This window comes from Pleurodeles waltl, chromosome 4_2, assembly GCF_031143425.1.
Source record: "Pleurodeles waltl isolate 20211129_DDA chromosome 4_2, aPleWal1.hap1.20221129, whole genome shotgun sequence".
Lineage (NCBI taxonomy): Eukaryota > Metazoa > Chordata > Amphibia > Caudata > Salamandridae > Pleurodeles > Pleurodeles waltl.
In genome coordinates, this window is record NC_090443.1 from 428,671,070 (window position 1) to 428,959,427 (window position 288,358).

Sequence of the window (288,358 nt, forward strand, 5' to 3'; positions counted from 1 at the left end):
CTGACCGGTGTGTTGTCGTTCGGGTCCTGCATGGGGTAAGAGGGTATGGTTATTGTTTCTGTGTGTGCATTAGCTAGCGTTTTATAGGTGCCCTTGTCCCCCAGTGCTGGCATTCCCTTGGGGGAGGTGTTGTGAGGGTGTTTTGTGGGGGGGGGGGGGTGATGGGTATGTGCAGTGGTCATGCTTAGGTGATGGGTGTCCATAGTTTGGGGGTGGCATGCAGGGGTTGGTGTTGGGTGGGTTGTGCTGGGGAGACATTCTCAGGGAGGATGTGTGCTGGGGGGTTAGCATGCTGGGGGGGGGTGAAGTGGTTGGCCTTGTACTTACCAGAGTCCATTCCTCCGTGTACTCCAGCGAGGCCATCAGGATGCAGGATGTTGAGTACCTCTTGCTCCCATGTTGTGAATTCGGGTGGAGTGGGTGGGGCTGCGATGTTGTGTCGCGAGACCATCGAGCGCACCTTCCCCCGTAGGTCGTTCCATCGTTTGCAGATGTCCTCTCTATTTCTGGGATGCTGTCCCACCGCGTTGACCCTGTCCACGATCCGCTGCCAGAGCTCCGCCTTCCTTGCTATGGTGGTGTGCTGGACCTGTGAGCCGAAGAGCTGGGGTTCCACTCTTATGATCTCCTCCACCATGACTCGGAGTTCTTGGTCCGAAAAGCGTGGGTGCCTTTGTGGTGCCATGGTGTGGTGTGTATGAGGTGTGGGGTGGTGTATGTGATGATGTGTGTGTTGGTGTGTGGTGCTTTGTGCTTCTATGTGGTGTATGTGATGTTGCGGTGTGCCTCTGTGTGTCTGGCTATCTATTCTCTGATGTGTCTCTCTCTCTCTCTCTCTCCTTCGTCTCTGGTTTTTGTTGGTAGGGGTTTGTGGGTGATGTGGGTGTGTGTTTTATATGGTATTGGATGTGTGGGAGTGGTGTGTGTATGTGTTTCAGGTGTGTGCCTTTCAAATTGTCCAATGTGGTAGGGGTTTGTAAAGGTGTGTGTATTTTGACCGCGGCGGGGTCTACCGCCAATGGAATACCGCGGTTGAATGACCGCCGCGTCGATTTGCGGGTCATAATGGGATGGGCGTATTTCTGTTGGCGTGGCGGTGGAGGTTTGGTCTTCTCCAGTTTACCGCTGGCCGCTGATGTGGCGGACTGCAGTGGAGGGCCGATTTTCGGAGGTTTTGCAGTTGTGGGTCAGAATGTCCGTGGCGGCTGACCGCGGCCGCGGCGGTATTGTGGCGGCCTTCTGACCGGCGGTAAGCGGCTTTTACCGCCGAGGTCAGAATGACCCCCAAAGTCTTTAAGCATTGGATCAGCATAGTGCTATCCACACCGAGCTAGATAGTGACAAAGTATTTTGCCATTTGTACAGCAAAGTCTTTAAGCATGGATTTGACACAGTGCCAACCTTGCCGAGCTGTAAAATGACAAAAGCCATTTACCACTCCAGGCACAGTATTACAGCTTTGGACTGGTAAAGTACTGTCCAAGCCAACCTGGAATGAGCAAAAGCAACCCCTGACACATGTTTCGCTCTCATTAGAGCTCATCAGAGAGGTTTAGCTTTTTCCAGACACAAGGGAGCACCCAGTATAGGTATAAGTCAAAACAAATCCCTTTCAGGGTTAGAGTGATGCATAAATTATGCACACAAAAAAAGACAGAACTCTGGGTAGTTCCCAAGTTTAGGTGGAGAGCAACTCTAGTAAGGAGCAATACAAATATGTATATATATATATATTTATATATATATATACAGTATATTCAATGAAAAAAGCAAAGATTACAAGGACGTTATAGATAGGTTCTGAATTTACTCACACAAAACCAGAGACATTCAGCGGTTATAGTATTTCAAGTAACTATAGCTTGTGGCCTAAGGTAACTATAACTTGCGCCCTGCCATGCACAGTGTTTTCTTCATTAATTTGACTTCTAATGTTTCATTGATATTTTTGTTGACATTATCAAAGTTGTCATGAGTGCTATAATGTCTGGGGTAATTAGCAGTGCATGGTGAGGGTGCAAGTTATTGTTACCTTAGGCCACAAGTTATAGTTACTTGAAATAAGAATTAACTCTAACTATAACTGCTGAATTTCTATGGTTTTGTATGTTTAGAATGTGAGCTTAACTATAATGTCCCTGTAACCTTTGTTTTTAAGTGGATTTCTATAGTTTGTTTAATTCTATTTCCTAACTATAACTTGCCTTTAACCTTTGTTTTTTTCAATGAACTTCTATTTTTTTTTTTTAACATAAAGTAATTTTATTTTTAATTGCTGTACGTTAATCTAACCACCACCATGCACGGCCTTCGGCCAACCCCCTATAACCACCCACCCCTGCAGCACTCTTGGCATTTGGCCATGCATGGTGGGGGTGGACGCAGGGCCTGGTTTGCTACCATGCCTTGTAGCCAACCCCCTGTGACTACCCAACCCTGCTCCATGCACGGCCTTCAGCCATGTGAGGTGGTTTGACCACAGGGCCTGACCTATGGCCAGACCCTGCAGCTAACCTCCTATAACCACCCAACCCCATGTTGCACATGGTGCTTGGTTGTGCACGGTGGGGGTTGGCTTTCAGCAGCAGTTGACATGAAAGAACCCACTCATCACAGTCACTACATGAGATATTGCACTCAAAAAAAGCAAGGATGCAAACACCTCCATCAAGGTTTACAGATAGCTTTCGAAGTGAAAATGCAGAGAAAAAACACTTGCTTTGCCTTGACCACGCGCTAGAAATGTAGATGATTAGTACTTTACGGAAGTGGAGCTTCAACTTGAGCACCTGCTTTGTTTATATCTGTAAGTTTTCCCTGTTGACGTTTATTTCTGTTATAGAGCATCGTGCCAGGATGAATCCTGCCATGCCTGTTTATCCAAAAAGAGCCACTGTTTTGTGAAAACTGCCTACCCAACTGGAATACTTTCTACTGGCTAATTACCTCATTAGGTAAATGTATAGCGTATCCCCTACAGTACTGCTGCTTAAAGGACGCTGTAGTAATATTTCAAGTGACCTTGTGTGTCTGCAACTTTGCCAATGCTATTATTCCTTGAGCTCCTTCATCAGATACCTTTTCAAGTGGAACTGCAGACCTGCAGTTCCACACTGAAAAGATCTTTTATTTATTTGTTTTTCATCTCAGGGACTGTGGGGGGAACCTCAAGGTCCACACGGTCCCTGTCATCTCTGGTCTTCTGCAGGAGCCGGTATTGTTCCCTTATGCAGGGAGCTGCTTTAAATAGCAGCTCCCTTCGTGTGTGAGCAATGTTTTCATCTCTTTCTCTGTCGACATGACAGCGAGCAAGGAAGGAGATAAAAGTGGAGCTATGTTTGCTTTTGCTTTGCAAGCAAAAGCAAACAGCTACCTCCTGAGAGGAGCACCTCGGGAGGAAGCAGGCGCTGGCCCTGGGGAATGGCGGTCCCCAGGGCCATATATGGCTCCATGAGGGGTGCCATATTGCCCCCTCCATGTTTTTGCTTTGGCCCCAGGGACATATTTACACTTCTAGCAAAGTAATCTCTTACAAGAAATTATATATACATAGTTGCATTGAAGACTGACGAATCACAATTCATAAATATAACTTGTTGCTGATCACCTGTGAAAATTACAAGCCCTTCCGATGCCTTCTTTGTGTCTGTACCTATCCACTTTAGGGGAGCCTGAACCCACTAAAGCCACCAGTTTCACAATTAAATCCAAAAGACCCTCCCTATTAAACGTATATGTTGCCACGGGGAGGTGGTGTTCCCTGGGGCATGGGGGAACCGCATGGCCCGCTGCATTTTTTATAAACTTAGCCCCTGTGAAGTGGCAGTCCCCACGGCAGGGGGGAGTCCATAGGACCCCTACCCCCTATTATTTAAATATAATATTGCCCCGGGATGTGATGGCCCCCGGGGTTTGAGGGTGCCGTGTAGCCCCCCCCCCACATACCTACAAAACATAGACCCAGGGAGGTGTTGGTCCCCGAGGGCTCCAGAAAACCCTAGGAGGGCGGCCCCATGCATGCCCTCCTTTTTTTTCCCTCAAAATGCCCCCAGGTCCTGCCCACCAATAGGGCAACAAAACAGAGAAACATGGGAGACCCCATTTTTGAAAAAAACATGGCAAGATTCATGGATCCACCATGAATTTTGCCATGATTTAAAAGAAAGAAATACCCTAACCTCTGCACCAGGGCTAGGGGTTAGGGTAAACGTACCCTGCCCTCTTTTCTTTTTTTTATGTTTCTTTTTGAGACTCGGCTTCAGTTTTGCCAATAATTCTACTCCATTCTACGCTACACCAGTCCAGTCTAGGCCATCCCACTCTACTCTGCACAACTGCACTCTATGACACTCTGCAACACTTCACTGTATGCCACTGAACTCTATGCCAATACACTCTATGCCAATGCATTCTACTCAGTACCACTCCACTCTAGGCCTCTGCACACCATACCACTCTAATCTACTCTTCCACTGCATTCTACGCAACTTTACACCATTACTCTATGCCACTCTAATGTATGCCACTGCACTCTACCCAGCACCACTCTACTCTATGCTACTTCATTTCACTCTGCACCACTCGACTTTACGCCACTTCAATCTGCTCTGATACAATCTACTCAACACCACTGCACTCTATGCCACTTCAATCTACTCTGATACAATCTACTCAACACCACTGCACTCTATGCCACTTCAATCTACTCTGATACAATCTACTCTAAACCATTGCACTCTACATCACTGTACTCTACCATTTGATGGTTCGGGATTTAATGTAAATTACTCAGATGCTGGACTTTTCGAAGTTTAGACCATATCTCAGGCTACTGCTGCTGCTGATGTAAGTTACTTGTGTTCACTTTTACTTTATTATATCAAGATTCCCTGTTGTAAATCTTAATTGATTCTTTTACATGGGGAATTTGCATATTTGTTTTCTTTAGGACTTGTGTTCAAAAAACGTAGTAATCATAATTAATGATTTCAAAACTCTTCCACAATTCTTCAGTCTGATTTAACAATTGCATTGGTTATTCTTTAGAGTGTTTACAGTGCAGAAACATTGTTATTTTATTGCACAGAACTGTTAACGTGTCCCTCTATGTTAATTTTATACACATCAGGACTCGTTTTAGGCCGATGAATCTTTTGACCCAGTGGTGAGACACCGTAGACCAAGATAACTAATCAATATGTCGAGTAATATATCAATAAGGTCGCTGATATTTATCACCACAATACACTTTACTTTGGATAAAGACATTAATCAAATTGTCGACGCAACCATGACCTTTCAGCCATGAATAACGACACCTTGTGATAGCATTTTATGAGTTTTATTCCCTATTGATTACAATCTACTAGCAAAGTGTCAATCTCAAAACCAAGAAACATATAAGCATAGTCACAATATGATAACTGTAATAGGACTTCATGAATACAAAAATCACAAATAGGAGAGCATAACATAAAGTAAACATAGATCAGAACACATAGAATATCATGTAAGTCTTTGTTCAGCATGGCATAATGTCAGTCATGTTAGTTTGTGTCAGTCAGGGTGATTTACCTAACCTAGCCTCTAATTAGCATCAGCATGTTGGACTTCATGCAAAATAATTTAGAACACCAATTTGGAAAACATCTAAACTATGGTCTCTAATCAAAAAAATACAGCAGTTGGTACCTAGAAAGGAAAAGCAAAATAGACAAATTACAATAGCATTGTCATAATTACCCTCCAAGGATTTAGTCAGCACACAGGATCAGTCTTCGTCTTCAGGGCATCAGTCGTATCGCAATCAATCTAACTCAATCTAGTGGAGAGGGGACACTTCCCTCTTAAGGAGGAGAAGCATAAAGACAATAACGGGTGAGGATAATTTATTAAGTTTCAAAGTCACCAAACAGAGTGACAGAGTTTCTGGATAAAATCAATAGCATTCCCTACCTAATTCTCTCGACTCTTCCGTGTCATGAGTTTTATCCCTTTTTCGCAATACCTTCCCCCAAAATTCTATTGGATATTCGTTATACCCCACTATCTTTAACCTATCAAATTATACATTAGGTAATCCAAATTGTCATCCCACGATAATTTATAACACTTTGATTGGTCTTCGTAATTGACGTCTTCGTAGGTGGCACATCCGGGTGTCGTGTCATCATCTTGGCACGTTTCTCGGGTCATGAGCTTCTTTATCCATGGTCAAATGGCCTTGCGCATACCTTTGGTATATTTTTGTTTCAAATTCTGTATAAAACTTATACTAAGGCAGCTAGCATGCGGATGGGAACAGGATGAATTAGCAACATAAAACAAAGAAAAGGAACAAACGCTGGGTCATGGCCCTTTACGAGTCAGCACACTGAAAAACAGAAAATATGCTTTAATAGGAGAGCTACACAGCAAAAAATCTTCAACTCACGCTAACTTAAGGCTTATGGGTTTTAATACAAATGCAATATTCGTAAGCGTTAATATTTTCAATTAATCATAGTGCAAGCAATTATTTCTTATATTCGACATTAGTTTATGTGCACAATAGTAACTTCACACTTATAATCATATTGAGAATACACACTAAGCAACTAATACTTATGGTCGTTTTTCATATGCAACATTGTTAGGCATTTATATAAGCATTTCACATTTAATATATGTAATATTTAAGGTACGCTCTCTCAGAATCACTACTACTTTCATCTCCTATATAACCATGCCTAAGCTCTTCCCTCTTCTTCCACATCTAACTCACCCAAACGTCAGTTTACTACCATGATCTCCCAAGCAACCCTACTAAATTCTCCCTTATTTATCTCACTGTTAACTCATCCAAAACCCCTCCTGCTACTATGATCTCCCTAACCCTTTCCACAGACTCTTCCCTCTTTCAATACCCCCTTTACTCATCCCAAGCCTAAATCCTATTACCGTAAACACCCAATTAACACTTCTGGATTCTTCCCTCCTCCACCCCTCCAATGCCCCAGTCAGTCCAACTAACAAACTCACATATATCCGCAGCTCAAATTAGCTCATAATAATACTAAAACTGTACTCATATTTCCCTATACTAATCCACCACTAATTCCTTTTGGGTTCCAGAGTAGCATGCTACTCGCCGAAAAGCGCTTCGACGCCTCATCAGGGGTAGTAAGCGCTATATAAACACTATTACAATACAATACAATACTCTATGCCAATGCACTGTACGCCAGTGCAATCTTTGTCACTGCACTTTATGTTACTCTACTATGAAACACAGCACTCTCTGCCACTGAACTATATGACATTCTACTTTCTGTCACTGAACTCTACACCACTGCACTCTCCCACACTCCCTTCTATGCCAATAAACTCTACGCCACTCCACTGTACGACACTATATTCTACTCTCACCTCTTTATGCAACTTCACTCTATGCCACTCTACTATGCACCACTCTAAGTCACTGCACTCTATGCCACTCTACTCTGCACCACTGCACTTTATGCACTCTACTTTATGCCACTCTACTTTGCACTACCTCACACTACTCTACTGTATTCCATGCTACTGCACTCTATGCCACTCTGCCATTCTACTCTGCACTACTGCACTACTGCACTGTACAAAACAAAACTCTACTATGCACCACTCTAATCTATGCCACTACATTCTATGACACTGCATTGTATGCCACAGAATTCTATGCTGCTGCACTCTACACTACTATACTCTGCAGCACTCTATGCCAATTCATTCTACACCAGTCCACTGTACTCTACTCTGTGCCACTCTACGCCACTGCACTCTACTCTACTCTGCAGGACTATATGCTATTGCACTCTACACCACTACAATCTACGCCACCGCATTCTATTCTGCACCATTGTCCTCAAGGTCACTGCAGTCTATGCCACTCTACTATACAGAACTCTACACTACACCACTACGCCCATCTACACCACTGCACTCTACGCCACTGAAGTCTATGCCACTCCACTCTACTCTGCACTACTGCATTTAATGCCAATGCACTCTACGCCAATGCATTCTACGCCACTCAACTATGCATCACTTCACTCCACTGCACGCTATACCACTCCACTCTACACCACTGCACTCTATGCCACTGCACTCAAAGCCACTCTACTTTGCACCACTCTACGCTAGTCATTCTACTCTAAGCCACTCTCTTTACCACTCTATGCCATTGCACCATATACCACTTTTAAGGAAATACCTCCTTGGCATGGTTACCCCATGACTTTTTGCCTTATGCTGATGCCAAGTTATGATTGAAAGTGTGCTGGGACCCTGCTAACCAGGCCCCAGCACCAGTGTTCTTTCCCTAAACTGTACCTTTGTCTCCACAATTGGCACAGCCCAGGCACTCAGATAAGTTCCTTGTAAGTGGTACCCCTGGTACTAAGGGCCCTGATGCCAGGGAAGGTCTATAAGGGCTGCAGCATGTCTTATGCCACCCTGGGGACCCCTCACTCAGCACATGCACACTGCCTCACATCTTGTGTGTGCTGGTGGGGAGAAAAAGACTAAGTCGACATGGCACTCCCCTCAGAGTGCCATGCCAACCTCACACTGCCTGTGGCATAGGTAAGTCACCCCTCTAGCAGGCCTTACAGCCCTAAGGCAGGGTGCACTATACCACAGGTGAGGGCATAGCTGCATGAGCACTATGCCCCTACAGTGTCTAAGCAAAACCTTAGACATTGTAAGTGCAGGGTAGCCATAAGAGTATATGGTCTGGGAGTTTGTCAAACATGAACTCCACAGATCCATAATGGCTACATTGAAATTTGGGAAGTTTGGTATCAAACTTCTCAGCACAATAAATGCACACTGATGCCAGTGTGGAATTTATTGTACAATGCACCCAGAGGACATCTTAGAGACTCTGAATACCAATCCGACTTCTAGTGTTAGGCTGACCAGTTCCTGCAGCCTGCCACGACCAGACGAGTTGCTGGCCACATGGGGAGAGTGCCTTTGTCACTCTGTGGCCAGGAACAAAGCCTGTGCTGGGTGGAGGTGCTTCTCACCTCCCCCTGCAGGAACTGTAACACCTGGCGGTGAGCCTCAAAGGCTCACCCCTTTTGTTACAGCGCCACAGGGCATCCCAGCTAGTGAAGATGCCCGCCCCTCCGGCCACTGCCCCCACTTTTGGCGGCAAGGCTGGAGGAGATAATTAGAAAAACAAGGAGGAGTCACCCACCAGTCAGGACAACCCCTAAGGCGTCCTGAGCTGAGGTAACCCCTGCCTTTTGAAATCCTCCATCTTAAGTTTGGAGGATTCCCCCAATAGGATTAGGGATGTGCCCCCCCTCCCCTCAGGGAGGAGGCACAAATAGGGTGTAGCCACCCTCCACAACAGTAGCCATTGGCTACTGCCCCCCAGACCTAAACACACCCCTAAATATAGTATTTAGGGGCACCCAAGAACCCAAGAAATCAGATTCCTGCAACCTGAACTAAGAAGAAGGACTGCTGACCTGAAAACCCTGCAGAGACGACGTTAGTCGACAACTGCTTTGGCCCCAGCCCTACCGGCCTGTCTCCTGACTCGAAAACCTGCAACAGCGATGCATCCAACAGGGACCAGCGACCTCTGAAGCCTCAGAGGACTGCCCTGAACCTGAAGGACCAAGAAACTCCTGTGAGCAGCGGCTCTGCTCAACAAACAGCAACAATATTGCAACTTCTTGCAACTTTTAAAGGACTTCACTCTTCCCGCCGGAAGCATGAGACATCACCCTCAGCACCCGACGCTCCCGGCTCGAGATCCAGAGAACCAACACCACAGGGAGAACTCCCAGGCGACTGCGACCTCGTGTGTAGCCCGAGACGACCCCTCTGCACCCCCACAGCGAAGCATGCAGAGAGAATCCAGAGGCTCCCCCTGACCGCGACTGCCTGTAACAAGGGACCCAACGCCTGGACCAAGCACTGCACCTGCAGCCCCCAGGACCAGAAGGAACCGAACCTCAGTGCAGGAGTGACCACCAGGTGACCCTCTGCCTAGCCCAGTCGGTGGCTGGCCCGAGAAGCCAACCTGTGCCCTGCCTGCACCGACAGAGTGACCCCTGGGTCCCTCCATTAATTCCTATTCAAAACCCGACACCTGCTTTGCACACTGTACCCGCCCCTGTGCCGCTGAGGGTCCCCTGGTCTGCCCCCCGAGGACACGGGTACTTACCTGCTGGCAGACCGGAACCGGAGCACCCCTGTTCTCCATAGGCGCCTATGTGTTTTAGGCACCTCTTTGACCTCTGCACCTGACCAGCCCTGAGCTGCTGGTGTGGTAACTTTGGGGTTGCCTTGAACCCCCAGTGGTGGGCTGCCTATACCGAGGAACTGAGACTTGTAAGTGCCTTACTTATCTCACAATCTAACCAATACTTACCTCCCCCAGGAACTGTTGATTTTTGCACTGTCTATTTTTAAAATAGCTTATTGCCATTTTAACAAAAACTGAATATGTTATTGCTCTAATTCAAAGTTCCTAACTTACCTGTGTTGAGTACCTTGCATTTTATGTATTTACTTCAAATCTTGAACTTGTGGTTCTAAAAATAAATAAGAAAATATATTTTTCTATATAAAAACTATTGGCCTGGAGTTAAGTCTTTGAGTGTGTGTTCCTCATTTATTGCCTGGGTGTGTACAACAAATGCTTAACCCTACCCTCTGATAAGCCTACTGCTTGACCACACTACCACAAAATAGAGCATTAGAAGTATCTAATTTTGCCACTATCTTACCTCTAAGGGGAACCCTTGGATTCTGTGCACACTATCTCTTACTTTGAGATAGTATATACAGAGCCAACTTCCTACACCACTTTCCCTACTCTGCACTACTGCACTATATGCCACTGTACTCTACACCATTCTGTACCATTTCAATTTACGCATTGTACTTGACTATACAACACTCTATTCTATGCCACTGCGTTCTACAACACTGCTTGTTAAAATTTCTTGCTTTTCAGGACTTATGTTTTTTTTTCAGTTGTATTATATTATTTAAATTATTGTTATGTGCATGTTACTGGTACTTCACTCAAGCGCACTCGGGTGACTTGTGTGCTAAATGCTGCATTCGAATACAGCAGCTTGTAATCTCGTTATTTCCTTTTCAATATGGCCTTATGTTTAGTTTATGTTTAACTAACATTCATGAGTGCAAATCATGTGGCTGTGTCTTCGGTAAAGGCAGTTGATGCTTTCCCCTCTAAGACTACGGTCCCACGTTTTGTAGGCTCATTTCACCCTGTAAGAAAATAAAGCAGACTACAGACTACAGTGTTTCATCTGTGGATTTATTCTACTATAGTTAGTGGGAGAACACCTACTACATATTTGGCGACAAGCAAGAAAAAGTTTCTTTATGTTTCGAGCCTGCAACCACGCTTTGATTGATTCATCGCTACTGGGAAATATTGTTATTTACGTTTGGTTAATTACTGAAGTCAAGGAGATCTGTTTTGGCAGGTTGTTGTGCTGCTGCCTGCGTTTCAGCTGGAGGTCGAAGAGATCTGCTGTGGCTAATTGTGCGCTGTTACCGCCATTTGCGATTAAGCTTTGCTGATTGGTACGGAGTTACCGAGCCACTTCATGGTACTGTATTTCATTTTTGGCACATGCGCATGCTTTTAGATGCCACGCATGCACTGACTGTTCACCGCTTGGCATTGTGGGATTTATTCTTGTTTCCGGATTAAAATTTCAGGCGCCTTGTGTTCTTCTCCTGTATTATTCAGTGACAGGCACATCTGTTCAATTTTGGATTACCTGTTACTTCGTGTTTGAACATATTTTATAGATATCTACAGTGTCTCCGGTGACAGGCACCCCTTCCAGGACCTTTGATGTTGAGGTATTAAATTGTCATTGGAAGTGCAAATTGCTGCAAAATTGTATACTGCCGCATTATAATACTGTATTGTAGTTTATTGCATTTATTGTGTTGGTTCAACAGTACTTGATATAATTAGCACAGCGAATTGAAATTTTGCCAATATAACTCCTTTCTTGCCCCATCCAGGCAAGCCAGCAGTTAAATGGTGCATTTGGTTACGTTCTTTCAAGAAATATTTAATTGCTGTTGGTGCTGATGACTTTGAAGCTAAACACACAGCTGAATTTGATACAGTCATTTGGGACAAGAAGAGCAACAGGTATTTGATAATTTGCCCATCATTTCTCATTGTCCTGAAGCTGCTGGTGATTTGGATGAGTTTGCTGAAGCTACTGCATGTCTTGAAAAGACGTTTTCAGAGGAACCCAGTATTCTTTTAGAAACTTTCAACTTCTTTAAAAGAAAAAAGCTACAGATGAATCCATTGAAGAATGTATTTCTGCATTGAGATATTAAGCTTCAATATGTAATTTTGGTGCATCATTAGACATTTCCTTACATGACCAATTTGTTTACAGCTGCTATTCGAAAAAAAGTGCAGGAAAGGAGTTTAACCTGTATAGATCCAACTTTAAATGAAGTTCTAGATTTAGCAATACGTATAGAACGATCTGTTGTATCTACACATGCAATATCTCTGGATAGTTCCTCAATGTCTTCCATTGCTATTAATTCAGTTAAAAATACTGAACAGGTTGATTTAGTTTGGCTCAAGCAGAACAGTAATATTAGAAATTACGCTATGAAAAATAACTCTTTTTGTTACACGTATGGTTCAAAGTCACATTTAGGAAATTTTCAGCTTTGTCCAGCTATAGGTAAATGTTGCACAAAAAGAATAAAAATGGGACACTTCCATGGTATGTGTAGAATGAGCAAAGGGGTAGTGAAAGTTCATAGTGTTGAAGTGCCATTTGAAGACGTGGCTTGTGATTTGGCCAATTTAGTATTAACTTTAGAAATTAATGCTGAATGTGATTGCAAAATTAAAGATCCTCTATGTCATGTGAAGTTGGGTGATACTATTACTATTCAAATGATGTGTGATTCTGGAGCACCAATCACAATAATTTCTGATACCTTGTTTAATTGATATTGGAAAGATACAGTAATGTTGAAGGAATCTGATGTTCACCCTAATGCGTACGGTGACCAAGACATTGACATGGTTGGATATTTTGAACAATAAATTACATGTTTAGGGTGGCAAGCAACAACTAAAATGTATGTAACTGTTAAAGATCGTCATATCATTGGATGGAGAGATTTTGCAAAATTGGGCTTTTTTTAGTTCAGGAGCTGATTCGCCTGTCCGAGTGTCTGATGTTACTATTTCTTCAGTACAAACTGCAGGATTAGTTTCTCATGAAAGCATACTTAAAGCTTATCCTGATTTATTTAAAGATAACATTGGTTGCATCAAGAAATATATTCATTCCATTAAACTTAAAAGCAAAGCAATTCCTGTTGTGCATTAACTGCGACCAGTTCCACTAAGTATCAGAGCAGAATTGAAAGTATTATTAGAAAACATTTTGAAGGACGCAGTGATTAAAGAAGTTGGTCCATCAGAATGGGTGAGTCCCATTGTTATCGCCTATTAAAAGGACAATAGTATTAGGCTCTGTGCTGACCTTCACAGTCTCAACAAACATATTGTTATTGAATCTCACCCTTTACCTAAAATACATGAACTTTTAGAAAATGTTGGTACTGCTAAGCATTTTTCGTTGTTAGACCTCAAATCTGTTTACCATCAAATTCTACTTGATGGCATTTCACAGGATTCTACCACATATATCACCCCTTTTGGATCTTTTAAGTTTACTAGGTTACCGTTTATATTGGCTCCAGCAGCTAGAGTCTTTTAGAGGTTGATGGACACAGAGTTGGATGGCATTTTGGCAGTGCAGGCTTTTCAGGGTGATATTCCTGTGTTTGCAAATAATCTTTCCGAACATAACAGAATTGTAGCTCTAATGTTTGACAGCGTTAGGCAGTTTAGTATTACACTTCGCTCTGACACATGTAAATTTAATGTACAAAACTTTGATTACATGGGGCTTAGCATTAGTCCTGAAGGTATTTCTTCGAGATATTCTCTTATCAAAGCGATTCAAGATGCACAACCTCCCAGATATAAGGATACTCTTAGATCACTTTTAGGTCTAAGTGAATATTATTCCCAGTTTGTGAAATGTTATGCTTACATTGTACTGCCACTAAGAAATTTACTTAAAAAAGGGACGATGTACATTTGGACCAAAGAAGAGGATGAAGTGTTTGCAACGCTGAAGAACATGGTTGTATCTGCACCAGAGTAGCCACCTTTTGTTGCTGGTAAAAAATGTGTCATCACATCATGGGTGCGAGTCAGATAGGTTTAGAAGCGGTTCTGTCTCAGATTGAGCAAGGTAATGAGACCACTGTTGCCTTTGCTTCATGTTCCCTCGCTAATGCTGAATCGCATTACAGCACCAATTGAGCGTGAAGCCTTAGCATATTCATGGGCAGTAGAAAGATTTAATAACTTTAATTGAGGTGTTAGGTTTGATATGTTTACTGATCACAAACTATTACTTCATCTTTGGAATGGAAATGGTTCTGGAAGATCATCTTCTCGGTTAGTGAGGTTACTTTCAAAATTGCAGGAGTATGATTTTATTCTTAGGTATATTCCTGGTGTTAGGAATGTTTGTGCTGATAGTTTTTCCAGGTTGCCAGTTCCTTATGAAGCAGACATTGAAAGTTCAGATGAAGGTGATTGTGTTATTGCTCTAGTGGAGGACATTCTGGTTCATTATCATATAAGGATTGGATTACAGCTGCACAAGAAGACCAAACATTAGTAGAGATTAAAACATTCTTCGAAAACGGATGGCCAAAAGAAAGGAATGTTAATGCATGTTTGCATCCATATGTGCAAGTATCTGATGAATTAGCTCTTGTTGGTGGTGTATTGTTGCATGATGATCATTGCATTCCTCCAGTTTCGTCAGGAAACAAGCTCATCAAAGAGGCACGTAAGGGGCATTTAGGAGTTACCAGTACCTGCAAAACTCTCAAGCAATTTTATTGGTGACCCGGCTTGGAGTCTCACGTAGCTAAATTTGTTGATGAATGTACAACATGCTTGATTTCTGATAAACACTGGAAGCCTGTTAATACTCCACTTTACAATGTTCCATTACCACAGGAAGCTTGGCAGAAAGTAGCTTTAGATTTTGCTGGACCTTTTGAAACACTTCCAATATCACAAAGGTACATGATGGTTCTGGTTGGAGCACCTCCAGCCCAGCAGCAGGCCCCAGCCTGCTGGACGGATTACAAGGCTGTAGACCGCCAGGCTTTTTGTGTCAGTCACCCTGCCACAAAAACCCTGGTGGTAACACACCCGGCGACAGGAATCGTCATTCCTGTCACCAACACACATGTCCCCATACCTCCATGCACCCTCCCACCTGTCCTCCCCCTGCACCACATACATATACTCACTCCCCCCTGCACCGCATATCTACACTCACCCACTCTCCCCGTTCACTCACACAATCATGCACCCCCCTCCCCATCCCTTTACACAAACACATGCAGATGCACACATGCACCAACAAACACTCCCCCACCTCCCCATCCACAAAGACTCAGTCACCCCACCCCACCCCATCCATAATCGCTTACACACACACCCCCATCCACATTCATTCACACCCCCTCCGCATTCATGCACACCCCCACCACCTCCACGCACGCATACATTAACACACTCCCCCTCCGCATATGCACACTTGCACACATGCACCCCCACTCACTCGCAGACTTGCACACAGACACCCCCACTCACTCGCTCATAAACACGCAGTCATACACCCTCATTCGCACACATACATGCACACACCACACACATGCCCCCAACACTCCCCATCCCCCCTTTCGGATGATCACTTTATTTTATCCGGTAAGCTGGTCGTCCAGGAGGTGATGGGTCCTGGCGGTTTTGCACTGCTGTACCACCACGCCAAGAAGACTCCGCCAAGCCGTATTACGGCTTGTAATACAACGGGTGGAGTCTTGCTGGTGTGGCGGTGCTAACAATGCACCTGCCTCTTTGGAGTTCGCCCTCCGCCCATAAATGCGCAGAAGTCCTCCAACAACTCCTAATATGGCGGTCAGAAGGCCGCCAGCACTGCCAGTCTGTTGGCTGCAGCGGCTTCGGTGATCTTTCAAAAAGACCACCGAAGCTGTAATGAGGGCCTGAATCTGTTTTAAAATATTTAGCTAATATTTTCTCCATTGAAGGAGCTCCTAAGGGAATAGTTACTGACAATGGCACACATTTTGTATCACATAAAATGAATGAAATATGCTGAGAAACAACAGATGAAACATATTACAGAGGCATTATGGTAATGGCTTGGTGAAACACATGAACAGGTTTCTTAAAGAAGGAGTACAAACAGCCTTGGCAAGTGGTGTTGAAGTCAAACATTTTTTACAATACAAAATGTGGTCATATTTAATTACTCCCCAGAGTACCACAGGGGTGTGCTCATTTGTTCTTTTATGTCTAGACTGGATGAGAAAGTTCAACAGGAACAAGTTAGAAGATATTTCTGAACTTGAGGCTACAGTGCAAAGGAATAGATCTGATCACAGGAACTATTTAATAGGAAACTCAGAATTAAGGTGGATGACATCATGATTGGAGATGAAAATTCCTACCAGAGAAAAGAAAGGTGATTCTAAGTTCATGTCACCTGTACAAGTTGAGAAACTTTCAAAGAGTTCAGTGTTGTAGAAAAATAAAGGTTGGTGGAGTAAAAGAGAACTTATCAAAGTCACACGTGATCAAGCAAGTAAAATTTTAGTAGTCAGAGATGAAGATTCATTGTCAGGTTATGCGTTTATTGAGGATCAACAAACAGGCAGTGATAGCTACAATGATGATGCATGTATGTTTGATTTAGTAGAAGTTTCTGAAAACGAAGTGATGTCATCACTGTGTGCAAATGGTGATCAGGCACAACATCAAGCTCAAACTGTAAGAGTTTTGCCCACCTCTGTTGGTGAGAAGCGCAATATGGGTATGCCTATCAAGTTTAAGGATTAATATATTTCATAAGTTTGTTTTTTATTTATTTTTTTGTTTTGCACTGTTGTTTTAAAAAAGGGGGGAGGTGTTGTAGGGTGCTTTATTGTTATTTAAATGACTGTTATGTGCATATTACTGGTACTTTGCTTGAGCGCCCTCGGGTGACTTGTGTGCTCGAGGCTGCATTTGAATACAGCAGCTTGTTATCTTGTTGTTTCCTTTTGAATATGGTCTTGTGTTTAGTTTATATTTAAGTAACATTCATGAGTGCAATTCGTGTGGCTGTGTCTTCGGTTAAGGCAGTTGATACTTTCCTCTTGAAGACTAAGTTTGCACGGGTTGCGGGCTCATTTAACCCTGTATGAAAATAAAGCGGACTACCGACTTCAGCGTTTCATCTGTGGATTTATTCTACTATAATTAGTGGGAAAACACATACTACAGCCACTTACCTCTACGCACTGCACTTGACTACACAACACTTTATTCTATGCTACTGCATTGTACAACACTGCGTGTTAACATTTCTTGCTTTTCAGGACTTATTTGTTTTTCGGTTGCAATATTTTTTGCACAACACTACTCATAAAAACATATTTTTGCAAGCATCTTTTTACAGGGCTCGTGCAGACCCAGAAGTTCTCCCGTACCAACAGAAATAGGAACAACACTTTTATTGGTTGCACCACTTGGAACACTCCCTTTGGCAACAGGTAGTGGTCACCTCCCAAAGGCAATCAAATCAGACAGAAACACAAAACTCTACTTTCAAAGCTCTCTTTAGTTCTTGAGCCTGCAGCCGAAATATAGCATTGAGGGACTTCCACACAATAAATATGGGCTTTTTCAATTAGGTATCTGTAGACCAAGTAAACCAATACAAGCACATTTTGCACTTTGAATGTCATGTTCCTCACCAGCAACCATCCTGTGTGTGGTAGTAATCATGTAAAAGAGATGGGCATTGCTCCTTTCACAACAGCCTTATGTTGTACAGCAAACAAATTCACGCTCCATAATTAACCTGAGAAGTAAGGATGAGTGCCTCAACTGGTTTAAAGTCCAGACAATTGATTTTTTTATGGGAGATTAACACATTTCCCCAGAATATGGGACATCATAACCTGCCCACCAGGTTTTTTACAACTAAACTAGCGCCAGGTATAACAAACACAATCTTAGCCGAACCATGGATGGCCAGAATGCCTGGTTGCCTAGTTCAGTGACTGTCCCACTACACCAGCTGCAACCAATACAGCTTGGTGTTGCTAAAATGACAATGTTTGTAGCTTTTGAGGACAGGATTAAGGGAATATGCACTCTGCGGATCAAAATTTCAGCACGAGATCCCTACCTCCACCACGATCTCTAGTTGGCTAGAATAAGGATTGCCTCCAGTTCCTTCTAGTGAAGGTAGGAGGGACGGTAAACAACTTTGTTCAGCTTTGCTGAAGGCCATTGGGAGGTCAAGTTAAACAACCAACAACTGATATTCCTGCAGTGGATCTCTAATCAGCAGTACCCACTGCGTACAACGTTTTCTTTTTCATCGAAGGTGTAATCCAGGCCATTCTTAAGGAGGAGGGGTATTATAGGTTGACGGATGGGTAAAGCACAGTGTATATAGACTATTGTGCTGTAGACAAAATGGTAACTGTAATTGCATTTCTATTGTGCTTACTACCTGGTGAGGCGTTACAGCACACTGCCCCAGGCTTCACACTGCTCCAGAGCCCAAGATTAGTGATGAGTGCAGTGTTTGTAGTTGGCTATTGCATTTAACCTTCTGTTCTCAAACTACTCAATGCATTTACCCCAGTTTTCTTAAGGTGGATTCAATTAATTCAGGTTAGATTTTATCATTAGCCGGGGGCATATGAGTTCATGCAGATGGTTGTTGGGATCAGTAGAGGAGCGAGATGAGATTGCGTAGTGTTAGGTTGCATGGCCCGACTTTCAAAAAGAGAAAGGTTGTGATCTTTAAAATTAGGCCTGGGCATTTTTCAGTAAAACAAAAAAAAAAAAAAACAAGAAAGGATTGGTCAATTAAGACATACAACATTAATCATCTAATGTTGTGAGCAGGACATTCTTAAGGCAAACTGTGCTCTCTATTTCACTTTACAAAAGTGGCAAAGCAATAATTTCATTAGCGTAACCATAACTTGCTTCAGCCATGTTCTCTTGCTCAAGTTAATGATTTCCACGGCGGTGTCGGTCTCTGGAGCTGAGCTGGGCCAACCTCTAGATTCTCGAGGCGACAACAGTGAGAGTTCCCCGTCAGCTAAAACGTTCTCATGTTATTGTTACTAGGCTAAAGCCTATAGTCTTATCATTTTATCTCATCGTCTAAGTGTTTTTGTCTCACACCCAAAACTGTGTTTTGCTGTTGACTTTGGATGCAAAGGGTGGTCCTGCCAGTGCCACGCAGAGAGTGCCAGTGACCCATCGAGGGCACCAGAGTTACACGGGGGTTACCAGATAAACAGAAGATGGCGGTGTGGCACAGACGGCTCCAGTGTGATGAGCTCCTCCTGCGCTGTTGTGCCATAGATGGGGTGCAAGGGCGGAGGGGAGTGTACTGTAAAAGTTACAAAGAGATTTAAAGTGTGGTACGCCGCCCCCACACACTTTCCTCGGTGCTGTAGTTACACAGAAGGCGCCCGGGTGGTATACAAAGTGTCAGTGTTAAGGAAAAGGAGGCCACCACAGTGAGTATCCAAGAACTGGTCCTCCTCCTTCTCAGCTCCTCTCCCTGCTCCTGAGGAGGAGTTAGGCCTGTGGAGGGCTCCGCCCCTCGGCCCTGCGGAGGGATACGCCGCGCTCAGGCCGGTTCCCACACATTCCAGCAGTGAGTGGCCGGGACTCGTGCCAGCGGAAGAAGTGCGCGCGCGCCGAGCTGCCCCGGGCCGGGCAGAGCCTCAGAGAGTGCGGGGCAGTGGAGACCTATGGATGTGTGAGCGACTGGGACACCTGCACACCGCGACATGGGGCAGCGCCGGGCGGCCTGGAGCCTGCTGCTCTGCCTGCTGGTGGCGGACCTGGGGCACGGTAAGGGGGCGCAGAAAGTGCCTGGAGCCGGGGCGCGCGAGCTCCGATCCTTGGGGCAGGGACACAAAGGGGCGCGAGCGCCTGGGATCCGACAGGTCTCTGAACTTTAGTAATCGCCGAACTTTGGGGATCACAGAGAGAGATGATCGCGCTAGAGATGGGACGAGGGAGAACTTAACTTTAGGGATGGGGCAGAGCGAGCTCCCAGTCCCAGACAGAGTGAAAACTGGAGAAGGGACAGAGTAAGCGCTTGACTTTGTGGACAGGACAGAAGAGTTAGGGTCTCCGGGGATCGGAGAGAGCGAACTGTGTGGTTGGGACGGAGCGCTGGAGGTACATTGAACTGCCCCCACCGCCGCGGCTCATGGTTCAGAGGACATATCTGGCTGCTGTGATTTATTGCGAGTGTTATTGTTCACCGCGTCGCTTTCGTTGGCTCTATCCACCTCCTCCCTTTGCTCTTTCATACCCGTCCCTCCTGGTCTTACATGTTACCCTAGAATCATACCCTCTTAAGCACCCTGCCACCCTGTCCTTTATTTGCCCTGGGGTCCAGGGAGAGTGTGGCTCCTCCCAGAGCTCGATTGTTGGGAGTGTGTGCTAAAGTTTTTAGACGTCGCCTTGTGATTTGTGTCTGATCTCTCTAAAAGAACGTCCTTCGTTTAACACACGAGGTCCACCTTACGTTTCCACATTCGGCCTAAAGTGTCCTAAATCCAGTCACACTGATTGTGGGGAGCTACAGGGTTGGTAGGGGGTGGGGGTCATCTGACCCCGCGGGTGCAGAATGCCGGCCCCTCAGTTAAGGAAACTGCTGTATTGTTGGCAGAAGAAAAACTGGTCTCAATGCTCTCGTTTTTCTGCGAGGTCTCGTGTAAAGCCTGGCCTGGGAGCCCCCTTCCAGCCCCTGCACCCTCCCCCCGTGCGGCCCATCCCCCTCCCTGGGAACCTCTCCCTCCTTCCATCGGATTCCAGCACAAAGAGGGAGAGGGAGGGGCGGCCGCCCCTCTGGGATCCAGCGCATTCCTGCGTCCAGTTACACTTTTGGGGAAAAAATTGAACAACGTTTGTGGTTCTTAAAAGTGTCGAGTTTGTCGTGTCCCCTTTTTTTTTTGGGGGGGGGGTCTGCTCACAGTGGCTTTGAATTTGAGGGGCTGCCTCTTGCGCCGTTTTGCTCTAGGCGCTGAACAGTGAGGGCGGGGGGCACCGTCCCACAAAGGAGCTCGGCTGGACAGATGCCGGGGCACCAGCCTGCGTTTTTGTCACATTTCCCCCAAGGCTCAGCCTTTGTCTACCTTTTTGACTTTTTTTTTTTTCCTACAAACCATTGTTGGTCGCGTTTTTTTTTCTTGTGAACTTTGCTTTGCTTTGAAAGTACTGAGGCAGGATCGAGAAAAAACAACTGTTGCCTTTTCTGCCAAGGGGAAAAACTGGAATTGTCCCCACACCCACTTCAGAAGCTCTTCAGTCCCAAGAAGCTGTAACATCGCAACTGATAAACTTGAAGGGGCTTTATTTAATAACTTGAGCCCTGGCCCGTCCTCCCCGTGGGGGTGGGGGGAGTGGGTGTTAGATAGCGTCCACTCGGGTACAGCGCTATCTCGGGGAGCTTTCGGCATGGGGCAGAGTAGTTACAGATAGAGGCCTCCTGTGATTTGTGGAGCAGGTCTCTGGTTTACAGCTTGCTTTCAGCAATTTCTGTGTTTTTATCATAAACAACTCGATTCTTGTAACAATAGCTATGAAGTGTTCCTGTGTGTAATGTTTGTTTTTAAATCAAAATTGTGCTGTATTTAAGTGATAAGAAACGTGTTTGAAAGTGTTCTCTGCCAGCAGTATTTGCTCCCATGTTTATTGAGGAAATTCACGCGTTCAGATTGAACCGTAGAAGAGGAATTTTATGGATAGCTAATAAAATGACTACATCGTACAAAGGTTGCTCATGACTGGCGTTGCTGAGGTTGCTTAACTCAGCATGTGTTTAGGTGTGGAGCGCGATGTTCTGGTTAGATTTTTTTAGCGATGCTTATATTTGCATGACCGGTTGTAATGTATAATGCATACAGGCCCTGCGGTTTTCCTTTTTTTGCTAATGGATGTGAAAGTGTTGTATTATGCATGGTACAACATCCCTCCCACCCTGAGCATCTCTGCTGTGAAGTTCTTACCTGTCTGCAGCCTGGCCCATCATCCTGGAGTCGGCGGAAGTGGCTGACACAAGCCAGTTGTGGGAGTCCTGTTGCAGACTCCGTGAGCTACAAGTCTTTATCTTTGGTCTTTACCAGGCACTCAAACATAGATTTGACGAGTGGAAGCTAAAAATGCCTTCCGGGTAAGGGGGGTGTGTGTGTGTGTATATATATATATATATCTATATATACCTAGAGTTCCCATGAGTGACCATTCGGCAGTTTTTGAAACATTGACACTTTTCACGCTAAAAAGTGCTAAAAAAAACTTCCACAGTTAAAAAAAAGTGCAAAAAAAAAAAAGCTATTTCTGCAAGCGGGCGCTCTTGGCTTGAAAGGCAGTGTATTTACATTTCGTGGCATATTAGCGTAATTTCATGTAACAAGCATAATGTGTAGTTCCTGACATTCCACTGGCGTAATTTAAATTTCGCCGAGGCCTAATTATTGTGCATACAGAGAAAGCTGAAGACTAGTCAGTGGCAAATGTCGACTGTGGTGGCGTGAGGAATGCCGCACAGGCTCGATCCTGATCACTTCAGTTGTCTCTCATTGAGGGGACCCCCATGTTCTTCCCCTTTCCTGACATTTACCTCCATCTTGATACCATGATGCCCCCAGAATTCTGAAGTAGCCGTAAAGTGGCATGAAGTGCTCTGTAAAAAGGCTAATTAAATAAGGTGATGTGTTTTGCCTCTTAATTCATGCTAGAAGTCAGTTAACCTGAATAAAGTCATGGTCAGTTTTCATGTCAGTTCTTCATAATATGCATCCCTGGGACACACAGATTCTAGAGCTTGGCTCATTTTCACCTCATGCTGAGGCACTGGCAGTCCAGCAGTAAAATATTTCCATTCTTTGAGGTGCTACCTAAGTTATTGCATACTTTTTTTCTAGTTTTAGAAACTACCTTGCGAAACGTGTAGATGTTTTAATGCATCTTTGTGGGATTTCCAACACCACCTTTAGATGTGCATCAGAAAACCGGCACTTGCTCTAGATAGGCTTACAATTAGGCTATCAGGCACGTTAACATTAATTGCATGCTCTAGTCTCCCTCTCCCCGCCTCTCTATCTCACACATTCTATAGGGTCACTTTGTAGTTATGGGAATCCTAAACTTCAGTGCCAGAAGTGCCGGTATCAGTCTCTTGCCAGTTCAGTGCTCCGTCGAGTAAGGCGGCTCCTAGGATGTGTGCGCGAGTTGTGGCTCCTTCTGTTACCTGGTGTCGGTCCCCCAGACACAGCAAACGCCCCTCCCATCCATTTGGTTGCATTGCAAGTTTGCCTCGGTAAACGCTTTTCTAGCTCGTGGCTATGCCTGTACTCACAGCTTCCGTGTTTACCTCTCTCGTGCTGGCCTCAGCTTACTTGGGGCAGCCTCTCAGGGGCTTGGAAAGGACCTGCGGCTTCTCCTCTGGCTCGCGGGTGGGCACCCCGCGGCTGCCCTCACCAAAGAGTGCGTGCGTTGCTGCTGTTGGGCCGAGTCTACGCAGAACGTCCAGCGACCCAATCTCACTAGCTTGATACAAGTCCTAAAAGCGCCCAGAGACCCGCGTCAGGCTTTGACAGTTTCCGCCAACAGAGTAGACTTCTGGAAAGACCGATGGATTCCGCACAGGCTCTTGAGTGGAAGCCTGAAAGGATGTGCTAATGTGAACGTCACTGAAGGCGCCTTAGTAGCTGCCTCAATGTCGGAGGCTGGGCAGGTGGTGCGCTGCTTACCTAATGGGGACCACTGCACTCTTCTTTCCAGCGCTAACGCTTTGTGATGCGCGTCACTTCCAAGTTGAAAGCCCGAGTTTGCCTTACTGGGCTGATCTCCTAAATAGAGGGCTGACGCTTGCACAACAAAAGAGCCGTTTCGGGCGGGAGACTTCCCTTTAAAGGCGAAAATAGCTTAATTTTGGCTGTCTGCCGCCTGAAATTGTCTCTACTCAAATAGAAGGTAGTGGGGTAAATACATTATTTTAGTTCTCACCCCCCACCCCGCAAAGTTTCTCTTGCATAATGTGGCATGTATGCTGCTATCTACATTTTCTTTGTTCAAGCAGGCCTCTAATAGGTGTTGAGGGTCGGAGTGTTCGCCCCCAGCCTCCTCGGGACATATTGTGTCTACCCGGAAGGTCACACCAGCTCTGTCCATGGAAGTTTGGGATGCGCAACGTCTTCGCTACTGTATTTTTGGGGCACATGGTGTCCACATCGGGGGAAGTTTATATCTCCACTGTGGGGAGGGTGGTACGCTATAACTGTCCCTGGGAGGTTGGGGTGTGGCCTCTGCTCGCGGAGGGGCAAGCACCGGTCGCTGCTGCTGTGGGGGGCCGGCGCTGCGGCTCTGATGTGGGGCGACTGCATTGAAAGGACACTTGAATCCGACCTGCTGGTCACCGGAGACGTACACTGTCTGCCTGAAACACCCACTGCCCCTCCCCCAGCCAAGGCGCAAGCAAGGGCCGCACGGAAATGTTGTCCCGCCCCCCATTACTAGGTGGTGTCCTGTTTTAGGGAGACGCTCAATCCGGGGTCAGACTGACAGGGCACAAGGTAAACACCCCCTTGTGTCCAATCACCGGCAGCTCCCATACCCAGAACCACATGGGCCTCTGTGGGAAGGTGCTGCTGGGATGATTTTTACAGAAGAAAAGGCAGAGCCAGTATGTGCGAAAAATCTCCGGCATGACAAAGAATGAAATCCGTAGGAACTAAATGCTTAAGTAAAATTGTGTGTGAACTAGGCGGAGGGGACTTGAAGAAGGCAGTTACTTTAAAGTGGTCTGGGAACACGTGATAGCAGAACTGCACCTAAACCTCTTGCACACAGGTGAGTGTGAGGCACCTAAGCCGGTGCGGTGTAACACAAGCATCTGCGGACTTAAAACGGGAAGTACAATGGGGATATAGGGTGTTTGTGTGTGTGTCGGGGCTTCTTATGCTTCAGGGTTGGGTAGCAAAACACTTAACCTTTTCAGGATATTTATTGGACTTTTAATCTTGAACACTGTCCTTAAAAAAAATAAAAATCTATCAATGAAACTTCGCTTGTCAGCCAGCCGGTCTCTGTTTTTCATTCCATTACCTTGTTTTCAGCTCATACACTTTTATAGAACGAGGCCAATGTGTGAATTAGGCCCCCCCCCCTCCCCTCGGGATGGGTGAATGCGGGGGTGTACGGGGGGGCAGGGGATGCCCCATGAAATCCTAGATATTTCAATTGGACTGCATGAGGGCACGTCTGTGCAGGTTAGGTGGGGCCCTATTGGGGAATTGATGAGGCCCATTCCTACGGGAAGGGGGGCTTGTCAGGGTTGTATCCTGGCCCCCGCCCTGTTCTCGTTATTTATCAATGGCTGTGTGGGCTTGATTGCCAGAAGGACTCGCCCATGCTGCTGGCATCCAGATCCCTGCCTTATTGTTCGCAGACAACACTCTTGCTGTCAGAGACTGCCAGGTTGTTGTCAGTTTTGTTGGCGGCGATTCTCTGGAGACCAACGTGGTCTTAAGCTGAACCTTGAACCTTCCCAAAAACTTCGTAGGGGGTTTACCGCTACATGGAGTCCCGCTTCATTAAAGTGAGAGATTGACCACCTGCAATTCAGATATCCGACTCCAACTCGTGGGAGCAACAGATACAAAAGAGTGTTGCTTTATTAAAACAAAGGGCAGGGGCAATATTTGGATTTGCAAAACCTGCCAAGTCTTATCCTCTTAAACCTTCTCAAAATATACAAAGCACAGGATTTAACTGCAGTGCGGTATTGCCCACTCTGATTTGATTAACTGGGCTACAAAGGGAGCAAATTTGTGCCATCACTATTAATACTTACCCCCACAGCTGTCCCTTGGTACCAGTGCCCAGCGTGACCGTGGGTTAAGGCCTTTGGCCCTGGTGGCCAAATTTCGCCCATTGGCTTACTGGGTGCGCACCTGGAAGCGGGGCGGCCGAGGCCCTATAGGGAGGGTCTTGCTGATATCATTGGTAGGCCTGAAATCCTGCAGAAGATCTTCTTTTAAAGTATCGTTTTACTATGCAATGTTTCTAAATACTATTTGTCCGGATTTTGTGCAATCCCTTTACCTAAAACTTTGCCTTGGCATTTTCCCCCTGCATCATTCTCAAGTACTTGTTTGTGTATTCTCGGGAGCTCTGCAGTACGCACCTACTGCTTGTTCTTGTCATAATGAGACTGAGGAGCTTTTTTTTAATTATTATTATTATTTTTATTTATTTTTGCCCAGCATAGTCAGCAAGCCTCCCTAGATGGATTGTTCTGGCTTGTCATAAGCTGGGCCTTCTAGATCGGTCATCTGCATTGTGGGCTTTTCAAGAACCTGCAGTGTTGGCTTTCTTAGACAGGAGAATGCCCATTTGCTGCTTATGCTGTAGTGAAGTATCCCCAAAGCGCATGGTATAAACTGACACGCCTTTTAACGTAATATTTTTAAACTATATTGCTGTTGCACTTTTTTGTACGTTGCACATGCATCTGAACTTTAGTCTTCATATGCTGCTGTAATCCTATCTGTCCTATGTGATAACCCAGAATTATGCTGTTCTTTCGCTTTTGGCCCTACAATGTTTTAGCTTCCCATTGTATTTTTATTGTGCTTCATTCAGATGTATTACATGTGTTTTATTGAATTGATTTTATTATGCTCTGTGCACTTTAAGGGTTTGTAACAACTGCACACCGCTGCACAAACACACTTCTGGGGAGACTCACTCGAAAAAGAGATGGGTGGAAAATATTTAGGACATCACTTCTTAAGCATTTCAGGGTAGTTTTCCACTGCAGCATTTGTAGAACTTTTTTTTTTACCAATGTAGAAGGGAGAGCATCTCTGCAGCATAACAAAGCGGTCCCACCCTGACTTCGTGCACATGTCCTCTTGGTTTGTTCTTCCATGCTGGTGAGGTCATGAGTCTTCCATGCTTGTCAATGTTCAAATAGGTCTAGACTTAGTTAAACATTGCAGTTAAGGTTTTTTTACTTTTTTTTTTTTTTTTTTTAATGCAATCATACATGATGCCAAACATACTATTCTGGACAGGTAGGAATTACTAAAGTTTCCACACTGATTATTAGAAGTAGGGTGGGGGTTTTGAAGAGTATTTGGAGTCCCTTACCATTTGAGACATACTCCCAGGTTGGATATAAATGACAAAACATGTTTGAAATGGCCAATAGCAGAGCGGGTTTGCTGCTGCTCAATTTTTTCACCTTAAAACGAAGCCCTGTTTTCAGCATAATGCTCCTCTCGGCCAGAGCTTGGCACCTTCTCCCCCGCCATAGCCAGTAGGTAGTTCTAGTTAAGACCAACCTTTCCCACAGAGAAAGTGTTTTTCCCCTTACTAATAACTTTGGCGCTGTTAAATCTTCATGAAATTATCAACTCCTACACTAGTTAGAAAGTAATAACTGTTTGTTGGGCACATTCAAATAATCCAGACTACATTAGTAGGGTTCACTCCTCTTATTGGAAATGTAGATCTATACGGTACACACTGTATCGTCTCATCACTAATTACATATAATCATTAATAAAGACAGCAATTTACAAAATAAAGGTAATTCCTTGTGGCTTTTTTTGTTGTGGAGCCTACATGACAACTTCGGGCCAATACATGTTTTGCAGCAGAGTTTGCCGCTTCTTCAGAGCTGAAACTCTGGGTAGGAAGAAGTTGGCACTGTTCAAACGCAGATTCTTAGTTATGCTGAGCTTAGTTCATGTACTATACATGGACATACACTTCTATGTAGATTGCAAAAGATTTTCCCTGGATATAAAGAAGTTAGCACTGATCAAAAACAGATTCCTGGTTTTGCTCAAGGTAAATTCTGAAACTTGTTTAGAGATCATCCTTGCGGGACTGCATCAGTCGTAGGTAAATCCAAAGTTCCGAAAATTGGGGTTATTATAAGTTTAAGATAATGTGGAAGGAGTGTTCTGTAGAGTGTCCGTATTGATCCAGTGCTTGTGCCTTTAAGTAACTTTAGGTCACAAGCTATAGTTTCTTATATAACTATATTGGGCTGATGTTCTATGGTTTTGTATGGGTAAAATGTGAACCTAACCGTAAGGTCCCTGTAATTTTCAACTAAATGAAAATAATTTGAGTCAAAGGGCTTTGAAGCCACATAGGACATCAGTATACAAGTTAAAATCAGTCTCTTTTATCCTCTGTGCCGCCCTGTGTTCTGCTCCTTTCGTCCTCTTCCCCTTCCATTGCACATGCTTCATTTCCCAAACTGGGCATGTCAAGTTCTCGTGACGGAAGTAAACACGATCTCTTCCGGGGCACGGGTGCTGAAAAGGTTCTCATAGCTGCTGGGCCTCTTTAGTTGCTGCAGCCTCCTTGCCTCCTGTGCGGATGCTCTTGTACAAATGCTGGGCTGGTGACCCAAGACCTTCTACCCTGGAGAGGCACGGACGGTGTGCCTGGTGTGGTTGAGTGGAAATGGGTCGCGATGTGAAGTTCTAGTCCATCAAAGTACAGCCTGCTAATTCCAGGCCGTGCGGGGTTGTGTGTTTTACACGGCGAGTTGGGAGCGCGATCCCTTGACTCCCTGCTGCAGTGAGTGAGAGTACCCTCAAAAACTGGGCTTCTGGTGTTGTGTGGAACTGGGAGTTTTTCGGGTTTTCAAAACATATTTGGTGAACCATTTGCAAAAATAGGAGTTCTCCGGGTAGAGGAGCCCGCTTGTCGTTCCTAGGGTGCCATGCATCACCCCAAAGGGGGTTCCACAGCAGTCGGGGGCTGGTATGTCATCGCGCATCGTGGGTGCCAGGTGCAGGTGGCTGGCACGGGGTCGCGGGTTACTGCCATGCACCTCGGCGCCTGGATCTGTTGCCCGTGAGCCCGGCTGGAGGTCTCTTTGATGTCTGAGCACTAAAGACTTTACAAATTGCTGGAGAAGTGTGCAGAAGCAGCTGTCTCGATGCTGCCCGAGCAGCGCTTCCCTCTGGTCTGAGGTCTCGTCTGATACTGTGGTGTTTAGTCTGGCACCGTGGCGCGCCGAGGGACGCAGGAGCGGCTCGGTTTCACTGGGCGCTCCGGGCCGGTTCTTCCGGCTCAGTGGGATTCCTGCCTGCTCCTTACAATGCCGACGCCGCGCTCGGGCGAGTTCAGCTCTCGGTGCCGCCTTCGCCGGCCTTGTTTTCAGCCGTGGCTTCTTTTGTGTCCCGCAGTCGGATCCCACTTCCCGCATGTTTGTCTTTTTAAATAACCGGCGAAGACCTGGTCGAGCAGGCATGGCTGTTGTCCGCTATTCTCGTTGTGTCCTCGGCTAATTCCACTGTCACAAACGCGCAAACATAATGTTTTTTTAAGCTTTTTTGGTAGCATAGTTTTGCCATTGGCTGCCCTCCATTTTGCTATACTTCTGAGCCGCCACCCCCCCGACCCCCCACCCGCTCCCCAAAAGCAGGAGGTGTCGTCAGGGAACAGAAAGTACAGTCCACACATTGATCACTCCAGCAAAGGTGCTATTGTAAATGTTGCACTTTATTTAACTTTCCTGCAAGGACAAAAGCCACCCGTGGAATTCGGAGTGGTGCTGCCCTGAATGTGATCACTGCACTTCCGGCCCGCCTTTGTTGCCTCTTACGTTTTGGGGCTGTGTGGCGTTTCACAAAATGGAAGAGTTTTATGAAGTTAGAGAATTGCTCACAAGAAAGTTACAAATCAATGCGTTTGAGTATTTGATTAAGTAGTCAAGCGCGATTTGATTCCTTTTCGTAGTAAAGACCAACCTATTTTATTTTTGAGAAGTTCATGTTCACGTCCATGTAATCTTGCCGGTGGTACTTCACCTAGTACGTAGCGGGCTGTTAAGTGCGGTTTTCCCACATTATTGTGTCCAAATGCCTGTGTTTCAGGGAGGGGTGCCTCCAGACCATGGGAAAGCCGGGAGCGTGCCAATCCTGTGCTCTTTCCCTTGACAATTGTTCTTGAGGCAGAAATACTGTGTTCCCGCTGGTGGGGACTGCCACCTGCTTAATAAAAGCTAATTCACGTTGCACATTTAAGGCAGAGTCCGAGGTGCTTCTAGGCCAGAAGGGCTTGGTCGTGCCAGAAAGCTTGGAGGAGGACATGCAATTAAAGCGTTTGAAAGTTGAGCTGAACCTTTGTATGTTAAGGTGTTTTTCCAGAGTGATGGCTTTCGGAATGAGCGCACTGCCGAGTAGGAACACCTCGTGGGAGAGGCATTCCTTCTCCTAATGAGAGCGTGTTTTGTGGTTGCATTACCTGTTTCTACGTTGCTCTTGAGTGCACTGCGTGGCTTCCCTGCCCTCGAAAGATGCTGAATGTTTTGTAGAGCAGGCCACACATTGGAGTTGTAATGGTCCGTGGTTTCTAACGCCTCCAACCGGCCACATTTCCAAAATTTCAGTGTTATGTGACAAAAAAGGGTTACACTTAGATGGGGTGCTCGCGTATTGACATTTTGTACTGAGGGGTGGGTTTCTGAGGGATCGCCTTGCAACCAAAGAGGAGGGTCCTGAGACTGTTTGACTTCGAACTTGACTCTGAGGGAGAGTATCCGGTTTAAAGGGTGGGTTGTGGAAGGACTAGGTGTTTAGTGTTTGATGGCCGACATGGGTGCCAAAGGATCCTCGCTACACTCCACTGCAGAAAGAACAAGTGATGGATGGAATGCTGAACAGTGTCAAACATTCACCCCCAGTACAGAGATCTGGCTCTAAATCCATCATTTTTTTTGCTACCCATGCCTTTCTAATTTGGACCCAGCTATATGCAAATCAGTCTTGCCCCATCCAGGCCTAACTGCCAGGCCAGGTCTTCCCTGGACTGGAACCAAGAATTCTGGGACTGGTTCCGGGGTATCACCCCTCCTCAGCCAGGCTAGCTTGAATCCAGTAGCAAGGGGAGCATGGGACCCATGTCTGGGCATACCGGTCCCACTTAGGGCAACAGTTGCAAAAAGAATAAGTGATGAACAGAAAGATGGACAATGTCAAACATTAACCCCCAGAACAGAGATCTGGGCCTAAATTCATCATTTGTTTGCTACCCAAGCCCTTCCAATTTGGACCCAGCCATGTTTCCAGATCTGTGCCTGGGGGTGAATGTTTGATAGGTTCTGCATTCCGTCCATCATTTGTGTTTTACATTCCACTGCAGAGCTGCAAGAGATGACGGTGTATGGAGTCCCATGTTCAAGAGGTGATGTGTGGATAGCATCATTAGAAGAACAGTTAATTCTCTTCTGGCCAATCCTTGGATGCTAGGTGCTGATTTGTCAACTCCTGAGATTCCCTGATATTGCATAATGTGCAAAGAACTTCTTCCACCCTGTGACTTCTGGAGCGGTGGGCGATTTGTTTCTGGGTGTGTAGGAAGATGGGAGAAGGGGCCAGACAGTCTGATCATATCAGTGGACTCTCAGGTGACCGCCTGAGGTGTTCGGAAAGCAACTAGTCCGGGAAGTTCTCCTGCATAGATCAAAACACTATGCTTGCGTCAGATGGGTTTGCTTTAAATTGCAGATATTTCTCAAATGTAGATTTTCTAGCATAGAAGACACAGCCAGCTAAAATGGGATTTACGCTAGAAAGGATTCCTTTGCCGAACAATCTTTTTTTCTTGAGGGGAGGTATGGCGTCCAGTTCCAGATGGTCTTCCTGTGGTTCTGGTCTTTTGTAGGAAAAAGTCAATGGAGACGGGAGGAAAAACTAAAGTTAGTTTTGAACGTGCAAGATGTGCATTCATCTCAAACAGCCCCGTTCTAATTCTGTAAATTGTAAGAATGTAATATTCCACCAAGTATGCCACATGTCCACGCTCAGCTTCTTATTTAGGTGAAAGGGTAAATCAATGCAAGTTAAAGGTAGGATTCGACGTTCTTTAGTTGGTAGAGAGAAAAGATTAGGGCCAGCTTTCCATGTTTATTCTGCTACCACTCATTGAAGCAGCTGCTGAAGTCCGGTTTACGCACAGGGTATTGCCCATCCAGCAAACACTTCCCTGGAATGCCAGCGAGAGCCTGGGGGGCAGAAGCAACTGGACTGGATGTGCAGCTCGGGAAGATACAACAATGCAAGCCATGCCCTTCACCATGAGGTGGTGCTTCAAGCATGCCAGGGGCCAGGTGGTGGTAACAGGGGTCCCTGAGAGACCTGGTCCTCGCAGTGTTGGATTCTGGCCCGGATGCTTCCTGCCACCTCCTCCTGGTGGTCAGCCTATCTTCCCCTCGTTGACCACGCTTGCCTCCAGCTCACTGTCCAGACCTAGGGCGCCGAAGGGCGTTGCAGGCCTAAGTGCTCTTCTGAGGAAGAAGAGGCCCTGGCGCGTGAAGATAAAATCACACCTGTTTAAATATTATACTCCCACGCGCACAAATGTTTCTTGCAACGTTTTACTATTGCCTGAAAAGTTTATGTGCCTCGAATGGCACTGCGTAATAGGTTCGTGTGCTTTGTGCCTGAAATAACCGGCCCTGCCTGGTTCCGTCCACCCGCAGAGAGCACGTTTAGCCCCGGGTGTTGCCCTGTACACCGCAGACACGGGACAGGGCACCCATGTGTGTGCAGCGCTGCCCATGCGAGTGCTCTTCAGTCCCCATCAAGTCCACACGAACTAGTTCGTCCATGGTTGTCCGCAAAATTCCCCCTTGTGCACTCAGTACAAGAATATTCCAGATCTATGAATGAATATTCTGAGAACTGAATGAGTCGCCTGTGGCCGAGAGGGGTGTAGTGATTTTCCGAGCTCACACCTTCCGCCCCTCGTGCAGATTGGGGTTCAGCCCCCTGGCCCCAAAGAGCATTCTAGTGCCCACCGCCCATCCTGTCCTAAGTCTGTTCTGTCTTCCCACAGTGCTGAGCGCCGGGAGGGCGGCGGCTGTCAGCGGCCCTGCAGATGCCGGACCGGGCCAGACATGGCAGCCATTCAGCCAGGGACTCTTTTCTTCCGTTCCTTGACAGAGCTCCCGGCGTTAACAAAAGCGGTGCGCGAACAGCTGTCGGGCGCTTTGTCTGCACTAGGGAGAGCAAAGGGTTAAGCTGCGCACCCACAGCCTGCTAGCTAAGGCCCCCATATCGGGGGACCCAGGGCAGGAGGTCAGAGGCGACTGGGAAGGCGGAGCCCTGAAGAATTGAGGTTAGACCGTGCTGAAGGGACCGGGACTAAGGGGGGCAGTGACTGTGACAGCAGTGACTTGTCACAAAGCAACAGATGAGCCCGGCTATGCTGTGCTTCCCCGAGTCCTGCCCCCCTCCCAGGATGTGCAAATCCAAGAGCCAGCACCCAGGTGGTAACCTTCCGCGTGTGAGAAGCGCACCGTTAATTAATGCGCAAAGTCACCTGTGCGTGCCTGGAGTCCGAAGGAAAAGTTCTTTTGTGCAGCTCTCCGCTGTGGAAGAGTCTATGGAGAGGAGTATTTGCTGAAATAGAATGTGGTGTTCTGACAGTGTGGCCTGCAGTGTTCTCCATCGGTTCCAGACACGGGTCTGTCCCTGGGGCAGGGCAGAGATGCAACAGGCTGCTTGCTCCTTTGAGACGCTCCACTGCGTGCCATGTTCAGGGCCTCACCCCGAAAGGTCTTGGGCACGGGATGCTAGGAAGAGGGCACAGGGTGGCCGAGGGTCAGGCTTTCAGCAGCCTTCCCAGCTGAGGTTGTTTGGAAGAATCTTGCAGATGCCGGGGAAGACTGTGCCAAGGCTGACAGTGCATGATTTGAGAAATTGGGTATCAACAGCAGAATGGGGGTGGGGCAGTGGGTACCGTTAAGGAAAATAGTTCCAGGTTTTTGTTTTTTCCAAAAGTTTGCAGCTGTGCTATAAGCAAGCAGAGCGGCAATGAAACGCAGTGTTGGGAGGTAGCTAGGTCCAGGGTCAGACCTGTGTTGTGCAAGGCTTTGAGCTTGCTGTCTCCTGATTGCCTTATAGGGCAGTCCACCTTGCCCAGGTTAATATCCGAAGAGAGTTTAAGACTAAAGGCGAAGGCCAGATCACATTTAAGAGCAACCAGCTTTTTGAATTGCGTCAAGGCTGATTACGTTTATTTTTTTTGGGGGGGGGGGGGGGGGAGGAGGGAGGGCGTCGTTCCAAAGTTGAGTGCCAGTGCAAAATGACACAAAAGAAAGACTTCAATCGCTTCATAGCGTATCTTGAGTAAAATATACCCTGGTATCCCACATGACCCTTTTCCGGCTAGCACCGCCATTGGCCCCTTGATCTGTACGGGTGCATGGAGCCCTCTCACGTTTTAGGTGCGAGTGGAGAGGGTTGGGAGTTGTGGTGAATACAGTTATGATGTTGCTGCTATGAAAGAACAGAGGAAAATTGAACGGGCCATTGTTATATCGGGCTCCGAACACCTGTCTTGGATGTGTAGTCGAGTAAGGCGGCAGGAAGCGGCATGCATGTGTCTGGCCGGCCACCCTGATGGTTCTGTGTGAATGGCTGCATGGAGGCTGGGAGGCAGGCATCTATTTTAGTTGGTTCTGGGCTGGAGGGGAGACATGTGGTGTGATGACGTTCTATCTATGTATGCTTTCTGAATTGTACCTGTGGGGTGGGACCTTCGGCTTTGGGAGAGGCATTTACGCCAGGGTGGCATACTTTCTCCAGGATGGCCTGGTGGAAGAGCTGCAGCGATATTTGAAGATGGCTTGGGTGTCGGAAAGCGAATCCTAAAGAAAGAAGGAAGAGAGGACGAAAACATCACCCCTGTGAAGGTGCCAGGATGACGTCACACAGGAAGAGTGTCGTCATTTGTGGAAAGAAGTGTAAGACAAGGAGCAGAGAAGTCTGAAGCAAATGCACGAGTTTGACGCTGGTGAGATGTGGAATATGTTAAGAAGAAAACAAAAAAATCTGGAGCGTTGTTTTAAAAAAACAAAGCAACAATGAGTGGCCACGGAGTTGAGTGTCAATGTCATTCACTAAAGAAGACTTGGATCCATATGAAGAGCTTCTTTTTGGAGCCCACCGGGGATGTGGCCCAGCGTAGTCACCAGCAAAGTAGGCGCTCAGGAGATTGGTGTGCAGTGGCTATGCTAAGGTTAAGAATAGCCAGTGCCTTGAAAAGAGCGGCTTCGAAGATCGCATCACTCCTGGTGCTTCTGATGAAGTCCTTTGTCCATGGGATCAGGGAAATCTTCGTAGTGAAGTGGTTGTGCTAAGTAAGTCTTAAGGACTGCTCAGCACCAAACCTGGTTGAACGGCCATCTGACGGGTCCTGGTTTTGTAGGCTGGGCTTGAGACTGCTAGCGTGATGTGTTGGCGAGTGTTCAGATGATCAGTCATTTTGACTAAACAAAGATTTCACAAGGATGGATTCTTTTACCAGTTCACAAACACTCAAGTTTTGTTGCACAAGATCTGGCATGTCATTTGTGGATCAGGCAAATTGCGTTTAGAAGATGAGTACCTGAGAAGGTGTAAAGGGCACAGCTCAGGGATCATCCATCCAAGTCTGGCACTTGTGACTTACAAATTCAGGCGGGTACAGCTTGGGAGGGGGTGCTTGGAAGAGCAGCAGTGTAAGGTGGCCCTGGGGGGTGTGACTTCTGAGGGATTTCCATCAGATAAGAGTGTGACCGAACTACAAGGAGCGCAAGACTGCTCTACTGAATGGATAATGACTTAAACTAGCAGGAAGGGTGTTACACCACCGGTCTGCACATCCTTCGTGAGACCTCGTCTGCAGGATAGTACCTGGGTGTGTGGCTGTATCTCCGGGGGCATAAAACCTTTTGGCAATTGTTCAAAATTAGGTAACCAAAAGTGTACATTATTGAAACTTCAAGCGCAAGAACACTGAGTATGTTTACTCGTTTTTGTTAGGAAACAGCCGGGTACATGGCTTTTCTGGAGGCCTGGTGAAGATTTTACTCCTCAGTGGAGTCCATGTTAACGGATCTTATAACTTTCCCACAGCGGTCTGTAGGAGTTAGCGTTATAGCACCTCTGTATCTCTTGAGGTGGAGCAATTGGTCAACCATCTCTTAATTTTTCCAACTCTACCATGTGGTCATGCATGGTTTGGCTTCTAAAAAAAAAAAAAGTGTTGATGTGTGGGAATGAAGATCTTGTGTGGCCGTACCGTTTCCTTAAAGAGTGTTTGAAAAAAAAAAAGCGCTTCGGCTTTGAGCTTGGTCCCACCAACCCATGCAAGTGAAGACGTGTTGGTAGTCCGAGGCGACTTGGACGTGTTTCAGACGCGAGCTTAAGCATTGCATGTGACTGCTGTGCGCAGTGGGAAGCTTCCCGCACCATTGGTCACCGTCTTAGCTGCCATGTGATGGCAGCGTGTGCTGTGTAGCAGCGTGAGACCAAAGGCCAGTTGAGGTCACCACTTGGACTCACTGTTAACATAGCATGGACGCCTCCTCAGGGTGAGCGGCCTCATTTTAGGCCTTCTGGCCTCAACACAGCACCTCGTGGCCCTTGATGACTGCGGTTTTCTGAGCAGCTTCTTTGAAGAGCCCGGCAGTGTGGGCAGCTTGTGCCAGGCTTGCATGGGGTGTGGTCGCTTATCCTGAATGAATTCCTTCTTGCGCCCGTCTAGTGTGGCAGTATACATATTCAACTATCAGATCTGGCTGTCTTTCTCGACGTATCAATACTCCATGACTGTTTAAAATGGACATTCTTATCATTCAGTTTGGTGTTTTTTCACTTGGGGTGCACCTTTTCACTACCTTGGTTTTGTCCCCATTGCTTGTTCTTTTGTCTTTGAAATAAAGATATTGTTCAGACCCACAGGATAAGTTCAGGTACTGGATGCTGCCTCCTACTACTTGGACACATATTAGACAGATTCTCAACTGTCTCTACATTTATAATTGTTGCCTGATATTAGTTATTCAAATGCAGTATTTCCTGCCTGACTCCATATTGTTAGTAAATGAGTTTCACGTGAATGCTTGTTTCATGTTCTAGTACCCCATGTTCGCGTGAACATTTGGGTTGCTCTTGTGATATACCAGTCTTCCAGTTCCAGGACACCACCCTTGGCCCTGCTCCAGTAAGAATCTTTTAGGTGGCCTATATCCAAAGAAATCTCCTAATGCACAGGGTAAACTGAAATGCTTCTAGTCCATGTTTGTCATTTTTGGATGTTTTAACAGGACGTGCTCTGTTTCTGTTGCAAGTGTGATATTCCTTCCATTCTTTGAATAGAGTTATTAGCTGTGCCGCTTGGTGGCGTACTAGTGAAGGGGAGTGACTTCTTCGGATTACTTCAGACATGGGGAGGCTCCTTTACTACTCACCCAGGGCATCAGTGCTGGGCAGGCCACTCTGCTCTGATCCTTGGGGGTTTCTAGGACCACAAACAGTTGTGTAGTGATGCAAGGCTCCTCTTTAGTTCACCCTTTTGGAAGTGGCTATTGCGCTGGCAGAAACTGCACCCTTCCATCTTGCAAATTTGCCTTCGTTGGGTGTGGCCCTTCTATTACTCCTTTTGTGGTACACCTGACATGAACAGTACGCTGCTGATGGAAGTATAGTCTCCGGAGTAATTCGGTTGTCTTCGTGCGCACTTTACAAATGCATTTGACTGGTGCAACCCTTCCACATACAGATCCATTGTAGTTGACTTCCTGGTGTGGGTAGGCTTCCAGAGGGCAGGTATTGCTACGTATGCACCTTGGCTTGTTTACTTAGTACTTGGTAGGTGGAGACTCGTGCATCCTTTCCAAACACCGGCCCAACAAGTGGCCATTGGTGCTTAGCGATGCTTCCTGCGTGTGAACCTTCAGAGGTCTGTTATTGATACACATGCCTTGTATGTTGTGCTTCAGCATTGCACAGGTTGTCCTTTGACAGGCAGCTGTTATTATAGCCTTTCTGCCCATTGCTCAGGGTATACCGGTTGCTAAAGGCCCTGAATCTGAGTTACAGCTAGGGCCACTGGAATTTTATGGCAGGAGAAGGTAAAATTATGCGGCAGGGGTAAGTAAATTATGTGGCAAAAAAAGCCAAATTGTGCAGCTTACTGCGGTACAATTTGTAAAGGTATTTCATCACTGTCAAACGTAGCACCTCATTAGTACCCATGTAACATCCAAATATGGCAATAAGCATCTGAAAGTTTCTAGTCCAGCTTTGCTAAAGGACCTTCCATTACTCAGCAGCATGTTACTACATTTGTAGTAACCATTTAACTGTTTGAGTTAGAACTAAAATGTTTTGTTTTTGGTTAAAATCTGCAGATTATGCAACAGATGATTGTTTATATGGCAAAGCTATAAATATGTGAAAATTGTCGCAGCAGCACAATCACATAATTCCAGTGGCCCTGGTTATTGCCCTGAGCTGCCGGCAAGTGCCTATAATGAGGGTGAGGGCCTTTAAAAACCCGTACAGATGAGGCAGAAGGGCTATAAGGCTATTAGAAATTCCACCCACTAAGAATGGAATGTTCTAAATTAAAAAGGTAGCAACACAGAGACAAACATTGCAATATTGGAAAAAGAGGATGTATACCAGCCATTATAAACCCGCTGCCACCCCAATCTCTTCAGTGGAGCTCCCAAAATATTCTTACAAGGTTTAGTCTAGGGTCCAGGTTTTTCCTGGGTGCTGGCTCAGCCTCAGTTCATCTACACCAAGGGTCTGCAGCCGTTTGTATAATAAGATCCATTTATGTTCCACAAAAATAATCCTCTGCTACTCAAATTATCACCGTTAAGAACAGTAACCACTTCAGACAAGATCCCATTGGTGCCCAATGCATGCAGGATCTCCAGCGTCAGGCACGGTCACAGGCAATGCCAAGAAAGCTGCATCAAGTTGCATTTCTAATGCATCTACATGTTGCAGTAATGATGTAAGCAATACCCTCGCTTACCTGTCAAAGAACATCGGTATTAAGACTACCCAGCGGAGCACGAGTTACCGTTTAAATATCAGGCTTATTTTTTTTTTTCTTCAATCATCAGTTTATTGTGGGACTACACACGTTTTACATGTAAACACATCCTTTTCAATTTTAGAAGATGAGCGGCCAAACAAATGCTAAGTTGGGGTACACATGCGGAAGCTGTTCGTGGATGGCCTGTGTGCTACCGGCAGCTTCTCTCGCTGGAGAACCCGCGGCCCCACTCCAGCCATGCTGGCGTCCTTCGCTAACCATCGGTGGAACACGACTGTGAGCAGATGGCGGCCGGCGAGCCCGGGGCCGTTGTGTTCTCGAGGAGGATGTGGGGAGCAGCGGCTTCCGGCTCTTCCTTGGCCTTTCCACATAGTTCAGTGAGCAGGACCTAGCAGGGAGGCTGAGGCCTAATGTGGCAACTTCCACAAGCGGCACGCGTCGCGAGCTAGCGTCACTGTCTGCGCACAAACCTGGCACTTGCAGCCTGAAACGTGGCTCTGCGGAGTGACGCGCCGGCTTCATTGACCTGCACGCACCCGCCAAGTCGCAGGACTGACCCCAAGAAGGGACACCAGGTGGGCGCCCGTTCTGTTGGGTTGGCGGTCGTGGTTTTGCGCCTTTTAAAAAGTAAAGTGCAGGTCTTGTGAACGCGCCATCTTACGCTACCCGAGTTATGTGCTGTTTATTCTCTAGCCCTTCCCAAGTGAAGCCTGGGGTTGTGGGCCAGGGCTTGAACCTATGTGTGGGGTGAAGGGTAGTGCACTTATGTGTGCCATGTTTCTGTTCACTGTAGAACCCAGAACCTGCAAGCTCCCTTCTGCCATTGCATCCTGTTCTGGTCTAACATTCGGAAACTCGAGTAAGGCTTTTAAAAGCGATTGAGATGCGTGTTTACCGCAAAGATCGCTCAGGGTTCAGTCGTGGGCGCACACCCCCGTACTGCTCTGGTGCGGCATGCAGGAGCTTCGTGCATAACTCCACGGTGGCTTTGTCTTGGTAGCGGATCCAGAAATCACTGAGGCTTCGGCTGTGTGCGAGGGCACATTTTGCATCTGTGACATGCTTTTTGACGAGCACATGCTCTGTTATAGAAGCTGATTCAAATTTTCTTTTTTTACTCTACTTTTGCGCATTTTTTTTCTTGTGGAACTAACTGTTGCTTCCGTGCAGCTGTCGGAGTCCAAGATAAAAGGTACTGCCGGGACTGGTTTTATTTTAGCTTTCTGTGACTTTTTTTTTTAGTTGTTTTCATGAACTGAGATTCTGCTGTTGTTACTTAGTTGCAAAGCTTATTTTACTTGTGTATGTGCTGTTGCGATTTGTATCTCATCGTAAATTCTAAACGCAATACTGACTACCACAATCTCGATATGACACTTGCATCCTTGCACGCTGCAGACATGAACGTGGCTGCGTGGATGGTTCTATCCTCGGTATAAGGTTCGTTTCGGCATTAGCGGTGTTGAGATTTCTAGAAGCAGATCAAGATTGGTGCATTTTCAATTGAGCCTTGGTAACCTACACCTATCATCACCAGTGACATAATGAAATAGTAATGTATCCAGAGTTGTTGCTTTCATGTGTTTTTTTTTTTTTTTTTTTTTTCTCCCCTACCTCCTGATTCGCAGCCGTTACAGGAACACTTGTGCAATCGAAGAGTTCTGAGAAAAATAGTTGAACATTTTTGGGACTTGTGGGGTACTCCTACCGCAGTGGTCGAGCACCTGGCAATGAAGTTGTGGCGTTATTTATTTATTTTATTTTTTTGCTTCAAGCCTCACCCAGGGCCTTGTGTACTTACACCCACCTGTGCACCCGCCCACTTCCAACTGAGGGTGCATTAGTGGGACATTCATCTAAACTTTACTGCTTGGCGTTTGTGGCTGATGAACTTCTTGAAGGTCCTACTGTGATGACTTCAGTTGTGCCACACGAGACAGTGTACCTACCATTGATGAGGCCAGGCCAGTTTATCTGTGTGATGGTTGCAACGTTTCATGGCTCGTCTAGCGCTGTTACGCTTTCAGAACTTAAAGCTTAAGCTGCTCTTACTCGAGCAGTCCTCCTCAACCCCGCTGTACTCTCTCCTGAGTGTCTGGGCAAGTTACACTAAAGTTGATCCACCGGGGAGCGAGGATAGGCGAGGTGGCCTCGGTGGGTTCGGAGCTGTGAGCCTCCGGCACCCCCAGGAACATCAACCTTCTAAAGCTCTCTCTGGATCTCCAAGTACTGATTTGGACTGAAGCGCGAGGACTTGTGCATCTTTTCTAAGATCACTAGGTACAAGCCTGGCCAAGCTGGAGTAGTGTGAATAGTAGGCATCTTACTCCGCTCACCAGCGCTTCTGACACTCTGGAGCAGTGTTGATCGAGCTCTACCCCGTTGAATGGGCTCTCTCGCTTTATGAAGTCCAGCTGGCGGACCTCCACGGGTCCCCGGAGGGTGGCATTTGCCGCTACCAGCAGGTCCACAGGGCGTGAGCAGCGGCACGTCGAATGACCTGGGACACGTAGGGACTGTTCTGGAGTACATGTTGGGCACTGGGAGTCCCAAATACTACTCGGTGGCCGAGGTCAAAGCTGTCACTCCTAAAGGTAAAAGGACGGGTGGAGGTGAGGGGGTGGAGAGCGGACTAGGCTTCTACGAGCCTAGGTTGAGAGTCCTGGAAAGCTCGTGCCTCAAATAAGAAGAAATGAGAGGGTCGATCTAAGCACTGTATGTACATTGGCAGCAGAGACTGGGTGTTCAGCTTACCTCGAAGCACTATATGTACATTGGCAGCAGAGACGGGGTGTTCAGCGTACCTCCTTTCTTGCAGGCTGCTGACCGACCATCCCAGAGTCTCTACAGTACCCGCTTCATGCCTAATCCTTGCTCTTAATGTGAGGCCACCACACATGTGTTGGGGTTCGAGGACATACAGCATGAAGTGTAACATGTCCGCCTACCTGTAGGGAAAGGCTTGGGTAAGAGATATGGTTTAAACATGTTCTTGATGGGAGACCCTGTGCGATAAACAAGCCCCGTGCAGGAGTGAGGCGGTTTTGGAAGCTTCCCTGCTAGTAACCACTGGAGCAGGTTGTCCAACCCCATCTACTGCTCTCCGGAAGTGAAAGAAACTAACGATGGCCTTGTGTCAGTTGTGGAAAAGTTGGAGTGGAAAGATAAAAAGCTACAACACTTGAAGGTACCGGAGTCATGAATATGGGAGGCAGAGGGTCAGTGAGGACCTGTGTAGCTCGGGAGGGAGGTCAGGTAGGGTGGAGAGCTAGGGTGACGTGTGAGAGGAGACTGAGACATTCTACATGTTAGGCACTGAAGTGGAAGTCGGAGCTCCCTGGAAGAAACGTAAAGTAGAAGAACGGAAAGTCGAGCCCACAAGATGATCTGAGGCCCCTTCCTTCCAAGTCAAAGGAGCTTTGAAATGACTCCATGATGGGCAGTGACACGAACATTGTCTCGGTCCTGCGGCGTGACAGGCTTCACTCTGGCGTAGAGTAATGTCAGGCATGCATTTTCTTCAAAAACTGGGTGGGTAAAGCTTTCCAGCAATGCGAAGGCTTGGGTTCTGAGTGAATGCGGTGGCCATGAGCAGGCATCGCTGAAGATGCCAGGCTGGGCAGTGCGTAGCGCATGGTCTGACCGTCTTGTGCTTACTGGTAGTTTGGTCTCTTGTCTGCAGAGAAGCCAGAATAACGTCAGATCAGAGCACACTGGGTGCCCGTCCCGCCGCTCTGGACCTTTGTGTTTGCTTTCTACTGGACATGGTCTGTTCTGCACCGTCCTCTTGACTCTTGCCGTTCCATTCTCCTCACTCTCCACAGCCAATTACATGCGTCACCTCTGTGCACTAACCCTCCTAATTGGTTCTCATTTTTTCTCTTCCAAGTTGTCCTGCATTGTTCACCCTTAATTTGTGGAAGTGGGACTACACTGTGTTTTTAATTGTGCTAAACCAGGCAGCCGCTCCACTGTTTTTCGTTCTGGTGTGTACTTCACTATAGCAGGCTGCCTCCTTCACACACGGCTACCCATAGTGCTTGCACTATCAATGTGAGTTTTTCAGTTTATATTTTTCAACGCCTCGTGATCAAATTCTAATGTGCGGCGTTCAAACGCCCTTTGCCCGCTTTTACACTATAAACTACAGAAATGAATAAGTACAAGCCAATGTGTGAGCATACTGCCAAGACGTCAGCTCCAGTTCTCCCAGTGCATTCTGGTAGATGCAGTTCATAATGAGTTTGACTGACGAGAAGGGCGTTTGCCCCCCAGTGCAGATAGGAGTGACTTGTAGTCACGGACTGTACCTTCCGCAGTGGCGGCACGCACTTTTGTATTCGTGAGTAATTTAAAAAAACATGAACTGCATGTACCATAATGCAGTGGAACAACTGGTGCAGCTGCGCGGGCAGTGTGTTCTCGCACATGTGCTTTTTGTCAAGCCGAGTAGACCTTCAACAATCTCTCCTTTGTGTGTTCCTTTTAGAAAATGACGCATTCCGCGGTGTAGGCTTTCGGTGGTAATTCGCGGCTCACCCCCTCATCAGCAGTGACCAAGCGCCCCATTATTCTCGGCATGATTAGAGTCCTGGTTTCTTGCCAATGCTCTAAGCCTCGTGACAAAAGTTAGAGAACTTTAGACGGCCCTTTCCAACCTCTTTCGCCCTTTGTGTGTCGTAATTCGGTGTTTAAGGGATCGGACCTTGGTGTTTCTATTGTTCTGCGGCACGCCCCCCCTTTGGTCCTGGCAGGAATGCAGGCATACTGGGCACATGCAAGGAAGGGGTCCCAGAGGGGTTAAAAGTTCACACCCTGACCTGTGACTGGCCCCAGTACACTGCACCCGCCTCGGTTGTACCTTTTGCGCACAGGTGAGCTTATGGTGCACCCGTCCTTGCTGTGCCTGTTTTGCACAAGCAAGTGCTACAGCTGTGTAGCACGAGTAGGGGTAAAGAGCACGTGCTGCACGTCTTGTGCACAAGTAAGTTTACCTTGCACCTGCCTTTGCTGTGCCTGTTTTGCACAAGCATGTGCTGCAGCTGTGCGGCACACGTAAGCTTACAGAGCACTTGTCCTTACTGTAATCTTGCGCACATGTAAGTTTACGCTGCACCTGTTGTGCAGGAGTAAACGTACGCTGCCGCGGTTGGTGGGTGGGTGCACTGTGAGCTGTCTGAGATTGAGGAGTGTGTGGGAGATGGCGGGTGCGTCCGCCGCTACATACAGTCTGTGCTGCACCTGTTCTTCGGATAAATGGGAGGGCTTCGGTTTCCTTCCCTGTCAATCCTTTGCCTTTCATCCGCGCTCAATCTGAATTCACAATGCAACGAAAACAAACGCACAAAGCGCTAGAAGAAACTGAATCCATGAAGTGATGTCATTGGGGTGCTGTGCCAGGCGGCCAGTTTCCGGGTGTTGGGTGAGCAGAGGAATTGCCTGGCCTGTATTTTGCACGATGGGCGGGCGATGTACACCTGATCTGAAAGGAATGCTCCGGGGTTGGTGCTTTTTTTTTTTTTCTTTTTTTTTTTTCTCTTTTCTCTCCTATGCACTAATGCGCCCGTCTCAAGTGATTGACGGGTTTTTTCTCTGCCACTTCAGTGTGCCAATCGCTTCTGGGGTCGGGGAATACTGTATGTTTTTTCTTTTATTATTTATACTGTGCCAATTCTGCTTTGTCCCGGGGTAGGTGGATTCCCCTCGTGTATTCATTCCGAACCCTCTCCACAGAGCCCACCTCTCGCCAGGAAGTCAGAGCTCCCCCGTGAATACGTGTCTGTCTAGGTCTGCTGGCGATTGAGGTGCCCATCTCTCCTGAGGTCGGTGGAGTCCCCTTCGGCCACCTAAATTCAGTGGCGTAGCAAAGGACCCCGAGCTCCAGGGTCCCCCCTCAGCACAGTGGACTGGTCCGAGCTCCGGAGGGAGTCCGGAAGGGGGGCTCTCCATGTACTTTTCAGGAGAGTCCCCATCAAGTTTTGCTACGCCACTGAACCCCTTACTCCGCTTCGTAGCACTTCACGCTCGTTTCATCTTCCTTTGGCGGTTACTTGTCCTTGAAGGAGCGGCTCTGCTGATAACCCTGGTTACTCTTTAAGTGGTTTTGCTTGATAAGCTCCCACGGCGGTGCTCCGCCCCCGCTCCTTACCCGATACCCCCTGCCCCCCCCCCCCCCTACCTCCCGGAACCATCAGCGGCTTCTGCCTGAAACTGTGCTAGAAGGTGACAACCTTAGAAAAGGTTAAAAAGTCACGCGAAGGAGGTGGCAAGTGCTGTCCGGGGGGTTGGGGGAAGAAGAGACAGGCAACGCAGCGACTGATCGGTCCCTGTGCACGGGCCCCGCTGCAGTACTGGAGGGCGTGGCACCCCCGACTGTACTTGCTGAAGGGAGGCGACCCTGTGCACAACAGTGACGTATCGTAAAATGAGCCGCCCCCTCCCCCGGAATGTGATGAGGGCCCCCTAGTACTCCAATATCTCCCACACATATCGGCCCTGGTCTGAAAAGGGGCCCTCTGAAGGGTCGGAGACCTCCCGACACTGCAGGGGCCTGTGTTACTTCAGGGTGCTCGGCTCACGCAATGCACGCTGCAGTGCCCGGGAGAAGTTGTCGGGGGGGTAATCCAGTGCGCCGGGCCATGCGCAAGGGGTCGGACGCGCTCGAGTCGTGAAGAGCGGCATCTTCGGGGGGCGCCTCACACCCAGGCAGCAACCGCGCAGCCCCCTCCCCCCACACGTCAGATTGCGCTGCAGCAAGCAGGGTTCTCCCGCCCGCAGCGTCACGGTCACCTGCCCGCGCCTCCGTAGCTGTGTGCTACACCTCTAGACAGAGTCAAATACTTTTTTTTTTCTTGCTCGCCTCTGTGAAAGTCAGTTGGAAACTTTTGCAGCTTTATACCTATTACAAAATGTTCCGCACCAAGATGTCCGCGTGAAACTAGTGAGTTTTGCGACAATTTAAAAAAAAAATTTTTTCGGTGTACATACGTCCTTTCATACTAAAAACGGTTCTAGCGAAGTATTGTGCACTCTGCTTTGCAGTTTTTGCACAGAGAAGCCTTGCAATATTGTAAACATACACAAAAGGTAGTGAAGTTATGCATGGAAAAAGAGGAAAATCAGACTGTTTAAAACCAAAAAAAAACTGACATTCAACAGCTGTAGCTTACTAAGCTAATTATAACCAGGGCCTCTGCAATTATGGAATTGTGCGGCCGCTGTGGTTTTCGCATTATTATAGATATGCCACAGTCGCCACATAATCCACCCATCCTCTGTCACACCGTCTGCACATTTCAACAACAAAAAAAATTGTTTCTAGCTCAAACAGTTGAAAAGTTACTAATAATGCAGAGATGTGTATTGTCGTAAAAGTGAAAGGATTGTGCGGCCGCTGTGGTTTTCACGTTATTATAGATATGCCACAGTCGCCACATAATCCACCCATCCTCTGTCACAATGTCTGCACATTTCAACAACAAAAAAAAATTGTTTCTAGCTCAAACAGTTGAAAAGTTACTAATAATGCAGAGATGTGTATTGCCGTAAAAGTGAAAGGCCCTTTGAAAAACCTGACTGGTCACCTTTCTGTTGTTTATTGCCATATTTGGGTGTTAGAATTGGTACTATTGAAGTGCAACCATTACCCAAACACTGTTTCCAAATTTAGAAATAATGGAGCAAGACTATTACAAAATGTGCCACATAATTTGGCTATTCTTGCTGCATAATTTACTCAACCCTGCCGCATAATGTGGCCCTGTCTTGCTGTATAATTCCAGTGGCCCTGACTATAACTAGTGACCCCACCATACACTGCTTATGACCTCACGTATTAAATCACATGATGGACATCATTGATGACAGCACTGACATTTCAGACACCCAACTATAAGACCATTTAATTTTTATTTTATTTGTTGTCAATTTCAAGGGTTAATATTTTTAATGTAAGATATTACCACAGCTGACTTTAAGGTCACTTTAAACTTAATTTTTTCTGTTACTTTCTGGAATTCTTTTAAACATATTCACCACACTGAGCAAAGTTTTGGCTGTGTGCAGTGGTGGACTGAGCAAGTTTTTGGCTGTGCAATGATGGGTTGCCTGCAGGCCTGCACCCCTGCACCCCAACGCCCACAGGTGGGCAAGCACACGCTGCACACAGCATTTGGCTGTGCATAGAACGGGCTGGCCACAGGTTCTGGCCTGTGGCCAGGCCCTGCACTCAACTTCACCTGCAGAAGCTTTCTAACCTGCTTTGTACAGTGGGGCCACGTAAACTTCACCTGAGCTTGCTGGGTCCACGAGTACTATGAGGTTGCCACTTGTGCAGCAGCTCTTGTGGGAGTTCCACAGTACCTCATGGTAGTGTGGCGCTGGAGCACTGCTGCACACTTTTATTTTTTGAGCTACTGGGGGCGTGTCCTTCTGGGTCCGCAACATTTTATTCTTCAACTTTCTGCCAGCCAATCGGATTGCTCAGTGCTGGGTGACCTGTACCAGTCCCACAGTACTATGAAGGCTGACAGGAGAATAAGCACATTCTACCAATTAGAGGTCCTTATTTTCCAAATTTAAGCTTCCACTAGACTGCCATGGGACTAACCTTCCAGATGCTACAATAATTTTAACCCCTTAATGACCACTGGAGCACCTCTTTAGACCTTAATTTCTCAATTGGCTAAATGGATTTACACCAAATAATTAAAAGCACAATTTCTGAGTAAACTTCTAACTTTCTGCCAAATTAAGTGCTATTCCCTCTGTATCACTTTCAAAACTTCCTATGGAATGTAGCATGGAAAAATGTTATCCAAACCCTGCTCCTCCCACCCTGTTTGTTTGTTTTTCTTATCCCCTGCTTGTTGATTCAAACTAAAACTTAATAGGAAGGAGCTGAGGTAGATGAACTTTAAAAAAAAAATGTTTTTTTTTAAAGTTTCATCAAGGTTTGTGAGATTTGTTCTTCCTATAAAAATTCAGACATAACTATAACAACAAAGTGGCAGCCACAACTCCTTAGTATATATACATTGTATCACACTACCCTAGGTGTTTTTTAGGCTTGCTGGGTTCTACCAGCATGAGCATCTCTCACTATGCAGAGATGAACTGGAAGTTGGAAGATTAAAGGGAAACTGTCAGACTGTGAAATTTGGAAATGTCATCAGACTTCAGCAACAAAAAAAAACCTTCAGCCAGTGTTTCTGCTTGTTGGTGAATATATTTCTCGGAATCCTGCAGTGTTCCAAAGGTCAAGGCTGGGCTGGCCTATAGGACAATCAGGCAGTGCCCAACGAGCTGTGTGTGGGCTGTTGTATTATTATTTTTTTTCTTGGCAGGTGGGCGGAGTGGTTGTTTTTATTGGCTACTGGGCCAGTTTTAACTGTCGATTTCCCTGATATTATACAAACATTGCCATCAGCAAGTTGAAATCCATGGAACCTTTCCTATCTTGCTAGAACTAACCTTTAAACAGTGTCTTTACAAGTTCACAACTGCCCCGATTTGCAAGCATATTTCACATTTTTAGCTAATTCACTATTGGAGGACACTTTTTTATTTTGGTTTCCAGGCCTGCTTTCTGTCCCAACCGTGCTGATGGGAGCCCAATGTAAGGACAATGTAGAAAACCCAGATGTGTGTGTGTGTATGTGGAGGGATCTTAAGCTCTGCAGTCTAGTTCTACGTCTCGCTTTGCATGGCTTCCCTCATGACTGGGTTCCAGGTGTGCCAGGTGGTGTAGCCTTTTGTGTACAGCATTAACTAATGTGTAGTGTCTCCAGAAGTAAACTACAGGAGTGGTAAAGCAGAACTCCCAAGGTGTCAAGGCCTTCACAAGTAGGGACTTCGTGCATAGTGTTGGAGCAGCTGGACTGGTTTTAGGTCAAGGACTGTCTAGATGTCAGTAACTAGCTGTTAAGTTCCTGTTACGTTGTGGCTACTTGTAGAGCACGTGTCTCGCGTGGGAGGGTTATCCAGGCGCTAGATCAGGAAGGGACTCTGCTGGCTGAGTCCGAGCTCTAGGTAAAGAGCCAAGTCTTCAGATTCCTGTGGAAAGCGAGGGCTGGCGAGGCGGCTCTGATGTACGTGGGAAGGTCTTGCTAGGCGCTGGGCATGAGTAATTCGTAATGGGAAAATACTGAAATGGCACTAGTCCTTGTGATGTACGCCCTACTCACCCGCTTCCTTTACCTATTCCAGGTCTGCAATGCTCGAACAGAAACCGGCCCTGCGAGAACGGCGGCAAGTGTACGCTCTACTCCAATGGATCAGAGTCCTGTGTGTAAGTGGAACTTCATACATTTTGTGTTTCTTGTGAAAGCGGTCTTGTCCACGCTCATTAGTGCTCTATCGAAAGATGGCGACAGGTGCAGCCTGTTAAGTGAGCTCTTGTCTGGTTGTGGCTTAAGCGGTATGGATTGCTAAAGGACTTCTTATTAGAATTGTGCATTTTGATGGCTAAAAATGTTATTTTTTTTTTTTTTTTTTGCGCTCATTGCCAGTAGGCTGGGATAGTGCTGGCCTGAGCGCCCGCAATCCTCGTCAGTGACACATCCATGGGAGATGTGCTTTTCCTCTGGAAGAATGAGGGGGCTTCTTGGGGTGGGCATCGGGATTTTCAAGGGGGTCCAATCGGTAAAGAGGAGAGGAGTTGTGCTCGAGGTCTGGCAGACCAATGTCTCTCAACGCGCCTTGCGTGGGGGCTGTGGCGTGCGATGCGACTGTGGCAAGTTATTGACGTCACTGCTTTGTTGCCAGTTGTTCACATGTGCATGCCTGTGGCCTTTGAATGCAGGTATGAAAAAAATAACATCAACTTTTCTTTGTTAGGAAAACGTTTGTTGGATGCATGCTTCCTTTAAAACAGAAGAACAATAAACCTTTTTATGTTTCTCAGTGTTACTTGAGGTTTTTATGCCAAATCTTTTGGAAATAGAAAAGGGGACCTGGCTTTGAAATCGTGGGCTTTGTGATGGGAGCAGCAGGAGGAACGCAAGAGTCGTGCTTGGGTATTGTCATGTGATGAAAAGGAATTCCTGCCTTGGAATAAAACATTCTGGAGCAAGGCATGTGCTGGAATATCCTGTGTATATTGTTGCATTGCCTGACTTAAATAAGCCCTCGTGTTTCTTTTCAAAGTGGTTCGAAAGGACTTCACTTTCTCGTGTTTCAGCATAAATATTTATTGCACTAGAACTTCCGTGACTGCTGGGAAAAGTAATCAGAGGCTAACGAAAATATCCGAGGACTGACCACAGCAAACGTTGTCGCATGTTTGTTTTGTTCCATCTGCACTGGCCCAAAAAGTCAAAGTGCTAGTTTTAAGTCCTGGCATTTCACTTCACAATCCGTGCAGTGTGGGAGATGAAGCTGTTGTCCAACCCACATGCACCATTTAACTGCACCAGCTGCTGATAACTATATTTTCTGAAAAAGATCCACCTCACCAGTTTATATGGGCAGTCTGGCAGCCCCAAGTGTGTGTAATGTGTTTTCTAGAGTTCTGAAAATAACACCTTGCAATGCTGTTTATCTGTAACTATACTAAACAGGGGGAGAATGAACTGTGCATGTAGAGAGCAGGGTATTTAAAAAGGGAAAGAATGAAATGAGCATGCAAGAGAGCATTACATTCAAACAGGCCAAGGATGGATTGGGCCTGAAGGAAGCACTGTATTGTTACCTGGGGGGTCAAAGCTCCAAGAGGGCAAAGAATTGATGGACAACTGCCGAAATCGTCAGTCACCCAGAGGAATGATTCATTTTATTATTGGATTTGTAAACTTTAGTTTGTGTCTGGTAGCCTTATCTGAGCACTTCACTAAGGAAAAGCTACGAAATAAATAGTCATTAATACTACTCATTTTTTGCCCCCACATTTAATTTTTGCCAACGAGGCTGAGGAGTAAATGGACATGAAGCCTGCATCTCACAAGGACCAAGTATGCATCTATCTCGCCATTCATGCATGCCAGTGTGTGTACAGCCTAGGACTTAGCGTATCATTAACTGGATGTTTCCTACTGTCTGGGGTATGTCTGTGCTTGGGTGTGTTTGTGTGCGCGTGTTCTGCTCAGTCTGTTGCTCTCTGCGTAAAGTCCTGTATGTACATTAATCTGTGTTTATGGGTGTCTGTATCCATTCTCGTACCTAGTAGATGTGATTTCTACAGGAAAGCCAAATATTACATGGGTGATGTTGCCCCCCCCCCCCTCCCTGCTTGATTCCTCTAGAATTTAATGTCTTGGGCAAAGGATCGACCCCTCATCAATTCTATAACTTATGACCTCCGTTCCCCCCCCCCCCCCCCCCCCCCCGTCCGTCATATTTGTCCATTCCCTTGTTTGTCTGTCCACCTGTTTGTCTATCCCTTTTTGTTTACTGCAGGACAATAAAAGGGGTAAGGTTTAAAAGCTTTGTTTTGGTGGCACACTAGTAGTGGTTCAAGCCTAGGTTACTGAAGGGCTACTTCCACTTTACTGCTGAACTCTGTTCACCCTTGACCCCTCGGAACCAACAGTTCTGTTTAGTACACAGCCACTTACTATGGCTTAAAGCGGCATCTCCTGAATGATTACACAATGTAACCCCCAGATGACATTAAACAAAGCAACATTCAGGAGTGCGTTTTGGGGGTGATTGTGAGAGCTGCAGGACTGTGTAGAGAGAACACTTGTTTTTTCTCTTCATTGGGTGGTCCCTTTAAAGTAAGTGGCCAAAGATGCTTTTCATGCAGCACACTGAGCAGAGTCACCTGGCACTTGAAGTAGGTCCTGAGCGATGAGGGCCAAGGCATGATGCAGTCAGAGGTACCATTTCGGTATTGTCCCTCTGACCATGCTCCTCTAGAAACTCCCCATCGTGGATGGTTCCAACACATCACATCACGCGGATGCTGGCTCATATCGAGTTGATGCAGCCCTTCAGCTCGTGATCCTAAACCCATTGTGGAGCGTGATGTGGAATTTGAAAAACGTTGGCCATGGAGCTTCTTAGCTCAGCCTTGGGCCAATAATTACCACAGTCCTGATGAAGATCCCTCATGTATGTGGGATCAAAACGCTGTTGACAATTGGCACAAGTGTCAAATTAATTCTAACATTGTGCGTGGGCAGTGTCTGTGATTGCATTGTATTGCACACTTCAAATAATCGTATCAGAAATGTTGGGGCACTGAGAACTTGTTGTCCCTCACTGATTAGCCCCTGAATTTGATATTGATTGATGTTTATATGGTGTATTCAATACAAAGAACTTTACACAAAAGAAATAGATTACCACTGCTTTATTTTTTCCGTATTCAGGTTGTTGCACTTCTGGTAGTGATGCACAAAACCGATGGCAGGCACACTCTAATGCGTTTTAATCCAATGGCTGTTGATTTCAAGTGGCATGGCTTCTTCTGCCAACTCTACTGCCCTTGAGATTTTTTTTTTTTAAATAATCACAAAAGCTCAAGTTATACTTTTGGTTACTTTTTCCTGGGCTGGCTTGACAAATGTTAGCAGCTAGCGATGTTAGTTTAGGAGTGTCCTATATAAATGGGTATTGAACATTCATGGAGTCTGTTTCTCTTTTATGGGTGTGTGACTTGGTTTCCGAATATTTCGTTTTATTATGAATATTATATTTGTGTTTTGTATGCTTTGTATTCGTGATTTTACATTTTAGCGTTAGTGTGTACTTTAATGGCTTATCTGTGTGACTATAGTTCAATCAGGCAGTGCCTGAAGGGTTGGTCTGACAGATCAGTGTATGGCCCCTTTTTTTTGTGGCTGTTTGTGGTCCAGTTTTAAGGCCAGGTGAGTAGATTTTACTGTTGATGCATCTGATGTTACCACAATCACTGCTTGTAGTAAGTATAAATGTATAGAGCCACCAATGACGTGAAAAACACCTGTAGGGCGTACCTTTAAAATTTTATGACTGTACGGTTATGCCAACGTGAGCCATTTTTTTTTTTTACGCTGATTCGATAAGGAAGGACACTTTTAGGGCCATATGTACGAACACATTTTCCCATAGACACAGAATGGGTAAAACCCTTTGCTATATCTGTCCCTTAATTTGGTGGCAAGGCCTATTTTGTGCCCCAGTTCGACCCTGGTGATTCTGTACACTGCCCACCGTCTGTCTTGTTGGTGGTGGGTATGGGGGGGGGGGTCTAGTTTATAAGCCTTCTATAGCCATGGTGGTTAGTTCTTGGTCCCACGTCCTAAGAGTTGGGATAACCTAGGGTACAAAGCATAAACCACACAAACTACTGTGAAGTCGGGGCGCGTGCTCATCCATGGGGTTCGCCCTAGATCATGTGAAGGCTCTTTCTGTGCGGGGGCACTTTCTTCGTGAGCGCAGAGAGCGGTGTCCCCGTGGAGTGCGGTAGGGGGTGTGTGGTGTGCATTTCCCCTACACCCGAGCTCTGTGCTGCGAGGCGCTGTCGGGGATGCGCACTCCCGCGTAGCTTCACTCCGGGGTTCTGTTTAGTGTCTGGATGTCTGAACGGGGGTCGTGTCTTGCTCTCTGAAGTTAAACATTCTCTGCAGACTCCGGAAGTCTGCGTGACATCTTCCTCTGTGGCATACTTCGGGTGACCTCAGCAGGACTTTCCCTCTTTCCACACTAGCTGACCTCCTGCAGCTGTTTCCTGCCTGCGCTCCCTGGGAGCAGTTCATAAACTGCCTATGAAATGGTGCCGGGCCTGCTCCGCTTCTCGCAGCTCCGCCTCTTTAAACCTCCCCTCTTAGCTCCGTGCCGTCATTTCGCCTCACACCATGGTCCTTCCTTTTTTTCTCTTCTCACAAAGTCATGATACACAAGACATCATGTGACCCGGGTTTGGGCGACAAGCCCGTTGCAGGTTGCCTTTTCCGTAGTATTTGACAGGCTGGGGTGACGCAGTCCGCTCCTGTTGCACTCCTTGCCAGAGGGTCCCGCCCCTGGGGTCCCTTGGAACCCTGAGTGTCTCCCGCCCCGGTGCTTCTTTCCGTACCCCCTCTCTTCTGTGGGTTTAGGGCGATATTAGGCTTTGGTCGCCTTATTTTCTGTGCTTGTCTGTTCTGTCTTCTCCTGACGGTGTCTGGGTGATATTTCTACCCTGGACGTGGGTGCTCTGTAATAACGCTTGCCCTCCACCACACAAGGATACCCCAGTAATGCACTCCGCTGGCACGGGCTGGGGTAATAAGGATGCCCCTAGTGAGCCAGCTCGAGGCCCCGCTTTACGACTGGCACGCCGCTGCTGCGTCAGAGCGAGCACACTACTGATGCTCGTAGTTGTGAGTGTGAAAGGCCTGTAAGTCTTGTGGTCCGGATCTGCGAGTCCGCGGTAGTGACACCAGCCGGCCACGGCCACATCCCGAGGTGTGGGGGCAGCTTGTGCCCCGCTGTGACGAGCCCAAGGACGGACCCGCCGCTCCCCGAACCCCTCCAGGCAGAGCGGTTGGACGCGGTTCCCGCACTTGGTCGTGGTGTGTAATTTATTCAGTGAGTAATGTGGGAACGGGAGGCCTGTCCCGGGGCGTGCGCTGCTCTGGCCTTCGCGCAGCGCTTTCATGGCCCTGTCTCTGATTGGGAAGGAGACGGGGCACCCAAGGGGGTCTGCACCGCATGGGGGAGGCCGGGGGAACAAAGGAGCAGCAATGCAACGTGGGGGGCGTGGACAAGCTGGTGTATATTCTGAAGCTTGCCAGACACATTTACCCACAAAAAATACAGGACTGCAAGGTTTCAGCGCTCCTCCCTAAAAGAAACCGGTTGCTTCTAGTACATGTGTCCCATTTGTAACACCCCCCGCCCCCCCCCCTTCCCAAGCATAGGACTGCTCTGCACATCTCTGCCTCTCGGGCGTAATAAAGGCCCCTACGCCGATGGAGGTAGCGGTGGGAGCTATTCCTCCAGCCCCACTCCTCTCTTCAGCGGGGACCCCATTTAGCCAAAGCCAATTGATATCTGAGAGATATCGGCGATGTGTTTTTTGGGGTAGGGTGGGGGCGCTCAATCCGTTCTGCAGTGGGGCCCTGCCATGTGTGTTGCGTCACCGCTGTCACCTCGCCCGTCTCTGACTCCCCGGTCCCCTGCTGCTGCTGCTTATCGAAGACACCTCAGCACATCTCTGTAAATGTACCCTAGTTCCCACCTGGATCACCCCTGCTGAACGACCCTTGACCTCAAGCGGAGCCTGTGAAGCCTTTGAACTGACGGTGCAGGCTGCCGTCTCCCCCCCCCCCCCCCCCCAAACACGTTTTATACGGACGGCTCAGTCCGCACCGCATGGAAACAGCACCCAGTCCCCGTGGCACCCTGCACCTCGGCGCTCCCACCGGGCGGCGGCGGGGCGGTGATTTGGCGGCAGCTCCAGCGGAGGGGAAGAATCGGAGCCTGGCAGTCAGGTGCGGACAGATTACAGCAGGTTGCACCTCTGCTCATGACTCCTGTGCCGCAACAGGTGGATGTGCCCGAGGGAGCCCCGCCCCGCAGCAGGTGAATCACCCAAACTGCTGGAGTGAGCGGGAGCCGCTCCCATGGGAAGAGCGTTGCGAAACCCAAGGAGGCTCCTACACAATTAGTGCATGGAAATCTTGAACACGCAGCCTCCGACACCAAGGACACCTGACGGCAAGGGGAATGTGATCACACAGAGGTACCACCGCAGAGAGCATGCCGGAGGATCCGGGGAGGGCTTCCACGCTGCAATGACAGGAGGCATAGCCAAGCAGGCAGATGCATCAAACCATAGGACCTGGACGTACACTACCCATAGGGGTGGTCTCTGTTTTTTAGTTGCTGTCCCAGCTAGCCTCAAGATAAATTTGCTTTCAACAACCATCTTGCAGTGTTCTTGTGGTGGTACCTTGGATTGCTGTTAGAATTTTTGTGTATTAAATATGGACTAAAGTACCCACTTCAGTACATTATTTGCAAGTCACTGAGGGGTTCCTGGGATCATGTATTCCAAGCGTGCCGAAGTGCGATTACTTTTATAAAGTAATGGAACTCCCTGGTGACCTACAATATCCTTTTAATGCATGGCAGGTTAGAACTTTATTCCTTATAATACCATCACCCTTCCAACAAACCTTTCAAATCCTTGGTGTGTTGCTCTATCATATGAAAGAGATGGGATGCTTGTAAACATGAATAATAAAAGTTGTCTCTGTAGTACAAAATTTAACACACCTAAAAAGCAGTTGGATATTTATTGCTAAATGCACAATAATCGGTTTAATACAAGCTGATTTAAAAAAAAAAAACACTGCAGCTTAGAATGTGTAGAAGCAAACAGAATTTAAAGAGCACACAAATACGTTTTCCACAAATATCTCTTTTCTGCTGATCATTGTTAATCTAGAAAACGAGAACAGAACAGGAAAGGCCAGGTCCCGTTTTCACTGCAGCTGTATTTATGTTCTGATTCCTGCCTTCCCCTTGGCTGATGTTTCTGACAGCAGGCATTATGATGTCAGAACTCAACTGTAATAAATGATTACGGTTGAACGGCAACATCATTTCTTTAGTGAAAGTGACTTGATGTGCCATAAATTGCCTGTGAAAACAAAATTGGAGTTGGGAGATTACTGCCTCTTGAGGACACCAGGCTTGGAGTCCAAATGTGAGTGAAGCAGCTGTACAAGTGAAGGGGACCCCTGGATGATTTAGACACTGTAACCTTTGTTCAGAGATCTCATTGGTTTCCTGGTGCAAAATGAAAGATTTCAGGAACCAGGAGCGCTTCAGTAGTGTTTTCTATGTCCTGGAGCTGCAGTTCCTTTACCGCTCCACTTTTTGGTTAGGAAGACTTTGTGGTGTGGTAACCTTAAGGAGTAACACCTAGATAGCGTTGGGGCTCCGGCTGACTAGATCTGGCCTCGTTGAAGACCATATATTGTGCGTATTTCCCTGAAATTTAAGAATAACACAAGACACATCCCAACCTAAAATGCTTTCAAACTGTTTCCCGGACCAAGATTTAAACTAACAAAGTTCAGAAGGGGTTATGGCCTCTGGTGTCCTCTGTGACATGGGTGGTATAGGACCGAGAGAAAGCTCTGATCAAGGCTGAGCCTTCGGTACACCAGTGAAGGGATAACACAGTCACCATGATATGATCCGTGAGTGAGTCTCAAATCCAAGAATGTGGCTGGTCTTGGGCAGCCTTTCAACACTACGCCGTACGTTGCCAACAGTCCATGTTAAGCAGCATCAGAGCTTGCCCATCTGCTGGCAATGTTAGCTTGAATGCTGAGTAAGATGGTAAGAAAAAAGATTTGCTTATGTACTTTGGGGTTTTAAACAGTACTGGCAGCCCCCTTACAAGAAAGCAATTATTTAACGCAAGTACTGTGGCCCAAAAATAGGGGTCCCACTCGGTGGGCGAGTTCCCATACTGGCCACTCTACTTGTGAGCTTGGTGGTAGTTGTTTCTTTGATGTCCTCTCTCCTCCTTGGCACCCAGTAGGTTCTTGGGCAAGGTATTGTCCTGCTCTCAATCATCATAGGTTTTATACTGTCCTGAGAATGATGCACTCCAGTAAGAACTTTCGTTTCTTCTGATTGGTCTGGTGTAACCACATTTTTCAGTCAAGGATGATGCACACCTATCCAGACATAGCCCAGTGTTGTCAGTAGTGGTGATTGGCCTGGACTGTGAAATAGAGAACACGTAGGGAGCTAGATTAGCAACCCAGTTATGAAGACTTAAGTATGGTGCTGTGTTGAATACACAGGCTGTCTAATTGCTTTAGCAGGCGAGACAGTGGCATGGTCCAGATGTTTTAAGGATTGTGGATATCGGAGCTCATAACATCAGTGGGGTAAAATTATAAGCTTCCGCCCAGGAGCGTAGAGTGCAGTATTGCAGCTATAATTTTTTTAAAGTGCTTGCGGGCCTGGCGATTGGGAGCTTTAGGCACCCCTGTTACGCATCTCAATTTATCTTTCATGCAGGTTTCCATTTTCAATATGAGAGGACAACATATCAGCTTTACCAGTGGTTCTCTACAAAGGTTGATCTGAGACCTACCATCTGACCAGTTTGTCTTCCATACACCTATACCCCTCTCCCCCCCCCCCCCCCCCCCCCCCCAGCTGCCCATCCTACCTCTGCTTGTAATGCAGCAACCTGTTCCTTCATCCGTAACACAGTGGCTGCTGTATATGGGAAGACACAGTTGGCCAAGTGCAGCAAGACACGGACTGGGCAGGTTCGCTTCAAGAGCAACTCACTAAGAGAGATTAATAGTTTTGGCCCAAAGATTCAGGAAAACATAACCTACTTAGAGGTTTATTTTCATGTTGAGCTGTTTATTTGGAGTTTGTATAAACCCATCCAGGTCCTGCAGAGGTTTCGTGCAGATGTTAACTGTCGGCAAGTCTGACGAAGTAACTGAAAGGTTGCATTTAGCACACTATAAACCTCCAAAACAAATAATTCTGACCCTTGAATGGTTCTTATGTTGGGACTGTATCAGAAAGTTAATCCACACAATAATATTTTAGACTGTGCCCCGATACTGTTCTCCCAGTGGTGCTGAACTGCTGATCCCAGAAAGCAGCATCATGGCCATGCCTGAACCCCAAAAATTCTTACTGCGTAGCGCCTCTTATTTAACATCAGGGTGCAGTTAATGGCATGCAGTCTTCTCTAAAAACTCTCTGATCGGGGCTTTGTTGACACCTGCTGATTTTGGTATTTGGTTTCATTGGATCATGGAAAATATGCCTTTTTTTATTTTTATTTTTTATTTATTTATAATAACACCTACTGCCTTTTAGAAAAATAGGATTTGACAACATGATGGTGCCCCACATGAAGGGATAATTGAGACAGTCTTCATTTTGTCATGGGAATGACTGACATTGTCTTCTTGCTCGTGTTTCGTTGCGGTTCCCGCAGAAATGCTTTTGTCTCCTGGGCTCACAATGGGGAGGTCCAGCCGTAGCTATGTTCTGCATCACGACAGCGCGCTGTATACTCCCACTAAGAAAATGGTGGCTCTGGTTTCTGTGTGTGAACGGAAGTGTCCTACATCCTTTTCAGATGTTATGACAAGCAGGAAAGATTTCTGCTGCACATTAGACCATTTATTTTGATCTATTCATAAATATATAGAGTGGAAGGCTCTGTTCTCACCAGTTTCACTGCACTTTTTTCCTTATTCGATCACTTATTTTTTTTTTTTGTCTGAGTTTACCCAGGTCTGCCCTGGTTGTCCCACACCTCCATCTACTGGAAAACCATATATTGCAGATTTTTCCATGACATACGTTTAGATCATATGGACACTTAAACATTTTTCCAGGGTCCATAAAGTATGGTCTGTGGTGTGACTGAGGACCTCATTGATGCCATTGGGTGGTCGTGGTTAGGGAGGGCCGCATGGTGGGCGCGTGGGAAGCCCATGTACATGGTGCAGACAGCGATGTGGCTAGTTATTTTGAGGGTTTTGATCCATACTGCTTCTAAATTAAGCCTCTAGCCTCTAAAAGAGTCACTTGACATTACTGTGTTATGTGGTATCACAAGCACTATCCCCATATCATTCCATGTGGATAAGCCAGGCTCGGTTACAGTAGCAAGTGCTATAAAAACTTTCATTAAGACCCCCCCGACAAGCTGTGCAAGTACTGAAGTTGATAGACTCAAACCTCCACTGCTAGACATGGGACAGTGGGAAGGTGTATCACACTAGTAACCTTGATATTTAGCCCTGGCTTTATCACCTTGCCAGATATGCTGACTAAACTGTTTTTAAAGTCTGGGCATGTTCCTCAGCACAGCAGCATTTCTTTGTTAGGAATTGTCTCTGAGTCTCGACATAGGAACCACTCACACCCCAGTTCTTGTGTAATGAGAAAGATGTAAACTATGGTGCTTGAAGGCTGTTTTTAGGTTGAGCATAGCAGAGTGCAAGCGCTGCTCTTCTCAACATGTTGTAATATTTCTGTCGGCTTTTTACTATGCCCATCACTTTCATTCGCTCCTGGGCCTGCTATTCAGAGATCCCTTGATGCCGTTGGTAAATGCTTTACATTTGTCCAGCCTTGAGGCTGTTTTGTAACCGCCTTGGAGACTGACCCAGTTTGGATTGTTGCACGATTGGCCATGTACCTTAGTGTGGTGCGCAATTTGTTTCCTCGGTCATGGTGGTATGTTGTTTCTTCCTCTTCCTTGCTTTCGGGCATCTTGATGTTTCTTTGTGATGTCTGTGGGTCTTTATTATTTATTTCATTTTTGCAGTTTTATATAGCACTAACTATCACCTTACATGAGCACCTGTTACATTACACAAGAACACATTCATTTTTTGTAGCAAGGAGAGATTAAGTGATTTGCCCAGAATCCCAGGATGATGATCTGGCGTCGAGACTCGAACCATGCTCCCCAGCTCCAAAGTCTGTACCTCTGGGGCCCTTACTCCACATCCTCTCCCCTAAGGTTCTTTGTCTGGTGCTTGTTGGGACAGTCTGGGAATAACTTTTTGTTGTTGTTGTGTGTATAGGGCTTGGTGTAAACGCAGGTTCTGCCATTTCATAGACTTGCAAAGCAGTTGTCATTCATAACAAAATCGCTATAATTCATTTGCATCAACCTTGCAAAAATGAAGAGGTGAAAAAGCTATGTCAGGATTGTAATCTGTGACATTCTAGTTCTGTCAAGACCTCTGCAGTGGGTGCATTAACCAACTGACTTGAGTATAGCTTAACAGTTGGCAATAGCACGTGCTTTTGATAATCTCTGGGAGAGTCACCAACCAAGCACATGCGTTAGTTCTAGGCAAGAAGATGGCGAAAGGTGTTGTCTCCAAAATAGTAGAAAAGGAGCGGTGACTCCAGACCCAAGTACTTCACGGCCTCAAGCTTGATAGCAAAAACCATCTAGCCTTTGGATGTAAATTGGGCCTCTCCAAATAGAGTTCAGTTAACGCAAACTCAACACAAAGGTATTACAGCGCTTTACATGAGCACTGGTTACTATACACAAGGACACATTCATTTTTGGCAGCATCACAGGATGTTAAGCTCGGCGTGCATCATTTAACACACATTAATGCGGTGTGAGCAAAGATTTCTCCTTATTAGTAGCACTTTAACACATGACCACAAGAGTCAGCAACTAAAAAGTGACCAGATTACTTCTGCAAAGGATCTGCCTTTCTGCAGAATACACTAGAGTTGCATAATTGCGTCATTCCAGTGGCCCTTCCTCTTACTAACATGCACCAAGAGGAGACATTTCGTGATTAATATGGGCTACATAAATGATAATTATAATTGTATTAGTTGTGTGATGGGGTTATGAAGAGGAATGCATCTTTATGACTGCACTACTTATACATGATGCAGTCTAGGTTTCCAAAACAGGAGTTAATATTTTCTCTAACGTAATACATGATTCCTATTAAGGACTGAAGAGGCACTGAGAATTTGTGGCTGGCTCAAAATCTATTTATGCTTCACAGACTTGGATACATCTGCTCTCAGCATCACCACAACATTGATCTGTTTCAGAGCAGCAGAAGTACACTAATGCTGTATATTTGTTGCAATTGGGATACACAAGTTCTCCTTCAGCGGGTATGTGGTCTAACCAAACCCTGTGGTGTAAGGAAGGGGCCTTATAGAGTCAGCTAGTGATTAGGAGACATTATTGCCAATTTATCTTAAAATCCTATACGGGGACTGCACCATTGTTTGCTTGAGGAGCTGAAAATTGTACTGCTCCCCTGGCCCAGTTGTTCCAACAGAACGTTCATTAAATGGATTGGCCAAATTAATTCTCACATGATTTTTCCCAACCTGTAATGGCACAGACAAGCTAATAACGATGGAGCGGAATGTGCCTCACCATGTTTCGGAATATCGTATCCGATATTATAATTTATAGTGAGCCGCTTGCCAGCTGGAAAAAGGTCTTTGTGATTTCTCATTTATGGCTGTGCCACACAACCAAACTGTCAAAATTGGTAAGAGGACCAAGCATCAGCATGATATAACACAAAGCACCACCACTGCAGTATCCAGTGCCACAACAGTGACGTGGATACTGGTCACCCTTGGCTGGATCAATGTCCACATCCTGGTTTGCAGGTATATTTTGAATGCAGACCTTTCCCAGCACCTAATTGGGCACCATGAGATTTACATGTGGGCCTAAAGTACTTTCTTTAAAAAAAAATTGGAACACTGTTTTTTTTTTTTTTACTTGCTGGGAATTCTTGCTTTGGGCCTGTCATTCTCCTCTCTCGGAGAGGAGAGATGTCAGTGACCTCACGAGCTGATGCCGAGCCACATATTTATAGGGGTTGTATGACGAAACAATGCATTCCGTTTGCAACGCATGCCATTACCACGCATGCATTACAACACAAATGCCATTACAACAAATATGCATTTACCAAACATGCTTTTACAATGCTTTCTGTTACGGTTTTCCCTGCCCCCTTCCTTAAACACTAAAAACTGGCCTCTGACCTACACAGCCCTTTAAAAGAAAATAAAAAAAAAATACCAACCCCTGGCCCCAAAAAGTGCCCCCCCCCCCCAAGTCCTAAAGCTGAACCCTGCTGCACTGAGCCCTAAAACCTGATACCAGTGTGACCCCCGCCCGACCCCCAACAAACACCCCCCACCCTGAGCCCTAACACTGCCCCCTGTCCCAACACTAAATCTATACCGCCCGCCCAAGCCCTAAAACCTGACCCACAGCGCAACCCACTCCCGACCTCCACCTCTTCAAAACAAAAACAAAAATATATATATATTTATATCCGCCCCCAACACGGCCACTGCACTAAAACCAACCCCCAACTCCTACCATTCTTAAAAAAAAAATATAAAAAAAAAAAATTGCACGCACCACACGCTAAGCCCTAACACCGCCCCCCCCCACCCCAAGCCTTAGAGCAGTGGTTCCCAACCTGTGATGATTCAGTGGGAGTCCCTGGATTCCAGTAATGATTCAGTGGGGGTCCACAGAAGTCAAGTTTGGACACCATTGCCCTAAACCCTAACCTCCCCAACCCCTAAATCTGCCCCCTTCTCCTTACCTGACTCTCCACACGAAGAGGCAGCTCTCCAGGCAGGCAGGTCGAAAAGAGGAAACGGAAAGGTCTTTCTGTTTTCTTTAACAACGCTGATGGCCTTCACCACAGGTTCCTAACCATCACAACCACACACATGCCCCTACCATTCATGCCTTTAGAACTTGATATGTTGTGAATGCATGCATGGTTTTAAAAAAAAAAAAAAAAAAAATGTGGTTAAGGCCGTGCGTGGTAAGGGTTTGTGTTGTAACGCATGCGTGGTTAATACTGTCTGTGGTTACAGCTGCATGGTAATGGCTGTTTCCCTTTATAGGACACTAGGTGACACAGGAAGCAGTGCAATTTTTTTTATTTCATTCTTATGTTGCGGTTCTTATGTGCTATATACAAATTATAGGTATATGTTGAGGTTATTAGAACACTTTATTGCATGTCATTATAGAACACACATGTCCATTGAAGGACTGGGAATGCAGGATCCATGCAAGGTATGCAGGGTAACCTCTGTGTAAAGAAGTTCCATATAAATTATTTGCACGTAATATATCTTCTGTAGGTATCAAGAAACTCTGACTTGGTTCTGGATCTACTTTGGATTCCCAACAAAAACCTATTTTAATCATTTTCGTAGCCCGAAAAAATGCCCATGAATCAGCCCTGTAGGAGCCTCATTGGGCACCACTGGTCTAGGTGATAAAATACATTGTCCAACCCCAAACATCCCCCTCTACTGTGAGTGGTCCAGATGGGGTGGCTACTCAATATCTGAAGTCTTGACCTTGCCAACAGAGATAATTCTCATTTCAAAATAATCAATCCGTGCACAAATGTATGCAATGTAAAGGCACCGTCCCGGCTGAGGAGATTCAGGTACATGTATCTGTTCTACAGAATCCAGTCCTGAGCCAAGGGCTGTCATGAGGCTATTAACCCAGGCAGTGCTTTAAATGGATACAGAGTACCAGCCCTTCTGTATTTCCATTTTAAAAAAACTGACCCACGGGCCACTGATGTCACACCTGTGGAACATATTCTGTTGGCCCATCTACCACTAAAGCTCTGTTTCACCAATCTACACACATTTGAAGCCTCCTGTTCAGTTAAGCTGCCTCTTCTTTTATTCTCTTTGTATAAAGTTTTTAAAAGTTAGGCTGGTATTGCCAATGTGGAGGAATAATTCCTTTAAAAGTTTAGCACACTGAAATATATGGCTACCCCCTTTTCTTTGCTCCTAACTCTTTTGACTCCCTCAATTCCCGGGTTAAGTGCCGCAAAGGTGCCTCTTTGTGGCTTGTTTGGTGATATAAAAGTTTAGGTAAACATACTAGAAAGGGTTGCATCTCTAGGGCAACACAGCTAGCTGGTAAGAATGAGGCAAAAATACTCCCAAGATGGTGGCCTTGTTGTGTCCTCTCTACTGCAGTGACAGGCCTGGGAGGGTTGCTGTGGTACCTGGCATACATCCACAACACTCCAAAACAAAAGACATAAGTTAAAGATGTTGTCATTTTCAAAGCATATAGCTTTAACTCTCTCAAATGTGAGACCTATTTCATTGTAAATGCGTTTTTTTTTTTTTATTCATCCTCCCCTTGTGACAAAGTGTGCATGCCTGAGTAATCACTTTCTGAAATTTTCTCTGCTCCTTTGTTAAAAATAAATAAATTTGAAAAGCATATTTCAAACTAAACACTGTGGTAAGTATATGAAAATAAACAGCTGTAGCCCAATAATCATTCGACCTTGCTCATGAGGTCTCGTAGTCTACTCACTAAAATATGGTGTAGTGAGAAACTTATGAATGTTGACACAAGGAGCCTTGCATTGTGGTGGTGGTATTCCTGCTTCACCACTTTGTTAAAAGATAGTCAAACCATACCCTTCTGTGCCTTTGTCTCTTATTGGCATTATGTAAGAGAGAGGGGCAAGCCACTGAAGGCTGGAGCCAGATGCCAGTGCTCAGGGTTCTTTGGGATCCTCAAGCCCAAACTGAGCTGATCCTTGGTGCAGCTCCTGTCTGCCACACACGCTGTATGTAACCTTATGTGCCAAGAAATGAGAGCGGGAGAGAGAGAGCAATCTGAATTGCACAATATTAAACCAGAAAACCTTGGCTCAGTTCTGGCTTCCCAACATTGTGATCCTTGGCAATTTTGTCCCAAGTCGACCCCCCCCCATTATTACATATCAGAGCACCTGGAAATGCATGAGTTTGGGATGTGCACTGTACAAAACCTTATCTTATGTTTGATTTAATAACACATAATGCTGTTCCAAATATAATAACCTAGGCCGCCCAGAGGGTGGACATGACTACTTACTTTCCTCTTCATTCAAAAATGGCACTGTCATCGGGGCAGGGGGTGGTAGTTCTAAGTTCATATTTGAAAACATTATTTTTTAATTAATGCCTCTCAAGGCACTGACATAACCTGATGTACTAAGATGAAAAGCGCATGTTAATTAAATGCACTTTGTTGAGCCTTGTAGTGATTTTATCATATTTACCGGTTTGTTAACTCCGGTCTTTTAAAATGAAGACGCTCCTAAAACTAAGCACCTTTCACTTTGAGCTAAGTGTCAATAAATGCTTGGATGTTTAACAGCTTTCTGAATATTAGTGTTCAGTCAGGTAAACAGCAGCCCAATGCTTCTGTTCATCTTGGGGCCGCGTGTAAAGGTTAGGAGGGCAACAAGCCCTCCTTTGAGTATCTCTGGCTTAGGTGGTCAAAGAACACCTGTACACTATGACTAACCTCTCACTTGACAGCCTAGTCAAAATGTACCTTCTTTGGCAAACTTGGACTGGCGCCATCACAAGATGATTCTTGGGAAATAGCTTGAATAGATGCTCAAATGGAATTCGCTCTGAGGGCAGTCTTCTCACGGTTAGTGTGGCTTCGTATCAAACCCATCTTTTCACAGCAGGTTTCACATCAGAGCTGGCTGCAAGACCTATTGTTAATAATTATTTCGAAGAAACGGGGGGGCATAGGCTCCTCCCAGGGGAGTGAAATAGTTCACCTCATGCCATTGGCTGTTTGGTGTATCCTCCTAACTATAGATGGATTGCATTCCAATGCATGAGGCACATTTCAAATGTACTACGAATCATTACACATTCAGCTCTTTATCTCGTTTGCATTGGGTACAGATTTTTTTTCTCGCTGAAAAACACCCATCCCTGGCTTAGTTGGCCAAAGAATACCTGCACACTGTAACTAAATTTCCACTGACATCACTAGATGATTCTAGAAAACTCCCCCCTCCCTTCCAAGCTTTTTGGCTTTGTCAATGCTTGATTTCAATCGCCAATCACTGGCGGTGCACGATGGCTCCAGGGGAATGTTGAGTTTTGCGGCCTAGCTCTGGCTACCCCGGTGAGATGGGACGACCTTACACTCTCGTGCAGAGGCGGGAGGGGGCAGGAAGGGTCATAAAGTGTGATTGATTCGAGCTCGCTGTGTTCTCAGGCCGGCCCTGCCTCCTGTCCTGATCTCTAACACTCCCCCGAAGCGTCTTCGGCCTCCCAAGCTAGGGCCCCTCCCCCGCCCCCGTAGTCGCCGCTTGTCTTGAGAGCTGAGCCCCGCCGAGGCTCGCTTTTCAGGATTTTAGGAACAGAGCCGGCCTTTTGCATTGCTATAGAAACCTGGCGCGTTTCAGGAGGGAGCCCAGCCGAGGGGCGGGGGAGGAGGCTGAAAGTACAGGCCTGGGGGACCCTGAACTAAGAAGTTAAGCCTTCCTGTGTGGAGAGCAAACCGTGCCACATCAGCCAAGAGAGCGAGGCATCGCTCTGTGAACAAAATTAAGCGGTCCAACTTTGTGTAAACAAAAAGGGCCACTTAGATTATGCGGCAGGGGAGTATTTAATTAAATTACGGGGCTCACTTTGCTTCAAAGAATATGCAGCACATTATGCGACCTGATGCAGCACAGCTTGTGATGGTTATTTCTTAATGTTTTCACTTGTTAACTCTGTCTGGGAAGGGGTTCCCCTCATTAGTACTAGTTCCATATCGAAATACAGCAATAAGCAACTGAGAAATGACCAGTCGGCCTTTGCATAGGGCCCTCACTACCAGCAACGGGGGTCACCCTGACTTTAGTAACTTTGTATCCGTTTGAGCTAGAAACGTTTTCATTGTTAAAAGATGCAGATTAAGCAGCCATCGTACATGGCTTGCGTGGCGAATGCAGCAAGTCCACATTTCTGTAGAAAACGCAGCTGCCGCAAAATTGCGTAACTCGGTGGCCCCACCCATAAATCAGGCGAGCGAGACGTTAATGTGTGAGTAAAGTGGTGTCACTGAGGTAAGTGAGGGAAGCCTCTTAGCGGGAGAGCGCACGCACCCCCATTTGTAGACACTGAGGTCTTGGTGAATGAGTAAGAGGCTCCCCAACCCAAGGGGGCGAGCCCTTCTGTGGGTGAGAAAGTGGTACCCCGAGTCAAGAGAACGAAGTCTTACTGTGTGTGAGCAGGCAGTGTCCAATAAGACCGTATTTGATTAAAGGGTCGTCAGAGTAGTAATTGCATGCAGGTTTTTTCCCTTCTGAATGTGTTCAGCGCTGTTCTTTACTGTGTGCAACTATCTACCAAGGCAGTCTTCAGTTACATTTACACATCTGATTTTTTTTCTTATAGTTGCAGGGGGAGTTTCCATCTTCCACCTAAGTTTCCCCCCCCCCCCCCCCCCCCACTTTGTTTGCACTGATGCGTTTTCTAAATAAGGCCCAGAACAGGGTTAACCTAACATTTTATTTAAAAAAAAAAAAATGTGCTGCTTGCTTTAATCTGCCGTGTTGGAAACCTAGAGTTCAAATTTAGCAATGGGGGATTTTGATGGGGAGAAGTATGCGGTTAGATGTCATTTTTATTTTTTCCGTTTTTAGCTCTTTGCTCCCCCCCTGCCACAAGAGGCAGCCGAACCCGGAATGCATGCTATATCTTCTGCCTCGGAACTGAAGCCATCTCAAAGATGCTCTGTCCGTATTTTGCCTGGTTGTTGTTTTGCCTCCTGGTGGTCTGTGGCATACTGGACTTTAAACAATGGATTGGAATGCTAAAGTGTCAAAGTGTACCGTGCCTTGAGGCCGGCATGGGCTGGTGTTGGCTGTTTGTGGAGTAGCAGCTTGGGCTAGATGTCTCCTTTCGAGGAGGACCAAACAGGTTTACACATGGTAGCTCCTCCCTGTAATGGTGCAGTTGAGCTAAAAGCGATGAGTGCGGGGCTTTCTTTGAGCCGGTGGTTGCAGGTGGCGCCCAGCACTTAGTTTTCTTCAACAGACTTCGGAGAAGAGCAAGAAAGAGAAACACAAAATGGGGAAAGGAAGAGAATGACAGGAAAACAGTAGCAGTTGGAGGAAGCGGGGATAAAAAAAAAAAGCCTGCTAGAGTTAGAGCCGCGGGGGGGGAGAGTCTGGTGGAGGATTAGGGGGATTAAAGAGGCATGAGGTGGAATCAAGACTACTGCCTTGGTATTTGGCCTCCTGACCTCATAGCACCAGCCCTGTGCCGCCCAGCAAAGGTTTGGGGCCTGTCATTTTTTATTATAATTTTTTATGGAATAAAATAAGCACAGAATGGATCAAACAATGTACACAGGCGTTCCCAGTATGTAAGAATAACTCAGCTCAGCCATGATATCGGTTGTGAGTAGCCAGTGTAAACTGCCCTGTCCCGGCACCACTGAAGAGCCAACTCCACAAGTGTGCGCCAGTAAGAGCGAACACGGCTATAATGTATCACTGAGGAAGCAACTCAGCCACGGTGTGCGCAGGCGCGGAGAGCTACAGCGCAGGGTGTGAGTAAATGAGCAGCGCTACAGTGTGCCGCTGCGGGGGAGGAATGAGCACTGCTACAGTGCATCAGTATGAGGAATAGTGAGGGCAGCGCAATGTATCATTGAGGCTTAGCACAGCTACGTGTATCGCTGAGGGTTAGCACATCTACATGTTAGAGGATTAGCACAGTACATGTATCACTGACGGTATCACAGCTACATGTGTCACTGAGGATTAGAACAGCTACGTGTGTCACTGAGTTAGGAGGGGTAGCACATCTACATGTTAGAGGATTAGCACAGTACATGGATCACAGCTACATGCATCACTGAGGATTAGAACAGCTTCGTGTGTCACTGAGTTAGGAGGGTTAGCACATCTTCATGTTACAGAGGATTAGCAGAGTACATGTATCACTGACGGTGTCACAGCTACATGTATCAGTGAGGATTAGAACAGCTATGTGTGTCACTGAGGGTTAGCATAGCTATGCGTGTCACTAAGGATTAGCACGCTTTCCTGTATCCCTGAGGGTTAGCACAGGACATGTCACTGACGGTTAGCACAGTACATGTATCACTGAGGGTAAGCACATCTACATGTGTCACTGAGGATTGGCACAGTACCTGTCACTGAGGATTGGCACAGTACCTGTCACTGAGGATTGGCACAGTACCTGTCACTGAGGCTTGGCACAGCTGTGCGTGTCACTGAGGGTCGTATCCCTGAGGGTTAGGAGGCTTAGCACAGCTACGCACATCACTGAGGGTTAGGAAGCTTAGCACAGCTACGTGTGTCACTGAGGGTTAGCACCAGGGGCGGCTCCTCCATTAGGGTGGAGTAGCGTTGCTGCTACTGCTAGCAGTGGCAGCTGCAAACCTTTTACCAAAGAACAATAATAAACTGTGTGCACTAAGGGAGATTGTGCACCCCCCTCTTTCCAAGTGCGCATCAATGTTTGGCCGGCCGTCTCGGGCTGGCCAAACACACATGCGCACAGGGCTCTCTCCAGCCCAGCAACACTGTTGCTGGGCTGGAGAGAGCAGGCACAGGCTCCCAGTCTACCAAGAGAAATTGAGAGAGGGCCCTCCTAAGTGTATCACCCCAAGGGAACAGGGCACCGTGACACAGGAAAAAGGAAAAAAAAAAAGTCCCCAAAGGAAATAGCAACCAATCGATACACCCTCACACTCCAATGGCTGTTCTCAAATGCACCACACACAGTATCACCCCACTCAATTACTCCAATGATGGCTCTCAAATAAAGGAATCAGTAAAACATTTATAATTTAATTAAATAATCCCCCCAATTTTTTTTTCACTTTCCTATAAAATTACAATATGCTACCCATAACAAATAAAAACATGAAAATTATTAAATAGAACACAAACATAAAAAGACACCATGCACATAGGGAAGACAAAAAAAGACATCCGTATTCATCTATTGTCTTCAATCTGTCACAATTTTGGTATGTAGAGGCCAATCAATTTCTGCACACAGTCCCTATTTGAATCTAGGCCCGTTCCAATGGGTCCAGCAGTCCAATTAGGGTTGAGGCGTTTCGGTGGTCATGTAAAAATTCTTCCACCACCTTCTTCAGGACAAATAAATATGCTCCCAACGTATATCGTTCAAATCTACACAGGGGTAAATGAAAAAAGTACATACATTTCCCATATACCTGACACCCTCTTGATTTCTAAAACCTCTCCAATCCAAATACCTCCCCATTAAAAATTTCCGTCCCTTCCACCTCAAGTTGTTAAAAAGATCCTTATTCCTTTATAATGAGAATCTCATAGAAGTAATCACTACAAATAATCACCCATCTGGGTAAGACTTTTTAAAAACAAGTATACTCATATTCAAACCTACACGCTCACCTGCATCCAACATAAATTAGACAGATTACTGCGCACAAATCATCACAAGTCCATATTCTTATTCAAGTCTTGCCTTTCGCTCCATAATATTCAGAACAGTAACAAATCCCTATACAGACAAGAACACAGTCAAACAATTAGTTATTGAGGTTCTGTCTCATAATAATTTCAATTCACTCATAATATCAGAGACATCCAGTTATGCTGTCCTCTGTGACTTATCCACGACATGCATCACCCATGTGTTTCACCCTTAGTGTGTATAGAGAGATATAAAATGTGACAATATGGATTAAACATCACATGCATAGCTTGTTAATTACATCACTGTTAATAAATCTTTCTTGGGATCCAGGATATAAAAACTTTTAATGGTAATAATAGAACCCCTCCGATACTGCTGCCAATATTGTCCATAGGACTTACCATGGAGTCCCAGTCTGCCTGGGAGTGCTCTGGCTGGGCGCTCCCAGCCAATCCTGACTCTGCTTAAAGCAGCGTCAGGATTGCCTCCGGGGCAGGCTGGGAGTCTGTCTGCAGCAGAGGAGCTGATGGAGCGGTGCGGCAGCGATGAAGGCAAGTGTTTTATTTTTTTATTTTTATTTATTTGTAATTGCATTTTTATTCCCTCCCACCCGCGCCGCGCCGCTCCTTCTGCTTGCCGCAAGCCGCAACTGGTTAGTACAGTTACGTGTTCCACTGAGGATTCACAGCTACACGTGTCACTGAGGATTTGAACAGCTACATGTGTCACGGAGGGTTGGTTAGCACAGCTACATGTGTCACTGAGGATTATCACAGTTGCACGTGTCACTGAGGATTCACAGCGGCACGTGTCACTGAGGATTATCACAGTTGCACGTGTCACTGAGGATTATCACAGCGGCACGTGTCACTGAGGATTATCACAGCGGCACGTGTCACTGAGGATTATCACAGCGGCACGTGTCACTGAGGATTATCACAGCGGCACGTGTCACTGAGGATTATCACAGCGGCACGTGTCACTGAGGATTATCACAGCGGCACGTGTCACTGAGGATTCACAGCGGCACGTGTCACTGAGGATTCACAGCGGCACGTGTCACTGAGGATTCACAGCGGCACGTGTACGAGGGTTGGTTAGCACAGTACATGTCACTGAGGATTATCACAGCTACGTGTCACTGAGGGTTGGTTAGCACAGTACAGGTCACTGAGGGTTGGTTAGTACAGCTACTTGTGTCACTGAGGGTTGGTTAGTACAGCTACTTGTGTCACTGAGGGTTGGTTAGTACAGCTACTTGTGCCACTGAGGGTTGGTTAGTACAGCTACTTGTGCCACTGAGGGTTGGTTAGTACAGCTACTTGTGCCACTGAGGGTTGGTTAGTACAGCTACTTGTGCCACTGAGGGTTGGTTAGTACAGCTACTTGTGCCACTGAGGGTTGGTTAGTACAGCTACTTGTGCCACTGAGGAGTAGCACAGCTACAAGTGTCACTGAGGGTTTGTTAGCACAGCTACATGTGTCTCTGAGGATTTGCAGAGCTACATGTGTCTCTGAGGATTTGCAGAGCTACATGTGTCTCTGTGGATTTGCAGAGCTACATGTGTCTCTGTGGATTTGCAGAGCTACATGTGTCTCTGTGGATTTGCAGAGCTACATGTGTCTCTGAGGATTTGCAGAGCTACATGTGTCTCTGAGGATTTGCAGAGCTACATGTGTCTCTGAGGATTTGCAGAGCTACATGTGTCACTGAGGATTCTCACACCTACAAGTGTCACTGAGGGTTGGGTAGCATAGTACATGTGTCACTGAGGGTTGGGTAGCATAGTACATGTGTCACTGAGGGTTGGTTAGCATAGTACATGTGTCACTGAGGGTTGGTTAGCATAGTACATGTGTCACTGAGGGTTGGTTAGTACAGCTACATGTGTCACTGAGGGTTGGTTACATGTGTCACTGAGGATTTGCACATCTCTGTATGGTGTGAGAGGAGGAGAGCACAGCTACAGGGTGTCGGTGTGCAGGAATGAACACCGCTTCAGTGTAGTGGGGGCGTCGGTGATGAGCATAGCCATCGTACACTGATGTGAGGGCGCGTGAGCATGGCTGGAGTGTGTTGCAATGAGGGAGCATAAGCAGCGCTACGAGGGCGCAAGCAAAGCTAGGGCGGATCCCTAATATCAAGGGGGAGCATAGACACTTCATCGGGCCTTGTTCCATTCCGGAAGCAGTAACTATTCTGTTAAGGGCTAGCGAAGGTAAAACCGACATGGGACTAGCCACCCCCTCCCTGTCGGACGCTGATGGACGGAGGACTGCATTAGATGTACACAGCCGTAATCCATCCAGGCGTGGGGAGGGAACAGCTGGAGTGTAGGGGACTTTGTGAAGTGTGAGCTCAGACATCGAGTATCACTTGCTCCATTCGAGCTGCCTTCCTCCGATTACACAAGCTCCCACCTCCAGCTCCTTGGCTTTCTGATGAACACGACATTGAAAATTCCGTGAGTAAATCGCAGGCTTGTGTAGAAATCCTACCCTGCTAAATATTTGTTTTTCGTTCCTTTCGGTTTTTCAAACGAGAACACAGTTGCTGTCTTTGTTTTAATTTGGACCACAAAGCATCATTGGATATGCTGTTTTTTTTCACTTAGTACGAAGTTATTGGCGAGCCACGATGCACTGTGGATATTTGAGCAAAACGAGCACTGGCAAACCCAACCCTTTATAATACAATTATTTGCCTATGTTCACCTGTGAAATATTGCTTTAAAAAAAAAAAAAAAAAAAAAGGAAGGGGAATAAAAATATGAATGTTGGATAAAAAGAAAGTCCCATTTTTTGATATCTCAAACCTGTGCATTAAATTAAGTTCTCAGTCTTTGAAAATTACATTGCTTATATTTCAAATATGTTTTGCTCAGTAAACTGAATAGAATTTAAAAAGAAGGGAAGGTCAGAATGTAAAGTGAAAACACTTGACACGCCCTAATTTACTTTTCACAGATTTCAGCCGTTTAGACTTCTGCAGTAGCTCAGGGACCAGATGTATCTGCCACTACTAGAAATGTCCCACTTACGTACACCTTATGCCTCAGGTGTCAGCTAAGTGAGTGCAGCCCCAGCATCATAAAATATTTAGGGTGCCAAACCTTAAGCTTATGTGACATGAAGGAGCTAAAACAAAAACCCTTAAAGTCTACTTTTTAGCCGTACCCCTCCAAAACTATCCCTATTGCGGTGCTTTTACAGACAGGAGAGAACAATGGGAGCAACATAGCATGGGGAGGGTCAGGTATTTGTGGGTAGTAGGTAGCAAAGGAGGGTGGAAGCAAAAACAAATTCATTCAATTTCATGGAGTGTAGAATGGAAAAAAAAATCTCTGAATGTCACCACTGGAAGGACACAAGTCACCCAATAATTAAAAGGCTGCTAAAGAGGATATGCTGTGTGGAAAGACAACCCAAGAAGGGGGGGAAACAATCCATTAAATAAGAAACAAACAAATGAGTGGTAATAAAGGCAACCAATGGGAAGAACTAGTCCGGCTTTACGCTCCACTGCAAGCTCACAAAAGGTCCTTGGCAGCAAGACATCTTGCACTGTCTGGTCGGCAAAACCAGAGAAATGCGGCTGACTGCAGGGGACAGGCTGTCACTGGCTGGAACTGCCTGTAGTGAAAGAGAAGTCACAGAATGGAACTGCCTCTGGTACAGAGTGTCTTGTGATAATGCCATCTGTTGGGATGGGAGTCTTGGGCCAAGGCCACCTTCGGTGGGAAGAGAGTTGCAGGAGGTCGACTACCTGGTGGTGTTATAGATCCTTGGAGTAAATTGAGAAGGAATGGCTTCTTGTCTTTACCTTTCTTCACCTCTTGATGTCAAGTCTATTTACGCTGTATTTTCTTGTGTTGTGTAGACATTTTGGGATGGTGGTTTTGTCACGTAACTGATATTTTGTTACGTTATTTTGTCATGGCTTCAGTGAATGCAGTACGACTAGGGTACTGCCGACCAGTTTTTACTCTCGATGTCTGTATTTGGACTTGGCTTATAGTTGTTTTTCGACATGTTGTGATCTATTCTGTGGGCTTTGACCACACCCATCACTTTCATTCGTTCAATGGCCTGCCTTTCAAAAACCCTTGATGTTGTTAGCAAATGCTTTGGTTTGTCCCACCTTGAGGCTGTTTTGTTACCTCGTTAGAGACTGACCCTGTTACATGGATTATTGCACGATTGGCCAGATAGCTTTGTGACGACTGCACTATTTTTTTGTTAGGCCTTGCTGCTTCGCGTTCCTGGCGTATGTTGTTTCTTCGTCTTCCTTGCTTTTGGGCATCTTGCAGTTTCTTTGCGATGACTGCAGGGTCTTTTTTATTGTTTGGCAGTTTTATGTAGCGCGAACTTGACAAGAAGGTATTGAGCACTTTTTTTTTTTTGCAGTTTTATATAGCGCGAACTCGATACGGAGGCATTACAGCACTTTACAAGAGCAGCGGTTACGTTACATAAGAACACATTTATTTTTGGCAGCAAGAGGCGATTAAGTGATTTGCCCAGAATCCCAGGACGTTGAGCCTGCACCAAGAATCAAGCCATGTTTCCTCATCTACAAAGTTGGCACCACTGGCCCTTATGCCACATCCTCTCCCCTAGGGTTCTTTGTCTGGTGCATGTTGGGGCAGTCTCGAATGACTGCTTTTATTTTCTTTATTTTATTTTTATTTTATATAGTGCTTGGTAACACAGGTTCTGCCATTTCATAGTGCTGCAAAGCAGGTGCCATTCTTAACATTGCTATCATTTATTTGCATCAGCTTTTCACAGATGAAGAGGTGAAAAAGCTATGTCAGATTTTTAATCTGCGACATTCTCGTTCTGTCAAGACCTCTGCAGTGGGTGCATTTACCAACTGACTTGAGTAGAGCTTAACACTAGGTGATAGCACGTGCTCTTTATAACCTGCAGAGGGTCGCCAACCAAGCACATGGATTAGTTCTAGGCAAGAAGATGGTGAAAGGTATTGTCACCAAACTGGTGAAAAAGGAGTTGTGACTTCAGACCCAAGGATTATACGGCCTCAAGCTTGATAGCAAAAACCATCTAGCCTTCGGATGTAAATTGGGCCTCTTCAAATAGAGTTCTGTTAGTGCGGACTTGATACAAGGGTATAACAGCGCTTTACATGAGCACCAGTTACGTTGCAAGAACACATTCATTTCTGGCAGCAAGGGGAGATTAAGCGTTTTGCCCAGAATGGTGAGCCAGCGCCAAGACCCGAACCATGTTCCCCAGCTCCAGAGTTGGCAACTCTGGCCCTTACGCCACATCCTCTCCCCTTAGGGTTCTTTGTCTGCTGCGTGTTGGGGCAGTCTGGGAATAATTTTGTGTGTGTGTCTATCTATATATATATATATATATATATATATATATATATATCCTAGTAATACAGTGTTTTTAAAAGTAAGACTGGTATTGCCAATGTAGAAGAATAATTTCTTTACAAGTTTAACACAGCAATATACGGTTGCCCCCTTTTCTTTGCTCCTAACTCTTTTGACCCCATCATTCCCCAGATTAAATGCCACAAAGGTGCCTCTTTGTGGCTTGTTTGGGGCTGTAAAAGTTTAGGTAAACTCACTACAAAGGGTTGCATCTCCAGGGTTTCACAGCCAGTCTGTAGGAATGAGGCACAAACACTCCCAAGATGGCGGCCTTGTTGTGTTCTCTCTCCTGCAGCGTCTGGCCTGGTTGAAGAGTTAGATTCTCTCCCAACTTCCCCTTCTGTCCCTGTCACATTTTTCAAATTACCACCAGCTCGTTCAAAAAACAAAAGAAATTGTATTCCATCTTCAATTCAAGTGTCACCCAATAGTTTTTCTAGTTCCCTCTACCATTGACTACATTGGAAAGCCATGTCCACTAGTCATGCCCCCCCCCCTTTTAATTTACCAAAGTCTCACGGCTAGTGTTCTCGAATACGGTCCTTCCTACATTTAGCCCCTGAACAAACCTTAAATTATTCCATCAATTACTATCGGACTACCTCCCTTTTGCCACTAACCCTCTTCTTTTTTTTTTTTTTTTCTTTTTCTTTATTGTCCACCAGCACTTTTCCTAACTTGTCCCCAACTTCCATCACTGCAACATCCCTTTAGCAGCTTCTTCCACTCTTGCTCCCTCCACACTTATCCAACTTTACTCATTTGCCACCTACCCTTGCTCATCACCACTTTTCTCTTCATTTGTCACTTTTTGTTCTTAACTTTTCTACCCCAGCCCTTTTTTAATCCCCATACCACAGCCATCCCCACCCCATATTTCTGCTTCTTAGGTCGAGTGCAAGTGGTCTGGCCTGTTGTACTCTGTCTGTGGGCTTTTAACCACACCCACGGCACGTCCATCACTCACTCGTTTGTGGGCTTGCCATTCAAAAATCCTTTATCATTCGTAAATGCTTTACACTTGTCCCTCCTTGGGGCAGTTATGTTACCGCCTTGGCCATCAACCCTGTTACATGGATGATTGCGCATTTGCCAATACGTTTGACTGCGAGCGAACTTCTTTTTCTTTTTGTGTCTCTCTGCGCTCACGGCGGCCGTGGCGCTTTGAATTGGCTCACTTATGTCAACTGTTTTAATTTTAATTTTCAAATTATGTGGCAAGAAAAGTCCAGTTGGGAATTCACAACGCTATTAGCCCTAACTCGAGCAAACGCGAGACCCATTGCATTGCAAATGCTTGTTATCCTTGACAATCTTCACCAACACCAGGCTCCTTCCAGATCACCGCCGCCTGCTTCTAGCTTATGGCCCCTACTGTTTTTCTTCACCGCTTTCGCTTTGTTTCTTTTCCTTCACTGTGCCCCTCATCCCTCCATCGTTTCCCCCATCCCTGGTTACTTACAAGCGCTTCTTGAAGACTCTGGCGAGCTGCTGCCTCCAACCCCCCCCCCCCCGGGTACCCATGCTGCCGCGTGCATCGCTCCACACTCCTTCCTTTCCGGCTCTCGCATTTTCCCCCCTTTCTTTCCCTTCGCTGTAAACGCCAGCACCTCGCAGACAGCCCCAGCGCGCCCCCATCGCCTCGCCAGCTTGTTAGCTGCTTCCTGAATGAGTAACTCCAGTCCGGGTATCTTGTGAGCGTCGTGGGATTAATCTTGGCTCCGAGAGAGCAGCTCTTTTGTTCCAAAGGCAATTACTCTGCAGCTCATTTCAGGCCCTGGCAGGGCTCCGGGACGAGATGCCAGTTCAAACAACCCTTGCGTGCCAGCAGTCTGTATGTGATGAAGTTAGGGGCACTGTTGGCTCCCGAGGGGAGGGGCCCTGGAGCGAAGCCCTCCCCTTTGACACTCTGCTCAGGCCACATTGTCTGCTACTCGTCCTTGTCTCTGCAGAACCTCTGCCCAATCAGTGCAAAGGAGGAAGTAACTTTTTGGTTGTTGTTTTCTTTAGTGCAAACGCATGGAAGGGCCACATAGTGCGGCACAAGGAGTTAAAAAGAAAATGCATCGAAAATGCATGTGTAAATTGAATAAAGGCAAACGCCCCAAGAACAATACAGTCAATTCATTTAAAACGTTTTGCACAATTAAGGAGTTTTAAAATATAGTAATGTTTGTTAAACAATCCATACCACACTGAAAAATAAAGAAAGCATAAGTAGCCCAAAAAGCGATTAAAACCGGCACTCCCTAAACAATATTTGTTTTTGCAAAATTAAAGCAAGGCGTTCCTGTTCGTAGACAAAGAGGCATATTTCGGATTGCCGGTGATCAGTGATGATCAGTCACTGAAAGTGACCTCGCGCTTGATTTCTTACGAGGGTAAGTGTGTCGGATGGTCTTGTTGTAGTCTTCCCGGTGGGGGCAGCAGAGGCAACTGACAATAGCAGCAGGTAGGTCACGCGGGTGCCCATGGGACGTTCCACAGCCACACAGTATTATTTACCGCACTGTTACGCGCTCCCTGAGATGGCTTTTATTTATCTGCTAGCTATGGAATCCACATGCACCCTTGCTAAGACCCACCAGGCAGTTCTAAGCGTCAGGCTAACCTCCAGCAGGCACCAGTGCAGGACTGGAGTGATGGGTCATACTTACCTGCCCGACAGTAAGTCTAGTTGTAGCACTTCTGCATGAGGACTTCTGCGAATCCCAGGCTGCACAGCATTTCTTAAATTGTAACTAGACCAAGCATTGCCGGGAACCAAAAGTCCACTCAGGGTAAAAGATGTTATAATTTCCTATTTGCTGAGATTTTGAAAAGGTCTTGGTGTGCAGAGCTAATAATCTCCAGCTGGACTCCAGGACAAATCCGACAGATAGTGCTTAAAAGGCCATAACTGCAGTCTCTGTCTGGCCTTCATGCCTCACCTCTTCCAACCCCAACTGGATTGCTAACTTACACATTTCGCCATGTACCAACAAGAATTAATGCCTTGTTGAATTTGGTGCCAAGGCATGTTGGACCATTCACCATATCTTGATCACTTCATCAATAGAAGAAGTCTTGTCCACATACTCTGCCTGTCCACATACTCTGCCTGTCCACATACTCTGCCTGTCCACCAGTGGCCTGGGTTCGCTTTGCGTGTGATTGGTGAAGCATCATGGATACAGTCTAACTTTGGTGACTGGAGAGCAGGGTGCTACTCTGCGCTACTCGCTCGTAAGCTCTGGTGTTGTGATTTTTAGATCAGTTATGCCAGTATCGTGGACTAGCACAAGTGGTAAAGTGGTAATTTAAGATGCTAGATTTGGATGCTGTGACTTATAGTGCCCATCCATCTTAGAGGGAAAAAACACTCTTTACCCAGTTCTGCATTAAGGGAGACACTTTTTTTTTTTAATTGCTCATTTATTAGTAGATACCTCGCATAACGATGAGTTATTAAGTTGTATACGATGCCTATAACGTATGTGTGTGTATTTAAATATTTTCTCGAAAGGAGGGCCGTAAAAACAAGCACAAGGAAAAAACGTGTGAATAATAGGGTCAGTCTGATGTATGCAAGTTCTTAGAATTGGTCCTTTTGATTCCATGTTTTGTCAATAAAAATGTGGCAAAGTGTTTAGACCTATGCAGTGCACGAATATGATGAAAATGGCACCACCCCAAAAAAAGGGCACCAAAGCATGGTGACTAAACTCTAGAGTACTCGCCACAGGATAGGAAAGAAATTAATGCCTGTGAAGCAGAGGTCATGTGCCCTAACCAGCCATCACTAAAGCGGTTTGGTAGACCTGGAAGTTAAGCCATCTCCCTTGCTCCCCTCCAATTGGGTATCTTTACCTTTGAAGCATTCAGAAACTCCAACTCAATGAGGGAGTGCTGCATACTGATGCCCGGTGCTACTGCACACTCTGCTTTCAATAGCACGTGCCTATTTGGGACTCGTGGATGGTTATTGGAAGGTTACTTGTCATCGACAATTCCACTCTGTTCCTTCGATCATCAGATCTGTGTTGACAAGCGTAAAGTCTAATCTTATAGCAGTTTACCTATTCTGATTGCGTCTTGCTCAGTGAGTGATTCTTATACAGAACCCTTCAACAGTGGTCAGCTAACTAAAAACCATTGTGGCTGCTTTTCTGGTCAACCAACTTCCCTTTCCTTCACACCACTTGTAAAGATGCTGGCAAAGGTTTTATGATATTTTGGGGGATAATGTTCCTCGGCATCGATTGAAAGGTTCCGCTTCTTTCCTCTATGCGCTATTCTTATTTGTCACCTTACTAACAAATGGGTTAAAAACAAAAGAATAGATGACCTAGCAGAGGCAGATAACTATTTAGGAAATTACTCATTCAAAGTGTGAATAAGCTATAAAGTTGGGTGCCTGCACACATTAATAAAGGAATTTGGACGTATAGACTAGCCACGGTGGAAACGCCCTAAAGACAACACTTGAGTTACAGCCATTTTAGATCTCTGCCTCAGTGTAAAATGGACCAGCAATAGCACCAGCATCTTTCAATGTAGAGCAAATTTGGAAGAGTTTTAAATACGTTATGGGCCAACTACCCAACCTGATCCCTTCCAAAAGTAGTTTACAGGTGCCTCTCATGCAGAGATGCTAGAAACACAGGCAATGTTTTTGATTTTTACCCCCTCCATACTGAGTGCAAAAAGCATAGCATTGATGCTGCTTCCGGCAGAGATAGTGTGAGTGCTGAATTCTGTTACAATACCTCGAGCTTACGGTTTAAAAGTTTGAAAAGTCTCTTCCACCCAACCTTGATTAAGTCCCATTTTCCATTCTTAAAGGGCGGTAGAGTGTAAAAACTGTGATCTTCGCACTTGTATAGCGCACTACTCACCTGTTAGGGTCTAAAGGCGCTGTACGCATACCACTGTGGAACCCCTCCTGGCTTTTCCCTGTGAGGCGCCCACTCCTGGACAGCCCCAGGGTGAAGCCAGGCGTCCAAGTGCTGTGAGGGCTGTTGTGGAGATTAAGCAAGCTATTGCCCCGAGTTACAGAGTGGGACCCATTAATTAGATTAGGCACTGAGGCGAGAATCATCTGGTCCAAGGGAATTGAGCCCAAGACCAGCTGAGGTGGGAATTGAACCCTGATCCCGGGCCAGATCTCTGCATCAGGGTCTGCCGCTCTAACCATTGTGCCACACTTCTTCACTGTGCGCTTGTCACCCACATACCAAGAAGGGTCTCTGGTTGGGTTGAACATGTCGGGTTGGAATTGTGATGGTTGAACATTCTAAATGTCCACAAAAGCAGACACACATCAGACATCTGTTGCTCTACACACACACACACCATTCTTGGTGGCAGTTTTCTTTTTTTAGTAGACTACTAAATAAGATAGCTCTGCTGTGTACCGTGTAAACCCCTGGGGCCATGAGTTCCTTTGAGTGTTCACCGACTGAATGTCAGTGACACACATGCCACCCTGTTCCTGCTTGCAATTTAAATAGTTGTGGCAGGTTTGCACAACAAGGCATGTTGTTCCTGTTTGTATTCCGGCTGTACATCTGGATTCTAAAAGGCTTCAAAAACCAAAGTGTCAAAAATCTTTAACTTCTAAATCTTATTGTTTGAGATAGGATTTGCAGAATGAGTATTCATGATGAATACCTCTAACCGCAGATTACTCTATAGCTATTCCTCTGTATTAAGATCTGCTACGCATTGGCTAAGAAGCCGCTTAAAGGTCTGAAGGCTCGTTTCACCTGGGCCAAGGCTTCTTCAACTGTTAACATGCAAAGTGCCTATTCGGGATATCTGTCAGGATGCGATATTGGCGTCATTCAAAACGTTTATGAAGCACTACTGTTTCAATAGTCCAGTCTGGTGGAAGGGCACTGTGCCAGTTTGGTCCTGCAGTACTTTTTGGTTTGAGCCGTTCCACAGACTCACCATCTTAGGAGATCCTCTATTGTATCTGTTCACCAGTTGAATAATCTGCAGTTAAAAGAATCCCTGAGAAGAACAAGTTACTAGCCTTTGGTAACGCTTTTTCTGGTGGACACTTAGATTCTTCACTGCCTTCCCAACTCCGCATTCTATGCAACAGTCTGCCTTCCATCTAGAAAGGTCCCGTTTTGGGAATCTGCAAACATGGATGAGTCATGAAAGAAACTGGTGTCGGTTTTTGATGTCAGGGCAGTTAGATGTGACTCAGTTTGTCACTTCTGCAGTGGAACATCATCAACGTAGAGTAGTATGGTACCTCCTACTGAGCACTGTGGATCCAGTCTGGTGCCTGAGGATGCTCACAGGATGAGGAATCTGCAGAGTAGCCACCGTAATTAGCATTACCAAAGGTAATTACATTTTTATTTGGCACTGCATCTCCTGCTCTTTTTATACCTCAACACAGCTTCATATGCAAGACCAGCCATGTTAGTTAATTCCTCCTTGCTCCTCACAAAGTCCACACATCCTCGTGGCTTTGACTGGAATGCTCTGATAATCCTTTGGTGCTGGCATGTGAGGGCGGGTGTAGGCAGTGCCCTCTTGGTCTGCAAGTCCCATAGCCCTTTCAGGTTTAGCCAAGTATGTTTGACTGGTGGTGATAAGCTGCTTTGACACAACTTGCAATAAAACCATTAGTTCATTGTTTATTACCAAGGGCCTGTTTTAACGTCTTTCCTGTATGTTTCTAAAGCCTCTGACCTTTCGCTTGATATACTTGGATGTTATTCTTTTGTTTGTAGGCATAGTTTTGTATAGTGCTACTTGGATTTCGAAGTCCCTGATTTATGGGGACATACAACTAATATTCTTTAGTCTTTGATTGGTGGGCTTTTGGAGTCCCTGCATAATTTGAGGTTACCATGGTGAGGTGGTATTTGCTTGAAATCCGTGGCTGCTTTCTCTTTAAGGCATGAAGAAAGAGTCCTCTATATCATATAAGGAGTATGGGTGAGAGGTTGCAGTAAGTGCCTCCTTCTTTGCCAGCTGTTGTATCTAGCATCTTAGAGATGCTTTCTTGTCCTTGGCAACAGTTGCCTTAAGGAACGGGACTCACCTCCATGTGATGGATGGCTTTGTCCTGAAGTACATGTAGGAGATACTAGCAGGAGACGAAGGGGAGGAAATATATTTAAAAATTGCTAGCTGCTATAATTGACCCTTTGTTTAACATGCTACAGTATCAAGACGTGTTGTAATTGTTGGCTTTACGAGACACCGAACATCACAGTTTAGCCTTATTCAACTGAGCAAATACTGGGCAATTCTCTAATTGACTACTTGTTCGAAAACTCAGACTTGTTGATTGGATATTTGTGGGTATTGTATGTTTTTTACAGAACAAATAGAAGATGCATGGTATATAATTGCCCATTTGTGGACTTCACCCTTGACCTGGGCGGACCTTTGCAGCAAATGAACGGGTCACCGCATGCCATGTTCTGTGGTCTTCTCTGTCTTCCTGGTTTCAGAGCAGTTGGTGGCTATTTATCCATCTACCCGTCATATGAAGTTTTAAGTCCTGACCCACCGCAGGTTAGAATGTATGTGGGTTCGGTGGTAAATATTTGCAACTGATGAGGATTAAGGTGGTCTATCTTTCAGACTGTCCAATCTGTCTTTCTCCAGTCGTTCTTTTCTTAAATGTTGACAGTGATGGGCTACGTTGCAGTGACTAGTTTAAAGCATTAACCAGTATCAGCAGGGCACAAGTCCAAAAGGAAAACAATGTGGCACTAGTTATTATGTTTAAATCAACAATGACGATGCGGGAACTGACGTCACAAGTGATACCATGCCCTTATATATCCTTATTTAAAAGGTCAAGGGGCCTAGTTTACTGAAATAACAAATTAACATAATCACAAAGAACTACGAAAAGAACATATTTTGGTTTGTCTTTTTATAAGACATGTATGTTTTCTACACATCAAAGGTGTAATTGAGCTTGGAATAGCCGGAATGTGGGAATATATTTTAGTAGCCATGTGGAGTTTGTAAGTTCCATTTTTTTAAACTGCTTTTAGTGAGTTAACAAAGTGTGGTTCCTATGTTTTTTAAACTTTGAACGTGCTGTTAATGCACATTTTGTTTCCTGCTTCACATTTGAAGTTTCTTAAACAGTAAAAAGGTTGATTGTGTCAAGTTCTTTGTTCTTCAGATGAGAGATACAATCATATAACTTTCCTTTCTGGTGTAATTCCATAAAATAAAGTGGAGGCAGCAATTGGGAGGGCAGTTCCGAAGGCCAGGTCCTATCCTTACAGTGTTTACAATTACAAGAAGCTGTGGTGATGAGGCATAATGTGGTACTTCTCGGCCTATCTGCAAGGGGCACAGAATCCCCTTCCCACAAATGGTGGGAGGGCGCCCTACAACCCCCGACTCTGGTCCCGAGGATCCGTTCTGCTCCATGTGACGGTTTCAGGTTTGTTAAACCAGAGAGAAAAACTCAGGGCATCTTAAAACAAAAAACACTAGGAGGGAAATATAAATTGGGACCAGGATGGGGTAACTTTAGAAGTTTAGAACCATCATTTTTAATTAATTTTTTCCCGTTTGGACTAAACAGCCGTACTCTTTAACATAACATGTACCAGCTCTAGCTTAAAGTAGAAGGGTCGATACATGCTTTTGCGACGTACTAGGTTTCAATATAAATAGCAATTGGTGGTACATAACACTTCGTTGTACAGAGAATGGACCCATATGAAAACTTTCCTCCTATTAGTCACATACAGCCATACCCTTTCACCATCACATTACAGTACCTGGGGCCATATGTACCAAAGCATTTTCCCATTGACACAGAATAGGTAAAACCCTTTGATAAATCTGGCCCCTGGTTTGTTGTTTTTGGGAATGATTGAAGTAATTTGTTAAATGAGCCCTAAAGTCCAGAGGATGGAAGTGTGTTGGATGTAGTAAGATGGGACAGTGAGTGAAGTGCTCACTGGCGAAGTCTCAGCCTGACTGGGCTTGATATGTCATTTCATTTTTCGGAAGTTGATGCACTGAAACACATTTAGGTATAGTAATGACACCTGTTATTGACCGCACTGAGAAATGGCAAAACTGAGACATTGCAACATAGTAAAAAAAAAAAAAAAAAAAGTTTACAAACTATGGCTGCCCAGTCTGTGCAGGTGTATTGCTGTTGTGAACTCTACACCAGGGACATGTACTGAATGTGGGTGGTAAGATGTGTGAGTGTGATGGCAGACTGCTCGAATACTGTGTCGCCACCGTATGGGGTTGCCGAGATATGTCTTTCGGGGAAGGAGCTTTCTATCCAAGAGCATGGATGCGAGTCAGTGCCCAGACCCCAGTTAGTGTGTGCCTGATGTTATGGCATCACAAATTACTGGCTTTTCTTGGTCTCTCTCCTGTCTGTCCGTCTTACCTGAACTATTCATTTCTGCATTGCTTGACGCAAGTTTCCACCGCCAGGCCTTGCTCATCCCTTGTGTTTCAGCCATTTTACCCCTATCCACCTGTCTCCTGTCCTTGCCTGCCCCACTCGTCTGCTAAGCTTCCTATTTGGTTTCTAGCTGGCCTGCCTTGCTCGGATCCCCTATTTTTCGGCTGAGTTTGCTCGGATTATGTTACCTTCTGGCTTAGCATGGCCCATCCATTTTTCTGGCTATCCTTATCCGTCACATATATTCCAGCTGAGCTTGCTCGGCCCACCCGTTTTCCTGGCTTTACTTGACCCTCCCGTCTCCTGACCTTGTGAGGCCTAGCACACGTCTTCTGGCCTTGTCGGGATTACCCCCCCCCCCTCCCTTTTTTTTTTTACCTATCTGGTGAATCCTGGTGCGCTCCATTCAGAATTGGTGATGGATTTGGTCAGGTGGTCGCAGCGGAAGCCTGTGGGAATGTTGGTTTAGTTTTGGCGGCATCTTTAGGAGGAGGGTCTGCAGTGTGGGAAAACCATACTGCATTGTCCTCAGAGAGTGAAACTGGAGCTCCGCTCCCCTCTCCGCGCTTGATGTGAACAATCTGTGCGGCTTAAATCGAGTTGCTTTAACTGATCCCATCTGCAGTGTGCAGAAAGCCCGCCCTTTCTCGCCCGCCCTCTCGGGCCTGCATAAACCCTGGCAAAGCACGGCCGGTTGGACCCTCCTCCTTCTGGATGGCTGGCCTTACGGTGCTCCAGGCACCGATTTGCCCTTCCACATACCTGAAAATGTATCGTGTATGGTTTATGCTTCTTCTCATTTCATTAGTGGTTGAATAGGGTTTCCACCCCCCCCCCCCCCCGCCCCCTCACCCCGGCCCACACTTCTGGATCCTACAGTCGCACCTCACCCACCTTCTCTGTCCGGCTTTGTGCAGGCACACACTGTTCCCGCCAGATTCCTGGGGTGTACCAGTTTGTGTACCCCCTCTCTACCCCACAACTACTCCTGGCCGAGGGGAGCTTTCGAGAGGTCCGTGCCCCGCGCGCTATTGATAATTAGCCCGTGTCTTCACCTCAGGCGGCTGCACCTGTCACTTTCGGTGTCACCGATTTAACGTTAATCCGCAGATTGTTTCAGCTGTTGCAGTGAGGAAATCCGCCCCATTCCGAGCATTGCTGCCATGCAGAGCATACGTGCTCGGGGGGTGGGGGGCGGCACCTCGTGGCATTCCGTCCAGCAACACCCCCTCCAGCTGGACGAGCTGGCACGAGGGCCTGTGCCCGGCGTTAGGCTGCCTCACCAGGTCGTAAATTTCAGGAGATGGCGGGAATCTTCAGCTGGCCCTAATTCGTCCCTGTGTTGAGGCCCTGTAGAGCCCTCACGTTGGACCCATAGGCCGCGCGTTATGGCGCCCGAGGCTGCCTTTTAGAGCAGGTGAATGGGTCAGAGGTCTGCAACCTCGAGCCACTGTAGTCCACTCTCACCGCGCACGGCTCCTATGGTGATGTCTGGTGCACTTCACGCTCCCGTCAGAAAGTGCGGGCCCTCACTGCGTGAACACACAGGTGGGTACTTAACCACGCGTGTTATGTTGTCACGGGAAGTGCAGGCACTCACTCTTTAGAGTACCTGGTTGCTACTGAGAAGTGCCGGTACTATCCAATTAAATGTATGTCGGCCGTGCTGAGAAGCAGGTTCTCTCCCTTTCATATTGAAGAAGTACCGGACAGCACCTGCCCCTTTATAGCACTGGTTACATGTATTTGTCAGGGGTGTGGAATTTATTAAAATATCTACTTGTCCAGTGGACAGGTTGCTTCTCAAATCTACTTGTCCTGTAAAAAGATCTACTTGTCCCTTTGGTGCCATGTAGTGTGGCGACAAATTATGGCAGCAATCTCATTATGTAAGTGCTCTGATAATAGCCTCTCTGATTATGCCAGGGCTACTACCATAGTAGGGCTTAAATACTTGCAGTTTCAATCCCTACTGTAACAATTTCCTTATTTTGCCACCTTTCTGCAGATCTGCATACTGGGGCTGGAGGAAGCAGTAAGCAATAGTTCTAGGGCTGGAATGCCTTTGAGTCTGCAAACCTACTAACCTGTTTTTTTTAAAGATTTTTACCAGCTTCTCTCTAATATTTTCCCATAATAAGAAAGGTTGGACATTTACTCCTGACAATGGCAGAATTAGAACTTCTTCCAGGGTTGGGAAGAAAGTGGCTGGAGGGAAAATGAACTTTCAAATGCTCAATAGATTTTTACATGAGCAAATCTACACATCGTATTTACCCATGCTAAAATACAGTTCACAAATATTTTATAGGGTACAACATATACCATGGGTGCACTTTTGTGACTTTCTTTAAGAATTTGGGGCCACATGTAGGTAGGTTCAGATTTGCGACCTGCAAATTGCGAGTCGCAAATCCGAATGTAGGATGGTGTCCCTGACACCATCTGTGATTCGCAAGGGCTTCGCAAATGCCCACCTCATGAATAATCATGAGGTGGGTCGCAATTTGCGACCCCCTCGCGAATGGCGGCCCTCACAGGGATGGTGGCCTGCTGGAGACAGCAGACCACCATGTCTGTGACTGCTTTTCAATAAAGCAGTTTTTTTTTTTTGTAATGCAGCCCGTTTTCCTTAAAGGAAAACGAGATGCATAACAAAAATGAAAAATGAAACGTTTTCGTTTCATTTTTTCAGAGCAGGCAGTGGTCCACAGGACCACTGCCTGCTCTGAAAATTTTTTTACAGTGACATTCACAATGGGGAAGGGGTCCCATGTGGATCCCTTCCCTTTTGCGAAAGTGTTAGCACCCTTTTGAAATGGGTGCAAACTGCGATTGGTTTGCACCCGCGTTCGCGGTCACAAAACAATCCTACATTGCACTGCGAGTCGCAATTAGGAAGGGAACACCCCTTACTAATTGCGAGTCGCAAACCCGTTTTGCGATTCGGTAACCAGGTTACCGAATCGCAAAACTGGGTTTGTGCATCGCAGTGTGCTTTTTGCATGTCGCAAACAGCGAAAGTCGCTGTTTGCGACATGCAAAAAGCTACCTACATGTGGGTCTTGGTCATTAATTAGGTCTGGTGTTAACAAAGACATTTTGTTTTTATTAAACTTCTATTTCTCTCTCTTTCGGCCGGCTTTACTGTGAGTGATCGCATTCTGCTCTTCCACAAGGAGGATATTGCCACACAAAGTAGTTTTGTTCAGTGTCAGGAACTACAGTGGCAATCAGTGACATAACTAAACTGGAGGGTGCCCCTTTGTAAAGAACATGGAGGAGCCCCCTCTCCAGACTCACTCTGGGCAGGTGCTGTGCTGAAGGGGCCCCCTGGAGGGCGGCTGCGGGGCCTTTGTTATGCCGCTGGTGTGCTTTTAGAGAGTTCAAAAACTTTTTTGGGGGGGTTTGCCAGTGTTTGTTACAATGTTGAGGGCCTGGTAGCTCCCACAACAATAAAGTGTTACAAAAGCCATGTCAAAACAAGACACGCATTGATGAAACTAAAAGACTTATAAAAATATGTCAGATCAGTTGGCTTTGTCAGTGTTTGTTTATTTTCATGCTTCCCATAATCGTGTTGAGAATGGTTACACTGATTTTCCATTAGAAATATTTTTGGGAAATACTAGCATGCATCAACACATTTTACTAAATGACACTTCATTTGCATATAATCAGAGAGCATTCTGGGAGCATTATACTTAGCCTCATAGCCTAAACTTTTCAAACATGTGTATACACGTTTTTTTTTTTTTTGTACTGGAACCAACGTCAGTAGTGAAGTGTGACCTTAAAACATTTATTTACAGCACTCACCCTAATAATGAAGACTTTCAAATAATGAACCATAAATACAAGTTCGAACAGCATTATCTTTTGGAAACACATTAACTCAACTGCAGAGAGTTCCACTCTCTGTAATCAGGCAGCCAAAGGGTTTGTGCTGCAGGGGGTTGGGCCTACTTGTCCCAAGGACAAAGTAAACATAAAAACTTGTAGCCCTTGACCCCAAACAAGGTGTCCCGGGCGATAGGAATTCCACATCCCTGTTTGTACAGCGCGCGCTCACCCGCGAGGTCATCTTGGCAGGTGTCGGGCCAGCCCCAGAGTTGGGTGCGTGCTCGCGCAGTGGCTGGGTTGACGCCTGCTCCACTGTCGGTACGTAGGTCTTTGTAGGGGGCAGCCTCGTCTTATCACCCGGGTGTGTGTAGTCTTTACTGCCCAGACTCGACATAAAAGCAATGATAGTTTCATTCCATCTTTTTACATTTACTATCTCCGTGCCCTTGTGCTCAGCAGTGCTTAATTTGTGCTTGTTGTTTCCGGTGCTGAGCACCGGCATTTATTTGTGAGGGCCGGGGCTTATTCTTCTGCCTCAAGCATTTGCTGCGAGCAAAAGACACAGGAGAAAGACGGAAGAAGGAAAAACTAAAAAGCGTCATGAAGGGAGAAAGTAGAAAGTTGCAGGATGAGCTGAAAGGGCAGGGGTGGCCGTAAATGGATTGGGGAGGCCCGAGATGGCTTCAGGATTACGCTGCCTCAGTATTAAGTGCTTGCAGATTTAATTACAGCAGCCTCGTGTTTAAGAGAAGGGCTTTGAGCACCGGCACCTCCTAATTTACAAATTAGGCACTGGTGCTCAGTACGGCTCTGTTTATCAACGGAGCTGCTAAATGGGAGAATGAACGCGCAGTACGAGTGCATGCCTCCAAACAAGAAACCGCTGTAGTTTTTAATCGCTTTAATAGAGCCATGTGGGAACAAAATGCAGCAGTGGTGCTAGGCGCAAGCTTTCCTAGTCCCAGCCACCCGTCTGGAGACGACAGAAGTAGGACGCCCTTCAATGATGCTGTGGACACACCTTACTTCTGTGCAAACATTCAGACTAGTACATTGGTGAACATCAGTCTTAAAAATGTAGTGCGCTCACATGCACTGCAAAGGTGATAATTACTTGACCGCTTGCAAATGCTTTGCAAGCTCAGTAAGGCGTCCAAAAAAAGAGGTATGGACAATTTTAAATAAGTAAAACAATCAGATAACCGCGAAGAAAAGACCCCCTAATAAAGATAGCTGAAATACCGCTGGATGAAACATTTTACCTTGATGCAGTGGATGCTTTGCTCTGCGTGGACACCCCAGCTCCTTCCTGTATGTGTCATGTTGATTTGTTTTTATGCATGAGCAGAAGGCATAGGAGTCGCTGGAGGTAGATACTCGAACTTTCCTTCTTGGAGAATGGACGTGTTTGGTGTTTTTGTGATATCTTGTGACTGAGCAAACTAGAAATTATCCAATTCCTTAGTTGTTCTGAAATTAATAGTTGGAAATCATGTGCTGAGCGAATTCCACAAATCTGATGAGCTGCCAACCACTGTGTTGTACATAAACTATGTCCTCATCCGTGTTCAAGCTTGCTTATAAAGTGGCAACTTTCATCAAGTAATCTGCAAAATATGAGGTGACGATGTTTCTGTACGCCCTTGTTTGGTCAGTCTTTATTCAGGTGGTTGCAAACGAGGCGGTCCCCGTCCATGATGGATGAAACCAACGGATCAGCGCTGATTTCTGAGACCAGTTCATACTGGTGGGATTTTTTTTGTCTAGTGCTGGGCGCTCTCTGCTGACGCCCTAGTGATGGACCTAGATGACCACGTTGTAAATGAAGAGCGGAGTGCCGAGGATGCGGGGAGGCTCCCTGACCTGCCACCTGCTTTTGAAAGAAATGTGTGGAAAGGGTAGATATGACTTTGGGCTAGGTCTGATATGTTGTTTGGTCTGATGGCTAACACTGCCGTTAATCCTGAGACCCAGGCCACATAATAATTTTGGGGGGTGAAAAGAAAAACTTCAGCATAATGGCTATTGCAGTTTGATGGATCGTTCAAAATTGGTCCTTGGCGTAAGCTGGCTGTATGAATACCAGATGGGATCACCAGCAGTGGAACAGATGCAGGGTGGCATTTTCAGGTTAAGGAGGTGTTATGTACTTGTTTTCAATTCCTAGGATGTAGTGTTCATCTCACCTGAGGGTTAGTCTTGACTTGTATACAAACAAAAACTTATGTTTCACTGTGTAGGGTAACAGCATAATGGAGAATGTAGAAGTACTAGTTTTCTCTATCCCAAAGTAACTTTGCTACTAAGGAGTGACCATGTACTTCTATTAAAAGGATTGCATTGCTACTGAGAAGTGCTGGCACTCTTTCAAAATATAAAAGTGCATGTGCACCGTTCCTGTCAGCACCTCTTCATTTAAAGCACTGACTGGAGAGCTGCTTGAATAGGTCTTGGTACTTACTCTTTGTGCGAGTTTGTGAACAACCAGTGTGCATTATGCACGTGCAACAATGTAGATATAACAGCATTTTACGAATTTAGGTTATTTACTGTGGTAGTCTCCCTGAATGACAACAATACATATTTAAAATATTTCAGAATAGCGCATGAGCTTTCATCTTGAAGAACCACGATCAGAAGCACTGTGTTAAATATTCAGTCTTTTCTACACGCAGAGCGGCAGGAGACATTGGCCATTCAGTCGTGTAGGCTAGGGAGATGCCCGGTGAGATGAACTCGAATATTACGTTTTTAACCACCAGACTTAAATAGACATCCAGTAATACAGACAGTGCTTCACTTAAGTATGTTCCTCCGCAGTGTCAGAAACAGGCCAAATATCTTCTTAAATAAGAGTGTGCAATTAATGTTTTGTTGGAACAATTGACACAACAGGGTGTGCACCTTGCATGCATTCCAATTTGAATGTAAGACCCCGTTGTTATTCACCGTTATTCAATTACTGTACAATTGGCCAGAGGAAGTAATGGCTAGCTCCAGATTACCTTCAATGAAGGGGCACGGTTCTTTTTTGGTTCGCGCTTAAAGAGTTGGTGATTGCTTGATCTGTTTCAGGATGACTGTCAGCTTGGGCCAGATCTGGGCAGCTTAGTGTTCCAGGTGTGGCACGACAGTAGACTTGGTCTTTAGATGTGCAGAGTATTGCCATCAGCTTCCTCTCTTGGGAGTTATTTGACAAACTCCTGCTCTATGGGATCCATCAATCTGAGAAGAAGAGGCTTCTGTGAAGATGTTTAGAGTTTGTGGTATGAGGTGTGTGAATTAAGAGGCCTTGCCAGTCACAAACTCACTAGGAACGTCTTCCTATTATAAAGCAAACCTTCCCTGGACTGTAGAGTGCCAGGACAGTCCATCAGATGTGAGGTGTATCATCCCCATCAAACTTCTTAATTTTGCTGCATATTGTGGAGTCTGGAAATAAAGTAAGCAGGCTATATAGAGTAAGAACGTATGGCCCGCACCCAAAAAGCATGTGTGTTGCTCCTCTCTAGTCCCATTTCCCCCCCCCCCCCCCCCGCGCCCCCCTCCCCCCTACGCCCCGGAGGGTCGAGAAGAAGTTGAAATAGGAAGGCAGACTCGTCTAAACATCTGTGTTTTCTTTCCAGGTGCCGCCCAGGGCTGATTGGTGACCGATGCCAGTTCCAAGACCCCTGCCACCAAGGACCCTGCCGCAACGGAGCGGTCTGTACAAACTCTGTGATCGACAGCACCGTGCAGTTCATGTGCGACTGTCCTAAGGGATTCCGAGGTAAGCGGTTCAACAGAATTCTTACAGCAAGATGCTCAGATGTTCTGTGATGTGGCTCTGGTATGTTGGCTTAAGTGGGTGTAGACAGTACTTCTTTGAACGCTTTTTGTACTCTGAAAACCCGAATGCTGTGTGCTGAAACCCCTTTCCACGAATACTGCCACGTGGAACGGCGGGAGCCGGTTGCACTCGGCTGCAAGCAGGTTGTGTGCCAACATCTTTCAGTTAGTCTGTATGCCAGGGCAGATGGCCTCCGATCCTGTTGGGGACACTAAATCAGCAGTGAGCGTTCTTCACCCCTGCCAGAATCTCCCACTGGTTTGGGAATCATAGGAAACTATGCCTTGAAAAATCATGCATTGATCTCGAATGTATAGTAAATGAAAATTGATAAACTGTAGTCTACCAAAAGCAAACCACTGTCGCAGACAAATCCGACTGCCCAGAAAATGGCACTGTTTTGCAGCAGGGCTGTTGATTCATCCAGGGCGCATGCTTCCGTCTGAGGAACCTTTCTTTTAAAGTTCTGGTGTGGGAGAAAGCGAGGTGGAGTATACATCGCTGTAAATAGGTGCTCTAGATTGAAAAAATGTCTATTGGAACAAATTAAGTGAAAAATCAGGTTTGCCCAGTATGTGACTGCCGCCTAAAGTAGTGAGTGACCTGCTGCCCGAACCAAATGCTCTGATAGGGGCACACTGAAGGGAGTAGTCGGGTAGTTTCAGCAGAAGCAGAGGCCCACCTATAAAGATGCAAAGTTATTCCTGCCTGCAGGCTGCACCGTATACACGTAATAACAAGCATTTGCAATGCAACGGGTCTCGCGTTTGCTCATGTTAGAGCTGATCGCTTTGTAAACTCCTAACCCGACTTCATCTATCGGCAAAAGTGCTTTTATGTACGTAAAAAAGTGAAATGTGTAAGCGCTCGACTTCTGCCAAGCGAAATCGCGCTAGGAAAATAGAGAAAAAGTAGTCCACGATCCGACAGAAAACAGCGAGCCTCGCATGCTTTCTGTACTTGGTCTCTGCTCGAGGAGGGCTAACCACCGGAAAAGGCATGACGTGTGCATGCCTTCCACTAATGAAAGCAAGCAGATTTTACTAGACAAGCTCACTTACCAATCAAACACACTGACGTGACGTCGACAGGGCTCCGGGCCCTTTTCTAATAACTAAAGCGTCTCGCTGCGATACGCATGCGCGAGCGCATGCAACGCAGGCTCGACCCTAAAAAGTATTGCAGACAGCCATAGACAGTTCATGGTTAGCTCTATGATCACCACTGGGCTCGGAGAGAGCACCCCTCCCTTGGCAAAGGTGGGGGGCTGAGCTGGGTATATGCAAGAACTCTTGGACTTGGACTCCAGGGCCTTGGATCCCCTTGTGCAGAGCAGAGTGTTTGTGAACCTTGCCAGAGTCCCGCCTAACTCCAGATTTTTTCTGTGTGATCACCTTGATCTCCACATTGCAGAGCAGCCACAAGGTAAAGTATAGGCACTTTAAAATAATTGTGCGGGATATATCCGAAAACCAGTGGCTTTTGAACCCTGGTCGTTGTTCAGCTGGTACAAAGGATCTAAGGGGAATGGACAGGGATGTCGCTCTCTCTATAAAGCTGTAATAGGATCTGCATAATGGATAATTGTAATGGTGCAAGTAATGTACTGCATTAGTTTGCTTGGTATGATTATGGTAAAAACTCACATTAAAATACCTATATAAATTATTGAACAGCTGTGTGCATCACTCGGGCCTGCCAAGAGTGCGTTTGTTAACAAGCAGGTAAAGGTGTTTTTTTTTTTTTTTTTTTCCTTTGGGCTGCAGGTAGTTGATGTGCATTGTGGGGAAGGTCTGTAAGCTGGGTTTTGGGCAGTTTTTCTCTGAGATGTGTTTATATGGAGTAGCTGTAGGCACCAGGGGAGGGGCCTAGTCACGTGATGCTTTCTGCCATGCGTAGAGCTGGTTGGTGTTCCCACCAGGAGCTACGCTAGTTGGCAGGCCTCTCGTGGGAACGGTTAAGGCTCCTACTTCCAACAATAACCGTTTGACTGCCAGCGGGCTTCCTAAATGTCTTGTGGCCAATCCTGCAAAGCAAACACGTGGGGCTCTTGTCAGTCCGATTTACGTAGCCGTGTTTGCTCACGCACGCTCCCTGTGCCACCTGTCCTACCGTGGCTCTTGTGGTCTGGCCTTTGAAGGGACTGAACCGTGAACCTGGCTGTTTACCTTGAAGGATGTTTCCTCTGCTAAGCCAGTCATGCGTGAGGTGTTCATAGTGAGTCTACATAGGGCTCTGCGCCATACTGCAAAACCACTACATTGTGCGTTGTTTGGTGCTGTGTGAAGGAATTAATGTGCCTTTCCTTTAAGAGATTTACAGATCGGATTCTTTATGCCCTAGAAATTATTCATGACTGGCCAAATCCAACAGTAAGGATGATCCTTCTGTTTAAATCCTTTCATTTGCAATTCAAGCCCTGCGCCTTTCACAGTCCTGGTTATAGGTAATCAATAATGGTTATTTTTGTGATTGGTCAGATCAAGACCACATTCCACTGAAGGATTTGCTCTTCCCGGGATCATCCAATCACTCCCTGTCTGACAGTGAGAAAAGCATACTTCAGAGTGCGGGCCTGATGTGGATATTGGCATAGGGATTACTCAGTCACAACGGTGACAGATATCCCGTCCGCGAAAATCTAAATCCCCATTATATCCAGTGAGAGTTAGATTTCAGTGGACGGATAGGTCACGGGTGGGGCAGAGTAACCGCTCCGCCAATATCTAAATCAGGCCCTATCTCTTTGTTAGTGCTTGTAACCTCTCTTTCCACTCAGATCTGCAGCCCTCACAAACATCACAAGAAGTTCAAAAGGAAACGAAGATTAACTTTCTCTGCTACTCAAAAAGGTACAAAACCTGCGGTACCAATTAGTGCCTTGAGAAATGGCAGCGACCCTTTAGTCTTGACACTTGATCTAAGCATTGCTCAGACGTGCCAAGTCTGCCTAAAGATGATGTGGTGGGTTTGGGGGACTCCACTTCTCAAATCAGTCCTCTGTCGCCTGTAAAACTCACAGCTTTAGATAAGAGCACTGCAGCCATCCCACAAAACTACGAGCTGTGTCAAACATAGAAGCATTTTACCATGTGATCCAGACTCATCCGACCCCTCCATAGTTTTCTGAATTAAGCTGTGGTCGCTCCCATGTTAGGCTTGTCTACAGACTCGCTACGTCCACTTGTGGTTCTCTCCACAGCGCTCCTCTGGTTCTTCCCCCTTTCGATGGTAGTCAGTGTCTCCTAACAGGCTCCGATAGCAAGACTGAGAGCATTGAAATACCTTAAACAGCGGCTACAGGGACCAGTTTGTGCGCTACCTTCCCTCTCTCGCCCCAGCAACCCCCTCTTATGCGGTCTTGACCTTAGAGCAAACCACACTCGTCAAAGGCCGCATTTTGTCGTGCTTGGAAAGTCCATCACCGCGAGCTCAAATAGAATATCTTCAGCTTTGAATAACGCTAAGGCGAGCGCTATCCGAATGTCTTCTGTTCGGGCAAGCCGGAGGTAAAGTAGTCCACATCATGGGAACATATCTGGACATACCTTTCTGCGCGGTTATAGTTTTACAATGGGACAATGGACTCATTTCTAGAAGTTACAAACGGACACTGCAGGACCCTTCGAATGTACATCCTTCAAAGATATTTAAATAATAAAACAACGTGAGGATTCCGTGGAGGAACATGGGTGAGGCTGCCTTCTGCAGCGAACCAAGGAGAACGTCACGGAGAGACATGGGTGGGATCTGATGGATTTTAGAAATGAAGAGTGGTTGAAAGGCCACCATGATGAGATGTGTGGGGGAGCGGTCTGCATGGGATGACGCTAGGTAACCTTGCAGACTGTGTTTTGTCTTTTGTGCAACATTGCTACCTTTTTATCATCATCCACCTGTACACCATGTAGTTGGTCTCTTTTGCATCTATACATAGTGTTCTGGTAGACTGATTTTTATCTTGTGTCCTTTTTCCCTTTCCAGGACAAGACTGCTCCCTGGTTGATGCGTGCGCAACCAACCCATGTGCCAATGGTGCTCACTGTATAAACTGGAATGGCCGATACAATTGCACCTGTTCCCCAGGTTACCAGGGCAAGAATTGCCGCAATGATGTGGATGAATGCCGCCCACGCAATATCTGCCAAAATGGTGGCACTTGCATTAATACCCCCGGCTCCTTCAAATGCCAGTGTGAGAGTGGGTACACCGGGCAGCTGTGTGAGAACATTTACGTGCCCTGTTCACCATCACAATGCATGAACGGAGGCACCTGCCGGCCGACGGGCGACCTCACCTATGAATGTGCCTGTTTACCAGGTAAGTTCCGTTCTCCACTTCTGGAGAGTGGAAAGGACACCTTTCATACTGAAGGTCTAGGTTTATGCTTTGTGACAGTATAGCGAGGGCATACTAAAGATAATATGTGGCTGAAGGCTTGCAGAATGGGATTCAAATTGGGGGGAAGGGGTGGAAGAAAGTCACTAGTGAGAGGGATGTCTGTTCACCTTGTATGAATACAAGTAGGCAGAATGTGGTAATGTTTTTTTAGGTGTGCAGTGCGCATGTCCAGTGAGAGTAAAATCTTTTAGTTCCAAGAGACAAATACGAGGAGAAAACTATGAATAGGTTTGTGTACCACAACTATGTGTTCATTGTTTGCCATGCACTGACTGCTTAGCTGTAAGTGTAATCTAAGAAGACACCTTGATGTCAAGGGATTTAAACTTGGAATGTTTGTGGTTGAATTTCGAGGTCTTAATACAACATTTTCAGTGCTGTAAAATTGCCGTGCTACAACAGTAGTTGTTCTGGGAGAACAGTATTGCTCCCGTGAGAGCAGCCCAGCAGTGGCAGAATATTTGTTGACAATTCAGATACTGCAGCGTTGGGTACTGAGAGAGTAAAGGGGAACAGTTGTAACTTGCTTCCTCTTCACTAGGGATGCAAATCTTTTAGTGCTGGCGTAGCAATGGAATCACAGTTGTAGCATTTCTGTCGTTAATTAGCTCAGATGTACAGCATGGGTACTGTGAAAGCACCACCTATGAAGGACTAAGGTAATATTCTCAGCTCTGGCTCCTCTAAAAGTGACTATGGAACATTGTGTAGTTGTCGAGGGTGTGCGCTGCCGACGGGTGAAACTGCGTTGGCGGCGTGCTTGCAGATCATTGTACTTGTCAAAGATATGCAGCATCGCCTTCTGCAAGAGCAGTCGGATGACGATTGTGACACACTTGCAACTCAGTAATCGGGCTGTGCAGTGTTGGGTGCTGCAAAAGAATGGGATGAATGCACTAGTCCAAGTTTGGTTCGTTATTGCACCTTTAGGTGCTGCTATTCAAGATGGAGTGACTTTGAGAGGTGGATTATTGGCCGCTGCTCTAGTAGACCTGTCACTTCGTTAGAAAGGTCTGCAGCTACCCCCTGCACAGATCATACACCCTATTGCCTGTGCACCATATGTATGATCTGATGTAGCCAAGAGGCTTCCACCACCACTGAGCTCCACACCAACCAGCAGACATCCCTGGGTTTAGTTAAATGCATTTTGGAATTCCTACTTCACAGTAGTTAGCCTGCAGTGTTCTGTGCAGGGATAAAAGTTTAGAAACACCACACATTCTTTATCTTGAAGTGGTCTGGGGTCAAAAAGCCAGAGGGTGGAGATTTGGTGGATTGTTGTGGAGTTAGCCAGACAGTGGCCAACAAGGCAGGTTTTATGAGGAGAAATTTACGTCAGGTGTGAGTATCTCGTCCCCGTGGCTTGTGGTGTATTGTAGGAAAGAATATCCGTCTATATGATTCTTTTCCCTGTGATAACTCTGAGGGAGGAATATCTTGGTTAAAAAGGTTTTCCCCATTTTATGAGGCGCATTGAAGCAAGAGTACACTAGGGGTTTGATCTCTTCCGCTTATTGGTGCTTTGTTTAAGGGAAATTGAGTGTAACCAAACAGACAAGTGCTACATTCTTTGAAGCTGCTGTGTGCACACCACCTAAGACGTATGTAAATTGCTTCTGCATCAGTGGAGTCTCATCACACTGCTGCAGCATCGTTCTAGTCGTATCCCTCCTACACCTTTCATAGGCAAACCTCTTTAAGATAAATCTCAGAACAATCACACCCTACTTTGACTTCTTTGCTAGTTGGTGCCATTTTATTTAGCTCTCTGGGGGTAACTCTTTGATTTATTTACAGTAAGTTGAACACCTCAAAATCTCACGTTGTTCCGTGTGAGGGCCGCCAGGGCCGAAGGGTCCTTCGATAAGAGGCGGTGGATCACATCCAGGGGCTCCCAAGCCTTTATTTCATCTTCAGAAGGGCCCACATTTTCCTCATTTGTGACCAAGTATGGATTGCTCTAATTTATTTATGGTCCCAACTTGATCACAGTGAGCTCAATCCTCTAATGTTCTGATTGTTAATGCATGGTCCCCAAACTTTTTTTTCCTTTCGGTGTCTGAAAAGGGGACTCTGTCTACCACAGAGAAGGAGTCTCGTTCACCATATACCCAGACCTCTAGTACTCCTGTTAATGAAAGTGCCCACGTTTGGCACATTTTATGAATGGGCATGGATCTTGGCCATATAGTGGCAGTGGTGCCTTGTTGATAATAAGCCCCCGTCTCTAATTCTCAGATTTTTCTTTATGCACCAGGCACTTCATCGGGCTTGTTTTTTGTCGCTGAGTGTCCCGAAGTGATCCATTGTCCCAGCACTAAGGCAGGAAGCTCATAGGAAGTTTGAGAGAGTTAGAGAGTAGGCGTGAAGTGGGTAAAACAGCAGACGGAAACGCTTCATGAATGGGAAGGAAATAATTCAGAAGATTGCCTGTAACACAGCGGGCGGATGCCTGTGCAGCCAGTGTTCAAGTAGAACTGTGGACCAAGGCGTCCTCTGGCAAATTCCGTGGGCTGCTGCCTGCCCAAAGGTTGATTCTCTTCTGGGATCCACAGCTTCAAGAAGCGTCTGCCTGTTGCAGGGATCAGCATCCTTGAACCATTGAACTGTATGCTATCAGCATAGGACGCACGGCTTTTTAAATCAACACTCGAAGTTCACCTTATACTTCACCCCACAAGTGGTATAGGCAGTGTGTGTTGAGCAGGTTGTCTCGGGCAGTCTCCCAGTGTGCTGTCGTCTCTATCACAATCGGTGGAATGTACTGCTTAGTTAGGGCGCAGATCTCCCTCCACCAGACTAGCGATTAATTACCATCCTCATTACAACCATGAACTCATATCACAGCATTCTGCTACAAAGAATCTGTGGATTAAATGAAAATGTTTGGAGGGCTGATGGACCATCTGTAATACATGTCTGGGATTCTACATAGTGCGGACATAAAATACAGTCTGCCTTCTTTTCTGTGGACTTCGGCTGGTTTTGCTCACACCCTTCTGATTCCATCCTGGTTGCTTAATCCTTTTCTCTGACACTGCTTGGGCTGCCTGTTCTTTTCTCCACCCAGTGTCTCACCCCTTCGATGGTGTCATCCCGCCCGCCTGCTGTGACTCAGGATTGCTGTACTCGCTGATCAGGTCGGGACAGAACGCCCCTCATTGTGGCGCGTGGAACCAAAGGGTTCTGGGAGAAGACGCTACACCCACACCCTTCTAGGGAGCATCTCTGGCAGGCGTGTTCTGTTTGGAGTATCTGCCAGACCGTCTAGGAGCCTCTCCTTCACTTGGTGTGGGCTTGTACGGTGATGACTAGCGAGCAGATAGTGTGCATGTCTGCCAGACAGGATGCCAAAGCATCTATGGGCACAAAACCCTATGCTTGTCCCAATACTGGTCTCTGAGCAGCATTCTTAAAAGCAGGTGCCCACCTAGCACTTTAGTTGTTCCTGGTGGATTTTCTGCAGTGTTGGCGAGAATGGAATGGAGGGCTTTGGACAGACAGCAACTTTTTTCTAGGTGCTCTTTGCTTTCCACCTCAGAGGCATTCTGTCTCTAGGCTTCTCACTTTGACCGGATTCTGCGTTTGATGATGGGATGCTCTCTACCCTGAAGGAGAGGGATGCAGTACAGGAAGCAACCTGCTTTCTAGGCCGTTGAGACATCTAGGTGTTGCCTTTGGTCTATATTCTTTTGTCTGCGCTGACGCTTAGGAATGTGTATCATGATTCATTTTCCTTTGGGTGACGAGGCAGATGGTTGCCCCTGGCTGAATATGGACTGCTTCCACGACAAGTAAAGCAAGTAGTACCGCTTTTGTTAGTCACATAGTTGCTCTTTTCAAGACTACTACGTAAGCTGCAATGTATTCTTTCTCGCCTCCATTTTTTTTTACGTCTGTCATTTCTGATGCAGATTGCTACAGAGTTTATTAACTTGAGGATCTCATGCAAGAATCTGAACCTTCAGACAGAGTATAGTGAACAGGGTGACCCAGGTTCTGTCATGTAACCATTGAACAAAGGAGCATGCCTTCCCTAACACCCTTTTGAGCCTGGTGGTGCATTGTTTGCCGTTTAAAACCTGCTCAGAAAATCTCAGATGGTGCAGAGGAGGCAAGAATGTTGTGGGTGGAGTTGCATGTGGAGTGAAGTAATCGAGGAATGGAATGGTAAATGTGTGGCCAACGCACAGTGCCGTCTTTAGTAGAGTGTTGGTACCTTAGCCACGGGTAGAGTTTGAGTTGCAAAGTTGTAATTTGCAAACACTACAAGGTTCTCAAAATAAAGTAAAATGTTAATCATCTGAAATTGAGAAAACATTTTTGACTTTCACTCCTCTGTCCGTCTCACCTCTCTAATTTGATTGGGTCTGCAGTGCTTAAATGAAATTTGGTTTTGTAGTGACACAGAGCAATGTCTAGAACTTACCTTGCTGATAGAATTTATAAACCATGACTAAGAAGATGCAAAGGCAATACGTTCTGCTCCTCATGTTTGTAGTGTGCACTTTATTTCCACTTTACAGTATGTCTTTCCTCTTTTGTGCTTCTCAGGGTTCGATGGCCAGAACTGCGAGATCAACGTTGATGACTGCCCAGAACATAAGTGTATGAACGGAGGGACTTGTGTGGATGGGGTCAACACCTACAACTGCCAGTGTGCTCCAGAGTGGACTGGTAAGAAGGGATGGAAAGGAATCCTTGTTGATTCGCCCTTGTCCGCTCCCCTGAACCCACAGTGCCAGACCTGCAGTGGGCTATTGAGGTGGCACACTAGCACGTGCTCTTTGGGAAGCTGCCAATGAGTGGTCCTGTGTCTCAGGGCCTTGAGCTCCACCCGTTCATGGCGGAAGCATTGGTGCTCACTTTTGTTGCAAACCTTCCCATAGCGCTGTTCAGGAGCGGCGTGATATGAAATAGAATAGAACTTGCCAAGAAAGCTGCAGTGAAATTGTTTTCGGGTGACATTTCCCATTCACAGGGGCTGCCATGTAAGGTGGATGGGACACCAAATGAGAGGTGCAAGCCAAACGGACACCACGCAATGGAGTCCGATTCACAGAAAGCGAGTGTCTCTTCAATTCTTATTCAGGAGCTCAGGGAATGAGGACACCTCATTAATATTGAGGCTTTCAGGGAGGTTTGGACCCTCATCTGACTGTGAAGGGCACTCTAAGCCCTGCACAAACATTCAAGTGGTATGAATCTCACCGTAGCTACCATGCACGGTGTAACAAGTGTTCCAGGTCTAGAATTCTACAGGAACGCTTTTCCACCTCTTCGGGTAATGGTTGAATCCACGGGTTGTAGGTTGTAACAAGATTTTCATTTCGGGATGATGATTCGTTTTATATTTTTCTTTAACCTTCTCTTTCCTTCATTTCCATAACAATTAGGCCAGTTCTGCACAGAAGATGTGGACGAATGCCAGCTGCAACCCAATGCTTGCCACAATGGTGGAACCTGTTTCAACACCAACGGTGGCCACACCTGTGTCTGCGTGAACGGCTGGACTGGAGAGAGCTGTAGTGAGAACATTGATGACTGTGCCACCGCCGTCTGTTTCAATGGGGCCACCTGCCATGACAGAGTGGCTTCCTTCTACTGCGAGTGTCCAATGGGGAAGACTGGTGAGTAGTGGCTCGGGGAGCTAAGGTACATGTAGAAAATTGCTCTCCTAATTGGTGGAAGTGCGGCAGGTCTCAAGAGTATGTTGAATGCTTGTCCTGCTTCAGTAATGAGTTTTTATTCTTTCATCCTACAGGTCTGCTTTGCCACCTGGACGATGCTTGTGTCAGTAACCCATGCCATGAAGATGCAATGTGTGACACCAATCCAGTGAACGGCCGTGCCATCTGCACCTGCCCTCCTGGCTTCACTGGTGGTGCTTGTGACCAGGATGTTGATGAGTGCTCCATAGGTAAGTTAAGGTGGCCTCCCACGGAACAGCACTCTCCAGAATGGCTGTGGGTTAAACCATGCAAAAAGAGAATTCTTAAGAGAAATATGGATTCTGATTGCCCCTTTGCACTGGTATCTGATGTATTCATGGCATTTAGCGGACATCTGAAACCCATAGCGTATGGGTTTCTTAAATTCTTGCCATGGCTATCGAAGCAGTTGCAGAAATTGATCTGCTTGTTGTAAAGGCTTTGAGTTGCACAAAAAACTAAAAGCATTGTCTTCCACCTTGGCCTTGCAGACCCAAAAAGAGCAGAGGGAACATCTTCATCCATTCATGCATGTATTTGCACCTTACTAACTTGATTTAGCAGCAACTATCAGTGAGAAAACTGCTCTTGGATGAGGAAGTTAGATGGTTATTAATTTTGGAAGGTTGGTAGCTCAATTGCTGAATTAGAATATCTGTAGGTCTCCAGTCTTATTAGAGCAGTGCAGTTTTGTTGGGAGCATTGGCAGCTGTTGCATGCCTGTGTCCACCATAGTGTATTTTATCTGCAGTAGAGTGGCAGAATATTGCAGGAGTGAATCCCTCCCCATTGTAAGTGGTTTGTATTGTTTCCTTAGCACTTAGTACCTTACGCACACTAGTAACATTGAGTGTGCTTGGGTTGCCAGAATCCCTTTCACGAGTTGTGCCAGAGTAGGGCAGAGGAGTGGCACAGAATCGGAAGACGTCCATGTGCCCTGCGTTTGTTAAGCAGCAACATTGTATGTGCAGGTATGATTTGATCAGTTTTGAACTTGAGTCCTGAAGGTAAGCACTTCATCAGTGACTGGAGAGGGATAAGTAGTGACCAGATCTGGAACGTGGTCATACATTCATTCATAGGCTAGACTTAGCTTGGAGACTAAGTCAGAAAAGAGAGTACAGGGTTTTTTGGAATTACAAATGGGTTGAAAGTGTGCTAATTGCGTCACTATACCAATCCTAAATCTCAACTAGAGATAAAACGAGGGGTGGTTTAAGGTCTGTGGAGGGGGATTTCCTTTACGGACTAGGTGGTCTCACACACTATATAGTGTCATGCTTCATCATATGACCACCTAGCCCCACCCAGGTAGGACAGTACCACCTGGGCGGACTCAACCTCGCTGTTAAAGGAACAGGAGGGAGTGCGTAAATTAGTTTGATTTCTGGAAAGTAGGGATCCAGCTAAGCTATGGGAATAAAAACACCTTCTCAGATACCAGGGTGAATTTAATAGAAGGTTCTGTGTGGTGTGATTAAAAGAAGTGGGAGACCAGTGTGAGAACAATGACTCACAAGGTCACCTATCTAGCCGACATGTTTCTGCCCTTGTGATTGAGCTATGGAGGGTCTCTGGGCATTCATCAGGGCGTTGGATCCCTGTTGCAGATGCTTATAGCGTGCTGCAGTTTAAATCACAGTAGGAGAAAAACGTGGGAAGGGAAGGAAGGGCCTACCTTAGCCAAGGGAATACCTGGGGAGGACCTATGGTAAATACAATAACATAAACAGACCAAAATTGGCGGTGAGAAGGTAATTCACAGCAAACCACAGCACACGTGACAAAATTTCATGCATAACACAATAGTACTGATTGCAGATAAAAATGGTCGCAGCAATGCAGGTTATGCGCGGCGGGTGGTAGGTCAGGGAAGACAATTCCTTACCCTAACAATAAAGGCTACTAGCCTCTGGTATCCTGGAGAGGGAGCGTCCCTTTATAGTCAGACTCTAGGGTTAGAAGGGAGAGACCAGAAGGGGAGTGAAGATAAAGAAATATATATGAAAGAATAGGAATATATATAAGAAATATATAAGAAAGAATAGGAATATTTATGATATTCCTATTCTTTCATATATATTTCTTTATCTTCACTCCCCTTCTGGTCTCTCCCTTCTATCGGCTAGATAGGTGACCTTGTGAGTCATCGTTCTCACACTGGTCTCCCACTTCTTTTAATCACACCACACAGAACCTTCTATTAAATTCACCCTGGTATCTGAGTAGGTGTTTTTATTCCCATAGCTTAGCTGGATCCCTACTTTCCAGAAATCAAACTAATTTACGCACTCCCTCCTGTTCCTTTAACAGCGAGGTTGAGTCCGCCCAGGTGGTACTGTCCTACCTGGGTGGGGCTAGGTGGTCATATGATGAAGCATGACACTATATAGTGTGTGAGACCACCTAGTCCGTAAAGGAAATCCCCCTCCACAGACCTTAAACCACCCCTCGTTTTATCTCTAGTTGAGATTTAGGATTGGTATAGTGACGCAATTAGCACACTTTCAACCCATTTGTAATTCCAAAAAACCCCGTACTCTCTTTTGTGACTTAGTATTGTGTTTGGGGAGTCGAGTACGATGGGTGTCTTTTCCCGCTCCCTTATACTCTCCCTTTGTGTACTATGGACTTAGCTTGGAGCCAGCGCTTTGCCAGCTTCACACAGATTAAGCAGTGTCTTGCCTCATGCCAGTTGAGATGTAGTTATGAGGTCCCCATCCCTTGTGAATCTGGTACATGGGCCATAGGCAGCTAATTATTCCAGAGTGAACCGGCCTTGTCCAGGCTCGGAGTTTGGTTCAAGAGGGAAGACTGCCATTGTTAACAGTGGGTTAATGATCGGTTGTAGAGATGAAAAAACTTGCTGCCTTCCTTAAGCATGTTATTCTTCCTCTTGTTTTAGGTGCCAATCCATGCGAGCACTTTGGAAAGTGTGTGAACACACAGGGCTCCTTCCAGTGCCAATGTGGGAAGGGGTACACTGGTCCCCGCTGTGAGACAGACATTAACGAGTGCCTGTCCATGCCCTGCCAAAATGACGCCACCTGCTTGGACCGCATTGGAGAGTTCACCTGCATCTGCATGTCGGGTAGGGTATAGTGCCTGCTGGGAAGTGCCAATATCCCATGACTGCCAGTGAACAAAATTGCTTATATCTTCGCATCCCTATAGACTGCAAGCGCACTTGACTGTATTGATGGTGTCACAAAGCTGTCCGCTTAAAAGCATGCGCTTTAGGAAATCTTATCTCATTTATATTTTATAGATATTGGTGTTTTAGTAAATGATTGCTTTGAAAAGAACCCCCTATCTGTTTTTTTATAAGCTTATCTATACCAAAACTGCCATTTGCTGTAGTGGATATGGGTAACTTTTTTTTTTTTTGGGAGAATTTACAAATGGTGGGGAAGATCTCGTTGCTAAATATCAGTGTAACAAAACTTGCATTTATCCTGAAAGCATTGTGCTGCTGCTCTTTTCAAAGCTTTTTGTTAAGTGGGACTAAATCTAGATCCAGTTTAGAAATCAACAAACTAATGTTAGAGCAGGATCTAATGTGCATGTGACTCTTTTGCGTGCAGTCAAGGGTTTCGATTTATCTTCAGTTTCTACAACAGTGAGCCAACAATATATTAGAGCGATTTCAGAAGGTAAAATCCCAACCCCTTGCTGAGATGTAAAGAGAGCTCTGGACATAAGGCTATTGTTGGCATCACAGATGTATTTCAAACTTTGCACTGAATGCAACACCTGCTGTGGACATAGGGGTAAAGTTTCCGGGAAGAGGTTCCAGGAGAATCGGTTAGGGGGAAAAAATGAGCGAGCCAAAACATAAGTCAGATTAAGAAGACCCGCAGAAAGAGATTGCCTCAATTGTGTGCCTCTATTTTGGAGTCCGAATCCTGACCGTGTCCGGGAAATAAATGAACTGATCTCTGTTTGACTTATTTGCAAGTCTCATTGATTGGAACGTTTCTGGGAGGGGTGAAATGTTCTCAGCTATTCAAAGTATATCACGTGGCCTGTGTAACCTGTGATTATTATACATATATAGGATGTTTAGATGTTGCCATATCTTTGTAAATAACACTATGGTTAACAGAAAATATTTTGTTCAATGGCATATGTGGCTGTAGATACACATGCTGTGCATTATCCTGCCATTTAGTGTTGGGCTCTGAGTGCTGCAACTTGTCTTTTCTTCGAGAAGTGTTTTCAAGTCACAGAATCGAGTGGCTCCTCCTTCTCGGTGATACTGCGCATGTGCATAGAGTTCTTTGTTAGATTGTTTTCTCTCTGCTGTCAGGTTCGGAAGTGTTTCTTCTCGCTCCGATTCGAGACTCTTTCCACCTTTACTTTCTACTGACGGTATTGTACTTTAATCGCGTTTCTTTAACATAATCTTAATCAAGTCAGGTCGAACTTCAACCACGTACCCTTTGGGGCGGGCCTCGCCTGGCCCCAGGCCTATCTCCATGTGGCATGGAAGAATATGAAACCCTGATGGAACGGACCTTGTTAAGATTCTGCCCTTAGTGCCATACCAAATTTCCACACATGGATCACCAAGTGTGTAACCTCTGCCGTTCCCCATACCACAACGAGGACACCTTAAACTTATGCCGATCGTTTTGGTCCAAGAAAACACTCTAGGATTGAAGAGCTTGCAGGCTGTAAATGGCGCACTCGCTGCAAGAGCACACCCCGGATATTTTCGAGGATGAACTTGCAGAGGAGAAGCCGGCGCAAGACGGGGCATTCTCGAGTTAAGACTTGGACTCAGACCTGCAATTCGATATAGAGAGTCGAAAATCACCTTTGCGCAACCCGTGAATAAAAGAGCAGCCCCTCTTACTTCCACGGAGACAGTAAAAAAAAAAAAAAAAAAAACTAAAAGAGGTAGCCGGACCACCACTGCCTTCAGGCCATGGTCGGTCATGGAAGCTTGATTCGGCTACCCCGCCTTCAGGTTCAGCACCGAAATCTGGAAAGATTGTGGTTGGGTCTTCTGTATTGACCTCCTTTTGTTTTGATCCAAGTGAAACCATCGAAAGCTTCAAAACCAACAACTTAAACACCGAAAACTTCAACACAGAGTGGGAGTACCACATCAGTCTCTTCCGGATCAAAAAAGTTTTACAATGCCACAAAAGTTTGGTACTGAAAGCATCTGAACATACAATTCTAGAGACTATGGATGCCAAGCAGCGCAAAATTCATATTGAAAAAGATAATGGGAGTATTGTAGCTTCTCTGACCATTCCTGTCAAGAAGCTCTCATTTGAGGAGGTTCTCAATACCTCACCTCCATCTAAGAAGCCACATAAAGAAAAGGTTTCTACTTCTGCAGCAGTGTCTCCTCTTCCAGCTCTGCCGCTACCTCCTCCATCGCCACCTCCTCCATCTCACTCTGCTCCTCATCCACCTAATTCTCACTACAGGGTTCACCTATATATGATAGGGGAGAATTATAGAGGGTGCTGCACAAGACCCAGGCCCTTGGGATGCCTACAACATAGATCCTATTATTGATACTGACCTAGATCTTTACCCTGCCCGCCCCTCCCCTCCAGAGGACACCACAGGGTATCAGCAAGTTATAGCCAAGGCTGCTGCCTATCAAAGTGGACAATTGCATAAGGAACCAATAGAACAAGACTTTCTGTTTGATATTCTCACCTCAAAACATAGGGACATACAATTTCTCCCTATGTTGCCAGGAACACTTTAACATGTCGGATACATTTTCAAAGAGCCGTGCGCTCCTAAATTATTACACCACTGGTTGACAAGAAATATAAAGTACCTCCATCTGACCCACTTTATATCCAGTCACAAGTCCTGTTGGATTCCATTGTCATTGCCACAGCCAGAAAAATAGCAAATAGTCAGGCTACCGGAGATTCGCCTTCTCCAGAATAAAAAAAAAAAGCAAAATTTGATGCAGTGGGGGGAAAAAGTAGCTGCGCAAGCGGGCATCCATTGGCGTATTGCCAATTTCCAGGCACTGCTTGTAGGATATGATAGGGCACACTGGGATGAAATGGGAGATCTTCAGCACTTCACAGAAGAACACTGTAAATGTGCAAAGCAAATTGTTCTGGAGATAAAACAGTTGCAAACAATTCAATTAGATGTGCATTAGATGCAGTAGACACAGATGCACAAGCGGTTAACACCAGTATCCTCCTTAGAAGACATGCTTGGCTAAGGTGTTCTGGTTTCAAGCCAGAGATGCAGCAAGCTGTCCTTAATGCTTTTTGATGGGGAGCACTTATTTAGTCCACAGGTTGACTCCACCCTCGACAAATTAAAAGAACACACTTTTGAAGCAATGGGTGCTCTACAAACTCAAACTAGTAGGATGTTTTTTGCTGCCCAATGTATAAGGGTGGCTACAAATCAACCACATCCTCTGAATATCCATCTCACAGCAACGTCAGGCCTCTTCCTCATACTCTAGAGTTTTTTTCAGAGGAACATATAGAGGAAACCATTCCAGAGGCAGAGGAAAGCCCACCAACACTGGTGGCTCACTCTCCTCCGCCAAACATTGACTACCTCCACATTCCCCCTCATTCCACTCCAGTAAGGGGGCGTCTTCAATTTTGCCACATTCAACAGACACACATAACATCCAACCTTTGGCACCTATCTATTATCCAACATGATTATTGTATAGAACTTACATTAACACCACCAAACATTCCACCTTGCAGACACCAAATGTCAACAGAACGCTTCACTAATCTAAAGGAAGAGGTTCAATCTCAATTGTTAAAAGGAGCTATAAAAAACTGCTCGCATACAATACCAAGGAACAGAAGTATACCCTCTCTACTTCCTCATTCCCAAAAAGTTTGGCACTCTCAGGCATATTTTGGATCTCAGACCATTAAATCAGTAAATTCTCTCAGAGCATTTTCATATGGTCACCCGTCAAGATGTAATTCCATTACTACAAAAAGGTGACTTCATGACCATTCTAAACCTGAAGTATGCTTACTTTCACATTCCAATCCATCCTGCTCACTGCAAATATCTAAGGCTTGTAGTGGTTGGACAACAATATCAATTCAAGGTTCTGCCTGCCTTTCAGGGTCACAACTGTTCCAATGGTATTCACCAAATGTCTGGCAGTAGTTGCAGCACATCTCTGAAAACAACAGATACATGTTTTCCCTTACTTGGACAACTGGCTGATTAAAGCTACCACTTAAAGTCAATGTCAGTCTCACACTTAAATCACAGTAATCCTTCTTCACAAGTTAGGGTTTACTATCAATGTCCTAAAATCACACCTATAGCCTCTTCAGATTTGGCTGTATCTAGGGGCTTTTCTCAATACATTATAGGAGTTAGCTTACCCCAATCCAACACGTGCTCTCAATTTTCAGCAAACAATCTCTCAGGTACAGATTATACATACACAGTCAAGACATTGATGCGCCTCCTAGTCTTCATGACAATCTGCATTGCCATTGTCCATCATGCCAGACTTCATATGCACCTTCTACAGCGCTGCCTCTCTCGCCAATGGTCACAAGCTCAGGGTCATCTTCAGGATCTAGTGTTCATAGACAGTCCAGCTTACACCGCTCTACTAGGGTGAAATTCCACCAACCTACTCATAGGACGGCCCAAGACTCAGTTCCCCAAATACCTCTGACTTCGGATAACTCTCCCACTGGATGGGGTGCCGTTCTCAATAACCTCACAGTGCAGGGATCATGGGACCCAAGTCAGTAGACAATGCACATCAGTGTTCTAGAATTTAGCCAGTTTTCCAATCCCTGAAGGCTTTTCTATCTCATCTAATGCACACATCTGTCTTAATTCGTACAGACAACATGACAGCAATGTATTATTTACAAAAACGTGGGTGGGGGAGGGATAGAGACACAATCTCTCCAGTTGTCTCAGCTGGCACAAGCAATCTGGAAGTAGGCCCATCATCATCACCACCACCACCACCACCACCACCACCACCACCACATTCATCTCCTGGCAGAGTATCTCCCAGGAACAGACAAAGGCTTTGCAGACCTGGTAAGGAGGACTCATCAACAAGTCCACAAATGGAAACTCCACCCAACAGTCCTTCAAAACTGCTTTCAAAAGTGGGGAACACCTCACATAGACCAGTTTGCCATAGCAGAAAACTAAAAATGCCAAAACTTTGCATCCAGGAACCCCAATACCCTCTGTCCAAAAACAACATCTTATAGATTAATTGGTCAGGAATATTTGCTTATGCTTTTCCACCTCTCCCACTCATTCCATTTCTTGTGCGGAATCTCAAACTTCTCTCAAAATGATCCTTGTAAGCCCCCACATGGGCTCACCATCCTTGGTTTACGACACTATTAGATCTCTCCCTAGGACCTCATGAGAAACTCCCCAACAGGCCAGATCTTCTCACTCAAAATCTCCAGCAGATAAGACACCCAGATCCCAAATCACTCTACCTTGCAATATGGCTCCTGAAGTCATAGCGTTTGGTTATCTTCAGTTACCCTCCAACTGTATGGACATTCTAAAACAGGCATGTAGACCAACAATTGGAGCCTGTTATGTGGGAAAATGGAAATGTTTTGTCTGTTATTCTGAATTCAAACACATTGGTCCGTTAACACCATCAGTAAAAGATATTCTTTATTTGCTTCACCTGCAAAAAGCAAACCTTGCTTACACATCAATTCAGTTACACCTAGCTCCATGGCAGCCTATTTACAAAACAGGCAACATACTTAATTATTCAAAATACCAGTCATTAAAGGTTTAATGGAAGGATTTAAAAGTAATCCCACCCAGGCTACCCCCCAGTGCCATCCTAGAATCTTTATTGCACTCGCTTGACTCGTAGGCCCTCCATTTGAGCCTCTACACCCTTGTCCAATACAATTCCTTTCTTATGAAGTAGCTTTTTTTAATTGCTATTCCATCACTTATACGTGTTAGTGAGCTACAGGTCTTAACATTAGAAGAGTCTTTGTTTCAAATACATAAGGACAAATTAGTCCTCCTTACAAACACAATTTGTTTTACCAAAAGTTGTCTTACAATTCCACATTAATCAAACCATTGAGTTACCGGTTTTCTTTCCACAACCGGACTCTGGCAGAAAACACACTCCACACATTAGATTTTAAAAGAGCACTCCTGTATTACATTGACAGAACTAAAGAATTCAAGAAAACTAATCTGCTTTTTGTGACTTTTTCAGTGCCTCACGAAGGAAATCCTATTACAAAAAATAGCATAGCTAGATGGATTGTAAAATGTCTTCAGATATGTTATGCTAAAGGCAATTAACAATTATGCCCAAAGCACAATCCACAAGGAAAGTAGGTGCCACTATGGCAATTTTAGGAAATATTCCCTCAGCGGACATTTGCATAGCAGCTTCTTGGTCTAAGCCACACACATTTACAAAATATTATTGTGTAGATGTACAAGCTCGTCAGCAAGCTAATGTAGGACAAGGTGGCCTAAGAACACTTTTTCAGACAGCTGCACCTCCCACTTGGCATTGGTTGCACCTTATTGATAGCAATTTAATACCCAAATATAGCCATAAGCAACAGAAAGGTGACTAGTCAAGCTCTGCAAAGGGCCTTCTACTGTGAGGCAAAACGTGTGGCTGCGTTTAGTAACATTTGAGCTACACTTTTGTTGTTAAATCTTTTGATTTATGCAGCAGATGATGGATTATGTGGCAAATCTATAACTATGCAAGAAACACTGCAGCTGCGCAATCACATAATTCCAGTGGTCCTAAATATATATCACATGGTTTATAAGAAGAGAGCTTGTGATTCAATACTACCTTTGGCCAATGTTATGTCTGCTAACAAAGCAATTTGAAATTAAAATTTGTTGAAGGTCCGGTTTTAAGCCTTGGTACAAAATGCATGCCCATCCGTTTAAGGATTAGGACTGCCTTACAGGAGGGAGACTGTCTTGTCAAAGGATAAAACACTTTCATAAAGTCCTGAAAAAATCATTACGTACTGAAATGGTCAAGGATGAGGAGAAGAACGTTTTTTGAGAACCTAATCGCTTGCTTTCAAAAGAATAGAAGAAATGGAACGCAATTGTAAGGCAGTCTTAGCCAGGTAAAGGAGGTAGGCAGGTACCTTGCATATTCCACTCATATTCTTATTTTGTTAAAACTATCCAGTTAATATATGCAGAACCTTTTCCTTTTGAAGGCATTGCATGACCATGTCAAGACGCATGGAAACTTTGAGGATGAGCACACCTATCGAGGAAGGTTCTGAAACGTACTTGGGTGCTGCGCTATTTTTTCAGTGCCAGAAGTCTTTGATGGAGGTTGGTGCCGTTCTTCTTAGGCAGGAGATCCCATTTTGCTTTGCCAACAGAACAATTTTGGAACACAATCATGAGTGTCGAAATATCATGGTTCTGGATCGTTTCCGCTTGTGAAGGACTATCAGCAGAAGATACATTTAGGGAGGTAGGATGAGTTGTGGCGTAGGAGAAGTGAAATACAGAAAAATGCCTTTCCAGTTTTAAAATGGGTAACTTCTGTGTGACTGGATATTGTGTTTTGTGATGCAGAGATCTGTTTGAGGGGTGACCTACTGATCAGAAACTTCTGCAAATACCTAGTTTTTCATAATTCAACTAAGTTCGCTTCAACAGATATGCTTTAGGATTCTGACTTTACAGGGCTACACTTGGTAGATGCACTGCTGTCACCTGAAGGCCCCGGGGTGGCTGACAATATCAGCGTGTTAACGCCTTGTTTAAAAAGGTTAATTCTGATATTTACATAAATTATGTCACCGTAAATAAAACATGACACGGGTACAAACGTCACTCTCTAGAAAAAAAAATTCCACTGTTTCATTTGAATATAAAATAATGACATAAATGTTGAAACAAATTCGTTCTTGTGGATATCTGTAAGAAACCTGTGCACGTATACTCCAAATATTAACCATAGGCTAAGTAACAAACATCCCCACTAATCCACATGTTCTGCTAAATTAACTGTAGGTTACCCTCATGCTCACTCTGATCCAATACCTTGAACAACCACAAACTGAGTAGCCAAGCCTTGCACAACACTCCATATGTTGTGCTGATAGGCATCCTGCTGACTATTGTAATTATACTTCAGTCGTTTCCTGTCTGCTGCCCCAAGGCCCTTGATAAAAAAGAGTTCGCATTTTGTCATGTATCTCAATGTTGTGACCTGTCCGGGTGCAACACTTTTACCCCTAGATGTGGAGTTCCTGTCGACCAGAGCCTTTAATAAATAGGTCAATTAAGGTTAAAGTAGCCACCAATCCTTGTATGTGGGTTTTTTGTCCTGTTTGTCCTGAGAGATGAACGTTTCACTCTGGTGGACCTTTTGCCTTTTCAGTCTTTTAGATGAAATGCCACTTCCTAGTGTTCCTTTCCTGGCCCTGTTACGTGGCTTTTCTGGGGCTTCCAGAGCCCACTTCACCACACGTCCCTTCTAAGGGTGGCTAGAGCCCTCTTCACCCCTTTAACTAAGCTAGACCTCTTTCCGCGGGGCAGTGGGGACTTCCTTCACACCCTCCGGGTCTAGTAGGCATTCTTGCAAGGCAGACATCATCCCGTGTGGCGACCACTCTCTCGCAGGCCATCTTCTTGGGGAGGCACAGGGCTTCTTCATCCCCGCCAGCCTGACAGCCATCTGTCCCACAGCAGCCAGAGTTTCTTTGCTATCATCACTCAGTCAGAAGCCCTCTGTGCAGCGCTAGATCCCTTCACAGCCTTCCTAGGGTCGCTAGACATTCGGGGCTCTGCTCTGCATATTAATATCGCAGCTTACAGCGGTCTGTGGGAAGCTCAGCAGCTCCTTTTTGTTCCCCCGCCGCAACATATTGTGCTGCGGACCCCACCTCATTTAAATGCGTTCTTTGAGCTGAACTGAACCTCGGTAGGATCACCCTCTGCCCCCTCCCATCCCTGAACAGGGGATAGGGCGGTAAATGAATTCCCTTGCCTTCCATTGTGAGGGCCGTGGAGGCTGAAAGACCCGCATGGATTAGGACTCCAGACACAATGTCCTTTGGGGAACTCGATGCGTTCCCAACGAACGGGCCCTCCCCGTGTGCTGCTGTGCTGAGGCGCAACTGGTGCTGACCGAGCCGGCCCTTGCGGCAGGACTGTAGGCCAGGGCCTTCTCCCGGCCAGTCCAGTGCGGCCTAGTACGGCTCCCCTGACTGAGGTTCAGGGCACTTTTACTTTTTCTCCCACTAACTCTCCAGTCCATACCTTGTTTCTGACACGTACCGACTTTAAACTCACTCGTCCACGTCCCTCTTTGACATATGACCTGCGGCTTCTGCACAAGGATGTTATGGGATTCTACCCAAGGGTGTTAGGGGAGCATCTGGGGTTTGTGTCTGCAGTTGGAAAATAAGGTGGCTCCTCGCAAGATGTCTGTTAAGGAGTGGTAGAATCGTCATCAGACGATCGTGTCTCGTTTAGTTAGCACGTATAGACACCTGGAATAGCGCTCAGTTTCCTTTTACCCATTAATACGCCTCGTGCGCCTGTTTCTCTTAAGTGTTTAGAGATCCCTTCATAGATCCTGGTCTACGCCATCTAGGATCTTTGCTCAAGCCAGTTGCCCCAATAAGATGTGCCAGTGCGGTGAGAAACTACGCCACATCTTGTCTACATTCTTCAAACCTTTTAGAATATTTTGTTTGCTGGGCGCGGAAAAGTCCAGGTACGAACTCTGCACGCAGAGTACACTGCAAAATATATATATATATATATATATATATATATATATATATATATATATATATATATATATATGTTCGATGGCATGTGTAGCTGCAGATACACATGCTGTGCACATCCCGCCATCTGGTGTTGGGCTCGGAGTGTGTGTGTATGTGTGTATGTATATGTATATATATATATATATATATATATATATATATATATATATATAAAAAAGAGGTGCCTTAACCAGTCATCTAAGAAAAGTGAAACATTCAGCAAAATGCCAAATGTACAAGCCAGTGGAAAGACCACTGAAATAAATATTATAGTGCATTTGCCTCGTGTGTATGCCTTAAAGCAGGGATACTCAAAGTACGGCCCGCGGGCCTCATGCGGCCCCTCTGACCTTTACATGCGGCCCCTTGGGGACAGGAGCACTGGGCAGCTGTTTGCTTGACTCAGCACTAACAAAAATATTAAATACACACAATAAATCATTTATTTCAAACTGAATTGGTGTTAAAGAAAGGATGTATCTAGGGACTCTTGCACTTAACTTTAGAAACGCCTTCATTTTTAAAGACATCTTGCAGCATAAGTGTAAAACTAAGACAGTCGCTTCAAAATAAAAAAATTGTATTTAGTTAACATGCAGAACCTTTTCGTCTTAGTACAATTTATTTTATCAGTGCATTGAGATGTATTCATTTAAAAGTTATAGTTTTCAAACATACATTTGGAAACAAATTTGGAAACATTAATTATTTCCCTTACCCTGAGAACACCACCAATAGTAAATTAAAGAGGCAAGTCACTTGGTATGTGCACTTTATGGGTGGCCTGGGTTCCTATCATACATGAATCATGTATTTCGAGGTCATCTTAAATGTGATAATGCAGAAAAAGGAGGGAAAGTGACACTAAACAATTGCCTAGGATCACACAATTTGGAAAAGTGGGTAAGCCGGGATTAATTCCAGGTTTTCTGGTTTCCTATTGTTTATTTCAGCCACTAGATGTATATCCTTTGCTTCCCCTACACCTACCTTGCCATCAATCCCCCTAGCCACCCCACCTGACCGCCACTACCCTGGCATCAATGCGGTCCCCAGGCACATCACAGACCAAACTTTTTGGCCCCTGGGAAAATGTTTGCGAGTACCCATGCCTTAAAGTAACTATAACTTGCGCTCCCGCCATGCAGTTTTATCAGCGATGTAATTTCAGGTGTGATTAAGGATATTACGAAGGCAGTCATTCCAGTCATTGAAAATGCAATGTGAGTGATGTAATATGGAGGGTACAAGCAGTGCGTGGCGAGGGCGTGAGTTATAGTTAGGGCTCAAGTTAATAGTTACTTGAAATAAATATAACTGGTAAGTTTCAGTGGATTCGTTTGTTTAAAATGTTAAGTTTTAGCTGATATTTTCACCTAACTAAAACATCACTTTAATCTTTGTTTTTTTTCACTGAGTATCTGTTTTTTTAATCTAAAGTGAGATGCCTAAAGCTGTGTGCAGTGTCTGGTTAGACGCAAGGCCCGGCTGCTGAAGTTGGATTTAGGGTGGGGCATAGAGCCTTAATCCACTACAGTCAACCAATCAATGTGGCAAGATCTGCGGATTCTCTGCAGCGTGAAAAAAAACAATTGTATATATATATAATCTATCTTGATTTCGCAAACTACTAAATGGATTCACACCAAATAAAAATGCTTTCCGATTTAGCTTTCTGCCAAACTTGGTGTAATTTCGTTCAGCCATTTTTGCGGTATTGTTGCTCAATTTTGTTACGGAAAATAGAATTATCAACCCTCACTTGACTGATCACCCTGAAGCTTTCCAAGAAGGAGCTGAGGACAGAAAATTATTAGCAAAACAAAAAAATGATTTTACTATGGAAAGTGTCCTAACCGATCTCAATTGCTCTCACTCTCTCGCTCACTCTCTCTCCCTCGATCATATGTCCCTGGTCACGCCCTTCACTCTCCTCATGCATTCTTACTAGCGATACTTAGATTTAACAAGCTTCTGGGGGGGGGGGGAGGGTCCTTCGCAGTGGCGGCTGCCAAATTATGTAATACTTTCCTGTACTAATTCGCAAGATGCTTGAAAGCCAGAATTTTAGGATAACTTTGAAGACCTGGCTGTTTGGGCTATAGTTCACACCTGCTATGTTTAGTTCAGTTTCTCTTCTGGGTCAGGACACCTGTATAGGTATTAGAGCATTTAATAGGTCTTTTAACATAATACATTGACCCTATACTCCTGTATATGCTCATAATGTGCCATGCTACTGAAATCAATGTGGCCCAATGAAACCTGTTTTTGGTGCAGTTGTAGTAGTGAACGCAGATTCATACATTCAATGCAGTACAAAAATGTTTCTCTAGTTTTATCGTAGTAGAGGCGAAAATGATCCTGATAAATAAAAAATCATCCCTTGATCTTCACTGCTTCGTTACTTGGGCGCATCCAATAAGGAGGTACTCCGCGTCTGCTTGGACGCATGCTTTTATAAACCATAGTCGTGAAAGAACGGCATGGCAAAAACATTTATGCGGTCCCACGGACTACTGTCCCCGGACGTTGCCTCTCATGGATCCTAACCTCGCATACAAAACTTGTAGTAAATTGCATTCTGGACATCTGTTTGCATATTACAAAGCCAGTAACGGCGATATAAAATCGCTATAAACGTTCTGAAAATATAAAAGTTAATGTTTAATTCACTTTTTTTGTGTGGCGTCCCCGAAATATTGTGAGAAATTAGCTTCGATTTAGATGGGGCATTGAACCAATAACGAGGATAAACAGGTTTATGTGGACACCTGAGCAAGAGGAGGGAAAATACTTGCGTAATCCGACTGAGATGTAATGTGGACCACCTTTGTCAATGAGCCGAAGCTTCGTTATCGGAGTCCAATGTCAACACACTGCACTTTGAAAGAAGCAATATTTTTGAACTAATTATTAAATGAGAAATATTTGAGGCTTTGTTCCATTAGCACACCGAAGAAAAATGGACCGAAAGTGTAAAATCTTGGTGTAGTGTTCCTATTTTATAACAAGAGTGTGCACCGTGTGACTGCAAATGGAATTACCGCTCAGACTGATGGTCTGGTTTTAACTTTTGATTGTAATTGCGAAAAACAGGATGTGTATTTAGTTTTGTGTGCGTTCAGCAGGCCTGTTGGGTATTAAATAATGACAGACAGATGCAAAATATAGCAAAGTACCACTGAGCAAGCCCAGGAGAAAGACATTCCTGGTCACTACCTCAAACTCGGGACTCGAACTCGGTGTCTGAATTTTTACTAAGCTGGAATGTTGGTCAAGTGATGGGTAACTTCACTCCGTAGCTTACTTGCACAGTCAGGGAGGCAACCTGGCCTCGTGCATTCCGCCATCTTGCAACCCTGCTGCCGTCAACTGCCTCATCCGGCGAAGAAAGTAGCAGTAGATTAGTTGCAAGTCGCTGCTTACCTTGTTATAGACTGTAACATTTTGCAACGTAAAACAACTGTGACTAATGTTTACATGCAGGGTAGGAGCACAGAAAGCGCGTATGGGAGATGCACTCTTAATGGAGCGGCCCGAAAGGTTTCTTTGACTTTAACCCGCTTCCCTTCATGTGCGCGATTCTCCAAAAATTTAAGAACACCTCAACCCCAAGGTCATAGTATTTGAACCCCCCTTCCCCCCACCCCCTCCTGTTTCCAGGACTCTGCATCCTCTTGAACCTTCAGGCTTCATGTTCCAGGTCTTGCCAGCTAGGAGTTTGGGATGGGAGGGTAGGATGGTAGCGGTTTGACTCCTCTGCGTCAGTGTATGTGCTTATGAGCCTCGTTTCTGAAACAGTAGTATGTACACATCATCAGGCCTCAGTTCAAGATGCATCAACTGCGAAGCAAAAACAAGTAGCTTGGGTTCTGCTGCTGGGCCTCAGAGACCTACGCTCTCTCAAAGCGGCTTTGATTGACATCTTGTTCTTATCCTTTTTTTTTTATTTACTGAAAAATGTAAATGCTCTACCATTATTAACGAACCTCTTCTGGGAAGCGCTGGTAGTCTTCCCAGTAAAAAATGTTTTAATTGTGGGTACTTAAACCCTCACCTTTGCAACAATTTAGAAAACGTTATATTGCTTATTTGGCTGCAAACATGGATTTTAACTGATTTTCAGAAACAATACCCATTACCTATAGGGTTCACCTGAATGCTCCCAGCGAAACCTCTTCAAGTGGAAAAATGGCACTTAGTTGTGCACTTGCATCTGAAACCTTCAAAAAAGTAGGCAGCTTCTCAGTGTTTGCTGCTTCTGGTCTGGCCTCAAAAAAATTGTATATCAATGCGGAGAACACTTTGTGGGAGATTTATTTGCCGATATAGGAGCTGCCTTATTGGTAGTAATTATCTGCGCTGTAAGAATCGAGGATCTTCAGGCCTTACTGGGTTTCACTTAAACCAAGAGAGGAATGTTCTGGATTACCGGCCAGGACTTTGCTTCTTCCATGGAGGAAACCCATCCAAACATGAATTTTCAAGGGCCTTGAAATCCTACATGCAGTGGACTAAACATCTGTTACTTTTGATGGCCTTTCCCCAGACGATTGTTGCTAAGTGGGTAGTCTTTTGTATATCAAAATATTACAGCATTAGAGCAGTCTTTGAGTTGCTGAGACTTTGTGGTTGCCATCAGTGCTAAGGCAGTATCTGTGGCTTTCCAGAAACACGTACCCGTTGACATTTGCAAGGCAGCTACAGGGGAAATGCCATACACTTCACGTAAGCATTACTCAGTGGATACTTAATCCAAAGAGAACACAGTTATGTGCTGGAATTTCTGGCCCATTTATGTCCTTGAAGATTTGTTGGACACACGCAGTTTTCTCCCCGCCCATGTGTTTTAGTTTTTGGAATCAAATTCTAATCAGGGAGAAGAACAAATGTAGCAGAGTAGGAAAACTGTTTTTATGGAAATTCTGGTAGCCTTAGCTCTTGTGCTCTATCCTTTGCAACACTCTTCTAGTGATTATTTGCTTCAATGTGGCTCTTGAAAGAAACCTTGTAGAAACAGCCTGGACATGGTTGGTGAATCATGGACAGGGTCAGGGCAAGTCTTGTGAAGTTTTTATCACTTGAGTGTACCTTTGTGGTTTAAGGATAACGTCCGGAATTTCCTTCTTTTACTATGCGCAGGCATTTGCACATTTTTCTATCAGTCGGCACTGGTAACTCACTAGCATTTTGCCTCCACGTGTATCTTGTTTAGCTTTGTCTCCCAAGTGCTCTGAAACTAAGTTGTGCTGGTAAATCATGAGTATTATTGAAGCAGGGAAACCAGGGTGTTCATACCAAATTAACAAGGAATGTAATGTGGACTTCTGTTTGGTACGCAGCTCCTGCCTTATGGAAATTCTCTGTTTGCAGACCATTACATGAGCTTCCTTCTCCCACCCTGGCCGTCCTTGATGCATTAAGTGACCTCTGACTTTGAGGTGTAATCTCCTCTGCTGTTTGATGCACAGAAGGCATTCTTATACACTGACCCGCTAAGCTGTACACAGAGCTCTGGAACTCTGCATGCAAACAGAGCTTGCCGTTGAGGGATCCTGACGTCAGTGCATTCATGTATTGGCTTCTTTGATTTGTAGGTTATATCTAGGTATGTAACCTGGTGGGTGTGAAGTGTTTGTGTAAGTGGGATTGGGCATGCGTGCACACATAGTTTATCAGATTACCCCATTGATTAACTTTCTTCCTTTGCAGGCTTCACCGGCACGTATTGTGAGGTCAACATGAATGAGTGTGACAGTAACCCGTGTGTAAATGGCGGCGTATGCAAGGATATTGTGAATGGCTTCACCTGCACCTGCCCCTCCGGTAAGTACAAGCGAGTGCCCATTTTGATTGCGTTCATTGACTGTCTCCCTAACAGTTGTCAGACGATCTTCAGTATTATTCATTAGCACTTGACTATCTCCATGCATTTGTGGGATTTCCTGTTTCACCATGCCCATAGGTGGAGATATTCTGTTACTGGAGTGTTAGGAATATGCAAATGATAAACTAGATTGTAATTGGCTTGTCACTGCTGTGTGTCCTTCTTTTTTCCCTTTTCGTTTTAGGTTTGAGCGCAAAGCACTTTGTCCCTGCTGTAATCTCTCTATGGGCTTGTAACCACGTCCACCGCACGCCCATGAGTTTGGTTTGTGGGCTTGTCTTTTAAAATTAGCTTTCTTTCATTAGTGGAAGGCATGCATACGTCATGCCTTTTCCAGTGTTTAGCCTCCTCGAGCGCACCGGCCCACTATTGAAAACATACGAGGCTCTGTGTTTTTCGTATGGTTTCTGGACTACATTTTTCTATTTATTTCCTACGCAGTACGATCTCGCTGGGCAGTAGTCGAGCGCTTTACATCACATCGACCCTGTTACATGGATAATACGTGTGACTGGGAGTGAACTTCTCTTTTACTTATTATTTTCAATTTATGTGGCAAGAAATATCCAGTTCGGAATTTCCAACGCAAATAGCTCTTACTCGGATGACCCATTACATTGCAAATGCTTGTTTCTTTTTGCTGTCTTTTTTTTAAATTTTATTTTTTATATATACCCTCACACCCACCCGCCTACACACATCCACATTAGACACAACATCTAGCGCATTCCTGCCCTAAACCCGGCTCCAATATCCATTCACAAATATTCACACAAGGATACACTAAAAAGAATGGCATCGTAATGAGGAAAGATACCTTGAAAGTTATCAACCATCCGCATTTAAGAAATGGCAGCTGTGAACCCCAGCTGAATGAAAAAAGGGTAATGTCATCTGACATGTGCGTTCATGCCATTATACTCCACACAAGGCTGGCCGAAGCTGGCTAGGCTTGAGGCAGTATAGTTAATCTCTAAACCGTGCATTAGCCTGCTCCAGTCTTGCAGCCACTTTCCTGTTTGACTTGCATCAAAGCAGGAGGAAGCCCAACCAAGAACAATATCAACAGATAATAGCACACATGTTCTGAAAGCAAGTTAGGGCCATAGAGTAGGTGGTGGGACCTTGAATTTTGTGGGAAGCTACCCCCATAAATGTTGACGATTGTTGTGGTGTTCACTTTGTGCCTCTTAATTTTCCCACTCACACCCTCCATGCTAATGTTCCAGTACCTGTCCCACCTTGCCTGAAGGGTGACTGACAGTGGACTGGCTGGTCAGTTTTCTCGCTTTCTGTCCATTGTTTGTGAGGATACCCGCCCCCTTTCTCTGGAATGAAAAATCTGATTGACTAAACCCCTGGGATGGCACACCGTCTTCTTTGTACCCTCTAGCGAGCATCCTCCCCACGCCTGGGAGGGCCCTGTCAGAAAACACCAATTATCAAGGAGAACGTCCTTCTTGATTTCAACCTTTCTTCACTCACACAGATCACCCGAAAATAGGCAGAATCTATTAAATTTTATAACATGCTGCAAATCACCTTGCACTAGCGTCCGAATTCTAAGTAGAAAGGCCCACAATACGTTTTGGGTGCCATTCCTAGGTCGCTAGTGGCAGTGATGTAATGCTGTGTCTAGGTATGGCAAAAGCGATTTTCGTGCACCAGTTGCACTCCAGGCGCGCTGAAACAGCACACACTCATATCCTCAGATTTGGTTTTAATGCAGTTCTCGCTGAAGTATGATTTGATAGGGAAATGATGTGCAAATCCTTTGTTGTATTGTCTCAATGCCTTCCATGTAATCTACTAAATCAGTGGTTTCCACCCTGTGGTCCGGTGATCCCTGGGGGTACATGAAGCATCCTCAGCGGGTCCGCAACTGCTTAGAAAATGAAATAATATTAACAGATTAGGACCCCAGTTTTCAGTAATGACTCGACTGGATTCCAATATTGATTCTGTGGGGGTACCTGGGTTCCAGTAATGAAAAGGTGAGGGTACATAGAAGTCAAAAGGTTGGGAACCACTGCACTAAATAGATTTCTTGGTTGTAATCCGCTCCTTGATCATATGGTGTATTTATTCCTTTAGGGGTGATTATTTTGCAGCTTTTCGAAACCATCTGTCTGGTAGCCGTCCATTGAACCTTCTTCTTCTTGAAAAGATAATGCTCCATCATTCGCCAACCCATCTCTACACAACCTATTTTAGCAGTCCTGCACCTTCTTGGAAACCGTATAAAGATTATCAGCAGGGAAACGTTTGTTTCCATTAGTGCTCAATAATCTATTTTTTCACAGGTGAATGAGGGAGTGGCTCTTCATTAATTACTGGTGATAAATCTCTGCACCGGGTGAAAGCTCCAGTATTAAGTAAAGATTATGTATCAATTAACCCAGAGTGTCTTTCTCATGTAAAAGCAGTGTGCGCATGCATCAAGAGTGCTGAAATCAACAACTTAAGTTGAGAGTCTACGATGACTACCAAGGAAAGGTGTTTTAGCTTCCCCTGGTCTGAGTGTTGTTTCATCAGATATTCTTAGTTTAATATCCACTGGCACAAAACACTTGTGCGAAGGAGAGTGGTGAGTTGAGCGCTTATCCATGACGCCCCCTTTGGTCTGCAGGTGACTTGGTTGAAACCGGGAAAGGCCAACTAAGCTTTCCATCCTTCTCAGCTCCGCCAATTAAGTACCACTGAGTTTGGTAACCGTAACACCTGCTAGTTACATTGCCTAGAACTACCACACATTTTGGTATAAGACACTATATGAAAAGTTATTCTTGGAAAGCTGTTTTTCTAGTGTCAGCTTTTCTAGAGAAGATCAGTACTAAGTTCTGGCTGACTGCAGGTGAATTCCAGGCCATGTTTTCTGAGAATTAATTTGTGCCAGGACTTTTTTTTTTCCCCTCCAACATTTTCAGTTTAGCATGAGGCGGCATTCTCTTCCTCTCTATTTTTTGTACTAAAGCAATAAAAATGATTGATTACGAATTTTGTTCGTCTGACACCAAACCTATTTGAGCAGGTCTGGGTGTGAGCAGGCCATCGCAACACCTGGGCGATCACTGTGACAATCACTGAACCGAAGCCAAGATCGAAACCGCTCGCAGAAGGACATGGGCCCGCCTGCCCACTAAATGCTCTGGTGTCTGTTCTGCATTTGATTGGCCAGTCGGTTTGGTATGACTGCCACCGAGGCAAGGTATAAGCTGACCCTCTAGCATATCAGTGTCCATGTTTTGCATGAAGTTCTGCACACCAGTGTAGGGAAAGGATAATCAACAGTAACATTGAACGCTTCCCGTTTAAGGAATAAGGGTGATCTCCCTGAGAGCGAGAACAAAATGTGCGCCGGTGGGCCCTCCCGCTGAGAAGGGGGTAGGCTACCCTGTGCACTGAGATTCTACCCGCCTCTGATTCTAGATCTCTATCACTGCTAACTTCATCAAATTCATAAACCTGACGCTCTTTGTAGGTCCGAGGTTTGACAGCAAACCATCAAACCTCTATCACAACAGTATAGATGGAGACCTTTGGGTCCCACCCTTTTAACCATTGACTTTATTCAGCGAGCTTTTTTCAGCCACTGGTTAGAGACTTTGCCAATCAAGTCTTGACACATCCCAGTGGAGTATTCACCTCTCATCTGCTTTTTTTCCCGTTTAAGTGTATCCTTCCTCCTTCACACGAGTGCCTGCATTGAGCTGCACGAGGGACTACTTTACAGTTATAGCTGTCTGATTACTCTGGCTGGCTCCCGCGCCAGTGTCTCACTGCAGTGTTAGCACATTAAAACCATACCTTCTGGTGTTGCCAATGCTTGTTGGGAAAATAAATCATCCAGAGAATATTCAAATAATGTCATAAATGAACTGGTTTAAACTGTTGGTGCATCTCATTATTGGATGACGTGGCAGTCCACTAATGTAAGATGCAAATGACAACTTTATGCCTGTGGCATTTTGTTTCTTGTATTTTTTTGTGATTAAACTGAGAGAAAGATGTCCCTGTGGCTAGGTCCATGCTAAACAAATCCTTAAATACATAAAGTAAATAGAAAGTTGACTCTGCCGTGTCCGAGTCTGAGTTTACTCAAATGTAAATATTGAAACAAGCTATACAATGCTTTGTCTATTCGAACCAAAGTTATGGTAGTACTTTTCAAAAGACGTCCTTTTCGCATCCCAATAAAAAATCTGAGGCGATTCTAGGAGACGCATTACCAATTGAAACTTGTGTTTTTAGTCTCACATGGGATCCGCAGGGGTAAAGTATATGGTTATCGGTCAAGGTATATAGCTTTAGTCTTCAGTGCTGGGCTTCTACTCTGCTTCACCAGATTAACTTTAAAGCAGCTGCCATTGTCCTACAAATTTAATTTTACCCAGTCTCACATTTTCGTAAAATTGACAAAACCACTTTTGAAGTGCATGTGCTTCCATTCTGTTTGTGGTTCTCGGTACTCCGTACCTCTGAATAATAAACATAAGCTTTTTTGGTCACAGATCTGCCAGAAAGATTCTTTGGTCACCCAGATGCCTTAGTTTGTAATTTTGTAATTTCTGTGGTTTCTTAACAGTCTGAATGTGGTGACCTGTCATCCCCAAAAGCCGGAAGGTGTCCCCTTTTTCAGTTCAACAAAGATGGAAATACACTGTCAATACTGATCACTGGCAAGGCCCTCATAATAGCTGCATATGTGTCCAGCATGTACACACTCCCGGAGGGAGGTGGCTTCGCTGCCATCTCAACCCTAGTTTCTTGAAAGTAAGCTTTTTTTATAGCTTGTACTCCAAATCCACTAAAAAACTCACTTTCATCGAAGTCCATAGACAGCCCAGCCATTATGTTGCACACAGTAGAAATAATAAATCAGAGCGGGCATGGATCGGAGTCTTCACCAAGGTACTCATTCTTGGTGGTCTGCTGCTGTAGCAATGAGAACAGTGGTAATGTCTATCTAGAAATGGGGAAAATGCAAGAGCAGCTTTTTTCATGCTGGGTGCGGAATAAATCCTCGGTGTGGCATCGAAGTGCGTGCCGCTGGTTAAATGTGATTTCATGGAATACCATTACTGAGAAACCATTTCACCTGAACTGTTTAACGGAAGTTTGCAGGGCAAATGGCATTTACCATTTCATAAACACCTTTTCCTAGAATGCCCTTTTTTTTTTTTTTCATTCTTTTTTTTAAATTGGCCTTTGCATGTTTATTTTATAAGGTGTAAATGAAATTATTTCGGACCCTTACTTCAGGAGACATTAGTTTGGATGTATTTTTTTCACTGTCAACTAATTACTTCAAATGCTTTTAATTTGCTGACCGCTCACTACCCCTAAACACCATCCATTCCTGAACCCCCCCCCCCCGCACAACTCGTAAACACCAGTCACCCCCTGTAGGAAAGTACCCTCTTTTTGGCATGGTTACCCCCACTTTTTGCCTTCTGTCAGTGTGTTGTTCACTGGGATGCTGCTAACCAGGACTCCAGTGATTGTGCTCTCACTGTAGGACGTTGGCTCTGTATGCACTATTTCAAAGTACGGAATAGTATGCACAGAGTCCAAGGGTTCCCCTTAGAGGTAAGATAGTGGCAAAAAGAGATACTAATGCTCTATTTTGTGGTAGTGTGGTCGAGCAGTAGGCTTATCAAAGGAGTAGTGTTAAGCATTTGTTGTACACACACAGGCAATAAATGAGGAACACCCACTCAGAGACAATTCCAGGCCAATAGATTTTTGTATAGAAAAATATATTTTCTTAGTTTATTTTAAGAACCACAGGTTCAAATTTTACATGTAATACTTTACATGAAAGGTATTGCAGGTAGGTACTTTAGGAACTTTGAATAATCATAATAGCATACACAGTCTTCACATAAATCACATATAGCTATTTTAAAACCAGACACCGTGCAATTTTCACAGTTCCTAGGGGGGAGTAAGAGTTAGTTAGTTTTTGCAGGTAAGTAAACCACCTACGGGGTTCAAGTTTGGGTCCAAGGTAGCCCACCGTTGGGGGTTCAGAGCAACCCCAAAGTTACCACACCAGCAGCTCAGGGCCGGTCAGGTGCAGAGTTCAAAGTGGTGCCCAAAACGCATAGGCTTCAATGGAGAAGGGGGTGCCCCGGTTCCAGTCTGCCAGCAGGTAAGTACCCGCGTCTTCGGAGGGCAGACCAGGGTCGTTTTGTAGGGCACCGGGGGGGACACAAGTTAGCACAGGAAGTACACCCTCCGCAGCACGGGGCGGCCGGTGCAGTGTTCAAACACACGTCGGGTTTCTAATGTAAATCAATGGGAGACCAAGGGGTCTCTTCAGCGATGCAGGCAAGGGGGGGCTCCTCGGGGTAGCCACCACCTGGGCAAGGGAGAGGGCCTCCTGGGGGTCACTCCTGCACTGGAGTTCCGATCCTTCAGGTCCTGGGGGCTGCGGTGCAGAGTCCTTACCAGGCGTCGGGATCTAGGAAGCAGGCAGTCGTGGTCAGGGGGAGCCTCTGGATTCCCTCTGCAGGCGTCGCTGTGGGGGCTCAGGGGGGGGCAACTGTGGCTACTCGCAGTCTCGTAGTCGCGGGGGAGTCCTCCCTGAAGTGTTGTTTCTCCACAAGTCGAGCCGGGGGCGTCGGGTGCAGAGTAGCAAGTCTCACGCTTTCGGCGGGAAACGCAGTTGTCTTGAAGTTGCTTCTTTGAAACAAAGTTGCAGTCTTGGGTGAAAAGAGCCGCTGTCCTCTGGAGTTTCTTGGTCCTTCTAGAGCAGGGCAGTCCTCTGAGGATTCAGAGGTCGCTGGTCCTGGGGAAAGCGTCGCTGGAGCAGTGTCTTTAGAAGTGGGGAGACAGGCCAGTAGAGCTGGGGCCAAAGCAGTTGGTGTCTCCGTCTTCTCTGCAGGGTTTTTCAGCTCAGCAGTCCTCTTCTTCTTAGGTTGCAGGAATCTGAGTTCCTAGGTTCTGGGGAGCCCCGAAATACAGAATTTAGGGGTGTGTTTAGGTCAGGGAGGGCAGTAGGTAATGGCTACTAGCCCTGAGGATGGCTACACCCTCTTTGTGCCTCCTCCCAAGGGGAGGGGGTCACATTCCTATCCCTATTGGGGGGATCCTCCATCTGCAAGATGGAGGATTCCTAAAAGTCAGAGTCACTTCAGCTCAGGTTGCCTTAGGGGCTGTCCTGACTGGCCAGTGACTCCTCCTTGTTTTTCTCATTATCTCCTCCAGCCTTGCCGCCAAAAGTGGGGCCGTGGCCGGAGGGGGCGGGCAACTCCACTAGCTGGAATGCCCTGTGGTGCTGTAACAAAGGGGGTGAGCCTTTGAGGCTCACAGCCAGGTGTTACAGCTCCTGCAAGGGGGAGGTGATAAGCATCTCCACCCAGTGCAGGCTTTGTTACTAGCCACTGAGTGACAAAGGCACTCTCCCCATGTGGCCAGCAACATGTCTCGAGTGTGGCAGGCTGCTAAAACCAGTCAGCCTACACAGGTAGTTGGTTAAGGTTTCAGGGGGCACCTCTAAGGTGCCCTCTGGGGTGTATGTTATAATAAAATGTACACTGGCATCAGTGTGCATTTATTGTGCTGAGAAGTTTGATACCAAACTTCCCAGTTTTCAGTGTAGCCATTATGGTGCTGTGGAGTTCGTGTTTGACAGACTCCCAGACCATATACTCTTATGGCTACCCTGCACTTACAATGTCTAAGGTTTGGCTTAGACACTGTAGGGGCACAGTGCTCATGCACTGGTGCCCTCACCTATGGTATAGTGCACCCTGCCTTAGGGCTGTAAGGCCTGCTAGAGGGGTGACTTATCTATACTGCATAGGCAGTGTGAGGTTGGCATGGCACCCTAAGGGGAGTGCCATGTCGACTTACTCGTTTTGTCCTCACCAGCACACACAAGCTGACAAGCAGTGTGTCTGTGCTGAGTGAGGGGTCCCCAGGGGGGCATAAGATATGCTGCAGCCCTTAGAGACCTTCCCTGGCATCAGGGCCCTTGGTACCAGGGGTACCAGTTACAAGGGACTTACCTGGATGCCATGGTGTGCCAGTTGTGAAAACAAAAGTACAGGTTAGGGAAAGAACACTGGTGCTGGGGCCTGGTTAGCAGGCCTCAGCACACTTTCAAATGAAAACATAGCATCAGCAAAGGCAAAAAAGTCAGGGGATAACCATGCCAAGGAGGCATTTCCTTACACTCACCCTCTAAATTTGGTTGCTTAGGACTTGGCACACCCCACAATTGGCATATTGGTGCCCCCGTAGAAGTCCCTAGTGTATGGTACTTAGGTACCCAGGGCACTGGGGCACCAGGGGTTTCACACGGGCTGCAGCATGTATTGTGCCACCCATGAGAGAGCCCATGCAATATGCCTGCAGGCCTGCCATTGCAGCCTGTGTGAAAAGGTGCATGCAACCTTTTACACCAGGCCACTGTAAGTCACCCCTGAGGCAGGCCCTCCTAGCCCAGAGGGTAGGGTGCAGGGACCTGTGTGTGAGGCCACCCCTGCATGAGCAGAGGTGCCCCTACAACCTCCAGTTCCATTTCTCTGGACTTTGTGAGTGTGGGGAAGCCATTTTACCTGTGTACTGGACACGGGCACTACCTGTGATCCAGCTACATAATGGTAACTCCGAACCTAGGCATGTTCGGTATCAAACATGTCAAAATTATACCACAATACTGTTGCCACTATTGGTTGTATGATTCCATGCACTCTCAGGCTCCTTAGAGGACCCCCCAGCATTGCCCCTACCAGTCTTCTGTGGTTTTCTGGGAAGCCTGCCCTGCTGCCACCCCTCGGGCAGGTTTCTGCCTTCCTGCTACTTGACCAGCGCAAGCAGAGGAAGGCAGAACAAAGGATTTCCTTTGGGAGAGGGAGGCAACATCCTCTTCCTTTGAAAATGGGTGTTACATGTAGCCTGTCCAAGCCATTGGTATGCTTTGAAGGGCACATTTGATGCCCTCCTTGCCTAAAACGGTTTGCACCAGTCCAGGGAACCCCCCCCCCCCCCCCCCCCCCCCACACCCGTACCTGCTCTGACGCCAAACTGGACAATGGATAGGGGAGTGACCACTCCCCTGTCCATCACCACCCCAGGGGTGGTGTCCAGAGCTCCTCCAGGTTGCCACTTGATTCTGCCATCTTGAATCCAAGGTGGGCGGAGGCTCCTGGGAGCATCTGAGTGGCCAGGTCTGGCAGGTGACGTCACAGCCCCTTCTTGATAGGTGGTCACCCTTTTAGGTGACCAATCCCCCTTCCTGGGCTATTTAGGGTCACCCTCATGGGTGGGTCTCCAGATTTGACATGCAAGATTCCAGCAGGACTCCTCTGCATAGTTTACTTCATCTTCTGACAACCGGGACTGCAACTGGACCCTCCAGGAAGCGACAATATGCAACTCCTGCAACATTTTCTTCTGCTCCTTCCAGCAACTGCAACATTTACCTGGCTGTGCATCCTCCGAGGGTGAGGAGTCTTCAGCTTGCACAAGAAGTAAGAAGGAATCTCCCTTGGAGCGAAGGAGTCACTTCCCTGCATCCGCAGGCACCAACTATGACGACGACTGGCTGTGAAGATCCCCTCTACTCCGGAACTGCTTGGTTCCTGCATCACAGGTGGGTCTGGAGTGGTCTCCTTGTTCCTCTCTACCAGCTTCATAAAAACTTGGGAGATGGTATGGCCCTTGCCTCTCCTTGCAGGACAGCACCTCTGTGCACCGCGACTCTTGCAGCTACCAAGGCTTGTTTGTTCCTCCTCCAAGAGACCTTCAGGCTTTGTGTAGCTCCAGCACCCTAACCTGCAAAGCACAGTCTCCTGCCTGCTGCTCCAGCAACGTGGGACTTCTTCAGGTGTGCTGAGTGGGCCCCACTGTGACTCCTGTGCCTGCTGCCTGTGGGTCATCTGTGGGGGCTGCCTCTTCTTCTTGTGACTCTCCCAGCTGCTGAGGGTCACCTCGGACTCCCCTCCTTGGGTCAAGTCCCCTGGGCATTGCTGGTCCTCTTCAGCCTTGCAAAACCTTTTCTCCGACTCTTGCATTTGCCAAGGCTTGTTGGTGGTTTTACAGCACCACTGACTGCATCATGACTGACGATGTGGAACATCACTTGTATCACTACTGGAATGCCTCTTATGCACCTGTGCTGCACTGCTGATTTTCTTCATCCACCGTCAACCTGGTCCTGCATCAACAGAAGGGTGGGTTGTGGCTCTTGCCACAGCCAGACACTCCAACTCGAACTGGACTTGGTCGCCTTCTTTTGCAGCTTCTCTTCTGTCAGGATCCACGTTTGGTTTATGCTTGTCTTGGTCTTGCACAGTCCTTTTCCAAAGTTCTCTTGTGGGTTTGGGGAAAAAACAGGTACATACCTCTCCTATCCTGGTCCCTGGGGGTGGGGGGGGGGGGGGGGGGAACACCCTGGTACTTACCTTTTGGGGTTCCTAGTTCCTACAGCTCCCCTCTACTGATTCCACTTCCTTGGGTGGGGGGGGGGGAATGCCTTTCACATTTCACTTACTTAGTATATGATTTTGTCTCCCCTTAGGTCCTTCAGTACTTGCTATTGTTTTTACTATTCGCTATTGCTTTCTATGCTGATCACTGACTTCTAATGTGTCTAAAAGAGCATGTTTACTCAACTCCTAGTGGAGTGTTGCCTATATTGTATTTTTGTGTTTGTATTACTATAATAAGCAACCTTTATTTTTGGAATACTGTTTTTTTCATGTGTGTAAGTGCAGTGTGACTGTAGTGGTATTGCATAAGCTTTGCATGTCTCCTAGATAAGTCTTGACTATTCATCCACAACTACCTCTAGAGAAACCTGGCTTCCTAGACACTGTCTACAAATCACGAATATGGGATACCTGAACCTGTTATAAGATGATAACACCACAGGTGCTCACCACACACCAGGCCAGCTTCCTAAACCCCTCCTGCCCCTTTAACCCATTACCACACCCATCCTTGACCCCAAAACTCTATTAATCCCTAAGCCCTAACAAACTTTTCCACCCCCCAAACATCACCCTAAAAACCCCTCAACACCTAAACTACACCCATCCCTGACTCCTAAATCCCACTCACTCCTTAACCCAAAACTTTCTGCCCATAAACTCCACCTGTCCTTGGTATCTAAAACCATTCACAGTCCCTAAACACCTCCCTTTCTTGAACCCTAAAACCCTCCACCACCCCTAAACTCTACCCATCACTGAACCTTCAAACCCTCACCAGTCCTAAACTCTTCTCATCCATGAACTATAAAAACTCCTCAACACCTGTACACTCCATCCATCCCTGAACCCTAAAAACCCCTCACCACTTGTACACTCCTCATCTTTGAACCTTAAACACTTTTTTTAGCCTTCTATCACCCATCCCGACCGTTCCTCCCCCCCCCTCCTCCTCTAAACATCACCCATCCCTGAACCCCAAAATTCCTCACTACCCCTAAACTTCACCTAAGTATAACTGTAATTTTGGATTTTTCCTTAAAATGATATTTCTTTTAATTTTCAATGTATTTATATAGCCATAAAATTGTCATTCCTTATTTTTTTTTTTTTTATCCCCATGATTTGGCTTCCTCCCATATGATTGCTCAGTTTTCATTTTTCCTTTAATTGACATACATCACATGCCACCATGGATGAGTGTGAATTATTGTTAGTACTCCCGAGGCCTAGTTGGAGGCTAACAACGGTGTTTACTCAGGCTGGCAGAAACTGTGTATTTCCCTACTAAACTCTGTCAGATTTACCTGGTCCCAGTGCCAAGATTAACACGAGTTGTATAAGGGAGGGGCTTTCTATAGTCTGAGCACACAAGCTATGCGTCAATAAATATACTGATTATGAAAGAAAACATTGTTTTTGTTTTGCCAAACAGTCCATTGCATGGTGGTGAAATATCGCCAAGTATACTGTTGTAGTGGCAGATGTTTGGGGCTTGAGCACCACTTGCTTTCCCATTAAAAAAAAAAAAAAAAAAGCCCCCTTCTCGCACAGACTATTTTGATTGTATGCCTAAAGTTTGGTTATTATTGGCTGTTCTTACAGGTTGCAGTTATTGTGTTATAAAGTTGTCTTTTTCCAGTATCTCTTTTTCTGCCCCATGAGGAAAGCCATATGAGGCATTCCCCGTGGGAGTGGCAGGAAATGTATCCGCTTTCTTTCGCACCTCTTCTGTCAACTGATAGATAAGACTGACTTCTAAATGGTACAGAATCTGTGTACTGTCTATCTTCTGAAAGAGATACGCAAAGCAGATTTCCCTGTAGAAAGGGCATATTTTCTCCAGATTAAGATTATGTATAGGACCACAAGCTCTTATACCACATCCCATTACTAGAGGAGGACTTTGAGATGCTGGTTCTTAAATGGGCCTCTCCAAACCAAGACTATATTGAAAAAGTCCCTTCAACACTGTATAAAGTTCCCATGTTTTCTCCAGGTACGGTTTCCCTGGCAGTCATAATGAGACAATCAAAATACTAGGTTTTGAATCTCACAGCTGAGAAAAGTTCACATTTCTACAACTTTTACTCCATAAGCTTTTATTTTAGTCCCCTGGGCTGTTCTTAAGCCTACAAGCTGTTCTACATGAGTTATGTTACTGGTGGAGATGTTATTAAATCTTCAACTGTGGGCCAGCCTTAGGCTGGCAAGGTTTGTGAGAAATACAAATGTGCCATTTTGGAGCTCTTGTTGATGGGGATCATTTTACATTCTGTCTGCATTTCATGTATGTAGGAAAGTATCCCTTTTGGCATGATTACTCCCCCCACCCCACAAAAAAAAAAAAAACACTTTTTTCCTGATATTGATGCTGATTCGACACCTGGCCCCAGCACCATTGTACCTTCACTAAAAATGTACCATTATTCCCACAATTTGCACACTCCTGACACACAGCTAAGTCCCTTGTAAAAGGTAGCCATGGCACCAAGGGCCATGGAAGGTCCCCAAAGGCTGCAGCATGCATTAGGTCACCCTAGGGGACCCCCTCACCAAGCACATGCACACTGCCATTGTGTGTGTTGGTGGGAAGAAAAAGACAGTCGACATGGAACCCTTCTCAGGGTGCCATGCCCACAAACCACTGCCTGTTGCGTAGGTAATTCACCCCTCTATCAGGACTTACGGCCTTAATGTAGGGTGCACTATACCACAGGTGATGACATAGCTGCATGAGCAATATGCCCCTACAGTGTCTAGGTCCATGCTTAGACCCTGTAGAGTGCAGAGTGGCCATATAAAGTACACAGGCTGGAAGTTTGTCATTACGAACTCCACAGCTTCATGATGGCTTCACTGAAATCTGTGAAGTTTGTAATCAAACTTCTCAGTACAATACACCCACACTGATGCTAGTGTTGGATTTACAGAAAAATGCAACCAGAGGGCATCTTAGAGATGCCCCCTGAATTTTAGCAAAACTTCTATTGCAGGACTGACCAGTCTGTGCCAGCCTGCCACTTCTAGATAAGTTTATGACCTCATGGGGTGAAAGCCTTTGTGCTCTATGATGCCAGAAAACAAGTTTGCACTCTGTGGAGGTGCTTCACACCTCCCGCATGCAGGAACTGTAACACCGGACAATGAGCCTCAAAGGCCAAGGTGTTCTGTTACCGTGCCCCAGGTCACTCCAGCTAGTGGAGATGCTACCAGACAAAGCCCACTTTTGGCCTGCAAGTTCGGCGGGAAAATTAGGAAAAACAAGGAGTGACTACATAAGCTGGGACCAAACTGAAGTGACTCCTCTCCCAGCAGAATCCTCCATCTTGGTTTGGTGGACAGGGACTAGTAGGGTTAAGAATGTGCCCCCCTCCCCAAAGGGAGTGGGCACAGGAAGAATGTAGCCACACTCTGGGATAGTAGCCATTGGCTACTGCCCTCTGACCCCTGTAACACCCCTAAATCTAGTATTTAGGGGCACCCCTGAACCTAGCTCACCAGATTTCTGGCAACCTCAAGAAGACAACAAAAAGAAAGAAGATCTGCTAAGCTGACCCCCAGCAGAGAAGACTGAAGACATCAACTGATTTGGCTCCAGCCCTACAGGCCTTTCTCCAGCTTCTGAAGCCACTGCTACAAAAAGGCAACGCATCCTGCAGGACCAGTAACCTCCAGAAAGCCCCATGAGGACTGCCTGCACCCCAGAGGACCAAGATCTCATGTGGACAGTGGCCTTGCCCAGAAAGAAGCTCCAGCAAAGGACTCCAGAACTGCCCCAGATCCACAAGTCCTGCTCACTCTGCACCCGACACCCACGGCCTGTGTCCGGGTGGCCTACTGGTCCAGAGCAGGTCCCCAGGCGATTCTGACCTATTGTCCACCCTGGGTTGCCTGCTCTTGGCCAGCACGACGACGCCTGCAGCCGAAATCAGTAGGACCCGAGAGAACCGGATGAAGATTCCCAGTGCCCAAGGGTGTGCCCCTGCATCCGCAGCCCCCTGGCCTTGGGACATCTGACCACTGGTGTTCAGCAGGTGGTCCTCCTTGTCCAGCCTGTGGTTTTCCAGAACCGACCCCCTGGACCTAGCCTGCAGCATCTTTGTGACTCACAGGGTTTCCCTATTGAAAAGCTTTTGGACCCCGACGCTGTGTTTGCACCCTGCACCCTTTGACACTGATGTGTTTGATGCTGACCTGTGTTCCACCACCCCCGTGTTCACTTGCACACACCCCCCACCCACCCCCTCAGGTCTGCCTTACCTTACCTGCTGGAAGATCCAATTCAGAGTGCCCCCCCAGTCTCCATAGGAACCCATTTTAAATGTTTGACCTCCTCTCCCGGCAAGCCCACTGTTGCAGGTGGTGGGTGTTTGGGGTTAACTGGAAACCCAACCTGTGAACATCTTAACTCTTGGAGGCTAGGACTGTAAGTCTTGTATTTACCATAAAACTGTACTAACTCCCCCCCCCCCCACCCCCCCCCAAAACAAACTGTGTTTGAAAAATTGCACTGGAAGCTTTCAAAACCGATTTTTGTTATTTCTTTGAAACAGATTAACTTACTGAATTGAAACAAAGTGGTGTTGATACATATGCTTGCTACTTACCTGCAAACTGAATCTTGTGGTTCTAAAAATAAAGTAAAGTATATTTTTTCTATATAAAAACAATTGGCCTGGAGCTAGTCATGAGTGTGTGCTTCATTTATTGCTTGTGTGTGTGCAACAAATGATTTGCACTACCCTCTGATAAGCCTACTGCTCAACCACACTACCGGAAAAGAGAGCATTAGTATTACCTACTTTAACCTCTGTCATGCCTCTGGGCTCTGTGCACACTGTCATTTTGATATAGTATACACAGAGCCAGCTCCTTACAATGTACCAGTCAGAATTATTTGACCTGAGAGTCAAATGTTCAGCTAAATGTTGGATTCCTGATTTTATTTTATTTTTTCAGCTAGTTTTGCAGCCTGGCTGTAGTATGGTTCAGACTTCATAATTCACATCCACATGAACTCAACATAAACTGAATCTCTTCCCCAGAAAATAGCATTGTCCTAATGTGAAACTCTTCAATATATGGGTGTACATTCATTGCTATGTGACTACAGTCTTGCATACTGTGCACTGGTCCATGAACAGTTCCCTTCAGGCTGTATATAACTGATGCAAGATAGATTTTAGGTTTGCTCTGTCTCCATTGAATATCAGGGCACAGCTGTCTATCGATGAGCCAGTAAGCAGTTGTATTAGGCAAGAGGTCAACCTCGGAACTGATCCATCATTTTGACTTAACATTTTTTCATATGTCTGGTTATTTTCTCACAATTCATTATCTACTATAGCACAATCATAAGCGCAGTTGATGCGGTCTCGTATATTGTAGAGACATCTGGGCTATTGAAGAATAAGCAGGAAAAAATGTACTGCCAAGTGTATGGCTCATTGGCCGCTCAAAAAAAAAAAAAAAACTCGACAAGAGGGAGGAAGACTGTAGAACAGATAAAGAAAATAGTTCTAAATGAATACCATTTTAAGCAGCGTTTATCGCCTTTGCTGTCCTGTCGCTTGGTACTCTTAGCAGATTTCAGAAATGGTAATTTGTTGTGTACCCAAAGGACTGACTGTTGACCTCGCATCTTACCTCTTCCACAGGGTTCACTGGGTCCATGTGTCAGATAGATATAGACGAATGTGCCAGCACTCCGTGCCAAAATGGAGCCAAATGTGTGGACCGCCCCAACGGATATGAATGTAGATGTGCCGAAGGTAAGTAGATTTGTGTATTTGTGCGCCTGCCTGTGTATGGCCTTAAATGCTACTGAGGAGGTCGGATCCTGAGACCTTTGAGTGATGGGTACAGAGGTGACTGCACACACTGGCAAGAACCCACGTTTTTTGGATTTGTTTCTAATTAGTGAAATTAGGTTGAAAGCTATCGGGTCCATGTAGACATCGGTGTGTGATTTACAGATTACAAGTGTGTATTCTAATACGGCCAAGGCAATTCTTTTGATGTTGCTACATTCACTTGTCAATTTGGTAAAATGAATACCATTATTCACAACACTGGGAATTGACGAAATTAAGACAATGACCACTATATTAAACGCTATTTTTCTGCATGAATGTTACCTATGGAGTTGCATGCTTTGCATAGTGTAGCCACATGGTGCCTAGGCTCAAAATTCCCTCTTGTCACAAATGAATCGCTAAAATGTTGACATAAAACCTGCAATGGGCCACATTAGGATTCCTTGATTCTTCCATCCAACGATTGTGAAGTATGAGTAGTACCTGCAGAAGAACAATAAACACCTTGGAGCTTTTGAGGACCAGGAACAGTGCCAAAGAATGTTTGACTGCTAGTGAAACAGGTCACACAAGACTCCCATTTTCTTTTTCTCTTCTTTTTTTGAAGCCGTTTTCAAATATTTCTAAGTTTTGCCATGTGGAGAATAATTTCTGTTTTGCCATTAGTGTAATCAGCAGTGCGTGTGGATATACTTGTACACAGCCTTTATCTCGCAAGGAGCTGCAAGGAACATGATGGCACCAGGAGTAAAGTCTGTGCACATTTCAGAGTTAAAGGTTTCAAAATGCATAAACATGGTCTTTGAGTTCCTTGCGCATAGGTATTGCAGCAGAAATAAAAAATATTCCTCAAAGACACATGCAGGGATTTGGAATGTGAACAATAGATGAATGGAAAAAAAACAAGGAAACATACTCTGGGTCATGTGTGAAGTACACCAAAGAACATAAGCTGAAGAAAGGGTCCAAGTGTGTGTGTTTTTATGTTTGTTTGTTTTGTTGGCTTCAGCTCAGAGCCATATTGGGACATTCTTAGCATTCTTATTGTTAAAGCCTGATACACGTAGGAATAAAATGAATCTAGTTTTGTTTGTTTTGTTTAAAAGCCATATTTCCTCAACTCTGTTGAACCCCACTCTCTCTCTTTCCTTTGCTGTACCGTACTTGGCATCCCCCCCCAACCAGCAAAACCTAGACAAAGTCTGTGGACATTTCACAAACGGCCTTGACTAGTTCTGTCAGGCCCTTCTTTTCCCAGTCTACGTGTGAGAACGATTACAAAAGCCACCCCGATAGGAGGAGCCTTTCACATTCAAAATAAGCATATATTTTGGCTGGCCATGGCATTCCTCTTTTTACCACGAACTATGATAAATACTGGCAGAATGAGCCTGTAACACGCCTAGTCTTAGAGACTCAGTACACCTTCTCGGAGGTAGTTTACTGGGCGAGGACTAGACCCGGAAGAGACCCCGGTGCAGAGCTTGGAAGGAACTGAAGCTGAACTGCTCCGTGATGGGAAAGAAGCAGGCTTTTACTCACGAGTGCACAAAGTCAAACCCAGCTGACTGGATCCTGGTGGCAGATGTTACAAAGGATTGGTAAGTAGTTTGGCTAGAATCGCCGAGGACATGGCCGCAACCGCTGGATATCGCAACTGATGCCAGACAGTACCAGATTGCATGTGTGTCGAGTCTGCGCTGTTCCCACTCTACCCGACACTCCGGATGTCCTTGTATAAGCCAAAATGAATCAAAGGAGGAACAGATTTGTTTCTACACCCCTAGTACTTGAGCATCCAGTTTGCAGTCTCATTGCCAGATTCCAATACGGTTACGTTGGTCTTCTTAGCCCTAATTGTTACTGAGATATTCATGTTTACAGTGGAGTTTGTTCACGACCTTTAAACACCTACTCCCAGAGGGCGCTACTCGAGTCCGTAGATTTAGTCGGTGCCCCTGGTTCTCTCGATGCTCCTATCAACCCCAAATCGTGACTGCAGCTGTAACCAGTTCTGAAATGCAGTCCTTGTATTTGGTTCCCATGTGGGACCTTGTTGTGGGTGCGCTATCAAACCAGCACCATGGAGCAGCTGTAAAGCTAATTGGTCTTCTTTTTAGGTTGCTAAAGACCTCTTGGAGACATTCAGAAAGCTTCCTTGGGAATTCATTCGGCCCATAGCGTACCATTGGATTTTTGCTTTGTAACTCATATTGTCTCCTTTTCTTTTTGCTGGCTTTATTTGTCTTGGGCTGTCCAGGTTCAATTCGTCCCTTCCAAGCAGATAAACCTTTTCATACTACTTCTCCTTGTATCCTTCCATGAGTGCTCTTTTTGGTAAGCAGGTCTATAAGTCTTGTTCTTATCTTGTCACATTTGTAGTGCCTTCAAAGACACAGGGCAAATTTCAAGCTCTGTCTTCCGAGAGGTTGGTGTTTACTTTTCTTTCTCCAACCTCAAAGTGAGACTATTATGTGACAATCTTGCTGGACACTGGAGGCAGAGGAAAGGGTATTTTTTCTAGCACACAACATTATTTAAATGAACTGTCCAAGTATTTCAGAATTAGCAATGTGCAAATGAAGCACATTTTTGTGAATTCTTAACTGTGTTGGAAACAAATACTTCAATGTGATCAAAACAAATCAATACACTAGGCGACACCATTTCCAAACATTGTTTGTGCTATGTATAGCCTTTTCAGTAAAACTGAATGTCTGTTCAAATGCAATAGTCATTTCAATTGGAAATGTGTTGTCTGTAATGCATACTCCACTCTACACCAAGCAACTCTATTAAGCATCACTCCACACCACTGCAATCCTCTCTAGTCCAATTTGCACCATTCCACTACACTTTGTGCCACTGCACTCTGCACCATAGAACTCTATGCCTCTCCACTCTGCATCACTACGCCAATGCACTCTTTACCACTTTGCTTTGTGGCACTCCAGTCTACCCCATTACTCTGCGCAGCCCCACTCTACACCACTGCACTCTGCGCCAGTTACACTCAATGCCAATGTACTCTACTCTGTACCACTCTACTGCACTCTGTGCTAATCCACTGTACGCCACTCTAATCTACTCTGCACAACTGCACTCTACTTTACTTTACACCATTACTCTACGCCGTTTCACTCAATTCTGCGCTAATGTATTTTACACTGCCTCTCTAATCTATGCCAATGCATTGTATGACACTGCATTGTATGCCACTGAATTCTGTGCCACTTCACTCCACGATACTCCGCAACACTGTGCCAGTGCACACTACACCAGTCTGCTTTATGCCACTGCACTTTACTATACTCTGCACCTCTGTACCAAATGCCAATGCACTCTGCCACTCTCCATAACTGTGCTCTACCACAAAGCATTCTGCCACTCTCCACCACTGCGCTCCACCCTAAAGCATTCTGTCACTCTACACCACTGTAAACTACGACACTGAATTTTCCACCACTGTGCCACTGTACTCTGCAGCAATTCAATCTATGCCACTGCACTCTGCGGCACTATTCTCACCCCTGCACCATTCTACGCCACTATACTCTGCACCAATCAACAACACTACTCTGGACCACACCACTGTACTCCACAACACTCTAAGCCACATTATGCCACTCTACTACACACCACTCTACGCTACTCCACTATGCCACTCTATTGCACTCTTCTATGCAACAGTCTAATCTATGCCACTGCATTCTACGACACTGCATTGTACGCGCTGAATTCAAAACCGCTGCACTCTATGCCACTATACTCTGCAACACACTGTGCCATTGCACTCTACACCTGCTATTTCCCTCATACATTAATTATTCTTGAGGACCTTCTGTTGATTGTCTTAGGGACACTGGTGCTTTGAGTGTCTAGTTTCCCTTTAGAGAACAGAGGGGAAACTTCTGTGCAAACCCGATGACTCCTGTTCAAGGATTGGCCAGTCTGCTGAAGGCAGAATCATGGAGTAAAACAGATAATGCAGTTTATTTGGATTGTGCGTTTAATCCCAGAGTTATACAGACTTCATCTTCCTTTGTTAGAAAACACCTTGAAGTTCAGCACATTGAGACATTTTCGTCTGCTTTTCTGCATTTTGTAATTCAGCTTGGGTGGTGGGCTCAACCGGTAGCGGTATAGGGAACCTGGCTTCTCTCATTCTGTAACACGTTCAAGCTGTGTTGTCTGAGGTCGCTGAGAGCTGCTGGGAAATCGGAGTGCTACGTTCACCCCCTCCTGGGTCGCTTCACCCGTCTTTGTGTTCACCTGGATATTGGCGGAGGACTCTCCTCAGTCACAACCTTGCAAGAATCGTCACAAGTACGCATTTAGCGCAGTGTACTGATCCATGATGAATCATTTTTGAGGCTCCTGTTCCTGTTTGGGGACAAGTGAAGGGCAGTGTGTATTCCATGGTGTTAATGCACGGGTGAGACGTGATTAAAGCATCATTTAAGTTGGAGTCCAGTCATGATTTCCTCTTGAACATGAAGTGGTGATACCTCGCCTTATCCTAAGTGTCCCTAGATTTGGGAAGAGTTGTACGCTCTTGGCTCACCGCGCAGGGCTTCAGGTCTCTCACTTTCTCCATTGGCGAGATTTTCATTTGGAAGTGACGCAGTCTAGACAGTCTACTTTAAAAGAATTGGAAAGTCAAACTTCGGTCCCGCCTGTGGAGCTGCGCCCCTCGGAGCCCGGCGGGACGGAGAGAAGCCGTGCCCGCCCCTGGTGGATTCTCACAACCAGACTCTGAAGTGCCCTCGCTGCGCCCCCGCCTCGGAGGCCGCCATTGTGCGGGGTGGGCTGCTTAGCATTCAGAGGGCTGCGGGCAGGGGCCGCAGGAGAGCCTTTTGAGGTATGACGACTATTGTGTCTGCCTCGTAGCCAGTGTTCACCCATGAACAAAGGAGGCCTGTGAATAGCCCTTGTTCCCCCTGCCCCTCTCCCACTTGGAGCAGAGGCCCCCATCCACGCCAGAGGGGCTTTCAGGCAGAATGTGGGAACTTTGTGTAGTTTTCTTTTGGGATTGGTCAGGGGTGAAGGAGTGGCAGCTGCAGGAGAATATTCTGATGGGAGTAAGATGTCACTTTAATGAGCATTAGAGCTGATTTTTTATTTTTTTTAAATTATTGGTGTTTAATGGTTGTTTCTTTTTTTCTTAGTTTCTCCATTTAAGCTTAGTGAAGATGCTTAACCATAGATTCTGTCGAGCCCGGGTTGTCTTAATTCGTTATTATTGTAGCATTAAAAAGCCTGAAATAGAACCCAGCATTGCCAGAACTCCATAAACTGATTTAGGGAAACAGAAAAAGAACATAAATGTCAATAAACCTTTACAAGGGCCGCTCTAACCTTCTGCTATCTCCGACATTAAATACATTTTTATTGGCTAGCTAGCAAGTCATAGACATTAGTTTCTCAGAAAATAAAACAATGAACAAACCACTGGGGAGTTCTTGAATAGACAATAAATCCTAGACATCCATCCACAGATGGCAAAAGGTGAGGAAAAAACACAAAAAGGTTGACGGTTTTGTGGGGGTTGGGAGTCCTGTTCTGCGAGGCCGAGTAGAGAGTGCACAAAAAGTAACAAAGAAGCACAGCAGAGGTGAAGTGAGTAGGGCAGAGTCCTTGCTAATGAAGCAATGTCTTTCCATAGGAGGCAGGAACTGAGAAGAGGCTTGTTTTGCCTGCATGGTGGTGGGCCAGGTGACCAAGTGTTCGGAGGATCTGGATAGGTTAACACCAAACCCAAGTATGGGAAGGTGGATAACTGGAGTTGAGTACCGTGTACATCCATTGCAGGAGAGGACCAGTGTCGTCCAGATTCTGTCTGCGTCTGTGGGTGGGGAGAAAGGTGTTCTAGTTTCTGCTGTAAGAAAGGTCACCTGGAATAAACCTGTTCAGCTCCTTTCTGCACGAGGGACGTGGCACAGTGCAGTTGCGAATAAGTGCGTACCATAATCCCCGGGCATTTTCAGAGAAGGACCAATGGTGTTGCTTCTTGAAGAGATATTTGCAAACAAAGTGTTTGTCATGCATTTTCCCCTCCTTTAGAGAGGGTCACAATGTTAGCCAGATATTGTTAAACTGCAGGTCGTAAGCGAGCAAGCATGCCCCCGTTCATCCGGCTTCAGGAGGGAGCAAATGAAACACGAAGACCACAGGGACGTGGTGGAAGCTGTGTGCCTGATGCTAGTTGTGCAGAAGCGCATGCACCGCATTGTGCAGCTAAATGACTTTTGGGAGCCTGGATAGCAAACCTCTTGAAAAGCCGGAAGGATAGCGCGAAGGTCCTGCCCAAGAATGTCCTTCGTAGTATTCATTGGGGTCTGCAGACGCCATTTTCCTTCTTCATTAATGCTGCTGTCACAGAGCTTGCCGTCATGATTCAAATCTTGTGATTTAGGGCGATATGTACAACACATTTTCCCTTGACACAGAATGGGAAAAACCCTTTGCTACATCTGGCCCTTAGTCCCTTTTACATGACATGCGGGTCGCTCGTGTTTCGTGTTGTGAGAAGTAGAACTAGACTCGGCTGGTCGTTGTGCAGGCAGGTCACACAGTTGTTGTAGGTGGTTGCCTCTCGCCTGCACTGAAGCCTCGTGGAAAATGCTAATATTTGCTACACCAGATGAGGGGGGACTCCGCATCTGCCTTAGCGTGGCCTTTAATCCCGATACAGATCTGATATCAGAACATGCTAATGGAAAGAAATAAGCATGCCGAATGCATTGTGAGGTGCATGATCAAGAAAAAGGCGATGGCCGTAGGGGCAGTGGAAAGATGTGGCTGAGAGGCTCTGGGTGTTTCCTTGGGCCTGCGGGAGGCTAAGAGGGGTTCTGCTTGGATTTCAACTTTCTCCTTTCACCAACAGAAGTTTAAACAGTTATTTGCAAAAGCTGCGATGTGATGTCAGCGATCTGGAAACTCAGTTTATACCTTTTTGAACGTTTTCTGTGGCCAGCAGTATTTTGGGTTCTGTCAAGAAATACTTCAGATTCAGTGTCCTTTGCAGTTGAATCTCTGTCGAGGTTATACATCTGTCACCACTCACATGCTTGCCATAAACATATGAAAAGGTGTAAATATGAGAACCTAATCCATTAATGAAAGACCAACTTTCTAGCGCCTGAACCATCTCTCGCCGTTGCTGTCCACAGATGTAGAAAGAATCGGGTTACTTCTTAAACACTTTCCACACAGGCACTATTGAGCTGCACATCACTGTCTCAAGACCTTCCCTTCCATAGGCGAGTTCGTTCCTCAGCGTCCTTGGGTATCATTTCTCTGGGTGCATAAAGCCTGTAGTCCGGGCCAGGGAAGTGTACCCTGTTCTTAGCCTGAGTCATTGGGTGTAAACGTTTGGCTCATTGGATTTCTTTAGTTTTTGTCCATAGGATATAAAATGGACAGATCTGTTGCTTTTTCATTGCAGGACTTCGTAATAAAGGCACAATGGGCATGCAGTGCCCTGGACCCCACTTATTGGGGAAGTGGCCTTATTTCCGGGTCATTGCATGCAAGTGTCTGTAGCCCCAGCATTTTGTGCCAACCGCCGATGACTTATCCATATTTCTGGCATAATGTGTGTAGTTTCCATGTAGCTCTCTCTAACTGGCAGTAGTGCCATCCGGATGTGCTGATGAAGAATCTGTGGTTTGAGGGTCCAAGCCCGTTTCATGCCCCCCTTGTTCCTTCGGCTCAGACATTCCATCCGCTGCCTGCTGTGCAATGGCCGTAACTGTTGCTCTGTAAATGTATAGTTTCCAAGGCTACAGGTAATCGGGTGTACTGTCCATACATGCGGCTGGTTGCGGTTCGGGTCCAGGCGACTGTCACTTGTCACTATCCAGAGTCTACGGTTGCCAGCCTTTCTATTAATCTGCACAATGCTAATGCTAGATGCTGAGGTGGCAAACAGAAATCTACACTTTTTGTAATAGTAAACCCATAAAATATTTCTCTTTCTAGGTTTTGAGGGTGCTCTTTGTGACAACAACATTGACGAGTGCTCTCCGGACCCATGCCACCATGGCACTTGTGTGGACGGTATTGCCAGCTTCTCCTGCTCCTGCCTATCTGGGTACACGGGGTACCGTTGTGAGAACCCGATCAATGAATGCCAAAGCAACCCTTGCCAAAATGGCGGCAAGTGCATTGACCTGGTCAACAAGTACATTTGCAACTGCCAGTCAGGCACTTCAGGTAAAGGGTACTTCCGCCGCCTGTGCATAAACCAGTGCATCGAGGCCTCGTGTCCGATATTGTGAATATTTCTGTTGGCTTCACATTTTATAGCTTCTCATTTACCACTTTGTTCTTACTGACTCCTCTGTGTGTGATCGTCCTGTCTTTGTTTTTGTGGTGCTTTAATCACTGCTCCTGTTTTTGTGCTTCGTCATCTCAGCTTCTCTTCACTCACCGTCTGATTTCTCTCTTATGTTACGCCCGAGACCTTTTCCCTTCCACTGTTGTTTCCAAACTTCTGTGCCTACCTCTTACACTGGCTTCTTTTCGAGTTGTCATTGGCATCTTGAGAATGCAATGCTCACGCTGCTTGCTGTCGTTTCACACAGGGCCCAACTGTGAGATTAACTACGATGACTGTGCCAGCAACCCCTGTGACTATGGAGTTTGTCGGGATGGTATCAACCGATATGACTGCATCTGCAAGCCCGGTTTTACAGGTGAGTGCGGCCCGCTGTGCCCCTGTTAGAGTCTAGGGGGGCTCTGCTTTGTCGCATGTTGCATTGGCCTTTGATGCCAGTTTCTGCAGCAGGGCGATACTTTGCTGGCAAGCACTGTAGGGGGCACTAGTGTTCTCGGTTGCAGCAATAAATGGGGAGGATTCTGCAATAGGAGGGCCCTAGCCCTGCAGGGATACCCGCCCCTATACCTGCTGCAGGGACCTCGTGTGCCTGCTGTTATGTTGAAACCCGAGTTCTTCAGCTGGCGATGCATGTGCCGAAGGCCACCCACGCCATAGCAGTGGCGGATGTGCGCAGGGGAGCGGCCAGTTCTGGCCTTGGCTGCTGCAAGGAGAGGGGCGTCGGCAGCAGATACCGACAGGGGAGGGCGACCAAGAGGTATGGTTATTGCTGCAGCCTGCGGCGTGGTAGGAGGGTCCTCTGCCTGGTTGGGGCCGGGCAGGATAGCGCGATGTGCCGCCGGCTGTAACAGATTACATACCAGCTTGCTGGCTTCACCTCCAGTCCAGGCTACTATGGTCCACCCCACCTTGAGCATCAGTTGCTTTCTGTCTGAGGACGGCAGACTTCTGACGTAACTTCTTTACCTCGTCTCTATAGTTAGTCACTTGGGCAATGGCTGCTGTTTCCCTGCAGCGCAATGACTTGTCTCTTAAAGCAGCAGGTGACCTGCATTGTAACAGTCCAGAGTCTTTGTGTCATTGGAGATCAGACATCTCTTAAAAAGCACTGTGCAACCTGGCACCTGACGAGCACACAGCATGTTCTGTAACCCGCTGGCTTCTCTCCCGATCCAGGGCCCCTGTGTAACGTGGAGATCAACGAGTGCGCCTCCAACCCCTGCAAGAATGGGGGCACGTGCGTAGACGGAGAGAACGGCTTCAGCTGCCTGTGCCCCCAAGGCTTCCATGACCCCCACTGTTACTCGGAGGTGGACGAATGCAGCAGCAGCCCGTGTGCCCACGGCACCTGCAAAGACGACATCAATGGGTAAGCGGCCTCCGAATGGGCGATGACGGGGAGGGGACTAAGGAACCGTGCGCAATGCGTCAGAGGTTTGCGAGTACGGGGTCCTTTGAAGCTCATGTGTTCAAGCTCTGTTGCTGGATGCCAGAGGCAGGAGTCCGACACCTCTGACTGCCTTTCTGGCTGACATAAGCAAGAGCATTAGGGCGCTGGCGGCTGACTTTGTTGCTATACCTCCAGATGTGCTAATTATTGCGTACTGTATATCTGTACGGCAGGAATGGAGGTGGGCCCCTAGGCTGCCTTCTGAAAGGGGCTAGAATTTGTGTATGGCTCTCCAAAGTAGCACCATCCTGCATACAAGCTTGTTTTCAAAGCTTTCATGACCGCTTGATCCTGTATGCAACGACACCAGCCGAATCTATGGCACAATTTCTCTTCCAGGACAGATCACCATCCTTCTTGTCCACCGTTTTACTTGCTAGGCACGTCACTAGCTGCCCCTCCCGTTGTCTGCCTTTCTCACACTACCAGAAGGGAACTTTCCCTGTCAGTGGTCTAGTCTTTTATGTACTGACTGACAACGCTGATTAAAGCAGGCTAACATGCGGCTGCACAGTTTACTGTGGCACTGATTTTTTTTTTAATTTTTTTTTTTTTAAAGCTGCTAGTAAACTCTTTGTGTGCTGATTTTGTAGCGTAGCGCGTCGTGTTTGGAATTCGGCATGTGCAATGTTTTGCAATCTCTTCTAGATTCCCATGCTTTCCTCAGTTTTACCTCCTGGTGTGTTTTTAGTTTTTAATCTCTTTGCATAGTTTTAAAGTAGTGTTCTATGATTTTAATTGTTTGACAAACCTTGATTGCATTCTCCTATTTTGGATTGTTTTCTGATGTCCTAATAGATTTTTGTGCTCCTACGGACCCCTCTTTCATCGTCTTATTTAAAAAAAAATATATATATATTTAATAAAAAAAGATTGGTGGCTGGGGGTTTAATTCACTGTTATTGGCCCAGTCCTTGATGTCCCCGCTGACCCAGTGCTTTTTTAAAGTGGCCCACATGTGGGTGCCCTGGCAAAGCTAAGCTGTCTATGCCCTTCTACGCCCGGCTGCATCCAGCGGCTACAGTCACTGCTCGAATTGACCCCTTCAGACGTCCTGTGCAAGTAAATCTACTATAGCATACCCTATCAGCTCTTATTTGCATTTTTACCCATTGACTGGCAACATATAACCATTACAAAAACGTTAAAATAATTTTTTTTAAAATGGAAACATGATTTTCCACTGCCTTATTTTCCACTGCCTTTCACTTTCAGTTCAACCATGTCCATGTAAATCACACCGTTTTGGTCGCTCAACACAAGCAAAAGCTGACGGACTCAAATAAAAATCGCACTGTGCAATGCGAGATCAGCTGTGGCCTATTACCATCAGATTTCATACCTCTTAGATCATCCCGGGTCAGACCTTTTTTCTATGATGTAACAATGGCTTTCACAGCAGTACAGTTCCGTGTTAGATCAATTAGTTTCCCCCCCCCCCCCCCACTCCCATCATAAGGGTTGTACCTATAGAGCTGACCTACTACTTTTAATGTACCATTTTTTGGTTCTCTAATATATATTCCACTGGGATAAGTAATTTAAAACTCCTAGTATGCCAGATCCTATTTTTAAAATTCTGTACACAAAACGTTATAAGATGCGTAAAAACGATCAAGGTGGCCAAAATAGAATATTTTTCAGATCAATTGGTGAATGCTTCCAATCTATTTTGAGAGCTTTTAGGAATTAACAATGAACTTAAAACTCCTCATTTGGTTAGGTCTCGTATCATTCAGTTCCATAATCCTTGAAGCGACCTATCTTTCTTTTTTTTGAGGCAAAATTGTAAGTATATGGACAGACATAGAACCCAAAACCTATTGGTGCAGCTCGATGATGTCCCCACCCCGCCTGCTTCCTCTTTTAATCAATTAAATTTAGTAACTGCAAATGTATTTTTATCAATAGATTTCATGCATCACAGGATCATAATCCTGCCACATGGATGAAATCTTTCATCTCTGCTGCCCATTATATATTTCCTACTACTTTTAAATTACCTTTAAACAGGCCTAGTGTCAATTCTGTGGAAAACAGCAGTAGTCAGACGCATCCAGAAAGCCATCTTTGGGTCCCCTGACATAAGCAATTTTAGATTAATTTCCTTGATCCCGTTTCCGAGCAAAGTTCTAAAAAAAAAAAAAAAAAGAATTTCAATCAAATTCATGGGTTTTGTTAAGGTTACAGAATTCTGGGCGTGATTTAAGTGGGCTTTTGCCCCTGCAGAAACATTGAGCTTACCATTAGTTCTGTACTTGACCATCTCCTCAGAATACCTGATGACTATGATACTAATGCCCTGATCCATCTTGATCTACCAGAGCCCTTCATCACCATAGATTATCACGTTTGGATATCTTGACTGATCAATGCAAGTATCTAGGATACTGTTCTTAAATGGCTCATCATACCTCTGTGTGGTACGTCCATTTCAGTTTGTCCCTAAAATTTTGATTTGTGATGTTGCCAAGGGCTCAATCTTCTTGCCCTTCCTGTTAATGTCTAAATGCTTCCCTTGTCTATGTTTCATCAGAAACATCAATGTGTTATGTGGATGACTCCCATCTGATGTTTGGCCTTTCCGATGCAATACCATCTAAGCATCATCAGTTTGTGTGTAGCTAATAACTTTATAAACCCTTAATCCTTGTAAGACCCAACCCTTGCTTACCTTGCTGGTTCATTAACCTGTCCACTAAATCCTTGTGAAGAGCCAACATTATGGTCCCCCACCTCTCCCCTGCTACTTCCATTCACATTCCAGGCATTTTTACTGGCTCCGATTTCTCTATAGATCCAAATAGTAAAGGTGACTTTTGTGGCACCTTAAAATGATAGTTTCTTCTCCATTTCCTAGGCCTCTCTGCAGCACCGTGATCTCTCGTTACTCCCCATTCTTCTCTGTATCAGCTTCAACTGGGGTCAAAGTGCAGCTGGCAGGCTGATTACTAACCGCTCAAAAGTGCACACATTTCACAAGTGTTAAAACAGCTTCACGGCCACTAATGAGAAGCCGAGTGATGTTTAAAGCATTAATTCACTTGACTCAGGGGCTTTGAAATGTTATTGGTACACTGATGCCACAGCTATTTGCTCTGCCTGGTTTTGCTTACTAAATGGCCCAAAACTCCACAGTGTTATTTACAGAGAGCCCCCCTCCCCCGCCCGCAGTTAAAGCCTGAAATTCATTACCTATCTATGCTGTGAAAAATACTAGCTTTAAGTTGGAAAACAGCTACAATCTAATCTGTTCAATGCACACTAACTTTTTATACCCTATGGTTTCCACTTGGTTGTTAACACCAAGACGCTTTGGTGCACGCGTGCTCTAAAATGACCACACCTCTGAGTTCTTGCTGCCCACCTGTGCTTACTGCCTCCCTCTGACAGCCAGGCTCCCACTCTTCCTGAGGTCTACCTCTTCAGGCAGGAACATAGTCTCAAGCCTTGTTAACCTGGCACCCTCCTGAGGAACAGCATTTGCTTTCCATTATTCTTGTCCATCAGAAGGAACCCCAGGGTGCCCGCCTCATCCTTTTACGCAGAGAACACACATTCTGATTGTTATGAGACATTTGGCTTCAGGTGCTCCTGTCCCCAGGGTGTTGTCTGACCTGCTGTAGGATGCGGTGTGGAAAGAGCCATTGATAAATGTTACTTTGCTTTTTTCACAGGTATAAATGTGAGTGTGAACCAGGCTGGGCAGGAACCAACTGTGATCTCAACAAGAATGAGTGTGATTCCAACCCGTGCCAGAATGGAGGCACCTGCACAGACTATGTGAATGGCTATCGGTGCAAATGCAAGGAGGGTTTTCAAGGTATGTACATGCTCGCTGTATCTCCGCTTCTTGCCTTCTTTGTTTCTGACTTCCCTGGATGTGCCCTGAGTGGTGTCACCAGCTATCACTAGCTTTAGCATCTGCCAACTCCACAGCTCGGGGACAAGGACACTGAAGGATCAACCATTTGTCCTTGCTTAGTACACCACCTGTATTTTTGTCAGTGAAACTGGCTGATCACACATTTGAAGGTGGCACTCAAGGCCGTATTTTCTTATACAACACTTGATGGGTCTTAAAATGAGTACGCAGCGAGCCCGTGCACTGATCCAAGGTCAGTGCTATTTTGTTTGCAGACGTTGCCTGACGTTTTCGCTTGGTCTGGACATTGAGGAAGGTAGATTAATGACTTTCTGAGATAGGGTGGCCAGATTCTGGTCAGCCAAAGCCGGGACATTCTATAAATAGACTTGGGGCTTCAATTTTGCTTCAATCAAAGGGCACATGGTGACTTCATTTCCAGTGCTCACCAGCATAGAAAAAGCCGACTAAGGCACTCAGGGTAAGGTAATTGAATGCAAATTCTTAACACAGTAACATTTGTGTTAGTTAAATTTATTTTTCATAAGAGCTGCTAAATATTCTTTGTTGAACAAATGTCTGTGATCTAGCTGCTTCCATTGTTTACTGTGAAAAGTTTGTTGTAAAACTGTTAATGTACGCGCTGTACGGTCTCTGAAGTCAAAGGTTTTGTGCAGGCTTGGCCTGGACTGGCTTGTATCCCCAGTGGCCGTGGCCAGTGTTGTAAATGTATTCCAGGAATATTGTGGAAAGCACTTTCCCCTGGCAGCTCGGGCTGTGTGTAACTTGCTTCCTATGCGGTGAGCCAGACAGTACAAATAAACGTGGCACACTGCTATGGCTAGTCCGTCACTGAGAAACAACTTTCAGTTCATCCCAAGCATCAGTCCTACAGATAGTAGGACTAGGCTGGCAAATTGTTGGTGTGCTGTGAATAGCCTCGGTCTAGAAGTTGACCAATGTTGCATTGGGATGAGCAGCATCCCCTGTAAATGATGGTTTGTGGAAAGGTAGTGCTTTGCTAAGAGCCCTAGGACCCAATTGCTGTGCCTGAGAAGATTGCTGTTAAACTGGGAAAGCAGCCTGTCCTTTGGGTTTCTATAGAATCTTGTTATAGGGCAAGTACAGGGTTAGGTATTTTTTCCTATTCTACAAATTGTTTTGGGCTACTCAATCGCTTGTTTCTTGCCACGATGATTCACCATACTTAAGTGTCCAAATCAAGCATCTGTTCAAAATGCATTGTGGTGCATTTGTCATGCAACTGTGTCCCAGCTTGAATAGTGCATCACAAAAGTGTTTCTTCAACCCACAGGAACCTACTGTCAAACCAACATAAATGACTGTGCATCTAGCCCGTGCCTGAACCGAGGAACCTGTGTGGATAGGATTGCAAGCTACAGCTGTCTCTGTGACCTTCCCTATACAGGTATGTCCTAGCACCTGCCTTGGATGAGTGATGTGGAAACCATGGGCAGGGTTGAGCCTAAATCAGGGAAATGGGTAACTCTGGATTGTAAAGCAGCACAGGTTCTGAAGCCAGCATTTCGATGTCATCACACCTTCAGATTGCCGCCTTCAGGACCGGGCCAGCAGTCCAGACCAAAAGACTAGTTCAGAACTGGCTGCGGTGGTGTGCAAACCGTGCACAGATGATGTGCAGTAATACACAAGTGTCAGTTTGTGAAGAAGAACTCCTAGTTGGTACATCTAGCACCTCATTACTAGTTGCTCATTCGTTGGTACAGGGATACCAGGGGGCCAAAGATACTGTAGATCCCATACTTTGCTCAGTCCTGCCACCCAGTGGTTGGAGGGGGAGACGAATCTCCTCGAATTAAAACCTCTGTTTGGAGCAAAAACATTTGCAACGTCCATGCTCCACACTAGTTGGCAGGAGTGTTCAAAGCATTTACAGCGCTACAAGCTGTTAATGAATGTTACTGGTAAGTAACGTTTTTCTGAAGCCCACTATCCCCGCATTAGCTAGGAAGCCTTATAGGTCATTTCACCAAGAATAACATGCAGACCCGGAATTACTGGGTCCTTTCAGGCAGTCTAATCTTGTCCCTAGACACTGCTGCGGGCAACCTTTTTTCAGGAGGTGGTAAATGAGAGAGGGTGGGGTGCGCCCTCTGTGGCATGGCTCTGAAGAGTATTGTTTCCCCTCAATCACTCGAGGGGACAGTTAGGGGCCGGACTGTGCCTCTGCCCTCATTCAGGCATATTTGTAGCTGTTCTGGATCCACCCCCAATAAAACCCACCCAGTAAAACCGGATCCAGTGTTTACAGTCCTGGTAATTTCTGGACCATCTTTAGTTAGCCAGTCTGGTATCTCCATAATGGACAACAATCATGATTATGCCAGGGACAAATGTCAATTATGGCAGTGCAGTCTTGCTTTGATTTTCAGCACTGTGCATTACGATTGTCCGACAAAATACCTGATATTTTGTCACATTGCGTAATTGAGACTTTGGGCAAAAACCAATGGAAAAAAACGAAATGCAAGCGGCTGTGCTCAAGTCTCGCCAGATTGTTTTTTTTTTTTTTCCTCCACAAAAGGGATGAGATGATGCATTTCGCAATATAAAATAGTGTAAAATGCTAAGCCAGTGTTTGACGTAATTACATGTAATTTGACAGATTTATTTGAGCACATGAAGGAAATTGCGTGAATTGCGCCCAGTCCTACTCATAATGAGAGCCCCAAAGATGTTCAAAGGGAAAACAAAGTCCACAGTAGAATAGTGGTGATCAAACATTGGAACAGCCAGTGTATCTTTACCATGTAGGGGACCCGTGAGAACCAGAGACATTTCCAAAAGGTCTATTTATTATGCAGAAACCCATGTTCAAAACTAGTGAGGCACAAACCATGTTTCCTAGCTCTCGAAGCTGGGCCTAATGTGAAAGTAAGGAGACTTAAAATTGAAATGGGAGCAGGTACAGTAAGAAAGTGTGGGGAGAAACCGAAGCCTTCTCTGGGCACATCCCTAATACCACGAATTACAAAAGAAGCAGAAAGAGACACCTATATGCAGAATGTGTGCAGAAAATGTACCTTCCGGTCACAGACCAGATAGTTTCTGAACCACTGAGTTAGACTGCCACTGGAGTCTACGCGCTGAAATCCTCACACCTTTGCTGTAAATTAATTGCTTGTTAGACGGGCCCCTTATTGGAGATGCCACCGAGTAACTGTTAGTGTCCCAAGGGGATGAGAATGAATGAAAACTTCATCTAAACTCATTAGAACACTTCACCCAGCTTTTCGGTCTTTGCAACATCACTTCCGCCTGAAGGAGCCTTAGTCCTGGTGGCAACAAAACATCAGATTGTCTGGCCAAAGAACGGGTGGATTCAATCCCTCCTGGCTGCAGTTACACAGCCCGGCCCGTGCTGCACAGGAGGCTTTGTCTGGTCTGCCCTTCTGCCCTTCACGTCTCAGCGTTGGAGAATGCTCTGCATATTCCCCCTTGAACCTGGTCCTAATATCATACAGGAGAAGAAGGACTTATCATTGACGGTTGCATGGTTACTTTGCCATTGACTCTACGATTCCGCGTGTATGAGGTAACATCACCACCCTGTGGCCTCTTGAGGGTATTGCAGTCCTACACTCCGACTGCTAGACACTTCTTTTATAGGACTTATACATTAAGCAACTTTTCCATCTTAATTAGAAAGAGCTAGCTTTGGACCCTTCCTACTGCATTGCCATACTTCTTTCTTTGCCCTTGTTATCTCTTGTAGTGGTGCTGGAACAATTTTTAGAGTTGGGTGCTCGCTAGTAAGGTCACCTCATTAAAGGCATCGTGTATGTGTGATAGTCTGTTTTTAAAAATCTCAACCAGTGCTGCCACGAGGGAAACATTTGAATGGTGCCTCTGTTTATTCTCCTTCTAAACTCGAGTTTTTTGAGGGTGCTGCAGCACCTCCTGCACCCCTAATTCCATCGCCATGAAGAGTGCTTTCTTAGCTCACAGACCATATTCACTAGGTAGTGGAATTATTCCCTCGTTCTGAGTGTCAGAGATGTTGAACTATTGCATAGTTCCACCGGTCATTGTGCACTCCATGTATCACTTGCATTATATCGTCATGTTTTCCTTAAGGATGCAGTATTTCAGCGCCTCTCCCCAAGTTCACCCTTTAAGGTTTGTTACGTTTAGAACCACATGGCATTGCACAGACTGGCACAGTTTAGTATTATCGAGTTGTCCATAGTATTGGCCTGTAAACAGGCACGTACGTACGTCCTCGGATTCATCCAGGTTCAATGCGTAGACAAGCAGTAACCTCTTTTCGAGAGAACTTGCTGTGCCTGAAAATTTCAAAGCTACATGACCTCGGCTGTCTTTTCCTTGCATGCAGTGTAGCATCCTGTGCTCTGGCTCCGCTTTTGGTTTGAACATATCGTATATATGTCTGCGTTCATTATTCAGAACGGAGTAAATCGCCACTGGAATAGCTTGACGGTCCCTATGGTGAAGTGAACTCGGTGGAGGTGTGGTACCGGTGTCCATGGAGGAGGCTTAATATTTACTTGCCCGATGCAGTGATCTTGCCTTTTGCTGGTCAGTCACTACTTGTAGTTTGGTTTGGATTCCAAGAGTGCAGTAAAAACACTCAGCGCTTCATAGTGATCTGCTGACCTTCAATGTCCTCTAGGAGCCTGTTTGAGGAGGTCCATGCATACGCCCACCGCAGCTTTCTATTGGTGTTTTAAGCTAGTTTGTAGTAATCAGTATCCAGAATCTTTGTAGAATCCACACCTCAAGCCCTCAAAGCTAGTAATTTACTGTAGCATTTGTCTCGCACTTTCTTAACACTTGGCGAGACCCTATTGTGCTTTCTGGTGGTCGAGCAGGTAGCTACTCCAATTATTGTGCATGGTCGTAGAAAAGTGAAGCTAAACTCCGGCTTAAATACGTTTTTATATGTCAGAACAGTCCATGTCTGAGCGGAAGTACTTTTCTGGCAATTTACTGTCATGTTAAAATCAATTCAACATACCATTTTCTTTCGTTTCTCACTGACAGGACGTAACTGTGAGAATGTCCTCGCCCCTTGCTCCTCCAACCCTTGTGAAAATGGCGGTGTCTGTGACCATACACCAGACTACGAAGGATTCATATGCAGCTGCGCCCCTGGCTGGCAAGGTAAGGGTCCTTGGGCCTTGCATGCAGACAGGGTTTTCAGTTTGGATGCCTAGTTCAGAGTGATTAATAAAATCACTGAATTCCCGGTTCCAGTGGATCAGTATGTGACATGGATTTTGCAAGGCATCCTTCTGTTGGGTCCGAGAATAAGGGATTGTGTAGTGATCTGGAATTTGTGAATGAAAGTTATTTTGGCACAAGCTTTGTAGATGATTTGACTTTTGTCATACGTTTTAGTACAGAATGGTTAAATATGTAGAATGCACTTGTTTCTGTTGAGGGCCCTGCACTTGAGTGTGGGGTCGGGGAAGGGGAATTGTGTCTAGGTGGCAGGGATCTGTGATGAAATGCTGATACGTCTTCTTTCATAGACTTGCTGCTGTACGAGAATGTTAATATTACACAACGCTAGACTACCTTTTCTCATAATTGGCTACAGTTATTCCCATGAAAATCCTGCAGATGTATTAGTGTCTACAAAATAGTTAATCTTCCGAAATGCCTCAAATTAAATTTACCTTCAGTCATATAGAATGAATAGTCATGGTGCAGGAGGTAAATATAAAAAAACCTCCCTCTAATTGTGATTTAGTAATGTAGCACACACTGCAAACCAGATTGGTGTTCAGACAGGTTTGTTATCAAATGATTTTATTGACCTGTAGGCTAAGCTGGATCGAACATATTTGAACGGGTTACCTACAGGGTGTCATAAAGGTCACTGATCAATTCTAAAGTCCACATCTTCCGAAGTAATCTGTTTTGTGAGTCCTTATAGTTTGTCTCATGACAAATGTAAAATTTCTTTTGGTTTTGTATTTGAAGCAACCCTTGCTCCTTATGAGGAAGGTAGCTTTGAAATCTTTCAATCGGTGTCAATTACGCTGCATAATGCAGCACATTTTTTGATAGCATGCCTTCATTATTTTGTAACTTCTACACATGGTAATAATGTCTGGGCAAACATTTCACCTCATTAGTACGGATTTAACAGCCAAATACTGAATTAAGCGACTGAAGATGATCAGTTAACCTTAGCGAAAAGCCTTGCACTGCATGCAAACACACATCGCCATGTTTTTAGTAATTGTTTATCTATTTAAGCTAGAAACAGATTTTAAAATTGTTAAACTCTGCAGTTTGTGCAGCAGATGATGGATTAAATGGCAAATCCATAATTGTGAGAATGGGTTGTGGGCTCAGAATCCCATAATTCTTGTGCCCCTGAATATAAAACCATGTGCTATATACAGGAGCTAAGACACACTTCGGGGCGTTGTGCAGCTCTCTGCAGCCAGTCGTTGGCGCCCGGGCAATTTGAAGGTGACTTTTGAGATAATGTGGCCCATGGAGAATGGTAAAGTGCTGCTAGAGGATGTGCTAAGTGTTTAGCAGCCTGCGGGACTATTTTCAAGCAAGGGAAGTGGGTTATATCCGAGACAGAATACATTTGTTTTGCTATGACCTGAAGAGGAATATACACATGAACGTGTTATCCATGTTTTATGGTTTCAGAACCCAACCTTCATTTTCCAAATCATTTTCTCAGGTCAGAAGTGCAACGTGGATATTAACGAATGCGACAGGAGCCCGTGCAAGAACAGAGGCACATGCACCAACCATCATGGAAGCTATACCTGTGCATGCCGCCCGGGCTTCACTGGTACTGACTGCGAGACTGACATCAATGATTGTGCACCTAGTGAGTACTGTGGTGTGGAAGGCAGCAGCGCTCCTGCTTAAGCTTTTATGCTTTTTTCATTTGAGCTATATATGTAGTGTTCACCAGTCCTTGAAAACCCCCATGTGTCTACATCTGTGGCGGTGGCAGATGTTTAGCTCAATAAATGACCTATTGCTTGCAGGCCTACCCTTGCAGATTTGGAGCACCTATGCTTGTCAACTTACTGATCACTTATGTTTTTTCATTGTTGCTCACCAGGCTTCGGTATACCTCTTGGTACTATGTTAATTTTCATCTTATCCATGTACAGATCCATGTTTGAATGGGGGAACATGCCAAGACGGCATTAGTACCTTCTCTTGCACCTGCATGCCTGGCTTCACTGGCCTGCGCTGTGCCACCGAGATCAACGAGTGCCTGAGCAGCCCTTGCCGCAACGGTGGCTCCTGCACGGACTATGTCAACAGCTACACCTGCACATGTGTGCCAGGCTATGCTGGCATTCACTGTGAGAAGAACATCCAGGACTGCACAGCCAGGTGAGTCGGAAGTGCGGACTTTGATATAGTTTAAAAAATACCTTACATTGGGGCTTAATTGTTTGCTATATGGATGTGATGGCTAGGTATATTTACACCTAGCTACATACCCCTATCCCTACTCCCAAAAAGCTTATGAATAGAATTGCTAAGCTCAATTGTATTTTTTCTTGGATAAGTGTATTGAAGCAGGTTATGTAAATATGGTTACGCTCTGTTAAAATAGATTAGTTGCATGTACTTCAGTATCATCTGAGGATTGTGTTAACACTCAGGTTTGTCAGGTTCTCTTGTCTTAAAAGAAGCACACCACTGTACCTTTAGTATTTGATGGCAGAAATAAGTTTAAGGATTGCCGGAACCAGTCACAGAAACACATAAACTGTTGCAAATTATGTGCTGGTGTTTACTCGAAGAAATCTCCAAAGCAGAGTTTTTTTAAAATCCCAAGACGTTCTGTATCCTCTAGTTCAGGAGTTTCCAACCTTCTCTGTAGCGAGAGCTACTTCTGATCAGTGAAAATCATTGTGAGCTACTGAAGGCTAAACAGCTTGTACATTTTTACCAACCACCCTCACACCAAACTTCCTTGACTTTCAGCCAAATGTTCATAAAGCCAGGTACTGTGGTTTGAACAAAATACTTTGACTAGGGGCACTATGACAGGGCTGCCATGTGTATCAGTAAGAGTGTGGTATTTGGGGATGTATGAAACTGTGTGCATATGAATGCGATAAATGTGTATGGGTAACTGCGAGCCGGTGTCGTATGTTCTTGAGACCCCGTTACAAGTTTAGCACAAACATACAGTCATGTTTTTAAATAGGAGAAATTTAAAATGCAAAAATTTTCATAATGTGGAACATGTTTCTACCCTTTAAATTCTTCCCATTTAAGAAAAGGATTGTATTTTTCAGTAATAAATATTTAAGTGTTCCACAGGCCACCAGTAGCAAGAGGCATGCTCTTTGTAAATGCAACACTTTTCATTTTAATTTTCTCAAAGTTAACTTAATTATGAGGTAATCTTTTATTTTCATTGTCTCCAGTTTAAAAGCATTGAGAAACATAATTTTGTTCTTTTATTTAAGAGTTAGATACCTTAGTGCTTCAATTCTTCACCTCTGCGCCCTGGGTCATAAATCTGACTCCAGCACTGCTCCATATCAGGCCCTGCTATCTGCAGTCTGGTAATAATAATGAAGAATGAACACAGCTTTCCCTTAACTTTAAAAGGAAAAATGTGACCCTGTGCTTATTTAAAAATGAACTCCAGGAAGTGAGCTACTCTGAAGGAGTGTAGGAGCTACTGGTAGCTCGTGATCGACTGGTTGGAGACACCTGCTCTAGTTCCTATCTATATGAACTGACCAGGCTTGTGCCTGGGGAGAATACATTGATGTGCTAGTACATAGACCATTTTACTTCTTATAATACACACAAGCACAGTCTGCACATATGAACACACCCAGTTCTGGCACTGGCCTGCTAGTACTCGAAACCATGGCCTCCGGGTTTCTTTTTGGTTGAACAGTCCTTTACGAGCAGAACACATGACATATTAGCATGCTTCTTATGTGAAGTAGCTCATTTTTATACTGTTCCTGGCTTTAACTTGTTTATAGAGTTGCAAACCACCTAAAATTAAGGCATTGAGTACCACACTGATGATGATTACCCATAGTCTCCAGGTTAGGCATTTCCTTCTATCGCTTTATTTGGTTTCATCAATGTAATAGTAAATAAATGGGGACCGGCAGAAGCCTGGAACTCCGAAGTACCCTCATAACAAGCAGATACTGGTTCTTTTCTACTCTTCACAAGTATGATTCATAAACACGTTATGTTCTTGGCCCCTGAGCTGCGCTGGGCCACCCTCTTGAGCAGGGGCATCCTATTTAACTCTTGTAACCAATATTGGTTACTGAGTTCCATTTAAATTCACTCTCTACACTGTGTTTTTTGTGTGTATAGGTTAGCCTTGCAAGACAGATGCTGGACATGGCCTACACTATAGCTTCTTCAAGTCGATGCCCCCGCATATTTTTCCTAGCTCACAAAGTATCTTCTGCACATAGGTGGACGCAAAAAATAGGCCCGGACACCAAAGTAAAAGCAGCCATATAGGCCAATTCAGCCCAGTCACTGCACTAAGAACTCCACCTAAACAGAACCAAAAGGATATATTCAAGATGTGAGAGGTCCTTGTGCTTATGGTTGGTATGACAATCCAGTTAATTATGTATAACTCTACTTCTCCAAAATTGGAATCTTTTAAAGATTCATGTTTTGCTAAATCAAGCGGACAATGGGAAATAAACAATGAGTGTGCCAATAAGAGCATAGGAGAAAGAAAACATTACCTGTCAGTTTGTAGCTTGTAGTGCGCACATTCAAAAGCTTTGCACGCTCCTGCCATGTACTGTTGGGAGTGGATGTGGCACGAAATGTGGTTTTCTTTGAAGGGTTTCAATGCGCCTCAACAGACTCCATCTCGGATTGTGTTTTCCCATACAAGTGACAGTAAGTTAGGTGTAATAATGAGAATCAGGGCAGCCTATGTATACTAGAATAACATAAAAATAGAGTTGAAAGAATATTTATGTTTAAATGTCATAGCTCTAGTTCGCATCGGGGGTCGTTGGATGTGAATCTGCAGCACTATAAACATTACCTACCTGTCGATTGTTACAGGTAAGTAATGTGTTATGTTTGTGGCATGTGCTTCACTAGATCACATACCCTGCATGAACTAAAGATCAGGGTCATCCTGCCTAAAGAGGTTAGCTGGAGTGGCAGACATTTCAGCAAAGTTTTAAAGAACAGTTTGCCAGACTTGTGCTTCTTGGTGGGCATTAATGTCCAAGTATCAGGCTGCAAACTGATTGTTACAGATAAGAGACATTTTTATTTTTTTGTAAATCAGAGACCTACAGATTTACTTAGTCTGGAGACCAATCTGGAAAAGAGTTTAACTACTCGTATAAGACAAATATTTTAGATTGAAAAGACAGATACGTTCTTCGTTTTGCAGATATGCAGGAAAAGCATCTATGGTGAGCAAAGAGGATGTTCTACAAGCACTTGATGAGCAACTAAAGCACTCAAGGGAGATGTTCCCTTTCAGCACATTTATAATGCCAAATTAAAATTAAACCCATAAATTCAGTAAGCATCATTATGTAAGTGCTGACATGAGGAAACGTTCATAAGCACGGCAAGCAGTCCTTTTCCAGGTTTCTACCCTCACACTAAACGTTTGGTGGTCACCTCATTCCATCCCAAGTACTGTTTTTCCAGTACTGGCTTTACGTGTGAGGCCTAACGCAGCCTGGCTGTTTCAGTCCAAGCTTGCTTCCAGTGAACTCATTTGACTTGGACACCTCATAACAATTAGTTACAGGTTAAAAGACCAGGATTTCAAATGCACTGCCCATCATCCTATGGAGGGACATGGTCAGCCGATCCTATCCTGCTCACAACAATCATAGGTGAAAGGAGGTCTAAAGGTAGATGTGTTGGTGTCGACATTTTGCAGGAAGTTCAGCCAATCCTAGTTTGACGATCATTAACTTGAAACTTTTTAACCACAAGATAGCAGACTTTGTACCTTCTTAGGAAATATGATCTTTGAAGCTTCAAAAGTATTGATACTGTTAAGTAACTTTCTTTCCAGGTTCGGGGTTATCTTATGGAGCTGCTAAGTGATTCAGATGGGCTGGTCTTCCTGTTGAAGGCACAACTTGTAAATAACCATTGTTTCGGCTTACTGGCTCTTTCTGTAGAGTCATCCAACATTATGGGCTGCACATCCATGGTAGAGTGAGAAAACAGGCATAGCTGGTATAATGTCCGCCTTAGCCTTGTGATCGGAGACGTGAAGGCTAGCATGCTTGTTTCAACGCTTACATTTCTGCCCTACAGCTCGTGCTTCAATGGTGGAACTTGCATAGACAGTGTCAACGCCTACATCTGCTCCTGCCGCCCGGGCTTCACCGGTTCAAACTGTCAGCACGAGATAGACGAGTGCGAGTCGCGGCCTTGTCTGAACGGAGGGGTGTGCATAGACGGAGTAGAGTCGTACCGCTGTACCTGCCAAGAGGGTTATACGGGCAGCCAGTGCCAGGTATTGCACCACTCAGACTGCCTTCTTTTATATTTATTTTGGATGTGCCATTCTAGTAAGTTATCGAAAACCAGTTACTTTGTTTTGATGGGTAAGAGGATCACATTGGCAGAGTTGTCTGGAAGGGATGGGACAACATGATGCTTTTTACATCGCATCATGTCCCATTGAGTTACAGCACCATGCTGAGGGTAAGCCATCACGTCACATACTACCCTCCATCACCCTATAGAGGCACAGCAGCATTTCCCATTCTGCTTCTAATAGACTGCTGAGAAGGGAAGTATGATTCCTTGTTCCGTCACCCTGCCGGGAAGAAAGGCATCTTCTCCTATTTTACCTCCCAGCTTCGGTGGCACATCCTAACCTCCAATTTCACTTCTACACTTTCCTCAGGTAAGACATCTCTTCCTGTCCTGATGAAAAGCCTTGCCTCATTCTCACGCCAACTTTTTACCCCACCTTTGTCTTGAAAGGCCCTGCATCACTACCTGTCCTGCTATACCTCCACGCTGAGATCTCTTCTAGTCCAGGTCTCTCTTCCCAAGTGAATTTCTGTTCCAGCCTTACCATCATCCCTCGACTTTACATCTGTACCTCGTGGTGCAATGCGCTGCCCCTCTCAACAAATTGTTGTCACTACTGAGCGTCCTGCGACCCCACTGCTTTACTCAGCCTCCTAGCATACAGATGATTGTATGTAATTAGGGACACCCTTTTCCAGTCCTGATCTAGATTAGCAATCCGTGCATTCTGGAGTTGCAGTTCCCATTCTACTTGATGAATCAATTGGACTACAAATTACAATGGTTTGCTGAAGGAAAGACTGAACTGGAATAAGGTGTCTGACACAGACATCTGCTAATCCTTACTATTCCGACCTTCCCTCTTGCTGCCACATAATATCTTCAGGTCTGCCTTTCCAGACTCCTGCTCTCTAGAGTAGCATATCGTTTTTGCTTTTGTGCACGTTTTGTGGGTGCTATTGCAGGAGAGTGGATCACATTGACTTTGTGTGTCTTCAGTAAATGTGGCTGGTTCTGGGGGGATGCTTCTGATTACCAGTAACCTATTGTCTCCTCCTACTCCCAGAACTACTTGGACTGGTGCAACAGGTCTCCTTGTCAAAATGGGGGGCGCTGCAAGCAGACTGGGGCTTCCTTCAAGTGTGAATGTCCTGGGGGATGGACCGGTCCATACTGCGACATCCCCAGTGTTTCCTGCATGGTGGCAGCAGCCAGGAGAGGTGAGAGACTAAACGTGGTGTGGCCTTTGTCTGCACACGTGAAATAACCTGAATGAATTACAGCAAATGACAAGAACAGAGAACTAGGAATGTTTATGGCAGGAATGGTGAGAGGGTGTAGCCTGGGTGGGCAGGGACGGGTGGGGTGTTGGGGAGAGCTCTCCTACAGGAAGTTAATAAGGTAGGGAGTCTTGCAGACAGATGGTCACTGGAATAGACAGAAGGATCTGGTGTCTACTACCTGATGGTTGAAATCCAGCTCACACTTGGTTATTGACCAGTAATGGAAAGTAGCACCTGGAGACCGTTTTCATGTTAGCTAGAATTCAGCAGAAAACGCAGTATGAAGGTGTATTGCTTGTTTTTTCTATCGCTAGTTGACATGTTTTCGTTTAAAACACCGATTCTGTTGAGACGCCACTCCTGTGTAATACTGCTTTTGTTTCCTCTTTCTGAACGATGGTTTGGGATGGCAGAGAAGCCATCTCTGAAGTCAGTCTGATTGTTTGATGCTCAATACTTTGGCTGTTGCTCATCATACCCTTCTCCCTGTGCTGTAGGGGTGAGCATGGAAAACCTGTGTGAGCACGGAGGCACATGCATCAATGCTGGGAGCACGCACCAGTGCATCTGCATGGGAGGCTACACGGGCAGCTACTGCGAGACGGAGGTGAACCAGTGCCAGCCAAATCAGTGTCACAATGGGGCCAAGTGCCACAGCTACGTAGGAGGCTACGTGTGTGAGGTGAGATGGACACAAGGCCGAGGGCAAGCTGGGGTCATTATAAATTGCTTACACACATAGAACCATGCTTTCTTTCATTTTATAGAGTGCTGTTCAGGGTATGTGGATGTAGATGACCCTTCCTTTGATGGATCTAGACGATACACTAGCATCTCTTAAATGAAAATAAGTATCAAAGGCAAGCCGAAGACATGCAATTAATATAACTCCATTCACGTTTGGAATGTTTCTACATGTACAACAACATTTTTAATTTAAGCCTATCTTGGCTCCTTAGTTACAAGGTTGTGCTTTTTGGTAATTTGCTTTAATTTACCTCTTTCCAATCCCTCTTGCGTGGCCACCAACAGGCCAGACTTCTTCGGGAAGAGTTCATTTCTTTTTCCTTGAACGTTCCTCCAACCAGCATTGGAACACTGTTTTATAGGTCTGATTTATAAAACATTTTTTAAAAACATGCCCTCCTATGAAAAGGGAAGAGCGAGTCTTTAAAATGATACCCTGTCTTCCCAGTGGCACTATCCTTGAACGTCAATTCGCCAAAATGCCAGGGGTAGTGGAAGTGACATCACACACCATTTGACCTTTACTTTTACTCACACACACGCTTGCACACACTTTTACACATTCACACACTTTCACCCACTAGCATGCACACACCAGGTAAGTAAAAGTATGCTTACTTACCTCAGAGGCCAGTAAGGGTCATATTCCAGCTAAGTGTACTCCATTCGTCAATACACTAATAGTGAATAATACACTAACCGCAAACAACGACAGTGTAGCTCCAAATGGAGCTCAAACCGACCTCTGCAAAGGAAGAGCTGCCCCTCTGCTCCTGGTACTGATTTTGCCACCTCTGAGGCCAGAGGTCGTGGTCTCTAAATGATGTTCATGGCACTATCCCAGAATGCAGTACAGTGGTTGAGTTTGGATACTTTAGACGTTTTGTTTTTCTCTGTGCGTTTGTTCTTGCCTCTCTTGATCTCCAATTCACTCAAAGTCCCTGCCTTCTCTGCTAGGGGGTTCAAAACGTACGTTTTAATATGCCATGCAATATAATATAATTACTGTTTAACAATTATGACTACAGTCCGAAAATAAATCTGTATCAAGTAGTGCATTTGTACAGCTTTGGCCCGTCCCCCATTTTTCTTCAGCTGTGTGCTGTGATTCTGGCCCAGTGTTGCACCACTCTAGCACCCTCAATAAAATTCAGTCAGATTTTAGGCTTAAAGCCAGGATCTTATCTTTACACCCGCCAGGTTGCGTTAAACCGGTTGAACCCCCTTTCTGCAGAGTTAGTGCTAAATGCCTAATCCTTGGAAGGTTAACTCCCCTCCAGGCAAGACTGAGTGCCAGCCTGACTTGCAGGATACTTTCTTCTTCTTCTTCTTTTTTTTTTTTTTACTGCCTACTAAAATAATCAACTTCATTTCTAGGTGCAATTTGATTTTTTTAGATTGTGAGCTTTTCACTGGTTCTTTTGGCAGGTGTGCACTGAACCTTTAGGTGAAGGGGTTATTTTAACATTACCTGATGGCTGATTTTGTGAAAAATAATTGTTGCTTTTATTACCTTTGAATTTTCTTTTATTTACGCTTTGTGCAAGGGAGTTCAAATAATCGCAGTCCTGTCAAAGGCTTGCTCTCATTCTCAAACTCTGGGAGATTTGTTTTCTCAGAGCTGTGGAGTAATGATATGCCCAGCATAAAACTACCTGAAAATACTCGATGTATAATAGTGCACTGCATTAATACCAGGGCATAATAATGCAGTGAGTACGATTTTAATAGTATAATTGGTCACCCTTCCACACAATAGTCTGCCCAGTTTCTTTACATAATTACTGCATTTTTTAAAATAAAAATATAAATGCTCATCTGTCGTTACCAAAAAGTGTACACACCATTGTACATAAAGAATCCGTGAAAGTGTCTACTAAATGTGCCACAACTATTTCTGTTACATACAATGTTTTACTATCCACATAACAAAAACATAGCACAATTTGCCTCTAACGACCTCACTGAATGACTGTCCATCTGGTGACTTAACAAACGTCTGAGGTCAGTGAAAATACTGTTCCCTGTGGTTTGACACTGGTTCTGGGCCTTTCATGGGACATCAGCTTATTTTCTAGGCGTCATACAAAGTTAATCTGTCCAGTAGTGAGGTGGCTAGACTATTGGCATTACACATGTAATATCCCGGTATCTAAGGGTCACCTTTACACTGTCTTGGATACCCCAAAAGTACTAGTTGTAATATCAAAATATGGCTTTCCCAAAAAACTTTTTGGAGACTTTTGTGTGTTCCTATGTTATTACTTGATTTTTAGAGCAAAATGTTTTTAAAGCGTAGTCTCGGTGCTTAAAATAAGGGCAACTCTTAATAATATCTTTAAATAGCCTCCTTTGTCGTTCGGTTCTTAACCTATGCAGTCTTTGGACGACTGTCTGTTTTTGTGGCATGCTTCACAGCTAAGTTATCTTTGTCTTTTGCCATTTTAATATTAGGGGTGTGCAATATTTTCTTGTTCCTGTGAAGTTTGTAAAATTCTGCTACTTCTGCAGGTGTGAAATTTTGCTCGGTTTTGTAGTGCTTAGGTTCAGGTTGGGCGGAAAATTGCTCAATGTAGACTGGTTCGAGAAGAAAATATCTGAAAGGAGACCATCTTTTCCTTGATCCAGTCCCTTTCTACATGCCTTCGTGGCTTTTGAGCACAAGGTATGCCCTTGCGTTCAATTTGCATACAAGATACTGCAAAATTTATTTTGCACAATTTTTGCAAATTTTCATGGAAAAATGTGATTTCTCATACCCCCATTTAGGATGGTCCACTTTGAGCTTGGGTTAAGCTTGGGTTGGGCTCCGAATATTAGCAGCTTACAATGTGGACGGGGCCAGCTTAAAGGCTGATGGCTATTCCACCAGTTGATTATAGTTTATATGAAAGCAAGAATAAAAACTAACGAGTGCCCTTTCACTAATCTGATTCAGTTGGATTACTTCACTGTTTTTTTTCTTGCGTATTGATTGCTAGGGTATTCTGCTGTTAGCATGCACGAGTGGTCAGTGTTACTTCCTGCTACCGTCTCCATCCTCCACGCTTAGTCAGGTAACACTTTATTTCGTATGCACCTTGAAAGGACTGAGGCCCCTTGGTAAAAAGAGACATCACTGTTGCAGACATTCAGAGCTTGCCACATTAATAGTGGGAGCCAACTCCAGCCTTTGCTACAAGTAGACTGGTCAGCATCAAGGTGTAATTACCTAACATGTACTAAATAGACTTTAGCAATTTGTTCCATTAGAATCGCTTCCATTTGGCGAATGAGGATTACTGGTCATCGTGTTATTTGAATTCTTACTGTCTGGGTCCTTGGCTGAACTAGATGGTTTGGGGCAGTGTCCTTATTATTTGGTTTGGTGTGGATGTTGACTGGGCTATGGACTAGTCTTTTATGCTTCAGAATAAAGTTCTCACATATACTTGCTTTTCTCCCCAGTGTCCACCAGGGTTTGAGGGCAAGAACTGTGAATATGACATTGATGAATGCCAGTCCCATCCTTGCCAGAATGGAGGCACATGTGTTGACTTGATTGGGCGTTATATGTGTTCCTGCCCACCAGGAACTCTGGGTAAGATGACGTTTCTCTCACAGAAATAATGTTCTTTGTTTTATTGTAGTCATTTGCAAGTCTACGGCATATTCTTGTATCCAGGATGGTCACTGTCTCTTTTTATAAATGGAACAGGCACTGTTTTTCTAAGAATTAATTTAACGTTCAACATATGAATGATCTGTTCTCACACTAAACTTAATGAGCATGGCATTTTTCATTGTCTGAACTGGAAGAAGGGAGGCTTACCTTACGTGGGATGAGAGCTTGATGTGAAACTGTTTTCCCCATTAAAAGTATCCTGTATAACACCCATTTTAGCTTAGGCTTGCCTCAAATATCTTTGAGAATCTCTGTACCATTTTGTTTGTAGCAAGTGTGGCTGGCCTGCCCAGTCAGATGCACCTGGTGGCATCTGCCAATCTTGGTTTCAAGATAGCAGAACCAAGAGGCCACCTGGAGGTGCTCTGGGCACCATCCTAAGTGTGGAGCTCTCTCGGATGACCACCTATCAGGAGGGATCACTGACATCTGCTACCTGGGCACCACCCAGGGGTGGAGCTGGACAAGGAGAGTGGACACTCATTTTTCCTTTGTGTTTCATGCCAGAGCAGTGACTAGTGATCCTTGGACTGGTGCAAACCAGATTATGCGAAGAGGGCACCAAATGTGCCCTTCAAAGCAGCCCGGTGTGCCAGGAGGCTACCTCTCTTCAGCCCTGTAGCACCTATTTCCAAAGGAGATAAGGTTGCACTCCTCTCCTACAGGAATATCTTTTATTCTGCTGTCCCCTGCTTGAGCTAGTCAAGCAGCAGGAGTGCAGAATCGTGTCTGAGGGGCTGCAGCAGCGTGGGATGTCCGCAAACCCTGGAAAACTGGTAGGAGCATAACTGGTGGATTCACTAAGGGACCTCCAGACTGCATGGAGTCATGCCACCAATACTGTAATCAGTATTAGATTTGTTTCTGACATGTTTGATACTAAACATGCCCATGTTCGGAGTTACCATTATGTAGCTGGACCACAGGTAGTGGCCAGTACGTAGCTAAAATGGCTTCCCCCCACTTACGAAGTCCAGGGAATTGGAACTGGAGTTTGTAGGGCACCTCTACTCATGCAGGGGTGCCCACACACATAGAGACTTGCACCCTGCCCTTTGGACCGGAGAGGGTCTACCATAGGGGTGACTTACAGTGACCTGGTGTAGTGACCAACAGTGAAAGGGTGAATGCACCCTTTTCCCCACAGGTTGCAAATGGCAGGCCAGAGACACCGTTTGCATGGGCTCCGATGGGTGGCATAATACATGCTGCAGACCACGGAAGACCCCTTGGTCTACCAATGCCCTGGTTACTCAAGTACCATCTACCAGGGACTTAAAGGCGTACATATGTCAATGGTGGGGTGTATGAGGTAACAAAACAACCAAAATTGGAGGAGCGAGCAAAATCACTGGGGTCCTGATTATCAGGTTCCCAGTGAAAACAGTCTAAACACACGGACATCAGGCAAAAAGTGGGGGTAACCTTGCCAGAAAGAAGAGACTTTCTTACAAATATAGCATAGAAATATACAGGACCCTAGGGGAGGGCCAACCATATACTAAAAAAGTGGAATGTGAAAGCGGGACTCCAGCCAAGTTAAGTGTGGTGGTTAGCGAGGGGCCAATCAGGACTACCAGAGGTAAGTACAGTAGGTGACCGCAGCAACTAGGAGTAAGTCAGTTATCCCATAAACTAACACAGAGAATAGTGGTTGGAGTTTGTGAAATTCCGAACCCTCCCCAGCGGACCACGAGAAAATCAGTAGGCAAGATGATAGATGTAGAGTGCCCCTACCCCAGGATACCCAAAAGACAAAAGTATCTACACCAGTGACCTGGATGCAGGGGGGAGAATTAACTCTCTGAAGACTGTGGATGCCTCAGATTGTTCAGCTACTGCTACAGGCTGGAATCCATCCCTGGGTTCCACCTGACGTGGAGGACCTGCAAAGGAAGGGGACAGAGTCCATCACCCAAGGAGGTGCCCAGGTGGTGCAGGTGGCAATGCCCACTGTCCTAATGATGAAGTTCCTACAAGTTGGTTGAAGATGTAGTCCAGCTATGGGGTCCAGTAACTGACGAAGATCCCGGGAGTTTCCTGCAAGCAGTCCCTTGATGGTCATCAGATTGCAGGAGAGTCTGTGACCAGCTAGGTCACCAACAAGCACTGGCAAGTGCAAATAGCAGAAGAGGAGTTTGCAAAGTTGTGGGGGCCAGCAATGTCCAGGAGACTCTACCCAGGGAGTGGGGGTGTCATGGATCACAATTAGCACACAAAAAGGCTAACCGAAGTCAATGGAGCCCTCTCGAGTGAACCACAGTCGCTGGACACAGGGAACCACAAGGAGGCATTACCAGCCCAGCAAACCAGAGGTCTGACGTTGCAGGAGAGGAGCTGATATTCGGTTTGTAGAGTGCTGGGGGCCAGGGCTTCTTGGAGCCTGAAGATCTCCCAGAGGAAGAGTCAACAAGTCTTGGCAAGTACAACAGTCGTGGTGCACAGGGGTGCCGCTCCAGTGGCAGGAGCAAGGTCCTACAGTCTCCCAACTTGGATAGAAGACAAGCAGGACCCAGAAGATGCTACAGACTCACCACCTGTGAAACAGGATCTTCAGATCTCCAGGGACAGCAGATCTCCCCATTATGTTGACTATGCCTTGAGGTGCCTGCAGTTGCAGGGGAGTGACTCCTGTCCTTTGTGTAGTTTTGCACCAGATAAGGAGCTGGGGGTTGCTGAGCTGGTGCAAAGTGGATTATACAAGGAGTGCACCAAATGTGCCCTTCAAAGCAGTCTGGTGGAGCACAGAGGCCACCCAACCTTAGTCATTAGACACTTAATACACAGGGAGAGGTGGTCATACCTCTCCCTTGCAGGAAATCATTTGATCTGCTCCTCCGACCTGAGCCTGGCTGATCAGCAGGAGGGCAGAACAGTGTCTGGGGTCAGCTGCAGCAGGGGCTGACAGCTGGACCACGTAAGACTGAACAGGCAGATCTGGGAGGTCACCTAGGGAACCCCCAGAGTTCATGGTATCATGCACCTAATACAGGAATCCATGTGGTTGCATGATTCCAACAGGTTTGATCTAAAAAAAAACGTTCCTAGCTTTGGAGTAGCCATTATGTAGTTGGACCACTCGTGTTGGCCAGTGTCCACTACATACCTTAAAATGTCTTCCCTGCACTTGCAGAGTTCAGGAATTAGCCTGGGGTCTGTAGGGGTGCCCTGCTCATGCAGGGGTACCCTCACCCTTAGAGGCATGCACCCTACCCTTTGGATGAAGGGCCTACCAGAGGGGTGACTTATAATTTCTAGGTGCACTGGTTAGGTTTGGCAGTTCACGCAGGCTGCAATGGCAGGCCTGCAGTCACACTTTGCATGGGCTCCTATGGGTGGCATAACCCCTAGGTACCATATAGTTGGGCCTTTCAGGAGTGCACCAATATTCCAATTGTGGGTGTGAAAAGTAAAAAACTACTAAATTTAGGGGAGAGAGCACTGTCACTGGGGTCCTAATTGTCAGGATCCCAGTGAGCTACAGGCCAAGCACACTGACATCAGGTAAAAAGTAGGGGTAACTGCCAGAAAGATGGCACTTTCCTACAATGACGCCAAGCTCACTGACTGTCCAGTGCCGCTTAAGGGGAGACCGATGGGGGTGGGGGGGTTATCTTTGCTGTAGGCACCAGTAAGGCTGTAAACAAAGCACACTCGTAGGGTGGCAGTGAGTACTTCCCTGGTACCCAGTGTGTTCCCGATGCCCCACACACCAAAACAATGTACTAAGGGAGGGCACTGCTCCCAAGGGAGTCTGGCATCCAGTCCCAAACACTTGATGCCAAAACCTTCCACATCTGATGCACTACTGCCCTCTGGCTCCAGTTGACACAAGGTCAAAGCCTCAGAGCCGAGTAGGCCACAGAGGAAGCGGTGAACTCCACCATGGCTCCTTACCTAGGAAGGCTCAGGTGGGATCTACCTTCGGGGTCAAAGTTGTTGCCCAACCAACAATAGTGGCCCATGACCAGGCCTCTGCTGCAGAGATCAGATGTCTTGAGGCACCCATTCTCAAAAGACTAGCAGAGGAACAGGGTGCAGGGCAGCAGAGACTTTTCATTCAACTCGTCCCAGGGAAGATTTCCGTTAAGCCTTGGGAAAATTTCCAGCACATTGCAGCTGATACCCAAAACTCAAACGCTGATTTTTTTTTTTTGGGGGGGGGGGGGGGAGAAAATCGTTCCCTTCGCCTAGGCACTCACCTCCATTACCTCTTCCACAATCTCTAGAGTGGTCAGTCCTCTCTTATTCTAACACCAGCAGTTTATTGTGAGGAGGAAGGACCCATACAACCATCCTGTGGAGGCAGGAGTGGTGATGACCCATGGGATGAATAATATCAACCAATCAAATGATCCAGTCCTTGATCCCTATCCCATCAAGCCTTTACCCACAGTACCCCGCCCCCCACACCGTGATAATACTGTATGTCATGCAGTGAATCAGAGGGCTGCTCGTCATCATAAGGATGAGATGTACACTATACAACAAAAAGATGACTTTGTAGTGGAAAACCTTGCTCAGACTGAGCGCACAGTCCGGTTTCTACCAATGCTCAAACTGATGCACAAAACATTTCCTGGCATTTTTAAGGACCCAGTTAGGGCAGAGGTATTTACATCCAAGGTAGATAGGAAATTCAAGGCATCTCCCGGTGTCCCTCTATACATTGGGAAGCGGGCTTCCACCTCGGCAACTGGAAATACCTTCCTGGATAAGCAAAGCAGGCTTCTTGACACTGCGGAAAAGGGTCGGTGATGGGGGAACTACTCAGTGGTGAAAAGCCCACTCAGTAGGGTTGGTGTCTCACCATGACATGTATACCTGGGAGGGAGGAAATGGAGGCCCTGGTGCAGCATGTTCCCGATGCCTACCAAACGGAACCACAAACGGAAAGCATCTGTGAGCACTTAATATTACAAATGTATGGACATTGTATAATTCACAAAGGTGTTTGAGGGAATTGCACCTTCTTGGTACATTAATCTGTTCATTATGAGTTTATGAAGAGGGGCGTTTTTTTAAAATGCTAGTTTTACGGAACAGTATATGAGTGGTTAAAAATTGAAGCAAGTAGCTGTGTGACATTTGTCTTCTGTGTTTCGAGCAAGGGTATCATGCACATTTAGAGAGGTATTTCAATACAAATAAGTGGATGGGCTGGAGGCATTGACTAAGAATTCATTTGGCAGTATGAATTTCTTCTTGCACCCTCCCTCTTCATCTGGTATGTGAACGTTGTGCTCCTAAGTATAAAATGTACTTGTTTGTATGATGATGTATTGAACCTAGAGCCCAAAATGAATTTGATTTGAGTTTGACCTTTGTAAGTGGCAGCAGAAGGCCTCTTCTGAGTATTGAGACCATGTACGTACTCGGACGTGTTTGTTCTGTGCTTCCCAGTGGCTTGCATGCAGATGTGATTGCTGCAGCTACTTAACAAAATAAATGTGCCATTCACTTTTCCAGCTGTGCACACAATATGCAGGCACTTTAAGGAGAGCACAGAGTATCTACCTGTGGCTAAAATGTTTTCTATCTTGCTGCAGGTGTCCTCTGCGAAATCAATGAAGATGACTGTGCCCCCAGTAGCCGCTCCCCAAAATGCCTCAACAATGGCACCTGTGTGGACAAGGTTGGGGGTTACCGTTGCAATTGTCCACCAGGATACACTGGTGAACGGTGCGAAGGGGACATCAACGAATGCCTTTCAAACCCCTGCCATCCCCAGAATATGCTGGATTGCATTCAACTTTCCAACGACTATCAATGCGTTTGCAAGCAGGGATATGCAGGTGAGCATCACAAACCTACATCTGGGGGTCCAGTGTCTAAATGTGGAAGGTCAAAAGGGGCAGATTTTTGAAGCTGATACTTCTGTGGTAGAAGTGAATTCTGAGTGTTAGAGGGGGTATTGAGGCACAGTGATTTCTGGTTGAGTTCATGTTGATGGTTTTGGACATCTATATGGAAGGCAATCGGGCTGAAGCAAAGATGCACTGCTTCCAGCCGTAGGAATTTTAAAGAGTTTAGTAACATAGATGGTTAAAAGATGTGGATGTTCCTTGGATGAGAGAAGGACAAAGGTTAACTGGTTTCAGCGTGGGATTTGATCTGTACTAATACTCTCATGCACCTTCACTCTAAATGGGTTTACGGGAGTAGTGTAGGGCCCAAACACAGTTTTATCTCCTTGCAAAGTTCTTGCCCGCAGGATAACAGACAGAACCACTTTACCACAACAATAGCATAAATCAAAACACTTAAATAGCCGTGCCTCCCTCCTCTGTATCTTTCTGTTCCTCAAGGGAATGGGCATCTAGTTGAGCAGTTTTTGCATCTAAAATTGACCTCAAATATGTAAATGTTAGTAAAGTCAACACATTCCTTACCAAAAAAAATATGGATGAAGTAAACAGGTCACCACAAGGGTTTCCCAGGTATTTCCTGATCTGAAAGTAAAAATAAATAAATAAAACGTGGGCAGGTAGAGAAATGCAAGTCAAAGTAGACTACTTAGGAGTCTGTGTCCATACTTGAGTAACTGAGTGTTTAGATCTGGAACTGCAGCAGGTTGTTTTAGACTGCTTGGAAATGCATCAAATGGAGGTTAGTCGGGTTTGTAGATGTTTATTCATAGAACTTCATGCTTAATGGTCATGAAGATACCACATTGGGTAAACCCGAGACTCATACAGGCGATAGTCATTACAGGACATTATTCTACAGTTGGATGACCTGTGAGGGTGTTTTGTTATACTTTTAAGCTTATTTCAACCATGTGTACAACTAATATGACAAACACATTTACAAATGCAATTTTTGTAAGAATGATAACGGAATAATTGAGAGATTTAAGAGGTTTTTCTAACAAGTGTAACTCTAGAGGGCTAAAGAAATGAATTTAAATAGAAGCGGACTCCCACAGGTGACGTTAGGAACAGATAGGTTTACGTGAGAAATTGGAGGTGCTCGCTATGTGAAATATGAAAATTAAGTGAGGAAAATTAAGCTTCTTGGACAGATCCACATCAGTCTTTGCTGAGTGCTGTGTTGATGTCCATCAAGTTTTTTTTGAACGCTAAATATGAACAGGAATGCCTGGACTCACGAGGACAGCAGTACGGCCATGTATAACATTCTGGAATGGGTTGTCTGCTACTAAAGGAGCATGCACGGCTGTGGCATAGATCTATACATTAGAATCTCACCTACAAATGTGAAGTGTCACACTAGTGGAGCTTGCACTGCCGTGGATCCACCTTAGTGATTGGTTGATAACTCTGCCCGCAGGTCTGATAGCAATAGGGAACAAGACATGTCAGTTTTTGCCTCCTCTTCCCACTAGAAGTATTGTTGATGCCCCTGTGACACTGATAAAGCATCTTTGCCTCTACATCTCGACCAAAATATATGCCTCTTAGTTCAATAAAAGACACATTTTCCTAAGATTGATAAGGCAACGTGGCACGCAGTACTTCACACCCATCTCCTAACTGTTACTCTTCACCTTCTGATGCTGGGCAGGATGCACAAGTTGGACAGGCAGTTTTAAGAAACAAATTAAAAAGTACCTCTCTCTCCAATCTCCTTTAAAAAAAAAAAAAAAAAAAAAAAATGAAAATAAGGCAATTGTCTTCTCTAGTCAAACCATGTGTATTTGCAATGGGTGATATGGTAGGTGAATGGCCTGTGCCACAGAAGAAGTAGAATTCGGTTGGGAAGAGATGGGAGAGAATGAAATTGTGAAGATTTTATGAGGGTACCCCCTTAAAGACTTGTCCAGAGGGAAAACCACAGAACAACAGGAACAACCTGCTTTCTTAATATTGTCGTCCATCTCTTCTTGTTTCCCACTCTTTAGGGCGGCGATGCCAGAGTGCTGTGAACACGTGTGAATCCCAACCCTGCCAGAATGGAGGCATCTGCCAGGTGACGGTGAACATGCCACTGGGTTACACCTGTCGGTGTCAACCGGTACGTGTAATGTGGTGAACGGGATGATGGCATAAAAGAGTGCTGCCACTGTTTAGTGCATTAGCCATAACACTGCCTGGGTGTTGGCACACCCCTGTATCATGCACTTTTTCTTGGACAGGCCGTTCCAATATGCAACCTTACCATTTTTTATATAGCCTATTTCAGCAAAAATAAAACCAGCACAACTGCATTGTTTTATTCTGTTTTTGCATACCACGCCTCACTTAGAAAGGAAACAAAGTAAATGTTGGCGAGTAGCGAAACCTTGTTTTTATGTTATTGATCATTCGGTGATCCATGGTTTTATCTATGGTCTTGGTTGTTTCTCCACGTTATTGAGGCATTAGACTGAAACATTAAGGTTTCCAGGCTGCCCTATAGTACTCAAGCGTAATGCCATGTCTGTTGGCCCAAGTTAGTCTGTCTGGTCTGTGATCAGATATATTTGATTAGTGGGCTTTGCTGCCTTACCTATTTCGTAGTTAGGCGTCTGTTCTATGGAGCAATTCAGTTCCGCACATCTTTTGACCTTTTCATCTGTTTGAAAGCGTTTTTGAAAAGTGAAATTGCTTTTAACTCCTTTCCACACACTCCTTTTTCTGCTCCTGTTTTCCTACGCGGCTGTAATCTAAGAATGATTTCAAGGCTATTTTAATTTTATGCAAAGAAACACTTCCACCTCCTCAAATCCTGGTCATGCGAAAAACAATAATCACTTCTGTTGGTTGAAAAAACCCTAACTGAGGCTAATTAACACCAGATTGCAGTGCGAATTCCTGGAGCAGCCTTGCTGCCGCAAACGGGAGCCTCTCACTTGTCTACGAAATGCCCCCAGCATGTCGGTCTGCTTGGTTTAAAGGTCCTTCTTTGAAACAAGGGTTTCCAAAATGGCAACGTCTGCATAGTTTTGTGCTTCAAGCTGAATTTTCTTCTCTAAGTTGAATGTTTAAAGAATAAACCCGGAAAAGGCATTATTTCAGTCCTGAAGATTGATCCACTTTTTGTGGTAAATATTAATTGTTTGCAAATATTAATGAAAATCCTCAGCTAGGACTAAAGATTTTTCCTTACTGACCTGTGCCAGGTGTGACTGTGCCCCAATGGCATTCATGCCTGTCTGACTGCATTGTCTCTGTTAATGTTTATTTTTTGGTGTACTTCACTGCCACTGAGTAGGGTGTGGGGGAGCATCGGCTGGAGTTTGCTTAGGAGCATTGTTTGTCTTTGATAGTAGAGCTTTTATTCCAGTATGCATGCTTCTCTAATTCACAGGCTTTTCACCTTTGTCAATCATTTTTAAATCCTGTTTTTCCTTCTAGAGCTATTCCGGACCGAACTGTGAGAGAAATCTGCTAACCTGCAATGAACTTAATTGCTTCAATGAAGGCACTTGTTTGCAGACCTCCCTGGGTGCACGGTGCAGTTGCCCGCCTGGATTCACGGGCTCTAGCTGCCACGTCCGTGGCAACAGCAGTTGTGGCAGTTTGCCCTGTCACAACGGTGGTACCTGTAAAGAGATGTCTCGCTTCCCGTATTTCCACTGCTTGTGCTTACAGGACTTCATGGGCGTCAGGTGCGAAAAGAGGACACGCCTAATGATCCCCCGCCCAACCGAGCCACCTCCACACGAGAATCTGTGCCCACGAGAGGACTGCCGGGCCAAGGCAGGAGACTCTTACTGTGACAAAGAGTGCAACGTGCAGTCCTGCCAGTGGGATGGTGGGGACTGTTCCCTGTCTGTGGATGACCCGTGGAAGAGCTGCGAGCATCGTCAGTGCTGGCGCTTGTTCAACAACAGCCAGTGTGACGAGCTCTGCAACACGCCCGAATGTTTGTATGACAACTTCGACTGCAGGAGCCAAGAGAAGAGCTGCAAGTAAGGGTCAACCTGCGCCCCATGACGTAGTAACGCGTGGCTCAGTCCAGCAGCACACTAGAATGCTGCCTCAGCAACAGATGGGGGCAGGGATACCGAGCTTGTGACAGCTCAGAGCACATCTGCAGCGAGGATAGTGCACATACTGTGATCTGTGGCATGCTAAGCTTGAGTGCCCTTAGGTTTTATGGTGGCAACTTGTATCAGCTTGGTCCGGTGCAGAATCCGGAAATAGTGTTTTGGTGCCACAGTCAGAAACCTGGCCATTAGATGGGCAGTAATGAGCATGAGGTAACCCCCAGGAAGCCTGAGCGGGGCAGTGTTAGTTGGCACGTGGTAACTTTCAGCCTGGGTCTCCAGTAGTCCTAATAATACTGGCAGTGCCGTAGTGTGGAGTGTGCCTCTGTTTGAAGTAACGAGTAACCACCATCATGTGCACCAGTAGCACATTAGCAGCAGTGGCCATGTGGTACCTTCAGGCTGCTGTAGCAACAGGTACAGTCGTAGTTGCTACGTGGTTACTCTCCTGCCAGGCCAGCACGAAGTATTGTGATGGAGGGCATCTCAGATGAAGCATTGTAATACAGGGTGGTGTTAGTAAAGTCAGAGGGTGGGGTCTTCATACAAAAGTCTGTAGCCGCTCATGTAAGGTCTTTATTTTGAGCTAGGGCATTAGGTTACAAAAACAGCATATGGGCCCTGTTAGGCTCCATCATCGCTCCAAGTATCCCAGTCTTCTAGATTTTACACCCACCCACCCATACACACACCCCCACACACATCCACACACACCTTTTAACGCCTAGTACATCATTCTCTATCAGCATTCCAGACCCCAGCGCAGCCTCGCAGGGACAAACAGTACTACAGACGGGTTAGAGTATGCTCCACTCATAACTATATTAGTTAATGTACAAGTGTACTCTATGCTAAATCATTTGGTTTATACCACTCCTTACATATACATTGCTTATAACTGTAGCACACGCCACATGTAATTAGCTAATTGAGGAGTTGTGGGTAGACATTGCGGACGAGGGATATCCTTTATAAGCACTGAATTATTGCACATCAAAATAGAAATGATATGGCTTGTGATCTAATGGATTAGGTAAGGTATAACACTAGCACTGTGTTGCATATAAAATGATACACTGACCAATCTCTTGCACAGGCTTTACACCTGAGACTTAGACCAGAGCTAGAAGAAAAAAAGATTAAATTTTCAGAATATTATGAAATGTTTTCCAGGTTGCTAGTCTCTGTGTATGGTCAGTGCTCCTCTTCTCAATTTTTTTTGACAGACATACTCTTTGTTGTCCCCTGACTTCTCTCGCACTGCCTTTTCCCTCTTCCCCTTGTTCACTGTGGTCTGCGTTTCTCTTTTGATAGCCCCTTGTATGAACAATACTGCATCAACCACTTCAAAGATGGACATTGCGACCAAGGCTGCAACACGGAGGAGTGCGGCTGGGATGGGCTGGACTGTGCTGCCAAGGTCCCTGAGCGCCTGGCCGATGGTATCCTGGTTGTCGTTGTGCTGCTTCCACCAGAGGAGATTCTGCGTACCAGCAATGCCTTTTTGCAGAAGCTCAGCGCCGTCTTGCACACCTCTCTCCGTTTTCGAGTCGACAAGAATGGCGATTACATGATCTATCCTTACTACCGCAGTGATTCCCGCCTTCAGAAGAGGGAGCTGGGGCAAGAAATCATAGGGTAAGTATGCGGTTCTGAGTCTCGTCTTAGGCCCCTGTACTGGCCTCCTGAATTAGTCCTCCCAATGTTGACCTGACATGTTCTACGGCTTGGCTTTACACTTCTCTTGATAGCTAAATGGTAAAAGTAGTGTTAATGATTACAAATCAGATAGATGGCCTTTTCTATGCAGCACCGGACACATGCTCTCAGCGTCGGGTAAGCTCGTTCTGTGATATGCTGAATTCTCTGGGCACCAAGAAGTCAATGTGTGGTAATCACGTGATATAAGACTGCGCTGTTTTGGCACCCATCGCAAGCAGATGTGATTCGAATTCCCCTGGCAGAGCATCTCAGAAAATAACTCGCCAAAAACGAAGTGCTTTGTAGAATACCAAACTTGGCAGCATGTTTAGATGTTGGCTTATGGCGCACTGTGTTGTTAGGTTACATTTTCTCATCAGTTTATCAGTAGGACGTGTTACAGAATGAGTTTCTGAATGGTGACCGAGTTAGTGTGGAAGGTGACACGTTGTAGCCCAGTAACAAACTGGTACTAAACAAATATGAACTCTAAAAGTGACCATTGATTGGTGCCGAAGACTTGAGTCATGTTTATCTGCCACCAGAAGTGATCTGGAGATTGGAATATTCTATGGACCCTTATTTTTGCAACTAGTAAAAAAAAAATGTGATTTAGACTTTAAAAATGACAGATTTATTAATATTTCTCGACCTAGAGTTAGAGCCCATTATAGGACTTGTTAAAATGGGATAACCTGACAACGAGTCCTGGAGGATATGCCAGGCACAAGACTGGCCTATTTGATAAATAGTATTGAGTGGTTTGAGAGTCAAAACCACAATGTTTGGCCACTCACCATGGAGGTAAATAGCACTACTTATATCTGTTCAGTACACTGAATCCGAGACATATTTGCAAGTTATTACATATCCTGGCTCTGTGTTCCAGCTGGTTATACCTGCTTGTTTTGGAGCTCTGGTTGTACTATTAATGGTGTACTCTTGACTTTTCTACTCATAGGTCCAAAGTGAGTCTGGAGATCGACAATCGTCTGTGCTTCCAGGAATCTGATAAATGCTTCCCTGATGCGAAAAGTGCAGCGGATTTCCTGGCAGCCCTGTCCGCGGTTGAGAGGCTGAATGTCCCCTACCCCATCAAGGCAGTCTGGGGTGAGTGTATGAGATGCGCGTGTTTGGAGATGAAGTGAGCACATGATGCTCAGTGTCTGTTAATATAGTGTATCATTAAGTATGCTTGTTTTTAAATCTTTCTTTCGAAGGACCGACTTAGACTGCATTTCTTTTGACTGTTTACTGTATCATGCAGTGATCATTCCCGCTCTTCCTACTCCCAACAGGTGATGAGAACCCACCCATCGTTGACCCCTTGCGGTTACTACCATTGCTGGTGGTGGCTGCTGTGATTCTCCTGCTGATACTGCTGCTCGGGGTGCTGGTGGCACGTCGGAAACGTGAACACAGCACACTCTGGTTTCCAGAGGGCTTCATCCCAAAGAAGGAAAGTAGCAACAAAAACAGACGAGAACCCGTGGGACAGGATGCGCTTGGCTTGAGGTAAGAACACTGGGACATCCAGAGTTATTTTTTGTTGAAGATCCTTGCAGTCTTTTCCAATAGGGTAGATATCAATCAATGTAAGACACTCCGTATACCGTATTCAGAATGCTCGCTATCACTCAAAAAAACCATTCTGGGATAGATTCTCCCCTTCTAAATGAGAAGAATCCTTCCACGGAATTCTTGCAAGTTGAATATCTAGTGGCCTGGACCACACTAACCATCCTAGAGTGCTGTAAGGTAACTCGAAGTCCAGGAAGCATTAAATGGTGGGTAAGCATTTTCCTAAGCGCCACACAACAAGGCAGGAGGTGCTGGTGTGGTGTGGAAGGTGGTTCTGTGCCCCAAATATCCATTATAGTGCTGCCTTGCAGAAAAGTATCCCTTTGAGAACAGATCATCCTGGTCAGAATATTTGTTTTATGGCAAAGCCATTTGTTAACCCTAAGACAGGGCTACATTAGTAACCTATATTGTGCCTTCCAAAAAACTGCAAATTTAGAGGGACTACGGGACCAGTTGGACACTTCGGTTGAAAGATCTAACCAACCAATGAATGCATTGATGAAAGCGAAGAGTCTATGGTAATATTGCATATGTTCATATTTTCAGCATCTCATTATGGAATGTCACAATAAGATCAACTGGTGAGATCCTTGATGAGATGGACTCTTGAGATTTAGGGGAGTGGGCTACTCTGTTGGATATATTTTCTGTATATTGTTTTTATACCCTGATTGTCATGGTTGCATCTTCTCCTTCTCTTTGATGTAATGCATTTTATCATAATGCTGATCTGACTCCAAGAAATGCATCCCAGCAAGATCCTTCTCACTGGAGCAATGTTGCCATGGGATGTTCTTTGAGGAAGGGAACCCACAGCCAGGGTGCTGTAATGCTGGACGCAGTACATGGCGGCACTCTTGTGGCAGGGGCTGTGGGTGTTAGAACCTAACAAAATCATCTTCTTAAGGAAGCAGAGGCTGAAAATCCTCTGTGGAAGGCTTCTCAGGCTCACGAGACGGGGGCACCTGCTACTCTTCTCTCTATCTCTCTGGATTTCAACATTGCTGGCTTTAAAGGTGTGACGGTCTGACACATTGTACAATAGCAAAGTGCACCTCAGCGACACACAGTATCTTTGACATTGGTCAGGGCTTTCACACCAATATACTTAAAGGCCTGGCACCATTGCTCCGAGGGCATACTGAAGTAGAGAAATAATCTCTCCTTGTCCTATTTTATAGAGTTGGGGCCAAACTAAGTCTGCTGCTTTATTTTCCCCAGAAGGCCAGTTTAGTCGCAAGGCAAACTCCGCCTGTCTTTCTCGTCAATAGAGCAATTCTGGAACTCCGTAACATTCCTCAAGGGTGCCAAAGTCTGGGAGTCAGAAAAATTCAAAGTGCGTGCCCAACCTCTCAGCATTTTTTTCCACCATAAGACTGATACTGATTAGAAAGAGCAGACGTAGCAGTTGGAGAGATTCGTGAGATGATCTTTGATTTTAACAAATGGGGAAAAAAAATCCAGAAAGATGCCAAGAGAAATGTTTTTTTTCCTACTGAAGAATATGCCTAAATTTGCAGATTGTATTCAGGAATCCCTTCTCACTAATGAAAACACAAAGCTGAACTTTTTTCTATCTCATATTTCATTGTGACTGAATTTACTTCTCATTGTCTTTGTGTAAACATGTTGCTTTCTTTCAGTATGTTTTTGAATTATTTTCAAAAGTGAAATTTGATCTATTCCATCTATTTGGGCTCCTGCTTGCAGATGAAGACATTTTAGGAATGTCAAAGGAACTCCCATGATGGAAAAGAACAACATCCTGTATGTTTAAAAAAAAATGAGCAGCTTTTTGTTATATATATATAGTAACCTTCTACTTCTGGTTAAAGGACTCGAATCTGATCGCTCTGTGGTTGATCCTTCAAGGAATAACCATTGTACATAACTGAATGTTTTATTAGTGTTACCAGTTACAAACATCGGAAGGTAACAAGGTTGCTATCTGATAGCACGTGCCACTATCTTATGTATTGTGAAGAATAAGGGTGCAATTACGACTGGATTATTTCTGACTTTCAACCCCAATGTCTCTATAGCGACCTCTGCAAGGGCGAGAGCCTGATTGGTGATCACTCAGATGAATGGCTCGACACAGATTGCCCCGATGCAAAGAGGCTAAAGGTATGATTCAGACATATTGTAAACCTATAGTAATTTAAAGAATGCTCTTCCTACACTCTATTTACCTCACTTTGACTGAATGCAACTCTTTTTTCATTTTTATTTTTAAATTTTTTTTATCCGATCATCCTTGCGCCTTGGTCTTCGTTTCCGCTTTCTACTTTATCACTTTCTCTTTTTCACTGCAGCACATTGTTGCAAGTTACTTGACATGTGCTGCGTGTTTTTCATTACTCCTATCCCAGGAACAGCATTACTAGTGGGCTATCTGGACACTGAGTAGTCAATTTCTATTATCCCAGGCAAATGAACAGCTCCACGCTGTTCCACAGGCCAGAAAACTTTCAAAATGAATTCCTTTATAACTTGCACTTTATTACATATTTGTTTGTTTTATGCAGATTTGTTTTTAGAACTGTATTCGTAGTTGGACTAGATTGTACGAACATTTTCTTTGTTCTTGTTACTCCTCTGAAGCATGGTACCAAACAAAGAAGCCCAATTACTTTTTTACTGATCACGTAATAGAGGTCCTTGTGAGTTTGTCTTGTGAACATTATTTTGAGAGTTCTCTCCCTATCCAAAACATCCTCGTCTTGCCATCTCTAGGTGATTTAAGAAATATCTATAATAATTATGTAAGGTGTGGAAAACTGAGTATAAAGATCAGTAATATAGCCATCTTGGGAGACATGCCATGCTTCGCCCTGGACTGTTAATTGCACAAAAGCTGATGTGGAGAATGAAGCCCTCGGTCAACTAATTGAGGGGTTTTCTGCTTCTGATTCCAGATGGAGGATGCTCTTTTGTCCGAAGCAGAAGACCCTGTGGATTGCCGTCAGTGGACACCGCATCATCTGGCTGCAGCCGACATCCGGATGACACCGTCCATGGCCCTGACCCCTCCCCAGGGTGAATTTGATTCGGGTTGCATGGATGTGAACGTCCGAGGCCCCGGTGAGTACCATGGCCTTATTTAATTTGAGTCTTGATTTAATCTGATTTTTTTTCTTTCATTAGCGATCATTCCATCTTACTTATTGTGGCTTCCTTTATATGTGTAATACTGTCGAAGATGTTCAAGTGTACTCTGATCTAATCAGAATTGTAATGTCAGCCAGCCCGCCATTTTTTTAAAAGAAAGCCATTAGTGCACACTGATCTTCCTTAGCTGAAAAAAAGTTTGTAGTGTAATAATTAAATTTCTGCATCCGTGTGTGCTTGGCCTTCTCCCGAGCTGCCGATCCAGTGGGATAATTGGGTTCAGAAAAGTCTGATTCCCCAGTGATTGTTTGATCAAAAAAGCCACTGCTCTTACCAGATGAGGCAAATACTCTATAAAAGTTTCAGATGTAGAGTGATTATTGTGATGTTTGAAAACTGAAGCAGACTTTTGGAATTTTCAGATTTACCCTCAAGCTACATGTTTTAAATCGCGTAGCCCCCAATCCACCTCACATGTGTGGCAGTTCTCTTGAATCTGCCCTCACCATCACACTCCGACCGTACTTTAATCCCAGTGATGCATTTTCCTGTTTTATGTAAGGCACGGAGGCTCTTAGAGAAATAATGCACAATAAAGAATGCGTTAATTGATCTCAAGGTAGAGCATGTTACCTGCAACTATCTTGGTGTAGATGTACAACTGCTTCATGTCCTTGGGCACAGAAAGAAGAGAGAAGGTAATTTATTAGAGAGGCAGCATGATCTAATGTGTTTGCTTCAGTAATTCAAGGTTGTTACCATGGGCAAGTGAATGTGCTCAGAACCAATGTTTTTGTTTTTACTCACGTTGATGTTTGTGTGCAGATGGGTACACGCCACTGATGCTTGCCTCGTTCTGTGGCGGTGGGATGGAGGTGGACATCAATGAGGAAGAAGAAGCAGAGGATTCATCTGCCAACATCATCGCAGATCTCATCTGTCAAGGTGCCAACCTTGGAGCGCAGACTGATCGCACAGGGGAAACGGCTCTCCACCTTGCAGCCCGCTATGCCCGTGCTGACGCAGCCAAACGCCTACTAGATGCCGGTGCAGATACCAATGCCCAAGACAACACCGGCCGCAGCCCACTTCATGCTGCTGTGGCAGCAGATGCACAAGGAGTGTTTCAGGTGAGCATTAAAGCCAAATTTGAGTCGCCTAAAGTCGTCCCGAAGCTGACCCATCTGATGGTTTACTGTAAGGAAGACTTGCCCCTCATTGCTGTTGCTGTAGCCAGTCTCTTTGCAGATGTGTCTTCATTTGTCAGAATACACTTCTGTGACCTGAGGCCTTACCACAGATAAATTAGATTCTACCAAGCTCGACCTGTCAAAAGGAGCAGGAAACATACCTTGCACTATCACAAATGGATTTATGTTAGCTTACAATGAAAATGTGTGTAGGTGTTTGTGTAAAATTTACTGAGGATCAGGATGTGCCTTCCATTCTTTCAGTATCTTCTATATTGCCTTCTTCAATATATGTGCCCCCCTTATCATCTGGTTTCTTCCAATAACCAAATGTATACGTGCCAAAAGAGTCCGTGGGCGGACTGTTAAACTGTGAATGAAAGGGGGCGGAAGTGCCCTGACATTGGCTTTTAACTTTGGGCTGCCACTGAACATACGCTCTGTGAATGTGAAGAGAGCCTTTGCACTTCATCTTGAATTTTTTTGTAATAGTATTTGTAGATGTCTTGTTCTTATGCAGGTGCTGTTAGGGTTCATGTTTAGAGTGATTGCAAAAAATAATTTAAAATACTAAGCACTGTGATACAGGGTTGGGAAGCTAAGATGTTCTGAAGTTGTGGCAGTGGCCATGCAGAGACTCAGTGGTGGTCAGCGCCTGTTAATCAATTTGAAATCATTGAAGTTGTGGGTGTGCATCTGTTTCATGCAGTAGAGGAATTGCTTCTGAGTCTGGGAGAGCACAGCTGCCTGTGGAGATCTGGATTGTTGACTGGGTTAGTTTAAGTTGCCACAGGACACCTGAAGTTATCAAATATTCACATTCACACAAAGTCAGGATGTTGTGGTTCCAGAATATCAAGTAGGGAAAATCATGGTACTTTGATTTCATAAACATAAATATCAACTGGTGCGAGTATAGATTTTCTATGCCAACCTGGATATCAACATAACATAAAGGTATATGTATCTTCAAGGTACATAGATGTGGAGATAAGAATAGTAAATGTATACTTCACTATATGCATTAAGCTTTCAATATTTTCATCCTCTATTTTTGCCTACAATAATAAGGTTTCATGATCTTCTCTATTCTATTCTACATCGTCTGGAGTTCTATTTCCCCCATGTAGTATTGGCAACAATAGATAGAGCTCTTTTATGCCATGGTGTCAGGTTTTCTGTGGTCTTGAAATTAGAACTGGGATAACCCTTGGCGTTCTACCACTTCATCTGCAAATATTCTGTGCCCTGAGGCTGTGTTTAACAATTAATTTCCTGTGCTTGAGCACATCAGGTGAAATCTGGCTCTGGCAAATGCCCACCAAGGATGCCCTGTTTCTGTGTGAGCGATTTTTATTTTTGCCATTAAAAGGTGGCTTCGGAGCCCTTTTGAGAAGCATATTATTTACCATGCTTTCTTGTAATCCACTGCATTCCTGTGGTTTGCTCCTCGCCAGCTAAAAGCTAACCATGAACTGTAACCGCTGCCTGCCTAGGATGGCAGACAAATGAAAAGCTTACATATCACAACAGGAGGGGTGTGACTCTCTGCTCATCACATACAACACCAGGACACCTCCCACTTAGGCCACACTTGCATTCCACCACCTTTCAACCTAAGTTAGCTCACCTATAAGTTAATATAAGGCATATGTGCTGTAGCCCTCAGTCGTCTTCCCTTATGGAACAGGGACTTAAGCCATGCTTAGAGTAACTTTTTTGTTAGTTATGCACACATCAAAATGCTTCCACATAGGACACACTGCCATACAGTGCTCTTCCTTCCTGACAGTGGCCTACTGCGTGGACTCCCACCAGTGTGCTTCTACCATTTTTCAGGAGTATGAAGCACTATATAAATGCTGTTACAGTGCAACGCCAATAAATGAAAGCCTGAGGCCTTTAATGATGGCTTTAGGGGCTTTCTGCCATGAGCCACTGGCTGCCAACATCATTTGATTTCCCAAGTTGAATATCCAACCTTATGTAGTCATGAGTCTTAGGCTATTGACATCTGGTTACTCATAACTCCACAAAATCAAACATTGGAAAACAATCTGTATTATGTCTCGTCATGCATCCACTGGCCTACTAAGCCCTTGAAATGGGAAACATAACAAGTGGTCTATATGTATCAACAATACAAGTCACATATGACACTCCATACTTTGCAAGCCACCGGCCTTGTGCTCCTCCCTTTTACCAAAGATTTTAGCGCCGCTTGGTAGGGTCTTGCAGGTTCGGTATAACTTCCGAGGGCCACAAATCCAAGTCGGCTCTGATCTTAAGTGATTGGCTTACTTTTGCTACAGGTTCACACTTCTCACTATATATCTATTACTAAGTTGCATGGACATTGTTTTTATTACCGTAGTAATAGGATATTGCCATCAACGTAGTATTTTATTTTTAACTCTGAAGGCTAGTGTAAGCACCAGTTGATGACAGGGGGAATGTCTGTCTTTGACACCCCACTACTCCCCAAGCCCCTGGCCACCCTTTTGTTGAAGTGGATTGTATGGTAACTCTACAGGTTGAGAATTATGAATGACTAAATGAGGTCATTTTCCAGAGATGTTTGCTTGGCTTTAGAAAGCCATACAGTGTATACATACTGTGACATAGCCTGCATTTTCTCTACTTTCAGATCCTGATCCGGAACCGCTCCACAGACCTGGACTCCAGGATGCTTGATGGTTCAACAGCTCTGATATTGGCTGCCCGGCTTGCGGTGGAGGGGATGGTGGAAGAGCTCATTGCCTGCCATGCAGATGTGAATGCTGTGGATGAGCTGGGTAAATAAAGGCCCTAGACTTTTATATGCAGCAGGATGGGGTTGAGGTCCAGCATGGTAACTGCATGATTTAGTAAGCTTCTACTTAGAGAATTCTGAAGCACATCTACAAAAAATCACTCTTCCTGGATAAATGGGCACACCTACCTCACTGAGCCATGCCTCTTAGTGTATCAAAGAACTTTGTTATTAAAATCCCCTTTAATCCCTTGACATAATTGCTGTTGGTTTCCTCTAAGACACTTTACATTTGTAAAGGTCTGTTGTGCCAGAATGATTGTTCTGACATAGTTATGCAATTCTCTGAAATGCTGGACATTGTGTATTAAGTGTTGGTTTACAGTAGAGTGTACTTCTTCCTGAAGCATATTTTGCAGTTGTTTGTCTTGTCTGATTTTAATGTCCTTGCAGTGATGTGCCTCTGAAACTCCCTGGCATTGTCTTGAGGGAGAGTCTGCTGAATGTACCTGCCTTTGTTTCTACAGGTAAATCTGCTCTTCACTGGGCAGCAGCAGTTAACAACCTGGAGGCTACTCTGGCTCTTCTGAAGAATGGTGCCAATAAAGATATGCAGGATCTCAAGGTGGGTGACTCAGTTGTGTCATATTGTGTCCGTTTATCTTTATTACCAGTTTCCAGCATTTAATCTTTCATAGACACATGTTTCAACTTATTTATACTCCTATTGAAAATGCAGTTTGGGCCTGACTAGAACAAATTGAAATAGTGTGGATCTGAGAAAAATACCATCACTGTAGAAGGAACCTTTTAATTTGACACTCAGTTGTTTGGCCAAGTAGTCGAAGCAGACACTTGAGGGAGTAAAGGTAGGAAAGCAGAAATCTATGGAGGCTTTGCAGTATAGATTCATTTGCCTTAGGCACACAAAGCAGACTAGAAGTATTTGGTCTGTGTGGTATGGAAACCTACAACAAGGTCCTTTTACAGCCAGTTGCCAGGTCAATAGTAAAGAAAAGTCACAAAACTGTAACCTAGTGTTCGATGGCATCTGTCGCTGTAGATACGCATGTTTTGCATAGCTCGCCATCTGGTGTTGGGCCGGAGTGTTACAAGTTGTTTTTCTTCGAAGAAGTCTTTCGAGTCACGGGACCGAGTGACTCCTCCTTTTGTCTCCATTGCGCATGGGCGTCGACTCCATCTTCGATTGTTTTTTTTCCGCCATCGGGTTCGGACGTGTTCCTGTCGCTCCGAGCTTCGGAACGGAAAGATAGCTAATTTCGGAAGATTTTCGTCTGTATTGTTGCGTTCGGGATCGGCGTAGTTAGATTCAACACCGCGTCTAAGATCGAAGAGCTCCGGTGCCCTTCGGGGTAATTTTTTCGATCCCCCGTCGGGGCCGGGTCGGCCCGACCGCGTGCAGAAGAACACCGATGGAACGGACCCCGTTCTGTTTCTGTCCCAAATGCCACAATAAATACCCCTATACAGACCAACACTTGGTCTGCAACCTGTGCCTGTCACCTGAGCACAGTGAAGACACCTGTGAGGCCTGTCGTGCGTTCCGGTCCCGAAAAACACTCCGAGACCGTCGAGCCAGAAGACTTCAGATGGCGTCCGCGCCGACAGCCCACCGGGAGTTCGAGGAACAAGAAGAGGAGGGAACCTTTTCGATCCAAGAATCGGACTCCGAAGGATTAGACGATACACAAACCGTGAGTAAGACGTCGAAAACCACTCAGAAGAAGATTTACAAGGCCCAGGGGACGCCACTGCCACCAGGCCATGGCTCGACCCATAAATTCGGTGACCGACCGTCGGCACCGAAAAAGGCCCAAACAGTGCCGAGATCGTCCGACTCCGGTCGAGACACCGGCACGCAGCCTTCTCGGGACCGAGAAAGTGCTGGAGACAAGCATCAACACCGAGATACCGGTGTAGACACGGCTCGACGCCGAGACAGCGGCACCAAAGAAGATCAACGCCGAGAGGTTTCGGCCCCGAAAAAGAAAAAAGTCACCTCGGAGCCGAAAAAAGATGCAGACAGGGTTTCGGTGCCAAAACAAACTGCAACCGACCCAGTTTCAGGCTCTTATACAGAAGAGCACTCGCTAACCTCCCAAATGCAAAAGCATAGGTTTGAGGAAGAGCTACACTCAACTGATGTAGACCATACGCAAAAGCGTATTTTCATACAGCAGGGGACAGGAAAAATAAGAACCCTTCCCGCTATTAGAAGAAAGAGAAGATTGGAGTTCCAAACTGAACAAACACCACAAACAAAAGTGGTGAAAAAAGTTACCCCACCACCCTCTCCTCCACCTGTGATTAACGTCTCACCAGCACAAACTCCATCACATTCCCCAGCTCACACCACCATGAGCCAGGGTGACCAAGATCAAGACGCATGGGACTTATACGACGCCCCAGTGTCAGATAACAGTCCGGAGGCATACCCTATGAAGCCATCTCCACCAGAGGACAGCACTGCGTATTCTCAAGTGGTGGCTAGAGCAGCACAATTTCACAATGTAAGCCTCCACTCAGAACAGGTCGAGGATGACTTTTTATTCAACACACTCTCCTCCACCCACAGCTCCTACCAAAGCCTGCCTATGCTCCCTGGTATGCTCCGGCACGCAAAAGAAATCTTTAAGGAGCCGGTCAAAAGTAGGGCAATCACACCAAGAGTGGGAAAAAAAGTATAAGGTGCCTCCTACAGACCCGGCTTTCATCACTACACAGCTGCCACCAGACTCTGTCGTTGTAGGAGCAGCTAGGAAAAGGGCCAACTCCCACACATCTGGAGATGCACCACCCCCAGATAAAGAAAGCCGCAAGTTCGATGCAGCTGGTAAGTGAGTCGCAGCACAAGCTGCAAACCAGTGGCGCATCGCGAACTCCCAGGCACTACTTGCGCGCTATGACAGAGCCCATTGGGATGAGATGCAACATCTCATTGACCATCTGCCCAAGGACCTACAAAATAGGGCAAAACAAGTGGTTGAGGAGGGACAGACCATTTCCAACAACCAAATCCGCTCCTCCATGGACGCTGCAGATACAGCTGCACGGACAATTAATACATCTGTAACTATCAGAAGGCATGCATGGCTCCGAACGTCTGGATTTAAACCAGAGATTCAGCAAGCAGTTCTCAATATGCCTTTTAACGAAAAAGAACTGTTCTGTCCAGAAGTGGACACAGCGATTGAGAAACTCAAAAAAGACACGGACACTGCTAAAGCCATGGGCGCACTCTACTCCCCGCAGAGCAGAGGGAATTACAGCACATTCCGTAAAACACCCTTTAGAGGGGGGTTTCGGGGTCAGAGCACACAAGCCAGCACCTCACAGGCAACACCGTCCAGTTACCAGGGACAGTACAGAGGAGGTTTTCGGGGACAATATAGAGGAGCGCAATTCCCTAGGAATAGAGGAAAATTTCAAAGCCCCAAAACCCCTACTACTAAGCAGTGACTCACATGTCACTCACCCCCTCCACACAACACCAGTGGGGGGAAGAATAAGTCATTATTACAAAGCATGGGAGGAAATCACTACAGACACTTGGGTTCTAGCAATTATCCAACATGGTTATTGCATAGAATTTCTACAATTCCCTCCAAACATACCACCAAAAGCACAAAATTTGACAAAACATCATTCCAATCTCCTGGAGATAGAAGTGCAGGCACTATTGCAAAAGAATGCAATCGAGTTAGTGCCAAACACACAAATAAACACAGGAGTTTACTCACTGTACTTTCTGATACCAAAGAAGGACAAAACGCTGAGACCAATCCTAGACCTCAGAATAGTGAACACATTCATCAAATCAGACCACTTTCACATGGTCACACTACAAGAAGTATTACCATTGCTAAAACTACATGACAACTTTAGACCTCAAGGACGCGTATTTCCATATACCAATACACCCATCGCACAGGAAATACCTAAGGTTTGTATTCAAAGGAATACATTACCAATTCAAGATACTGCCTTTCGGATTAACAACCGCACCAAGAGTCTTTACCAAATGTCTAGCAGTAGTCGCTGCACACATCAGAAGGCAGCAAATACATGTGTTCCCATATCTAGACGACTGGCTAATCAAGGCCCATTCGTTAATAGAGTGCTCAAATCACACAAATCAGATCATACAAACCCTCTTCAAACTAGGGTTCACCGTCAACTTCACGAAATCCAACATTCTGCCGTGCAAGGTACAACAATACCTAGGAGCCATAATAGACACAACAAAAGGAGTAGCCACTCCAAGTCCCCAAAGAATTCAAAATTTCAACACCATCATACAACGCTTGTATCCAACACAAAAGATACAAGCAAAGATGATATTACAACTCCTAGGCATGATGTCTTCATGCATAGCCATTGTCCCAAACGCAAGACTGCACATGAGGCCCTTACAACAGTGCCTAGCATCACAGTGGTCTCAAGCACAGGGTCATCTTCTAGATCTGGTGTTAATAGACCGCCAAACTTACCTCTCGCTTCTGTGGTGGAACAACATAAATTTAAACAAAGGGCGGCCTTTCCAAGACCCAGTGCCACAATACGTAATAACAACAGATGCTTCCATGACAGGGTGGGGAGCACACCTCGATCAACACAGCACACAAGGACAATGGAACGTACATCAAACAAAACTGCATATAAATCACCTAGAACTTCGAGCAGTTTTTCAAGCACTAAAAGCTTTCCAACCAATAATAGTTCACAAATACATTCTCGTCAAGACAGACAACATGACAACAATGTATTATCTAAACAAGCAAGGGGTGACGCACTCCACGCAGTTAAGCCTGCTAGCACAAAAAATTTGGCGTTGGGCAATTCACAACCAAATTCGCCTAATAGCACAATTTATACCAGGGATCCAAAATCAACTCGCAGACAATCTCTCTCGATCATCAACAGGTCCACGAATGGGAAATTCACCCCCAAATTCTGAACACCTATTTCAAACTCTGGGGAACACCTCAAATAGACTTGTTTGCGACGAAGGAGAACGCAAAATGCCAAAACTTCGCATCCAGATACCCACACAAACAGTCCCAAGGCAATGCCCTATGGATGAACTGGTCAGGGATATTTGCTTACGCTTTTCCTCCTCTCCCTCTCCTTCCTTACCTGGTAAACAAACTCAGTCAAAACAAACTCAAACTCATATTAATAGCACCAACTTGGGCAAGGCAACCTTGGTACACAACGCTGCTAGACCTATCAGTAGTACCCCACATCAAATTGCCCAACAGGCCAGATCTGTTGACACAACACAACCAAAAGATCAGACACCCAGATCCAGCATCGCTGAATCTAGCAATCTGGCTCCTGAAATCCTACAATTCGGGCACTTACAACTTACCCAAGAATGTATGGAAGTCATAAAGCAAGCCAGAAGGCCATCCACCAGGCACTGCTATGCAAGTAAATGGAAGAGGTTTGTTTGCTACTGCCATATTAATCAAATACAACCATTACACACAACTCCAGAACATGTAGTGGGTTACTTGCTTCACTTACAAAAATCTAACCTAGCTTTCTCTTCCATTAAAATACACCTTGCAGCAATATCTGCATACCTGCAGACTACCTATTCAACTTCCCTATATAAGATACCAGTCATTAAAGCATTCATGGAGGGCCTTAGGAGAATTATACCACCAAGAACACCACCTGTTCCTTCATGGAACCTAAATGTTGTCCTAACTAGACTTATGGGTCCACCTTTTGAACCCATGCACTCTTGCGAAATACAGTTCCTAACCTGGAAGGTTGCATTTCTCATCACCATTACTTCCCTAAGAAGAGTAAGCGAGATTCAGGCGTTTACAATACAAGAACCTTTTATACAACTACACAAGAATAAGGTCGTCCTAAGGACTAATCCTAAATTTTTGCCAAAGGTTATTTCACCGTTCCATCTAAATCAAACAGTGGAACTTCCAGTGTTCTTTCCACAACCAGATACCGTAGCTGAAAGGGCACTACATACATTAGATGTCAAAAGAGCATTAATGTATTACATTGACAGAACAAAGAACATCAGAAAGACTAAACAACTATTTATTGCATTTCAAAAACCTCATGCAGGAAACCCAATATCAAAACAAGGTATAGCCAGATGGATAGTTAAATGCATCCAAATCTGCTACCTTAAAGCTAAACGACAGCTGCCCATTACACCAAGGGCACACTCAACCAGAAAGAAAGGTGCTACCATGGCCTTTCTAGGAAACATCCCAATGCAAGAAATATGTAAGGCAGCCACATGGTCTACGCCTCACACATTCACCAAGCACTACTGTGTAGACGTGTTATCCGCACAACAAGCCACAGTAGGTCAAGCCGTATTAAGAACATTATTTCAAACTACTTCCACTCCTACAGGCTGAGCCACCGCTTTTGGGGAGATAACTGCTTACTAGTCTATGCAAAACATGCGTATCTACAGCGACAGATGCCATCGAACTGAAAATGTCACTTACCCAGTGTACATCTGTTCGTGGCATCAGTCGCTGTAGATTCGCATGTGCCCACCCGCCTCCCCGGGAGCCTGTAGCAGTTTGGAAGTTACCTTCAACTATTTGTATATGTATCATCTCAACCTTAAATAGGTACATACTTAGTCACTCCATTGCATGGGCACTATTACTACAATTCAACTCCTACCTCACCCTCTGCAGGGAAAAACAATCGAAGATGGAGTCGACGCCCATGCGCAATGGAGACAAAAGGAGGAGTCACTCGGTCCCGTGACTCGAAAGACTTCTTCGAAGAAAAACAACTTGTAACACTCCGGCCCAACACCAGATGGCGAGCTATGCAAAACATGCGAATCTACAGCGACTGATGCCACGAACAGATGTACACTGGGTAAGTGACATTTTCATTTCCATCTTGAGTCATAAAATTCATGATCAGGATTATGCAGTTTTGTGCCATGGGTTCATAACTTTAGAATAAGTTATTTGGATTAAAATTCCAGAATATCTAGAACTTTTATTTCATTTATACCTCTGAAACCCATTTTTTATAACTGGAATATAAAGCATCTGGACAAAAAATCAGGCTAACTCTTTAAATGTTGTTTGAAAGGTGAGTGGAGTTTACTTTGGCTTGAAGCCGTCTTAACAGCTGTTTATTCCAAAGCTACATGTGCTGCCAACATCCAACAAGGGAGGGATTGACCATGAATCTGGGTAGAATACCCTTGCTTGAGTACAACTGTTAAACAAAAGTGATTCATTTTTCCTTCTCCAGCAAGGGATATTCCCCTGACATATTCATAACCTTTGAAAATAGTTCACAGCAGTGCTTCAGTTCTAAAGGGGGTAGCAGTTTCCACTTCTCAATAAAGAGAAGTGTCTGAATTCGAGACACCCGCTCTTCTCTTCAATTCTTTGAAATAATAAAGGACCAGGATCGTCAAAAATGATTTCAGAGAAGGTGTTGGTATGCAACTATAGTTAAATGGTGACTTTTTCTAGTGCTGCATAAGACTTCTGACCTTTTGAAGTATATTAACTAGGGAAATATAATCTTATCCAGTCAGAAGCGTGGTGGTAATAAGGATGTGCGATACACAAAATGCAGATCCTTTGCCAATTACATTACTAGCAGGTCATGTTAGTAGGACAGGATACCTCTTAGTATTTACAGGTAGTCAAATATACACATTGGACAGTTTAAGGAGCGATGTGTAAGCTACTTTACAAGTCTGGTGTGCATGGATGGGGGAATCTACTGGCAGTGGTAATAAACATATACCTCGTCAGTTGGGAACTAAGAGGATCATTGTTGAATCCGATTTCATTAAGTTAAGGAAGTGTGAATGATTAGATTGGAAGAAATTGCACTAATGCCTTGTACTAGCAGATCTATAGTGCACATTCCAAAGATGTTTGGTGTAGTTGCATCGATGCAAAGATCTGTGTTTTCTGTCTCGCAGAGATCGGTTAGTGGCTGCTCTGAATAAATGTTGAGATTGTACTAAAACTACATGCAACTTTCAAATATGCAGTCCTGCTTTTTACTGAGAAGTGCATGCCTAAGACCTGGTCGTTGTGAATTTGTATGAAATGCTGAACTTAAAGGGTATGCTTGTGTGGAGTCGCCTGTACCCAATGTTTTGGAGCATGAAACATTTTCTGGATTCATATGCTGTATGTCTATTCCACCATGTAGTGGTTTGGTCCGGAATTGTTTGTCCTTCTTGTGTCTTTTTTTTTTTTTTTTTTTAAGGTAGAGCGCACAGGCGCACTCCCTGTTGTAGTCTCTTTGAGCTTTTAACCACACCCATGTCACACCTGTCACTTCCATTGGTTCATGGGCTTGCCTTTTAAAATCCCCTTGATTTCATTAGTTAAAGGCATGCATACGTCATGCCTTTTCTGGTGTTTAGCCCGCCTCGAGCACACCGGCCAACTGCTGAAAACATACGAGGCTCCATGTTTTCAGCATGGTTTCCGGACTACTTTATATTTTTTATTTTTCCACGCAGCGCGATTGAGCTGGGTTTTACAGAGCACACTTGTTTTTTTGGTTTTCAATTTCAGAGCGATTGCACTGCGTTTTACATAGCGCGATTTCGCTAATTTTTTTTCTTTCAATTTGTGTGGCAAGAAAAGTCCGGTTAGGAGTTTACAACAGTAATAGCTCTAACTCGAGAAAATGCAAAACCTGTTACATTGCAAATGCTTGTTTCGCTTGATGTCGACCAACATTTGGTGTTAAGTCTGTTCCTTGTGTGACATAAGATGGTGCCCTGGAAGTTCCTGTGCATCACCACCATTTTTTCCCGCTTTTGGGTCTTGAAGCACAATATAGGAGCGCTGAAGAAGCTGCAGAGAGGGAAAGGACCACGTGACTTCACTAGCAAACAAAGGAGCAAGGCCTCAAGCACCAGCCTCTTGTCCTTACATTCAACTGCATTGATGTGGTAGTTAACTTGAGGAGACCAGCAAACCTCCATGTAGAGATTGTGGTCTCAGCCCTTAAAGGCCGTACCAGTAACTGCTATCTGTTACTGAGGAGGCTGCAGTAAGAAACCTATAGTTCGGTGGCATGTGTAGCTGCAGATACACATGCTGTGCATAGTCCGCCGTCTGGTGTTGGGTCGGAGTGTTACAAGTTGTTTTTGTTCGAAGAAGTCTTTTCGAGTCACGAGACCGAGGGACTCCTCCCACTTAGGTTCCATTGCGCATGGGCGTCGACTCCATCTTAGATTGTTTTTTTTCCGCCATCGGGTTCGGACGTGTTCCTTTTCGCTCCGTGTTTCGGGTCGGAAAGTTAGTCAGAATCAACAGAAAATTCGTCGGTATTGTTTCGTTCGGTATCAGGTTAGATTAGAATCGACACCGAATCTTGAAGAGCTCCGGTAGCCCTTCGGGGTAATTTCGATCCCCAGTCGGGGCCTGGTCGGCCTGACCGCGTGCAACATCGAGACTGATGGAACGGACCCCGTTCCGATTCTGTCCTAAATGCCACAGTAAATATCCCTATACAGACCAACATTTGGTCTGTAACTTGTGCCTGTCACCCGAGCACAAAGAAGAGACGTGTGAGGCCTGTCGAGCGTTTCGGTCGAGAAAAACGCTCCGAGACCGAAGAGCCAGAAGGTTGCAGATGGCGTCCACGCCGACAGGACAACAACGGTTCGAGGAAGAGGGAGAAGAAGAAACATTCTCCATCCACGAATCGGATTCCGAAGAATTCGACGTCGAAGAAACCGTGAGTAAGACGTCGAAACAAGCGTCACACAGAAAAACAGACAAAGCCCAGGGGACGCCACTGCCGACAGGCCATGGCTCAACCCATAAAGTAGGTGACCGTCCATCGGCACCGAAAAAGGGCGAACTGGTGCCGAGATCGTCCGACTCAGGTCGAGACACAGGCACGCAGCAATCTCGGGACTGAGAAAGTGCCGCAGAAAAGGGTCGACACCGAGACAGCGGAACCGAAGCTGCTCGGCACAGAGATAGCAGCACCGACGACGGTCGACGCCAAGACGGTACGACACCGAAAAAGAGGAAAATCTCTTCGGAGCCGAAAACAACAAAAGACACTGTTTCGGTGCCAAAACGCCCAGCAACCGAACCGAAAGCCAGTTCCTACTCAGAGGAACAATCAATGTCCTCCCAACTAAAAAGACACAGGTTTGAGGAGGAATTACAAACTACAGACGTAGATCACACTCAAAAGTGGATCTTTATCCAAAGGGGTACAGGGAAAATCAGCACTCTTCCCCAATCAGAAGGAAAAGGAAACTTGACTTCCAACAACAAGACAAGCCACCACAAGCAAAGGTGGTAAAAAGGGTAACTCCCCAACCCTCTCCACCACAGTCAACTCATGTGTCACCGGCACAGACTCCACCACAATCACCAGCTCATACCACCATGAGCCAGGATGATCAGGCAGCATGGGACCTCTATGATGCACCAGTATCGGACAATAGTCCAGATTCGTACCCAACTAGACCCTCACCACCTGAGGACAGTACAGCATATGCACAGGTGGTAGCTAGGGCAGCCGAATTTCATAATGTATCTCTACATTCGGAGCCTATTGAGGATGACTTACTCTTTAACACCCTGTCCTCCACCCACAGCCATTATCAAAGCCTTCCCATGCTCCAGGGAATGCTAAGGCACGCTAAACAAATTTTCAAGGAGCCTGTTAAAAGCAGAGTAATAACTCCAAGGGTGGAGAAAAAATACAAGGCACCGCCCACAGACCCTGCTTTTATTACATCGCAACTGACACCAGATTCAGTAGTCGTAGGAGCAGCTCGTAAAAGAGCCAACTCGCAGACATCAGGCGACGCACCACCTCCGGACAAGGAGAGCCGCAAGTTTGATGCAGCTGGGAAAAGAGTTGCAGCACAAGCTGCAAATCAGTGGCGCATCGCCAATTCGCAAGCACTCCTAGCGCGATACGACAGGGCCCATTGGGACGAGATGCAGCATCTCATCGAGCACCTCCCCAAAGAATTCCAGAAACGAGCAAAACAAGTGGTTGAAGAGGGGCAAAATATCTCCAACAACCAAATAGGCTCTTCTATGGATGCAGCAGATACAGCTGCAAGAACAATAAATACTGCCGTGACAATAAGGAGGCACGCATGGCTGCGCACATCTGGCTTCAAACCTGAGATACAACAGGCAGTGCTCAATATGCCGTTCAATGAACAGCAATTGTTTGGACCAGAAGTGGACACTGCAATTGAAAAATTAAAAAAGGACACTGACGCAGCCAAAGCCATGGGCGCACTCTATTCCCCGCAGGGCAGAGGCACATTTGGCACATTTCGCAAAACAACTTACAGAGGAGGGTTTCGAGGTCAAGCCACAGAAGCCAGCACCTCACAAACCAGACCACCTACCTACCAGGGACAATATCAAAGGGGTGGCTTTCGAGGACAATACAGAGGGGGCCAATTCCCAAGAAACCGGGGAAAGTTTCAGGGTCCCAAAACCCCTCAAACTAAACAGTGACTCACAAGTCACACAACCCCTTCACACAACACCAGTGGGGGGAAGACTAAGCCAGTTCCACAAATCATGGGAAGAAATAACAACAGACACTTGGGTCTTAGCAATTATCCAACATGGTTATTGCATAGAATTTCTCCAACTCCCTCCAAATGTCCCACCGAAAACACAGAATGTGGTTTTTTCCAACTTTGGAGGAGGTGTTAATCCGTCCCAAAAGTGACAGAAAAGTGACGGATTTACCACCAGCCGTATTACGAGTCCATTATATCCTATGGAACTCGTAATACGGCTGGTGGTATATCCGTCACTTTACCGTCACTTTTGGGACGGATTAACACTCCTCCAAAGTTGGAATAACCCCCAATATGTCAAAACAGCATATAGACCTTCTAGGACTAGAAGTTCAAGCATTACTGCAAAAAGACGCAATAGAATTAGTACCAAAAACACAAAAGAACACAGGAGTTTACTCACTGTACTTTCTAATACCAAAAAAGGACAAAACTCTGAGACCAATATTAGATCTCAGAACACTAAACACCTACATCAAATCAGACCACTTTCACATGGTCATGTTACAAGACGTAATACCACTACTGAAACAGCAAGACTACATGACAACGTTAGATCTAAAAGACGCGTATTTCCATATACTGATACATCCCTCGCACAGGAAATACCTAAGGTTCGTATTCAAAGGAATACATTACCAATTCAAGGTGTTGCCATTCGGAATAACAACAGCACCAAGAGTCTTTACAAAATGTCTAGCAGTAGTAGCTGCACATATCAGGAGGCAGCAAATACACGTGTTTCCGTACCTAGACGATTGGTTAATCAAAACCAACTCGCTAACAAAGTGTTCACACCACACAGATTATGTTATACAAACCCTATACAAACTAGGTTTCTCCATCAACTATGCAAAGTCACACCTTTTGCCGCGTCAAACACAGCAATACTTAGGAGCGACAATCAACACAACAAAAGGGATAGCCACTCCAAGTCCACAAAGGGTTCAAAATTTTCACAAAGTGATACAAGCTATGTATCCAACACAAAAGATACACGCAAACATGGTATTAAAACTCCTAGGCATGATGTCCTCATGCATAGCCATTGTCCCAAACGCAAGATTGCACATGCGGCCCTTACAACAGTGCCTAGCATCACAATGGTCACATGCACAGGGTCAACTTCTAGATCTGGTGTTGATAGACCGCCAAACATACCTCTCGCTTCTATGGTGGAACAGTACAAATTTAAACAAAGGGCGGCCTTTCCAAGACCCAGTGCCACAATACGTGATAACAGATGCTTCCATGACAGGGTGGGGAGCACACCTCAATCAACACAGCATCCAAGGACAATGGGACGTACATCAAAGAAAGTTTCATATAAATCACCTAGAACTGTTAGCAGTATTTCTAGCGTTGAAAGCATTCCAACCAATGATAACCCACAAATACATTCTTGTCAAAACAGACAACATGACGACAATGTATTATTTAAACAAACAGGGGGGAACACACTTGACACAGTTGTGTCTCCTAACACAAAAAATATGGCATTGGGCAATTCACAACCACATTCGCCTAATAGCACAGTTTATTCCAGGGATCCAGAACGTGCTAGCAGACAATCTCTCTCGGGATCACCAACAGGTCCACGAATGGGAAATTCACCCCCAAATCCTGAACACTTACTTCCAAATTTGGGGAACACCTCAAATAGATCTGTTCGCAACAAGAGAAAACGCAAAATGCCAAAACTTCGCATCCAGGTACCCACACCGGCAATCTCAAGGCAATGCTCTATGGATGAATTGGTCAGGGATATTTGCGTACGCTTTTCCCCCTCTCCCTCTCCTTCCATATCTAGTAAACAGATTGAGTCAAAACAAACTCAAACTCATACTAATAGCACCAACATGGGCAAGACAACCTTGGTATACCACACTACTAGACCGGTCAGTAGTACCTCATGTCAAACTACCCAACAGGCCAGATCTGTTAACACAACACAAACAACAGATCAGGCATCCAAACCCAGCATCGCTGAATCTAGCAATTTGGCTCCTGAAATCCTAGAATTTGGACACTTAAACCTTACACAAGAGTGTATGGAGGTCATCAAACAAGCTAGAAGACCATCCACTAGACACTGCTATGCAAGTAAATGGAAAAGATTTGTTTGTCACTGCCATAATAATCAAGTCCAACCATTGCATGCATCTCCAAAAGATGTAGTAGGATATTTACTACATTTACATAAATCAAATCTAGCTTTCTCTTCCATAAAAATACATCTCGCAGCAATATCTGCTTACCTGCAGATTACTCATTCAACTTCCCTATTTAGAATACCTGTCATTAAAGCGTTTATGGAGGGCCTAAAGAGAATTATACCACCAAGGACACCACCTGTTCCTTCATGGAACCTCAACATTGTCTTGACAAGACTCATGGGTCCACCTTTCGAACCCATGCATTCTTGTGAAATGCAATACTTAACGTGGAAAGTTGCATTTCTCATTGCCATCACATCTCTAAGAAGAGTAAGTGAAATACAGGCGTTTACCGTACAAGAACCATTTATTCAAATACACAAAAATAAGGTCGTTCTAAGAACAAATCCAAAATTCTTACCAAAAGTTATCTCACCGTTCCACTTAAACCAAACAGTGGAATTACCAGTGTTCTTCCCACAGCCAGATTCAATAGCTGAAAGAGCACTACATACATTAGACATCAAGAGAGCACTAATGTACTACATTGACAGGACAAAAGAAATTAGGAAGACAAAACAACTATTTATTGCCTTCCAAAAACCTCATACAGGAAATCCAATTTCAAAACAAGGTATCGCCAGATGGATAGTAAAGTGCATCCAAACCTGCTATCTTAAAGCAAAGAGGGAACTGCCTATTACACCAAAGGCACACTCAACCAGAAAGAAAGGTGCTACTATGGCCTTTCTAGGAAATATTCCAATGACCGAAATATGTAAGGCAGCAACATGGTCTACGCCTCATACATTTACTAAACACTACTGTGTAGATGTGTTATCTGCACAACAAGCCACAGTAGGTCAAGCCGTACTAAGAACTTTATTTCAAACTACTTCCACTCCTACAGGCTGAACCACCGCTTTTGGGGAGATAACTGCTTACTAGTCTATGCACAGCATGTGTATCTGCAGCTACACATGCCACCGAACGGAAAATGTCACTTACCCAGTGTACATCTGTTCGTGGCATTAGTCGCTGCAGATTCACATGCGCCCACCCTCCTCCCCGGGAGCCTGTAGCCGTTAAGAAGTAGATCTTGAACATTTGTACATTTGTAAATATATTACATTAAACCTTCATTTTGTACATACGTATTTATTCCATTGCATGGGCACTATTATTAGCATACACAACTCCTACCTCACCCTCTGCGGGGAAAACCATCTAAGATGGAGTCGACGCCCATGCGCAATGGAACCTAAGTGGGAGGAGTCCCTCGGTCTCGTGACTCGAAAAGACTTCTTCGAAGAAAAACAACTTGTAACACTCCGACCCAACACCAGACGGCGGACTATGCACAGCATGTGAATCTGCAGCGACTAATGCCACGAACAGATGTACACTGGGTAAGTGACATTTTCCTTTTTTTTTGTCTACATTCACTAGAACAGTGGCTGTGTAAAATGGGGCGAAGGTCATGAACATCTCTAAATTTCCTGGTCTGAGTCCACTGAAACTAGATACAACTGCAACAGAGATGTATGTGGGGAATCTGATGCAAGTATAGATAAGTTGTTAAAGAGATGATGTTTGTTTTACTGATTGCATCCATTCTAAATGAGGATCCCAAGTCACCTTCATGAATCAATTGAATACGTGTCTGGAAGCAACCCCACAAACTGCACTAGAGGAAACTTTTCCCAACTCCAAGAGAATCCCAAGTGATGTCGAAGAAACATGGTCGTCTGAAGTGGCAGGCGTACATTTTTCTCTCTGTTTTTTTTCAAGCAGGCAGTTGCCATTGTTGGAATACATGCGAAAATGAGCTACCACCACTGTCCCACGTTTGCAGAGCACTTTTAATGCAAATTTCAAACCAAAAGAAATCGGTCTAAAAAAGTAATGAAAACGACCTTCCGCAAAACAGAAAGTCTGACTTTTTAATAGAATGTGAAAATCTTGACCGTCTACTACAACATCAAAATCGTCTTGGCTAAGAGGAGGACTCTCCCCTACACTATATCACACTTTTGAAGTTCCCTTTTAAAATACAGTTATTGAGATTCTCCAATCTAGGATTTATTCTTTGGCTTTCGTACACTTTCTCGACTAGTTTCTGCAGCAGCCTGCTTTCTACTGATGTTAAATGAGAACGCCCCCCTCTCCACCCCCCAATTAATTTCCTAGACAGAATTTGAACTGCCTCATTAGGTACGGTGATGGTGTAGAAATGGCAAGCAGGGATAGCATGTTTGGGTTGTTGGAAAGGATCTTGTCTGGGGTCACATGTCAATCTTTCTATCTAATTGTTGGAAGTTATGTTTTTTTCTTCATGGAGGAAAGTCTTGCACCTTGCATTCAGCCCAGGTGTTGGAGAGGGGGCAGTGTAGACTCATTGTTTGCCTAGTTCGAAGGTTATTGTGAGAGGGTATCAAATGCCTTATAAACTGCATGAGTAGAGATTAGTCAAGTGTTAACATGTCTCCTTCTCTACTCTCCTGCCCTCTTTGGAATGATGCGTGCAGATTAAACTGCCTGCTTTTCGGCTAGTGAATGTGCTGGATTTGGTCTCCTCGACCCATTGCCATAAACTGAAATGCTGGAAATGTTGTCTTCTCTGGACCATCCAGTGAAATGCGACTTACTTCGTTCTAATCCGAATCGCATATTCTGTGACATCCAAACAAGGTTTTCCCTGTGTATGGGAGATTTCAGGTGCACTGCTGCGCCTCAGGTCTGTGACTAAAGAGTCTTACCCAAAAAGGCCTGCACACAATTAGTTATTTTTGTGTAGACGCTTAGTTTGCGAGTGCTCTGATTTGTTAGTTTGTGATAACTTCTCCCGTTGCAGAGAGCTTCCAGTTTAACCTTCTTCTGTTATGGCACAAAATCAAAGAAAGATTGCATACTTTACTACATGTACCGGGCAAGTTAGCTAAGGATGCACATGGGACTGATCTTCCCAAAGGTGACCATACAAGACCTGGACGACTATCTCCTGTTTATGACTTGTCTGTGTTGGGTGGTATTGTGCCTTAAGTGAAACAAACTTTTCTTTGCCTCTGCTGAGAATCAGCAATGGAGAGCCTCTTTAAAAGAAAAAAAAATCTTTAGGCTTGTTGTTTCCAATGTGCCCTCTCTGTTTCGGTATCAACTGATTTTTCTGGATGCTGGTGTCAAGACTGCAATAATCACTTAATGCAGCCCATGTAGGTCGTACTGCCATTTTTGGGCCATAAGATCTTAAAAAAAATAAAAAGTTTCTGCTTAGCCTGTTGAACTAGAATGTCTAACTTGTTGGCTGTTACTCATCAGATCTACAAATGGTAGTTTTCCATCATCAGGTGTAGAGTCGGCTATTGGAAAAGAAATATATGGAGCTCATTTTAAAACTCCTTCTTTCCATCGCTTCAAAACTCTCCCTTTGAGATGGCAGTGAAGAAGCCAGTGGGTCGACTTCCTAAGTGTCCTCAGTCATCAAGCATCTTCTGTTGGATGGCTGTACGATTGTTCTTAGATGACTAGTAGTACCATTAGCACTGAGTCCCACCGAGTTAAAAATTCTGGTACCAGAGGGCTCAAGTTTTGTAGATGGCGCCAGTGCTCAGAGATTCTGTGGCTCCAAATGGAACTATGCTGATGAGATCCTCCACGCCAGAAAATCCCACTGCATGGGATGGTGTGGAAGGGCGGAAGGTGGTGCTCCCTTAACCTGTGGTCCGGGAACCCTTGGGGAGGTCCGTGAAGCCTACTTAGGAAGTCCTCAATAGCATAGAAAATTTAATATTAGCAGATTAATAAAGATTATATAAACAAAGAAGCAATAAATACATTTGAACATTGAAAAACATTCTGTAAATGTGAGGGAATTTGAATTTGGAGGCTAAAAACTAAGTTAATTTCTTCAGATTGCAAGCAGTGCAGGTGTATGAAACAGAATACTGTGTGGACCATGAGTGGAGGCAATCGAGTTCACAATAACGCCAACCTTCCTATTACATTTTTTTTTTTTTTTTAATATATATATATATATTTTTTTTTTTAATTACAAATATTTTAGTATTTGTTTGAGTGCTTGTTTGTGTATTATGTGTTCTATTATACGGTTCCAATCCTAGTAAGTACATAAGCCGGGGTCCCCAGCGACCTCCAGTAATGACCAAGATTCTAATAATGATTCAGTGAAGGTCCTTTGGTTCCAGTATTGTTTAAATGGGGGTCCACAGAATTCAAAAGGTTAAGAACCACTTAACGTAAGACAATGCAGCAGCCTTGCTGAGAAGTGTGGAGAAGGCAATCGAGGAAACGGGCATAGACAGGGTCTTAAGTAATTTGTTTGGAGGTAAATGTAACCTGGTCCAAGTTGTCGCACCTAGGCCTTCTCTGAAAAAAACAGGGTTTAGAAATGTATCAGCGCTGATGTTATATTCTAAAGCAATGCTTACGTGGTAGCCGAATGTAGGAGACGCTAAAGAAAAAATGTAAGCGAAATTGAACAGACCAGTGCAGCACAGTTTCTCCTATACAAGGACCTTTGTGGCTGAGGTAGTAGGAAAAACATTTTGTAGTACAGAAAAGTTAACAAATAAAAGCCTAGAATGATGATCTGCAATCATTTTAAGGTTATAAATAATTCTATGCTGAACAAGTGATCCAATTCCCTTCATCTCCTGCACACCTAAATTGTACTTAGTGGGTATGCCTCTTGGGGGCAAAGGGTGGAGGGTGAATGGATTAGACATGCCTTCAGTGGGAGTGGAAAAAATTAGAGAAGTTGTATAAAGAACGGTATGGGGCCTCTGTTATTGAAATGTATTTTAAGTTTTATCAGCTGGTGATTTTCTAAACTCCATACGTTTAACTCGCACCTAATTAAATGCAGTCTCTGACATTTCTTTGTTTGGTTTCAGGAGGAAACTCCACTTTTCCTAGCTGCTCGTGAAGGAAGTTATGAAGCTGCTAAAATCCTCCTGGACCATTTTGCCAACCGTGAGATCACAGACCACATGGACCGGCTCCCTCGTGACATTGCGAACGAGCGAATGCACCACGACATTGTGCAATTACTAGATGAGTACAACACTGTGCGGAGTCCTGGATCTATGGGCAACCACACAATGTCGCCACTAATGTGCCCTCCCAATGGCTACATGTCTAATTTGAAGCAAACCCCACAGGGAAAGAAGACCAGGAGGCCCAGTGCAAAGAATGCCGCAGGCAGCAACGCCAACTTGGCCCGTGATAGCAAAGAAACCAAGAGTAGGAACAAGAAGCTGACCCTCGACTGCCAAGGATCACTCATGGAGAGCTCTGTTACCTTGTCGCCTGTTGACTCCCTGGATTCGCCACGTACCTACGTTGCTAACCCCACATCCCCGATTATGCCATCGCCAGGTGTCTTCCACCCTGCATCCGCTTCGATGTCCATGCCTTCTACACCCATCGTCCATGGCATGATGGATGCTCCATTTGCAGTCTCCCTGGCCAGGTTAAGCGACATCGGTGAAGTGACCACTGCACAGAATGCTGCCATGCTCTCTATGAACAACATGCAAAATCGAGTATCCATGCAGTCCATGGTCCGTCAGCCTAACTGCATTGTGAATGCCAATGGTCTTGGGCTTAGCCTGGGCATGGTGAGTCCAGTCAGCGTACCGTTTGACTGGCACAACAGGATCCCGTCTTCCCAGTGCAGCCAGGTCATCAACGTGGTGCACCCAGCAGGTTCCCACCCTAACCTTCACCAACATAGCCAAGGCTTCCAGCAGGGCCTGATGCTCCAGAACCACCTCTCAATGGTCCATGCTTCTCAAGTCCTTGCTCAGCAGAGTCAGGTGAACATGCAGTCAGCAGCTGAACAGCGGCAGCCTTCGCCCCTGGCACAAGCTACCCCTGGCCAGCAGATGCATCCCCCGCCACTGCAAGCTAACAGTAATGGTCACCCGATGCAGCAAAACATGGTGCACATGCAGGAGAGGCTGAACCAGCCCATCTCGCCGAAGGAGCCACAAGGTAGCCGGCCACAGTATTTCAAACCGCAGAGCACCACCAACAGTGGGCAGACCATGGAGGATTACCCCACGCCCCCTTCACAGCACAGCTATAACCCTGGGCAGGAGGCAAGTCCCAAACACTACCTGCACATGCAAAGCGAGCACCCGTACCTAACTCCTTCACCAGAGTCACCGGAGCAGTGGTCCAGCCCCTCTCCCCACTCTGTGTCAGACTGGTCAGATTCCACCCCTAGCCCAGCTATCGTTGGGTCCTCTCAGACACAAATTTCCCATCTGCCGGAACAGGCCGCAAAAATACAGGTGTTTGCATGAAGACCCAGTAAAGAAATACCCCTGTTTTCCTCCCTCGTTTTCAAGGGAGTGAAGATGACTCTTTGGGGCTTTGTCAGTTGAAAAGGTTTCCTGTGAAACCCTCCGCGTTGCCTCCAGGAAGGTGTTTGATGAAGTAAACCAGAATCCTAAGGATCTTTGATATCGTAGCCAGCTCTGAAAATGAAGTCTTTCGTCTTCCGAAGACGGACACGTTTTTATCTTTATCGTTTATGCGCAAAAGTGTAGAAATGGATGGAAAGACTGAAAAAAAAAAGGTGTAAGAAGCTGGAGAATAGTGTCCAAGCTAGCCACTGTCTTGCTTTTATCACTGCCCGAGTGACCAGCACGAACTAGTGCATCCCAGCGGGACATAACACTAAGTGTCTCTTTGACGTGGCAACAAGACTGTACTTGCACCTACATCAGACTGTTGAAGCAAAGGTCTTCTTTGCTTTTTTTTTTAAGCCTTTTTGTATAGTACGTACAGAATTTCTTTGAACTTTTTTTTTAACAAATATTAAAAAGAAAAAAGTATGTTCAATGTGAGGCCTCACGTAAACAGGGTTGCAGTGATTATTTCTGAGGCAAAGTCAGAAGTGGGAGACTGTTTCTGGAGTGAAGCATTTTTCTATAGCCCTGAATAACGTAGGAAGCACTAAACAAGAAAGCCTTAAACAGTGGAGTATTTCAGCAAACCGATTACCACCTCCGATGTCCCTTAGGGGGAGGGAGGCAAAGATTACATACACTTCAGTGTGAGTGGCTGGGGTCTCTTACCAGTGACCGGTGAGCGGAAAACTCAATTCTCGCTGTTCGATGTGAGCAGTTTCAGGATCGGTTTCCAGAAATGTTTCTTTAATGGGTCCACAGTTTCCGCAATTACTGGAATGTGGAACTTGACTAGGTTCATTCTTCAAATGGTTTTAAGTAAATCTGAAAACTGGCTAGCCACCCCAGTATCTGAGCTGCCAGAGTGCCATACGGTGCGCCATTATACCGCAACCACTTGATTGGTTGTGCAATGTGACTGTATTGGCAGTCTCTCGTTACTTCTGACTAATTGCAAGCACGATTGGAAGTCGAGAAGTTCCCCCACCCGTAACTGTGTTAAAGCAGTTTGACCAGCCCTCTGGAGAAGGTGGTGGGGGGGGGGGGTGTAAGTATTTCAGTTGTGATGTCACTGCTAAAGAATAGTACTGCCTTCTGAACGACCACAACCATTATTAAGTATTATTCGATCAGCGATCGAGCGTTCTTGGACTCTGTGGGTCTTATGGTTATATTTGGTTTTGTTTATGTGAAGGGTGCAGATGAGGATAGGCAGGAAGCCTAGTTACTCAGTGGCCAAGTAGCTACAGCGGCCTGCTCAGAGGTCTGTGGTGCTTGATGAGCTACTATATATTATCTTTGAGTTCCACTTCATCCTTCTGCCGCCAGCACACAGCAGTACCCATGCCATCTGAAGAAAAAGTACATTCTGGTTAAAAAAAAAAAAAAAAAATGGTACCTGTGCCACTGTGGTACCACCACTGCCAAAATCCATGACTGTTTTAGCCGTGACTGCCATTTTCCACAATATGGCTGTGGAGCACATCCTATGACCAAACTTTTGATGCTGCCAAAAATGCAAACCAGTATTTGCCAGTAAATGGCATCGCGTCAGCAGAACGCATAATCGAATCAGATTTAACTAGTTATGTTTCAAGATGCCTGAGCACTTTGAGTGAAGGGATCAAAGGTCACCCAACTCCACTGAGACCGTTTTATTCCAATTTGCCCCTTTTCTAGAAAGTTAAAATAGGGATTCTGTGTTGTTTTCCTTTGCAGTAATAATATGGAAGGATGCTTCACTGAATGTCTTGGAAAGTAGTAACAAACTGCACCGGAAGTTGGTTTCTGCAACTCGTGGGACACTCCTAACTGGTCTTTCATAGCAACAAATGGCCTCTGCTCCAGCCCTGTTTAAGTGAGGCGTACAAATGTTAATGAATGCGTGTGAGAGTGTATGTATTTGTGTGTGACTTGTACAGTTAAAATCTTCTTCGTTTTAAATATATTTCTGTGTAGAATGATAGATAAGCGCAGTTGTTCCTGCTAACCCCTTGGTTTCATGGGATTTGATTGGTCAAACCATGTTGGTGAAGATTGGAAATGTCTAAGTGGCTATTGCCCTTGTTTATATTTGTGTACTAGGTATACGTTCTTGCTAATTGCTAGTAGTGTCACTGATGCTGTTTCCTTTGTGGTAGACTGCGTGTCACCTTTTGGAGTATCACTGTAGCCAGAGGATGAGCGTGGCTGGCCACTTGTCATACATCTGAAACTGTGGACAATCAAAATCTTTCTGCGGACACTGGTGATTAGGTGGCGCCATGACGCAACACTGCAGAGGTCCCACTTAGTAAAAAAGCGCTCAGTTGCTGGTTACAGGATTGGCTCTGGGAAATTCCTGCTTTTCCCAGATTGCTAAAGTGGGCAGGACACTCATTGCCTTTTTATCATCTAATACTATATTTTTATGTTGACATTTTTTTACCTTAATAAACTGCTTTATAAATTGTAGAATTGTCGAAAATGTAACCAGAATTATGATACCCATTTTTATTAAAAAAAATATATATCTATTTCTTAAGAATATTAAAAAAATATATGATATAAAGGCCGAGCCCACCCTCCTCTCTTGGCACTAAACTGCATTCCATTTTAACTTATTCTCTTGAACACTTTTTAAATGACACTACATTATGTTGTTTCCCACCGGGGACATGACTGGTATAGTCCCACCTTTACAAGCACTGCCATTCGCTGCTCTGACCAGAGGTTGCTGATGTGAAAGAATGGTGTTCAGAAACAAATATGGATGCGTGCCGGTGGCGTTGATTTGTATTGTTATTGTATGATAATTGTTATGATGTTAGGAATTATCTTAGCACATTCCATTTTCTTTTGTAATAAAGGGTCTCACTAACCTGACAATGGGTTTCAGGGAAGGTTTAATTTGGGTTGCGGGGTTGGTTGTTCAGTGCAGGTCCATGCGAATCAGACTTGTAGGATAACTATACAATAAATGTGTCTGCAATTAATCTAAATGGCATTAAGTTACGCAGTTTGGTAGCTATCCTGAGTTCAGTCCATCTGGACCTACGTCTGACGCGCCATGTTTTAGTCTTAACCAGTCATCATGGTAATGCATCTAGATGGTTCTTTGACTGAGGGCATATTTTAACTGTCCTCAAATTATCTTAAGAGCAAAATGCTCACTTTGTGTTAATGAGGATGGACCTATGGAACTCCGAAGAGCCCCCGAAGTAGAATCTGAAGTTGCTTTATGGTGCCATCTGAAGTAGTTTAGTAGCTGTTTCTGTGCCTTAAATAATACGCACAAAGCGATATATTCCATACAATTTGTCACTACCTTTCCCTCCACATTTTATTGAACTTGGCCTAATTGCTCATTACATTAAGACATTGCCAGACAGTTTGAGCTAGGATGTGTGCAATACTTGCCACAAGCTCCATTCCTAGCACGCAGTGCGAAACCGGGCAGCATGGGGGAGAACAGCGGGCTTTAGTTCTAGGTGATAAGGCTGAAACAAACAAAAAAGTTTTGTACTTTTTTTTTATTTTTTAAAAGTGTCTTCATTTTGCGTTATTCCACAGGCTGTTTCACCAGCAAGAAATCTGCCAAAAAACATGCTACGAATATCTCAGCCGTAGAACTCTAACATTTGTATGCTATGTCTTTAAAGTCCTTCCACTCTGCCATACATCTCCATCACAAAAGATTCTAAACTACTGAATTCTTATGAATTGCCAAATCACTATTTCATAAGGACCCCTGAATTACTTGAGTCGGAAACAGTTTCGCAATTTTTAGGCACACTTCAAACACGTTTTTGACTTTGACTTGTTTACTTACAAGGTGCTGTTGCACTGAAAGAGTAAAGGAAACTCATTTCCATGTCAAGAATGGCATTTTATCCGTCAATATTCTCGTTTCCCAAAGTGTCTCCTGCTGTGTTTTTGTCCTGGAGAACGCAGATATACTGCCTTTAAGTCAAGTAATTTGCTCTGTTGTATTCTTGCGTCGACGCACATTACCTGCATAAATGAGGGTCTGTATTTCCCATTAAATTTGCTTGTATAATTTAGTTCCTTAGAAAGATTTCCAATTTGGTTGAACATGTTTAGATATGTATCATCCTATTGTTGTCCCACTGTGGACATTTGTTGCTACTCCATGGCTATGGAACGGTATAAGTTGCACGCAGCAGTAGTGCTCCTGAATCTGAATTCACAGTAGCTTCACATTTTTGTCACCCTACACTTGCAGTTTTTGTTTCTCTACCTGGCCACCAAACCCCTCACCCGAATCCTTTGCTTCCTCCCCCCATCCTCCCCCCCAAAAAAAAACTAATTGAAGTAGCTACACAAGCATTCTGTCCTGGCATTTTAGAAGGATAGCAAGTTAATTTCAGGGAATGAGTAGTTGAGAATCTTTCAGAATAGAGTGTGTGGAAAAGACACAATCATGGAGAAATACAAACATTTTAAAGTATTTAGTTCTATGGCTGATATATTCTAAGCATGCAGAGGATTTTGAGGCGAATCTTGCAGTAAACTGACCTTCCCTCAATCGCTCATTGGCCATTAAACTTACAGCAATCGGCGTGATTCTGGTTGGTGTCTTTTTTAAATGATGGTCAAATCATCCTATTGACTACTATGAAAAGTAAAATACATTTGAATACTATAAAACATCGATCCTGTAGATTTTTGTTAGGTTAAGATCTGAACTGCCAAAAACCCAGAAGTACTTTTAGTGCCATTGACTGTTCTCTGATTATATCCCTGCAATCCATAATGTTCTGTTTAGCTTCCTACAGAGGTACACAGCAGACAACCATTTGCCCAGCTAGCAGCTCCTTTCGAAATTGTACTCCGTCTGTCCTGGTTTATTTTTTGTTTTCTTATTCATGTTTTTACTCACATGAGATGAAATCTGCCTTTGCGTCGGCTGTTCTTAATAGAAAATGTAGATGCTTCTTTACTTTTGTATTAGTTTATTTTTTTAATACAAGTTTAATACATGTAGCTTTAAATTTTGTACAGAAAGTTCTCCAAGTCTTTTCTTAATGCAACAAATAAAATGTAACTATGTTGCCACTAAATAAAGTTTTAGTTAACAAAGAACGCAAGGCCTTGTTTGCCATGTTCATTTCTTAAGTTTGTCTGTTACTTGTTCTTGCTGTGTTTCTAGTCATACCCTTTTAGTCCATGCTTCAATTTTCAGTTTTTACTGTTATTTTCACAGCTTCTGTGTACCTTGCACTTATAACTCCCACAAAATAGCTAGACCTTTTGAACATGGCTGTAAACAGTGATCTAACTTTAAAAATGTAAAACATGGTGGTGATCATTAATGTAAATGGTCTGTTCCTAGGTTAGTTTTGAAAAAGGAACTTGGTGACCTTTAGATCATATTACAGAATGTTGAGAATTTCTGCCTCATCACTGAAATTCCAGTAGTTGCAAATTATGCTGGATTAGCAGCTCTCCTCTCTTGCCAAAAAAGGCAGTGTGAGCTACTATGGGATGAAATTCACCCTGAATTAGCAAGTATTGTAAGACATTGGGCAGTTTGAGGGTTTCTCCCTTCTCACGCAGTGAGATGGGTCCGTCAGCTGTATAGACTAGTATTGCTCGATTCCTTCCCAACAAGGTACAAATGTGTAGGGCTCTTATTGGTCTGTACCCGTTGAGCAGGATAACTACCAGTTCAGAATCAAACCTTAAAACTACCTAAAGAGGGAAATGTTCACCTCACAACTTATTTACATTTTATCCTCCTCCACTAGTATGGAGAAGAATCTGAGCACCATCCACACTAATCCCCCTCAGTTATTCATAGTAGAGTCACTTTCTATTAACACTCACTGTCACTCGTGTGTCTCACAAATAATCTTTAGTTACAGCAATCTCCCTGCCCCCTATCACGTTTTATGCTGTAGTCACCAATTGTGCTCCAGGGCATGCATGCCTTCTTGCAGTCCTCTTCTCTTTTGTAGGCTCACAACCTTACTTTGACTTGTTAACCCCACAATTACACTCCCTAGTCCAGTGGTTCCCAACCTTTTGATTTCTGTGGGCCCCCACTTTAACATTAATGGAACCCAGGGACACCCAATGAATCATCATGGGGAATCCAGGGACCCCCATCTGAGTCACTACTGGAAGCTGGGCACCTAATTTGTCAATATTTATTAATATTTTTAAATTTTGTAGGCTCTCGCGGACCCCCTGAGAAGGCTTCGCGGACCCCCAGGGGTCCCCGGACCACAGGTTGGGAACCACTGCCCTAGTCTATAAAGCATCTCAGCCTTCATTTCACTTGAGGCACTGACTCTTCAGTCAGGTTTAACTTAGAGGCAGAATGTAAAGTATTTATGCAGCACAAGCAGTAATAAGGTGAAAACACAACACAAGAAATATCTCACACCAGTTTAGAAAAATAAAGTAAAAATAAGCAGAGGGAGGTCGTTGACACCAGTGGCCCTCCTCAGATGGGGGTCAGGGGTGACAGGTGCAATAGTTTCTGAAGGTGTCTGGTTTCATCTCACCACAAGGCTGCAGTGGAGGGGGGCTGCATTCAGAGGCTGCTGGCGACTTGGGGGAGTTCAAGAGGGGCAAAACCAGAGTGGACTCGGACTCTGGACAGCTGGGGAACCTTGCTGGCACAGTTGGTTCGCTTTGCTTTGGGTCGTGGACATTGGGTGCAGAGGTTGCTTCAGGTGTCAGGTTTTGCTGTTCTTGAGGCTGCAGTGTCCTTTCTTGTTACTGAGCACATCCGCTGTTCACAGGAGTCTTGAGTCTTTTTTAGAAGGCAGGTAGTCCTCATGGTTTTCTTGAAGGATCAGCTGTAGGATGCATTGTCTTCTTGGGTAGTGTCCAGTGAGGTCAGCAGGCAGGCAGGAATGGCTGGTACCGGGTCAACTGCTGCTTCTTCCTCTTCTGCAGGGGTGTGACTGTTGTGTGCCCTTTTCTTCGTAGGTTGTGAAGATCTGAGTTCTAGGGTTCAGGGGTGTCCTCTACTGAAGTTCGGGGTGTTACAGGGAGTGTCATGTGGTAGCCAATAGGCTGACCATCCTTATATTGACTACACAGGTCTTATGACCACTTCTGGTTAAAAGTGGGCATAACCCTAACCTCTTAATTTCTTCCAAACAAGATGGTGGAATTTAAAAAGTAGTGTCCACTTAAGTTCGTCCACCTTGGGGGCGTGACTGGCATGAAATGGGCACACCTACTAATTTTCCTGCCTGTGCTGCCACCAAAAGTGGGGTCAGGACGAGGGGATCGGTCATCTCTACCATTTGGAGAGGCCTGGGTCGCATTTCGAAGGTGGTTAGGCCTTTAAATCTCCCTGCCCTGGAATGTCCATCCTGCGCTGGATGAGGCATTAGGACCTTCACCCAAAGCAAGCCTTTGTTCTGGGCCTCTGCGAGTGTTGGTTCTCACCGGGGGAGGGAGGGGGGGATTCAGAACTCGGGCTGGGGTGGCTGCACTAGATTTGACCAGTCAGTGCACACACCAGTAGCTGAGTAGGTTTTCAGGGGGCACTTCTAAGGTGTCCTCTGGGTGCAGGTATTGGTGAATTCAACACCTACATCACTGGGCTCACCAGTACGAGATGTTTGATACCAGAAATCCCTATATTCAGAGTAGCCATCATGTAGCTGGAAAACTCGTAGTGACCAGTGTCCAGCACATGTATTAAAATGGCTTCCCTGTCCACTTAATGTGACTGAGAATCAACAGACATAGCAGCGGCATATCTGTTCATACAGAGATGCCCTCACATGTGATATAATGCACCCTGCCTTTAGGGCTGGAAGGCTTGCTAGAGGGGTTACTTGCATACATTACATGCAGTGTTTAGGGGACATGGCATACTGGTAGTGTGCCATTATGTGTTTTCACTTTTGTCTGCACCAAGACGCACAGCCTGCAAAGGCAGCTGGTCAGGTTCTTGGAGAGGGGTCCCTTAGGGTGGTACAGTTTGTGTAGTAGCTCTTAGGGACCCTATTTAGAACCCGAGGCCCTTGGTACCAAGGGTACCATTTACCAGGGACTTACAGTGGGTACTAGAGGTTTTGCCAATTTGGGGAAAAACTGTGCAGTTTTGGGAAAAGAGATCGGGCACTGGGGACCTGGTTAGCAGGAACCCGGTGCACTGTCAGTCAAAATGACACCAGAAACCAGACAAAAAGCAGGGGAGTGACCATTTCAAAAGAGGCACATTCCTGCAACCGCAATAAAGTGTGGGACTGATACAGGGACCAGGTTAGTCCTGCTTAAAACATTTACCTTCTCAAAGTCTGGCACACGGATTTCAAAACCTCAGGATTACACAGGAGAAGCTCAACTGAAGCCAGCTGAGGCTCCAGGACCTGAAGAGGTACCTCTTGGGGCGCAGGCAGGTCCAGTTGCAGCTGGGCAGTGCAAGATGGCATTTCGAACTTCCTGTAGCGCAGAACCAGAGGTTAGCCAACTGACCCTAGGAGTCACTCTGGTAGTCCTCGTTTGAAGGAGATGGTCCTCTCTTTCAAGCAGCAAGGCAGGCCTCAAGCAGGAGGGCAGTCCTCTGAAGTACAGGGCAGTCCTTTTAAATCCTTCCACAGGTCCAGGAGGGTCCTGATGAGTGGCTCAGGGGGTCCAATATTTTTGCATTATGAATCTTTTCTGGATTCACATGCTGTGCATTCGGCCATCTAGTGACTGGGTTTGAATTTGTCCCTACATTTTTTGAGTCCTCCTTCTTTCTTCATTTTTTGTTGTCGGGCATCAACTGACCTCCATTTGGTGTCCCCTTGTGTGTCATCGTGCTTTCTCCAGAAGCTCCCACATTTGGTCGCTTTCTTCAGATGTTTTTTTTTTTCTGCTATTGGGTTTGGATGCTTGATTAAGGGTCGCCAACACTTGGAAGAAGTTGATGGAACTTTGGGAGAAGATTGCCTAAAGTCGACTGAAGGTAGAAAGAACACCTAAGGAAGGTACTGGAGGGCATATAGAGGGAAAGAGTCTAATTTCCTCATCTGCTCTGGAGAATTCCCTGTACAGGGGGCTTCATGTGTGGCCTAATGGAAAAGACACCTTTCCAGTTCAGCAACAATTGTCACCACAAGTCCTCACAGAAGGACAAACACCCGGTCTGCAAACTCTGCTTGTAGACCATCAAAGCAAGGATTGCAACGCCTGCTCCACATTCACTCTGAAGCCACTGAGGGTAGGAGAGGCAAGACCACACCATGCAGGGACAGCATAAGCCCCCTTCCCTACAAAACCTGGGTCTCCAGAGCAGTGAGTAGAATGTTGCTGAAGGGCAATCAGCAGAGGTCAACCTAGAGATTGTAGATGTCGAAGCCCAGCAGAGGTAAGAGAACCATTGTCCTTGGAAAAATATGGCTGAGTCGCGTAAATCTGATTCAAGGGCCTTGAAGGAGCCTTGGTGTAGAAGCAGTCAATGACCACAGCCTCAACCAAAGATGAGGAGCCCCTCGGAACGCTTGAAAGGGCCCGTAGGGGGAAATCTCCAGACAAGTCCAAATTGAAGGATGGAGGAGGAAAGGATGTTTTGATGCTGAAACAGGAAAACTTGATCACAGCATGGAAGTTCGACAACCCATTAATCTGTGAAAGACAGTTTGACGTTGAATAGCACACGACTGAGAACCTCAATGCCGAAAAACGGGTGCCAAGATTGAGGAAAAAGAAATGGCATCTCGGGACCGTAATGGCGGTTCTGCTCCAGAAATGCAAGGACTTTGACAAATCCCAAGGAAAGCCTCAATACCGAAGGAGTAGGGAGAGAAAAGCTTTTAGGAAATCGAGCCTCCACTAACACCAGAACCTTAGCAAGAAGAGGAGGAGGAACTCTTCTGTGAAGGAGTGCATCGTGGTCAGAGGGATCTGCATGCACAGAGGCTCAATGGCAAGACATGGAAACGGACTCACCAGAGGAAGGGGGTGGACAGCTATCCATCAAGGCCAACACCACAATGTGACATCTGCATCTACAACCAAGTGCTAAAAAAAAGGCAGCAGACAAATATGCTGCTCATTTGGGAGAAGAGAAATCACAATCTTGTTTCCTGCTGGAAACACTTCTGCCCACACAACCAGGAGTCATTTTTTGCCCATTCTCTAAAGTGTTTTGGACCAGTGAAGGGAGGCCTTTAAGAACCCACTACATGCCGAGCCATCATTCCAAGGGCAGAGAAAAAGTGGAAGTTCTCCTCAGAAGATCCTGGCTACATAAAGGGTATGGTTCCAGCTGACTCCATCACAACAATAGCAAGAAAGAGGGCCAACATCCTAACAACTTCCTGACCACCCCAGATAAGGAGAGTAAAAGAATGCACCTCATGGGTCGAAAATTCAAAAGAAGTGCAGCTAATCAGTGGCATGTCACAAACTCCGATGCTCTTCTAAATTGCCATGCCTACCAGTACTGGAAGGAGATAGCAGAATTAGTGAAACATCTCCCGGAAAAATATTGAAAAAGAGTGGCACACCTTCCGGAAGATGGCGAGAAAATGGCCAACACGTGCCTTAAGTTGGCACTAGATGCAGTGGACACATCCAGCTGACAAATGGCGATAGGCGTCACCCTACACCACTACTCCTAACTCAGAATTTTAGGTTTCAAGCCGGAGGTACAACCGAACATTCCTAATGCCCCATTTAATGATGATTATCTGTTTTTTGGCACAGTCGACAAAACTCTTAACCAGATGAAAAAAGACAATGAGAGAGCTCAGTCGATGGGAGCCTTGCAATTTAGAGAGTATGCGAAGGGGAACAGGGCCTTGGCAAAGGCCCGTAGGAAGGGGCAGCTTCCAAATGGGAACAACCCACCAAATGTACCAAGGAAGCAGTCAAGCAACTCAACTGCAGCGGAGTTGGCAATACCAGCAAGGAAGGCAGTCCTTTTGGGGTTGAATACACTGGAGAGGACTACCACAAAGGGGAGGATCAACATCCACAAATAAGTGACTTACCAACAGTCACCAAACACTCATGAACAATATCAGTAAGTGTAAAAATCAAGGATCAACAACTCCTACACACAACACCAGTAGGAGGCAGAATAAAAAAACTTCCTTCAGGAGTGTGTAAGATCACATCAGACAAATGGATTCCAAACATAATGAAGTTTGGATATTACATCTAACCAAACGAGACCCCTCCATCCAGGAGACCAAAAAGAAAGGCCCATTCAAAGGTGGAAATATCCAGTCTACTCAGAGGTAGATGCAATAGAAACAGTACCAAGATTAGCAATCAACAAAGGAAACTATTTTAATATTTCCCAGTCCCAAAGGTAGATGCATGTTCATTTGGAAAACATGCCATAGAAATCTGGGACCACCCATGCCCCAGATGCAGTTTTTATCACAGAAACTTGGCTGAACCCTGCATCTGCTCCAGACATCGCACAGCCACCCCCTGACGTAGACAATATTGCGCCCTGGGACCAATCCAACAGAAGCGGCATAGGCATTGCCATAATCTACAAAGAGAACCTTGAATGCTCAACTATCACAGACAACTTCACCCCCTTTATTTAACACTTCCACTTCCTAATCCGAACAAACAGCATAACCACCATCAGAGGCACCTTTGCCTACAGACCTCCAGAACCCCACCCTGCCTTCTGCAACCCAATCTTAGACTTCATGGCCCCTTTTGCCATCAACTCGAATGTGTACATATTCCTAGGAGACCTCAACTTTCACCTGAAGAACACCGACAGTGTCAACACAGCCAACCTAGAAAGCATGGCTAACCTCAGACTCACTACATACAAATGGGTTAACCCTTCAAGCGGAAGGACTTGGGTATACTGCGATACATGCAAGAAGTGATCCTACCGGACAGTAAAGGATAGGTTAACTCAACATATCCTACTAAAGTGCTGTCTCAAATGAAATAAACTATTCTTATTTCTCAAAAAGGGAAGAGTAAACACAAACATCACAAGAAATGCACATTATTGCATGATCTTTTCATTGCATTAGCACTCACTAATATTTATACATCGTACACATATACATAGTTGTCCCATTAGGTGTAACAAAGTGCTCAAAAGAAATACATGTGTGAAAGTTGCCAAGAAATAAAACAAAAAGAAACATAACAAGCATTTTTTCTTTAAAATGAACCTGATCACATATCCAACCAGACACTTCAAATCCATTACGCATTCAAGAGGTAATGGCTTGAGTCAATGTTGTCCCTTTGTGTATAGTCCACACAATCCAGGCTATATAAAGACCGGGTAGTGTCGACATTTTGACCCAAAAAGAGGAACAAAAGGCCACTTGGGACTTTAACCACAGGTCTTCATCAAGACAAAATGGGAAAAATGAGGGAGCAACCTAAAAGCCAGGCAACCCCTGTACGAGGCATTGATGAACAAATCAAGAAAACGAAGGCCAGCCGATTCATCTTCTCATGGGGGAATTCTCCTACATCACATGATGATGTTCAGAAATACTTGAAACTGGTCTAACATTGCAAAAGCCTAGTCTGCACAAACATGCAATACAGTAAGACCCTTGAGGACTGAAAACAATACAAAGTCGCCCTCAGCCAATACCACCACCTCTTGAAAAACACCAAGAACACCTCCCTAGGCACCCGCTTCAATGACTGCTCAAACACCAGCAAGAAACTCTTCAACATAGTCAAGGAGTTTACCAACCCCTCAACAACCAAAAACACCCTCAAAGCCTTGCAAGCTCACAGCAACACTCTGACTTTTTCCACAACAAAATGAACACCATCAAGACTTCGCACCCCAACCTCCATTGAGGACGAGATCAACCTCCTCCCGCCCACCAACAACACCAGCTCTTGTTGTTGAACATCACTGAGAAGGAAACAACATCCACCATGAGATCCATCCACTCTGGAGCCCCAGCAGCCCCCTGCCCCACCACTCTTTCAACCTCCGCAATCAACCCATCAACAAAGAACTCACCAAAGTCCTCAACTCCTCGATCACCATGGCCCACTTCTTCCCGAAATACAAACATGCCGGTGAGAAGCTGTTGCTCAAGAAACCATCTGCGGACCCAGGAGAACTTAAGAACTACCGATCAGTCTCCCTGCTCCCATTCCCAGCCAAATTTATTGAGAAAGCTATCAACATCCAGCAAACCAGACACCTTGAGAACGACAGCCTTCTGGACCCCTTTCAAGCCAGCTTCAGAGCAAACCAACGTACTGAGACCGCTCTAGTAATAGCCATGGATGACATCAGAATGCTGCTAGACCAAGGAGAAACAGCAGCCCTCATCCTCCTCGTCCTTTCAGCAGCCTTTGACACAGTATCCCAGCACACATTGATCAACAGACTCCACTCGATTGGAATCCAAGGAGCAGACCGCAAGTGGATCGCTTCCTACCTCATTGGAAGGATGCATAAGATCATCATTCCTCCCTACTCCTTGCTCACTAAGAACATCACCTGCAGTGTACCTCAAGGCTCATCCCTCAGCCCAACCATTTTCAATGTATACACTCACCCCCTGGCCAACATCGTCAGGAGCTACGGACTCAAAATCATCTCTTACGCCACCCAACTCATCCTCTACCTGACAAACTACCATTAAAGACAGGTTCCAAAGATGCATGAGGGATGTGGCCATCCGGATGAACAACAACTGTCTCAAACTAAACACAGATAACATTGAAGTACTCATTTTTGGAAAGGCCAAGACACCCGATAGAACAATGAATGGTGGCCACATGAGCTAGGCCCTACCCCCCAAACCCACCGAAAATGCCTGCAACCTCAGCATCATCCTCGACAGCCAGCTCTTCAAGAAGAAGTAGGTCGGGGCTGCCTCCTCCACTTGCTTCCTCACCCTCTGCATGACAGTTCGCCTGGTGTTGGGTGGGAGCCATCTGAAGACCTTCCTGAGCATTCAAACTCTCGTCGCCAGCAGACTCAGACAGCTCCCTCTACGTATAAATCACCACTCAACTCATGAGGAAAGTCCAGACCGTCCAGAACACAGTAGCCAGACTCATCATCAACCTCCCCAGACAGAAGCACATCACCCCTCACCTCAGGAAGCTCCATTGACTACCAGTCGTGAAGCAAAGTCAGTTCAAGATGCTCACCCACGCTTACAAGGCACTAAACAATGAAGGACTGGCGTGCCTCAACAAACAAATTATTTCCCACCAACCTACCAGAGAACTGTGTTCCAGATCATTCTCCTCAGTAGCTAGCCAGCTCATCTGCCGAGCAAACAGCAGAGGCTGCTCTTTCTTCCACCTAGCGGCCAAGACCTGGAATTCCCTCCCCGTCGCTCCAACAATTCAGGAAGGACATAAAGACCTGGATGTTCAACCAACAGGAAGTCAGCGTGATCCCACAGCAGGTCCCCACAGTACCTTCAGACCCTCACAGGTGAAGCAGCCACGCTCCACAACTCCTGATTGATTGATCACTTTGGCCAATTGTGAACCTAAAGTTTATAAACAAATCTATAAGAACACAAAAATTCAAGATGACAACCTTTACAGGTGGTCATACCACAATTGCAAATAGGGGATTATATGGCAACAATAGACTTTAAGGATGCATATTGCCACATCCAGTGAATGCAAAACACAAAACATACCTCAGGTTTGTGGTAGACAAAAAGCACTGTGAGTTCAAAGTATTAGCCTGAGGAATCAAATCGGCAACTAGAGTATTCACTAAGTGCCCAGCAGCAGTTGCACTTCCCCTACGTAGACAAGGCATACACAACTATCCCTACCTAGACGACTGGCTGATAAAGGCAAACTCACACAAGAAGTGCAGAGAGCACATACAGCACGTTATGAGAATGCTATACACTTTGGGTTTCTCAATAAATACGGAGAAGTCATCTCCAAAACCAGAACAAGAGATGTTTCTGGGAGCAAGGATCAACTCGATCCAAGGGAAAGTGTATCCCAGGGAGAAAAGAACAGATTCACTGTTGAAGGAAACACGGCTTTACAGGAAGAGACCAGCTCTGACAGGGAGGACGGTGTGGAAGTTGTGGAGAATGAGGTCTCCCTGCATCCCTTTGATCCCATATGCAAGACTTCGCATAGGACCATTACAGGAATGGCTGGGAAATCAATGGTCACAGGCAACAGGGAGTGGTTGTCATGCAGAAGGTTGAAGAAGCAGTAGCATAGTGGAAAAGGTCACATGTAACACAAGGGAGAACATGTGCGCAACCAATTTTGACAGTGACAATTGCAACAGATGCCTCACATGGAATGGGGAGCTCGCATGAACAAACTCAAGCTGTCTGGAAGGGACAGGATGCATTACAAAATATCAACATCTTTGAACTAAAGACAGTGTTCCTAGCCTTAAAATCATTTCAGAAAGGGCTTTGGTGAAAAACAATATTGATCCAATCAGACAATACAACCACCATGTTTTACATCAACAAACAAGGAGGGACAAGAACCTGGCCCCTATTGCGGTTAGCACAAGAGTTATGTGAATAGACGATCCAAAGTAAAATGGAAATCTTAGCAGGTCATCTGCCAGGAAAATACAATGTTGAGGCAGACAAACTGAGCAGACAACCCTCATGCGCCCATGAATGGGAACTGAACCAGACAGTACTCCTGAAGATTTTTCAGGAATGGGGATCTCTAGAAATAGATCTTTTGGCTACATCTCTGAATGCAAAATGCCATAGCTTTGCCTCCAGACAACTATACCACCAACCCCTGGAGAATATACTGTTGATAGACTGGCTAGGGATATTTGCATACGCTTCCCCTCCACCCCTCCCCCCCCCCGAATACTACTGCTACACAGGGTGATCAGCAAATGCAAAATCAACAAGATGACGTTAATACTAATTGCCCGCAATGGGGAAGACAGTCATGGTTCTCAGAGCTGATAGAATTAGCATAGGGAAGATTTCACAAACTACCAAACAGATAAGATCTATTGTCAATAGAGGAAGAAAGGGTACTTCACACAAAACCAAAGTCTTTGACCCGGCAGCATGGACCCTGCGGACTTAAAATTCTGACATCTGAAACTGCCAAAGACTATGATGGCTGTCCTAAGAGAGGCAATGAAGCCAACAACTAGGAAGTGCTATATGGCTAAATGGAAAAGATACTTGTTATGGTGTTGTAGAGAGGAACTGTTAAGAAGCAATGCAAGGGTAAAAACTGGGCTAAACTATGTAACACATATTCTTGATTGCAAGCTGATATATTCATCTTTAAAAGTAGATATAGCATCATTAGTGACATAGCCAAGGGGCCACATGGGGAAACGTTTCTTTACAGTACAAGTAATAAAAAGCTTATTATGGAGGCCAAAAGGATTGCTCCACAAAGACAACATTACAAATCCACACATTAAAAACTTCCTTTCTAGTGGCCATAACGTCTCACACAAGATAAGTGAATTTCAGGCACTCACATTACAAGAACCATATTTTCAAGCGCACAAGGACAGAATTGCCATGAGAACTCGACCCTTATTTCAAGCCAAAAGCTATCTCACAGTTACACATGAATCAGAGTATTCAAATACCAAGTACCTCCCCTCCCCCAAAGACACATGCTGAAAGGACACTACACACAGAACGTAATGTATTACATTGAAAGGGCAAAACCAGACAGGAAGACGAAACAGCTATTTGTCTCATTTGCAAACAGTTTTCTAAGAACAACAGTAACCAAGAACACAACTGTAGGATGGATAGCACAAACGATTCAGATGTGCTACAAAAACACAGAGGAAACACTGCATTCAGCACCTGGAGCTCATTCTACTTGGGTGAAGGGAGCAACCATTGCTTTTCTAGCAAATACACCCTTAAAAGACATTTGTGTGGCTGCAACGTGGGCCTCAGTACACATGTTCACAAGACACTATAGTTCAGACTTACAGATGAACAAGGAAGCACAGTGGGACAAAGTCTTACAACTTTTTACCAATCAATGCTCATCTTCAACTTATTCACCACAAAAGTAACAAGCCGCTACAAATGCAATGTGCTGCATGTGAATCCAGAGAAGATTCACACTTCAAAATGTTGTTTCTTACCTGTTGGTGTAGTTTTGCAGCTTGAAGAATTTTCTTGATTCACAAGTGACCCACCCACCTCTGCCAAGAAGATGAAAGCAACATAGAAAAAATAATAATCTGAATATTGTGAACAAAGGTAGGCGCTTCGGGAGAAAGCACAACAACGTCAGAAGGGGACACAAATTGAAGGTCCGATGACGCCCACCAAAAAGCAAGGAAAGAAGGCCTAAACAATTTAGCAGCAATTCCGGACACAACCACTAGATGGTGGAATAATGCACAGCATGTGAATCCAGAAAATTCTTCAAGCTGCAAACTACACAGACAGGTAAGAAACTATGTTATACATGGTGCCACCCTTTGAAGTGGGGGAAACTTCTAGCCCACTCCCACATATAGCTGTGGAAAGTTCCTTCCTGCACCTTCCTTCTCTGCCCATGCTTCAAGAGGTCCTGGGTGACAAAAGGTGGTTTCAAGTTCCTTTGTGACTGGACACAGCACTTTGAGTGGGGTGGGGAGGGGAACAGCTCTACCTATCCCATCCTAGCAGGATGGCCCTATCCCAGCCACACCCAGGTCCTAGTGTACATTGTCTGGGCCCACTACACATTCCTGATGGAAGCACAATTAGCCCCAGGCAGCTGGAAATTCCTAGCAGGCCCCTCAGTTTAGGGCAGGAAAATGTCACCTTCCTAAAAGTGTGACTTTCAGAATTGTAATCTAAGATACAATGTAACCATTAAAGAGGATTTTAAATTACAATTAGAGTCCAAACATGATATTTTTACCTCCTCACAATCAAAAGTTAGCACTTTATAGATATAAGGTAACCCAATGCTGCCCTATTGGAGAGGTAGTTCTTACATTAATGAAAAATTAATTTAGGAGTTTTCACTACCAGGAAAAGTAAAACGTAATAGCACGTCTTACTTTTCAAATACAATGCACCATGCCTTATAGGCTGGTGGGTCCTACTTGAGGGATGGCTTGTAAAAAAACAGGAGAAAGTAATGCAGTGTAAACACATGTTTTGCCCGTAGAGGGCATTTTTAGGGCTAGCAGGTCTACTGCAATGATATTACAACCAAGGCATTTAAAACAAAACTTCTCTCAGCTGTAAAACAAATGCCGGCGCGTCCCTTCAAAATGGCGATGGACGCGAACTACCATTAACTTTTCCCGCTACGCGTGCGGAATAGATTTACCGATACTAAATAGGTGAGAACCAAAAGTATATTATTGCCCTCCTGTCATGTTCTGTGTAATTGATAACCGATTCCCTGTGAGTCCTGGATATTTTCAGGATAGCCTCGCAATTTTGAGGTCACTCGAACTCATTTCATAACATGTACCATGTTCACGCCAGTTACTTAGAACACGAACAACAATACTCTTTCTAGTAGATATACAAAAAGTTTTTCCTCTTATATAGAGTTCATCCAATCTTGTCTGTCTCAGGTACTCCCTATATAAAAATGTTACATGTCTATTCCATGCTTTTACTTACAGATTATTTGTTGAATCAGTGATTTCACAGCTGATTGAAGCATAATATTGCTCATATATCATGGTATGTTGCAATAACTTGTCATTTCTAACTTTTTCTTCACGTTTTTTGTCCTCTGTGCATTACTAACTAGCACAACTATATAGTCCTCATATTCATTTAGAACTCTGTGCCGGCACCGTTAATGAGTTCATAGATTAACCATCGCCTAACCTACTCATCTTTTTTCCCCTCTTCATAGCTACACATTCAACATTCTCATGGTTCTCAGGTCACTTTTCACCAGGACAAGGTTATTGGATCACCTTCACTTTCTTTTTTTCTCTTAGTTCTATCATTCTCAGTCTGGAACGGACTCACGCAATAGCGTCTGTAATGCATGGATTTATGCCTCACTAACCATGCCTTACTCTCCTTACTCCTATGGATTACTAATCGTTTTGGAAACATTTTTTCTTGGAGTTAAGGACAGCAAATGAGGTGCACGTTCCTCCTCACGTACCTTGGGTTTTCACTCCCTGGTGTTTTTTCCTAACATTTCTCTTATTCTTTTATGATTATAATTCTTAGTCTTATTCTGCTTCTTTCTTACAGCCTTGAGAAAGCCCTGCCATATGTGCAATGTTGGGCGAAACGTGTTGGCTGAGCTTCTGCCTTACTTTGTGATTTATTTGTTTGGAGTACAATTTGGAGTTACTTACCTTCCAACAATAAACCTTGAATTAGATCATTTTTTTCTAGCAGCCCTTCTTTATGAACTTTACTGAACTTGAGGCAATTGGATGCCTTAAATCATTGCTGTAGTGGGACCTCACCATATACTTGTAGTAAAACAAATGTTGTAGCCATGAGAAATCTTGAAAGACACTGAATGGTGGGAGGTGTTATTATTTTGGGGTCCCCACTAACCTAATGTGGGGACCCAGAGAGACAAAAAGCATTTTGAAGGTGGTCCCATTGTCCTAGGACCACCACAGGCTGAGTTATGAGCAAAAATGTTTTGTAAAAGTAATGCCATGCAAAGCATTATGGGGCGAGTTTTCATGCCACGTATATTGTAGTATGTTGACTGCAATTCTCAGAACAGCCCCTAGAGGACGCCACAATGAAAATAGCATTTGTAAGAAACATGGTCATGTAACCATTCAGTCAGCCCTTAGAGAGCATAACCGCATGAAACAAGCATTTGCAATGCAACGGGTCTCACGTTTGAGTTAGAGCTATTAGTGTTGTAAATTCCTAACTGGACTTTTCTTGTCACATAAATTGAAAATGAAAAGCAAAACAGTTGACAGAAGCAAGTCAATTCAAAGTGACACGGCCGTCATGAGCGCTTGTGTTATTGGTTCCCAGCATGTCAAGAAAAGATCACAGCTGGAATGAAAGGCAAGCCGAGACTGGGGGGGGGAAATCACACACTAACAGGAGGAAGCGTGAAGTAGCGTGATGGCCTCCATAAATGTTCACTTAGTGAAATCACCTGGGAGAGAACTCGGCACAGAAAGGAGAACATTTCACAAAATGCACCAATAAAAATGTAGCATTTAAGACGAGCACAACAAAGAATGAATAGCGAGAGTAGGCGTGGTTAAAAGCCCACAGAGAGATTACTTCAGGCCAGAGCACTTGCGCGTTCGACCCTAAAAGTTGCTTTATTTAAAAGCAATCAAAGACATGGTTGTCTGCTGACCCCAGCATGCCACTATCCCTGTGTTCTTTTGCAATTCCCAAATGGTCACAAAGTGAAATGTACCCCCATAAATATTAATGAGGTAGGTCTATTTGCGACCCACAGGGAATCGCAAAATGTGTCAAAGACATGTTAATACAGGGGTGTTTGGATTACCAAATGGCGAATCACAAAATTTGCTATTTGGTAATCACAAAGCTAAACCTACATTAATCTGTCCACTTAATGCTAGGTGTCAATCTTGCACTATTCACTGTACATTGGAGTTTCACAGTACGGTTTATGGTGTAGTGGACTTGACACCTGTCTTGCTTTGCATGTTCTTATATGTTGATTCCTACTTCGTGTCATTTGGTTGGTCCTTGTGTATGTCATAAACTAGCTGAACTGCCCCAAGTGAGGTCTCGGTCAGAAATTCTCTGAAGTCTCTTGTGCAGGAACAAGACATACCTGCATCCCATAGATAAATGTTTCATTTATTTATCGGTATGACAGTAACATTCACTTATCTGCACAGCCTACATCTTATGTTGAATATAAAAAAAAATAATTACGTGAGTTTTTACGGCTGACGAAATTCGTAACATTCCTTGCTGTCACCAGCACTCTTGTCTCTGAGAACCCTTTAATTTGATAGTGACATTTGGGAAAATTTAGGTACGTTTGTTAGACTGAACTATACTCCGACTACACTCCAATTCAATATGTGCAATGAGGGTGACGAAATGGGTTATAAAAGTTAAACTGAGGAAATATTATTGTTGGCTGTCAGGTGAACAGTATGGTTATTTGTACTGCCTTAGTTTCGGCACAAGATAGCAATACTGTGACGAACGAGTACAGGACCGGAAGGGGTGTTAAAGGATGTTATGTTGCCAGCTGCCTTAAACAATAGTTAATTGTTGAGCTGCTGCGATGATGCTCCACTTTCACAACTGGGGCAATAGTCAAAATGATCTATGGGATAGCCAGAAAAATAATACAGACTGTAGGTGTACAGAATGTGTTCTGAATTAGCATGGTTGCAGGTCTTCATTGAAAATAAATGTTGAGTGACACACTGAAACTGAATAAAGCAGTTCTAAATTGACACTTCCAAAATACACAACTAGATTACAAAAATCACCCATTCTTTATTGGGGAAAAAAGGGCACAACTGGAGTATGTTTAATGCAGCAATGTTATGGATTCCATCCAGTACAAGAATCACCTTTGTATTTGGTACCTGAAGTTCACCCAAAACAAACACAGAACTCTCTGTACCGGAATACAAAGATAAAAAAAGTCCAGATGAAGCAACACCTTCCAATTACAGAAGGCGAAGGTCTAAAGTAGGGAACGTGAGCATTAAACTTAACATGCTTGAGAGTGGGCAGGTTAGAGAAATTTTGACACCCTCTTCTAGCACTCTTTGGAACTTTGCCTTTTCTTTTGCGGATACAAAAAAAGTTATTTTCTTTTAGCCTAGAAAAAGTGACTGCGCTGACCTCTAACTGGAGATAGTACAATTCAGGCAACCAACAACCCGCGAAACAATAACCTTTTATGGAATACAAATAATCTTTCCACTACTACTTACACGGATCCATCAATGTAATATGTCTAATATTGATTATCTGTGGTGGTTGATTTTTTAGCAGATATCTTTGGACATAGATTCAGCACTTTCGGGTCGCATTAGCCCATAACAGCCAATCACAAGGCTAAACATATTATGGAAGTGGAAAGGTCTGTTTATGTGTAAAGTGACCTAGGATTGGAGCGCTGGCAAGATTTCAGCCAATCCAAGTGCGCAGCACAGAATTCTGCATCCTCAATGGCTGGACACCACACATGCTCTAGCCAAGCTGTCCTACACTTCATGAGCAGCAGTGGTTACATGAGTTGGGTTTGGCTGGTGTTCTTATACTCTTATGTTGAATTACTCACAGAACAAGTAGTGACGGCCTGTTTTCGCAGTAAGGCTGATGATGTCAGGATAAATTGGTACCACCGGCATTCCTGAATGGGAAGAGACCCGTGAGGAAGGGGGAGATGATGGGAGAAAGCAAGGCTGACCCCCACCTGCAGACCTACCTACTTAATGAAATATTTCATAGTGAGGTGTGGGCTGTGAAAAGTGTGGAGAACTGCTTCTGGCAGAGGCACTTCTGCCCCCTCCACCCTCAATTGTCCCCCTACTCCAAAAAGCAAACGACGTTTCAATGAAGCTCTAATTAAGTTAGTAGAGCAGCCTGAAAAGACTTATGACCCCAATAAAGATAGGCAATGCCCTGTGTGCAATGTCATGAGAGAGAGAGAGAAAAAAAAAAGAAAAAGAATATGGTGTTTCTTTAGTAAGCTTATTTCAGGAGCCGAGTATGAGGGCAGCACTGGATTAAAGCCAAATGAAATGTCAACGATGTGGGAGGAACAGAATGCTGCAATAAAACGCAGGCAGCTACCCGCCTAAACACCCACAGTGAAAGAGGAGAACCAAAGAAATGACAAAAATAGTCAGTCAGTCAGCAACAGATAAAGAAACCAAAGTGGAACAATACAGTACTAGGTCAATGTCTTGAAACAGAAAAAGTATGTAGAAAACGGCAGAACTGAGCACTTGCGAGCAAGAATTCTTAAATGACCCTGCAACCAACAACTGAAATAGTATCCTTCCACAGTTTAAGTATACACCAGGTCGAGCACCTACGCCCAGCTAAAAAGAGAAAGTAATTCAGTGTCCATATATTTAGCCCTTAGACGGCATAGTTTATTACACATCTTCAAGGCTAGCAGGGCTATTGCAAAGATATTACAAACAAGGCCCATAAAGCATAACCTATCCTAGCTGCAAAACAACATTTCCAACCATGAGAAAGATAAAAAAATATATATATATAAAGAATGGTGGTAGGGGTTATTAATTTGGAATCCCCATTAAGATAGTGTGGGGCCCCAGAGATGATGAAGACGGAAATAACACATTGTGGTCAATGTTTTGAAGGTGGTCTTGTTGCCCTAGGACCACCAGAGGCTGAGTTATGGGGAAAAATGCAGGGCATTACTTTACAAAAAAAAGCATTGTGGGTCATGTTTCCATGGCATGAATATTTTAATATATTGATATGACTAATGTTTAGAACAGCCCCTAAAGAACACCACAATGAAAATGGCATTTGTAAAAAAAAAAAAAACATGTATCTATTTAGTCAGCCCCTCCAGGGCATAACCCTACAAAATAAAATGGCAATAAATAATGCAAAGTAACCACAGATTTAGCCCTTAGAGGACATAGTGCATTACATATTTTCAAGGATATCAGGTCTATAGCAATGATATTACAAAGAAGGCCCTTAAAACACAAACTACTCTCAGCTGTAAAACAAGAGTTCCAGTCATGAAAGAACTTAAATAGACACTGAATGGTGTGGGGTGGGGGAGGGGGTTATTATTTTGGAGTCCCCACTAACCTAGTATGGGGATACAAAGATGATGTAGACAGAGCACGTTGTAGTGAATGTTTTGGTGGTGGTCCCATTGTCCTAGGACCACCACAGGCTGAGTTATGAACAAAAATGTTTTGTAAAAGTAATGCCCTGCAAAGCATTATGGGTAGTGTTTTCCCCGAGTGCAGTGAATATGGTCGTATCTGCTCTCCCGCTGTGCCGGGAGAACTGCTTTCGCTTTGAGAATTTGTTTTACATAAAGCATTCACCAATGTAAAATGTTTTAAAGGGAGAGCCACAAGAAATTACTCTGAGGTAACTGTGAACAATGTGACCAGTGCTCCAATACTGCCTAGCGAGTTCACGCTGTTGTGCCTTTTCGCTCTGTGAGCGCCATGCAGCGCAAAGGGGAAATACAAAAGAAATAGTTTTCCCACGATGAAGTATATCGGTGATTGTGCAATAATTCATGTAAAAGGGGCAGTCTGCAGGGTGTGACAAAAACAACCTCAAGGCGGTACAAAGGAAAAGCAATTACCAATGACATCAAGGGATTTTTGAATGGCAAGCCCACAAATGAGTTAAAGTGATGGGTGTTGTGAAAAGCCACAATATTTACAACAGGTCAAAGCACTTGCGTGCTCTACCTAAAAACAACCACCCAAAAACTTTTTTATTCCCAAACTGCCTCAACACGCACCCTCCAAAGTACCCTAGGGGAGAGGATGTGGCGTAAGGGCCAGAGCTGTCGACTTTAAAGCTGGGGAACATGGTTCTAGTCTCAGCACTTTCTCAACATCCTGTGATTCTGGGCAAATCACATAATTTTCCCTTGCTACCAAAAATGATTGTTGTAGGAAGTTGGCTCTGTATGCAGTATTTCAAAGTAGGGAATAGTATGCACAGAGTCCAAGGGTTCCCCTTAGAGGTAAGATAGTGGCAAAAAGAGATTATACTAATGCTCTATTTTGTGGTAGTGTGGTCGAGCAGTAGGCTTATCAAAGGAGTAGTGTTAAGCATTTGTTTTACATACACAAGCAATAAATGAGGAACACACACTCCACGACAATTCCAGGCCAATAGGTTTTTGTATAGAAAAATATATTTTCTTAGTTTATTTTAAGAACCACAGGTTCAAGATTTACATGTAATACTTTAAATGAAAGGTATTGCAGGTAGGTACTTTAGGAACTTTGAATTAGCAAAATAGCATATACAGTTTTCACATAAATCACATATAGCTATTTTAAAACTAGACACTGCAATTTTCAACAGTTCCTAGGAGGAGTAAGAGTTAGTTAGTTTTTGCAGGTAAGTAAACCACCTACGGGGTTCAAGTTTGGGTCCAAGGTAGCCCACCGGTGGGGGTTCAGAGCAACCCCAAAGTTACCACACCAGCAGCTCAGGGCCGGTCAGGTGCAGAGGTCAAAGTGGTGCCCAAAACGCATAGGCTTCAATGGAGAAGGGGGTGCCCCGGTTCCAGTCTGCCAGCAGGTAAGTACCCGCGTCTTTGGAGGGCAAACCAGGGGGGTTTTGTAGGGCACTGGGGGGGGACACAAGTCCACACAGAAAGTACACCCTCAGCAGCACGGGGCGGCCGGGTGCAGTGTGCAAACATGCGTCGGGTTTTCAATAGGTTTCAATGGGAGACCAAGGGGTCTCTTCAGCGATGCAGGCAAGGGGGGGGGGCTCCTCGGGGTAGCCACCACCTGGGCAAGGGAGAGGGCCTCCTGGGGGTCACTCCTGCACTGGAGTTCGAATCCTTCAGGTCCTGGGGGCTGCGGGTGCAGTGTCCCTACCAGGCGTCGGGTTCTCGGAAGCAGGCAGTCGCGGTCAGGGGGAGCCTAGGGATTCCCTCTGCAGGTGTCGTGGGGGGGGCAACTCTGGCTACTCACGGTCTCGCAGTCGCCGGGAAGTCCTCCCTGAAGTGTTTGTTCTCCACAAGTCGAGCCGGGGGCGTCGGGTGCAGAGTGTCAAATCTCACACTTCCGGCGGGAAACGCAAGTTGTTTCAAAGTTGCTGCTTTGTTTCAAAGTTGCAGTCTTTGGTGAACAGGGCTGCTGTCCTCAGGAGTTCTTGGTCCTTCTAGAACAGGGCAGTCCTCTGAGGATTCAGAGGTCGCTGGTCCCTGGGGAAAGCGTCGCTGGAGCAGTGTCTTTAGAAGTGGGGAGACAGGCTGGTAGAGCTGGGGCCAAAGCAGTTGGTGTCTCCGTCTTCTCTGCAGGGTTTTTCAGCTTAGCAGTCCTCTTCTTCTTAGGTTGCAAGAATCTGAGTTCCTAGGTTCTGTGGAGCCCTTAAATACTAAATTTAAGGGTGTGTTTAGGTCTGGGGGGGGGTTAGTAGCCAATGGCTACTAGCTCTGAGGGTGGGTATGCCCTCTTTGTGCCTCCTCCTCCCAAGGGGAGGGGGTCACATTTCTATCCCTATTGGGGGGAATCCTCCATCTGCAAGATGGAGGATTTCTAAAAGTCAGTCACCTCAGCTCAGGTTGCCTTAGGGGCTGTCCTGACTGGCCAGTGACTCCTCCTTGTTTTTCTCATTATCTCCTCCGGCCTTGCCACCAAAAGTGGGGCCGTGGCCGGAGGGGGCGGGCAACTTCACTAGCTGGAGTGCCCTGGGGTGCTGTAACAAAGGGGGAGAGCCTTTGAGGCTCACCGCCAGGTGTTACAGTTCCTGCAGGGGGAGGTGATAAGCATCTCCACCCAGTACAGGCTTTGTTACTAGCCACAGAGTGACAAAGGCACTCTCCCCATGTGGCCAGCAACATGTCTGGAGTGTGGCAGGCTGCTAAAACCAGTCAGCCTACACGGGTAGGCGGTTAAGGTTTCAGGGGGTACCTCTAAGGTGCCCTCTGGGGTGTATGTTACAATAAAATGTACACTGGTATCAGTGTGCATTTATTGTGCTGAGAAGTTTGATACCAAACTTCACAGTTTTCAGTGTAGTCATTATGGTGCTGTGGAGTTCGTGCATGATAGACTCCCAGACCACATACTCTTATGGCTACCCTGCACTTACAATGTCTAAGGTTTTGCTTAGACACTGTAGGGGCACAGTGCTGATGCACTGGTGCCCTCACCTATGGTATAGTGCACCCTGCCTTAGGGCTGTAAGGCCTGCTAGAGGGGTGACTTATCTATACTGCATAGGCAGTGTGAGGTTGGCATGGCACCTTGAGGGGAGTGCCATGTCGACTTACTCGTTTTGTCCTCACTAGCACACACAAGCTGGCAAGCAGTGTGTCTGTGCTGAGTGAGGGGTCCCCAGGGTGGCATAAGATATGCTGCAGCCCTTAGAGACCTTCCCTGGCATCAGGGCCCTTGGTACCAGGGGTACCAGTTACAAGGGACTTACCTGGATGCCAGGGTGTGCCAATTGTGGAAACAAAAGTACAGGTTAGGGAAAGAACACTGGTGCTGGGGCCTGGTTAGCAGGCCTCAGCACACTTTCAAATAAAAACTTAGCATCAGCAAAGGAAAAAAGTCAGGGGGTAACCATGCCAAGGAGGCATTTCCTTACACAACCCCCCCCGCCCCCCAAATGAAAGAGGATGAGACTAACCTTTCCCAAGAGAGTCTTCATTTTCTAAGTGGAAGAACCTGGAAAGGCCATCTGCATTGGCATGGGCAGTCCCAGGTCTGTGTTCCACTATAAAGTCCATTCCCTGTAGGGAGATGGACCACCTCAACAGTTTTGGATTTTCGCCTTTCATTTGCATCAGCCATCTGAGAGGTCTGTGGTCAGTTTGAACTACAAAGTGAGTATCAAAGAGGTATGGTCTCAGCTTCTTCAGGGACGAAACTACAGCAAAGGCCTCCCTCTCAATGGCACTCCAATGCTGCTCCCTGGGGAGTAACCTCCTGCTAATGGAAGCAAAAGGCTGGTCAAGGCCATCATCATTTGTTTGGGACAAAACTGCACCTATCCCATGTTCAGAGGCATCTGTCTGCACAATGAACTGCTTGGAGTAATCTGGAGCTTTTAGAACTGGTGCTGTGCACATTGCTTGTTTCAGGGTGTCAAAGGCCTGTTGGCATTCTACAGTCCAGTTTACCTTCTTGGGCATTTTCTTGGAGGTAAGTTCTGTGAGGGCTGTCACTATGGATCCATATCCCTTCACAAACCTCCTGTAATACCCAGTCAAGCCAAGGAATGCCCTGACTTGAGTCTGGGTTTTTGGAGCTCCCCAGTCCAGAATAGTCTGGATCTTAGGCTGGAGTGGCTGAACTTAGCCTCCTCCTACAAGGTGTCCCAAGTAAACCACAGTTCCCTGCCCTATCTGGCATTTGGATGCCTTGATAGAGAGGCCTGCTGATTGCAGGGCCTTCAAAACCTTCTTCAGGTGGACCAGGTGATTCTGCCAGCTGGAGCTAAAGACAGCAATATCGTCAAGATAAGCTGCACTAAAGGACTCCAAGCCAGCAAGGACTTGATTCACCAACCTTTGGAAGGTGGCAGGGGCATTCTTTAAACCAAAGGGCATAACAGTAAACTGATAATGCCCATCAGGTGTGGAGAATGCTGTCTTTTCTTTTGTTCCTGGTGCCATTTTGATTTGCCAGTACCCTGCTGTTAAGTCAAAGGCACTTAAGAATTTGGCAGCACCTAATTTATCAATCAGTTCATCAGCCCTTGGAATGGGATGGGCATCTGTCTTGGTGACAGAATTAAGTCCTCTGTAGTCCACACAAAACCTCATCTCTCTCTTTCCATCTTTGGTGTGAGGTTTGGGGACTAAGACCACTGGGCTAGCCCAGGGACTGTCCGAGTGCTCAATGACTCCCAATTCCAGCATCTTGTGGACTTCCAAATTGATGCTTTCCTTAACTTGGTCAGACTGTCTGAATATTTTGTTTTTGACAGGCATGCTTTCTCCTGTGTCCACATCATGGGTACACATATGTGTCTGACCAGGGGTTAGGGAAAAGAGCTCAGCAAACTGTTGCAGGACCTTCCTACAATCAGTTTGCTGTTGGCCAGAGAGGGTGTCTGAGTAGATCACTCCATCAACTGAGCCATCTTTAGGGTTTGTGGAGAGGAGATCAGGGAGAGGTTCACTCTCACCTTCCTGGTCCTCATCTGTTACCATCAACAGATTCACATCAGCCCTGTCATGGAAGAGCTTAAGGCGGTTCACATGGATCACCCTCTTGGGGCTCCTGCTAGTGCCTAGGTCCACCAGGTAGGTGACCTGACTCTTCTTCTCTAGCACTGGGTAAGGGCCCCTCCATTTGTCCTGAAGTGCCCTGGGAGCCACAGGCTCCAAAACCCAGACTTTCTACCCTGGTTGAAATTCAACCATTGCAGCCTTTTGGTCATACCAAAACTTCTGGAGCTGTTGGCTGGCCTCAAGGTTTTTACTTGCCTTTTCCATGTACTGTGCCATCCTTGAACGTAGGCCAAGTACATAGTCCACTATGTCTTGTCTAGGCTCATGAAGAGGTCTCTCCCAGCCTTCTTTCACAAGAGATAGTGGTCCCCTTACAGGGTGGCCAAACAGAAGTTCAAAGGGTGAGAACCCTACTCCCTTCTGAGGCACCTCTCTGTAAGCGAAAAGCAGACATGGCAAGAGGACATCCCATCTCCTTTTGAGTTTTTCATGGAGCCCCATGATCATGCCTTTTTAATGTCTTGTTGAATCTCTCAACAAGGCCATTAGTTTGTGGATGGTATGGTGTAGTGAATTTGTAAGTCACTCCACACTCATTCCACATGTGTTTCAGGTATGCTGACATGAAGTTGGTACCTCTGTCAGACACCACCTCCTTAGGAAAACCCACTCTGGTAAAAATACCAATGAGGGCCTTGGCTACTGCAGGGGCAGTAGTCGACCTAAGGGGAATTGCTTCAGGGTATCTAGTAGCATGATCCACTACTACTAGTATGTACATGTTCCCTGAGGCTGTGGGAGGTTCCAGTGGACCCACTATGTCCTCACCCACTCTTTCAAAGGGGACCCCCACCACTGGAAGTGGAATGAGGGGGGCCTTTGGGTGTCCACCTGTCTTACCACTGGCTTGACAGGTGGTACAGGAGACACAAAACTCCTTGACCTTCTGGGACATGCCAATAGAAGTGGTTGACTAGTCTCTCCCACGTCTTGGTTTGTCCTAAATGCCCAGCAAGAGGAATATCATGGGCTAAGGTCAGTATGAACTCCCTAAACTCTTGAGGCACTACCACTCTCCTAGTGGCACCAGGTTTGGGATCTCTTGCCTCAGTGTAAAGGAGTCCATCTTCCCAATAGACCCTATGTGTTCCAGTTTTCTTGCCATTGGACTCTTCAGCAGCTTGCTGCCTAAGGCCTTCAAGAGAGGGACAGGTTTCTTGCCCCTTACACAACTGCTCCCTTGAGGGTCCCCCTGGGCCTAGGAGCTCAACCTGATAAGGTTCTAACTCCAGAGGCTCAGTTCCCTCAGAGGACAGAACTTCTTCCTGAGAAGAGAGGTTCTCTTTTTGTTGTTGTGTTGCAGCTGGTTTCCCAGTTGTCTTTCCTTTTCTCTTGGTAGGCTGGGCCCTTTTTCCGGGCTCCAGCTCTACTTTTTCACCCTGAGCCTTGCACTGTGCCCTTGTCTTGACACACACCAGTTCAGGGATACCCAGCATGGCTGCATGGGTTTTCAATTCTACCTCAGCCCATGCTGAGGACTCCAGGTCATTTCCAAGCAAACAGTCTACAGGGATATTTGAGGAGACCACCACCTGTTTCAGGCCATTGACCCCTCCCCACTCTAAAGTTACCATAGCCATGGGATGTACTTTAGTTTGATTGTCAGCGTTGGTGACTGGATAAGTTTGTCCAGCCAGGTATTAACCAGGGGAAACCAGTTTCTCTGTCACCATGGTGACACTGGCACCTGTATCCCTCAGGCCTTCTACACTTGTCCCATTAATTAAGAGCTACTGCCTGTATTTTTGCATGTTAGGGGGCCAGGCAGCCAGTGTGGCTAAATCCACCCCACCCTCAGAGACTAATGTAACTTCAGTGTGACACCTGATTTGCTCTGGGCACATTGTTGATCCCACTTGGAGACGACTAGCCATTCCAGTGTTAGCTGGAGTGGAGTTAGAAGTGGTACTTTTCTTGGGACAGGCCTTGTCTCCAGTTTGGTGTCCAGGCTGATTACAGCTACGACACCAGGCCTTTTTGGGATCAAAGTTTTTACCCTTGTACCCAAAGTTGGACTGTGAAGAGGCTCTGGGCCCACCCTCCTGTGCAGGATTTTTGGGGTCCTGTAGAAGACTCTTTACTATTTTTATTTTTGGATGCCTCAACACTCTTCCCCTGGGGAGGCTTTGTGACCCCTTTCTTTTGGTCACCCCCTGTGGAAGTCTTGGTCACCCTAGTCTTGACCCAATGGTCCGCCTTCTTTCCCAATTCTTGGGGAGAAATTGGTCCTAGGTCAACCAGATGCTGATGCAGTTTATCATTTGAACAATTACTTAATGGGTGTTCTTTCACAAATAAATTGTACAGCCCATCATAATCATTTACACCACTGCCTTGAATCCAACCATCCAGTGTTTTCACTGAGTAGTCCACAAAATCAACCCAGGTCTGGCTCGAGGTTTTTTGAGCCCCCCTGAATCTAATTCTATACTCCTCAGTGGAGAATCCAAAGCCCTCAATCAGGGTACCCTTCATGAGGTCATAAGATTCTGCATCTTTTCCAAAGAGTGTGAGGAGTCTATCCCTACACTTTCCAGTGAACATTTCCCAAAGGAGAGCACCCCAGTGAGATCTGTTTACTTTTCTGGTTGCACAAGCCCTCTTAAAAGCTGTGAACCATTTGGTGATGTCATCACCATCTTCATATTTAGTTACAATCCCTTTAGGAATTTTCAACATGTCAGGAGAATCTCTGACCCTATTTATGTTGCTGCCACCATGGATGGGACTAAACCCCATCTCTTGTCTTTCCCTTTCTATGGCTAGGAGCTGTCTCTCTAAAGCCAATCATTTGGCCATCCTGGCTAACAGGAGGTCATCTTCACTGAGGCTCTCCTCAGTGATTACAGAGGTGCTGGACCCTCCTGTGAGGGAAGCAGCATCTCTGACTATCACATTTGGAGTCAGGGTTTGAGGGACCCTGTTCTCCCTAAGTAGGACTGGAGGGGGGGAATTCTCATCCAAGTCACTAGCTTCATCCTCTGGGAGGTCATCCTCAGAGGGGTTGGCTTTTTCAAACTCTGCCAGCAGCTCCTGGAGCTGTAGTTTGGAGGGTTTTATGCCAACTGGTATTTTCTTTATTTTGCAGAGAGACCTTAGCTCCCTCATCTTAAGATGGAGGTAAGGGATGATGTCGAGTTCCATCACATTCTCTTCTACACTAGACATTATGTTTCTAAAAGTTGGAATACTTTTTAAGAATCTAAAACTATTTCTAGAACTTAATTCAAACTTTCACAAAAGTTTTAAACTCTAAAAGAAATGCTAACAGGGACTAACACAAGGCCCTAGCAGGACTTTTAAAAATTTAGAAAAATTGCTCAAATTTCAAAAATCAGTTTCTAATGACAATTTTTTAAATTTAGTCGTGTGATCAGGTATTGGCTGAGTAGTCCAGAAAATGCAAAGTCTTGTACCCCACCGCTGATCCACCAATGTAGGAAGTTGGCTCTGTATGCACTATTTCAAAGTAAGGAATTTTATGCACAGAGTCCTAGGGTTCCCCTTAGAGCATGGGTACTCGCAGACATTTTCTCAGGGGCCACAAAGTTTGGTTTGTGATGTGACCGAGGGCCGCATTGATGCTAGCAGGGTGGCGGGCGTCGGCGCGGAGGGTGGTGGGGGGTTTGCAGTATGGTGGTGTAGGAGAAGCAAAGCATATACATCTAGTGGCTGAAATGCATAATGTGAAACCAGAAAACCTGCTATGAATCCTGGCTTCCCCCCTTTACCAAAATGTGTGATCCTAGACAATTCTTTTATTTCACTTTCTCTCCTTTTTCTTCATTAGTGCATATCAGGGAATCTCAAAATACATGAGTTCAGGATATGCGCTGTACAAGACCTTCTCCTGTGTTTGATTTAATAAATTATCATAATGTTTATGTGTAATAGGAACCCAGGCCACCCAAAGAGTGAATATGAAAACCATCTTGCCTCTTAGTTCAGTGTAGGCATTGTTTTCAAGGGGGGAATGAATGTATCTGGATTTATGTTTGAAAACCATCACTTAGAAACAAAATGTTTCTCCATGCACTGATATAATCTGATGTACTATGTTGAAACTACTCTGCATGTTAATGATAAACAGTTTTTGATTTTTGAAGAGCCCTAATTGTATTTTCACAATTTTGGTGTAGAATGTCTTTAAAAATAAAGGTGTTCCTTCAGGTGCTGGATAACGTAGTTTCTTTGCCTCCGAATAACATTTAAATAAAGGCTTACCTTTTATTTAACATATTTTAATCATTGTGCAGAGCTGAGTAAACAGAAGCCCAGTTCTGCTGTTGAGCAGGGGGCCGCATGTAAAGGTCAGGAGGGCCGCATGCGGCCCCCTGGCCGTACTTTGAGTATCACTGCCTTAGAGGTAAGATAGTGGCAAAAAGAGATAATACAAATGCTCTATTTTGTGGTAGTGTGGTCGAGCAGTAGGCTTATCAAAGGAGTAGTGTTAAGCATTTGTTGTACATACACAAGCAATAAATGAGGAACACACACTCAAAGACAATTCCAGGCCAATAGGTTTTTGTATAGAAAAATATATTTTCTTAGTTTATTTTAAGAACCACAGGTTCAAGATTTACATGTAATACTTTAAATGAAAGGTATTGCAGGTAGGTACTTTAAGAACTTTGAATTAGCAAAATAGCATATACAGTTTTCACATAAATCACATATAGCTATTTTAAAACTAGACAGTGCAATTTTCAACAGTTCCTAGGGGGAGTAAGAGTTAGTTAGTTTTTGCAGGTAAGTAAACCACCTACGGGGTTCAAGTTTGGGTCCAAGGTAGCCCACCGTTGGGGGTTCAGAGCAACCCCAAAGTTACCACACCAGCAGCTCAGGGCCGGTCAGGTGCAGAGGTCAAAGTGGTGCCCAAAACGCATAGGCTTCAATGGAGAAGGGGGTGCCCCGGTTCCAGTCTGCCAGCAGGTAAGTACCCGCGTCTTCGGAGGACAGACCAGGGGTGTTTTGTAGGGCACTGGGGGGGCACAAGTCCGCACAGGGCGGACACAAGTCCACACAGAAAGTACACCCTCAGCAGCACGGGGGCGGCCGGGTGCAGTGTGCAAACACACATCGGATTTTCAATAGGTTTCAATGGGAGACCAAGGGGTCTCTTCAACGATGCAGGCAAAGGGGGGGTGGGGGGGGCTCCTCGGGGTAGCCACCACCTGGGCAAGGGAGAGGGCCTCCTGGGGGTCACTCCTGCACTGGAGTTCGGATCCTTCAGGTCCTGGGGGCTGCGGGTGCAGTGTCCCTATCAGGCGTCAGGTTCTTGGAAGCAGGCAGTCGCGGTCAGGGGGAGCCTAGGGATTCCCTCTGCAGGTGTCGCTGTGGGGACTCGGGGGGGGGGGGGGTGGCAACTCTGGCTACTCACGGTCTCGCAGTCGCCGGGAAGTCCTCCCTGAAGTGTTTGTTCTCCACAAGTCGAGCCGGGGGCGTCGGGTGCAGAGTGTCAAGTCTCACGCTTCCGGCGGGAAACGCAAGTTGTTTCAAAGTTGCTGCTTTGTTTCAAAGTTGCAGTCTTTGGTGAACAGGGCCGCTGTCCTCTGGAGTTCTTGGTCCTTCTAGAGCAGGGCAGTCCTCTGAGGATTCAGAGGTCGCTGGTCCCTGGAGAAAGCGTTGCTGGAGCAGTGTCTTTAGAAGTGGGGAGACAGGCCGGTAGAGCTGGGGCCAAAGCAGTTGGTGTCTCCGTCTTCTCTGCAGGGTTTTTCAGCTTAGCAGTCCTCTTCTTCTTAGGTTGCAGGAATCTGAGTTCCTACGTTCTGGGGAGCCCTTAAATACTAAATTTAAGGGCGTGTTTAGGTCTGGGGGATTAGTAGCCAATGGCTACTAGCCCTGAGGGTGGGTACACCCTCTTTGTGCCTCCTCCCAAGGGGAGGGGGTCACATTCCTATCCTTATTGGTGGGAATCCTCCATCTGCAAGATGGAGGATTTCTAAAAGTCAGTCACCTCAGCTCAGGTTGCCTTAGGGGCTGTCCTGACTGGCCAGTGACTCCTCCTTGTTTTTCTCATTATCTCCTCTGGCCTTGCCGCCAAAAGTGGGGCCGTGGCCGGAGGGAGCGGGCAACTCCACTAGCTGGAGTGCCCTGGGGTGCTGTAACAAAGGGGGAGAGCCTTTGAGGCTCACCGCCTGGTGTTACAGTTCCTGCAGGGGGAGGTGATAAGCATCTCCACTCAGTACAGGCTTTGTTACTAGCCACAGAGTGACAAAGGCACTCTCCCCATGTGGCCAGCAACATGTCTGGAGTGTGGCAGGCTGCTAAAACCAGTCAGCCTACACGGGTAGTCTGTTAAGGTTTCAGGGGGCACCTCTAAGGTGCCCTCTGTGGTGTATGTTACAATAAAATGTACACTGGCATCAGTGTGCATTTATTGTGCTGAGAAGTTTGATACCAAACTTCACAGTTTTCAGTGTAGCCATTATGGTGCTGTGGAGTTCATGCATGACAGACTCCCAGACCACATACTCTTATGACTACCCTGCACTTACAATGTCTAAGGTTTTGCTTAGACACTGTAGGGGCACAGTGCTCATGTACTGGTGCCCTCACTTATGGTATAGCGCACCCTGCCTTAGGGCTGTAAGGCCTGCTAGAGGGGTGACTTATCTATACTGCATAGGCAGTGTGAGGTTGGCATGGCACCCTGAGGTGAGTGCCATGTCGAGTTACTCGTTATGTCCTCACTAGCACACACAAGCTGGCAAGCAGTGTGTCTGTGCTGAGTGAGGGGTCCCCAGGGTGGTATAAGATATGCTGCAGCCCTTAGAGACCTTCCCTGGCATCAGGGCCCTTGGTACCAGGGGTACCAGTTACAAGGGACTTACCTGGATGCCAGGGTGTGCCAATTGTGGAAACAAAAGTACAGGTTAGGGAAAGAGCACTGGTGCTGGGGCCTGGTTAGCAGGCCTCAGCACACTTTCAAATCAAAACTTAGCATCAGCAAAGGCAAAAAGTCAGGGGGTAACCATGCCAAGGAGGCATTTCCTTACAGTTGTGTTCTTGTGTAATGTAACTGTTGCTCATGTAAGGCACTGTAATAGCTTTGTATCAAGTTTATGCTAACTGAACTCTATTTGAAGGGGCCCAATTTACATCCATAGGCTAAATGTTTTTTGCTACCAAGCTTGAGGCTGTGAAATGCTTAGGTTTGGACTCATGACTCCTTTTCCAGCATTTTGGAAACAACACATTTAGCCATCTTCTTGTTTAGAACTAACCTATGTGCTTGGTTGTTGACCCTCCGGAGGGTATCGGAGCACATGCTATTGCCTAGTGCTAAGCTCTACTCAAATCAGTGGTTAACGCACCCACTGCAGAGGTCTTGACAGAACACAAATGTCACAGATTGCAATCCTGACATCGCATTTTCACCTCTTTATCTCTGCAAGGTCGATGCAAATGAATTATAGAGATTTTGATAAAATTGGCACTTGCTTTGCTTTGCTGTGCTATGAGAAGGCAGAAAGTGTATTACCAAGAGCTATAAAAACAAAAAACAAAAAAAAAAAAAGTTGCTGCCACAAGGCACACCAGACAAAGAACCCTAGGGGAGAGGATATGGCATAAGGGCAAGAACTGCTGACTTTGGCGCTGGGGTACACGTTTTGAGTCTCGACGCCGGCTCACCAACCTGTGACTCTCGGCTAATCACTTAATCTCCCCTTACTACGAAAAATGAATGTGTCCTTGTGTAATGTAACTGGTGATCATGTAAAGCTCTGTAATACATTTGCATTGAGTTCGCGCTAACTGAACTCTATTTGAAGAGGCCCAATTTACATCCAAAGGTTATATGATTTTTGATATCAAGCTTGAGGCCGTGAAGTGCTTGCGTCTGGAGTCATGGCTCCTTTCCCACCATTTTGGAGACATCTTTTGCCATCTTCTTGCCTAGAACTAACCTATGTGCAAGAAAATCACTGATTACAATCCTGACCTATCTTTTTCACCTCTTCAACTCTGCAAGGTCGAGGCAAATGAAATATAGTGATTTGTTAAGAATGGCACCTGCTTTGCAGTGCTATGAAATGGCAGGACCTGATTTACCAAGCGCTTTTGAAGGAAAGTAGCCTCTTGTTTAGCACGGTTACCTCCACCTTTTGCCTGTTTGTCAGTGGGTTTGACTGTGTTCACTAAGATCCTGCTAACCAGGATCCCAGTGATGATGCTCTTTCCCTTTAAACTTGGTATCTTGTACCTTATACACCCCATATTTTGCATACTGGTGCCCCCATGTAAGTCCCTAGTATATGGTACCTAGGGCATTGGGGTACCAGGGGATCCCCTTGGGCTGCAGCATGCATTATGCCATCCAAGGAGAGCCCATGCAAAGTGTTCTGCAGACCTGCCATTGCAGTCTTCTTGAAATGGTGCATGCACCCTTTTCCACCATCAGGTACTGCAGCAGGTCACTTTAAGTTACCCCATGGAAGGCATTCCTACCCCAGAGGCTAGGGGGAAAGTACCCATGTCTGTGGGTATCCCTGCACAAGCAGTGGTGCCACCACGAACTACAGTGACCTTTTTTAGACTTCGTGAGTGCAGGGATGCCGTTTTATGCGTGTACTGAATATAGGTCACAACCTATGTCCAGCTACATAATGGTAGCTCTGAACCTAGGCATGTTTGGTTTCAAACATGTCGGAATCATACCCTAATACTGGCAACAGTATTGGAAGTATGATCCTGTGCACTCTGGGTGCCCCTTACAGGACCCCCAGCATTGCTCCTACCAGTCTTCCAGGGTTTTCCAGGCAGCCCAAGCTTCTACCACCCGCAGGCAGGTTTCTGTCCCCCTGCTGCTTGAACAGCTCAAGCCCAGGAAGGCAGAACAAAGGATTTCCTTTGGGAGAGGTGGGTAACTCCATCTCCTTTTGGCAATATGTATTACATGGCTTGGGAGGGGTAGCCTCCCCAAGTCATTGGTATGCTTTGAGGAGCACATTTGGTGCCCTCCATGCATAAACCAGTCTACACCAGTTCAGGGACATCCACTCCCTGCTCTGGTGTGAAACTGGACAATGGAAAGGGGAGTGACCACTCCCCTGTCCATCACCACCCCAGGGGTGGTGCCCAGAGGTCCTCCAGAGGGTCCATGGGTTCTGCCATCTTGAATCCAAGGTTGGCTCTGGGAGCATCTGAGTGGCCAGGCAGGCGATGTCAGAGCCTCCTTCTGATAGGTGGTAACCTGGCTATGTGACCAGTCTCCCTTTTAGGGCTATTTCGGGTTTCTCTCTTGGTTGGGTCCTCAGATTTGGCTTGCAAGATTCCAGCAGGACTCCTCTGCAACCTTACTTTAACTTCTAGCAAGTGGAACTGTGACTGGACCCCCCAGGAACCGACAATCTGCATCCTTGAAGAAGAATCTTCTTGCAACATTGTTTCCACGCCTCCTTCCAGCTTCTGCAACATCTTCCCCAGCTGTGCATCCTTTGAGGGTGGCAAACCTTCAACCTCCATAAGAAGGAAGAAGGAATCTCCCTTGGAGTGAAGGAGTCACTTCCCTGCATCCGCAGGCACCTACTGCAATGACAACTGACTGCGTGGATCTCCCCTCATCCTGAGCTGCATGGATCCTGCATCATGGGTGGTGGTGCGGAGTAGTCCTCTTGTTCCTCTCTGCCAGCTGTCCAACTTTGGTGGAAGTAAGCCCGTGCCTTCCCATGCAGGACAGTACCCCCGTGCACCACGTCTCTTGCAGTTGCCAAGGCTTGTTTGCATCTCCAACAGACCTTCTGCCTGTGTGTAGGTGCAGCCACCAGCACTCCTCCCTGCAACGCACAGCCCCCTGCGTGGTTCTCCTGCGGCGTGGGACCCTTCTCCATTTGTGCTGCGTGGGCTCTTTTGCGACTCCTGTGTCCCCATCCAGTGGAACTTCTGTGGGTGCTGCCTTTGCTTCTGTGGGCTCTCTGTATCGCTGACGGTCCCCTCTCACTTCCCCTCCTGGGTTGAGTCCTCCTGGACCTTGCTGGTCCTGACAGCTACACTTTCCGCCAGCCACGATATTTGCCTTTGCCAAGGCTTGTTGGTGGAATTCCTGCACCAGCATCTGACTGCAATTCTACTTCCGGTGTGGGACGTCATCTGCATCCCTCGGGAACTCTTCACTGACTCCAGGGTTGCAGTGCTGACCTTCTTCACATCACCCTCGACCAACTTCTGTATCCACAGCTGGACGGATAGTTGCTCCTACTCCTCCTGGACCCTTCTGTGACCCGTGGTCTTGGTCCCCTTCTTCCACAGGTTTTCCTCTTCAGGAATCTACCCTAGTTTCTTGCAGTCTTGTCTTGGTCTTGCCTTTTCTTCATTTCCGTTCTTTTAGGTAGTTTGGGGGGAAATCCACTAACTTACTCCTTTTCTCCTGGTCGCTAGGGGGACACTGTGGTACTTTCAGTTGGGGGTTTCCTAGCACTCCCAGCTTCTCTCTATACATTCCACTTACCTAGGTGGGGGTCCTGTGTCTGCATTCTATTTCTTTAGTATATGGTTTGGGCTCCCCATAGGGTCACTATTGTCTAACTGCATCTGCACTATTTTCTATCATTTTCTATGCCTATTTCTGGTAACTAGTTTATATGTTTAGTGTGTTACTTACCTCTTATTGGAGGGTTGCTTCTCTAGTACTTTTTCTTATTGTGTCACTAAAATAAAGTACCTTTATTTTTGTAACACTGAGTCTTTTCTTTCATGTGTTTAAGTGCTGTGTGACTACAGTGGTACTGCATGAGCCTTGCATGCCTCCTTGGCTGCTCATCCACAGCTACCTCTAGAGAGCCTGGCTTCTAGACCCTGCCTACACTACACTAATAGAGGACACCTGGACCTGGTATAAGGTGTAAGTACCTTGGGTACCCACCACAAACCAGGCCAGCTTCCTACAGCTTTATTAAAAAAAAAAATTAAAAAAAAAACGTAATTCCTACACTGCCCCAACACGCACAAGACAAAGAATCTAGGGGAGAGGATGTTGTGTAAGGGCCAGAGCTGCTCGGCACCGGCCCAACATCCTGTGATTCTGGGCAAATCACTTAATCTCCCCTTGCTACCAAAAATGAATGTGTTCTTGTGAAATGTAACAAGTGCTCATGTAAAGCGCTGTAATACGTTTTGTATAGAGTTGGCGCTATATAAAATTGCAAAACAAATAAAGCACTCCAATACCTTCAAGAAGAGTTTGTGCTACATAAAACTGCAAAAAATTAAAAAGGCCCGCAAACATTGCAAAGAAACAACAAGTTGCCCAAAACCAGGGCAGGCGAAGAAACAACATACCGCCATCAGCGAAGTGGGGTGGCAAAATAAAAAATTGTGTGCCACAATAAGGTACTTGCCTGATCGTGCAATAATCCATGTAACAGGGTCAGTCTGCAAGGCAGTAACAAAACAGCCTCAATAAGGGACAAAGGTAAAGCATTTACCAATGACATCAAGGGATTTTTGCAATGCAGGCCCAGGAACAAATGAAAGTGATGGGCATGAGATAGGCGTGGTTAAAGCCCACAGACTAGATTATGACGTGTTGAGAAGGGCAGCACTTGCGCGCTGTTATGCTCGACCTCAAAGAAAGGTTTAGGCCTTGCAAAATGTTTATTTTGGCAGTTCTAATTTGCAGTTAAAACCGGCACAAGTTACAATGACAGGCCTGACACGTTTTAAAAGGCTACTTTTAATGAGTGGCACAATGAGTGCTTCTGCATTTAACTTACAGACACTGGGTACTTGTGGTACAATATGCGAGGGACTTACAAGTAAATTAAATGTGCCAATCAAATGTAAGCTAATTACATCATGATTTAGGGGGACAGCACAAGCACTTTAGTAGTGGGTAGTAGTGGTAAAGAATGCAGACTCCCAAATATCAACAAAAACTGGTTCAAAAAGCGGAAGGGATGAAGACAAAACATTTGGGGGTGGCCTGCAGAGAGGGCTATGTCCAACAGCCTAAAACACATCAGGACCTGTTATCACAAGCCCTTCAAATCACTCCCAAGTTTAAATCTTACAGCTTTGTGAGGACTGTGTGTCCTTCATTGACAAAACTGTCAAAATCTATGCCTCTTCTGAAATATTTTATGCCTCCTCTTGTCCATACCCCTCCTAGAACTCATTTGCTGTAAGCACCATCAACAAGGCCAGTAACAAACTCAAACCTGGTATTTCCAGTCTAGAGCTTTCTGGTGCTAAAACTTCAAAGGAGCTGTTGCATAGAATGGAACAACTGCTCACAAGAAGTACATAAATGGATGTCTGACAAGTGGGTCTGCATAAATGAAGCAGAGATCTTACTTATCAGCCCTGAAAATCTGACTACTGTTTTGGCCTCTTTCTTTGGCCACTCTGTGCAACCCCTCCACTTCCATCTGGAATCTTGCAGTCATCTTCAGTACTGAGATTCCAACACTGATCTTCCTATCTCCACTCTGGTTACTTTGATACCCAAAAGTATTTGGTCCCCTCTGTTGCATACCTGGGGTAAGCCCATTACTGCAGATTGAAAAACAAGTTGTTTTGGTCATTGCAGTGACTCCTTTACATTGATTACTACAGTGGAGCATATAGGGGTCTCCCAGCCAAAACCTTGATCACTAGAAGACTAGCAAAAGTAGGTGACATCTAAAATTACCATGAAGCACCATTTTAACTTACCTGGGGCCATAAAGGGCACCATATGATGTGGCACCAGTTTCTCCAGTAGTTCAATACTCCCTCACTTGGTGAATGCCATGAACTTCAAGCCAAGAGTTTTGTGCCTTCATGAATGCTTTTGGTAGGGAGGTATTTGCTGTTATACTGGGGAGTTAATAGTGTGTGCAGAAGTGGCTCATTGCTTACCATCAAAGGAAAGTTACTGTGGACAGTGTTAGAACTACTTTCCATAGTAATTGCTTTCCATATGTGGCCCAACATCATTTCAAGCTGGTCATTTTCTGGTCTAATAATGTGGCAACCAATTAACTCACGGTCTGCCAATTGTTCCAAGGCTCTGAATCTGCTGAGGAAACTGACTACGTTTTGCTTTTATGGGAATATAGAGTATAGGGCTTGGTTAACATTGCTGAAAAACTCACTTTTAGAAACAACTTTTCAAGGCAGTGTGGCCGAAGGTAATCTTTATGACAACACCCTTCCGAATAGAACTTTGGCATCTTTTGGACTGGACAAGCAGCTCTGAGAACTAGACGAGCTATCACTCACGTTGGACATGCAGCTCTGCTACCAGGCTCATTTCAGGTTACTCATTCATTTTCAGGTGCCATAAATTGTAGTTTCCACACTACTGTAGGGATTAAGGTAGAGGATTTTGTGTTAGAAGCCAAGCAGGAACCTATGAGACATTTATGGATATCAACACTTGGTTGTGATAGCTCACCACTTTACCTTGCTCAATATTCTGCCCCACTACTTCCGTTCCTCCTGTGAACAACCCTCAGAAATTGGGCCAGGTCTGAGTGCAGAGAGCCCAACAGTTCTTTGGAGCCTTCGGGTGCCTTAAGCTCTTGGTAGCATCTTCTGGGGACAACACATTTCATGCCTTACTTATCGGGGATGTTGTTCTTACTTTAAAAGGGGGTGGGGACTATGTATTGAGCTGAAGATCTGCTGGTTCAAAACAAAAAAGTTACCTGCCTTTGGTAATGCTCTTTCTGGTGGATGTTTATTTAACAACCTATTTTTCACATTTAGAGTATTCCCAAGCAGCAAAGTAGATCCGGAATTCTGCAAAGTAATTGTTCCTGTATGCCACCAGATGGTGCTATTAACACTGGGATCGCCTTCTATTTCGCCCAGAGGTGCCAGGGTGGAGCCAAATATAGGCACCACCTCAGCATGCAGACATCACTTTCCATCTTATTCTCTGCCACGCTTTCAGTAGCAGATCAGCTATGACAAATTCAACTATTTTCTTTTTGCCAAAATCCCATTCTGAGTGGGGACTCAGAAAAACATTAAACTTTTTTCAAAAGTTTACATGTTTGCCAACTCCCATGTCACAATGGGACAGTTTGACTTTTTGTACGAAAAGATGAACTTTTTTCATCAAAAAAAGTGAAAAAGTGCAAATTCATTGTTTTTCTTTAAAAAAGCTGAAAAGTCCAATTCTGAGTGAGGACTGTAGGAAAGTACCCTCCCCACTTTTTGCCTGCTATCAGTATGCTTAGGCTGTTTTCACTGGGATCATGCTAACCAGTACCCCAGTGATTGTGCTCTCTCTCTAAATTTGTTTGCCTAGGACTTTTGTGTACTCCAAAATTGGCATACTGGCGCCCCCTTGTAAGTTCCTGGTATATGGTAATTAGGTCCCTACTCTGGTGTGAAACTGGACAAAGGAAAGGGGACTGACCACTCCCCTGTCCATCACCTCCCCAGGGGTGGTGCGTAGAGTTCTTCCAAGTGGCCACTTGAAACCAAGATGTGCAGAGGCCCCTGGGAACATCTGAGTGGCCAGGTCAGGTAGGTGATGTCAGAGGCCCTCCTGATAGGTGTTCACCTTGCAAGGTGACCAACCCCCTTTTTGAGCTATTAGGGACTCCCTTGATGGTGGGTCCACAGATACAACAGGCAAGAGTTCACCAGGAGTCCTTTGCATCGTTTACTTCCACCTCTAGCCACTGGAACCGCAACTAGACTCTTCAGGAACCGACAAGACTGCAACTTCAGCTACGACATTGCTTTGCTACATTGTTTCTCCGGCTTGTTCCAGTAACTGCAAAATGTCCCCAGCTGTGCATCCTCTGAGGTTGGCGCGACTTCAGCCTGCGCCAAGAAACAATAAGGAATCCCCCTTGTAATGAAGGAGTCACTACCATGCACCTACAGCAACAATGTCTGGCTGCATGGATCTGCTGCCCTCTGGAACCGCGTGGATCCCGCAACACAGGTCATGGTCTGAAGTGGTCCTCTTGGTCCTCTCTGCCTGCTGTCCAACTTGGGAGAAGGTGAGTCCTTGCCTCTCCTTACAGAACAGTGACCAGGGCACCAAGACTCTTGCAGCTACCAAGGCTTGTTTTCTCGTGCTCCAAGGGATCTTCAGGCTCCAAGTAGCCTCGGCCGCCAGCACTTCATCCTGCCAAGCACAGTCTTCTCTCTGCTGCTCCAGCAACGTGGGACTCCTCTCCAGGTGTGTTGATTGGGCCTCACTGCAACTGACTGTGCCTGCTGCCAGTGGGTTGCCTGTGGGGGCTGAGACTGTTGGCTCTCCTGACTGCGGAGAGCATACCGGACACCCCTCCCAGGGTCAAGTTCCCTGGACCTTGAAGGTCCTCTTCAGCCTTGCAACTCTTGTTTTGCTCCTCTTGCATTTGCCAAGGCTTGTTAGTGGTTCTCCAACACCACTGACCATCTGCGACTGATGTGGAATACCATCTGCACTGCACCAAGGAGTCCTCTTCAACTTCTGGGCTCCACAGCTGGTTCATCTTCCCCCATCAAACTGGTTCTTCATCCACAGAAGGGTGGGTAGTAGCTCCTATGCCCACTGGGCACTCCATCGTAGACTGTGCTCAGTCACCTTCTTTTGCAGGCCCTCTTCTACTGGAATCCAACTTTGGTTTCTTCTAGTCGGGTCCTGTTCTTGCACAATTCTTTTTTCTAATTCCTCTTGTTAGTCCTTGGGACGACCAGGTACTTACTCTCCTGGTCGCTGGGAGTCACTCAGGTACTCACCCCTTTGAGTTCCTATTTGGCGTCGGTACACTGGCAGTAACACTGCCAACAGGCTGGCGGTGTACCGCCAGTGTATTATGAGCGTGGCGCATTAGCCACGGCCATATCGCCGGCCCCTCCACTTGACCGCCAGGCGGTCATAATCGCCAACCTGTCCATGTCGATAAACACCGCCATGGAAAGGCTGGCGTTGAGGGGTACTCGGGGTGCCCCTAGGGGCCCCGGCACTGCCCATGCACCTGGCATGGGCCCCTGCACTGCCCATGCACCTGGCATGGGCAGTGCTGGAGCTCCCAGGCACAGCCCCATCGCGCATTTCACTGCCCGAACTTAGGGCAGTGAAATGCGTGACGTGTGCTGCTGCACCCGCTGCACATCAACATTGCCGCCGGCTCTCTTATGAGCCGGCTGCAATGTTGATGTGACTTTTCCACTGGCCCAGCGGATGGAAACGCTGTTTCCGTCTGCTGGCCCAGCGGAAATGTCAAAATTGGGAGCCACAAATACCGCCAGCACTGGCGGTATAATGACGCCCGTGGCTTCGGCGATCTTTTTAAAAGACCGCCGAAGTCGTAATGAGGGCCATAGTGTGTACTTACCTCCAGTTGGTGGGACGGCCTATAAGTAATCTAGTGTTGTGTTATTATAATAAGGTACCTTTATTTTTGTAACACTGTCTGGTTCTTTCATGTGTGATAAGTTGCTGTGTGACTTTTGCGGTATTGCATAAGCTTTGCATGTCACCTAGGTAAGTCTTGGCTGCTCATCCACAGCTACCCCTAGAGAGCCCTGGCTTCCTATACACTGCCTACACTTCACTAATATGGGTTGCCTGGACCTGGTATAAGGTGCCAACCCCATAGGTGTCCACCACACTTTAGGCAAGCTTACTACATGGACTTAGAAAAAAATGTCAACTTTTTCAGCCAAAAAGCGACAAAGTCCAAATTCAACTTTTTTCTTTACAAAAGTGAAAAAGTCCCATCCTGAGTGAAACTTAGAATGTTTTTTTTGTCAAAGTTGACATGTTTGCCGACTTCCATGTCAGATAGGGACATTTTGACTTTTTGTATGACAAGATCAACTTTTTTCAAAAAAAAGTGACAAAGTCCCATTCTGAGTGGGGACTTAAAAAAAAAAGTCAACTTTTAAATCCAAGAAGTGACAATGTCCAAGTTCAACTTTTTTCTTTAAAAAAAGTGATAAAGTACCATTCTGAGTGGGGAATTGGAAAATATTTAAACTTTTGTCATCCAAAAAGTGACAGTCCAAATTCAACTTTTTTCTTCAAAAAGGTTACAAGGTCCCATTTTAAGTGGGACACGGTCCCTTTATGCACCACTTTCCCTTTGACACAGTAAACCCTACAAAGAGCTGATATTCAACACAGTATTCCACACATTTAATATGAAAGCTATCTTGAGATCAAGCCGATGTAGCCCTTCCTATTTTGAGGGACGTGGTGGAGAGAAAGTCACAGAAAGGATAAGACTGGCCTTCATGGAAGGACAGCACAACCTTTGGCAGGTAGGCAGCCTTGGTCCTTGACCTTCAATTTGTCACTAAAGAAAGAAGTGTATAGGGGTTGCATCGATGGGCCAGCAGTTCACACACCGTGCACAGCGGTAATTGAGATTAGAAATGCTGCCTTGATTATAAGGAGTCTTAAGGAACAACTGCATAGGCTTGAGTCATGTATATATAAGAAACGTGAGGACTAAGTTTAGGTCCCACTGAGGTATGATGAAAGGTTTGGTAGGAAAAAGCATCGAAATTTTCAGAAACCTTTCACAGTTTGTAAGTTGAAAAGGGGAAGGTTAGCCAGACAAACGTAAAAAGCCGTAGGGGCCGACTTATAACTTTTAACTGTGCCTGCCAAAGAGCTTTTCTGGGTCAGAGACAAAACAAATGATAAAACATCTGGGATCAAGCTGGTGGTCCCCAATCCAGGACACTAACTTTTCCCAGCATCCACAATAAATGGATTTGGTGGATGATCACTGGCTGCGAGAATCACACCCACTACTTCAGATGGCAAATCAAAACCTCTCACTTTGTGGAGCATATTGCAAAGAGTCTGGTGTAGACCCTGCCCTGTTGCTAAGAAAGTTTGGAAGGCAAAATTTGGGGCCCAGAGGTCCGGGATCTGTGATCCTGGCCCAATCTAGGGCTAACAAGGTGACTTGGGACCAGTCTGTCTTGTCCTTCCTCAGAACTTGTGGCAGGAAAGAGGATGCATCTGTCACTACTGTAAACTCTGGATGCGTTATGGAGAACAGCTTGCTGCAAGACAGTTTAATGTCCACCCACCACCTCTGAATGTCGCATATAGTTCCCATATAATTCCCTCCGAAGATGAAGGTGAGTCAGATAGACTGCCATGGTGCTGCACCTATCAGCAAAGGGGGTTACCCTGAAAGGCCCTCTTGCGCCATCTAGTGCAAAGGACGGGCAAGATGCATGAGGCCATGAACCCAAGAAGCTCAGCCTTCACTAAGATCCAGAATTGCGTCTGTCACGTCAGGATCATTTCTTGAGTGTTCCAGTTTAGCTGTGGAGGTAGAAAAGCCCTGAATGCTGCAGTGGCCAGGATAGCCCCTATAAAGGTCATACTCTGTAGAGGGGTTAGGGGGATACTGCTTTGTTGGTTGGAAACTCTACAGATGACAAAAGGATAACTGTCCTATGAAGGTGGTTGTGTGACTGACTCGAGTGAGCCCACCTTGAGCAGCCACTCATTGAGATATGGAAATATATGTATTTATGACCCACAAGGATAATTGGTGACCACCGTCATCATCTTCACAAACACCCAGGGACAGCGTGAGGCCGAAGAATAAAACTGCAAAATTGAAAGTTACCAACAAAATTCACTTTGAAATCACTCGGCACATAAAGATCCCCAATAAAATAGCCACACAATATCCTCCCAAAAATTCAACAATAGTGCAAAGATAGACTTAAAAATAAGAAAAGTGGGGAATGACAGTTTCACCGTTGCGCGTCCGCTGCGTATGCAGCTTAAAGTAACTAAGATTGAACCACAAGAGCGCCAGTTGCTCCAAAATGGTTTTTCAAAGAATCAGGAAGTGAGACTTGCAAAAACAAGTTTAAAAGTTAACAAAAAAGTTCACTTTAAAATCACTTAACACATAAAAATCCCCAATAAAATAGCCACTCAATGCTCCCCCAAAAATTCAACAATAGGGCAAAAATAGACTTAAAAATAGGAAAAACGATCTGCAGTACTCACTGGTTTGCAATAATAGGCTTCTAACCAGGTATGACAAAAATGAGATTTTGCCTCCCACTGGCTGAGTGCAAGGGCAAATTGGATTGGCTTAGAAGTCACTGTGTCAGAGGAAAAGGAGGTAGAGTATTATTTTCCTTGGTGCTGTGCACTGCCATGTTCCCTGGGGCTGTAAAAGGTCTGAGTCAACTTATGAACCTGCTGCCAAGGCAGCCTCTTGTTTAGGTGCCAGTGCTTGCAAATAGCCCCTGAAGTTCTTATAATGTTGGTGGAATTGATGGGCCAGCATGAGCAACGATATGCAGCGGAGCCTATCACAACTGTATTTAAACTTCCATAGAGCCGAATCAGTCTTTTTCCCATTGGTCTACAGCCAATAAAGGGACTGTCATTACGGATGCCCGGGCATCCACAAAAATACAGCTGCATGCATCCAGTGTGAGGAAATGGGGTGTATTTTATGGTGTGGTTGTGCAACCTCCCCGTATAATACACCTTACCAACCCCCTCAGGACCGCTGGGGTTTGTATGTCAAGCCCTCCGCTCAATCATGGCTAGCTGTGGCACTCAGCAACAAGGTGTGACCAGAGGAAGAAGTGTTTAGTATCTGAACAACACCAAAACAACTGAAATATCAACACAACATTCAAGAAATGTGACCCCAATTTATAAAAATAGACCCAATTTATAAGAATGAAGACACTAGATTGAAAAAGATCCTCCCAGAGGATTTTGTCAATATAGATTTTACGAGCAATATTAAATCAAAACAATATCACTCAACTGCGAATAAGCCTTGGCAAAGTCAACAAACTTGATTTTTCAAGGAAAACTTAGGTAAGTGTCAATGTGGTTGGTTAGATGTACTTGGGGTGACCATCTCCAGCAGGAAGCTAGTAAGGGGGATCAGCAAGGTCCTCAAGAATAGCTACGTCACAGAAGAAGCAGTCTCCACCAGTTCCAGGCACTTAATTCTGTATTGCACTGCATTACTATGAGGTGGTCCTGGTGCAAGGGATGAAGGATGCTGAAGATAATCCAGGGATGCTGTGGATGTGATGCGGTTGACGGTGGGGTTGAAGGTAAAGATTTAAGAATTTCACCAGTTCACAAAATAATTCAGAAGAATTTAATTATGTGCCAGAATTGCAGTGTGTGTTCACTGACTGCAAATACCAAATAATTCAGGGTACGGAATCAAGCATACCCCTTGAAACACTTGTTGGACAAAATATATAATTTATGCCGTCCGTTGCCCTTGTGATTTAATTTATATAGGGCAGACCACTCAAATGAGTAAGACCAGACTCACACAACATAAGATCAGGATTAGGTGCAAGGTGGAGAATGCACCATTGGTTTCCCACTTTTTGGCATGTATCTATACTGAGATGGACCTGGTTTGACAGGCTGTTGATGTACCAACTCTTCCCCTACACAGGGGTGATCTGTTACAATTACTACAGAAGTGTGAATGCAGATGGATCACACGATGTAACTCCGTTAAGACTGGTTTAAACACTTTAGATGAATGGAACATTTTAACGGTATTATAGCTATCAATGTTTTTCCTGTTTTGATGGACTTCCTCTTATTGAGTACGGATTTGTCAAGTTTCTCAGTGTCTATATGACTGTCGAATTTTCGAACATGGATTAACTGTTATATTGATCTATGCTTCATTATCCAGTTGGATTGCCAGATTTATATATACTGATGTTTCTTATCTTTTTACATATGCTTGTTTACATGATTGCTGTTTTTAAATATTGATTCGTTTCTGTCAAAGCGAATTTTATTTGTGGTCCTACAATCATTGAGTTAATTCACTTTAAAGCGTGTTCAATAGTGTTGTAAATTCAGGAACGTTTTTCTAAAGCAAGTTAATTTGACTTGGCAATTGGTCATATGCCAATAATTATTCTAGCTTTGGCATTTGTCTTTTTCACCAAGGCTGCCATTCTGTAACACTCGTTCTACTGACTCACTACCAGTGGGCCTTTGTCCTCTATATGATTTTGGAATTTTTTTATATTACATTTTTTTTAACAAAATCGACACGCAGATCTTTTTTTCTTGTTCAGATACGTGCATTTACACACTTTCTAGTCCCCCGGAGGCCAGTTTGACTTTTGGTGAGGACAGTCTAGCATTCTGTCACTCGATTTAAGCCAGAGACTTCCGGTGCTCCGCTGCATATAGAGGAATTTCTGAATCCGGTGACTTCTTTTGATCCCTTTATTATTTTGCTAATCCAACTTTATGCCCATACCCATGGTATACCTATACTCTTCATGACTTAGGAACCCTTGATTTGTTCGGGTTACCTCGGCTCTGCATCCAGGACACAACCCTCTTATCTCCTCTTAGAGCTACATGAAAAGGCCACGTTAACCTCAATTCATTAACTCGAGGTGAGATATTTGTTTGTGATTATCCGGGTGTTCCCTTGGTTGATATGGGCCTTCACGCTGATTGGATGTTTCTTGCTCTGAAATCTAGTGATGATGTGTCCCCTGTCTAATTGACTGTATTGGATTTCAAGCCGCTGTGGTTCCTTTGTGGTCCTGCGGCTGGATAGACAGTCATAATGGCTTGATCAAGTTGTTTTACACCTGAAAATTTTGGAATTCTCTTCCTCATGAAGACCACCCCTATTTTTACTGGTTGGTGAGTTTCTATTCTTCGTTCTAGTCTTTCCTTAGTGGCAGACATGATTGTCTTTCCGCCTCAAAAACATCTGTATCCTGTGATTGCAGCGCCATTTGCCAGGTGTTTTACCTTGGTCTTGATGATGACATTGAGTCTATAAGGTCAAAACACCGTCGACACCCAAAGCAGCAGAAATTCAGGCTTCTTGATTTACGCGATTTATTTTGTTGTTTGGACTGAATCATTTATTTCATGTATTTGAATTTACAAGGACTGCCTATACAATAGATGTTTTTTACTCTCCTTTTTTCCTCCGTCTTGTGTGTTTCACATGTGTCGGTTTGGGGCACTTGCTTTCAAGCATGCGTGTGCATTTTTTCTCAGTTATGGCAACACTTTGGATGAAGATGGGTGTTATTTTCTTTATTGGATCTTAAATCGTAAAAACATTTGTAATACATAAATGATAATCTTCTCTTCTTGATGTGTTGTGTATGATTTTGTTATCTACTTCCATATTTTTCATTTAGTGATGCATTTTGCGATGTTGTTTATACCAGCCTTTCTACCTCAGCATTTGGGCAGCCCCCCCCTCGTGTTACACACCTGCCCTTCAAAAGTGGCTTCACCTTTGACGCCTGCCTTATGGGGCTAAAACCCAAGTGGCTTCCTGCACGATGGAGGTGGCACCTCTCTGGACTGCAATCCCTCATTGTTTTCCTTTGTCAGAGTTGTTGGCACATCTCTCAGGAAGGACCGAAAGCTGTCTTGTGGAGAAGGCTCCATGTGAACCCAGGAAGGTACAGGAGTATAAAAGGCAATAAAGTGGCAGCCTTGCTAAAGCTGCACACTGCACTCGTACATTATTTTTGACTTGATATTCAAGTCAGACAATGTAATAAGTTGTTGTTATCTTGGAATGCCTACTTTGGTTGCACCATTCAGGTGTTAGCTTAGCTTGAGGGGTCAGCGGGTAAGCCTGTGCTCGCCGATTGGGCGACCAAAAGTGCAGTTTTACATGTTTTATTGTCAGGACATGCAAAGTACATGTCCTGCTTTGGTGATAGGTTGCATCCTGCATTTAGGGCTTGGTAGGAATGCCAGAGGGGTGACTTACACTTGTCCAGGGGAATTGATGGGTTTGCCTTTGCTTTCAATGGCAAAGTCTGGCTACCAGTGCACGACTGCTCTATCAGTATACAGTGGCAGAATGGTTGACTTGTTTTACTTGGGTGACCGCCGGGGGGCACAATCAGTGCTGCACATCCTGGGGTACCCCTTTAACTTTGATATCCTGATCACCAGGGTACCATTTACTAGGATTTGCAGGTAAGATAGCCATTTCCAGTTGGGGCAGCCAACTTGATGCACACTTTAGGGTCAGGGCACTGGCACTGAGGTCTGGTTAGCATGCCTCAGTGCAATCTCAGAGTCGATAAAACGAGCAGCATCAGTTGAAAACCAGGGGATGACCAAATAAAAAGAGGCATTTTCTTACATCCAGCCATGCCCTCTAAGCTCTGTCATAACCTGTTGTGTCAAGGTCGGCACGTAGAATGTATTTTGCTGCATACTGAACATCCTGGATGGCCCGGCCAAAAGCTGTGCTGAGTTTCTCCGGGGCAACCGGCAATATTTCTCTGGGTATGTCCCACAGCAATCCGATAGTCAGGTTGCATCCAAAGAGTGTAAGGCTAGACTAAAAGGTGAGAATATCTTTTTGCCAAAAGCACCAATACAATTGGGCTCCCTATCTGGAGGTGTAGACAGGAAGGTGCTTGTTTATTGACAACTGTACCACAAGACTTTCTGGAGTCTGGTGTGGTTAAGAAGGTCAGATTGACAAGGAGCTGGCTTCTGTCACCTGGACACAGACCAACCGACCGACTGACTGAGGGAGCCATATGGCTGTTAAGGTGTCTGTAAGAGTCTCAATGAAGGGAAATAAAGGTTTTAAAGATGCTGGCCCAGGTTGAAGAATGTCATTTAGTAGGTTTGATCTTGTATCTGCAGTACGTAGGTGTAGCTCAAGAAATTCTGTAGAACAGTGGTTCCCACCCTTTTCACTTCTGGGGACCCCCACTTTATCATTACTGAAAATTGGGGACCCCCACTGAACCATTACTGGAATCCGGAGACCCCTCACTGATTCATTATTGAAAGCTAGGGACCAAATCTGTTAATATTATTTAATTTTCTAAGCAGTCGCGGACCCCCTGAGGAGGCTTCGCAGACACCCAGGGGTCCCTGCACCACAGGTTGGGAACCATTGCTGTAGAATACTACAGCCGACTACGTGGTGGGGGTATCCAGCTCAGTTTCTGGAGGTATTCAAAATGCAATGTTTAGATCTAAACACCATTTAGCTCCAGTGTAATGGGGGAAAAGGGGAGTAAGTTGTCAGCTTTCTCATCTACATGGTGAGTGATGTTCTGACACCATTGGGCTACATCTGAATCGGAGCTAAACAGAGCATCCAGCTGCTGAAGGTACCGTGCCATAGATTGAGCTGAAGTCACATTTTAATGCAGATGGCTGCATTTCAAATCATGTCTTAGGTCTGGTGTGGGCTGATGCCAGTTCCAAGACTGAGACCAGCATCTGGACCAGCTCGGACCCTGTGCCTGGAGTGTAGGTATGGAGTGCAGCAGGAAGCCATAAGGAGGCTCAGTGAGGCCAATTAGCACAGAGGAAAAATCCAATAGCGGAAGAGCAACTGGTGGCCCCAAGCATACAGAAGCAGAGGCAGCCAATGTGCCCATAAAGATCTGCTGCATAGCATCCTTAAAGGCCTCAGTCTGCTGCAGTGTCAATGATGACCCAGGGAACTCTGGTGCACCAGAATAAACATTGGGATGGATTTCTAGTCAGAAAATGTAGGGGAGAAGGGTCCTTGGACTGCTGACTGTGTGACTTTTTATCTAATTTTTAGTAGTGAGAGGGGGAGCAATCTCTTTTGGCCTTCTTGCTGACACATTTCAGACTTCAGCTCTCCTAAGTACTTCAATTGGGATCATGATTTGAGGTGAAAGTGTCACTGCGGTCTGGTATGGGAACCGCCCCAAACCCTGGACTGGGACACTTGCTTTCAGAGTAACCTCCTCCTGTGTTTCGCAACACACAGCTCAGCTTCCCACTCTCCGATTGCCGTTGGGTGCATCAGAGCACACTTGGTGCATGACGAAGAGTTGAGGCCAGACTCAAAACACCAGACACACACATTGAGTGGATTCCAAATAGACATCTGGGTTCTGCAGTAACCGCACAGCTTAAAACCTGTTGTAGGAGGAAACATTATTTCTTCCGTTTCACCATGTTTCTAGTTTAGAATTGCATTAGTAGACCTTCAAAGTTGGGAGCAGAGTCCTGGTTCCTCGTCCAAGGGTTTGGCCCAAGAGGAAGAAGATAGAAACTTATGTTCGCATGCTGGGATGCAGCTCTGTTCTGTCACTTTCGTGGGCAGTACAAGACTGTCTGGAGCGTGGGAGCAGTTGCTTTTTAGAATTCGAGATCCAGTTTGGTGCCTGGACATATTCTAAAGGTGAGGACTCTACGATAAGTATCCATCTGAAGGCCAAGGTTTAGTGGGGGTAGGGTACCCTCACTGACTGCTGAGAGATCTGACCTAATGCTCTGTAGCTTTATTCAGGACTTAGTGAACCTGCAACTTACTGGCGCCGCCAACCTGCTAAGTCATGCCGATTCAAGGCCTTTAAACCACCACCAGTTATGCTGGTGTTGGGTGCCTGCTGACACTTGTCCCAGCACACTGATAGGCATTATTCCACCCATTTTTTAGAATCAGGGCTGCAACTTCAGCTTTTAGGGCTGGCCTTACACCAGAGAAGATGAAGAAGCTTTGCAGCTGGGACTCAGATATAAGCTTTATATCAGAGCTTAGTAAGTAATGTTGTGTGCTTATGAGCCCCATATGGTGGGGCTGCTAATTCGATAATGTTGTACATGCTGTTTATATTTAATTGCAGTGAAAAATCAAACTACCCTGGGAGCGCTGTATCGAGACTACACATGTAACTTGATCCAGCTACCTGGACGTGTACTTATTATGTTCACAAATGTCTTCTTTGCTGGTATGGTACCCTGTACAATGTTGTTTTTATCACTTTGTATTGCTACACGCTGTTCTGGGCTAAAGTGATGTATTTTCTGTGATCCTTCATCTTGTTATGTGAGAAACTTCAATAAATGGTACTGAATATGTCCCCTTACTTTTATTTCTTGATAGGCTGGAATGTGTGGATCATCTGCCACGCCGTAGCAAGAGGAGCTGGTGGGTTGACTTGAGGAACTGGAGCCATAGTTTTGCAAACACTGATATTACATGACTAGGTTCCCTTGGAATGTGTTCAGCGCGGCTGGTTAACAAGCTTCACCAGACTCTCCGGAAAGATTGCAGGCTGCCCAACATTTTGGCCATAACATTGGGTGAAAGGGACCCGAGGTCCATATAAACGGGGCCCCTACTCCAGGTGCTGAGAGAAACATCAGCAGATGATTGGGCCCCTGTGAGATTGTATGGGCCAAAATATACCTTGTAGAAGCTGGCACAGAGCCAGGCCCCACATGGTGATCAGGTGTTCAAGCAGGCAGGAAAACAAAACAAATCACTGCTCACAGGGTTTGTGTTGCATAAGACACAACCTCATAGATGTACAGGAATGGCTATTTTTGTCAGGATGGAGTCCATCTCTCTCACATTGGAACTGATCTTTTTCTGCTGGACATAGAGGAAGCAATGGTAATAGGTTGTCATCCAGATGCAAGTAATGGGGGTGCAGGTTGGGGGTGAGGGAAGAGATGCTGGCTGCCGTCCATTTGGACCTCACTGAACACAGAAAAGTAGTTAGACCAACACCATAGAGAAAAGCAGAATCCTGGATAAAATCTAAACAAGTAGATGTCACACATGAGAGTATAGATCCATCTAGAAGTGAAAGGAATCCTCCTGCCATACTAGTTTTAAAACCCAGTGGAAGCAACCAGTTCTGGATCGATTTCAGACAAGTGAACTCAGTTTGATACCTAATCAGTGCCTTGAATTTATGAAATGATTTTGCAAATAATGAAAGCCAAGTGTATACATCCAACCTTGAGTTAACAAAAGGGTACTGGCAAACTCCTCTAATATCCTTATCAGAGAGAACATTTTCCACACCAACTAATTTACTTTGGCTCACTGTTTTACCTTTTGGCGTGCGTAGTGCCCCTGCTACTTCCCAGGTGTTAGTGATCTGTCTTCTGCACAGTGCTCAACAAAAGGACACTGCATACAGTATATATGTGGAAGGGTCTTGGGAAGATTATTTGTGATATTTAAAAGGAAGCCCTGAATGAAGGTTTGTGGCAATAATCCCGCAAAAAGTATTCTTGCTATAGCTAAACAAGTTACTTTCCTTCAATCTATGAAGCCTTCTGCTGTTTCTAAAATTAATAGGGGTTTATAGAGTTTATTCGTAGATGCCCCCATACATTCAATCAGCCTACCGATCATTTAAGTCAAAAGATAAATAAAAAACACCTACAACAGCCATCCCCAGATGCGTTTTATTCAACTATGATGCCTTGTATGCTTTAGCCCTGTTCGACAATGACTGGATTTATCGCCAAACCAGTTCACCCAGAATATTACTGGCGGTTGTATTATCACATTTAGATGAAGTGGGAGAGGGATACAGGAGGGGAATGGCCAATCGTGAATAGTTTAGTCACAAACTATACTTTGGTAAACAAGATGCCCTACAACTCAGAAGAACTATTTAGTGATTATGTGGGCTTTTGAAATCCCTATAAAATAATTTAGAAAGCAGTCCTTTTCTCTGGTTTACAGACCATGCAGTGTTAACACGGATGGTTCATAGAAAATAAATAATGCCCATATTTTAAGATGTTTTTTCACAGTGCAGCCATACAAATTTTAGATCATACCCGGAGCAGGACAACGTTCAGAGCAACGTAGGCTTTTGTTGTCCAGATTCCCAGCAGAAAATCTTTCTGAACAGAAGAAATTGAAGAGGAAATAATGTAACTAGGTAGAGGGTTACCCAGGGGGTGGAAAGCTACAGGATTAGGACTTTAGGGAAAGAGATGGCAACCAGAAGGAGATGCCTGAAAAAAAAGAATTCAGATGAAGAGGGAGAGGACTAACAGGAGGCAACAAACAGGAGAAACTAAAGCGTGAAGAAGGACTAACATAGGAGGCAACTGACATGAAAGAGACGCTGAGGCGAGAGGAAGGAAGAGTGGGAGGGAGAAAGAATAAAAAGGGGTCAAGAGGAGAGTGATGAGTGATTCTTCTGACACAGTGGAAGAATCACTTGGAATCGAGACAATGAGGAAGACTGCTCTCAGTACATGGGTCAAAGACAAAAACTTCCACGGGATACAGGGAACAGGATGTCAGTCTGGGAGCAGTGCGAAGTACAGGGCGGGAGGATGTCGTAAGAGACCAAAGGATGTGACAAAGAAGCCTGGGAGGAGAGATAGACGCAGAGAAAGGTGTTTCCTTGGGAAATATGAAGGAGGCTCAGAATCTGTACACAGAAATGGAAGAGGACTTTGAGAACAAGGACTGGTGGCACCCGCAGCTCCACCGGGAGATGCCATTTGACCCTCTGGCATTGTCCCCGGTGGAGTTGTAGCCCAGGCAAGTACCCTGGGAATGCAGGTGGGTTGGGGAACTGAGGGTGACTGGGATTGTAATTCAAATTTACTTGGTGAGGTAATGAAGCACTCAATATGTTCCATCTGGTTCCTGGGTTCCCCTTGTGGTGCATTCTGAAAGAATGTTGTTTGGCCTGTATTGGGCATGCAGGGTTAGGTTTGATGATGTGGTGATTCATGCACGCTGAGTGTTAACATGTGAAAGCATGGGTATTGAAGAGTGTATGAGGATGAATGCAGCCATGCATGGGGGAACCTCTTGTCTTTTGGGATGGTCAGTATCATACGTAGAATTCACCAAGGATGTGCATCACTGGGGACTCTTGCAATATATGGAGCTCAAACAGCAACATTACAACAGCCACACCCTTTGAGGGGCTGGTAAAACACTAGGAAGCATTAACTGAAGTCTACACAGGAGGGAGTAGGGAGATGTTAAGAGAAAGATAGGAGAGGACAAAAAGGCAGGGATTCTGGCCCAAGTTCTTTTCTAGGTCTTAGTAGGGAAATTGCTTGCCATAGAAAGAACCCCTTACCCTCTACTTTGACACACTGTGGCATAGTTAACATTAGACATGTGGTCGCATTACCTAGAGAAGGACCTATTGGAGAGCCACTTCACTTAGTAGTGAGGTTATCGGAAAGTGGCAGCAGCAGGAAAAGAAGGATGGGATGGCAAAAATATTTAGTCAGAAGGAACTAGATCCATTTCCAGAACACATTGGTAGCTACAGCTGGAGTAGATTGCATGTTCTCTCATGCTTCTTCAATTCCATGCATCAAAACATCATTAAATTGTAAAACTGCTCGAGGTGACTGCTTACCAGAGAAGATTTCAATAAATAGATTAGCATTTTACTAGTGAGTGTGGTGAGGAATAGGTAAGCCTTCTGCAGCTACCCCTGTAGAGCAGATCACTGGAACCGTTCTGTGGAGAGTGTCGTTTTTGTATCTTCATTCTGCTGGAAACATGTATTTGGCAGCTGGCATGCTCCCAGGATTCCACAACTGTTATTACCTTATCTTGGAATTCCTGAGGGCAGTTGCCTGGAAAAAAACTGCAGGGGTGGGGGGGTTATCTGTGCTCACTGCCACTCTATGGGGCTCATTTACAAGAAAGTGGTGCATCAGTTCTGATGCACCACTTTTCTTCCGTCACCCTGGGCCCCCATAACAACACCATGGAAGCACTGTATTTACAAGAGAGTTCTCCATGGAGCAAAAGTGTCCACAACAGTGTCGGGAATTCTGATGCTATTGTGGCGCTAACCCTTACATTGTTGAACTAGCCTCAAACTTTTGACGCTAGTCTAGCAATGCTAAGGGGGCCCCATAGGAAACAGCACAGCCTCACTTTTTATTTATTTATTTATTTAGAAAATGTTCTATAGCGCTGGCAAGACCCCAAGGGTATCAGAGCGCTTTACAACAGTATAGATAATAAACACATGAAAAACACAAGAAAAACATAAGGATCCCATTGCAGACCGGTTATACAGTGGGGTTCTCAAGGACAAGAAAATAGCGATCCGGCAGTGGTGGGGTGGGGGGGTGAGAGATTCTTTTTGGGGTGTAGGTTGGTTGAGGAGGTATTCTTTAAGTAGCTTCTTGAAGATCAGATGGGAAGGGTTAGATCTGATGTGAATAGGTATGGAGTTCCAGGTTCTCTGCGCATTGTTTGAGAAGGAGCATATCCAAATTTTTTGCAGGAGGAGGAGGAAGGTGTTTGAGCTTCTTAGTGATCTTATTTGATCTGCTTACAAGAGTTGTTTGGCGAGGTATTCTGGTTTCCCAGTGTGAAGGGCTTTGTGTGTTAGGCAGACAGTACGGAACGAGCAACAGGCCTCAATTTGGAGCCATTTAAGACTCTTCAGGGCCGGGGAGATGTGGTCATATTTTTTAATTCCCGTCACCAGTCTAGCAGCTGCGTGAAGAGTGGACCTCATAGGGGCAAGATGGGATTTGGCTGTGCGGGTAAGGATGGAGATCCCATAGTCTAGTCTCGAAAGTGCCAGTGCTTGTGTGGTCTGTTTGAGATAATCATGGGGAATGAAGGATTTGATTTTGTTCAGAAGTTTAAGGCTGTGGAAAGCGTTGTTAGCATTTTTCTTGATGTGGTCCTGCATAGTCAGGTTGGAGTCCAGAGTGATTCCCTGAGACTTGACCATGCTCGAAGGGGTGAGAATACATTTGAGAGCATCGATGGACTTTAACCATTCTTGCAACTCAGGGAGCTGGTTCAATTTCAAAAGGAGGAGTATTTCCGTCTTATCAAGGTTTAGTTTGAGATGGTTATGGGATAGCCAACAGTGGACTTCTTTGAGGGTGTTGTTCAGGTGGTGGATATCTTCTAAAGAGGATATTTCAATATAAAGTTGTGTGTCGTCAGCATAGAGATGGAAGGGGATAGCTCGAGCGAGAATGGTGGTGAGAGGGTCCATGTAGATGTTAGAGTGTGGGAGAGAGGACAGATCCTTGGGGGACTCCTCTGGTGATTAATGTGGTGGGCGAGGTCGAGTTGAGTATTTTTACTTGTTGCGTTAGGGTTTGTAGGAAAGAGGAAAACCAGCAGAGGACTGTACCTTCAATGCAGAGTCTCTTCTGGAGAGAGTCCAGAAGGAGCTTATGGTCGACAGTGTCGAAGGCTGCTGTTAGGTCTAGAAGAATCAGAAGGCAGCATCGGTCGGAGTCAATGGAGTTGCTGAGGTCATCTACTATGTTGAGGATGGCTGATTCTGTGCTACAATCTTTTCTGAAACTTGATTGTAGAGGGTTGAGGAGGTTGTTGTTGTTAATGTGATGGGTTAGTTGTTGGAGAACACATTTCTCTAGAGTTTTGGCAAGGAAGGGAAGGTTGGAGACTGGTCTGTAGTTATGGAGGATGTTAGGGTCAGCTCCTGGTTTCTTTAGACTCTGAGTGATTTGGCCTAGTTTGAGGCAGTCAGGAATCACACCGGTTTGAAGGGAGCTGTTGATGATCTTAGTCCATGTCGGGGAGAGGGACTGGTGGAGTTTTTTTGCCAGGGAGGAAGGGAGAGGGTCAGCTAGGTGGGAGGAAGTGTTGGAGGTGGACATAAGTTTGGAGATGTCCAATGTCAGGAGGGGGTGGAATGATATCCAGCTAGCAGGGGTCGATAGCTGAATCTGGTTGGGGAGAGAGAATTCAGTTTTGAGGGGTGGGTTGTCAGAGAGGGATGGGACAGGGATAAGATTGTTAGTGGGGGGGGGCTCTGTGATAGGAAGGGTATCCAGTACTAGGGAAAGCTCAATCTCGGTGATTTTATCGTTGAAGAAATTAGAGAAATTGACACAGGTGTCTATGGTTGCAGGAAGGGGGTTGAGGGGAGATTTGGTAGTTTGTTGTTTGATGATGTTGAAGAGCTCCTTAGGTCGTTTTTTTGCTCTGTCTAGAGCATTGCAGAAGAAGGAGTTTTTTCAGTTGGATACGTTTTTTTTTTAATCTCCTCCGTACTCTTCTGAGTTGCTCCAGGTGGGTGGTGGAAGGGTCGGATCTCCAGAGTCTTTCGGCTGCTCTCAGTTCTCTCCTTTCTAAATTGAGATCATTGTTGAACCAGGCTCTGGATGGTGTGTTTCTCACTCTTTTCAGTTTCAAAGGGGCTAATTGATCAAGTATGGTAGTTATAGTCGAGTTGTAATGGATGGTTAACTCCGTGGTTGAGAGGTTGGTCGCAGGGAGCGGAATTAGGGAGGAGATTTTTTCTTCAAGAGTAGAAAAAGGGATTTGTTCCTTTTCCATTTAAATGTCTTTTGGGATTGGGTAGTTTGTTGGGGGGTATAGTTAAGATGGAATAGGATGATGTGATGATCTGACCAGTCGACAGGAAGGATATCATCAATCGTGAGTGAGTCTTTATGCGCTATTATCGCATCTAGTGTAGCTCCTCTGATGTGGGTTTGGCCCTTGCAATGTTGGGAAAGATCATTGCTGTGAAGAAGGTCATTTAGGGTTTGGATGAGAGCATTGCTCTCATCATTCCAGCAGAGGTTGAGGTCACCCAAGATGATGTAATTGGGGCAGGAGAGGGAGCAGTGCGTTATTAGGTCAACTAGGTGGTCAGCGAAAGGTAAGGTGTTGCCAGGGGAGTGGTAGAGAAGGTGGAAGGTCACCTTGGAACTGTCATTTGTCTTTATGGAGGCATTAAGGTGTTCACAGGAGTTGTAGTTGAATGAGTCTTTTAACTCTATTTCTATGTCATTTTTGAGAATGATGGCAATGCCTCCCCCCGGGCGGTCTTTTCTATCTTTGCTGGAAATTGAGTAGCCGGGAGGGACAAGGATGTCCATGATCAGTTGTGAGAGTTCAGTCAGCCAGGTTTCTGTGACGAACGCGAAGTCAATGTTATGATTTAGGATGGCATCAGCAAGATCCATAGCGTGTTTGACTGCTGATCTTCAGTTAATGAGCATGCAGTTTGTATGCTGATAGAATTTGGGGTCAGGCATGGGAGGGATCAAGGGGATGTTGACGAGGTGAGCTGGGGGTCTGGGTGAAGAAGCCTGTATGTGATGTCGACCTAGGCCAGTGATGACCTGGATGTTGGAAGGGGGATTCAGGATGGGTAAGAGCGAGTTGTACGATTGAGCGAGTTTAATTGCTTCATTGTGAGACAAAGGGGAGTTTGTTCTTCTTGGTCTAGAGGTGGTTCGTGGAAAGGCCTGGAGGGCCAGATGGGACTCTGTGGGGTAGTCATGTTCGGTGAAGGCGTGTGTGTCGGGGTCAGGGAGGGGTGGATCAGCGGGTTGAGACTTCTCGCTATCATGTTGATGCTTTGTATGATGAGTTTGAGTTGGTATTCAAGATTGGAGAGCCATTCATTGATTTTTGAGTTGGAGGAGGGTTTGGAGGGGGGGGGACGAGGTTCTTATTAGCCGGGGTCTGAAGCGACTGACTCTGATGGATTTTAAGATCCCTGGGTAGTATGTGATAGGAGGCAGTGGTGGAGTGTTTGGGATTGGTCTCAGGGGTGGGTTGGAGGTGATAAGGGAGGAGGGCTAAACATGAGTGCCTCTACGATTTGTCAAGTCTAGCCTGTTAGTGGGAGGGAGGAGAAGGGGGTTGGGAGGGGAGGCAGTGTTGGGGGAGTCTTGGAGAGGTTCGGTGAGTGAAGAGGTATTGCATGAGGGGGAAGTGAAGGTGTGGGTTGGGGAGTCTATACAGATGTTGTGATAGAAGGTTGTATGGTTAGGGGAGTAAGGGGCTTGGTCAGGGAGAGAGGGTTTGAAGAGGATGCGTGGGTCAACCAGGTTATGGCTGGAGACTTTGGGAGCAGAAGGGGAGCTGGGGGAGGTGTTGTAGGGGAGTTGGATGTGGGGGTAGAGTGAAGTTCTGAGGGGCCTGTGGGGGGTTGATGGTGAGGGAGGGTTGCCTTTAAAGAAGGGAATATGGATTCGAAAGCACGGAGGTTAGTGTCGCTAGCTTGAGTCATCATGGTTACATTTCTGAAAATGGAGATGGTGACGTTAACTTGGAACAAGGGAGAGCTGGAGATTGAGAGTTTGCAGCCGTATGGGATGTTGGTAGTTTTGGAATGGAGGAGGTGGCTAGTGAGGAGGGTGTTCCATCTAGCTGGGCATTTGGTGAAGAAGATAAGGTCTGTTCTTTTAGGACCTTTATGGGCAGTGTAATAGGTGTCGGCGATAAGTAGCTCCGGGTGTTGCCTGATAGGTTTGCGCTTAAAGTTTTTCAGTGCAGTGGAGGAGAGGCTGTTGGGGGGAGATATGGAGAAAGAGTTGGGCCCGTGGGGTTTAAGGAGGGAGGAAATGGGTGGGATTGCAGGTTCTGAGGGGATCGACATCATGTGCTAGTGAGGTTAGGGGTAGGGGTGGAAGGTGGGGCAGGGTTGGGGGCTGGGGCCCTTGGGGGTGGGGGGTTTCCAAGTAAAGTTCAACCTACCTTGGTAGTGATGCACGAAGGGGTTAAGTGATCCTACTGATTGTGAATTGGGTGTAGGTACTTGAGAGATCTGGATTGAAAGCCAGTGCTCGCTAAGGGGTTAAAAGGTCGTTCGTGGAGGTAGAAGGTAGAAGGTAGAAGGAGGGGGCAGGGTTGGGGGACCGGGGCAGGGGCTCTTAAACGAGAGGGGGGTCTTCAAGTAATGTTCGTCCTACCTTGGTAATGCTGCTCAAAAAGGGCTAAGTGGTCCTACAAGTTGTGTTGGTTGTAGGTACTTGAGAGATCCAGTTAAAAAGCCAGTGCTAAGTAAGGAGTTGAAGGGTCCCTAGCAGAGGGGGCCAAACAAAGGGGGGGATTCCAGGAAGGTGGGGTGGTCATAAAAATGGATACTAGCGAGTTTCAGTCAGGATAATGGGGGGGCGGTGGGTCAGAAGTCCGCCATCCCGTTGGGAGGAGTCATGGGAGGAGACATGTAATGTCAAGAGGTCGGGGAGAGCTGGAATTCGAGTGGGGAGTGGGAAGGAGGTGATGACAGGGGGGACGAGTATCAAGGGGGCACGGACACGGACGAACTCTCGTGGGAGGGAGGGAGGAGTGAGGGAGGATAACTGCTGGCTAAGGATGAACGACGGAAGGCATGCATCTCGCAAGACCTACACTGGCCCCACCGACGTGTGTCCCGGGGAGGAAGATGGCTCCAGGGGGAGCCGGGCGGAAAACGGGGAAGGCCGAGGAGGCCGTGCCATCCAGAGGGGAGCCAATCTTCCCTACTTACTAGTGGCTCCGAAACTCCTCAGCTGGAGGAAACTCTAGGGTCATAGCCTGAGCAGCCAGACCTATCCCAAGTGGAGAAGGCAAATCAAATAACTTTACATCAAGCAGGCAACCCATGATAAGTCCACCACTTCCCCATAGTTTGTCATATTCTTTGGGGCATCCTGTGCTTGGTAAATTGGTGTTCCTTGGTAGGCACACCAGTTGACTCTCTTCCGCCAGGCTGTCAGCACAGGGGGCGTAGGCTGTTTCCAGTGATGGGTAAAATCTCTTTTTGCCACCAAACAGGCCATCCCTATAAAAATCCTTTTGGCTTGTGGCCCTGCCAGTTCCTCTAGAAAGTCCAGCAAGGCCACCCATGGGCTCAAATCAATTGGGTGGCCAGGTACCATTGAAATTTCACTACCAACCCCTTTCCAAAAGGGCCGCAGAGCTGGGCATTCCCAAGTTGCATGGTAGAAGTCTACAACAGGCAATGACAGCATGTGTACAAGATCTGAGCCGTGTGGTCCATCCATCGCAGCCGGTGAGGGGATATGTATGTGGCATGGAGATAGTTCATTTGGATCATTCTCAACCATGATATGAGCACCAATTCACTTGGGGCTAAGCATGCTTCCCTCCAATCTTCATCATCTAGTTCAACCATTTCCGTCAGAGGGAAGTGAATCCATCTGGTGCGTTGATCGTCAATGAGCAATGACTGCAGATATGACCCCCTTGCACAAGCACTCCATGAGAAGCTTAACCTCCAATGGACTAGGGTATGGCGCAAGTGGAGAAAACAAAAGAAGTATGTGCGGGATATAGCATATTGGTCTTGCATTTACTAAAAGGACATAAGTGTGCCTCCCCGGCAAACATCCCTGAGGGACGTAATTCCTATTCAATCCCAGTGGGTGAAACCCTTGAGACAACTCCTACTGAAGCCAGGTGCCTCGCCAGAGAGGGATTATGTCCGTCAGACGCAGTTCCCATACGATTAAATGTAAAGCTGCCCTTCAGCAGTGCACATACACTCAGGTGCAGAAGGGCACCTCCAAGGACAGCCAATCTCCATATAGTATGCCAAGTAGCCCTTCAAACCCCAGCAGATGTAGCGCCAAGTGATAAGTGGGTTCATCCCATCTTCCTGCAAACCATTCGGTAATGGGAACCAGAAGAGCAGCAAGGTAGCAACATTAAATGTCGGTCATAACGAAGCCACCATCAAATGGAGGTTTTTGTGCTGTGGAAAAAGCTACACAATGTCACCATCCTGCCGCAACAAAGTTTGCCAGTTTCAATTTCAAATAGCAAAAACATTTTTTTGGATTCAGTTGTGGAAAGTTAATTAAGATATATAAGTACTGGAGAAGGCACAACATTTTAAAGATTGGGAAGCATCCCATTGGGTTGAAGGGCAGGCGACTCCACCTACATAAGTCCCTGTCTAGAGCTGTGGCAAGATGGGAGGAGTTTTGGAACCAAGCCATTTACGGAAGGTGTGAAATATGGATCTCCAGATACATAAAGGAGTTCCGACGAACGGGTATGTCAGGTCACCATTAATGCGACGCAGCTTTTTGATGCAAAACTGCACTAATGCAGTTTTGCACCAAAAAGTTTAGCACTGGCTTGCGCGATTCCTGAGCACCAGCCAGGTGACATATTTATGGAATGACATTAGCTGGTGCAAAGGGTGGTCTAGCGTAAAAAAAAAAAAAAACGTTAGCCGGGTGGGGCTGGCGGTATGGGAGAAGGGGGTTTTGCAAAAAAAAGTGCCTCTAACCAGCCTAGTGTCATTTTCTGATGCAAAACCATCCATACCACATGACTCTTGTCTTATAAAAGACAGGAGTCATGCCCACCAACCCAATGGCCAGCACATAGGACTAGTGTCTCCTGGGCATGGCCATTGCATCCTGTGCCATGCAGGGGGGCCCAAGTTGGGCCTCCAATGGCACTTTAATTAAAAAAAATATATATATATGTACTTACCTATACTTACCCTACTTACCTGGGATGGGGTCCCCCATCTTCCGGTGTCCCCCTGATGTGGTTGGGGGTGTCCCTGGGGCTTGAGGAGGGCACCTGTCGACCCATTCCATGGTATTTAACCATGGAAATGGGTCCACAGGTCCCCTAGCGCCTGGTCTGACCCAGGCGTTAAATAATGGTGCAAAGCAAGCTTTGCACCATTATTTAGCCCCTCCTCCCACCCGCGTGTCATTTTAGCACGGGGAATAAATATGGGGCTATGGGGTTAGCACCATTTTTTAGATGGGAACGCCTACGTTCATGCATCTAAAAAATGGTGTAAACTCCAATATTTTGACGTTAGACTGGTCTAACGCCAAAATATAAATATAGGGTTAGTTTTTAACTGAATTGCATAAAAAAATGAAGCAAATTCGGTGCAAATGGAATATAAATATGCCACTTAGAGCCCGAGGCCTTTGAGTCACTGAGGTAGAGCAGCATATCTTCTGCATAAAGGGCAATACCATCCTCATTGCCCCCCCTCCCACTGCCAGCCCCAAATGTGTGCATTGCACCATATCAGGTGCGCAAGGGGTTCTATAGCCAAAGCGCATAGCAATAGGGATAGAGGGCCTCCTCTGATGCATACCCTTATGGATCGGAAAGGATGAGGACAGAACTCCATTGACCCAGACATAGGTGTCTGGCGTGTAGCATAGACGGCCCACCAGTTCCCGAGAAAAGTAGGCCAAAGCCACCTCAGTTGAGTACAGTATTGAGAAAGGACCAAGAGACCACGTCAAACAGCTTTTGGAACTCAATCAGAAGGAGGGCCAGATCACAGTTCATGTGATGTGACTGGGAGAGTGCTTCTTGTACCCTACCAATGCAGTATTGAGTGCTTCTATCAGGCATGAAGCTGCATTGGTCAGGATGTATAAGGGGAGATAGCGTCCAACTCAACCTAGTCACCAAGACTTCAGCAAAGATCTTGATGCCGATAGTAATTAAAGAAATTGGTTGATAGGATGAACACTAGTCAGCAGGCAGTCCCGCTTTGGGTATTACAACAATCTTCGCTTTATCCAGGTCAGGGGGGAAGGAGCCATGGGACAATGCCTCTCCATAAAGGGTCAACAGGTGGGGTATTAATAGGGTGAAATAGTGTTTTAAGTATTCAATGGGGAAGCCGTCTGACCTGGGTCGTGCCAGATTGGAGACCAGGTATGGCTTGGGCCACTTCATCAGCCATTAAAGGTGGATCCAGCTCACAAGCCGGGTAGGGTGTAATTCAGGGTAAAAGTATATCCTGTAGGAGGGGATTCTCGGTCTCGCCAGTGGGGCAAGCGGGAGGGCGTGAAATCACCCTATAGAGGTTTTGGTAGAATGTTGCAAATGCCTGAGCAGTTGTGGGGGGTCTTCGTGGAGAGTAATCGAGGGGTCTCTAATGGCAGGCACAATCCCGCTGGAGATGTCTTGGGTTGCCAGCCAATAGAGTAGTTTGCTGGATTTGTCTCCCAACTCAAACTTGCTGGGTTGATACCTTCCAGCACTGCTTTGCCTCCTCTAGGGAGACCTGTCATAATTTGGATCGGATCACTGTCAACAGGCGCTCTAACTCACTCGAGCCAGGAACACCCACTCGGCTCTCCAAGGTAAGTATTTTGGGGGTATATTTATACTCTGGTTGCGCCGAAATTGCGTAGTTTTTTTTTTACGCAAATCCGACGCAAAACTAACTCCATATTTATACTTTGGCGTTAGCCCGTCTAGCGCCAAAGATCTTGGAGTTTGCGTCATTTTTTAGCGCGGACACCTTCCTTGCGTTAATGATATGCAAGGTAGGCGTTCCCCTCTAAAAAATGACTCCGAGGCATGTGCGCCGTATTTATACTCCCGGGCAAAAATGACGCCCGGGAGTGGGCGGGTCAAAAAAAATGACGTCCAGCCGCTTTAGCGTCATTTTTTAGCGCCTGGTCAGGGCAGGCGTTAAGGGACCTGTGGGCTCGGAAGGAGCCCAGAGGTGCCCTCCCATGCCCCCAGGGACACCCCCTGCCACCCTTGCCCACCCCAGGAGGACACCCAAGGATGGAGGGACCCATCCCAGGGAACTTAAGGTAAGTTCAGGTAAGTATTTATTTTATTTTTTTGTGGCATAGGGGGGCCTGATTTGTGCCCCCCTACATGCCACTATGCCCAATGACCATGCCCAGGGGACATAAGTCCCCTGGGCATGGCCATTGGGCAAGGGGGCATGACTCCTGTCTTTGCTAAGACAGGAGTCATGTCAATGGAGGGTGGGAGTCCAAAAAAAAATGGCGCAACTCGGGTTGAGGCAGATTTTTTGCCTCAGACCGACTTGCCCCATTTTTTGACGCCCAAGCTCCATTTTCCACTACGCCGGCGCTGCCTGGTGTAAGTAATTTTTTTTTACGCACACCAGGCAGCTCCGCCGGCTAACGTCATTCCATAAATAAGGCGCCCGCATGGCGCTTTGAAATGGCGTTAGCCGGCGTTACATTTTTTGACGCACAACTGCGTTGGCGCAGTTGTGCGCCAAAAAGTATAAATACGGCCCTAGGTTTCCAAGTCTGTTGTGCTAGTTCCTTCTGGAGCACATAGCCTTTAAGGAGACCCCGTAGGCTAGACTTACTTGCCGCCCACAATGTTGCGGCCAAGGACACTGAGTTTGCATTGGTCTGCAAGGTTTGTACCCCCTCTTCTACAAATGTGGCACCCTCTGGATCTAATAGGTGCCACATGCTAAACCTCCACATTGAGCGAAGAGTGCCCAACCGAACACCCCACTTGAGGACGGGAGCGTGATCGGATATACCCCGGGTAGGATTCTGACAGATTGTAGAGATAGAAGGGCACCAGCTGGGAGCCAGAGGAGGCCGAGCCTGGACTTGGTGCAATGAGCGGCAGACTGTTGAGTGTAGGACCGCAATGAGGGAATCCATATGTGCCAAACATCACAGAAGCACATGGAGTCAGCCCAGGAGACCAAATGCGAGGAGCACACTTGTCTGTCGCGTGTAGAGTATCAGACGTGTCTGTCTTAGGGTCAGGGACCATGTTAAAGTCTCCGCATATCCGGGTCATTCCGGGTGGGAGGGGCAACACAATAGATTGGACTGCCCATAGAGTGGGTTGCAGGAGCTGTTGGGGGAATATAGCAGGAGATAAAGTTGTAGTGTTTTGCTGCCAAACATCCCTCAAACCCCACAAATCTTCCCTGAGGGTATTTGTGTACTTTGGTAACTGACATGGGAAGGGTTTTGTGTAGCAAGATTGTGACTCCTCTTGAGCACCTAGTGAAACCTACATAGTAGACCCAGTTATATCCGAAAAGCCAAGGAAGGGGCACTGGGAGGTCAGGAGATGAGTCTCCTGAAAGAAGATCACATCTGGTTTGTATCGTTTGGCATAGCGGAATTCTGTCGACCTTTTAATGCAGTTCAGAATAGTGTTTACATTCCAGGGAATAACCTCAACCATTAGGTAGCGCTGTTGGATAACGGTGTGGTGGGGTAGGGTCCCACAGTGAGGAAGGCTAGTTAAGCCTGGTAACCCAGAGCCGAGCCCAGAGAATCAAATAAACACAGTGGAGAGCTTGCACAATTATTGTCTGAAAGGAAAAAAACACAAGAAAACAACAATCCCAATAAACATAACACATTCCCACACTTCCTTCCTGGAAGCTTCCTTCCCTGAAGCATCAGTCACCCTAAAGAAGAACATGAAATAACAAACTTGGGGGCATATTTATGAGCCCCTAACACCACCTTGCGCCACATTTGCGGCATTTATTTTGCTGCAAATGTGGCATTAAGGTGGCATTTCCCATGCGCCATATTTACAAAGTGGTGCAATGCTTGCATTGTGCCACTTTGTAAACCCTTGTGCCACAATGTATGCAAGGGGGGGGGGCACTCCCCCGTTAGGGGGGCTGAAAAAATGGCGCAAGGAAATCTCTGAGATTTCCTTATGCCATTTTTTTCAGCACTATTAACGCCTGCTCTGAGCAGGAATTAATAGGGAGCTTCCATTATTTAGAAAGGGGCCCCAATGTACTCTGGAGGAGTAGCGCCAACATTTTGGCACTACTCCTGCAGAGGACATCAACAGCGTCACATAGAATAATGCAATTGATCCCTACCCTGCGCCATGGTGCACCGTATTTTAAATACGGTGCACACATTGTGGCAGTAGGGGGGCGCTAAGGGGCGCAGGCAAAGTAACGTTGCACTCAGTGCAGCGCCACTTTCCATAAATCTGCCCCTTAGTGGGGAAAATTCAGGCGGTGTTTACTGTCACCCACATAGAGGATTATTATGGTGCCTGACAGCAGTTGTAAGTAGAAAGAATATTCTTCACCCCCCATGGTCATGAAGTCTGGCAGCGGGTGCACCCACCACTATGGAGTCACAGGTCTGTACAAAAGCCCATCGAGATAAGGTGGTCACCGCCCGTTCAGAATGGCAAGGAGAGGATCAGGTCAGTTTTAAGATATCTGTGAGTCATCGGGGTAGCTGCAGCATGTTAGGTTGGAAAAACTGTTCAGGTCTGGTAAAGGGGAAATGTTTTTTTTATTTTTTAATCTGTTTATTAAACTTAACTCACAAACAGCAGTACATTTCTCTTGGATTGGTAAGATAAGAACAGTTTCTCTTTTCATATATAATTACACATATTGGTAATTTCAATGCAATACGGTTACATTTTAGTGTACTGACACACAACTTAACTTGGTACAATTTATAACAATAGGTATGTCTTTATGTTTAATTAAATATATTGTGTGGTGTATTAAGTAATAACGGCAACATTCGGTTATGTAGGTGCAAAAGATGTTTGTGCTTTACTTGCGTGTTATGCGAGTAGTGGTAAAGCGTGGACATCACTGAAGAGTTGGTAGCAGTCACTACCGATTTCCATGTTCACACTTGGATGGAGCTGCGTTTCTTGCTTACCTTTATATTTTGTTTTAATGCGGAAGAGTCAGCAAAGGTATTATAACAAGTATGATGTGGCCCTTATCATGATTGCTAGGTGTTCAATCAGGGGCTTTTTGTTTGTGCCTTGTGGTTCAAGGGGGATACATATCATCCCTAGACTCTATTTTTACCACAAAGTGGTCCCAGTGTTCAGTCCCTTCTTGTGTCTGGCCTCTATGTTGCAGCTGTCTGAGTGTGTGGGCTTCTGCTAATGTGGAGCTGTGTAGATCTGTAAGCCAAGCAGAATAGGGAGGGGCCTTAGGGGCCTTCCAGTGTGTGGCGATCAAGCGCTTGTAGGTTACAAACGCAAGGTCTAAAAACCTGTGAGTATGTTTTTCATTCTTGTTCCTATGTCGCATACCCAGCAAACAGGATTCAGGTGTAGGTGCGAGCGTTTTGTCTAGTATGTCTGCTACCGTCTCAGTAATGCGGCACCAGCCGGTGCTTATTGTGTGGCAGTCCCAGACCATCTGGTAGAAATTAGCGGCAGGGGTATCGCATGTAGGGCATTCTGGTTTAGAATTTGGGTATATTTTATTAATACGGGCCGGGGACAGGTATGCTTGGTGGATGTAATTAAATTGTGTGTATCTCAGACGCGCGTTGCGGGATACAGATTTAATCGTAATGAGGGCAGCTTCCCAGGATTTCTGGGTGATTGGTGTGGGAAGGACGGCATCCCAGCGGTTTTTAACCTGTGTCAGAGCGGGACAGGTATCTGCTAGGAGTATTTTAGTGACTAGGCCCTTTGTATTTCCTATAGTGAGTAATGAGGTAAGTAAAGGGGATTCGACAGGCTCGGTGAGGTTGCACCTCCATAGGTTTTGTAGAAGTATACTAATGGCGTTGAATGTTAAGAAGGCCCCGAGTTGCATGATTCCGGCAGACACAAGTTCTGCAAAAGTGTTTGCTTTAGAACTCGAGAACAGATCGCCCGTGTTCAATGTTTTAGTTACTCGTATATCATGGTGAGAGGAGAGAGCTTGGACGCCTGGTACCTGAGCCATTGGTATTAATGGTGAGTAAGGGGGGATTGGGGTTCTCCCCTGGACATATCTCCGCCAGCAGTATCTGGCTGTGTCCAAGAGAGGTGTTTTATTAGGCGGGTAGGGGGGTCCAGACATAAGAGATGTCAGTATCGTTTGTGGTGTTGTGTAGGCTGTTAACGCTGTGCCCTCTGGTGTGGGCAGTTCGTTAAGCCATGTGGTTACCCATTGAAGCTGGGCTGCCGCGTAGTACAATTAAAAATTTGGCATGCCGAGCCCCCCCTCTTCTTGTGGGTATTGTGTGATGGCTAGCGCTACCCTGCGTCTGTCCCTGCCCCATAGCAGATCAGTTAGAAGGGAATGCAGGTTTTGAAAAAACAAGCATGGCAGAGACAGCGGAAGCGCTGTGAAGTAGTATAAAAATCTCTGTAATATTAGCATTTTGGCTATGGCCATGCGGCCCATGGGTGATAGTGGAAGTGAGCTCCAAAATGTCATGGACCCGCGAGTGGAGCGCAGCAGCCTGTCTAAGTTGCCCTCACGTAGGTCCGTCATGGAGTGGTATACCTGAACCCCTAGATATTTAAAAGTCTGAAATGTCCATGCCAGTTGGTGAATTGGTAGTGCTATTTGCCGCTCAGGAGGTATGTATATAAGAGGAAAAATACATGATTTTGCCCAATTAACGGTCAAGCCAGAGGAGAGAGCAAAGTTATCTAGTATTTGCATAACCTCTGGAAGGGAGGTGGTATAATTACGCAAGTATATTAAGGCATCGTCCGCATATAAAGATATAATATGGTGTGCGTTGAATTCTTGGATGCCCCATTTATGGGCGCAGCTGCGGAGCTTAATTGCCAGTGGCTCCATAGCTATTGCAAATAATAAAGGAGATAAGGGGCATCCTTGTCTGGTGCCCCTACAAATGGGAAACATCTCCGATATCACTTGACCTGTTTTAACACGTGCTATTGGTTTGGAGTATAGGGTAGTGATCCAGTTGATGTGGTAAAGGGGAAATGTAGAAGCTGAACATGAACGGGGAGATGGCTATGGGGAGATCAGATGAACAGTGGTATTGAGACACAGTGGTACTGAGAATCCCCTCCAATGGTAGCTTTTTTAGGTTATGTGTCTAAGAATAAGGTCTAATAGTGACAAAGGGTGCCACCAGATCCAAGAGCAGTAGAACTACCACTCCATGAATGTAGACTGTTACCAACAAATGTATCCTGGCACTATGGAACGGTAACAGCACCATCAGATCTAAACACTAACAGAGAAAGAGATACCAGACCAGAAAGGTTTTAAGGCTTTTCTGAAGGAAAGATGCAAGTTTATCATTTTAATAAAGAAGAGAAGATTACTCCAGAGTGGGAACAAAGCAGTCTGAAGGAGTAGCTACCTGTTCGACATTGCTTAACATGGGTTACTGACCGCAGCAGCTGCAAGCTGGAACGCAATATTTTGTTAGGTGTGTAGTGATTGAAAGTAGGGGGATTGAATTTTAAAGACAACTTTCTGCTTATTAACGGCCCATGGAGTTTAATTCAGGCTGGTTACCAAATTAGCAAAATGCACACACTTTCTGTACTACATGATTGTAAATCCCACAGAGGTCTACGGGAAGCCCAAACGGAAGATGTTATAGTAATCAATCTTTGACAAATTACATGCTGGGACAACCTGAATATGGAAATAATTTGGTACATACAGGAGAAATTCTCGCAAGAATTTTAGAGGGTGAACGCATGTTGACTGATCTGGACTATGAGGGAGGGCCCTTGTACATTTAAGTTCCTAGAGATTTAACCTTCTTTGTTGGACATGGGGCACAAGGTGGCCATGAAGAGCAGAATCTTACCTGCAATGGAACACTCAGGTGGCCAACTGCTGGAGACTGGAATTTTTTTTTACCTCAATTCCCCTGTGATTGTCCATGCACAATAATGCAGCAAGTAGAGTACAAAAAGAAATAGTGTAGAAGTACAAGTTTACACAAAGAAAATACCTGCAAAAAAGTGAGAAGTTCTTAGGTGGCAACTGGCTCTAAATAGGGTGTTGTCCTTTCTGCACATGGCTGCTCTAAAAAAAGAAAAAAGCTGCTTACCTTTGGGTAACTCTGTTCCTGGTGGATATTCTACCTACCTTCAGATTCCTCACCTCTTGAATACTTCTCCAGGTGCCAGAATGGTCTGGGAACCTCTATAGCTCTACCTCAATGGTAGGGAGCACCGATTCCATTTGATGCCGAAAGTGAAACCCTCATGACTTCGCAGGCCCAATAAAGAATCCCCACCATCATACCAACATCAGTCTCCCATCAATTTATTTTCACACTGCTGAAAAAGTAGGATGAGCATTTCATCAGATATGGTAAGTAGTGCAACAACAGAAAACTGGAACCTTATTAAGTTGGCCCATAACCATCCATCAAATGGGGAGGTAAGAGGGAACAGTGAGGAATCTGCAGCTAAGATAGAGTATCTACTGCCAACACTGTTACCTAAGGTAAGTATCCTTTTCTTCCAATCGAAACATCCATCTGCAGATTCATTCCCCTTGAATAGATTCCCAAGCAATACCCACCTACAGGATGGAGGGCCTTCATGGATGTTTATACCAGGAAGTCCTGTAGCACAGATCGGGTGAAAATCCCATCCCTCCTCACTGCGAATCCAGTCAATAGTACTTAGCAAAGGTGTGAAGTGGTGCCCAAGTGGCTGCTCTGCAGATGTCAACAACAATAACATCCCTAGCAAAGGCATATGTTGAGGACTTTGCTCTTTTGGAGTGTGCCCTAATGCCCTCTAGTGGTTCTTTTTGGGTCACAGCATAGCTGATTTTAATTTGCAAAATAATCCACCTAGATAAGGTCACTTTCTGCACTGCTTTTCCTTTTCTGCTGCCTACATATCCTATGAAGAACTGATCATCATCATGGAAATCTTTTATGTGGTTGATATAAAAGATCACCACTCTTTTAAGATCAAGCCATTGCAGCCTCACCTAATAGGGTGAGGTGGGGAAAGGATGATGGAAGCATGATCAATAGACCCAGATAGAAAAGAGTCACCACCTTCTGTAGGAATGCAACTCTGCTTCTGAGAACCAACTTGTCAGGATAAAAAGTGGTGAAAGAAAAGCTAATGTTCAGTACTTGCAACACACTGACACGCCTTGTAGAAGTAATGGCAACAAGGAAAACTGCTATAATGGTTAAAATGGAGTTCCCATCAAAAAAGTAAGAATCAAGTTCTAATCCCACTGCGGCTCAATGAAGGGAGTAGAAGGAAACCTATTGGCAAGATCTTTCAAGAATCGCAAAACAATGAGGAACTTCAAAAGGGACGGTTGATGCAGGAGTCAAAGGAAAGTCGACAAGGCTGTTAGATACCCCTCCCACCATATACACAACAAAACGTTCCTGGGCCAAAGAATGCATAAACTTGAAGATATCTGTGAGGAATGGGGTGTACTATATGGTGCGGTTGTGCAACCTCACAGTGTAATAAACTTACCAAGCCCTTTAGGACCCTTGAGTTTCGTTTTTTTAACCTTCATCTCTACCCTGGGTAATTGTGACATTGATCAGCAAGGCTTACACAAAGGAACAAGTGTGAAGCATTTAAACAGCACCAAAACAATTAGAATAGATATTAAAAGATATCAACAAAACACCAAATAAATCTGACACCAATTTATATAAATAGACTGTATTTTGAGACATCACAATGAAAAAGATCCATTGGAGCGTTAAGGAGGTATAGATTTTAAAAGGTTTAGTAAATTGGATTATTTCACTTAACCGCAAACAAGCATTGGCAAAGTCACTTTAGACCAACTCCAATAGGGAGCTGATCAAGGGGAGAGCACGTTCCTCAGAAACAGTTACCTCAGCAGGTAAAGCAGTCCTCAGCCAGTTCCAGGCACTTTTATCCGTTGCAGGGCTTTCCAAGGGGAGTGGTTCTGATACAAGGGATGAAGAATGCTGAAGTTGCTCCAAGGATGCCGTCAATGTGATGCAGGTGATGGGGGTCTTGCTGCGTCTATATCTCAGTTCACAAAGGGTGTGAGGTGGTCCTGGTCAAGGGGTCGACGTCCCTCGAAATCCTCTCGGTGCTGGTAGAACCCTAGTTGCCTCTGGACTACAGATCAACCAATATTGCGGTTACAAGCTAATCCTTCCTGGGTTGCTAACTAGTCCTCTGAAGGTCCCAGCTGCACCTCAACTACCCTCCTGGGCTTAGCAAACTCTGGTGTTACTTTGTGTGTCAGGCCTTGGCTCCCTGGTGCTGCACAGTGGCAGTTAGCAGCAGGTTTAAGTCATTGAGTTACCAATTGCCCCAGCAGGCTTCTTAGTTGTTGTGTCCCAGTTCTGTAAACAGGAGGCCAGCTCACTGATCGTTTTCGTCCCCTACCTTTGGCTGGGTTCTGGAGATGGCTTCTCCTAACATAGGAACAGTCCCTCTCCTTTCCTAGCCACCAGGTTTAGTCCATGTCAGTGCAGCCTCCCTTCCACAATGCAGCATCATAGCCCTTCTTCAGTCCTTCTTCCAGTCCAGTCAATATATGATTTTGATATGCCAGGGATGCCCTACTTCTGTTCAGAAAATGCCCTCAGGGCAGGATGTGGTTGATAGCCAATGGGCTACCAGGTTCCCTCCCATCTGATGACCACTTCCTGCAAAGGGTGGCATCCCAGGATGTTTCATTCTGCCCATTTTTGATATGGCAGGGCCATCCTTCAGGTGTGTGGAGCTCCTTAACCCAACCCCTTTCCTGTCCCAAGTGCTAGCCTTTGTGTTTGTGAAAAATGGAACAGCTCCTCTCCCAAGTGTTACCCATTTGCCCTTCAAAGGCAGCTTCTCCTTTGAAGCTTGCCTTTTGGGCTAACACCACTGTGGCTTCTTGCAGGAGGGAGGCAGCACCTCCTTCCAGATCAGGCCCCTATCATATCCTTTTCTGACAGTCGTTAGCACAGCTCCCCAGGAAGGCAGAAAACTGTCTCAGCTACAGGACTCCATATACAACCAGCATGGGCACAGGGGACTTAAGGCAACAAAGTGGCAACTTTCCTAAAGTTGCACACTGCAACATGTTACATTGATTTTGACCTAATTGTCAAATCGGGCTTAATGAAACAACTTGTTTGATGCCTTGGATGACCCACTTTGTAACACCGTTCCAGAGATAGCACAGCTGAAGGGTCAGCGTGCAACTCTGCACTCAGCAATTGGGCGACTAAGCCTTTCCATAGTAAAAACAACAGTTTTCTGATTTTCACATGTAAAATACATGTTCTACCCATGAGATATGTTGCGTCCTTCTTTAGGACTTGCTAGGCCTGGCTTAGGGGTGACTTATACTCATAAAACGAGGAAGTCTGACTTTGCCATTTCTTTAAATGACAAAGTCAGGCCAGCATTTAAACTGCTCTTCCAGACTGCAATTGGTGGATTGGGACGACCAGTGCTGCAATTCATGGGGCACCCTCTAACTTACATTCCCTGGGTACTATTTACTAGGGACTTACAGATAAGCTAGCTCAGCCTACTGGGTAGCAGCCAATTCCTCACATCAGTTTAAAGGTAATGGCATTGGCATTGATGTTTGGTTAGCAGGCCTCAGTGCACTCTAAATCAGAAAACCAGCAAGATCAGTGCAAAAACTTGGGGGTGACCATACAGAAATCGGCATTTCCTTACAGTTTAGACAGTTACACTTTCAAGCAGTCAATATGGTGAGCTGTGCACCAAGCAACAAACCTGTGGCAACTCCCAAAGTACACAGATTTGTTGGAGGAACGAAGCTTACATCATCAGGCAGGCAGTTGGAAGGCAGTTAAGTGTAAGTGTTGAATCTCCAAGCACAAAGGTGTAGACTCTAGACATTCAAGTGAAGAAACTACCCCTCCGACTGGGAGAGAAGATCAACCCTGGGAGGAGGACAGAGAAGGGGACACAGGGAGAGGTTCATCAGGTCTCTGTACCAAACTCTTCTCAGCCAACCTGGAGCCACTAAGATGACTTGGGCCCAGTCTTGGCAGATTCTCCTCAGAACCTGATGTATCAAGAGTGTTGGGAAAGCACATAATGAAGAGGAAACTCCACCTACAACTGAAATGTGTTTACCAAGGACATAGGGCAGTTTCAATTAAAATGAGTGGCATGACACATTTATCTAAGATGTTTTTCACAAATTCCGAGAGGTGATGCCACTCGTGGTCAGCAAGGTAACACCAACTCAGGTTGTTGGCTCTTGTATTCAGTTAGCCCACCAGATGATTTGCCATCAATCACATTCTGTTCTTGTGCACCAATTACCATAGCCTCGGAGCTTATTGACAGAGAGACTGGGACCCTACTACTGCCCTGCTTATTGACATATCACATCACAGTCATATTGTCTGTTAAGATGTGGACTGATCAACCGCAAAAGGAAAGAAGGAAGAAATGATGAGCACCAGGCAAACAACCCTCAGTTTGAGCAGATTGATGTGGAAATACTGTTCTTCTGGAAATGAGAGGCCTCTGATCCTTTAGCTCAGTCTCCTACTCTAGAGTGGACAAATCTGTTACTGTCATGGCCACAGCTAGAGAGAGCTAGAAAGACAGCCCTCTGGCAAAATGTTGTCCTTCGCACCCAATCTGTCAAGCTCTGCTGAAGTGTCCTCAGAAACCACAATGAAGTCTGCAAGGTCTCCCTTATCCTGGAACCGCTGAATATGAACAGATCTCATATGGGAGTGCTTATGCGTGACCAAGAGGTGTAAGAAGCTACAAGAATGATCAGGGCATTTGGTGAAGAAGATAAGGTCTGTTCTTTTAGGACATTTATGGGCAGTGTAATAGGTGTCGGCGATAAGTAGCTCCGGGTGTTGCCTGATAGGTTTGCGCTTAAAGTTT

General features: G+C 45.5%; 1 protein-coding gene across 1 annotated transcript; it reads left to right on the forward strand.

The window, feature by feature from the left end:
* Nucleotides 1-19,859: 19,859 nt before the first annotated feature.
* On the forward strand, nucleotides 19,860-210,153 carry NOTCH3 (notch receptor 3). The gene is made up of 34 exons (XM_069231695.1): nucleotides 19,860-20,068; nucleotides 49,313-49,394; nucleotides 93,136-93,278; nucleotides 97,323-97,658; nucleotides 102,297-102,419; nucleotides 103,139-103,372; nucleotides 103,507-103,662; nucleotides 106,359-106,544; nucleotides 121,966-122,079; nucleotides 138,243-138,356; nucleotides 146,385-146,618; nucleotides 146,990-147,100; nucleotides 147,919-148,111; nucleotides 151,870-152,015; nucleotides 153,373-153,486; nucleotides 157,104-157,223; nucleotides 158,773-158,925; nucleotides 159,218-159,446; nucleotides 163,371-163,572; nucleotides 164,665-164,818; nucleotides 165,379-165,563; nucleotides 169,076-169,208; nucleotides 174,842-175,087; nucleotides 177,157-177,269; nucleotides 178,592-179,148; nucleotides 180,541-180,864; nucleotides 181,889-182,037; nucleotides 182,226-182,442; nucleotides 184,554-184,638; nucleotides 185,430-185,595; nucleotides 186,448-186,752; nucleotides 189,460-189,607; nucleotides 190,092-190,189; nucleotides 208,230-210,153. Exons 1-34 carry the CDS (start codon nucleotides 20,005-20,007, stop codon nucleotides 209,643-209,645), a joined length of 7,350 nt encoding a protein of 2,449 aa, XP_069087796.1. The 5' UTR covers nucleotides 19,860-20,004; the 3' UTR covers nucleotides 209,646-210,153.
* The last annotated feature ends 78,205 nt before the right edge of the window (nucleotides 210,154-288,358 follow it).

Bases quoted from the DNA above. Each gene is read 5' to 3' on its own strand.
- NOTCH3 (XM_069231695.1), top strand. From the start codon at position 20,005: ATGGGGCAGCGCCGGGCGGCCTGGAGCCTGCTGCTCTGCCTGCTGGTG. The intron at 153,487-157,103 runs GTATGTCCTAGC...TCTCACTGACAG, and splicing joins CTGTGACCTTCCCTATACAG to GACGTAACTGTGAGAATGTC. The intron at 175,088-177,156 runs GTGAGCATCACA...CCCACTCTTTAG, and splicing joins TTGCAAGCAGGGATATGCAG to GGCGGCGATGCCAGAGTGCT.